Below are 247,928 nucleotides of genomic sequence, written 5' to 3'. Positions count from 1 at the left end.
GTCTTTTAAATTTTAAACACAGTAGTAGTTGTGTAGTAGTATCTCATTGTATCTTAATTTACATTTTCCTATTGATTAATGATGTTGAGAATCTTTTCATGTGCTTATCGCCATTCATGTATCTTCTGTCCAAATCTGTTGCCACTTTTAAAATTGAAATTGTTTTCTTTTTGAGTTTTGAGAATTCTTTGTATCTTCCAGAAGTAAGTTCTTTATCAGTTATATGATCTGCAAATATTTTCTCACCATTTATAGCTTATCCTTTCATTCTCTTAATACTGTTTTACAAAGAGCATAGTTCTTACTTTTGAGGAAATTGAATTTATCATTTTTTCTTTTATGAATCATGTTTTTTCATTAGGCAAGAAATTTTTGCCTAACCCAAGGTCACAAAGATTTTTCCTTATGCTTTCTTCTAGAAAAGTTTTATAGTTTAGGTTCTCATTTAGGTCTACCATGCAGTTTTAGTTTAAAAGTTAAACATATATCTACCATATGACACAGCTATTCCACCCTTAGGTTTTTGCCCAAGAAAAATGAAAGCATATATTTATACACAGATCTGTATATGAGTGTTCATAGCACCTTACTTCCAAAACTGGAAACAATCTAAATGTTCATCAACAGATGATGGACAAATTGAGGTTAAAATAAATTGAGGTATATCAAAACAGGATATACCTCCAAGAAATGCACTATCTATATGATAATAGATGAATCTCAAAATAGTTACACTGAATAAAGAAGCTAGACAAAAGAGTACATACTGTATACTTTCATTTATATAGAATTCTAAGAAATATGAACTTAGTAACAGAAGATAAGTAGTTACCTGGGGTAGGAAAGACTGGAATGAGCTGGAGGGAGGGATTCCAGAGGGACAAGAGGAAATCCTTGAGGCTGATGGACATGTTTATTACCTTGATTATGTTGATGATTTCATAGGCATACGCATGTATCAAAATTTATCAAACTGTACAATTTACTGATGTCAATTATAACTTAACAAGCTGTTAAAAGAAAATGGTTGTTGTTTTATTTTGTTTTGTTTTACAGTGGTTTGATTCAGGATCCAAACAAGGTTCACATATTACATTCGGTTGCCTTATGTGAAATAAAAGGTTAAGTCAGCAGGCTTGGGTTGTACAAACTCTGTAAATTTTTAAGAAAAGACTGGCCCTTAACTGGCTCCTGGGAGATAACCTCCAATTCCTTGGAATATGTGGCTCAATAAGAGTGTCATTGTATAAGTGGCAGCTCTTCATGCTCAGAAAAGTATAAAGTAAAAATTACTTAGTAACTTTTGCATCATATTGTAAATCTTTGTGTGCATTTACACATTTAAATACCCAAAATGAATCTTGTCCTTTAAATTCTGGACTAAACTAAGTATATACTTTTATTCCAAAGCTGTACTGTTACTTCCAAGTCAGACAATGAGTCACAGTATTTTTATAGTCATATTTCATCTTTTAGATATTACTGTTTTGATCACTTAATTTACCAGAATTGGTTCCAGATAACTTTTGGCTCTTTCAAAAAAAATCAGATTTATTTTTAAAGGATGTATTTGTTATAATCAGGGATACAGGGAAGGATGTACCAGTTTCTGAAGTTAACTATAAAAGAAGAGCCTCAAAAACTGTTGAGAAATCATGATATTCTTCAACGGCAAGGCAGCTTCCCAAGGTGACTCCTTTAGAGGTGTTAACAATCATGGATATTTTAGTTTTGGCATACTTGCTATTAAAAAAAAAAACGAGTCAGGTTGCTTTATGATCACTGTGTGTGTGTGTGTGTGTGAGAGAGAGAGAGAGAGAGAGAGACAGCGATAGAGAGCAAGAGACAGAGAACAAGAGCATACACACGCTATTATTGAGGCTACCTGGGGTGGAGGAGTGTTCGGCCTTCCACCTTTTAGATATTCTGATGAATTTAATAGCAATCTATAGGTGTGAGGACTATTACAAATTACATTAGGAGATATATTAATAGAGTCATATCAGTAGGAAATCATTTCACAGTCCACATATTGAGATAATTTGGAATACATGAAGGTCTTTATTAGTGTTTTTTAAACAGATAAGTGCTTTGATGGTAATTTAACACACCAAAAACTCTGAACCCTAAAGTAAACATATTTAGCCCAGTAATGTAAAGGCTAAATTCTAGACTCCTAACTCTTCCAGAAAAATTTCTCAAAAGTCACTCTCTCCTTTTCTAATTGTAAATTAAGTGGTTCTTCCATTTTTTGAAATACAAGGCTTGTTAGGCAGTATTTTACTTAAATCTATAAAGAATTCTTTAAAATGTTGAGAGATGATACTTTTCTCTCCTTTGATATTTGTTTTAAGAGTCAATAAAAAGGAATCAATACTATATCACCTTTTATTGATTTCCTACAATGTGTCGGAACTGTTGAGGTTTTCATTAATTTGATATTTTATTATCCTCAAGACAGCCTTTCAAAATAGGTATTTTAATCCCTATTCGGTAGAGGAAGAAACTGCACTTGGAGAGGTCATGAAACTGCCCAGTGTCACAAATGGAAATGATAGAGCAGGCATTCAAACCTAGGCCCAACTGACACCAATATTCATGCTGCTCCCCCAGCCCCCACTATACTAGACTCTTAATCTTGAGAAAGTCGGTAGGTTTGCCTATGTAAAGAGACATTCTGTGTTTCCATAAAAAAGGAAATGGGTTATTGTCTATACTAAGCTTAATTACTCTCCAAAAGAGCTATTTAAATGACATAAACTTATCAGAGACTAATATGTTTTTGGACATGAAAAAACCCAACAGCTCAGTTCAAAGATCCCCAGAGACTCTATTATCAGGTACCATTTTTATCTTGCAAGGACCTAGGATATCCTTATTGCCATTACCAATAATACAGAGATTTTTTTGATGTCCTGACTCAATAGCTTTCATTCCCCAGAAATAAAGTCTGTAATCTCTGAAATATGCAGGCTTCAGTTTTTGTAACTGTATCTGCCAGGATAGGCCGGGTTATGCTGTGATAATGGGCAGCTCCCAAAATCTTGGTTGTTTAGTACAGTAATAGTTTATTTCTTGCTCATACGAAATTGGTTGTGGGTCTAGGTGTCTCTCCAGGGTATCTGCCTCTACTCACACGCCCCCTCCCCACTCAACATGGTGAGTCAGAAACACAGGCCACTTCAATATTCCACCTCTTCCAATTCCACACAAGACCCCTTCCACAAATTGCTATGGCAGTGCAGCCAAGATACTTGAAAATCACAAACAGCTTTTCAATGCCATAGCCCAGAAATGATTTGTCACTTTTGCTCACATATCATTAGTCATAATACTCACATGACTCTGCCCACTTATAAGAGCAACTGAGAATAGGTCTTCTGTGTGCCCGAAAGAAGAGGAGAAAGAGATATTGTTGAACACTAGTAATGTCTACATAATAATCTGCACTTCTATGTCTTTTTTATAGGCATATAAATAGCCATTTGGAAATAGAAGTTCTTATTCCAGGTGGGTAGCCAGGGACTATAAGGACCCCTCTGTTATCAGCATGCTGCTGTTTGGGCTTACCAACTCAAAATATTCCCATTTCTTCAGCTTTTTCTTCTCCCCATCTTTAGTGAGAGCCCATGAAGAGGCATGTGAGGGTGTGGAGTGGGAGTACAGAAAGGAGGAGGAGGAGACCTTCAATGAGGAAAGGGAAGAAGGAAGGGAAAATAAAGCTCATAGGCTCCTCCTCATTTCCCCCCACCACCTTGGTTTTTGCAATACGAGGCTTGTTAGGCAAATCCTATTTCATCTCTTCTCCCTACCCAAGCCCCTTCCTGCTCTTCAATATATGCCTAAGAAAGTTGGAATCTGGGGAATTCTTTTGAACGGAAATGGATCCTATTACATTCTATAGATATGGGAAGACTTGCAGATTTTACCTATCACTACACCATAGGAGTATAAGAGAGAAAAAAAACAGGCTTTTTAAAATTACCTATTGTGCATTTGTTCTAGTCAGACCTTCAACTGACTGGATGAGGCCCACCCATTTTAAGAAGGGCAATCTTCTTTGCTCAGTCTACAGATTCAAATGTTAATCTCATCCAGGAATACCCTAATTAACAAGTTCAGAATAATCTTTGGCTAAATATCTGTGCAACTTATAGCCTAGTTAAGTTGACACATAAAATTTACCATTATACCTATTGTCTCATGGTTACAAGAAGAAAAATTCCAAACAAACCCAATAGGTATATTATTAAGGAACAGGTGATTGGCGAAAGCTGTTCTACTCCACACTACTGTCATCTGCCTTCCCAGCACAAGGGCATTAACATTTGTTAAATGAATGAACTACTGGTACAAAGAAAAGAGAAGTAACTATTTGAAATGATGTGGTGACCGAAGGAGGCAGACCTTCCAGAGAAGGAAGTAGATCTACAGACTCAATGGAACTTCCCTGAGACTCCTTAATCCCTAGAGCCTCTCACTCCCTTTTTTTGCCTTCGCTCTGCCTGAGACCCCTATCATTTTTTATCATTTCTATAGGGAATGGATCCTGAGGCTAAACAAATAACTTAAAAACTTTGGGAACACAAGGTGTTTTTTAACTTGGGAGAATGCTTTCTTATACTATTCATTATGGGAGAGGAATAGTACACATAACAACATTTTCTAAGAGCCAGAGACTGCTTATTTTTCACCCCACTTCCCATTACCTGCTTTTAGTGTAGCTCCAGAAAGGTTTGATAAAAATCAAGTAGCACATAAATGGTTTGGCTGGCTGTCCTAATCACTTGCCTTAAGCAATTGAAATATATTACTGATTGCCAACTGTAATTAAACGGATGTACAAGACATGGATTTTTTGCCCTTTCAAGACAAGTAATAATGTTTACCAGTGAAAGTGAAGTAGTCATATTATACCAATCAGCCATGAGGCAACCAAGGAATAACTCTAATATTAATCAGTTCTTAAGCGTTATCATGGGAACTAGTTCTATCAGTCAATATGTCAAAGCCCTCAACCATGTCTCTCACTTATTAAAACGAAACCAGTTTCCTTTAAGTCGAAACAAGCAAATTTTTGGTTGTCTTTTCCTGGCTCATTTCTCCTTTTCCCCACAACACTTTCTCTGGATGCTGTACACATTCCTTTTCCTATTCAACTCCTTTTTACTGTTTCTTGTTTACGGGCTTATCCCAGCTTCCTATCCTTTTGCATCAGCCCACAGGAAATTGCTCCCTCTCAATTCCTCATTCCTGGAATTCATCAGACCCAAGTTCAGTTATATCGTGTACCTTTTACAAATGAGACTCATTAAAAAGGTCTAGGAAATCGTGAACTGGATTCCTAAGTTTCATCTTTCTTAAATGCTTCAACTACACCCAAGGCATAACTGAAGATCAAGGAAACTGGGCTTCTAGCCCAGGTGGCAGCAACATGTAATTATAAGTCTCGGGGAACTCCTACTGATGAGCTATGGAGAAGTAACGACCATAGTCAAGGAAGCAAAGCATAGAAGGAGCCGCTAATTTGGCCACCGCATCCTGACTAGGATCCGCCGTGCCTCCCCCGCTCTGGACCCAGGCAGTCATGCTCAGGAAGGCCAAGATGGCGCCGCCGCCCCCCCCCCCCCCCCCGCTCCTCCCGCTCCTCCCGCTCCTCCCGCTCCTGCCGCCACTGCCGCCCCTGCCACTCTGCCGCCTCTGCCACCTCTGCCGCCTCTGTCGCCTCGACGTGGGGGGCGGGGCCAGCGCGTCACGTGACCGCCGGGGCCCGTGCGCCCCTAGCTGCCCCAAGCGCGCTCAGAGTATCCCGCAGCCGCGCAGACCATCCCTTGCTCCTCCAGGAGCGTTTTCCTGTGTTTCTGCACGGCCGCGAGGCTCTCTCCCAGCTGCCGGGGGGTGGAGCGAGGCCAGGAAAGGGGGCGCTAGGCCTTGCCGAGGCAAAGGGGCTGCGGGAGAGGGTCCGTGCAGCGGAAGTGGGAGGTCGGAGCTCCCTGCCAGGGGCTAGACTGGGGGAGACCGCGCGGGTGTCCTGGCGGGGCCAGGTGCTAAGGGCGAGGCTGCTGGGGGGAAATTGAGGGCATTCCGCCTATGTCATGGGCGCCGTCGGAGACTCGGGGCTCCCCTCGGGGTTTCGACCACTTGGCTTGGGAATTTCACAGATTTCCTATCGCCATCCGGCTTCGAAGCCAACAGGACTGAAAACCGGCTTCAGCCAAATGCTGTTCTGCCTCTAAAAAGTGGGGCTGAAGCCGTCAGCCCACGGTGCTCAAGGGATGCCCGGGCCCTCGGGGTTGGAAGGCGTGGAGGTAGAAGGGGGCGGCGGGAGCGGAGAGCGCCTTCCTTGACCATCAAATGCCTCCTTCAGTGTTTCCATCTCTGCTGAGTGGGCTTGGCTGCGCTGACCACCCGGGAGGAGGGACGGACAACGTCCGGCGGGCTCTGACCGTGCTGCTTTCATGTGGCTGCTGACGGGGACCCAGGAGGGAGCGGGCATGGGGCGCAACCTCGTCCTCCTCCATCCCCGCCTCCCAGGCTCCTGGGCTGGTGATGTGGAGACGTGACGGGGACCGCGACTGCCCCGGGTTCTCCAGAACTCCACCAAGCACCCGCGTGTCCCTCCGCGCCCCAGGCAGGAGAGACTGGCGCGGGTATCGGAGGCGGGCGGGCGGACGGGCTACGAACAGCGCCGTAGCACCAGCCTCGCCATGGGGCATAACGGCAGCTGGATTTCCCGAAACGCCAGCGAGCCGCGCAACGGGTCGGGGGCCGAGGCGGCCAGCGCCAACCGCAGCGCGCTCGGGGAGTTCGGCGAGGCGCAGCTGTACCGCCAGTTCACCACCACTGTGCAGGTCGTCATCTTCATAGGCTCGCTGCTCGGTAAGCTGTCCCTGGGGGCGCCACCTAGGGAAGGGCTCTTCCCTGAGGACACAGGTTCCCATCTATTCTCCGTATGGCAAAGTTGAAGGTGGTTTAAAAATGCCCGGGTAACTGCAGGGAAGTTAAGCAGGGACGGTCAACTCCAGCCCCACACTAGAAACAAGAGTTCCGGTAGGGCTTTCTCCCGGCGCAGGGGACGGTGCCGGGTCCAGGCGGAGGCCAGCCTCCCAAGGCGGCCCTCGGGGAACGCTTCGGGATGGGCGCGCCGTTGTGTCCATCATTCCTTACCTCCCCGGTGCCTGGGAGGAGCGCTGACCCGAGCTCTTGTTTACAAATAGCGAGGAACAAAGCTTCTGTTTTTCTCCACCATCTATTCCGTATATGTAAGATTATTTTGAAAGAGTCTTATTTGGCTCGCGTTTTATGACCCGCATATTCGGAACATCGACCTGCTGGTAAACAAAAGCCTGTAGAGTTAAACTCTGGTAACCTTCGGATATTTTTAAATTCCCAAACAAAAACAAATCCCAATCTACTTCTCTACCTTGTTTTGTTTGAGTAAAGACAGGGTAAAAACACAAAACACCACGCACGACAGCTTTAAGTATTCTTGTTCGGGGAAGAAAGGATCACTGAACTGAAATGAGCCATTAGTAAAAAACGTTTGTCCATTGGTGTGAGAATTACCAGTGCTTCTGGTAGCTACTCTTTAAGTGATGAATGATACGATCGGTATTCATTTCCGTTGAGATTTGTTGAACATGTTGCATATTGTAAATATGTGCCTTCCCTTCAAATGCAAATTCTCTGATATGGCACTTATAAGGATGTAAAAAGATTGGTTTTGATTATGTGTGATTTTATGGCCAAGAGCAATCTTAAAGTTTAAGTGTAGGAATAAATTACTTTTTTTGTAGATGCCTATGAATATCCATGGCAACTAAGGTAACTGAAATCTAAAAGACAATGAAAAAATTTTTAAATGTTTGAAATTTCCCTTTATAATTTCTATAATTGTCATCATCTTGTGCCATTCTATCATATTTATCTTCCACTTCTTGTCATGAGGGCATTTTTTCAGAAATAGGCATCAGTGTGGCTATGTCTAGGGGTGTGTGTGTGTGTGTATGTGTGTGTGTGTGTGTGTGTGTGTGTAAGGTACATGTTTTTATGAGTGCAATGTTAAATGCACATTAACAAAGCAAAAGCTTGCGTTTGAAATACTTTCAACATTCATATAACAAACAACAAATACTAGCAGACACAATGCACTGGGAGTTAAATTCTGGTATTGTCACATTTACTTAAAGTGTACATTATTGGGGAAGCAGTAGAAATGCCTGCATTTTTATTTCTGCAGATTTTTTTCATACACACACATAATAGTTTGTTTTATTTTGTTTTAGCTTTGTTTTCCCCATTGGTAGCTTTAACCCTGAAGAAAGATGGCATTGGGAAAAATTTTCCCTTAGTTTGACTCTCAGAATTTGAGTACCGTTGAAATAAAGGGAAGGGCAAATAGTATACATTTAACAAATGTTCGGCTTCCCATGTACTCCTATTCTTGTGATTGCATTGGATGCAGGAATTCCTAGGTAAATCTGCCTTTATTTTAATTTCTTTTTCACAGAACACTTTAATGGACATGAAAAAATTTATTTTATGAATATCTCTAAAGAGGATACTGATTTTCCTCTTGATCTTTGGTTACGCCTGACTTGGCCTAGGGGAACATATTTTCCTCCTTCCACATTATTGCTTGGGCCCTCTTTAGAGAGAATTTCATTTGCTCCTTTTTATTTTCAGAAAAAATAAAAATATGGTTAAATGTCTAGACATTAAAAGTCAGAGAACTTGTGCAAAAGTGAAAGGCATTTCTGTTTTTCTTAAAAGCTTAGACTAACTAACAGTGCTCTGTGTACTTTGTACTCACTGGTGTTCTTGATGCATTGTTCTCTGAGGACTTGACCTGTATAAACATATCTATATAATTGAATCTTCCTGGTAATGACAGTTGAGGCTCAGAGTTTAAGTTCCAAAATCATGTGCAAGGCAAGTAAACTTGGGAAGCATTGTTTTATGAAGCCCCGAAATAGAGACAAAGCACAGATTAGAAATAAAAAGATTTGTTATGAAAGAATTGATAAGGCTGAAAAGTACATGGAGGATGGAATAGTATCTAGAATAACATATGACTCCAGTTTAATCTACTTGCTTCCCCTGTCCCAAAACATAGATGAATGAGTTTATCTCCCCTCCCTTTAAAAAAATTCAAATATACTTCCTATAGTCTCTAAATATACTTTTTCATTTAGATTTTTAGAGGCTGACTATTATGTCAAAATAATTTTGTGGGGGAGGGAGAAATTTCCCCTCTTTTCCCTGCATAGTTGTTCTGGTTCTTCTAATAAATTGACATGAAACGGATTAACAGGAATAAATAACCAATTATATTACATATGTACATACAGGTGTTCCATAAGAGACCTGAGGATAGATTAGGCAATTGGGGCCTACATGTCATTTTGAGTTAAGGAGAAATGGGATAGTGGTTTGGATATCAAAGGGAAGGTAGGCAATTCACAGGTAGATGATAAGGAGCAAACATTTGGTAAACAAATTCTTGTCAGGTCACCCAGAGATAATGGAAATTTGATGAAGTCCAATTTTTCTAAAAAGTTTTGTTGTTGCTTGTGCTTTTGGTGACATTTCTAAGAAACCATTGCATAATCTAAGGTCATGAAGATTTAAAATTTCTCCTAAGAGATTTACAGTTTTAGTTCTTACATTTGATCTTTGATCCATTTATGTTGATTTTTGTATATAGTTTGGACTGGAGGTCCAAATTCATTCTTTTATATGTGGAGATTCAGGTGTTTCAACATTATTTGCTGAAAAGACTACAGTTTCCTCATTGAATTGTCTTGGCGCTCTTGTCAAAGTTTTCCTGTGAAAACTTTGATACCATTGTCCCATTGCAGGATTTTCGTAAAGTTTTGATGAGGAATAAAGAAGAGGAAAATAAATCTTTTCCCCTTCCTAGCAATTTAATTTATGTGTTTAAAAAACATAATCTAGAAACAGATTTTCCCAGAGCCTTGGAAGTGATGAATGACCTATCCAATATACTAATAAAGACTTGTATTTTGGCTGCAGGTTAATAGTTTTTAAACATCCTGTAAATGTTTCTTTATTCTGAACTTTTTAAATAAATATTTTTACACTGTCCTCCCCTCTTTAGTCGAGGTTTTTCTGTTCTTAACTTTGTTAATAATATGTCATGTGGTGGGTTCTTTACATGCTGTAGTCTCTGAAAAGATGTTATTACCTTAAAGCTCACAATTCTTCAAAAACACTTTTAACCTAAGACCCAGTTTTCTAATGAGATCCATACTATAGGTTCTTGACCTAGATTTTTAATGTCAGTTCCCTCTGCTGGCTCTAATAGTAACAGAACTGCAGTCTTCTAGGCAAAAGCATTTTACTCGACAGTAGCTAGTTATACCATAATCTTAGCAGAATTGAACAATAACAAGTTATGAATAGGGTAAGCCGGGAAAAGCCAGTTCTTCATGTTCTAGAGACTGTAATGGTCTTAAGGGAACTGTGGGCCATATGGCTTGGTTATGGCATTAGTATTTCACCTATGTGTTTTGATTAAGCTTATATGCACTTTTGTTCAGATCAATTCATGTAATTACCATCTATCACTCAATATATTCTTAAAACCAAATGAGCTAGAATGAGGCTAGCTCATTCTAGCCTTACTTATTTAAAAATATACAGGGCCATGTTGAAATTTGAGGATTGCTTTAAGGATTACTATGCTGTGTCAAACTTAAATCTTACTCAATTTATGGAAAATACTACAGTTGCTTAGCATCACATCCATGTTTGCTGCACCTAAGTGGAATTTTGGACTGCTCAAGATTATTCTAAATAAATTTTTTTTCTCATGATGAAAAAAAAGACTTGTAAAATAATCGAGTAATTACTTTTTTCTATGTTTCTTGGATTCATCCACATTGACTAGCAAGTAGCTGGTTTCATGTGTGTTAATATGCCTTGTCTTTTTTACAGCTCAGTCATTTGTAACTGTTGGGATGTTAATAAATGATCTGGCCATATCGTAACTCTGCTACACTAAGTTATTTCTAACAGGAACTACTGTCATGTAAAATAACTAACTCCAGAACTATTCAAAACAATTTCACCTCTCAAAATGTTCCAATAGCAATGAGCCCATCGGAATAAGAAGACATATTAAAGTTTGTCCCATTGTTTTGTTTTTCTTTTACCTGGTTCTGTTTTGTTTTGGACTTTAGTCTGTGGTCCCATGCTACTGAAATGCAGAAACCATTTGACTTTAGTATTAGAAATGTAACCTCATCCCCAATCAGAGCAATGTTTACATGGTGTTAAAATATTATTTTTATGTTGACATTTAAGGTATAATAGTAGAAAATTTTTGATGCTGGTAGGCAAAGCAACTAATTAATTGCTGTCTACAATTTTCATTTTTAGTTACTTTGTTTTTTTATTTGTTTCAGAGTCTCAGCTCCAAATACCGTGGTTCTGCAAAAAATGTTTGTGTACTTTATTGGGTGGGGTTTTGTAGAATGCAAGGAAATTTGTCCTAAAACAGGAATAAACAGATATGGCTTTGTTTTTCTCTGGGATGTCCAAGCCTCGCAAACTGTCATTTCTCTAGAGTTCGTCAAAGAGTTTCTCTATGTGTCGTTTTCTGAATAAGCCAGTTAGATTGAGTAGTGACTGGAAGCTGTTGTAAAAAGTTTTTTATTGTCAAGGAACCTCCACATTGGCTAGGTGGAAAATTTTCATTAGTCATATTGCACCAAAACTTGGAAGAGGTTTTAGCTAGACTGGAAGGTATGAGTGGCTCTTAGCAAAATTTAGAAGTAAAGATTTACCCTGGGCAAAACTAAAAAGTGAAAAAAAAAAAAAAACTATCAGAAAATCAACCCCCAGAATTCTTGTTTTCTTGTCTTCATTCCACTGCTTTTCAGGTATCTCTTGTATTCTTGTCCTTTAGATGCCCAATGACATTATGAGTTGCTCACTTCTCCCTTCCAAACCTAACAGTATCGGTATTCCATTTCCTCATGATGCCATATTGAATAAATAAACCACTTTAGATGTAGATATTAACAGATAATGGCACATTAATATATTGACCTTTACGAGTAAGTTTTTAAAAAAGTTTACTATCGTAAGTGAAAAGAGTGACTTAGTTGAGTATTTCATATAGTTGACGAGTGATTTCCTTAAGTGTTTCTAGGTTTTTGATTGTGAGTCCGTCTCAGTTTTCTGAAGGATTCTGTGAGATCTTGGCTGCAGAAGTGGCCTCCAGAACAGTTTTACATTTGTTCTTGCCAGGTGTCATAGGGTCATCAGGAGCCCAGGAACTCAGGACAGGAAAAGACATATTTCCTTGTCATTTCTCTGATGTAGAGGATACAGTTTTTCTTCTTTGTCATTTAGTTGGCTACCTATTGAGGATTCTGGTTTTATGCAAGAGTTTCTCTTCCAGCTACCTGTTTCAGATGAGTCCAAGGTCAATTCAGTCCCTGTGTGGGTGTTGAAACCCAAAGTTATCTGTGAGGGGCTATTTCCTGGTCTGAAAAATCACCCCTCAATGTAAGCACTCTGGTCTCTGTTTCAGGCAACTGGGAATTTCTTCTAATTTCTTGTAAGCTTGGCTATGAATTTAAAGATGTCTTTCTCTTAATCCAGCATTTCTAGGTGTTCACAGCGTTGTTCTAAGTTTTGCTATGGTGTCAGAATCTGAAGTTGCACATTAAGGGCAAAAGGTGGGATGACTGCTAGACTTGTTTCTAGTAGATATGTAACCAAAAGTTAGGTCACGATAATGTGGGGTGGTGGGATTTGGTCACAGTATGAATACGTTGGAAAATTGAGGAACATAAGTTCATAAATGGAATGAGGTAAGAGAACACAAGAATGTTGATTTCTAATAACTTCATCTAGGAACTTCATCTAGGAAGGTATTACCTTTGGACACTAGGAAATTCATAGAAGGTCTTTAATGAGGAAAGACAAGGAGAGTTTTGCTAATGGGAGATGGATGCTTCCTGTGCAATGTAGGTATCCTTGCATTACTGTTGCAAAAAAGGTCCAAAATTAGACCAGTGTGAAAATATGCAGCACTTGGAGAGTTGGAGAACTCAGGTTTATTACACCAGCAGTTCCACAGGAGCTAGCACTCTGAACATCTGGGTCCTGAGCTCAGTTGCAGCATTCCTTACATAGACCCTTTATGACACAGGCTGATTGAGTAATTTGTCCTCAGACCTTTACAAAGTGCTGAAGTTTGATATGGTTGCTGGCAGTTATGAAGTGTTACAAAGTGCTAGAGTTGCTGGGGTGGAGGTGGGGGATTGTAAAAACAGTTACATTTGTTAGACAGATAAACAAAAGGGAAGGTAAGTCTTTAGTCAATTTTGAGTACAGCCTATGCAGCAAGCATATTTACAAAGCAGAACAGAGAGCTGATTAGTCTTTTGAATGAAAATCCCTCTTCATTACCTGCCAACGTGGTAACTGTCAATCAAGAATACTATTTTAGCCATACATTTATATGGGCTTTGTAATTTATAACATATGCCACATTTTTCAATCATAGTAACCTTATGAAATAATGTAGGGACATTTTCTGTTTTTATTTTTTATTGAACACCTCTTCCCCCTAACAGCACTGCCTTCCCCCAATGACACGTGTGGATTTATTCCTGAGCCTCCCTTCCAACATTTATCAGGTTCTTAGTTGTAAACAATGGAGCCTATTGTCAAAAGAAGACACAGCTACAAAAGTGTTTAGTAAAGAAAAAAATTTTACTTGCAAAGTTGAATTGCAAGGGAGTTCAGGCTTTAGAAGGATTGGTTTGCCAAATGTAATATACAACAGGCATTTAAAAGAAAACCACCATAAGATGACCAAGTTTACAGTTACTATGTTCATCATGGGGAATAAAAACAGTTTACATGAGTGTTATAACCCCTCAAAGAATGTGTCATATATTCAGATATCAACAAAAGTCAATATAAAGTTATTAAAAACAATAAAGTTCATGTCAGGAGCCAGTGACTTACAAGAAAGGCTCAAGATTTCATTTATCGTGTATACCAGAACTAGATAGAGTGGCCCTGGGTCTTTGTATTATATGTCTGTATTTGGAGGGAAGAGAAGGGCTGAGGGAACAATGGGACATGATGTGCTCCTTTTTTTTTTTTTCATCATGCAGCAGGGCAAGGTATTTTACTCTATACCAAACTAGCCAGTTTATGAAGAAAGAAATTTATTACAGGGTATTAGGTTGTTTTAAGAATTTATAGGAGAGCCTTGATGCCACAGAGCTAGGGACACAGTCAAAAAACATGCACAGTCGTACCACTGATTCTAGCAGAAATCATGGTATCACCAGTGAAGTAAGGGATTAGACTCTAGAATCCTAGGACACAGCTGGCCCAGAAGAAGCAAAGGCATCTGTCATCTCCCTGCACTTACAAGAAAACCTGATGATTGCCCCCAGCCATCACCTCACATTTATCATGTCTGCTTTTCTGAGAGAACAGCTGCTGGGCAGAACCTAGACCATGAGCCTGCACCCTGACTGCAAGACTGTCTGAAAATTAGTATATTTTGTTTTCCAGTCTTTGTAACAGAGGATAGCAGATGGCTGAAAGATTATGGAATGAATATTTAGTGAACTAATCTGTAGTATCTGCTGCTGTCTACCTCATGTGGTCCCTTATATGATGCCCCTGACAGTACTGTATATAGCCTCACTCCCACCCAGGGAAACATGTAGGAACATGATCCAGACTTGCTGGTTCCAGGATTCTGTTTTCCTGTCCTCAGTGATTAGTCCAGGGATGGTCATGGGATCCAAGTCCTTGGCATAGAGATGATGGTAGAGAAGCCATCTTTTCCCAAAGGGGCCGTTTAGCAGGGATAAAGGAAGCCAGGAGCTGTCTGCTTAGGAAAGAGTAAGGGCAGAGAGAGAAGCAGAAGTGAGGATGAGAGAGAGCAGGAAGGGTGGTGGGGGGGCGGGGAGAGAAACCATTCGATGATACTGTTCGAGGGGTCATGAGCCTGTATTTTCTAATTACATGAACCAAAAAACCCCAAATCTCCTTTTTCACTTAAATTTGTGTGAGTTTGATTTCTGTCATGCACAACAGAAATATTTGGACTGATATATGTATATACACTATTTTTGTCACCATTCATATCCTGCATTTGGGTAAACAAGTTCAGAGGGATAGTGACTTGCTCATTAGCTTACTCTCACAGCCAGGCAGGGCCTGATACAGTGGAATTTTGATGCCCGGGAAAGAAGAGTGGCTGAAACCCAGAGCCCTGAGAATTTAGCAAGAGCTAGAGACAGACTGGTAGCTGGAGTGGTGCTCACGGGCACTGAGGAAGACTGGACTGTATGTCTGGTTGTGCAAGAGTTCAGCAGTGGAAGGTCATACCTCGGTCCCAGGAATGTAAGGGAGACTGAAGATCATGGGGTCGTCAGCAGCCTGTGTGTGTGCAGAGATAGAGTCCAGAGGAGTCTACTGGGTCAGGAAACACTGGCAACTCTTTGGAATCAGCATCAAACCTCTGATACTTTTTCTCTCAGTAAAACACCCCCTTTTTTTTTTTAAATCAAGAGTTATTTACACATAAATAGTTGCTCATAGTTAATTAATATAAAAATTTGGTAACAAAAAAATCTAGCTATGTTATAAAAGAGAAATGTTACTATTGTTAGAGGTAGTCCCTCAGAGGATGATGAGCTCAACAATCTCTGGGTCATAAGCTGGCCTTCGCTTTTCTGAGTGACTGTAAGAGCTTCAGTGGAGGTTGGCGGGCAAGGCTGTGGGTGAGTCCTGGGAAGCGCAACCCTTATGACAGTCGGTTGTGTGGTGTGGATGAAGTCCCAGACATCTGATGGGTGTATGATTGGGAAATTAGCCACTTTATGTTTTCTGCTTCTAATTTTACCATGGCTGGTGGGTCCAGCTCTCAGGATGGTCGAAGCAGAACATTTCTGGGGCAAGGGGAATGGGTATCCTCAGTTGATCCAAGCCCAGGGCACAGAGGAGAGAGCAGGAGGTTTGTCAGCATAAGGTCTAGCATCCAAGTGCTAGAAAGAACCTGGGCTATCCTCACATGGGCATTGTCAAGGTAAATAGTACAAAAGCAGATGGCACAGAGCCAATGGTGAAAGGTGGAGGGGAGCAAAGCAGAGATCTCTCCCACAGCTTCCAAACAACCTTTCAGTTCAACATGGCAAGTTAAACCGAATGGCCACTAATGGCCATTGCCCTTGCTGTTCTCTCTGCTCTGGGATGTTCTTCCCTAGACCCTTCTTTTAAATTACAACTCAGATGTCACCTCTTCCAAGACAGCTTATCTAAAATAATTCCCCCTCCACTTTTATCATATCATTCCATTTATTTCTTCTATAGCAGTTATAACCCCAGAAATTACCTTGTTTGTCTCTCTCCATTAGAATGCAGAATCATGGGGACAGAGACTTTGTCTCTTTCACTACTGTGTTTCCAGCTTTCTGGAAATGAACATGAGTTTTACCCATAGTCAGGACTCAGACACACACACACACACACACAGTCATATCCAGTGGCCTGGAGCGGTGCTCACAGAAGCCAAATATTGGGAGGGCCAGCTGGTCTCTTGATAAGAAATCCACAAGGACAGAAGTTATAGCCTGATTTACGTTAGAGTGAACCTATGAAATAAGACAGGCATCATTTGAAACAGGCGACATCATGCATATGGGGATGCCACTCTAACTTTTAGAGGCTTTTGGATTCTAGACAAAGTCAAAATTATTGCTAGAAGCAGCCTGGAGGCATGGCCCTGGCTATGAGCTAGTGAGAGGCAGTGTTGTCATCAGGGAGTATTTGACTGCCTATTCTGAGACAGATGGTGCCTAGATGTGTGAAATCGGAGTGGTGTCCTTGAGTGTCTTGCTACTGTTAGGGAACCACTCCTTCTACTTGTCTATCTGAGAAGCTCAGTGGTAGAAATAGGGATGTCGAAAAAGGTCTGAAAATGACAAATAGAATATTTTGACTCTAGCTAAGGGTTATGGGTTGAATTATGCCCCATTCCCCAAAAGATATGTACCCCCAGTACCTCAGAATAGGGTCATTGCAGATGTAATTACTTAAGATGAGGTCATATTGGAGTAGGGCAGGTCCTTAATGCAACGTGACTTGTGTCCTTATAAGGAGAACACCTGAAGGCATACACACAGGGAGAACATTGTGAGATGAGGGCAGAGATTGGAGTTGTGCAGCTGCAAGCCAAGGCACACCAAAGATTGCCGGCAAACCACCAAAAGCTGGAAGGAGGCCAGGAAGGGTTCCTCTGCTGGTTTCAGAGGGAACGTGGCACTGCCAAGATCTTGGTTTTGGACTTCTAACCTCCGGAACTATGAGACAATGAATTTCTGTTTTAAGCCATCCACTGTATGGTACTTTGTTATGGCAGCCCTAGTAAACTAATATGCCAATGTAGCCAGCAAATACGAGGTTGAAAACCCTGATATTTGCACTACTGAATGCAGTGGGTTTTACAAAACAGTCAAAGCATCGTTAGCTGACAGAATGTGAGTCGGTGTGATGAGGGCTAGTGATTACTTATTCCATCCAGTGGTGTACACCTAGCACCTTTTTTTAAAAAAATAAACTTTTTTATTTTGAGATAATTGTAGATTCATGGGCCGTTGTAAGAAATAACACAGAGATGTGATATCTACCCTTTACTTAGTTTCCCCTAATAGTACACTGTGTGGTACTGGTATGTGTGTATGGTGGGTACAGTATCATAACCAGGATATTGACATTGATACAGTGAAGATGCAGAACATTTCCATCGCTTCAAGGATTCCTCATGTTGCCCTTTTATAACCACATCTACTTTCCTCTCGTCCCCTACCCCTTTCTTAACTCTCGGCAACCACTAATCTCATCTCCATTTTTGTAATTTTGTCATTTCACAGAACACATATAAATGGAATAACAGAGTGTGTAAACTTTTGGGACGGGTTTTTCTCTACCCAATATAACTCCCTGGAGGTCTATCCAAATCGTTGCATGTATCCCAGTTTGTGCCTTTTCATTTCAGTTCCATGTGTATGACCTTCTTGAATAAAAGCATGGGTAACTCCACAACTTTCCTGGTTATTCTTCATTCATAAAACACTCGGTTTAGTACAGTAATCTCCCTTTTCTACAGTTTTAATTTCCAGGTTTCAGTTACTCGCAGAAAATTCCAGAAATAAACAATTCATAATAGCACGACAAAAATCTCATGACGTCCTGCTATATCCCACCCAGAATGCGAATCACCCCCTCGTCCAGCATCTCCACACTGTGTCTGCTCCCTGCCTGTTACTCAGAAGCCCTCTTGGTCATCACACGGCCTTGGTATCGCAGTGTTTGTGTTCAAGTCACCCTTTTTTACTAAATAATGCCACATTCACATAACTTTTATTACAGAATATTATAGTTCTATTTTATTATTATTGTTAATCTCTTACTGTACCTAATTTTTAAATTGAACTTTATCATATATATGTACATATAGGAAAAAATAGATGATATACAGGGTATGGTACTATCCACAGTTTCAGGCATCCACTGGGCATCTGGGGATATATCCCTTGGGGTTAGAGGGAGACACCTGTACATAATATGTACAGTCTGGTGAAAGGCAAAGCACCCAACTTGACTGAAGACGAAAGATTCCTCCCTCCCCACAGTCTCCACTCCAGCCCCTTGCCTGAAAGAAGCTTGAAGTTCAGCAGAGGCATCTAGTTGGCTTCCTTCTCCACCCTGAGCTTCTGGCCACTATTTCTTGGCCTACCAGGATTGGAACTGAGGTGGGACTTGGTGGTGTATGGGTGGAGGAGGGAGATGTAGGACGGGCAGAAAAGGCCATAAAAGGCTGATCCTCTTGTAAGTGGCTTCATGCTGTCTGGACCGTCACCTGTCCCTTAATGGTGGTGATATCCTCTCATATCCTTGGTTAGTAGCTTACTCTGTACTCAGCCTGTGAATGCTGCTGGACCTCCAGTTTCTCTTGAATAAGCCCTGACATGACCTCACGCCATTGCTGTTACACCTTGGCTCACTCCCAGTACAAGGGAACATACATGCATCCTTGACCCTGGTAAATTCTGGGAGTGTAGGCTGCCTCCTCTAGCCTCTTCTTTGAGCAGCTTATCAGCCCATCTCTTGCTCTTTAGGTTTCTCAGACAGGAGCCAGTCACAGTTCATTGTGAATCTAATTGTATGGGCCATGCATTAAGATGGCTGCCTGGGCTTGTTGGAGCCCCCTTAGTAGGCTTGAGGGTGGAGACAGCACCTCTTCTTTGTCGCCTGGGTGGATAGCACTCAGTACCCACCCACAGCTCTCTGTTTATTCTTTTATATCCTCCAGACAGGTGAGGGTTCAAGTGTTATATAACCACTTGATCATAACTTTGAAAAATTGGCATCTTGCTCTGACACTTTACTTTGGTATATATACTCTATTGTATCTTGATGCTTTAGTAGAATTTTTCAGTTCCAGTGACAAAATAATCTGTTATTAGAACCACATTTTTTCTATTTAATTGATGAAGCAGTGTTTTTAAATGTTCCACATACCTCTTGACATCAGTAACTCCTTTTGCTGTAAGCATTTCTAAGCCACCTCATACAGTTTTTCAAGGCCCATCTTCACTTCCAAGCTGTGTGAGTGAGACACTGTATCTTTTCTTTCTTTCTCTCTTTCTTTCTGTGTGGGTTTGTGTTCGTCTCGGGAGGGAGGGAGGCGTGAGTTATGTCTTGGGATTGGGAGGGAGGGAGGGAGGGAGGAAGGCCGGAAGGCTAAGGACGAAGGAGGAAGAAGTACAGCTAGGACGACAGAAAGACCAAAAAGAAAGACAAAAGAAAAGAGCGAGAGAGAGACGAGAACCGGAAGCAAGCGAGAGCATTAAGCGAAAAAAGACAAAAGAAAGCTCAAAGACCTCTCGCAACTCTCCCCTCCCTCTCCCTCCTCAGCCTCTCCCTCCCTCTCCTCCTCCCTCTTCTCTTCTCTTTCTTTCAACTCATGTATGATGTGGCCATTGAAATTTCAACCTAAGCCACAAGTAACCGGTATGTTTTTTTTTTAGGCAGCACCCCCCCCCCCCATAACCATTTGTCTGATTGTCATACTCAAACTCCATGACACAATCACGTATGGCTTTTTAATGAGATCTTATAAAACACACCTAGGAGTGATGAATGATACAGTCGCCTCCATTTTTACTTATTCCATTTTTACTTATTCCATCAGATGACCTTTATGAGCTGCCAAAAGTAACATTGATGGAGGTAATTTTAGATCACTGTGTCTTTTCCAAACAAAATTCCAAATAAAGTAACTTATTTCTTGTTCCAAATAAAGTAATTGAGAGAATGCTTTGTATCAAGAGTGACTGTATTTTTTTGAGTAAGAATGTTTGAGTACTTCTCTGCCTCTTGTTAGGGGGGATGTGATATTTACTCCCTGCTTCCCTGTGGGCATCCCTGTGTGTGCTCATTTGCACCTTTAATTACTGCTACTTTTTGTTGGGGCCTCCTGTGCAGTTTCTTAGGACAAGAAACACTTCCAAAGGCTGCTAAATGGAAAGGAAAGAATAACCCTCTGAAGTCAGCCTGAGTGTGAATTTAATTTCCAGGAACACAGAGTTCAAGCAAGACTCAAGCAGAGACAAAATAATCAGATTTTGGTTTCCAGACCCTCTCATTGATTGATGAGAATAGCACCTTTTGTATTTGTCCTGTTGTTTCTGTGGCCTTCTCCCAAGGCAGCAAATCCTTAGTAACGGTGATTCTGCAAATTTCAGAAACCCTAAAATGAAGCTTTCTGTCTCTGCCACATGATGGGCAGTATTAGAGACTAGAAGGTTCAGTGCCTATTTCTCTGTGGGATGCTGCTGTTAAGATTGGATGGGACTTTTTTCTGAAAAGCACCAAATCATTTTTCTCATTAGTAACAAGTCAGTGCGCTCTAGCTGGTAAGGATCACAGCAGGTGCTTAGGAAGGGTGAATTCTAGCCTGGCCCTGCTGTTGAGTGGTGGTGGGTTGGTTGACTGTTGGTAAATCACTTTGCCTCTCTTTGTTGTCGTAATTGGGAGGCAGAGATTCTTAAACAAAGTGTGTGTAAAAATCACCTGTTAAAAATGAACATTTCTGAGTTCCACCATCAGGAATTTTGTTTCAGTGGGTTTAACATGGGGTCTTGGAGTCTGTATTTTCAATGAACACACTATGTGATTTTGATGCAGGTGCTTCACACTTTAACATTGATCTAAGGGATGTCTGGCCGATTTCTTAGTGTCTGTGGAGATGACAGGTGGGCATCTCCCCGGGAGTCAAGCAATGAGAGTACATGTCAGGAGGATGGAAGGGAGAAGAGTGATTATTTTAAGGTAAGTGCTTGAGTCATTAGAAGACTTAAAAAAAACCACAAACTCCTATGGGAGTACTAGCATTGCCTTCTGCCAAATTATTCTTGCAAAGAGAGTGGTTGGGATGGGGAGGTGGTGGGAACTTGATTTTGGGGTATTGGTACCAGTTCTACTCATCTTCTAATAGCTAGTGTTGCTTAAGGTCTGAAGGTAAGATGAAAAAATTAGAGCCTCTGAATATAATTAGGCAGCGCCACTTCTCAAATCTGACTTAGAAACTTACCTCAGAATTTTGTGAATAAAATCATCTAATTTCTTAATTCTGCCCCTGCCAGTCATCTCCATCTTAAACCCTATCCTATAAGTAATAACTAAATTATTTATTCAAAAAGGCAGGAGGGGAGTTTCTGATGGTTGCCTTTGAAGTATATATTTTTTAATAAAAGGAATGGGGAGGGGATTTATGTGACTACTCCTTCAGGGACTCCTCTATCTTTCAATCTAATATCTAAGTGAGTGTAGAGCTTCAGCTGGAATAGTTGGCTGTCAGAAACACGATAGAACCGTTTGAAGCTACATAAATTGGGAAGCACTAAATCATCTTTCTGCTTGATCTATGCAGAATTAAAATCACAACATTTAGAAAATTTGCACTATCTCATGGGGACTGGTCATATACCACTCCTGGTATTTTGAGTCCCTCTTTCCTTCAGCCATTTGAGTGTTCCACCTTCTTTTGGGACTTCTTGATACCTCAGTAATGTGAAGGCCTTGAAATTCCACCCACTCGCCACCAGTCCGGACTTTGCACTGTTCCTGAGACGTTGGAAGCCTACATGTGTCCTCCTAATATCCAATATGTATGCAGCGACTCTCCAAAACTGAGAAAATAAGTCTTTATCAAAAGAGCCACAAGCATTGTAGATATGGGAACACACATAAGGTAGTCAAGGGTCATTTCCAGCTTGGCACAAAAGAGAACAGAGGGGGCAAGTGGGCGATCAGAAGAATCAATGAAGGGCTATTTGGTTTTCAGGACAATTGTGGCTGATTAGCATGCAGATCTCTTCAGAATATTATTAACTACAAGGGAGCATGTGGGCAGCTATAAAAGTATGTTCCACTTCAATTTGGTCTGCCTTATTAGGCCGCCTTATTGTTAATATCAGGCATCTTTAATTTTGACTATGGGATCTTTGTGTTCTATCTCGAGTTACAGAATGGAAAAGCTAGTTTAAATTTCTGCTGCCACCTTTTAGTCTTAATGTGAGTCTTCTGTCGTTGAGTTTGGTATGTAGGTTGAACTGAACTTACACATCCTGTTGACTTTTTGTTAACATCAATATGTTGGCTCGCACTGAATTTAGCATCTACTAAAACTCCCAAGCTTTTATTTCATGTACTGCTGTTATGCTTCGTTTTCATCATACTTGCCTTTATTCAGTTTAGGAGCCCAGATTAGCACTTTAATTTTACCATAATTTTAATTCATCTAAATTTAACTAAAATGTTTTGGTTCTTTGTATCTATCTTTTAATTTTGAGGAGGTGAAATCCTGAATATGCCATTATATAACATTGTTGCTCTTATTGATAGTAACTTTGTATCTTACATAAGCATCTAAATTATTAATATAAAAAAGTTTTGAATCATCTAGGGAGAGAAGGTTGGAGGTCTTGTCACCAGAGATATGCAATTTTAATTTACTAGTCAAAATTCTTTTGGAATAATTGTTAAACCAATTATAAATGCATAGAATAGAACTATCACCCAACCCATATTTCTTTACCAAATAATATTTTGTAAAAATATTTACAAAAATATTTTGAGGCATCTTATCAGATACCTTACTGAAACCCATATACAGTATGTCTACTGCATTTTCTAGGCTTACCAATACACGAAAATGAGAAGCTGACATAATTTATTCTTAATGAATCCATGCTGGCTTTTAGTGGTTTCGTCAGGCCTTCCTGTCAATAGTTTATTCTAGCATTAGGTTGGCAATATGGATTTTGATCTATTTTTCTACTTCCCTTTTTCCCTGTCTCCAGTCTTATGGTTTCTTCCTATTCTCCTTAATTCCTTAATGTTTTCCAGGGTTGGTCTGGAATTGTACTTCTCAATCTTCAGTGTGTAAGGGAATCTGCTAGGGATCTTTTTACAATGTAGGTTCAGATTCAGGAGGTCTGGAGTGGAACCTGAGATTCTGTATTTCTAACAAATTTCTAGGTGCTGCTTATCCTAGGACTACACATTGAGTGGCTAGGAACCAGAAGGGTGTTCTGCATAAGAGATCTAGATTTGAGAGATGTAGAGCAGGAAGGAGGTTTCTGGTGGAAATGCCCTCAAGTTCATAATCTCACACCTACAAACTCCCTATGGTGACATTTTACAACCTGGCTCCTGTTTCCCTCTCAAGCTTGTCTCTTACACAGTCACACCAGGAATTCCAAACTACCCATGGTTCCCAGAGTGCATTATTCTCTTTCCAGGCTCCTTGTCCCAGCTTTTATTCCTTCATCCATAAAAGCTCTTCCCTGCCTTATCACCTGGCCAGCTTCTCTCATTCTTCTATTTCTTTCACTCCCCTTAGAAACTCAAGTTTCTATCTCTGCTTATATTTATTATGTACATAATTGAAGATTGAAAAGAGAGGTGCTGGTGCTTTCCCCCTCGAGGCCGCAGCTGTAACTATGGAATTATTGTAAGGAGGTATTATCCTAACATGATGGTGATCAGTCTTATCAAAGGATATTAAAGATACCAAGTTACTTGGTAAAGTCACTGTAAATCTTATTCTAAAAATGGGGAGATTTAACCATTACTCTGTAAACGAAGAGGAAAAAGAATATATTTAATCTATCATTCCGTGAATTTAGGTGACCTACACAATATCATTGACATGATAGCTCAATAAGAATGAAAAAAATAAAAATAATAAGTTTTATCAGATGTGAATATTTTCACTAATGTGGTCCACAGAGACAGGGATGAACGGTAAGGTTTTCGTATAACCCTTAACTTTGATGACCCTTGAGAGCAGAGTGACAGATAGGGTTACTTACTGGCTTAGAGAGTGGCTTCATGCAAACCGCTAAACTGATTGGAGTTTCTTGACAGTAACAGGGAGCAGCTGCATGAAAAGATGTAGATACTGAGGGCTTGATAGCTTCTTAGCTGATTATTCAAGCTATAGGGGCTCAGGACTTGGAAAAAATTAAATCCAAAAGAAACCAGGCTATGGTCAAATGAAAATTTTTGATAAAATTTAAAAATATTTCCCACAGCTGTAGTCATGATCTCTTAGGCAACACATGCAATTTGTTATCAGATGCATTGTTGCTATGGCACTTGCAGATATGAAAAGGGACAGCAACATATAAAGTTTGAAGGGTGAAGAGACTTAAAACCTTATTTGCAAAATGGTTTTAAAGTGTGCGTTTCAGAGACAAGTCTTAATCCTTTGTACATAATAGATATTCTGTATATGTGTGTGGAATGAATGTAAAATATATGAAATGTTTAAAATTAAATGAAGCAAATACCTTTGCTTTTATTAAGGAACAGTTCTTTGTAGTGTGCTTTTGTGCCTACTGGATCATATTGTGTTCTAAATACCTATAACTATAGAGAAAGGCATGCAAAAGAGAATAAGAATTCTCAGCTTCATTAGGATATAGCATGTGTTGATATAATTTCCTTTCCCTCAGGAATCTAGAACTGGTGTTGGATTACTTTCTAGTTGAAATACCCAGGGTGGGAGATCTGGTCTCCATTTTTTTTTCACTGATTTCCTGATCAGTCTATCTTTGGGTAATGACTCTATTATTTTATGTTGGCTTTCAGCATAATACATTTGATTCAGACTGAATTCTGACTCTGGTAGGTTGCACCAGAAAACCAAGAAACCATAACCAGAGCCTGAGGCAATATTTTAAATTATGAAAGCTTATAGTCATAGTAGTCTATTTTATGAAATAGCACTTGACCATGCCAAACTTGTTCCTCTTTTGAGGATAATGTTCCTAGGATAAAAACAGGACTTTATATAAGATCAGTTTTGGGTAGTGGGCCACAGGGCTCTAGACTCAGGTAGTTCTGGGGGTAAGTCCCGCTTCTGCCATTTGCTAGCATTTTGTCCTTGGGCTAGGTTTTATTATTTTCAAAATATTTTTTCTCATTGTAAAATAGTAAATAATTTAGAAAACATAGAAAGTTACAAAGAATAAATATTTATATAACAAATAAACATTTTCTAATACCATTAAACATTTTTTAAAGTGCCATTTTGTACATTTATAAGGTATTTGATATTTTAGCCATTTAACCATTTTAATATTTTGGACATCGAGGGTGTTTCCTGGTTACAGCATGATAAATAGTGCTGTGATGAATACCATTTAATTAAAAAACAATTTTTTTCCAAGTTTCTTTTTCAGTGTGATATTTCCTAGGAAGGATGTCACATAGACTTGTTTGTACATTTTTAATATTTGCTTTTGAAGCTCTTGATAACTGAAGGCAGAGTAAAGAGTAAATAATTTAACTGAGCTTGAAGTTTCTTATTTATTTGTCTCATCCTGGGAGGATTTGAGCTACTATATGTAAAACACTTAGAACAATGACTGGCAAATATTGTTAATGTTCTTAGTCTTTGCTTAAATATATTCATTGTCGGAATCATATCATTAAGAGCTCAACCACTCCCATTCTCCCCCGAAAAGGAAGATTGACTTTTACTGAATTGTATGTGTTTGTTATGATATAGAATTTGTGTGTGTGACTATCTAGCCTAATGTTCTTTTTTGAAAACTGCTGTAAAAGTGTATATGAAGGTGAAAAGTAGAGGGGAAAGGCATTGTTGTGTTTATTAAAAGCATTTCTTTTGAATTAAAAAACAAACAGGAAATTATTGCAGTTTACTGAAAACTTGGCCCAACTGGCCATTGTATCTCTCTATTGGTTTTAATGTAGTGTCAAAACTTTAATTCATAACTGTGTGAATTTTCTTTTATTCAATGTCTTTTTTTTCTTTTTTTAAAACTTTATTCTATTAGTTTCCAGTATATTGTACATTGGTTAGACAATTATGTAGTTTATAAAACGGCCCCCCTAATTGTTTTTCTCTCCTCTGGCTGTCCACCTACAACTGTGTGAATTTAATGCATTTCAGTTATATGTGTGCCAGCTAGAGGGAGAAGCAAACGAGGCAGAAAGAGGACTAATATTCTTGATATCGTAAATTGTTAGTGTGGTAATATAATTAATATATTAATATAATATAATTAACATAATTTAAGAATTGTAAGCCACCTCAAAAGATGGCATAAAATGGCAATTTTAATAAATAAATCAGGAAATAATAAAACCTTATATCTGTTTTTTTTCCATATCACACATTTACTGCACAGAGATTGGCCATATTAGTTTCTTAGGGTTTCCATAACAGATTACCACCAACTGAGTGGTTTAAAACAATAGAAGTTTATTCTGTCACAGTTCAGAAGGCCAAGGATTCGTTCCTTTTGCAGGTTCTGAAGAGCAATCTGTTCCATGCCTCTCTTCCATCTTTTGGTGGCTGCTCACAATCCTTGGCATTCCTTGGTTTCTAGCGGGATCACTCCAATTTCTACCTCTATCTTCATATCACCTTCACATCGCCTTCTTCCTTGTGTCCCTTCTGTCTCTGTGTGTCCTCTCCTCTTCTCATAAGGATACAAGTCATTGGATGTAGGGCCCACTCTGATCCAGTGTGACCTCATCTTATTTTGATTATACCTTACAAAGATCCTATTTCTGAATAAGGTCACATTTATAACTGGTGGGAGTGGGGGTTAGGACTTGAACATATCTTTTTAGGGGGACACAGTTTAACCCTTTGTAATGGCAAACACATTAAGTTCAAATAGAAACTCATGATCTCTCCTTTCTCCCCATACCCTGCTAGCTTTTTTAACCACAACTTTATAAAGTTTCATTACTTAACTCACTGATTTCTCCTTGCCTACTGTGTTTGGTGTAAGTTTTATGCTTTGTTCTACGCTATACGCCCAAGATGATTTCTTCCACAAGAAATTGCTCTCCTTAATTTTGAATCTTATTCTTTTCTCTTTGTGCTATCATTCTTCATGGAAGGTCTTTTCTCTCTCTTTGTATAAGTAAATTTTATTCCTAAGGACTTGTTTCTTTGTACTTTTTTTTCCCTGTAGTATCTAGCCCAGTGCTCAATAAATATTTTGATTAATTTTCTGATAAAGTAGGAGGATATAGACTATAGATTGGAAAGAAAATTAAATAATGGTTTTATGTGCTTGAATTCAAGAATTCAAGTTGCTTGAGAAGCAGTCCATCTTGATAGATTTAATTATTCAGGTAGGCTATATTTTTCTCTTTGATTTAAAACTTCTACCTGGAGTATCAGTATTTTACTTATTCTGTTGTGATAGCATATTTTGTTTCAAAAATAGCATAAGGAGATGCTCCTAACATATCAATTACTCTGTAAGAAGAGTTTATTATTGTCAATATGGAGTTCAGGGTCTAGAAGATAATTTCTTACTATTGGTATAATACCTGAACACGTAAATAAAGCAAGCTACTTTGTAGCTTGTTGTACCTCCATTATGGTCATTGTTACATAGCTGGAGAATACTTAAGAGGTTTTCTAACCTAGGCTTCTACCTCTTCAAAATGGAGAAGGTCTACGGCAACACTCACTGCTTTCTCCCCCTTAGGTTCTGTCTTAATCCACTAAACTCCACAATTGTAAATTTGAAGGGACACATACCAGGGTACCAAATTTAGTCTATGGCCCTTAAGGAGATCTAGTCAAGCCCAACTTATCTCCGATCTGGTCAGCCTCAGTTCCAATTCAGTTTTCTTACCATTAACAAACCCAGAGCCATTAAGTGGATGGGAATGGATTTATGTTTCTGGTTTTTTACGAACAAAAGGACAAGAGTCAGTAGTTTCTTTTGTCTGGGGGATACCGAACATGTGTATGTGTGGTGTTTGTAGCTAGAGTGATAAGTAAATATTCACTAAACAAATTGGTACCTGGCACATAGTAAATGATATAAGTGTGTTTGTAACTAAAATAAAATGAAAAGTTTAATTTGTAGTGAAAATTAGAGTATTATGATTTTATACTGCTCAGTTCAAAAGAGCTCTGTGCTTAGCATCTCCACAGGTTCTCAGTGGGCTGGGCCTGAGACTCATCTCCTCACTGTTTGAGTCACTCCTGTTGTATGATTCTTGTCTCTGCTTAGTTAACTCTTGTTAACTGTAACTTTATGCAAGTAGGAAATGCCCTCACAGAGCAGATCTTTCAATTTTCAGTCTCTTTTATGGAGACCTCCATCTTGGAGTTGCATTGACCCTAAACCTTGCGATTCCAGGAACATTGGCAGTGTGCTACAAGAGGTGGGAATTAAAGAACAGAGAAAGTAAGGGTCTTATTTGGAGTTCCAGTTCCCTAACTAATCCAGAGGAGGTGACTGTCAATTTCAAGCCATTACTTGCCCCATTAAAAGTTAATATCATCAACTCTAATTGAAAAAAAACCCACAACAACAAGAACAACAAAAGGTTGAATTTTATTTATGGGTTTGATAATTTTAAACCAGCCTTGTTTGCCTGAGATTAACTTAACTTTAATAATGTATTGTTATTTTTCCACAAATCTAAAATAAAGTAATACCGCGTTCTCATCTCAAAAAAAAGTTAGTAAGTCAGATAGAGAAAGACAAATACCATATGATTTCACTTACAGGTGGACTCTAAAAAACAAAATAAATGAACAAACAAAACAAACAACTCATAGAACATTTTAATGATTGCTAGATTGGAGGGGTGTTGGAGGGATGGGTGAAAAAGGTGAAGGGATTAAGATGTATAAATCGCCAGTTAATAAAACAGGCTTGTAAAGCAGAGCAAGTAGGGATTATAGTCAATAGTATTGTAGTAACCGTATGATGTCAGATGAGTACTAGACTTATGGGGTAATTGCTTTGTTACATTATATAAATGTGTAATCACTTGTGCACCGGAAACTAATGTGTTGTATATCAATAGTAATATTGTACATCATACGAATATAATATTATATTTTAATTGAAAAAATAAAAACATTTTTAAAAAGTTAATGAGTTGGTAGCTTACAGAATGGACTGGCTTCTGGCAACTGAAATCCCGTCAAAGAGTTGTGGTCTACATCCTTAAGAAGGGTCAGAAAGGGGTTTTCAAGGCTACTGATGACGGAGCTCAGAGAGAAAGATGATATAGATTCTCCTTTTGAAGAGGATTCTTGGTGAAGATCCTCAAACCTTTGATGTTGAAAATTACCGAGTCAGGCTTAATAATAGGTAGTATTATTAAGGGTGTGAGATTTTCCTCTAGAAAGGTAGGCCCTAAGGAAACTCAAAAGCTTTAGATAAGCAAAAACAGAAAGAAAGGAGACAAACTTTTTTTGAAATTAACTGTTTGATGCTACTGTAAGTTCTGTTTGGGTTGCAGGGCTCTCCAGAATCTCTGCCTTGCTTTTTTTTTACCTGTTGAATAAATGATTCATTTGCACACAATATCTAAGGATGTCGCTGCTTGCCTCAACATCGATCCAGCAAAAGTGGATGGATTGAGAACCGTTCACCTCTCTGTTTGTCTGGAATTTGCATTGCTCCATTCATGCCTGATTCTTCTTGATCTTCCTTACAAGCAAGGACTTACATAGTCTTCGTACTGGTTTGGATTTTAATTTTTGATAGTTTTATTTTTAGCCAAATGAAGAAAACCCAAGTTCATTTCTAGGATGATGACCCCTCCCAGCTGCTTTGGAAAGACCAGTGTGTTTACAAGTCTGGTTTAGGATTACCCATATCACAGTCATCTTCTGGTGCTTCTAAAATACCCATTCCTACAATGTCCCCTACACCTACTGAACTGGAGTCTCTGGAATGGGACTTAAAAATTTGCATTTTTAATAAGTTTCTCAGGTGAGTCATAGCCATAAAGTTTGGGAACCACTGGTTTAGACTCAAAGTCTGTTAGGAAATAACCTCAGAGTTCCCCTGGGGTCCACCATGTGTCCCTTTGGAACAGCCTGACTGACCCTGGGGGTAAGCCCTGGCAAGGTTTAGGAGCTTACTTTCCCATTTAAATCAGGATGCCTACATAATCTGTTAGGCCAGTAAGGACAACACCCCTTCCCAAGGATCATCATGTGAGAGAGGCTACTGCCAGCAGTTCCAGGTTATTTAGCCATTATAGCCGAAGGTGAACATAATTATTTCATTTTCAGCTGCTAAAGTTTAATTCTGCTAACACGATAGTTGACAAAAATTAGCTCAGCATGAGTAAACACTTTTTGTGTCCTTGGCTCACGCTTTGTCACTCTAGTGTATCTATGTGCCAAGTGTGGCTTCTCTCAGCTCAGTAACATTAAAAAAAATAATTCAGCCTCCATACTTAGATCTTAGATTCTGATCACTTGACCTGTTATTGGGGGAAAACAACACATGTTTTTAATTTAGTCCAATGCTGCCATTTTATAGATGTGAAAAATCAAGATGCGAGGGGTGACGTGACTTATTGGGGCATGCCCGGGCTATAGCAAGATCCCAGGTCTTGCCACTTGTGCGTGAGTGTTCTTTCCTTCTTGGGCTGCCTCCCAGCAGGAGGGAAGTGTCCCTGTAAAATTCTCTGCTGAGTCTCACAGTTCTTGGCAGACAAAATCCAGTATTCCCAGTTCTAAAGACGTGTAGTTCAGTGTTTCCCTGTGGTTGCAGGGAAATTGTGTTGAATTGTCTGTTCAGTCTGAAATTTGCATTAATTGTGTCCTCCTCTCTGTGTGTTGTTCTGCATCACTGAGCGCTTGCCTTCTAGAGGAGAGGGACAGTGCTTGTCTGAAATAACCCAGGCCATGGGACTGCCCTCAGTGCCTGTGAGGACAGGTGCTTTGTAATTATCAAATCCTGTGATAATTGTGCAAGTTAATTAATTGGAAGACTTGTCTCTAATTTACTTCGGAGACCTACAGGTGATTCAATTAATGGCTAGAGCAGCTGTCTGAGAGCATTAAGAAGGTGGGAAATGGGTTCGTTTTATGTGGCATTCCCATATCTTCTTCTTACCCCCTCTTTACAGGATTTGCTTTGGAGACCATCCTGACTTTATAAAAGAGCACAGATACATTTCTTACTGTGGAATCAACAGGAAAACCCTCAACAAACATCAGTGCTAGAGGGTTTATTTATTCACTCAGTGGATGCTGATGAGTCAGTGACTCTTTATATCTTCTCTTCGAATGCTCTTTGTGATTGTTACTCAAGTAATGTTTTCTAGAGTGTGGTCAGTCCTTTTGGGGGAGCCGGGTAGTATAAGTCAGTCACAAAGAGTACTTTGATAGTAAAGGATCGGGAACTTAGAGCTATTTCTTAGAGGAAAAAAAATCTCCTGTAGTTAGTAGACAGTTTGAGGTTTGAGTCAATGGCTCTCGACATGTGAAGCTTGAGTAAAAACCTGAATTGTCCTTCATCATGTAGCAGCCATTGCTTGTTCCTTACTCAGTGTCTCTGCTCTTATTATTTCTTAAAGGACCCTAATTTTGTTTAGGGCAACAGTATGCCAAGATAAAAATGCCCTTAGGGAATACCTTGCAGGAAGGGGTGTTCATGTCACCTAGTCTCCACCAGTGAGTTATAAGTGGAAGTTTACTGGGTAGAGCTCTGGGAATGACATTTTTCCTAGTGAAAAAGGACCAACTAAACTGGAACATACCTTTGCCCTTGCCCTTGGCTCTTTCTCCTTTCTGCCTAACATACAGATACCATGCCTAGGGATGGAATGACCATCTTGCAACTATGAGGACACAAAGTACATGTTCGAGAATGGCAGAGTAGGAAGTCAGAAGTCTGGGTCCTTGCTTTGATGACTTCCTTGAACAGCAGCCCCCATCCTCTTCTAGACTTCTGGTTACATGAGAAAAACAACCTTTCTTAGTTTAAGCTATTGTAGTTGGATCTCTGTTATATAAAGTCAAATATAACTTGGGAAATTTCTGGTTCAGTGATCCTCAAAAATGCTATTTGCATTTGTAGTCAAAGCCAATGAAGAGTTCAACTTGCTATATAGAGTTAAAAATTTTAGATATAGAGAGATTACTGTCTCAGCTGAGCTTGCTTTTTTGGAAGTTACAGGACACCAAGATATAGAAATTTGTCAGACATTCTACCTAAGGCAGTACCTAGCAGCAATCGGGAACTATCCACAGTGTTCGCAGCCCTGTCAAACACTGAATAAGGATTACTTCCAATGTCAGAGGGGTCAGGAGCCAACACGTCAGTGTGACTCCCTTATCTTTAGGGGATGGGGCCTGAGGGCATGACCTGGTTACTGCTTCTAAGGGATGGAGATGTTTGGACTTCTTTTATTTATTCTTCTGGGGCAGAGATGGTGGTCCAGGATGATGTTCAAGCACAAATTTATTACCTTACTTGAGGCAGTTCCAATGATCAGGTTTTCTTTAATAAACTCCTTAAAAAGTAAATAACCTTTTTTTCTGAACAGAGTTTTATCATAGAAACTTTACAAGCATTACATGTTCTTGTGTCAGTGTGTATAATACATATTCTGGATCTTACTGTTACCTACCTGAGAAAAACATGAAAATTATAGATTGCTAATTCCATTTTTTATGATAAGAAAGGAAAATAATAACATGGAGAATGTTTTAAGACCTTTAGGCCTATGAAAAAGAAAATTGCTCAAGAATCACATAGAATATTGTACGTAGTATTTATGTGCCAACATGATGTTTCTCAAACTTTTAGCTACTACAGACCATGTAGAGGATGTTTTATGTATGAGTGGACCATAATTTGAGGTAATTTTTTAAAAGGTCAAAAAATTTTAATAATAAAAACCATGCTTCCCAACAGAGAAGCAATAAATGTCTGTTAAGCTGAAAAAAAAAAAAGCTTAAAAAGTAATAGTAAATGTTTTTATATCAGCGAAAGATTATGTTTGCAAATTTCTAAGGGAAATATCTAATATTTAGCTAGGTGGTGGGTACCATACTTAGTGTTTTTTTCTTTTTCCTTATTTCACTAGAATAGAAAATCCTTCTTTATAATTAGTCTGTCTGGAGTGACAAGCAAACATGGAATGAATCTGTCATTTTGGGAAGTTGGATAATTTAGGTTGAACCTGTGTCCAGAAATAGTGGTGTATGATTTCTCACCTGAAGAACGGAGTCAGTGTTACATCAGATGCTAAGTCTACAATTTCTACAAGCACATCTCCTTCAAACTTGCCGTTCAGTCTTTTCAAAGAATTTCTGTAGCTTAATTCTCAATTTTCAACTTAAACATGTTTTTGTCCTGAATGATAAGATCGAGAAAAATCAAGATAACTACATTGCTGACATTCACCACTTGGATCCTGAAGATGCTTTTTCCTGATATATGTGGTACAGGAATGTTTTAGTCTCATTCGTCATTTCGGAAGTTTGCGTGAGCCCCCCTTTGCAGCCAGATTACTGCTCGGGGGAACAATTCAGCTAGGGCTCTCTACCCATTTCTGTGCAGAGCGTGACAAGAAAGCAAATACTCAGCAGCTGTGATTTTATTATGTTCACATTTTAGACTGTTTCTACAATCTTGGATTAAGATTAGGAGACGTATGCCATCCGTTTTAGTGAATAAAGCAGTGGGTGTTTTGGCATAAAGGTGAAACTTCTTTTACTCACTGTAAACATAGCTGGTTATTCCATCAGTACTGATTCTAATGCACCTTCTCAAATTTTCATAATAGCTTATAAAAAATAAGTTCATTAAATGAAAAACTTTGTCTATAGATTTTTTTTTTTTTTGGCAATAGAACAAAGAGTTTTTAGATACTTTTCTAATATGTTCCACTTACCTGCTAATTGATATGCCTACTTTGTGCATCACGGATTTCACCTAACTGTAAAACAAAATATCAGTGCATACGACATTGTAATTATTCTTCCACGTTGCATGCCATTTGATGGCTCTTCCATATCGCAGAGCTGTTAATGATTTTTTCTAAACTTGCATGGTTTGATTTTCCTCAGAACATTTTATTTTTCATTAAACGGTGGCTGGCTCTATGAGTTTTTTGAAAATAGAGTAACCTTTATTTGTTTTGTACGAGGAATGCAGCTTGGAGCAATGCTTCTGCAATTTTGGTCTATTTTCTGCTGTTAGTGACAAAATGAGCCAATTTCATACTGGAAAGCATTATTTTGTACTTGTTTTGGAAAAATTTAGGAAGCTTAATAGGGAAGCTGCTATGCAGTTTTTGAAATTCAGTTTGAAAATGGTATGAAAGCTTTGACTTTAAGCCACTCTTAGATAAGGAGTTATGACAGAAACACATTTAGAAATGGAATAATTGTCCAATATAATCAAATTCTTAAATATTCCTTGGCAGTTGATTGGACCTCCTTCACTTGTGTGAATCAACCCTGTTATATATTCACATTCTTTACTCGTACTAGGATGAGGTTCATCGTTTATATTTAGAAATGTTATTGTGAATTCTAGTATTTTTGTTGCTATTTTATTACATGTTTATGCCTTAACGAGCACTTTTGAACCATCCATTCATTTGTGTGAACTGGGGATAAAACCCAACACATTAGTAACACTGAAACAATGGAAATTTTATTACCAAATAGCAACACACAAAATTGTTGAACTATATTAGCAGGACCAGCTGCACCAAGTACTTCCTTTAAGAGCATGGCAAGTGTGGAACATAACACTATTAAGCTATAAAGAACATAATAGGAATGCTGGGGAAAATCCTAATTAATTTTGCATTTCAAATTTGTAAGGTATATACAGATAAAACTATTCCTCCCACACTGCCCAGTCTCCATTGGATCACTTGGCTGATTAATTGGCCTAAGAACTATACTGTTAAGTCTTTGAATAACTTAGTAGGTTATGTTATACCTTTTAATAGGAAGGTTCTAAGTTTGTCTGTCCATTCTTCTATATTAACTGAATAGTAACCATGCCAACCACTGTCTCAGGTGCTGGAGATATAAACAAGATATAGTCCCTCCTCTTAGGGAATCAGTTCACAGTTTATTGGGAAAGACAAAAATATAAACAGATAGTTATAATTCAATTTGCTAAGTGTAATCCTGGAGATATGCCAGTGAGAGCACACCGTGGTACATGGAAATCACAGGCAGTTCAGAATGGGTGGGCATAAATTATAAGGCAGAGGGCCGAGAAAGGTGAGGCTGGAAGAGTGGGCAGAAACCAGATCTGAAGGCTGAACATGGCTAGTTAGAAGCTTGGTATTTGTCCTTTGAGCCTCAGGGAACCACAGAGTGGTTTTAAGCAAGACAGGGACAAGTGCAGGTTTATATATTAGTAAGATCATCCTGTTGGCTGTTTAAGGGAGGGACTTGATGAGGACAAGCTCAGAAGCAGTAAGACCAATTAGGCTGTTGTAGAATTCTAGGTAATACATAATGAGGGCTCAAACCAGGGAATGACAATAGGGGTGACATGTTGGTAACAAATTCAAGAAATATAGGATATAAGATTGTTAGGAATTGGGTGTTAAGGTTGAGTTAAGGCAGAATCAAGGATGACGCTTAGGTCTCTAGATTGGGTATCTGTGGTGGTGCCATCAATAAAGACAATAATTGAGGCTGGTGGAATAAAGAAGGGTGTGTAGAAGGTAAGGTATTAAGTTTGGTGCAAATTGAAGTTGAGGTGCCTGCGAAATATCCAGTTAGACACAAGAATGTAAAGCTCGTGGGTATAAGTATAGAAGTTATCAGAGTAGATGACCAAACCATGAGAGTGTGGATGAATTCGACCAATGAGAGTATGTTGAGAGGGCATTTTAAAAAACAAGTTAAAGAAGAGGAGTCCCTGTGAAGGAGGCAATGAAGGAATGGTCCCAGGACGTGGGAGGAGAACTGTGGTAGTAAAGTGCCCTAGAAACAAAGGGAGCAGAGAGTTTCCAGGAGGGAGTGATTGACGACATCAAACCCAGCAGAGAAAACTAGACAGTGTCCGCTGGATTGGCAAAGACGAATGAGTGATGACTTGGGAGAGAACAGTTTCAAAAGAGTGATGGGGGTAAATTACTGCTGTCCTAGGAGTGAGCGGAAGGTGAAAAAGTAAAGGGAAAGTGAGTTTCTCCCTTAAGCCGTTATGATCAGAGTTTAAGCTTTCTTAGTTAGGGAAGTTCTGAGTGATGACAAGGTTGAGGGTATTCATTATGACTAAGTGAAGTAAAGAGAAGGTCACATTTATTGGAGTTGACAGGTACAGGATTTGTGGATCTGGGCACCTACATGGGACTTTGAAATGATCCTAGATAATGATGAAGCCTGGAGAGGACGGAGCTGAGTCAGATGCTAAAATCTTCAGCAAATAAGTGAGTTACCTGGAGGCTTGCAGATTACAAAAACAAAGGAGTAGAAGGAGATATAGCCAGATGACATAAGCTTTAAAGGAGCCAAGGTTTACGTAAATATGGAAGGAGAGTGTCCTAGATGTAGGAATGAGGAGCGAGGAATCTGATGACCCAATTCCCAAACCTGAGGTGGAGTGCATAGGAGAGTAACGGTATCTAGTAGGGAAACAGGGTGCTTGGGTTTTAGTTAAGGCCCAAGGCTGCAGGGAATAGTCTGGGAAGTAGGTAGGATATTGTCAAGTGTCTGCCCTAATCATGGAATAGAAGTTTCAGCAGGTACAGTGAGAGGTAAGAGAAGAAAGGAATAAAGGAGAGTAAAGTCAGGGAGAGGAAGCCTGAGGAATTTGGGGATGAGAGTATTAAAAGAGAGTAGAATTTTTTGATATATGACAAGGATGTGAAGTGTGACAGAAGTAACTGGCCTCAAGATTTCTATAGATCTGAAGGATAAAGTCGCCTTACCTGTTTCACAGGCATCTAAAAATCAACTGATAACCACTTACTTGTTTCAGTCAGGGATGTGTGGCTACTATGAGGTTGGTAGGCTTTTCCATAAGGTAACCCCATAATTATTCAAGATTTCAGCACTGGACAGAGAGTTAAGAGACCGGGTTTAGTCCTAGCTCTGCCTTTAGCCTGCTTTGTGGTCTTGGGCAACTCACTTAACCTTTTAAGGCCTCATTTTCTTCATATTTAGAGTGAAAGAACAAGCCAGATGGTCTCTGAAATGGTAGATTGATTCCATTTGTTCTCTAGTTTTCTTCTATTAAATGTGGTGCTGATGGTACAATTGTGGCACCACAACAACACTTGATCTCACACTAATCATCAAGGTTGACCACTTTTAGGCATAGCCACGTACATGTGCATCCAGCAATGCCTGATCTCATTTTACTCCATCTGTGACACTCAGGAAGTACTGTGTCCTCAGAGCTTAAACAGGGATTTCTTGAGTGTTCTGCTCACTGGACTTCAAAGATAGCCCTTCGGCCTTCCCTGACTGTCATTCTGTTCATTTGCTTTTTGTCTCATCCTTTGGTATGGTGAGCTTAATCATCCAAAGATGTTTAAAGTGGTTTTATAACTAAAGGCAAGATGTATTTGTAGTGAAAGAAAATGCACCGTCTCATTGTTTTGAACACCCTTGTTAAGAAATACGGCATGTGTAGTGGAAAGATCATGGAGCTGGGAACCAGGTGGCCTGGGTTCAGTACATCTGTGACCTTGTTCAGAGATAGTTGGTAATTTGGTAAAGGGCAATGATATTTAGAAAAATATTTGCTCACGTTTGGGGCATCTGTTGTGTTTGCCTACATTTGGGTTTGTGTGAGTCTCGGTGAACATAATTATAAATGAGTGTGTGTTCAGGGATGTTTACTTGAACATGTCTTTGTGGATGAGGAGAGGGTAGAAGACAAACCTATTCTATTTTAGCTTTTGTTCTCTTGTTCTTATGTTTCCTGGCAACAGTAACTTCTATAAAAGAGATCTCTCTAAGCCTAATGGGGTAACTAAAGAATGAAAGAAGAGAGAATATAAATAGCACTGAGAACCAACATAGATTTTTGTTAGGTGTTCTCAGAGTTGCTAGACTCAGTAATTGGGTTTTCTTATGACTTTTACTTAGAATTGATTTACTTAGAAAAATAGGGTAAAATAAAATCAAACGGATAAGACAGCCAAGCTCTAGAACTGAAAAACGTGACTCTATATATGTGAATTGAAGAAATAACCCTCTCCCCCAGCCCCATTCAAAGACCAACTTAATGGGGCAAAAGATAGTGTAGAACACTTTTTCTTTGAGTATGTCTCTGGCTGATGCAAAAATTTCTTGCCAGAATGTAAGCTAAGAAACATACTAGTTTTCATGAGATACAAGATAGGCCATTCTAGAATAATAGTAATAGAAATTAATATAAACATCGTTATACCTCAAACATTGGAACAATTGTTAAAACACCATTTTGAGAATCACAGTCCACACTAATCTAGTAATATTCAGAAGATGAGAGAGAAGGTGTGTGAAATCCAGTTTTCTTGGGCTTGAATTCCTTTTGCACAAGAGGGTGCTAACAATGAGATTTCCTAAGTTCAACAGGAAAAGAGATTCCTACAATTCTCTCTTAATCTAATGTGGCATCTGTTAATTTATTTTACATGTTTCATATCAGTTTTGAATGCATGCTAGTACAATCATGAAAGGAGTCAGTTATAGGTGTATGAAACTGGAGCATTACTCCCTTAAAAAGTTGAACTTTGGGAGGAATATAGAATAGATTCAAGTATCTACAGAAAATACACACCAGATAAATCGGTTGGTGACACTTGAAGGTTGTATGTGTATGTGTGAGAAACTTCTTTGAGTTAAATTAAGCAAGACAATAATGAGACTAAATTTGTATCATATTTCTTAGTTTTGAAAATATTTTCAAATGATTTTATTTTTTCAACAGACCCATTATGTAAAGCAGATTGGCATTATAATCGCATTTTATATGAGAAGAAATTGATAGTCAGGATTTGACCAAGCTCATAAAGTGGTTAGAGGGTTGTCTGAAATCTGCTGACTCTCGATCTAGTGGTCTTCCTAATACCTTAGGACTGCCTTCCCCATCCAGTTGAAAATCTCCGTATAACTTTTGACTCCCCCCAAACTTAAATTCTCCCTCAATATTTGTGGGAGATTTGTTCTAGGACCCCTGCGGATACCAAAACCCACAGATCCTTGTGTCCCTATGTAAAATGGAATAGATCGTGCATACAGTCATCCCTCTGCATCAGCAGACTCCTAACCATGGGCTGAAAACAGTACAGGTCTTTATTGTGGACCCATGCCATTCAAACTTGTGTTGGTCAAGGGTCAACAGAATAGAACTGAAAAGCTCAATATATATGAATGAGTCCACTTTGTTTGAGTGTGAGAGCATATGCATTTTTTTCCCTGAATGTCTTTAAAAATGTCAATTCTAAGAGTGATATGAAAATATTTGTCCATCTAATGTATATTCTGCAAAGACAAATATTTCTCTGAAAACCTTATCAAACAAATTATGATACTTTTGTAGTTAAAGAAACAATAGACAGTGAAATATATATTGTCATGGTAATCTAAGATGTTTTCAGAAATGGTTGCTTTTACTTTTAAAGGCTCGAAAGGGAAGTAACACCTCTTATATTAAGGAATTTTAAAACTCCTGACTTTGATAGGTAGAAACAACGCCACACTCCCTAACAAAAGTGAGTCAGCTCTACCTGTTACCAACAGATGGCGATATTGGTCATACACTGGCTTCCCTTTTCTGTTAGTCTATGGTAGACTTGTGTTTGCAAGGGTTGTACTTAATTTGGAGGGGTTTTATAAATGTTATTAACCTCATGTAATATATGAAGGTGGTAAGAAGCATTCTGTTACTTTAGTTCTTATTGGTTCTTAAGAAAGTGAAGGTGATAAAAGGTGAAGAGATGATGAATTCTGTAAGTCTGAAAGAGAGAGAACTCATTTGATACCAGACTGTTTCTGAAGGACAAACTGTAAATCGGGTAACACATGCCCTATGCAGTTAACAATACACCGCAAGAATGAAAGAAAAGAGATTGAGGAAATGGAAAGTTTTGGGTCAATCAGTTTTAAAAATGGATGCCAATTAGCCTAATATTAATTTAGGAGATGGTGAGGAGAAAGCTCAATTTGGTGAAATGAATGGTGGTATCATAGATTTTCGGGCTGTTCTCATCAGCAGATCATCCACATATCCACACGAGGAGTCGTTGGTGAGTGCCTAATGTCATTCCTGAGGGGTTGGCGACTCGAGGAGTCATTAAGGAAGGGGGTTATTACTACTATAGGTAAGAGTTATAGGAAAAGATGCCCAATTCTAAGGAAGATCAGTGGAAAGAAGAGAAAGATGACTTGTGTTAAAGCTTTGAAGTATCACCCACCTATTTGGTTGAAACACATTTAGATTGCAAACTTAAATAAGTCACTTGGGACTTATGAATAACCTCATGAGACCTAACCTTTATATAGTAACCTTTGATGTTGTTAGGTTTTAGGAAAAGCGTGGCTGTTTGATTTCACAGATTTCATTTTACCCAGTAATTTTAACATCTGGCCTGGAAAATCTTTAATTAGGTCCACTAACAGGGAGCAAATTTTATCAGTTTAAATATCACCATCTGGCTTTGCACATTTCTGCTTGGTGATAAAGATGTCGGTAATAAATAGAGTGGCCAAAAGGAGGACCAAGAAGAGTATTAAAGGAAAAGAAAATGACCTGAATGGCACTTGTGGGGATTGACTGGCTGGCTGGTGATAGCGCAGGATACTGATAGAAAATGCATCCCGTGTGGTTGGTCTGCTTGGCGATAAACCTTCCATCAAATATCCATTAAGTGAGAAGAACTTTGGTACGTAGCTGGTTAGTTTCTCATAGAGTGAAGTGCTAATGTACAAGGCAAGGTCACCTGTGAGACTCACCGATTCAGTAGCTTGGCATTTGCTGAAGCTACAGTTGAGAGTTTCAGTCCTATTCTGTTGTTATCTGGGGAGTGAGTGACACTTTTACCTGCAGATATCTGGACCAGAGATCTTTTAGTCATACTTAATTTCTCTCTCTTCCTCATCCCCAAATCTAAAATTGATTCTAACCTCAAAATATTTTCTGTGTTACTTGCCACTGACATAGTTCAGACCTTTCCACCTTGGATGAAATGGAATAAAAACTTGAGCTCAGGAGTCAGACCTGATTTGGGAACCTGATATCACTACCCACTCACGTTATGATTTTGGGTAAGTGACTTCTCTAAGCCTCATCTTTCTTAGTCTGAAAATGAGGTTAGTACTTGTATCTACCTTGTGAGGTTGACTTGAATATTAAATGAGGTAATACAAGTATAGTGCTTGGATAAATGTTAGGTAATAGAATCTGCATTGTGGACTCCCAACTGGTTTCCACTTCTCTGATTTTTTGCTTCTACAAACCATTTTCTTACTATTGTCAGAGTTATTTTGTAAAGCACTGTTTGGATTCCATTACTCTCATTAAAACACACACACACACACACACACACACACACAGTAGTGGCAACAACAATAAAAGTCCTTTCCTGGCATTTCATTACCTATCTGAAGTTTGTCTGTGACCACTTACACTTGGGTCCCATCCTACCTTGCCAACTTCATGTCGTATTGTGCCCAGTTGTCAGCCTGTGCTTCCCCTTCTCGTACTTCTCACTCTCTCTACATCCATCATACGCTTTTAGCTTTCTCTCTGCCTTTGGCTGCATCCTTTTTCAGTTTTGAAGGAATGTTCCATTTGTCCTCATCTACTTATTCTTCAAGGCTCACCAAGTCAGACTGCATACCTTCTTCCTTCTCCCACATGTTTGTATCTCTAGCATACAACTCATTTCTACCTGCCTTAAAAGAGTTTACCTAATTGTTTTCATGCCTCTGCCACCATTACATTCTAACGTTGGGGATCTTTCCTTTCTCTATGGATCCTAATGGAGGGGACTGCATATTTGCAAGTGTTCGGGAAATAAATGCTGAATTAGATAAATAATAATAGCTTTATTAGCCCTTGCTCATTTCATAGCAGTCTCAATTGCAGTGCTAATCCAGTGTTTGAGGGTTCTTCCATTTTCACTTTTGGGCCACTCACTAGGGATCAGTATATAGATGGTATTAATATTAGATTAACATAGGTACTTCGAATTCAAAGCACAACAGGTTAGATTCATAGGTAGGTTGACTTTTTGGTTGCTAGGAAATTGTGTAATAAAAAGATGTCACTCCACCAGGCATTGGACGTCTGAATGGATGGAAAAGAGTTTATATAGATACTCTTGAGATGAAGGGAAAGGACTCTGAGTTCATTGAGGGAAGCTTAGAGAAGGGTTTTGAAGCATTTATTCAGAGAGCAATGAGGAACCACAGTAGAGTGTTAAGGAGGGGATATGTCAAGGTGACAATCGAGGAAGGTCACTTTAGTATGTGGTGGGCACTGCCTGTTGTATACTGATCTGTTAAAGGCAGTGAGATCTGCATTGAGGGAGGAAGGCTGCACTGTATTTCTACAGAAATGCCTTGCAGTGAAACATATGTCTGTATCACTAATCTTCACCTTACCTTGGAAGGATATTAAAAAGAATGGCTTATTAGTTCCCACTTTTTCTTTATAGAAGCTCCCTTCTCTTTGATATCATGCCAGGTGAGAACTATAAAGGAAACATCTCAAAAGCATTTTTTGACCAATGCATTAGACCCTAATTTAGCTTCCTTTATCTTGTATGGGCCACCGACTAGTTGAGAATCTGATGCAAGTCATGGACCCATTTTTTTGTTAAGTGCATGTGTTTACATGTGCTTTAAAATTTTCATATAATTTCAGCTAGTATATTGATCCTCCTAAAGTCTATCCACGTAGCTCCTTGTTCAAATTCCCTATTTGCCATTTGTATTGGTATTCTATTATGGCATAACAAGTTACCACATACATAGTGACTTAATACGAAATTATTATCTCACAGCTTCTGTGGGTCAGGAATCTGGACACATATTAGCTGGATCCTCTGCTCAGGGTCTCACCAGTCTGAAATCAAGATGTCAGCTGTGGCTGTGATCTCATCTGAGGCTTGGAATCCTCTTCTAAACTCATTCAAGTTATTGGCGGAATTCATTTTTTTTGCAGTGATAGGATAGAGGTCCCCATTTTCTTACTGGCTATCACCTGAGAGTCACTCTCAGCTCCTAAAGGCCACCTGCAGATCATAGTGATACAGCTCTCTCAGACCACATCAGCTTACTTCTTTGCAGTCAGCAGGAGAATCTTAGTCCAGTCAGTTATGATGGAGTTTTATAAATTATGTAATGAGTCAAGGGAGTGACATGCCATCATATTCACAGGCACCACCCATCCTCAAGGGCAGAGGGTTATATGGGGTATAGAATGTTGGGGTCATTTTAGAATTCTGCCTACCATACCAACTCTCCATTTTGTTAGTTTTCTGGTTTTGGTGTTATGATACACTGATAAGTTGAGAAAAGTTGTGAGATGTCACAAATAATATATTATTAATAAGGTACTGGGCTTTACCATTTTTTCCTAATAAGAGCAGATTCGTGGTTATCCCTGAAATGATGTCGACCCCTTCATTGGCTCTCTTGAAAGCAATAGAAGTGGATGGAGTTACTTTAGTCCTCTTTGGTCGGCTGAATAATGGCCCCTAAGATATCCACATCCTAATCCTTGGAACATATGAATGTTAGCTTATATGACAAAAGAGATTTTACAGATGTGATGAAATTCAACTCTCAAGATTTTTCTGGGATTATCTGAGTGGAGCCTACATTTAAGAAGGCAGAGGGAGATTTGACTATAGAAGGTGGAGATGTGACAATGGAAGCGGAAGGTCGGAGTGACATAAGCCAAAGAATGTAGCAAACTCCAGAAGCTGGGAAGGCAAGGAAACAGAGCTTCTGAAGGAATCAGTCTTGCTGATACCTTAACTTTAGTCCAGTGAAATTGATTTTGGACTTCTGGCCTCCAGGACTGCGAGAGAATAAATTTATGTTGTTCTAAGCCACTAAATTTGTTTCAGCAGTCCTAGGAAACGAATATGGTCTCTAATAACTACAAAATTCTAGATACACCTCACACATTTGTTAATTAGACATCTGTGATGTCCATATATGTATTTTACAATGTACTCAGACTATTTGGAGGCAAAGTTGGAAGAGGTGATGGAAAATATATCTAAGAATAAATTTTGTTTGGGGTGAAGAATTAATATTATGCTGTTGCAGGGAGGCTGTGGGCCTTTGAACAAAAGTCTATCATGGTAATCAAAAGTAATAATAAGGAAGAGGATTAAGAGAGAAAAAATGATGGAGGAAATGAAGATGAAGGGAAGAGAGAAGAAGACAGAACAGAAAAGTCCAATTTGGCTGTGCAGACTTGCTCTGTAAATAACTTATGACAAGTGGCTTCTGTTTGGGAGGATTGATGGCTCAAGGCTGGATGTCTGGGAGCCAAGAGACCTGCCAGAGGTTAACATCATTACAGAGCTATTCCTTCTCCATAGCTCTGCAGGGTTGTCACATGAGCAGCTTGCCACAGCCTCTCATGGCTTTAGCTGCTGGGGGTCTGGGATTCCTGGTCCAAGAATCTCTACTTTCCTTTTAAGCACTTTACAATGGAAAAAGTATTGAGTGTTTTAAATTTCACCAAATCTAAGTATTTTTCAAAATATCTGTGATAGGCTCCTATTTAAAGTAAAATGATGGGCCTTAAAACTGCAAAATATAAAGCTCACCAACGGGTTCTTTACCTTTTCGTTTTTTACTTGCAAAAAAATAAATGTGTGAAGTGAGGGGCAGTGCTGCTGTCTGAAGGAAATGAAGAGGGGAGTGTAGGCGCAGGGTTTTTGGAACCTTGGACATCTCAGAAACTGTTCTGCAGGGCTAAGGTTCTGATTTGAGGAACGCTTATTTCGGTGGCAAACCCATTTCCCCATTTCCAGTATATTCAGATCCATTATGAAGCTGTACTTGGTATATTTTTTTACTTTCTGTACTGCTCCACTGTTTGTTTTTTATCCATGCTCAGTACCATTGCTTTAATCAAAGAAGCTTCATGGGTTGTTTTAATAGTGATAGGACTAGTTTCCCCATATTGCTTTTTTAAAAAGAGTTTTCCTAATTTTTATGGATTGATAATTTTTTTCATAAGAAATTTAAATTCAGTGTATCAATATTTCAAAGTAAAAGAAACTTCCTGGTTTTATTATTGGATTCACATTAAATTTATACAGTAACTCAAAAACTGATCTCTTTATGATGAATAGTCCTAGGTAAAAGCAAGCAATGTCTCTTCATTTGTTTAAGTTTTGGTTCAAAATTTTCAAAGATCTTTGGAAATTTAAACAAATAATGGCAGCATTTTCAATGACTAAAAATTTAATTTGGCAATTGAGGCTTTATCTCCTTTGAAGAAGAGACATAGATACCAGAAATCTTTTTCAGATGTGGCAAAACTTACTGGTTCTCATTTGATGAACAAAAAATGATTTCAGAGCCTTCATAGATACTGAATAAACATAAACAAATGTGAATGGTTTTACCACAACAACTGCTACATGTACTTGAAGACCAGATGGGTTATTTATAGAATTGTTGCAAATGTGTGACTTGCAACTAATCAGAAAAGATTCTTAGAATCTGTTCAATTTTCACCTCTGTGGCTTTTTATTCCTATGAACCAGGTCACATGACAGCAGACTTACTAATGAGTCTGCTTTTGGGAACAGGGAGAACTTTGTCACTAATAGCATCAGATAAGGTATCATGTTTAAAAGTTCTTACCTTATATTCCCATAGGAAAAACTTTTACATTTTAGCAAAATGACTGATAAAATATGAACTTTTGACCAATTTTTTTTAGCTTTGGTTTTAGATGGTGTAATGAAAATTTATGTTCAAACAATATGGAACAAAAAAAACCCTCAGACAAAACAAGATGGAAATAATATGTAAATAAGCTTAATTTCAGATTGTGTGTATGTGTTGGAAGGAGGAGGTTACCTGTTCTGTTTCTAAAAGCAGGGGTGTGTAACCCAAAGAACCAGGAGCAATACGTGCTGAATAAAGGGGACAAGGACAATCTAAAAACATTGAGAGTCAAACCGGGAGAAGGAAATTCTCACTCTAATGGCAGAAGCAGGGTTAGAAACAGGGACTGAGCCAAGAAAGTCAGCAGTTAATAAGACAGCCTGTCTTAGTATATTTGGGCTGTTATAACAGAATACCATAGACTGGATGATTTATACACAACAGAAATTTATTTCTCAGTTCTGATGGATGAGAAGTCCAAGATCAAGGTGCAGAAGATTTGATGTCTGGTGAGGGCTCACTTCCTGGTTTACAGACAGGCATATTCTTGTTGTAACTTCACATGGTGGAAGGGACAATATCTTTAACATTTCTGGGTTTCTCTGGGTTTCTTTTGCAAGGGCACTAATCCTATTCATGAGGGCTCTACCCTCATGGCCTAATCCTCTCCCAAAGGCCACACCTCCAAATACCATCATATTAGGGATTAGGTTTCAACATATGAATTTGGGAGGATCATAAACCTTCAGTCTGTAACACAGCCACGGTGAGCTGCTGAAGTGTTCCCAGGAGAGAATAGGATCCTAAACAATTACTTAGAACAGAGGGAAAATGCCCAAAGGCCCCATCTGTGGTACTTGAGTATGTCATACTGTTAAAGGCATAAAGTTTGGGCTAATAGTTCTACATTACATCTAAATCTTAACAGTCATCTTGTTAAGATTTGACATGCTGTTACAACTTCTTTTGTGAAACATATCTTTAACATTTTTTTTTTAATTTAATGAGAAACTTCTGAATTGAAATACTAGAAGCTCTCCAACTGACAGCTAACTGATGTCTCTTCGATGTGAACTTTTGTCACATTTCCTGCTGGGTGCACCATTTATCTCACTCATAAATGGGGAATGTCATAATCTCTCTCTCTCTCTCTCTCTCTCTCTCTCCCCCCACCTCTCTCTCTTTCTTCCTCCTTCCCTCCCTCCTTCCTCCCTCTTCTCTTCTCTTCTCTTCTCTTCTCTTCTCTTCTCTTCTCTTCTCTTCTCTTCTCTTCTCTTCTCTTCTCTTCTCTTCTCTTCTCTCCTTTTCTTTATTTTTAAGAACAGATTTTTTTTTTTGCAAAGCCTTATTAATGGTACAGTTTCTGTCATGTTGACACTAATATATAATTTTATAATTAAATTATTTAAGTGTTGTTCACACTATAGGTAAGGTAACTCTAAACTATATATTTCCTGAAAATATTGACTGCCATGGATACATTATATCATGGTTGATTAAATTTTTGCTAGCTGTCAAGATTGTGTAGATTTTTTTTCTTAGATAAGGAGTGTGTCTGGAGGATTTTTATCTAGAGTTTATTGACTTCATTCAGTCACAGTTTACTGAAACATCGAATTCCTGGGGCATTTCAGGGGTCTGCTGGAGCCATGGCGAACAGAATGCTCATAATCAGGACTACCTCGAACCTCCCTTAGGAGAGTTCTGTCTTCGTCAGGGTAATGACTTGGTGCTCATTCCTTCAGTTGGTCCACTCAGTTCCTGCTTTCTAAATGGAGCCAATTTCTGGATATTCCACAGTGCCCAGTACTGTAATACTTAAGAATAGAATTTATGTTTCATTTTCACATTTGGCTTTGGGCATTTTGGCATATTGTAAAAAAAAAAAAAAAAAAAAAAGTAAATACAAGAAAGCAGCGTCAGCCAGGCTCCTTGGGACACAGAGGAGCACCAGCTTGAAATCCCTCTCAGCTTCTTTCCTGCACTGAGGCAAGCCTGCATTCTGAGCCTTCAGGTCTTCTTCTCTTTATTGCCCAGATTTAGCCAACTACAGGAGGCTGTAGTCAAAGACTGGAAAACGTTGGTAAATTAGGTCATTTCCTAACAGACATTCTAAAATTGTAGATCACAGAAGGCGAGGAATCTGGAGGAAAACACTTGATTGGGAATATTTGCAGTCGACCCTGTGTGTGATGCAAACAGGCCATTTAACTCGCCTTCTCTTAGTTTCTCCTTCAGAGACTGGAGCAGCCACCCTTGCTTCTGTTCTCCTTTTCGGAGACATGGAAAATACATAAAGGGAGGAGCACTTGATGACGTTCGCAGGGCAGAGGAGGAAACTGTGACTGCTTTCCCCAGTCTTGGTAATGCTGGAGAAAGCTGGTCTGGCTAAGGAGAGCCTGAAGTTCACTACCCTGAATCCTTGCCTTTGCCAGGACTTGATGATTTTATTTAAAAATCTTTTGTCTACATCTTTTGCATTGTCCATCCTCTCAATCACTCTAAAAAGCATGTATTTACTCCAGTATTCATTCATTCATCCTTATCTTTGGGTGGTTTCTTTTTTTTAACTCTAGTGTTGCTTTTAGAGGAGTATCACTCACTTTGAAGTCTAAGAGCCAAGGAATTACTAAGAGCAGTCTGTGTGGCCGGTCTTAATCCTTTCTTTAATTAGCAGAAATATCATGGGCACTTTTTTCCATTTAAGGCTTTTTAAAATTGTGGTTAAAAACCATACAACATAAAATTTACCATCTCAATCACTTTTAAATGTATATAGTACAGTGGTATTAACTATTTGTACATTGTCGTGCAACAGATCTCTATTACTTTTTCATCTTGCAAAACTGAAACTACATACCCATTGAAAAACAAGTCCTGTTTTCCCACCCCCCTCAACCTCTAGTACTACCATTCTACTTTCTGTTTCTAAGAATTCGATGACTTTAGACATCGCATATAAGTGGAATTATGCAGTAGTTTTGCGACTAGCTTATTTCACTTAGCATAATGTCCTCAAGGTTTATCCATGTTGTAGTGTGTGACTGGCTGAACAATATCCTTTTGTATATGTATATTGCATTTTGTTTATCCTTTCATTCATTGATAGACACCTGGGTTGCTTCCACTTCTTGACTGTTGTGAATAATGCTATGAACATGGATGTGCATATATTTCTGAGTCCCTGCTTTGAATCCTTTGGACATATACTCAGAAGTGGAATTGGTGGATCAAATTTTGTTTCTGTGTTTAAATTTTTTTGAGGAACTGCCATATTGTTTTCTGTGGTGGCTGTACCATTTTACATTCCCATGAACAGTGCACAAGTGTTCCAATTTTACCACATCCTTGTCAACACTTTTTTTATTTGATAGTAGTTATCCTAATGGATGTGAGGATAGCAGGTATTTTTTGAGTGCCTACTGTGTGCCAAGTAATGGTGTAGACATTGTGGATACAGTACCATCCATAAGGAAATATTATATTCTGCCAGGTAAATAAGACAGACAAGCCCTGTCCCTAATGGGCTTATTTATTTATTTACCACCCCTCCCTTGGCTATATTTCAATACAGTAGACATATAACAACAGACTAGTTTTCAGCTTGTTTTGTAAAGTCTTAGGAATTTTTGACTGCTGCAGTCTGAGTGCTGGACTTGAACATTGGTTAAGATTCTAGTCCCAGATAACAAATAGGTGTCAGGGCTCTTACCAACTCCAGTTGAGTGGTAGTGGCTGCCTGGATTGCAGTGTTGTGAAGGATTTTGAGGTCTTGTACTGGGGTCAGAGGGAAGGGGGCTAGAATTTTAATGGTGGCCATGGATGAGAAAGGAAGAGTGGTAGTACATGTGCCTTACATGCTTTCTAGGGCCATTTGGAAACTGTTCTGAAAAACGAAACCATTGCCTTCATTATTCCTTTTTCCCTATTTCTCATAATGTTATAGTTGGACAACTTTATTATTCTTTTTTCTTTTCTGGGCTGGCAGGAAACACTAGACCAGAAGAATAAGAACAGCACAAAATAAGGAAGTAGGTCCTTTCCTTCAGTATTTAACAGTAGGTTATTGTTGCTTGGTGGGCTGAGTCTGATTATGATAACTTTAAGGTAATCTTGGGCTATGATACCAAAAGGGCAGATAGCAGCTAAGGGAGCAATTACAATCAAAAGTCTGTCTAATTAAGAGACAAAGCTGGAAATTCTTTTTTGGTCTTAATACTGTGACATTTTAGAAGCAAAACATATCTGAGACAGAAGAGGTGACTGCAAATGGCACCAAATCCTACGTGTTCTGAAATATATACGAAAAAAAGTGCTACTCTAAGTCTGTGTTCTGAGAAAATCAATTTGGCGTGTGAAATTGCAGTTGCTATGACAACTGGGGGCTGCAGCCCACTGACTTGTGCTCTTAAGGAAAACAAGAGTTGATGTTTATGGATGAGAACCAAGTTCTGCCTTAGAGAGAGAGTGAGCCAAGAATGTGTTCAGTTAATGTCCTCATCTTGAGTGACAGAGGAAATAAGTTCTCTAATACTCCATGGTCATCTGCCTTTTGAGTTAGGTCCTCCAATAACTTTAACTAGGTGAAGTATCCATCTCTGACTTCAGGAAGAAAATACCCAAAAAAGAATATCAGTTTGAGTGGAAAAATTATTATTATTTTTATTAATTTATTTTATTTTGGTGACATTGGTTAACAAAACCCACTAAGTTTCAGGTGTACAATTCAACAGTAGAAAAAAATATTTTAAGTAGACAGTTGACATGAAATAGTTTGTTTACAACTTCAGGATAAGGAACCCTGCCTGTCTTGCTCTGGTATTCAAATTTTCGAAGAAATGATGGAAACAAGGATTTCTGACTTAGCAGTGCTTCCTTGTTTCTGGTCCTTTCCGCCTTATGTTTTCTTCATTGATTTCATTCGAAGCAACATAGCCTGTGTTGAACCTTGGAAGCTCTCCTCCACATATTGGGAAATTATTTACATCCAAACTGTGAATGTTTTTCAGGAAGAGGATAAACTAATTGAACAATAGTCTCAAATCTCAAATGTTTTTGGGGGATCAGATTATTTCTCATCTCAGTAAATGACACCATTATCTATCTAGTTGTCCAAGTAAGAAACTTAAGAGTTATTTTTGACTTTTTCTTTCACTCTCCACAGGTAATCTGTCAGCAAATACATGTTCTCCTAACTGGTCTCTCTTTTACTGCTTTTTATCATTCATTCTTCCCATAGCTAACAGGATTTTTTATATGTAAGTAACAATACAGAGATTCCCACGTATCCAGTTTCCCTGAATGGTGACATCTTGCATGATTATAGTATATCATGACTAGGAAGGATATTGACATTGATACATCGAGATACAGAACATTTCTATCACCACAAGGATCTTTAATAACCACCCCTACTTCCCTTCTACCACACCCTTACCTTAGCTCCCAGCAAACCCTAATTTGTTTCCCATTTGCATAATTTTGTCTTTTAAGGATGTTTTATAGGTGGAATCATACAGTATCTATGTCTGGAACTTCTAGCATTAATTTGAAAGAGCGGTGATAGTGGATGTCCTTGAATTGATCTTGATCTTTGCGAGAAAGCATTCAGTCTTTCACCATTAAGTATAATATTAGCTATAGGTTTTTGTTAAGTGTTTTCTATTTATATTTTTCTGAAACTTTTTTTTGAGACTTTTTATCTTAAATGGCTGTTAAAATTTGTCACATGCCTTTTGACTGATTGATAAAATTATGATCTTTATTAGTGTATTAATATAATAGATTATACTGGCTAATTTTCAAATGTTAAAATCACCTTGGGAATGGTATGTAATTATTTTTATGTATCGTAAAATTCTATTTGCTAATATTTGTTAAGGATTTTTGTGTATATATTCATGAAGGATATTGCTCTGGAGTTTCCTCCTTCCTTCCTCCCACCCTTCCTTCCTTCCTTCTTTCCTTCCCCCACCCCACCACTCCCTTTCTTTCTTTCTCTCTTTTTTTTTTTGTACTTTTTTGGTTTTCATATCAGGATAATACTAGCTTCATAGAATGAATTTGGAAGTATTCCTTCCTCTTCTATTTTCTGAAAGATATTGTACCAAATTGGAATTGTAGGATTATTTAAACATTTGATAGAATTCTTTAGTGACATTGTCTAGGCCTGGATATTTCTTTTTGGGGAAAGTTTTTAAAGTACAAGTTAAATTTCCTTTATAGTTATAGGACTGTTAAAATGATCTGTTTCATATTGTATGAGCTTCCATAGTTTTTGTTTTTTGAGGAGTTGTTCCATTTCATCTAAGTTGTCAAATTTATATGTATAGAATTATTTCCTTATTATGCTTTTGATGCCAGCAGGGTCTGTATTGATATTTCCTGTTTCATTCCTGATATTGGTAACTTGTGCCTTCTCTTTTCTTTGTTAGTATTGCTACAGTTTGTCAATTTTATTGATACTTTCAGGAATCAGCTCTTCATTTTAATAATTTTTTGTGGTGTTCTGTTTTAAATTTCACTGATTTCTACTCTTACCTTTATTATTATTATTTTACTTTTCTTTTTGTAGGTCCTTGAGTTGGGATCTCAGGTTATTGACTTTCCTGTTTTCTAATGTAAGCACTTAGTGCTGTAAATTTCTCTCTCAGCACTGCTTTAGCCGTGTCCCACAACTTTTGATATGTTGTATTTTTATTTTTATTTAGTTCAGCTTACCTCTTGATTTACCTTGAGACTCCCTCTTTGATCCAAGGATTATTTAGAAATGTATTGTTTAGTTTGCAAATATTTGAAGATCAGTTGCTGAAAGAGTGGTGTTGACATTTCCAACTGTAACTGGGGATTTGTCTATATCTGCTTTCAGTTTTATAAGTTTTTGATTCATATATTTGATTCTTTGTTGGATATCCATTTAGGATTGCTATGTCTTCTTGATGAATTTACTCTTTTATCATTATATAATGTTTCTGTTTATCTCTGGTAATTTTTCATTGTTGTTCTGAAGTCTGCTTTATCTGATAATAATATAGCCACTCCTTTCTTTGATTAGGTTTGCATGGTACATCATTTTCCATCCTTTTACTTTTAACCCATGTATATCTTTATGTTTGAAATGAGTTTCTTTGAGACAGTGTATTCTCTCTGCCAATCTCTCTGCCAATCTCTATCTTTTAATTGGTATATTTGGACCATCTGCATTTAATATAACTATTTACATGCTAGGGCTTAAGTCTGCCATTTTACTTTTTGCTTTCTGTTTGTTCTCTCAGATTTTTTTGTTTATTTTTCCTGCTTTCCTATGGATTACTTGATCATTTTTTAGAATTCTATTTTTATTTATCTATAGTGTTTTTTAAGATATCCATTTCTACAGTATTTTTAGTGGTTGCTCTAGGCATTACATTATACACATATAACTTTTTTACCAGCTCATGGTATAGAAACTTTATCTCCTTTTACCCTTCTCATTTATAAATTAATTATTGTAAATATTTTCTCTATAGGCATTTGGAACCACATCAGACAGTGTTGTAATTTTTATTTCTGTCATCCAACAAAATTTAGAAATCTTAAGAGAAGAAAAATTTATTTCCTGTACTTCTACTATTTTTGTTTTCTCTTTCTTCCCCATACTCTAAAATTCTTCTTTTATTATTTTCTTTTCGTTTAGGAGAAATTTCTTTAGTTATTATTTAGGGTAGGTCTGCTTTCCCTTTATTCTTTTTCACTAGATAAATGATTCTTGTTTGACAGTTCTTTTTTTTTCAGTACTTGAAAAATGTTGTGCCACTTCTTTCTGGACTTTATGATTTCTGGTAAAAAATCATAAATTTTAATTTTTTTTTTTTGCTATAGATAAGATGTTATTTCTCTCTTACTATTTTCAAGATTTTTGTCCTTGTCTTTAGTTTTCAAGCATTTGACTGTGATGTGCCTTGCTGTGGACTTCTTTGAGATGATCTTTTGAGTTCACTCTGCTTCTTTTAATCTGTATATTTATACCATTTGCAAAATGTGGGAAATTTTAAGCCATTCTTCCGTCAAGCACTTTTTCATCCTCATCGTCTTTCTCCTCTGCTTCCAGAATTCCATGTTATATAGTTCCACAGATGCCTGAGCCTTTTTTCACTTTTTTCAATCTTTTTTCTCATGTGTGTTCAGATATTGGTAATTTCTAGTCTGTATTCCAATTCACCATTTTTTCCCATTTCCTCCATTGATCCCATTTTTTGAATTTTTTTATTTTGATTATTGTATTTTTCAGTGCTAAAATTTTCATTTGTTGTTCTTTATATTTTTTGTTTTGTTGCTGAGACATTCTATATTATTTCAAGAATATTCATAATTGCTTACTGGAGCATTTATGGCTGCTTTAAAATACTTGTCAAATAATTCTAACCTCTGTCATCTTGGCGTCAGCATCTATTGATTGTCTTTTTTGGTTCAATTTGAGATTTTCATGATTCTTGTCACAATAAGTGATTTTCAATTGAAACCTGGATATTTGGGGAATTATATTGTGAGACTCTAGATCCTATTTCTCTTTTCTTTTTTAGTTGGTACTTTATTACACCACTGTGACAGGAGAAATGAGTGTGCTGCTTTGTTACAGTCAGGTAAGGACAGAGGCCCAGGTTCCCCACTCAGACAACAGGGGGGCTAGGTAGTGCGGTATCTGTGGCTCTCCACTAGGTTCCTATTGGCACCTCTCTGGGTGTGAGGGGTAGAAGGGCCACATTATCTCTCTCTTTATAACCTCCTCAGACCTCACAGGAGGCAGTGAGGAAAGCCCTGACTCTCTCCTGCACTTTCTCTGACACTATTCTGGTGGGATTGGGGAGGGTGTCTCATTAAAACCCGATGAGGCTAGAGGTCTGGGACCCCCACTCGACCTTTCATGGCATGAGTAATGGTGTTTCTGTGCCATTTGGCTAGAGTAATTGTCTAAAAGTTTTCCGTCTTGGTAGACTGCCCCTTTCCTATTCCTTTGGTAGAAGGAGCAAGCTTTTTTGTTTGTTCAGTTTGTTTTATTTGGTTTTGCCTCTGCCCATTGGCATGTGCAGGTTGTTGACTTTTTTCAGCTCCAGGTCTGGGATACATGATACAAAATGAGAACCCAGATAATTCACCACCATCCGGTTCCCTGGTCCCAAGGTTCCTATTTCTTCTCACTTCTCTTGTGCTCCGTAAGGGCGCTGCTTATCACTATCTGAAACTATCCTCTTTATTTGTTACATTTTCATTTTTCTCTGACTTCTAGATCTTATCTAGTAGGAAAAGTAAGTTTAAAGTCCATGAATGGGAAATTCATTTTCTTACTTGCAGTAATTGGGTTTCTGCTTCAGATTCTGGAGACTGAGACTCACATGAGAGCAAGGACCTCATGTGACTTGATCTTTCTGAGCGCTCTGGTTAGACTTCAGAGTTATGAGTTTTCTACTTTTGAACCAGAACTTGTAGGACTGGCCTGTTCTAGAAATGGCCTCTCAGTGAGTGGCATCCTAGCCAAGCCTACCTCCTTTTCTGTCTGAGGTCCCTGCGGAGTTGCTTTCCTGGTGCTGGTGATGCACATATTCTGAGGAGTTGGTATTTGGGGTATAGTTAGAATTGCGGGGAGAGCAGAGGGACCAACTCATCTCAATTTGCTCAGGATTTTTCTAGTTTCAGCTGTGAAAATCCTACATTCCACAAACTCCTTCAGTCTTGGGGAAACTGGTGTGGTTGGTCACCTTAGGACAGTCTGAGAGTTATCGCAGCACCTTTCCGGTTAGATTGGGAGGGAAGAGGTTGTTGAGAAGGTGTTAAAGTGGTTCGAGATCATTGAGGAGCTGTCCAGGTTCAATTCTTCAAAGCCTAGTACTTTTGAGGCAGTGTTCTAGCATATGTCCTCCTTAAACCAAGGAAAAGAATGGGCACTTTCTTGGCCAGGATCTATATATCTTAGAGGTTCTTGTTCATTTTCTCACCTGATTTATTTTTTTCCTGTTGGTGGGCGGTGGGTTGAGGGCAAGGGGGGAGGGGCTCCCATTAGGTTAATAGGAATAGTTCGAAAGAAGAGTCTTTGATCTTTGGTCTGTCCTGTATCTGGTGAGAACCATGAGCACTATCTAGTTGTGGTTTGGATACTAGGGTAGTTGAAAAGCCAAACCGAGAGCTATTTAATGTGGGTCGAGGTTAAATACACATTTTATAGCAGTGTTTCCCAAAGTATGGTCTGAAGTTACCTTTCTCAAGATCACCTGGGGCTTATTAAATACAGATTTGTAGGCCCAACTCCACAGACTATGTATAAATTAGCAGGTTTGGGAAGAGGACCAACAAACTACATTTTTGTAAGCACCTCATGTAATTTTTATGAATTCCAACATTAGAGGATCATTCTGCTGCTCTATCTAGGTGATATCCAGAGGATACTTGGGGAAATCAGCATCTGATTTTACTTCTTGTTGGAAGGGCCATGAAACAAAATATTTGGGACTTTGAGGGACTTTATTCTATATAGTTGATCCTTTGCACAATGTGGGAGTTAGGGGGACTGACCCCCGTAAAGTCAAAACTCTGCATTTAACTTTTGACTTCCCCAAAACTTTACTAATAGCCTGCTGTTGACCAGAAGACTTACCAATAACATAAACAGTCAATGAACACATATTTTGTATGTTAAGTATATTATATTCTTACAAAAAGTGGCTACAGAAAATAAAATGCTATTAAGAAAATCATAAGAGAAAATGCATTTACAGTATTTATTGAAAAAAATCCACGTATAAGTGGACCCATGCAGTTCAGACCCATGTTGTTTAGTAGTCAACTGTATATCGTGTGGCATTAAGGTTTGAGTAAAATTTAGAAGAACAGTGGTAGCAATCCTCTAAACACCTTACTAAAGTTTTTCTTTCTACTTTTAGCAGTGGAAGGAGAGAGAATTTCAGTGGAAAGTGACAGAATAATATCTTCATAGCTGTTTGACAGCTTTTACTCTCAGCTTTACAAGCGTACCTTAGGATTGAAGGGAAAATTAAATGAGGGAGGGAAGTCAAAATCACATAGAAAAAAGATAGCACTTGCTACTCTGTGTTCTGAAACTGGGCTCAATTCCCAGGAGGTCTTTAAGCCATTTTTTGTTGAAGTCAGCATTTTTTTTTTTTTCTGTTCACCGTACCGGCTGCCACCAGATGTCTGGTATTTTAAAAATATCTACTCTAGAGAGAGATTTATTGCATTGTAAATCCAGATGACATCTTAGCTGGGAATTTGGCTTGCTTTCCCACCTCAAGCAGAGCTATGCTTATGTAGTAATCTTTTGCACTAGCAGAGAGTGCTATTGATCTGTCGGTCAACTGGTATGTTCAAACTCCAGATGTGGGCTAACTGGCAAATTGTGATTCTGCGAGTGGCTGATTCACTGTAACTGGGGCCCGTCTGGGGTGGTGGTTTATGGGGTGGGAGTGGCTGAACCGGAGGCTCCTTAATGTTCAGGATTAAATTGGGTCCCTAGGTTAGTCTAACAATGACCAAAACTAAGGATAATAATGATTATTAGAAGTATTATTTTTTTTCTTGATTATAAATTACCTTATAAATATATACAAGTGATGCCATTTTGTGCTGGCTTTTGTCCCCTACTTGCAGGAAGCAGCCCTTTTCAAATTCAGATGGGGCATTTTATATCTGCCCTCAAAAGTCTGGATGCCCATGTGGCAGCCACATTTATTTCCTCTAGCATTTTAGCTATCAGGCTCTGATTCCACATCTGCTGGTGCCTTCTTCATCTAAACTGGATCTCCTCTTTACTATCTTCTAGGGAATTTCCTTCCCCCAAATTCCCAGAAATTTACTTTTTTTCATTTCCCTCTTTTCAAGACACTGGCTGAAGTTTCTCATAAAGTTTCTGCATTTTCCTTTCTTGAACAAAGGGGCTTGAGCAGGAGCTATGGAACTTGAGCCTTCCTAATATAGAATGATCCAAGGTCCTATGTTATATGGTGAATCAGGAACACCATATCTCAGTCACATGAAAAGAGTGTGAACTTATACATAGCAACAAAAGTGACAACACGAAAAGGTACAAATAGGTTCTGGAGATACCATGATATGGCGTGGAGCTGATGGCTTTGTTATCACTCTTCCAGCACAGAATGGCAGATACCTGTGCTTTGTCATAAATAACCTGTGCAATCAGGATGATTTCACAGATATTTGCTTCAATTAACTTTGGTAAGAAATGAAATGATAATCTTATATAAAATAATTTCATAATGACTGGGTATCATGATATTTCATTGTTTAAAGTAGTGTGTATTTTCTGAAATGATAATCCACATTCATCTCTGGTATCGAGTATTATATCTTCATTATTATCAATTATCAATAAATAAAATCTTATTAAACAATAATAAAATTCTTATATATCTTTATTATTTATAACATTTTATTATTTATTATTCTATAAAGAAAACACTTAAGATATTATTTAAAATAGCTTAATTTAAACCAAACCAAACTCATGAGGTCATGAGGAGGTTATAAGCACTCCAGTTTCTGTACTATACCTCCAGATAGTTTGAGAGTCTGGACCTACTTGGGTTATTGCAGATGGAAACAGATCCTCTACAAGAGTTGGTTTTGCTCAAGGAATTCAGTTGAGATCTACCAGATTCAGCACTGTAGCTCATTTAATGTTTGATGTCCTATGTGGACTGCTTCTGGTGCATCTTAAGTATAGGGACTTGTTGACAGTAAGGATTTTTTGCTTGTTTTTTATTTTTTGCTTATTTTATACTTTTATTTATTAACTGTTTATCCTGTACTTGATAATATTCTGGCTATTGTTGGGCTAGGAAAATTGCATCCTTTCTCAAACATAAAGCAGAAGAACAGAGATAAAAATCTATACTTACCCCAAAGTATAGATAATAGGGAGTACTTATATGTCTCTAGGTGTGCAAAGGGTGAAAAGTCCATTTCTCTCTCTCAGTCTCTTCATACATTTTAGGAAAAAAAAAATGCCTTCTAAAGGGTCTGCCCAAGTAAAGGACTTGAGTGTCAAAGTTAGTGTCAGAGACAGTGGGACATTTCCTAGTAGCCTTTCTTGCGCTTTTTATTACAATAGAAACCCTGGGTTTTAGATTAGCACAGGGCTGCCCAGAGTAAACAGGCTCCATGGCAACCAATGTGGTCATATGACCAATGCAAAACATCACATGATAGCTTCCTGGAATTTTCCTTAAAAACAGTTGGCACATGCTGCTTTTTTCCCAGTTTATTCATCTCTTCTGCTCTGCTGCCTGAAGTACAGATGTGTTCCGTGGAGCTTTAGTTGCCACCTTAGATTATGAGGATGGAGACCTATGTTTGGGATGGTGAAACAGTGATCTGGAAAGATGTTGAGAATTTTGCGGGGCAGAGCCCTTGTAAACCAGCCCTAGGCCATCTCTGGATTTTTATATGAGAAAGACATCTTTGTCTTGCTTAAGCTATTTTGTTTCTTGGTCTCATCTAATCATAAGTGATACAGTAATACCCTTTAGGAAGGGAGATTTTGTAACTTTTCATGGAAGCTTATTATAGGGCTTAATCATCCTTAAGGAAAAAATATTCATTTTTATTTTTCAAAAAGTATCTTTGGTACAATCTATTCCTGTTTCTTCTTGTTCAAATCTCTAAAATCGAAGACAGTTGATTGACTTCTTCCTTATAATAAACTTTGTGGATTATAAGATTTTGGTTCTACCTTAATTTTACAGCTTTTTGTCAATCAGTGGATTTAGAACTTTATTTTGTTTTATGAAAAGTATTCATAACCAGACTCTTGTTTTAGTAAGAGAATCGGCTGTGCTAGGCTTGGAGTTCTAATTATGCCTGTAATTTGTTGTTAGTGGATTATAACAAGCTTGCTATTAGCTAAATGAATAAGCTGTTTGCTGAACTGTGAAAGGAGAAGTGTAAGTATGAGAAGAATGTATTTATACTATAATATCAGGGGAGAATTAGTAGGAAATGGTTGTGTGTGTGTGTGTGTGCGCGCGCGCGCATGTGAGAGAGAGAGAGATAGAAAGAAAAAGACAGAATATATTCAAAGCAAAACACTTCATGTTCAATTGTTGCCCCGTTTTGTAGCTTCTTGGGGACAGGAGGTTCATCGCAGTGAGAGAACAGTGTTAGATTCCTCTGGTGCATGAAATTGGGGCCCATGTTTGAGATGCCAGACACACTCCTATGCCATCTGTCTCTATGCTCTGATTTAGTCAGGAGAATACATTCCCTGCAAAACAGTCACTAAAAGCAACCTTTCAGGGAAATGTAATTAAATACATATGACAACTTCCCTCATTTCTGTGCTCCATACCTTTGGGCACACACTGACTGAGTCACTTTTTTTTTTTAATAATAGCTTTATTGTGGTATAATTCACTCACCATATAATTCGCCCCTTTAGAGTATACAGTTCAGTGGTTTTCAGCACAGTCACAGAGTTGTAACAGCCACCACCACCACCAATGTTGGAACATTTTCATCACTCCGAAAGAAACCAGGTACTCACTGCATCCCTATTTCCCTTCAGTCCCCTTCCTACACCCGCTGAGGGCAACCACTAACCTCCTTTCCATCTCTAGGAGCTTGCCTATTCTGGACATTTCATACATATGAAATCATACAGTATGTGGTCTTTTGTGACTGGCTTCTTCACTTAGCATTTGTTTTTGAGATTTATGCATATTGTAGCATATATCAAAATGTCATTTTTTTTTTGGCTAAATAATATTGCATTGTATGGACCACATATTCTTTGTCTGTTCATCAACTTTTTGACTATTGTGAATATTGGTGCTACAGACATTTGTGTACAAGTTTCCATGTAGACCTATGTACAAGTTTTCATTTCTCCTGGTTATATACTTAGGGGTAGAATTGCTGGATGTGGTAGACAACAGAGTAGTTTTCTGCTCGGAGAGAAGCAATGGGGACTGACTGAGGAATGGGTAAACTTTGCCCTTGAGGAGGATATTTAAAATCTTCACATTGGAGCTGTAAACGCCGGTTGCTAAGATTTCAGGTGGGGTGGGGACGGTGCTAATAAAGTCAAAGCGATAAATGAATACGTTTTATAACAGGGAAACTGAATTCCATTATATAGATTTGGCTTAAGTAGCTATTCTCATTTTAATTTTTAACCAGAGTCTGTCAAGCAAATTATGCTCTTAAGTCCTTTCTAGGTGTGTCCTAAGCTCATTCTTCCATTCTAAGAAGTGTCACTTTTCCCTGCAGACACCTGCAACCTCACTCTCCAGGGTTTTCCTAGATCCTACCCCAGAGCACTGGTTATCCTTATAAAGTCTTTGCTTCCTGCATGCACATGCGGAAGCTGGACATTCTTTCTGAGCCTGTAGCTTCCTTACTCATGCCAGTTTTTTTCATGGATTCATTCCCACTAGAGTCAAAACAGTTTCCATTGACACATCCCTGGTCCTTGTTCTGAGCATCAGGGGCTGCATTGGCAGGTGTTGTCAGTTCTTGTGGAGGCAGCATGGTGCAGTGGTTACATCCTAGACTCTGCAGTCTGACAGCCTGGGGCTGAATTCCAGTTCCATCACTTCTTATTCCTATAAACTCATTTCTCAGTGCCTCAGTTTCCTCATCAGTGAAATGGGGTTAAATAGTACTAATCTCATGGAGTTCTTGTAAATCTCACATGATACATGGAAAGACTTAGGCAGTTAGTAAGTGTTCACTAAATGCTGTCAAATAGCATCATTCTTTCCAGTGTTTGCACACTGTATCTACTTACCCCAGTTATCCCAGCCTGGACAAACAGGCCCACATACGATGTGGGGGGAAGGCAGTTTTACTGTGTACTTATCCAAGCTGAAGAGCCTCTGCCCTCAAGTTCACATCACAGTGGAGGCAGTGTTTCCCCGTGGGGTGTGCCAGTGTCTCCTTAAACCCCTTATTCAATTTCCTGGTTCTTTATAAACAAGGGCAGGCATTTTGATTTTATAGGAGCAGAGGGAAATCACACTTTCCTGATTGCTCGTCCTGTTCCCCATGGTAAGAAACCACGTCAGGCACTTTTTAGCCCTGCTACTCTCTCAACCGATGCTAAGTCTGTGACCCCCCCCCCCCGCCCAGGTCCATGTAGGCTGCCTTTCTGGCTGGTAGAGGGCTGACTCACTCCCATGAACAAGGAAGGAAACCTGAGAGCAGCATCCTAAGTAGCACTGACTTCAAGCAACGCAGGAAATGCCTGTGCCTCATCCATCTCTTGTTTTAGTGTCTCTCTCTCTCTCATTTCTCCTTCCCAGACAATGTGCCAGTGTCAGCAAGATACGTGTCAGTCAGGCCTTCGCCACACAGACACCTACCTGTTCTAGTTAAGGATGTTCCTATCAGCCTGCTTTCAGTGCTGGAGTGCAATCAAACTTTCACCGCCACCCCCGCCTCAAGTATTAAGGGCCAAAGAACAACGTAAGGAATATTTGTTATTTTAACAAAAGACTTTTGGAAATAGAAAAATTAACCCCTAAAGATGACATTTTCAGTATCATAACGGGCTGGCTAGAAATAGAGGTAGGGTGTGTGTGTGTGTGTGTGTGTGCGCGCGCACGCGCTTGTGTGTGTGTGTGTGTAAACATATTTTCCCTTTCACTACTTAGTTTAAAAACAAATTAAGTTACACATATTTATTATGCCATCCCCTAAGTCCACTTTACTGGAGGTAATCAATGTTGACAGCCTGGGATATATCTTTCTACATATTTTTTTGTGTGTGTTCCTATACGGACATCCTACAGTTTTTCATAATGATGGACATTCAGGTTGTTTTCAATTTGGGGATCACTGTCAACAATCCTTGTGCAAACATAGTTGAACATACGGTCTTATCTATAGATTTTTTAATTTGTAGGATAGTTTCATAAAAGTAGGACTGCTCAAGGTACATGCATTTAATAGATACTGCTGGGTTACTTTCCAGATATCTATAGCAATATACTTGGCCACCAAAAACACATAAAAATGTTTATATCCTCATGCCCTTTAATAATGGATCTTACACATTTTACTTTATTTTTGCCACAGACTGGTGGAAAATGTCTCGCCTTTTAATGTTAATTTGCATTTTTGCCATTCCCTTAGGATACACCATGTTAGTGATCAGGGTTCCCTCTTAGAGGCTGACTCGGATGGCACCTTTGCAACTGGTTTTAGGCCCCCACGGCTTCAGTTTTCTCCAGCCAAGAGCTAAAGCAGCAGCTTCAGTGAGCTTGATGGATTTTAATCGTAGAAGCTGATGTGCGCTGTATAAATTTAAAACTATCAAAACGATGGATTTCATGTAAATGCCACTGGAAAGGTTATAAGAGCAAGGAGGAAAGAATAGATTATGTGGGGCAGAGATGCTGTGAGTGTTCTGGCTTCAACCTAGCTCTGCAGTGGCCACTCTGTAGGCACAATGCCTTGCTCTGCTGTGCTCTCTGCAGAACTTACACGAGCTGCCTGCATGAGGGAGGACCTTCCAGTGGCTGGCATGGTGGGTGTAGAGAAAGGAGCACACGGAGTGGTAGGGGCTTCCCAGAGTGAGCAGCTTCCAAGCCTTTCTTATACCCTTCCTGTTATAACTAGGTTCATCTTCCTGTGTGGTCCCCTTTCCTGAGGTTTTTTTTCCTGAGCTCTTCAGCACTCCTGGGTCCTGTCCTCACTTTAGGTATGGAAATCTTTCAGCCCTTTTCCAGAAGTTTACCCCCATCAGTGTCCTTTGCTGAATGGTGAATGGATTTTTCTAAAAGCGACTTTCCATCTCTGCTTTTAGTCAGCACCTTCAACTCCCTCATCCCCTGCTCTGCTCTGGCTTGCTCAGACTGGATGACTCTTGGACCAGTTATACTTTGATATTAGGGGACTTCTTTGTTGCACATTGTAGCTTTCCTCTGAGGCATAGGCTTTCTTCTTTTTCTCTCTCCTGCCACTCTGCTTTCCCTTCTCAACAAGCAACCTAGAAGCAGGCACCCCAGTGCAATGCATGCTAATACTCTCTTGGGGGTGCTTTTCCTTAGAGAGGCAGTGAATGTGATCTGGGAGACAACACTGACTAGGACAGTCTGCCTGACCCAAGTAATTAACTGAGCTTATGGTGGATTAGAGCAAAGTTTGACCCTAAATTAGCTGGATTACTTTTCAGAAATATTATAGTAATTCATTTTGAAAAGTATATGCCCTACAAATGATGCCTCATCCGTGAAGCACAGGGCACTGGGCACAGAGATTATTCCTTCTGGGTCTTCGTATAACTTTTCCCCCATCCCACAGCTCTGAATCTCTGGGGTTAATTGACTGATGTGCCTTGATTATGGTTTTTATGTTCTTTCAGACAGCCACTTATCAGGGCAAATCACATTTTGCCAGTTAAGTAGCTACATTTTTGATTTCATTAATTTTACTCCTGATGGAAAGAAGTCAAGCTGATAAACCTTTTTAAAGGAGTAGTAATTGTTTGGGTTTTGGTGTTCATTATACTTCCGAGAAAATCAAAGAAAGAGTAAATAGGAGATTTACTCTCAGGAGTTAACAGCTGCAGTCAGGAGAAAAGTGTAAAGATTTTTAAAAAAATTTCTTGAAGGATAAGTAAGTCGAACACTGCAGAAACATTATTTTGTAGTTGCTCAGTAAGTATTGTGATGCCATTTGTGACTTCTAGAAATAAGTCTCACTAATTTATAGTTAAATGATGACCAGTAAAAGAAAGTTAAAAAATGACGATATGTAACATAGTTATTTAACATTTACTATGGATGAGGCAATATTTGGTATTTTTTATACATCACCTCATTTAATATAACATCCCTGCCAGTGGTGGATATGAACATATAGCAGCTTAAAACACCACACATGTATTATTATCTCACAGTTTCTGTAGATCAGGAATTTGGGAGCAGTTTAGGTGGGTGTTTTTGGCTTTGGGTCCCTCATTAGGTTACAGTCAGGATGTTGGCTGGAGCTGCAGTCACCTGAAGGCTTGTTGAAGAATGTCGGAGTTCTTTATTAGAAAAATGATTTTAAATGTTGCTATCACTGTTTCCTTGATCATTGCAGATATGCTCACTTTTATTTCTTTACTTGGGGTAATAGTAAAATTTCTTGACTGATACTCATTAGCCAATGTTCTGCCTTTGGCTATGGTAGTTGGCTGCTTAAACCTTTATAAGAATAATGTGAAAGGCAAGACTAATAGAAGCTGGGGCTTAATGAAAGTGAATAGATTTTATATTTTATCTTATTTATTTCATCCACATTGAATCAGTGGTATTGATTGCACTGTGAAAGCCAGTAATTTACAAACCCATAAAGTGAAAAATCGGTATTTCACAGGATAGAAAATTCTTCCTTCTGCCTTTTATTTTATAATAGGAAAATAAGAGGTCATATCTCCTCATCGATCTTAGTGCTTTAAACAAGTTAATAACATTTCATGCTGATTTTATTTTGAACCAGTAAGGAAATTGCATGGTAAATAACTTAGTGTTATTCAAATCAACTAATATTAGAGGGAAAATGCAGGAATTGGAAGCTGATTATTCATGAAATGATAAAATGTTAGAATTCTCTTGTTTATGTCACTGTAGTCACCATAATCATGAATCCTGGACTTTTAGAACATGACACAAAGCAAAGAAACCTTTTGTCCAGTTTTTAGCAATGTGACTCATGAATGTGCAGGCATCAAAGGCCTGGAGTGCCTTAAGTAGTTCCTAGGAAGTGCATATACAAAAAAGGGCTTGGCATGGGAGATAAATGGAATAGAAATTATTCTCTTTGTTATTTTTCTCTGGACATTTGCCTTCTTCTTTCTCTCTATTCTTGATTATTGCTTGAGAAGACAGAAGAGCAACAGAGAGAAAGAGAGGTGATAGAATTTGCTTTCTGAAAAGTGTTGTTTCTACCCACTGACATGCACTTCTTCAGAGGTACTTCCAAAATCATGTTACATAGACAAGGCCCTTAATACAGCTTGTTGGTTTAGTTCTTGTCTCATAAGGAAGCATTTTCAAGTTCAGGGTCTAGAGCAACATTGTCTCAGTTATCAAGCTCCTTCCTTGTTACCCAATCTCTTATTTTGATAACTTAACCTGCTCCCTCTTCCTACCTAGCTCTGGGTAGTAACTCATCTTTTTAATGCCTCTTGTGTTCTCATCTCAACTTTGCTGCGACTTTCAGACCCATCACTTCCTTGGCCATCTGTCTTTGGCCCTGTCCTGGATCTGGCCGCCTCCAGCTCTTACGCCATCTGCTGTTCTGGCTCTCCTAGTCCCAGCTCCTCACTCTACGAGTACCAGCTATTGCTGGCCTTCTCCTTACTTTCAGAGATGGGAGAAAGTAGTGCAGAAAGCATGGGAGGTGTACTCTAGAGCACATTTAACCTCCCTAGTCATGGACGAGTAGCCCAAAATCTGTTAGAATTTGAATGCCATTCCTTGCTCCTCCTCACCCTCCAACCTCTCCCCTTTCTCTGGCCTCTATGCACAAACTCAGCTGAAGAAAAAGGAATGGAATTTTCAACTTGTAATTAATGCCATTGTCATATTATGACCGATCATAAGGAGTAAGAGACTCCCATTTCCAAAATCTTTTTTTTCTACCTCACATCAGCGATGCTGGGTCCCCATGGACTGAAGCAGGATTTGGCTCATTTTCCTTTCTTAGTCTTGTAATTATCTTACCCTTGTGTTCTTTGGAACAATTTCCAACATAATTTTTCCTTTCAAACTGCATAATTATAGTTACTGGAACAGAAGGAGTAGGATAATGGAGTGCATGAGTATTCTGTGTACGTTCACGAGACTAATTAGAGTATAGCATGACGGATCATTGCCGAGTGCATCTCTCTCAAGCTGCTATGACACTGGGTGTTGGCAATGAGAGATAGTAAACATTCAGTTTGTTGCCATCCATAGACGTACCCACAAAATTGAGTCCACAGAAAAAATTATTTTGATAATTCTGATAAAATAATATCAAACTTCAAGCTCTTATTTATTCACTTATTTAGGTATTTATGAAGAGACTCCTGTGATATAAAACTATGATTGGTTCTCATGAGGATCAACAGAACTTTCTGAATAAGGTTCTCTTCACCTTTCATGATCTTATGGTATTTTAGAGGAGAAATAACCCCATCTGTGCTAAATGCAATATGGTCCAGAATATATGGACCTTGTCTTCAAAGATTACCTGGGCAATTAAATATAGGAAGGACCTCTTAGTGAGATGGCCTGCAAAGTAGATATTTAGAGCAGTGAACTACTACATTCAATCAAGAATGGCTAGTTTGGATGAGGATCCAAGGTGAGCATGCTTAATAACTTGCTTAACAAGTTAGATAACTTCTTTTTTTTTCCTCTGGAAGCTTTCTCCATACACATATTGAGGAGGAAATGGAACCTGTGGTTATTAAAGCATTTCAACACTGTCACAGTTAGTGGGAGCTAATAGCCTGAGACTCTTAACATAGCTTTTCAGGTAATAATATACATTTCAGGGAGGTTAATAGACAATGTGAGAGATCAGAGAGCAAGATATCTTGTGAAGCTATGGAAATCTCATAGTTGGTTTATATGGAAAAAAATTGCATAATCAAAGGAGAGTTGCCAACTTCAGACTCTGACTGTATATTTTTCTTTTTATCTCGTGCATCAGTGTGTATCTGGCTGTGTGTTAAGAGATGTGAAGGACTGAGCTAATTTTAGGGGCTTTATGACTTCCATGTGAGAGCCCCAGTGGCTGTGGTCACTGGGATCTTTTTGTCTTGATTGTGCTATACAGTTTGCCTTTAGGAATACCACTGTTGCTAAAACATACATGCATTTGTTATAGACTCACCTAAAATCTTGTGTGTGGCCTCCCAGGAGCTGACTGGAAGAGGCTATTGCTGGAGTCCCTTTATATAGTCTTATGTATTACCAAAGTGAATACTGTTAATATTTTATCTAAAATATTCATTGGGAACAAGTATTCTAAGGAGAAATCATCCAAGGTTATATTAGGGATATGTATTTCATAAGATGCTTTTCATTCAAAGTAATTATGTAAAATTCACCATGAATTTTAATAAGCTTACTAACATAGCTTCCTGCTAATTCAATTCCTGCTTAATTTGAACCTCCCGTATCATTTCAGAAAAACCTCTAGAATCAAATTAATTGTAACTAAAATAACAATTTTTTCATGCTTGTAGTGATCAGCTTAAACAGAGTTGGGCAGGTATTAGGTAGTTTAATCACAAGTTACAGCAAATTGACACTTCACTACTTAGGAAAAGGCTCAAATTTTTAGATTGGAAGGAAGAGCAAATTGTACTGAAAACCACCAGGCACAGCCTGTAAGCTGGTCCCCGCCCCACGGCCACCCACATTCTTATTGATGGCCATAATTCTATTGATACTGGTGGCAAAAAATCTCTGTTTATCACTTAGCCAGTCTAACTCTCTGCGTAGCTGGGGAATTTATCTGTATAGGAGATTAAAGAGAGAAAGATTTTTTTTTTTAAATATCAGAATAGATAGAATCTTTTTTAGAAGTTTGGAAGAATAATTAATACTTAACGCTTATAGATGATTATCACTGGATTGGTAATTTTTATGTTCTTAATACTTTTATGTATTGTTTAAATTTAAAACAATAACCATGTGTTACCTTGAGAAACCATAAGTTTATGTAAGAAAGAAAACATGAAGTATTTCACTTGGGAAATACAAAAAACAAACCCGAAACAAAAATGGTGCCCTGAAGTTCTAGACCTCCAAGTAATAAGAGCAGTTCTGATGGCCAAGCTATAGACTGTATATTACACAGTAACTAAAACTATAGCCTGAAGAGCAAGACTCTTGGGTTGCATTCCCTTTTGTTCTGTCCTGCTTTCCCCCTCTCTGTGCAGCTTTCAAAAAGCAACCATATTTTTCAGGTTTTTCCTCTTCTTTGTAAAACAAAATGTGTGGTTGCAATGGACTTTATGGCTACTGCGTGAATGAGCTTATTTTTAAAATGGAAATAAATGGATTAAAGTTGATTAAAATCCCCTGTCCCTTCTCTTTGGCCCAAGACAGTGAGCAGCTGGGAGATATGCAATGAATCAGTGAGCATTGATAATAAAAAAAGTAGTCGAAGAATGTTCTTCTTCCTTTTGTTTCTCTTCTGGGAGAAAAAGGTGTTTCTGTGGCCATAGCTGATTCTGTGTCTGCAGGCCATGTCGAGAAACTGAGCAGCAGTCTGGCACCGATCGTTGGCCAGAGAAGGATTTCTTTGGGGCTCATGGAGACTATGATTAGAGCTCACTGTGACTTACATATTTCTGCCTTCAATATTGGGGAATGTTCTCTTTATATATGAAAAAATCAATGAATACACTGAGGTACTCAGCATGGTGAAAGCTGACAGTGAGTGGCTGTGGAGGTGTATTCTGACTGGTCATCTGAATTTACTACTGAGTATATAAAAATAAAGATTCCAGGCCTTCCAGGGTTCTGATTCAATTGGGCCCAGATGTCTAGGGATCCATATTTTAAATGCTTTCCAGGTTATCCCAATGATCATGCAGGTGTAAGAACTGAACATCTGTAGCATGGTGTAGTAATAAGAGGTGTCTACTGCACAAAAACCTTTTCTTTTTCTCAGTGTTTTGTTCTCCTTTTTATCCCCTTACCTTCTTTTCCTGTTCTCTTTCTTTAAAAATTACCAAACATGTTTTTCTTTCTTGCCTGTGAGAAATCTTATGAATATTTATGGGATTGCTAAATGAAGTTGCCGACTTGTGGCCTGGGATCTGGACCCTGACCTAAATAATGCTTTTGTGTAATTGTGTATGAGCGTTTGTGTGTGTGCGTGTCTGTCTAACTGTCCTGTAAATACCATTTAACAGTATAAATGTTCTAAAGATGATATCTAGCTTTTAACCTAAAATTATGAGACACACTCACACATAAGAAAAACGATTGTCAAGAAACAAAGCAATCAAATATCCCAACTCAGATATGACCTAGATATTGAAATTATCGGATAGGGAAAATTTTAAAACTATGATAATTCAGGGCAGTCTCCCTATTTTAAGGTCAGCTGACAGGAGCCATTATTCCTCTTTGCCATGTAACCTAACACATTCACAGGTTCCAGAGATTCTGGTATGGACATTTTTGGTGGCAGGGCATTATTTTGCTTACCACATATACTACATGTAATTAGAATCTTAGCAGGAGAAGTGAGAAAGAATAAGGAAGAAGAAATATTCGAAGAAATATTGGCCAGGAATTTTCTGAAAATAATAAAAGATGTCAATCCATAGATCCAAGAAGATCAGAGTACCCTAGTCAGGTACAGACTCACACACAGAGAGATAGATAGACGGGGGCGCGCGCGCGCACACACACACACACACACACATTTTCTCTCTCTCTCTCTCTCTCTCTCTCTCTCTCTCTCTCTCTCTCTCTTTCTCTGTCTGTCTGTCTGTCTGTCTCTCATATGCATTATATTCAAACTGCTAAAAACCAAAGAGAATTAGAAAATCTTGAAGTTAGCTAGGGAAAAAAGATGTATTACATATAGGAGAACAACAATAACATTTATAGAAGACATAGTATCAGAAACTGTAACATCCAGAAGACAGTATAATGACATCAGTCAAGTACTGGGGTAAAAAAAAAAAAAAATAACTCTCTCAATTCAGAAAATTATACCCAGCAATCATGTCATTCAGAAATGAAGGAAAAAGGGAGACATTTTCAGGCAAACTTTGAGAGAATTAATTACTGGCAGACCTGTACCACAGGAAATGTTAAGGGAAGTTCTTCAGACACAAGGAATATGATACCAGGCAGAAACTTGGATATACACAAAGAAATGAAGATCTCCAGAAAAGGTTAAAATGATAAAAATAATACTTTCTCTCCCTTAAATTATTTAAAAAATTTCAGCAATGTATTTTGGTTTATAGTTTACATAAAAGTAAAGTGTATGGCAATTGAAGTGCAAAGGTTAGGAGGGAAGAATTAGGAATATACTGTTATAAGATTATTATACTACATGAGAAATAGTATAATAGTGTTTGAAAGTAGATTGTGAGTAATTAAAGATATATGTAGTAAATATAGGGAAACTACTAAAAATTTTAAAAAGAAATAGAAATAATAAACCAACAATGGAGATAAGACAGGATTTAAAAAATACTCAATCCAAAATCACAAAGATAAAGAAGAAAAAGAAACAAAGAAAAGATGAGACAAATAGGGGGCAACTAGCAAAATGGTAGATTTTATTCCAACTGTATCATTAGTTACATTAAATGTAACTAATCTAAATATATTAACTAAAAGACATTATTAGATTAGTTATCAAGCAAAGCCAACTATATGCTGGCTATGAGAAAGCTGCCTTAAATATAAAGACATAGGTAGGCTAAAAGGCATTCCAACTGTTATCTGGCAAATTAATTAAAAGCATTTCCTGATATTCATTTTATATAATTCTTTTAACTCAAGAGACCCTGTTATTGGTTACTTTTTTATTTGCAAACTGAAGGAAAGAAGAAATTTTAAATTTCATTTTACACAAAGTAGTTGTTTGTTCTTTGTTTTTTTCTGTTATGGAATTGATATTACCTAACTTGCTTAGACTTTCCTTTTGTATCACATGGTGTTTGCTGAGTGTAAAAATCCTCTGTAGGGAGGCCAAAGTGAAGTAACAAGAATTAAAAAGACTACAGAGGATTTTGTTACTTCACTTTGGCCTCCCTCTTGGCAGTCTGTCTTCTTAGGATTTTCCTTATAATGTAATATTGCCTCCACTTTGCTTTTGCCTTTATAAAGTTTCACTTTTTAGAATGCTCTGGGAAATAATGTTATCTTTCTGAAGAGCATGGCCTTGATTTTTTTTCTTTTTCTTTTTTACTGCTGTAAGTCTCTGGGGAAGCCTGTAGTTTTTACAGGATAGTGTATTTTCCCAAGAGGATTCTTAATGGCATATTATTTTCTAAGGCACTTTTGGAATATTTTGTTTTGATTACTAGTCTCTTTAATACACCAGGATTGTTGTTCTCACAGATACAAAGCCTATGAATCAGTTAAAAAGAACAACCACAGTTTGAAATTTCCAAATTTAGTTGGAAAAAAAATTTACATGGTGAGTTCCTCAAGGTCTGTCAAGCACTATCTCTTAGTTGTAATTAATTGACATGTTTCTGCCATCACCCTTTCCTTCTTCTTCCCCTTTGGGCTGTGTGCGCTATGAGTACATACTGGCTGTGTTGCTGTCCCCACAGCTCTGGGATTGAATGTTGTCATGGAATCCAGCATTAGAAAGTATAATGGGAATATACATGGAGGAAGAATGGGTATGGAACTTGAATCATATCTAAGGAGGATTAGGTGGTTTAGAACATGATCTCTAAAATGAAAAATATCTCAAGGTTGAATCTGTGTTGCTTAAAATGTATACTGAATTATCCTTAGTAGGTCTTGTTAAGCTAAGATGAATCTAAAGTGCTAGTGAGCTTAAATGGTCAAATATATAATTATCTTGCTTTGTTGTTGTATGTATTTTTGTGTGCATGCCTAATATATGTGTATACTCATGTGCTTGTATGTGTGTGTTTGTGTGTATAGACACACACCTTTTTTACATGTGGCAAGATATTGAGTGTGGATGACCCTCTCTTGATTTTTTGGTCTAATTCAGGTTCTTAGAGCCAAATGAGTCCATTTTTAAGTGAGGGGAGAGAGTAGTTTAGAGAATAGAAAGAACGTAGGCTTCTTAGCTTCAGGTGCTTAATAGCAAAAGGGATTAGGCTCCAGATGCCATCTAGAGTTTTATAAGTGGAGATAAAATGTGATGATAGCAGTCTCAAGTTTTTTAATAATAACCATTGAAAACAGGTTTCCTTACTCACAAGTATGGACATACCAATAAAATATATGATTTTTTTTAAAAAAAGTATGCCTGACATAATAGAGGGAAAGATAGGAGAAGAGAATAGGAGGGTAATGATGGAAATTAGTTTCAGTTAAGTTTCAACAAAATCTACTATGTGCATGAGAGAACTTGACCCACAACCTGCCCTCTCCTTTGTGATGAATTTTCTTGTTTGTTTGGTTACTCAAAATGTTTTGTTCAGCATAACCTACCAAGCTATGAAAACTAACAGTGATGAGAGAAACAGAAAATCTGAATCTTGATTTATAGCAAAGAAGGATTGTGTTTATGGGATGTCCCCCAGTGGACTGGAGCAACCTCTTGATTTTGACAACTGAGGATAGATACTGTGACATGTACACACGTCAGATTACTCTTCATGGCAGATTACTTTAAGTGTCTTATTTCATTTTTGGATGATTACCAGAATTTAAATCCTGTATATAAAACTTAAGTGAGGAAAGATGCTTTAGCCAGATTCTGATCTGTGCTTCAGTGGGAAAAGGCCAGGAAAAAGAATTCCCCCAATCAGTGGAGCTTCAAATACATGATTATTTGCATAGCCCATCACTGAGGTGACAGGAAAGCTTGAGGGGGCCAAAGGTGGTAGTATTAGTATAAACAGTTCTTATACTGAATAAATGTATATATGTATATGTTAACACCGCTGGTTTTATCTCAGTGTGGTAGCTACAAATGCAAGGAAAGTTTAGTAGAGAATTTCCTGGAAGCGGCTTGCCTACTTACCTTACCTAAAATTAGTGGCTTTTTTTTTTTTTCTACTCTGTCTGGCAGATAGGAGGTAGCCATAGAATATTGTGTTTGAAGAGAGTCTCTTGACAGTAAGTTATGTCAAGAGGCATTTAGGCAGCTCCTTGCAGTGACTGGCAGCAGCCCTGAACCCTGCCCCCTTCCCTGGCACCATCACTTAACTTCTCAGCAAGACTGAGCTATTGGCTCAGTCCATTGGAGAACATTCTCTGAGCATGTGTACAGGAGGCAGCAGTGTCTGTGGGTCATGACCGATTGGCTGAATGGACCTGGTTCTCCCATCAGGTAAAAGCTCCAGCAGTAGAATAGGCTGCTCTGTAAACCTGAAGATTTGGTCCCTGTGAGGCTCTGGGGTGGGAGCTATGCACTCTGTATTTCTAAAACTTTAGTCTAGGGGGCCAGCTATATCTGGGGTACTTGTTACAAATGCAGGTTCCCGGATTCCATAGCTATTACTGGGATTCAGGATGTCTGGTATAGTAATTCTGATGCACAGCAAGGTTTGGGAACTACCGATGTAAGTACTACAAAAGGGGTCATCTTACTGCAGGAACTTTTGATTAATGTTTGTCCCCTTATCTTACGAATTCATTTATTCAATAAATATTTATCAAATGCCCATTGTGTGACAGATACTGAGCAAGGCAGTGGAGTTATAACAGTGAACAAGACTGACTAGGTTTTTAGCCTCATGAAATGGAGGGGAAACCAATAAACAAATTAATAATTATGATAAGAGCTATGAAAGTCACAAACAGTGTATTATAATAGAGTATAATGAAGGGAAGAGCAGTGAGTATTTAAAATAAAAAGATGGTTAGAGAAGGTCTTTGAGAAGACAGCCATTACATTAAGACATAGATTAAAAGGAACCAGACTTATGAGGAGCATGCTCAGCAGTGTAAAAAAAAGTGTGCAAAGGCACTGAGACAGGCTCAACCTTGATCCCGTTTCAAAAACAGGGAAAAAAAAAGCCAGAGTGGCTGGTGCCCAACAAGCCTGGGGAAGAGAAGAGGAAGATTAGGCAGAGAGGTACCAGATCTATAGGCTCTTGAGGACCAAGGGGAGGCTAACAGAGTAAGAGGGGTGGTGGATCAACTTTTTTTTGGAAATAGGAATCTGACAGTTGAGGCCTAATTAGGACCCAAATGTGGGAGTCATCAGCATTTCAATAGAGAGAGAGAGAGACAGAGAGAGAGAGAGAGAGAGACCTGGTAAAGAAAACTTGGAACAGCCAGAAACTGGGAGAGATGAGAGGGTAGGAGGAAAACCAGGAGGCTATAGGCCTGCGGAAGCCATGAAAGGAGACTGCTCAGAGAGACAGTCCAATGTGTCATTTCTGCTGAAAGATCTAGAACAGCTCAGTCCTGTTCAGTAGCCACTAGCTAGCTGCATGTGGCTATTCAGCACTTGAAATGTGACTAGTGCAAGTTGAAATGTGCTATAAATATAAAGTAAAATTCACACTATGTATACCTAAAACTAATACAATTGTATTTCAGTTGTATTTCAATTTAAAAAAATGCACAGCGAATTTCAAAGTCTTATTATAAAAACAAGAATGAAATATATTTTAAAGTAGTGATTGCAGGTTGAAATGATATTATTTGGGACATAATGGGTTAAGTAAAATACTCTTAAAATTTCACCTGCTGCTTTTCACTTTTGAAAAATATGGCTACTAGAAAATTTAAATTTGAATGTGTAGCTTGGTCCTAATGTGGAAGTCATTTGCAAACTATGTGAGAGTAGACTGCCTGAGATTAAGTAATATCTGGCAAATTACTTATACTCAGAAGATACTGAATCAGCATCATAATACTATTATGCCTAAATTAAGTAACAAAACTTATTACTAAAAATTCTTCTAGCCTTTTTGAGATGTACGTAATGATTTAATAATTCCACATACACTGACAATATGTAAATATTTAAATGAAACCCTTTGAAATCAACTCTGAAATGTGGTTTTTGAATCTTTTTTAACCTGTATCTTCTTTTCTTTTCTTTTTTTGGTCTTCTTTATTTTTATTTAAAACTCATTTTTATTTTTAATTTTTTTTTTTTTTTTTTTTTAACGTATCTGACCAGGAAACTTCATGGTGTTATGGTCAACTTGCCGCACAGCTGTGTTCAAATCTGTCACCAACAGGTTCATTAAAAACCTGGCCTGCTCGGGGATTTGTGCCAGCCTAGTCTGCGTGCCCTTCGACATCCTCCTCAGCACCAGCCCTCACTGTTGCTGGTGGATCTACACCATGCTCTTCTGCAAGGTTGTCAAATTTTTGCACAAAGTCTTCTGTTCTGTGACGATCCTCAGCTTCCCTGCCATTGCCTTGGACAGGTAAGATCAGGGGCTCAATTTTTGTTTTGTATTGAAACAAATGGGAAATAGTCACCGTTCCACTTTTTTATCAGCTTGTGGTCAACAGAAAGAGAATGAATTGTCAAAACAGATGCCTTATGAAAGACAGGATGATTTAACAGCAGCTATAGGAAATAGGACCATTAAGAAAAGCTGTGGCATTGGGAGGTTACATCATGAAGGTGCTGGGGCACAGCTACAGAATTATGGTGTAGCTTTTGCTTGGTAAGAATTGGCAGTATTTGTGTTGCAATTTGCAGTAGATTGCTCATCTGATTGAAAGCTCTGCAATTAGGGCTTTTTGATGTAGGATGAAAACATTTCTGGAAGAACAAGAGAACAATTCATGGTTATTTAACAAATGATTAGTCCAGATAACACCAGAATGCCTTTGGAGGATTTATTTTCAAGGCTTTATGTTGTGATGGTTGTTGTTTTCTCTTCTCATCCTCTTTAACAGGATGTTCATTTGGAAATGAATCTTACATCTTAGTTACTGCCACCATACATAGTATGATAAAATTTATCAAAGTTAAGTGTAAAGATCTCGTAATCGACAGCTTCTTGCCTTTCCCCTTTGTTGCTAGCATGTCCTGAATACAGTTGAGATAATAATACATTTTAGAGAATAGAATTAAATAAGCAAATGAAATTGAAAAGTATTTTACGTGCATGGGTACTTCTGATTTTTAAGATTTACAGAAAGGAAAAATTGCTGAACCAATAGTGCTGACTCTTCTGACTTTATACTCTATGATAAATTTAACTACATTTTAAATGAATTTGGAATTTTTAAACTCTTTGTCCATTCGAAATGTACTTAATACCTTAATGACCTGTAAGTGGGAGGATTGCAGAACCCATCTATGGAGTCACCTCTCAGGTCTGGAACCCCAATTTCATTAGCTTCCCAGTGTCGTCTGCCTGGAGGGACACAGAGTCACACAAAGCCCCTGCATACTAGGAGAAATAGTTGGTTTAAGAGAGGGAACTCTGGAGCCAGAAGTCTGGCTTTAAATCCTGCTTAACATTGCTTTCTTGGTGGGTAGCTTTGGGCAAAGTGTCTTACTTAACCTGAGCCTTTCTGAGCCTCAGGTTCCTCAACGTTAAGAAGAAAGAAATGAATTATTTATGGCCTGTGCTTGGCTAGGTCATACCAATATTTGTCTCTCTTTCTCTGGGCTTTGCTTTTTATTAACATATTCTTCTTTAGATATATTGTCTGCAATCATTTTATCATCATATCTGGCTGTGAGCCACTCCATCTCTGGAAATTTCTCACTAGAAACTCACCATCCACAGGGGAAGATGAAGCAGTTGACAAATCCAAGTGACACAGGCCAGGCTGAGGTCATGGGTCTGCATTCCTGTTCATTAGGGTTAGTCATTCAGCAGGTGCAGCTAATAGGTGCTTTGTGGCTATCTAGACTTAGTTGGCAGGATTTTCTATTTTCTTAGAAGAGAGATCAGAAATCTAGAATTCTATCATTGTTATGTGTTTGCATTTAATTTACATTCAAAAACTATGTGGACCATTCAAATCCCTTCAAGCTGAATGTATACCATGCAATGCCAGTTTGCCATGCCAGCTTTTTGGTGATTTTGCACGTCTCTTCCATACCCAACAAGAGGTCTCTAAATATCTGGAAAGTGCACAGCGTTAGAATACAACAGTGAAAAATCAGTTTACTTCCTGAACTTTGTGTTGAAGGATTCTGTGTTCATGACAGGTGTCCTTCCAGTTGCCCCTTATACTAGCAGCTTAATGAAGTCTTAAGTCTTCAGTTCATGTTGTGGACTTTTCTGAAAGATTTTTTTAAAGTTTCATTGAGAAATAATTTATCATAAAATTCACCCATTTTCAATGTATGAGTCAATGAATTTTAGTAGAGTTATAGAGTTGTGCATCCATCACCACAATTGAACTTTAGAGCATATTCATCACCCTTAAAAGAAGCCTCATGCTCATTTATACTCACTCTCCATTCCATCCCCAGACACAGGCAACCACTAATCTACTTTCTATCTCTATATGTTTGCTTTTTGGGGGCATTTCATGTAAGTGGACACATATAATATACATTCTTTTGTGTTTGGCTTTTTTTCAAGAGTCATTCATGTTGTAGCATGTATCAGTACTTGATTTCTTTTCTTCCTTTCCAGTTTGCTAGAGATATAATTGACATATAGCACTGTATAATTTTAAGGCACACAGCGTTATGACTTGACACATATATATTGTGAAATGATTACCACAATAAGTTTAGTTAACATCCGTCATCTCATATAGATACCAAAAAAAGAACAATTTTTTTTTCTTATAATGAGAACTCTTAGGATCTACTCTCTGAACAATTTACTTCATTCCTTTTTATTCTTGTTGAATAATAATCCATTGTATATATATACCACATTTTGTTTATCCATTTACTAGGTGATGGATAGTTGGGTTGTTTTCTGGCTGTTGTGAATAATGCTGCTATGAATCCTGAAAGTTTTTTAAGAATAGGACTCAAACAAGAGTGGGAACACATTATGTTGAATGCTTTTCTGTTATACCTGGAATCAATGCAGTAGTAACAGTGGGCTATTTCTGGGTCCTTTGTCTTGGGAAAATAAGCTAACAGTAAGAAATCCTTATTTTCTTTTCATCAGAAAATTTGTACCATTATTTTTTTTTAGGTAAGCATGTCTTTTTAGTAGAAAAACAGAGCTCGTAAGGTCCTACTATTTTATTATTCAGAGATATAAATTATTTGTAAGCTTAAGTATGATGTGTGTGAAGACAAAGAGAATACAACCCTTTCTCTCACTTCTTTCTCAGATATTGGTTTTGTGACACCGATTCAGCAAGTTAATTGGGAGGCCACCTACACTTCCTGCATTATCTTCTGGAGATGTACATACTAACAAAATTATTTATAATGAGCCTGTGTGCTTGTGTTGTAGTCTAGTTCTTAATATATGCAGAAATGACTGGAAGCCTGGGTCTGTTATCTACCATTTAGTAAATGGGCAACAGAGACAGTGGACTCCTGAGCATGTGTTCGCGTGTGGGTTTGGGGCCATTACACTGGATTTATAGAGCTGTGGTTAGAAAAGTTTATTTATATTTGGAGAAATAAAATTGGGAGCATGTGTAACTTATGCATTTCTTTCTTTTTTCCCCCCTCCTGGAAGGCGATCTAGAACGCATTTCACCATGCTTCGTCCATCTCTCGTCATCCATGGTCATGTTGTGTTTGCATCGTATCTCCCGCAGCTTGGAACATTCTCCCCCAGCTTGTCCCCTACTAGACTCCATCAAAGTGCCGCCTTCTCTTGACATTTTCCCAGGTGCCCCCTTTTGCCATATCTTCTTTGTGCGTACCTCCAAGAGAGCCATCATCTCCTCATTTATAATTGTTTGTTTGCATGCGTTTTCCCCCACTGAATTCAAAAACATTCCTGTATTTTTTATTTTTTTAATCTTTGTAACATGGTGCCTAGCACAGTACTGGGCATATAGGTAGTGCTCAGAAACTCTTGTGGCAGGAAGGCATGCATGTGTACCTGGCCTCATGAGTGAACGAATGTTAATAGGGTTGTAAGGTTGATTCCAGCATTAGCTGACTGCAGAGATGTGGCCCAAGGTAATCTCTGACAATCGCCATATTCCTGATGGCCAGCAGCAGCCCTTTCGTGACAGATGTGGCTCTAGGGTTTGAAGAATTACTCAGTTCCCCCAAATCATTGGTGATATGGAAACAAGGTGCTTTTGGAATTCTGGTTATGTAGTTAGAGAATAATCAAGTTAAAACTTGAATGAAAATCTGATTTAAACAAAAATCTAATCATGTAGGCATTTTAGACCGATTAATTGCCCTTAGGGTCACTAAGTGATTGTTATGGAACAATAGCTATTGAGCAGGCATGATTTTTGTCTGTTGAATTGGTTTGGTGGAAGGACTTTGTCAGAGTCCATCATCCTTCGTACTGGGTTATTCTGTCCTTAGCAACTATAAAGCTTATGTTATCCATGCATATACTGTGGCATGAGTCTGCTTTGGAAATGTGGGCAGACAAATTTCTTTCTGTTAGTGGCTTTGAAAATTGCCCTTAAGCTCCTCTAGCCCATGTAAAAATTTTTTTTTACAAATTATCCTTTACCTTTAAATTGAAAAACAGGTGAAGACTTCCTTTATATTGAGATCACTCTTTGGGATTTAATCTTGGTGGCATTAGTTATAAAGCTAGATATGAATTGTACAGCTAAGTCCTCACGCCTTGAAGTCTGGCTCCCTAATTCCCCCAGTGGTTTCCTTTGTCTTAGGCAGAATAAAAGAACTTGATCCATTTTTCCCTCTCTTCCACTTTTGGTTTCCCCTAATTTAAAGCATACCTTCTGTGAAACGAATTTGGTGCATCTGTTTTTCAGGTACTACTCAGTCCTGTATCCGCTGGAGAGAAAAATATCTGATGCCAAGTCCCGTGAACTGGTGATGTACATCTGGGCCCATGCAGTGGTGGCCAGTGTCCCTGTGTTTGCAGTGACCAATGTAGCTGACATCTATGCCATGTCTACCTGCAGTGAAGTCTGGAGCAACTCCTTGGGCCACCTGGTATATGTTCTGATCTATAACATCACCACGGTCATCGTGCCTGTGGCTGTGGTCTTTCTCTTCTTGATATTGATCCGACGGGCCCTGAGTGCCAGCCAGAAGAAGAAGGTCATCATAGCAGCGCTGCGGACGCCACAGAACACTGTCTCTATCCCATATGCCTCCCAGCGGGAGGCCGAGCTGCATGCTACCCTGCTCTCCATGGTGATGGTCTTCATCTTATGCAGTGTGCCCTATGCTACCCTGGTCGTCTACCAGACTGTGCTCAACATCCCTGACACTTCAATCTTCTTGCTGCTCACTGCCATTTGGCTGCCCAAAGTCTCTCTGCTGGCGAACCCTGTGCTCTTTCTTACTGTGAACAAATCTGTCCGCAAGTGCTTGGTAGGGACCTTGGTACAACTGCACCACCGGTACAGTCGCCGGAATGTGGTGAGTACAGGGAGTGGGCTGGCTGAGGCTAGCCTGGAGCCCAGCATGCGCTCGGGCAGCCAGCTCCTGGAGATGTTCCACATTGGGCAGCAGCAGATCTTTAAGCCGACCGAGGATGAGGAAGAGAGTGAAGCAAAGTACACTGGCTCCGCTGACCTCCAGGCCAAGGAGATACTTAGCACCTGCCTGGGGGGAGAGCGGGGGTCACAGTTTGCACCCCATGTGCCACCCCCTGGCACGGTGGACTCTATATCCCAGGTGGTTCCAGCAGCCCCTGTGGAACCTGAGACATTCCCTGACAAGTATTCCCTTCACTTTGGGTTTGGGCCTTTTGAGTTGCCTCCCCAGTGGTTCTCAGAGACCCGAAACAGCAAGAAGCGGCTGCTTCCCCCCTTGGGTAACACCCCAGAAGAGCTGATCCAGACAAAGATGCCCAAGGTAGGCAGAGTGGAGCGGAAGATGAGCAGAAACAATAAAGTGAGCATTTTCCCGAAGGTGGATTCCTAGCGAGGGTTGGAAATCCCTGGAAACAGCAGGGATCTCCCCCGCTGCTGCCCTCCCTTCACTCTGGCCCTGTATGGGTTGACTCCTCCTGTCTGGGCCAGATGCTTTTGAATGAGAGGGAAATCTCTATAAAATCAAATGTCCTCCTTTTTGAGGGAGTATATATATAGATCTTTATCTCAGTGATCCACGTTTTTAGTAATGTCCCCATCCCCTCTGTGGAAAAAAAAAAACTGGGCAGTGTGGAATGAGTCTTAGGGTGGCTACACCATGTGCATTTTCTGGGGACACCTCAGTTCTGTGGGTCCAGCAGGGAATTCATGCAGGGAAGAGCATCCATGAGCTCAAAGGGAGTAGGGGCTCTCCTAGGGAAGCCGAAGATAATTGTGGTGTGATGTGTCCACAAAGAAAATGCCTATTTGATGGACTTAAATATGACAAATATTAAAAATGGATAATATTGATCTGTATCTTCAGGAAATATAGGGACTTGGCATTTGACAGTTTCTCTGGATGGCCCTGTTATATGAGTCCCAGCTTCTTCCGACGCCCTTCATCCTCTCACTGTGACATGGTTAAGGAATGGCTCTTCTGCCCCATTTGAAAGATATGGCAATAGATGTGCCTGGCGGTAAGGGAGATACTCTGTCCTGGATTATCCTCACATCCTCTTGGCATCACTGAGACCTCAGACACACCTGCAGTGTTGTTGGAAAACACTGCAAGCTCTTTTTATGTCTTTTCCCCTTAAATTGTGTGTGTGTGTGTGTGTGTGTGTGTGTGTGTGCGCGCGCACGCGCGCGCGTTTTCAACAAATGAGAGAAGCTTAGAGGTGGAGAAGAAAGACTGTGAAATGTTCATGCACTGTAGTGTTTTTCTCTTCTCACATATTCTCACCTAAAGGTGCTACTAGCAGTGAGTAGGAGTAAGCTGTATTGTAAAAAATTATCCTGTGCAAACTTTTGGAGTTCAAAAGTAATTAAGAAATGCAAATTTAGTGTGAACTGGGTCCTTTGGAAATAGTAAGCTAAAACTACTTGATTAAGAAAGGTGACTCTGCCAAAAAGAGTGGGAAAAGGCTGACAAAAATCATTCCCCGTTCAGAGAAGGACTCCAGAACCAGGTGAGACCAGTCTCATTTTTAGTCTATTTGTGCAACTGTGACTTTCCCTTCATTTTGGACTTATGGGAGGAACAGAACAGAGAGAAAGAACTAATCATTGTAAAATGCAAAGGCTATACCTACACCAGGTAAGCTTTCCACTTCCTCCCTCTCAATGTAGTTTGAGCAGGAGCCCAAGTGGATAGAAGAGGAAGGACAGTGTCCTCAAATGATTAGTCCCCTGGGGGCTCTCACAAGCAATTTGAGTCCACTCAAGGTGGATTTCACGAGGCTGAATTCAAACCACAGATGACACTTCACTCTTGCTGAGAGCAAATCAAGTGCTAGCCTTGTTCTTCTCTCTAGGGGGTTTTGTTCTTGTTAATAGCACATAGAGGAGTCCATCCAGTGCCTTGAGCAAGCTTGAAAGGAAGTGGGCCTTCTCACCGCACACTTCCATACCCTGAAGGCAGTGGTCCTCACGTATTCTTTCCTTTCATCACACTGGCCCTTGTCCCTCAGACTCTGTGTAAGGAGTCTCCTTTTCCTGTCCTCTCCTGGGTGTGGTGTCTTGTGAATTCAGAGACCCTTCCCTTACAGAAGGAGTGCCTTCCTCTGTGCTTTTTGTCTCCTCAAAATGTTTTGTGCTCCCAGCAGAAACCCAGGACTGCCGTACTCTCTTTCCCCGTGCCCTCTGCCTCCCCGGCCCTCTGTGCATGCCGTCTGAAGCTTCTTGCTCTGATAGTTAACATGTGGCCCTTCAAACTTGTCTTTCAAATCCTTCACAATTGTTACAACTTTTATGAAGGGAAAACGTAATCTGTCAGAAAATTGTGTCCACTTTAGAAGAATCTGTCAAATGTAGCCACTTTGGTGTCCTTCTGATAATATATATTTGTACAACTTAATAAATCTCAATGAAGTGGAATTTGGTAGGTATTTCTCGATGTTTGAAGCAGATGGTTGACTTTTAACAGGTCATCGCCAGGTGTATTTCTATACTCTTTGAAGAATTACATTTTAATAAAAAATTGAAAAGCAGTTTTCTGAACTCAAATGATCATATGAGTTGTGTGTTTTTGTTTCTTCTTTTCCCTCGAGTGGTGTATACTATCTGAACCTCTCTCTTCCTACATTATCTCAAATGAAAGGGATTCATTTTTCCCCATAAATACAGATGCAGTAGCATTGCAGTAGCATTTTCTTGTGTTGGTGCAACTTAAAAAATGAATTCCCAAAGGAGAAAATGCAACGTTTGAATAAATGCCACAAACATGGGTTCCAGGGCACAGTAGAGTGCAGCCTTCATGCTCCCTCACATGGGGTGGGGGTTGATAGCACATGGTTAAGATCATGGGCTATGTGGCCAGATGGCCCATGTTTTGAGACCTGGCTCCACCACTTACCAGCCTTATGACCTTAAGCAGGTGAGGTAACCTCCATCTATCTTGGTTTCCTAAAATCGGGAGATGATCACTATGTCACAAGTCTTTTGCCCCAACTCGCATACTTCACTTCTGATCTGAGCCATGTCTACAGTGGGCCGCTGCTGACTGCATCCACTCACTTACCTGAGAGCAGTCAAGGACTAGTTTCTCTGCTTTCTGCCCTGTGAGAGCTCCCTACCTTCTGGGTAACCCTTGATTAGTGGGGCACGGGAACCAGTAGCTAAATACTCCTGCCTCCTGTACTGCTGGACAACTGTGGGAGACACCTTTCCACATCTCAAGAGGTCAGGCAGAATTAAGCCCCTGTGGCCCCCCATGGTGACAATAATGCATCCTTTTATTGACTTCCTCCTCTTTCCCTGTCTGGCTTTCTCTAGCTCTCATTTATGCCTTCAAGGATCACGTCCCCAAAACACTACTGCAAAAAGCCCTCATCTCCAGCTCTGTTTTCAGGGGACTCCCAAGTGAGACAACAACACACCTCATATAGGCAATTTTGAGGATTAAATGGGATGATCCATTTAACATGATGTTTGGCACAGAGTAAAGCTATATCAATGTTAGTACTTACCATGTTTTGTAAAAAGTGGAGGGGGCTTATTTGGATTTTTTTTTCCTCAGAAAATTATATTAAACTGGCATTTTTACCAGTTACCCCAATAATAATTAATATTCATCATGATGATACTTTGAGGCAGTACACAATACTAAAAGACTATGTGAACCACTGGAGAAGAAATAGCCGTGTAAGCCAGAGTATTTCTTAACCAAACAATTCTCAGTTTCAAAAACGGAGGGGAAAGGGTTAAAAGAATGTTCACCTTTGCTGTAAACTTATAAGGCAGATTGTGAATATGAGTGAGCATAATGTACTATATTGATGAAGAGGCAAGCAGAGTATATAGAGTAACTAAGGGCAGATACACATTTGAATTGGCCCCATTTGTGGAAAAGGAGCTGCAAGTTAATCACTTGGTGTGCTAAGTAACATCTAGAGCTCAGGCACAAGTTTGATTTGGCTGGATACAGGGGTGGGTGCTCCATCTTGGCTCTGGGCATTCTGAGCTCTTGGCAGCCATACACTGAGGTGGGGTGGCTTGGCGAGCACACAGCTGTTGCTGCGTGCCAGAGCTGCGGTGCTCAGGGGAAAATGTTTATTTTAGGCTGAATTTTGGTGGAAGGGGGAAGGGTTAATGCTTTCATATTGTACTCTACCAATGTAGCAATGTACAATGTAAATAACATTACTGCAAAGTGACTAACTTCTGCCAAATAGTTGTAAACATTTAGCAGGTTTGTATCACAACATCTTGTACTATATTAGAGTTCTGTAGCCAAAAGAAAAATAATTCATGGTTAATGACTTGAGAATATGTGAAAAAAAACAGAAATTGAAATCAGTACTTATGCCCAGGATAACATCAAAAGCCTTTTTTTGTGAGCTCGAGGCTTTTAAAATAAATTGAAATGATCTAAGATTCTCCATACGTGAAATTTCAGCAGCTGAAATATCTCCCCTTCTCTTAGCTTCAGGTTCTATGAGTGTTTTTCGTTATTTGTGCCAAGGTGATAAGTTGATTAATAGGCAGAATAAAAGCCTGGAGACTGTCATAGAACTAAAACTATAATCTCCAGGATCGCTTTGCATGAACTTTTTACAGCAATTTATGTTCTGGAGACTTACGAACCACTTATTTCCAAAGGAATGAATGATGAATGAATAAGAGATACAGCACCTGGAGAAGTGGCTAAATATTGCACATGAGCCGATGAAAGATTTACAATCAGTAGAGTTACTGCTGGTTCTTATCGATTTCCTTGGAATGACTCATACAAGGATTAAACCATCAAATGCAAGGTCTTTGATCTACTTCTTGCTCCAAACACCTAGGCCTGGATATAATTCACTAGAGGGAGTGTAAGTTCTAAACCTGGAAGCGAAGTTCAATACCCAGAAGCAGTTCCAGGCATGTGTGTTGGGGGTGAATAATAATTCTTTCATTCAGCTGCATTGATCATAATTTAGTGACTAAATTTCTTTCTTCCCCTCTTAAATTTCCTTTTATATGCTATTCATTGTAGTCTATATGCAAAAAGTAATATACACAAAGGAGGTACTAGAATGACATGTGGTGAACATTTTAAGGCAACATATTCTCAAATACAACATAGGTGAGATGACACCTTTAAAATATTAACCATATTCCTTGATGCATGTAATTTCTCTTTCCTCTTTTGTTTTGCTGTTCACATTCACATGCACTGCCTCGGGGAAGGGAAGATGGCATTCATTGCCTCAAGGAAAGCAAGTAGCCTATGAGTTTCTTTCCAGTTGTATATCAAAGCCTGGGTCTTAGGAGAACAGAGGAGACTCATGAGGTTAGTCCAGTAGATACTTAGTAATGATTGTCAAGAATTGGGGGATGCTCCTGGCATCTAGTGGGAAAAGGCCAGGGATGCTGCTAAACACTCTACAATGCACATAGGTCAGCCCTCCACCACAAAGAATTATGTGATCCAAAATATCAATAGTGCCAAGGTTGAGAAATCTTGGGTTAGCCAAATGTTTGAGATGGTTTGAAGAGGGTGGGATCATTTTCTCTCAGAAGAGAAACCTCCTCTGGAATTGAGGATAGTCTAGAGAAGAGAAGTTATGGGTAATTGATAAAAATATTGACATCTGTACCTTCAAGATAAAAAGGGCCCTAATGCTGCCTTTGAGGCAAAGCCCTAGGGATGCAGCAAAATAAATGCTTGTGTAATTGCAAAAGGGACCTGTGTACATCTGGCTTCTCAGTTTGTAGAGTCCCAGTGTAGAGTCTGGCAGTGATTCCAGGCAGCCAGGGCCTCAATAGGCTGACTCAAAGGTATTTACATGAGTGTCTTGAATGAAAGAGAAAGCTTCAAGTCCAAAGGTGCAGGTGGACAGGAAGGATGGATTACTGTATCAAATGGAGCAAGAGAGGACCATATAGGCCATGACATTGAAGACAGATGTTGTTTCCACATACGAGGCCCACAGAACCATGGTATAATGTGAGAGGGAAGGAAACCTTGCATTCTGAGATTATTTCTATTATCCCATGATCTCAAAATGAAAATTAAGCTATAGTAAAAAAAGAAAAAAAAGAAAAAAAATTATATTTTTCACACTGAGTGTTTGGACTGAAGTAATTAGTTTGTATTCAAATCTAGAATGGGGAATTTGGCTTTAAGTACCCTTTAACTGAAATTTTATGCTTTTATAGCCTATTATTATTATTCATGCTTATAAGAAACATTTTATAGTTTATTTTGGCTTTCCCCTTCCAAAATTCTCATTTTCTTTTTGCATTTTCTTCCCTTTTCATAGAGGAAATTTGGTGTAGACAGGTTTTATGTAATGTTACCCTTCTGCTTCTGGGTCGTTTTCTCTCAGAGGAAAATCTAATCTAAGTGCATGATTATTTAAAAGACAAATGATGAGAAGTATACTTTTCATCTCAAACCCAGCTCTTGAAAGATAATACTAGGCCTTCAGCCAGTGGTAAAAATAAGTGAAACAATGGTTACAGATTTGTAGAAACAGAAAATTGAAACTGTGAAAAGGAGAATGTACCTAACATTTTGATTAAGTTTTTCCACTGGTTTACTGAAAATTGATTTTGGAAAAGAAAGGCTAATACATTCTGTCACTTGAAGATTAATTTGAACTTTTATATGCTATTTGTACGGACACATGTAATAAGATGTAGCAGATGCTGTTTTTTATCTCTTAAACATTCATCTCCCTTCTTCTTCACAGACTTCACCCCATTACAACTCCAGGATTTGATCCTGATTTGAGGAAAATAATCGGTGCATGGTATTCTTCTGGTGACTCTTATTGGTCTGGGAGTGGGTACGTCCTCTGAGTTGACCTATCAAATTGAAGGAAGGATTTATATTCCATGAATGGTTCATCAGCGCACTAGTCCTGCTAGATATGAATGAGGAAGCATACAGACTTGAATTATTCTACTAGTCATCCTATGAGTGTAAAACAGGATGCTCAATAGGAGTTTCCTGATGTTTTAGAATTGTGGCTGAAATCCCAAGGCTGAGGACAGGAGGGGGGTGGGGGGAGAGCGAGAAGGGGGGAGAGAGAGAGAGAGAGAGAGAGAGAGAGAGAGAGAGAGAGAGAGAGAGAGAGAGAGAGAGAACAGAAGAAATTTAAAGAGGGCTGTCTAGATCCTTAGACATTTCTTTGGTGGAAAATGCAGCCTGGCCTTTTTTCCAGTTGGATATCTGCTTAGAAAGTGAACTTGCTGATCTATCCTCTAAAGTGTGGGAAAGGAATTTGAGAGAGATGGAAGGGCAAAAAGAAGAGGAATTCTGCACACCCACCATTTGGCACGGTGAGAAAGGGCAATTTTCCTAAATGCCGAGTAGGCACCACAGAAGCTTGAGTGCAAGCTGGCCAGTGGCCAGTCTGGAAGGAGGCTGTGCGTGGATGCTGAAGGGGGCTGAAAGTGGTCACAACAGTGCTATATCGCACACTAGAGAATTATATAGTGAAGGCCACATGCTGGTCCTCTGGAGATCCCCTATGAGTACCCAATGAGAGGACAATGGCTGCACCAGTCAAATAGAAAATATTTCCTCTTTTCTTCTATCCTTTCTCCCAACTTTCATGGAGGTGACAGGAAGACCTGGAAGAGGAAAGGGTGATGTACAGATGGAAATAGTGCTTGTTCTTCCTGTGGTTAGTTCCTTGGGCCACAAGTCAAGCCTGAATTGGGAGAAAGGAAGAACATTATTAGGAATCATAGTGAAGCTTTAAACTGTACTAGACTTTTTCATATCTGAAAGTGACCAGAGAGTGATAGGATATGCCTGGGCTATAGTTAAGGAACAAGAGAGGAGGTGTTCATGGATTAAGTACCCCTGCTAAGTTCAGAGTCTACAGTGAAACATGACAACCATCAAGGGAAGCAGCATTGGAATGAGGGTAGCAAAGAGGACAGTAGAGTAGAGACATAAGGTGACATGTTCTTGAAGTTGTTACTGAGCTGCTAAATCATACACCCACACCTATGAACTTTCAGTTATGTGAGATAATAAATTTCCCTGCGTGTGTGCCAATTTGAGTCAGAGTTTTGTGCTTTTCTGCTGAGGGTACCCTCACTGACACATGAGTTTATTATTTGCAAAGAGCACATAGAAAAGTGCTCCTGTTTATGAGAGAGAGAGAGAGAGAGAGAGAGAGAGAGAGAGAGAGAGAGAGAGAGAGAAAGAAAGAAAGAAAGAAGACAAAAAAAATTAGAGGAGGAGTCTGGGAGGTCTAATATCCAAATAATAGAAATTCCAGAAAGAGGGAAAAGGCAAAATGGAGAGAAGGGAACCATTGATGACATAATTAAAAAGAATGTCCTAGAACTGAAGAGGAAAGTTTTCATATTGAAAAGACCATTCATTGAGTATCAACAAATGGGATGAAAATAGGCTCATATCACTACAAAATTTCAAAACACTAGAGACAAAGAGAAAAATATATAGCCTCTCAGAGAGAAAAAACAGTTCATATACTAAGGATGAGAAATCCGAATGGCTCTTAACAACACTAGAAGCTATTAGATAATAAAACAATGCCTTTGACATGAAGAAATATTATTTTCAATCTAGAATTCTATACCCAGTCAAACTATTAGTCAAATGTGAAGGCAGAATAAAGATATTTTCAAAAATAAAAGTCTCAAAAACTTACCTCTCATATACTCTTCCTAAAAGTTACCGGAGAATATTCTCTAGTACAAAAAGAAGAAGTCTAGGAGTGGACACAGGGCATGGGATGCAGGGGAGTGACAGAGGAAATCTCAGGATTCATGATGAAGGGAGATCTTAGGATGATAGTTGTACCAGGAGTGGAGGTCAACAGTCCATACTGGAGCAGTGTGACTTGTATGTATGAAGGCTGTCCTTTCTTCTACCATTATATTGTCTTTTGAATCTGAAGAAGCTACTGGTTGTTGTGCTCTAATGAAATAAGGATGTAAACCATGAACGAGGAAGCTCTTAAGTCCAGGAAACAGGGAACTCATTCTGGATATAGGCCAAGGGAATTTCTAGGATAAGAGTAGAAGGAAATCCCAGGATGATGCGCAGTAGGGCTAAAGAGCAGCCAGTCCACAGAGGAGCTAGGAATTCATTTAGGAGGGATGTCTTCAAGAAAAGAGTGTAACAGGTAGATGACTTGACCTGTGCAGAGATACCTTTAGGAGATGTGGGAAGAGTTATCAGTGGGTACAGGGAACACTAAATGAAAGAAATAGTAAGGCAATTATTAACTTCAGGAGAAGTGAAAGGTAAGAAAGAGAAGATAATAATAGATTATAATTTTTTAGGGCGAATAATGTTTGTATGGGTATATTAACGTAGACATAATGACATTGTAGAGGAGGAGGAAGGTAGAAGAGAAGTAGAGGGATGATTGTGCAAGAGAGCAATAGCCTCATCTACCATAAAAGTCTGCAATCTAATTATATTTAAAATAGATAATAAAAGAGTAGAATACACATGTTATTTATAAATGTGGAGATGTGTGAATGCCAGACGAGACAGCTACAATTATTGCAGGTCGTTGTCTCTGAGACTGTTTTTTTTTTTTTTTTTGTTGTTGTTGTTGTTTTAAGCCCTTTTGTTATATTTTAAAAACAATCTATGTATATAGAAAAAATACACGTTAACTTTAAAAAGCTTCTGAATTTTGAAATGCACAGACTAAACAATAGGAAAAGTAAGAAACCATATGCATAACTAAAGGGAATTGAGAAAACAAGGCAATTTAGGCTTTCAGAGCAACCAGTGGCTTTTTGCTGATATGCTCAAATGATGCCAATTTATTCATATAATTCCTTTGGTTTGGTTGTATGAATTGAGTAATTGCAGGCTGTTGTAAATTCTATTTTTTCCCTATATCCTCTCAATAACCAAGAAGAAATATTTCTTCTTTTTTGTCTGTATTAAAGCACTTTTAAGAATTATTAATACTTTTTAGAGTAAGTTTAATTTAAATAATGCTAGTTTACTTCACAAATTAATTCATAACTCATAATATGTCAGATAAATACAATTAAAATGTTGAGTTTAATGAATTAAACTGTTCTGGAATTTGTTTGTTTATTAATTTATGTTCACATTTACTTGAAAATATCTAAAGTGAATGCAATATAAGTACCTTTCCATTAACTGTGTCAAGTCGTTAGGATAGTATATAGATCTTAATTACTTATAATTTCTTATACTCTCTGCCTTAAAGTTTATTCCTTTGGCAGCATTTGGCTTCTCATTGCCTGCTTTGTATTTATATATAATGTTTCATTGGAGGCTATTAAAGCACAGCCCACAGACTTTCTGTAAGAAATGACGTGATCTCTGTTTTGCAGATGGGGAAACTAGAAGCACAGATGGCCATGTCATTAGCCCTAAGAGATGAAACAAGTTAGAGATGAAGCTAAAAACAGTACAGAAAGCATTAAGGCCCAATTCTTCCACTGTACCCTCTAAAGTACTCATGATCATTATCATTTATTGTTATTATGACTATTTTTTGAATACCCATTTGGCACATATTATTAAACTGTACTGGGGACTGGATTAAAATCTTTAACACTTGGCAGCTGTTTTTCTCAATGTCGTTCCTCAAATTTCCTTCCGCTTCACAATTTCCCCTGTTTTGTTATAGAGGCATTTAGTTCAGAGTAAATGTTACAAAACTCAATGGAATGCCAAGATTGAGATCTCTGAGCCAAGAGTACTCACAGGCATTGTCTTCTGCCTTATGTTCTCTTTCTTAATTCTGCGCCTGAGTTTATCCTTATTTTAAGAGTCATCGCTATCAAATCACTTTCGCCAATTGCCTACTCGATATTCTTCCCTGCAAGTATATGAAATATTAGCAGGATTCATTTATTCATAACAGTAAATATTATTGCATTTAATATGCAGTATTATAATGGAGTTTAAAGTGTTCAAGATATGGTCCCTGCCCTTTGGAGAGCTTAGGGGAGAAAAAACGCCCACAAGAGACAGAGAACAGTAAATGATCAAGTTCTGACAAGAAGTGCTGAAGGAAGGTGAAAATTATGTTTCTTCGAGAGTGTGTATCTTCCTCAATGATTTTATTTGATGGATGGCAAGATTTTTCTTTAAATCCAGGATATTTCTTTCTTCATAAAATACCTATTTACTTCGTATAGTCATAGTACTTGGAATTCAGAGGATTTTAGCCCAGGTATATACAACTTCTGTAATTTAATATGGAAAAATCGAGGCCCAGGAGATTCAGTAATTTTTTTTCAAGACCTTGGACCAGAACTCATATTTTTTAAAAAAGTGCCTAATCCATTAACGAGATGTGAGGAGCAGAACCTAGTGCTTTTAAGTGTCTTTTTCATGATGAAATTTAGATTTCAGTAGATAGTAGGTTGAGAAGATTAAAAAAATATTTCCCTTACTGAGGCCTTCCATTTTCTTCTGGCTAGTTATGTGAATAGAGGGGTAACTACTACACAGCACTCAGAAATTCCCCTTACTCCTGAGTCTAAAATGAGTGGAGGCGGGGCACTGGAGGGGGTTTGTGTGACCATCTAGCTCCTGCCCCTGTCAGGATCTCCAAGCAACTAGGCATGATTAGAGGAAGAATGAAAAGCTCATTTGCCTAGAAATAGCTTGCTAGAGGCTTTGTCTCAGAGTGAGTGACCAGTAAAAGGTAAACAATGACTATGTAAATGCAAGAGTGCCACCTGAACAGTAAATTCCCGTTAATTTGGGCCTCAGTAGTGATCTCTACATTCGTAACAAAAAGTAGTTGGCAATTTTCACAAAAATACTAAGTCATCTGTAGCAAAATATATAACATGAAAAGAGCATTTAACAGATGACAGATGTGAATTGAACCTTATAATTCACTTTTTTTCATTCTCCAACATAGATTAGAAGGCTGCTTTTATTTGAAATAAAAGAATTTGTTTTATTAACCATTGCAGTGAAACAGTCAGTATAGAATTTCAAGAACATTTTTATTTCTCTAGACAGTGCTTGGGAGTTATCTTCCTATTATTTAATAGGCCTTTGTTAAATGGAAGCTTAAAGAAGCGAAAAAGCTTGTCCTAGAATCAACAATAGAGGAGGACATAAGCCCACACCTCATAAAACTTAAACCAATTTTTAATTCATTCTATTGCATCATGCTATAAAAATGGGGCACACTTACTGTGGTTTTGCTTTGTTTAATTCTTTATTTGTAGATTGCAGAGGACAAGACAGATGGCTGTTACCATTGCCCAGATGTTTCTAAACAGGCAATCGTTGCCACCCAGCCCGTTGAGCTGGTATGAATATTGTTGAAGTTCAGGTTGGGACACATGAGCAGGTTGTTTCCAAAGAAAGCCCTGCTTACTGAAATGGAATGATCACAGAGTCTCAGAACTGAAAGTAAGTGTAGAAACCTACATCCAGTCCCTTATCTTACTAGATGAAGAAACAGATTAAGAAATGAAATCCTGCCATTTGCAATGACATGGATGGACCTAGAGGTTATTATGCTGAGTGAAATAAGTTATACAGAGAAAAATAAATACCATACGATTTCACTTTTATGAGGAATCTAAGGAGCAAAAAGAACAAACTCATCAAAAACAGACTCACAAATATAGAGGACAATCTGGTGACAGAAGGAAGGAGGGTTGGGGGGCTGGGGGAATGAGGTAAAGGGTTAAAGAAGTACAAATTAGTGGTTGATGGATGGTCACGGGGACAGGGAGCATGGCATAGGAAATACAGTTAGCATTAATGTACTGGCTAGGTAGAGAGCCAGAGGAGAGAAAGAGCAATTAGGGGGATCATTTTATAAACTATATAAATGTATAACCAATGTACTGTGTACTTGAAACTAATAACAATAATAAGAAAAAAAAGGTTAAGAGACCAGGCCCAGGTCAGCTCTTAGTAGAGACCAGAGACTAGAGACCAGATGCATTTAAATTTAATAAATCATTTAAAATAGTTTTGTGTGTCAATACATGAGTTACATAACAAATTCTGAGCCAAATTAATATAGTAATTCCAGTTTGTCCATGAGGATAAAGTGAAGGGAAAATAAACCAGCTTCTGTTAAATAAGGAGTTTGGATGATTAAATAAGAAAAAGATTTAAACAAGAAAGCCAATAGTCATCGAAATGATGACTAGTTCCTAGTGTAACGAACACATTGTATGTTCGGATAGAAATATGAGTTTGAATTCATATTACAAAAAAAGATGTGTAAGAAGTGAGCAAGATGCTGAGCATGCCAGGATTGCAGCCTGATTGCCAACTGATGACCAATACCCTGTGGTTGTTGACCCATTTCTTCTTTGTCTCTGCATTTAACTCTGAGAAAAATAATTTCTCTGCTTAAGCACTCTCAGTTTAGTTTGAATACATCTCTAATGTGCTATGTGAATTGCATTTAGCATCTTTTACTTTGCGTTAAAATAAATATTAAGGTTTATATAATAATAAAGATTTATATAATTTACATACTAAAAATGCACTTTAGTACATAGATCCAGAGATCAATTTAAAACAAAACTATCTCCCCGCCACCTCCACGCCTCCCCCCCCCCCCCGCAAAAAAAACCCCTACAGGATCAGAGACCTAGGCTTGATATAGAAATTATATTTTGGAGCCAAAGACAAGCATGCCAGTAGACTGAAGCATGAAGCATGACACTTAATGCATGGACGGTGTTCATAAACCATGGATTTCAGCCCAATATTGATTGTCACAGTGAAATTACTAAACTTCTCTCCAGCCATTATCCACAGGCAGTGTTCCACCCATTCCTCTGGCAGGAGTGAAATGCCAGGAGAAGCACATGGTAATCTCAATTGACATCCAGCAACGGAAATTGCAGCTAGCCTCAGGAAGCTTCTGGAAACTCTTTAATTCTTTACAGGTACAGAATTGCTGCAGGCGACCAAATTTGGGAGCTAGCAATGACCAAATTTTGGAGCCAGCAATATAACAAGAGGGTTAAGCAATCCGTTACTGTGAGGGAATTCTCTGAGAAAAGAGGAGAAAGAGTTTTCCTTTTCTAGTGAGAAGGACTCACTTGGCAAAGCTGATCTGTTGACAACTGAACTGAGATGACCAAACAAACACACAAACAAACGAACCCAAAAATAACAACAAAAAACAATCCATAAAACCTCTGGATTTTAGAATATATCTTCATTATCTTTGATTTGCCTCACTATTTTTAAAAAAGAAGGCCTCTATTAGTTTTCTGGGTCATATATGTATAGCTGCACTGTGTGTGTGTGTGTGTGTGCGCGCATGTGTGTGTGTATGCACACCTGTGCACGTGCTGATTTTTATGTTCTTTTTTTTTTTTTCCTATATCGATATTCATGTAACTTGAACAAGTTAAACAAAGATCATGTGACAATGCACGGGCTAACTCTTTTCACTTAATGAAATTCAGGAGTTATTATTATGTGTTTGGATTAATATATTTTGAGAAGTAGCAAGCTTCCCGCTACCTCCAATTTTTAAAATGGGGACATTCTTTGACTAGCATATGATTCTTTGTAGCCCTCCACAATAGATAGGAAGAGAAAAGAAAGGGTTCAGCATCAAGGAAGTGGGAAGGGAGAACATTCTTCAATTTCTAGTTTACTGTTTACAGAGGGAGTACTGGATGTGTCTGTTCAGAGACCCTGGGTTGCACAGCTCCAGGGTTCTCCATCCTGCCTCTTGGAGCAGTGACTTCATTACTATTTACCCCTTACAACACAAATTTGAAGTTAGTGTTTTTAAAAGTATGCTCATGTTTCTATTGCACTGGTAACAAGGTACTTGTTAAAGTGAAAATTCCCGGGCTGGACCCTAGACGTACTAAATCAGGAATAGGGACTAAAATCAACACTTAGACACTTTAAATTAACACCTGAAGTGATCGTTATGAAGGACAAAATCTGAGAACCCATTTTTAACAGACTTATTTCATAGCTTTATATACTAAAAAATGTACAAAGAAAATACCGAACACATACTAAAGTTAAGGTGCATTTTATTCGAATAAAGACAGGATTACCTGTTCCAGAACCTGATTTTTAAAAACTTTTTTATTTACCTCCCTGTTCATGATTCTTGATCACATGGATTAGTGTTATGGCTGAGCAGGATTGGGAGGTGTGAGAGGGAGTGCGGCTGGTATAAAAGTGGGTAAATGAAATAAAACATGGACTTCTTTTTAAGTCTGTAGAGTTTACATAAATACAATTGTATAAAGAACTTTTTTCTCGAAGTCATCAATGGTATTTGATATAGATATTTGTAACATGTACAAAGAAATTTTAAAGAATCCATTGTGTGTTTTTTGAGATCTAATTTTCATTTTTCCTATTTGGATAGCTATTTAAAGATGTGCCCAAGCACAGTTCAAACATACAGTATACTTCAGTTGTTTCTTGAATCACACCTGAAATCCGAAGAGAGTTTCTGAGTGTCTGCAGTTTTGTCTTTAACAGAAGACAGTCAGCACCATCTAGTGGAAACTAATGACCTTTTTTTTTTCTTAAATTTAGTCCAGTGAGGTGAAGAGAGCAGTCTTTGGAACTTAGGTTGGAATCCCGCTGACAGTTCCTGAATGATCTCAGATAAATTACTTAACCCCTCTGTGCTCTGCTTCTCAATTATAAATCTGGATAGTAATAGTGCCACCTAATAGCATGTTATGAAATGAAGTGAAATGATGTGTCTAAGGCATGTCCTAAATGCTCAATAAATGTTATTTTTTAATAACACTAGGCCATAGTCTTATAGGAGGTGGGAACTGTCCTGTGGCACACACTTTTAATTGCCCTTCAAAAGAAAAAGCTATTTAATCTAGTTTGCGAAATATATGATATGAGGCTTAATGATGTTCCTCTTCTAGTAGGCTGTTACATTTGGCGGAAGCTTATGGTGAGAAAGAGGAAATTGGGGCAACAAGACTGGAATGGTAGTTGGAGCCCAGATGGAATACAGTGTGGGCTCTCTCTCATTCAAAGTCTGACTCCACTCAGAGGGAGAATGTCAAGAGTAGAGAGATTGAAAACAAAAACAAAAAGCGACGCTGCCATATGTCCCCAATCTGGAATGAGACCAGGAAAATTTTAGCTTAAAACATCTTGACTCTAGAATAAATCTTTATGAATTATTTTGAAAGGCACAATACTTCCTAGAATATGTTTGAGGTTTTGAACGCAGAATTTCAGAAAACAGCATCAAAAATATGGTACTGACAATCTGAATATGAATTGTTTTAATGTGTTACCTGTAATAGCTGACACAAAAGTAGACCAGGAAATGAAAAAAAAAAAAGACACAATTTATTGTGTACTAAAACACAACAAATGCAATTTATTAAAATTTGCCCTCCAGGTACATACAGCTTCTCGGCTGTGTGCAAAAACAGAAGCAGCAGGAGGTAAACTAACAAAGTGAGAATGACAGAAACAATTCTAAATGAGGTGATTTTTATGCAAAATGTCACAGGGAACTTAGTTTGGCAAAGTTATAGACAGTGAAGACACTAAATTTCTATTGAACTTGAATTTGCTTTACATGTACCCTTATGTTGCATAGATTTAAAAAGCAGCAGTCAAAAAACAATGAAAACACTAGTTAATCATGGGCATTGGTCATACCTTTGATTTTTTTAGTTGTTTTTTTCTTCTTCACATCCACAAGAAATCTGAAATGTTCTGTTTTCTTATTGAGCAACATTAGTTACCAAAAATAAAAATGTAAATTGCCTTTATTCATAAAAAATGAGAATTGCGCAGGCACTTGGAGATTATCTGGCTATTATCTACTAAAAGACTGATCAGTGGACCAGAAGTATTGGCATCACCTGGAAGCCTGTTAGACTCCTGGGTTCCACCTGACACTGAATCAGCATTTTTAGGAAGATCCTCAGGTGATTTAACTGCAATTAAAGTTTGATAAGCCCTGGAGTTTCAGGTTTGTTTGCTCTCAGCTACAGCCCTGGGATCAGTAGTTTATAAAATTTCTCCAGGTAATTCTAATGCAGTAAATAATTGCATAACTAGTCCAACCTCAATTTTCAAATGAGGAATTTATGGCCCTCAAAAGGTGACGAATTTACCCAAGGTCACTCAGAATTCAAACAATGTTATCTATCCTCTTTAAAAAATAAATAAATAAATAAAGCAGAATCAGAGAACAGGATAGGAAGTGCGGAGCTAGGGAGAGATTATTTTATACAGGGTAGTCAGGAAAAGCCTGCTTGAGAAAGCAGGTATCTGAGGACAAGAGAAAGCAAGCTACAGGCCATATGGATAGCTGGGGAACTGTATTAAAGCAGAGGAAGCAGGAGGTTGGTTTATGTGGTGCGTGTGTGTGTGTGTGTGTGTGTGTGTGTGTGACAGAGAGAGAGAGAGAGAGAGAGAGAGAGAGAGAGAGAGAGAGAGAGAGAGAGAGAGAGAGAGAGAGAGAGAGAGAGAGAGAGAGAGAGAGAAGGAGAGAGAGTGTTGGGGGTTTATTTGTAGAGGAACAATAAGCAGTAGTGTTTCCAAATTCCCAAGAGATATTAATTTATAAGAAGCAGAAACAAGAAAACTGCCAGGACTTCTCAAAATCTTAAGTTCTTAAAATACTTCCAATCTTCTTCATATTCTTTACTATTTGAAGCATTTGTTTAAAAAATAATTTAGAAGTGTTTACAAGAACTGTAGCCAATGGCAAATATTCAAATATGGAAAAACACAGAGAAAATTATTGGGTAACATTTGAATAATGTAATATACAAATCTCCAAACAATGTTAACAGCATTTTACAAAATCATGGTTTGGAAATTGCCAATTTAAGGTGTTATTTTGAATCAAAACTTGTTATTTCTTGGAACACCACTCATAGAATCTGTATCAAGTATACAATGATAGGATTGATAAATTGATTGTCAAGTGTGAGAGCAAGAGGAATTGAGGATGACTTCAAATATTTTGGTCTGAGCCTGGCAGGATGGAGTTCCATTTACTGAGATAGATTAGAGGTTGGTAATGGTGGAGGGACTGTGGAAAAGTTTGTTTTCTGACATGTGAAATTTGAGATGCTTTTTACATCTAAGTTGAGATGTCTGTAATTGGAGATGTCACATAGTCAAATAAGAGTGCGGGGTTCAGGGAAGAAGTCTGGACTGGATATAGAAATGCAGGATTTAGAAGCATATGGATGGTGTTTACAGACAAGTTTTTATGCCCAGCACTGCCCTAGATTGTAGCTGTTTCTCTGAGTAACTCACTTAACCTTTGTCTATTTGCTCTGCTGAAAAACACTTAAAAGAACACGTCCTACCCACCTAAAATGATGAGGGTAAAGGTGGTATCTATGTGAATGTCTTGTAAACTGTAAAGCGCTATTCAGACTGAAAAAAAAAAAAGCAGATAGTTCATGGTACTGGAGATGAAGAAAATCAGTTTGGGGACCCAACGAAATAGTCTTCATGTACTGAGAGTTAGGGAAACCATAAATAGCAATTATTACTCTTTTTGGACTGTAGCTCAATTTGTGCACAACGAATATTTTTAATTTATATGGCATCCAAACTTTACCAAGAATTTCACAAGATCTTTTTTAGCTGCACAACAATCTTGTGAGACGGAAATATCATTTGCCTTTCAAGGAGGAGGACCTGCAGGGCACCATATTAATAGTAAGGGACACAGCCATACATTCAGATATCCTCGTTCCGAGGTCAACCTAAATATGAACAAACCATTCTCCACCCACGCCGTCCTCCCGGAACACGACAGACACAGCTGGTCGGTTCCAGCTCGCGGTGATCCACCAGTTTCTCGCTGCCCCTGGCCCCCACGTCGCAATTCTGGATGGTACAGCCCCTTTTTCCTATCGCGAGACTGGAAGGACGCGGCTTCTGGTTGCCAGGGAAACAGCGTTCTCGGAAGCAGGAGTGGTTTGGATCGCAGCTCCCTCCACCTCCAGAGTAGCTGTGGTGGCAGGAAAAACCCCTCCCCTTTGGGGGTGAGTGGGTGACACGGCGAGTGTCAGCAGTGCGTTTCTGAGCCGTCAACGCTCTGACGACTGGTGACTAGCTCCCAAGGTTTCCGCCGGTAAGCTGAGGAACCCCACAGAGTAGAGCCGAACTCGATAACCGCGCGACAAGCCAGTGACAAAGCAGGGCGGAGTCGTGTCAGGCTGCTGGGCCCAGAGACTGGCTGTTAGAAAGAGGAGGCAGGGCCAATGAGAGGGCGGGAGCAGCACCTGGGGGCGGGCTCAGCGGGCCTAGAATTTATATTAAAAATCAATTACCAGCCATTTAAAATAGACCGTAAATGGCAAAGAATGCAAATAGGCATTTCACAGAAAAAAAAAATAAAAACGTGGCCAGTAAACATTCGACTAGAGGCTCAACTTCTGTCGTAATTAAAGAAATGTAATTCACACTTCAGATGCCTTTTCGCACTTAGCAGATTAACAAAGATGAAAAAGTTTTGATGTTAACCAGGTTGATCGCAGTCCAGTGTGGGGAACCGGACACTTACATTTATTTCATCGTATTTTGTTGGTCGTAACGTAATTTGGTACAATCTTTTTGAGGACAGTATGGCAGATTACCAAAATTTGAAATGCAAGTGTTCTTTGACCCAGCAATTCTAATTTATCTCCTGGGTAAGTAAACATAACTAAACAAAGATTTGCAAAAGCAGTTAACTTAAAATTGAGGTATACTTTACATAGGGTAAAATTCACCCTTTAAATGTGCAGTTCTATGAGCTTTGACAAATGCTTACCATTATACAATTACCACCACAATCAAGATGCAGAACAATTTCATCATTTCCTTAAAATCCCCTTGTACCCTTTTGTAGTTAACCCCTCTCCACCCGCAGCCCAGGCAACCACTAATCAGTCTTCTGTTCCTGTAGTTTTTTCGATTCCAGAATATCATATAATTGGAAGCAAACACTATGGAGCCTTTTAAATCTGGCTACTTTCAATTTAGCATAATGCATCTGAGATTTATCCAGGTTTTGTATCAGTTGTTTGTTCTCTTATATTTCTGAGTAGTATTCCATCATATGGATGAACCATAGTTTGTGTAGCCATTCCCTAGTTGAGGGACATTTAGATTGTTCCCAGTCTTTGGCAATTATTAATGAAGCTACTATAATCATTCATATACAGGTTTTTGGGTGAATTTAAGTTTTCATTTCTTGGGAAAATATCTAAGAATGAGATTGTGGAGTCATATGGGAAGTGTCTGCTTAACTTTATAAGAAACCACCAAGCAGTTTGCAACATGGCTGCTCCATTGTGCATTCTCACAGGCAATATGTGAAAGTTCTAGTTGTACCACAACTTTGTCAGCACTTGCTATTGTTAGTTTTTTTAAAAAATTATTTTTCACCATTTGAATATGTAGTTGTATCTCATTGTGGTTTTAATTCACATTAGTGGACTAATGATGTTGAACGTCTTGTACTGGTTTGCCATCCATACATCTTTGGTGATATATTTGTTTAAATCTTTTGTTTTCTTATTATTGAGTCTTCATACTCTTTATGTATTCCGGATACAAGTCCTTTGTCAGGTATGTGTTTTACAAATATTTGCTCTTAATATTTAGGCCTTGTTTTCCTTAACAATATCTTTTGAAGAGTGGAAATTTTAAATTTTGGTGCATTTCAATTTATCAATATTTTATTTTATGAATCATGCTTCTGCTGAATCTAAAAATTCTTTGCCTAGCCCAAAATCACACATATTTTATAGAAATATTATAGTTTTAAGTGTTATTTTTAGATTTGTGATTTATTTCGAGTAAATTTTTATATTGCTTTTAATAGCAAGTACTCCGTATTCAACCTAAATGGGCTAATTTTAAAAAAGCTACATTTTGCAATGGAAAACTATGCCATTGTTTAAAAGCATGAAGTTTATCTGAAAAATACATTAAGTGTGAAAAAGCAAGTTGCAAAGCACCATGGTATTTATTTGTATTTGTATTGGGAAGGAGTAGGTAGGTATAAAAGATAGAAAGTTTGATATGCTTAAAAAAATGAGACCTACAAAAATCTATTAACAGTGGTTTTTGGGATGAGGGGAATTTTGGTTTTAAAAACTTTTATATTCTGTGTAATTTGATTTTTTCTTCTTTCATGGAGTATTCCTTACATAATAAACACATATGTAAAGTGAAAAAATCTACCATAAGATCACTTTTAGATGTTAAAGTCATGAAAATAAATGTAATGACACTTTTTTCTTTGGGTAACCATCATTACTAATCCGAGGAGGATTCATCTTCTTTAGTTCTTCCATTCATCACAAAATATGAAATTATAGCAGCTATGTGTTGGTTGCATGATAGTTGCATTTTTCACAAGTCTGTGTGAAAAAGTTTGATTTTGTTTGAAATGAATGTTATAAAAAGTTGGTATGTATTAGCAGTTATTTGTTACTCTTTAGAATCTGGTCATACATCCTTCTATTTAATGGAATATCATGAAGTAAATAATATTCCATTTTTGAAGTATCTTTAGTGTAATAAAATGCTCATCATGTAATGTTAAGTGAGCAATATTTGGGTCCAATTTTGTTGAAGAGACATAGAGCAAAAATGGAAAAGAAATGTGCCAAAAATGTTTAGCTGAGAGTGGTGAATATTGAGGGATTTTTATTTATTTTTGAATACACTTTAATGTATTCTAGACAATTTTCCATAATACATAGATTCATTAGTTTCGAATTCAAGATATATTTAATAGAAAACCAGAACTACAGATAAGCAAAAAGTAAATAAAGAATGCAAGAACATGCATGAATGCGGCAATCCAGAACCCACCTCTGTTACTTCTTTGATTTGTGATCATCTTTCAGGCCCCTTCAGGTATATTTATTTAATTAGAGAAATTAGACCTGTTTTTTCTTTAGAAGATACTGACAATTTATCTTTCTGTTCTTCTTTCTTCCCTGCCTGCTTCCCTCCCTCTCTCTCTTCCTTCCTTCCTTCCTCTTTTGTTATGTGAAGCCCTTGCTTATGTCCTTAGCTAGTTTTTTTAATTGGAATATTTCTTTTTCTTATTGATTGGTAAGAGCTCTTTAAATATGTAAATTTATTAACCTTTTGTGAATCATCTATGTTGTATAGATTTTTCTGTTTCTCAGGTGCATTTTAATTTGTAGCCTTTTTTTATTTTGGTTTGACACTCAAGAGCATTAAATGTTATGTAATCAAATATATTTGTCTCTTCCTTTTTAATTTATGCTCTTGGTGTCATGCTTAGTAAATAACTAACCTCATTATTATGTAAATTATATTTATGATCCCTTCCAGTCCCCTGGAGAGTTCATATTTTACATTTATTTATTATTTTTAAAATTGAATTTTATTTTTGTTAACGTAATAAGTCAAAAATGTCAAACTGTGCTATAACATTTACTATGGAGAAAAAAAAAAGAAGCAAGTCCTAGTCTTATTTTCTAAGGGCAACCATCTGAACTTGTAAGTATTATGTTTATTTAACTATTGTTTGGGCTTATCAATTTTTGGAGATTCTTTTTGATTTTATATTATGACATAAAATTTCTTATATTTCTTCTCCTTTTATATACTCCTCCCCATTTACACTCTATATCATTAAGGCACAGTATTTGGTTAAATCAACATTTAGTGCTATGTAATTGTAAGTATTTTATTATCATTTGATTGCTTTCCTTTTTGTACAGTGCTTTTTCTTGTGGAATTTCTATGTGGCTATTGAGATTCCTTCTCAAACATTTAAATACATCTATAAGATCCTAATTTAATGCCCTTTATCCATGCTTTTTTCTGTATGGCCAAATTCATAAGATTGTTGGTTATATCTCCACTCACCCTGGGAAATATATTTTATTTAATTTATTATTTTCAGGAACAAACAGAGCAGAACAGATATATTTCTAAAACAAAATGAAAGATCCCTGGAAACTTTTACCTGATCCATGTCACTGATGGCTCCCTGGGCCTCTCCCTTTACTGACATGTATTCTATTGGCTCAGTACTCCCTCTGTAAGCTGCAGCAAGTCTCCCCTGAGAAGCTGCTTAGGGCATTTACAAGACATTTGGCCTTTTGGTGACTTGTGCTTTTTTGATTGTGATGTGGTGTGCCAGGTTGATCAGTCATCCCACAATAATAATGTCAGTGCCTTCCTGAGTGAGCCTAAACCTTTTTGCAGAGTTTAAATAACGTTGAGATCAATGCCTTTTTTCATTGCTGAGATGGAAAAAGTTGACCTAGTGGTCCCTTAAGCATCAACTTTGGCACACTGACTGATTGGGGCCTTGCAGGAGCATCTGGTTGTTTATGTTTGTGCTTCTGCCTGTGTCCAAAACATCCCTAGACTCTGCCTATACTATTGAAACAAAAAGAAAGAAAGATGAGGGCATCATTTTGTAGGGTAAGAAAAGGACGTTGTTATACTTGCCGAGCTGGAGGCAATTGCCTTTCTTTATTCTGTAATGAGAGAAGTAGTTTAATTCATAGTTGATAGGAATTTAGGAAAGGATTTGGTGGATGATATCCATTCACATATGGAGCTAAGTATTGAGAAAGCAAAATTTGTAATTCTCCCTATTCCATTTTCCTCAGCATGCATGATACCCCCATGTTACTGAACAAATCCGGAATGGCCCTGATCAAGGACACAGTTTAGAAGGAGCAATGTGTCTGCAATGCCCAAGTTCTCCCACTAGTTTAAACTACCCTGCATAATATTTCCTGCTTCAGAAAGCAGCACTGGGAATAGAGCAGTCACAGTGGCAAAAGGCCTGTAGACAGTGTCACATGAAAAAGAGTTGAAATGATTGGTGATGTGTATGCAGATAATGAACGTCTTTCCCTTAGTAGAGAAAGTAGGTTTCGTTCTCAGTTGTTTCAGAGGGCAGAAGTAAAATGGTACATTTTAGAAGGGGAGGATTGACAGAAAAAGAACAGTGACCTGGAGATAGGTGTTCCTTGAAAGTATGGCACCAGGGAGGGGTGGAAAAACTAGGCTAGAATGAGGAATGTTGGAATAAGGCAGGCAATACCGTAACAAGGAAGAGGCCTTAGCCAATCACTGTGACAAAGCATGAATCCTGGTTGAGAGGTTCGATGCTCCAAGAATGTCCTCTCAGTCAAAGGACGCATTACAAGTTTCTCTCGGAGGTATAGGAAGCCATCGAGATGACATTTACTCTTTTTTAGCCACTTTCAGAACTAACATCCTAGGCAGCATGTTTTCTACCTAAATAATGATTTAATAAGATTTAATGATCCACAAACACAGATGTCTTTTGATGAAATTAAGGTAGTGTGACTTTGGTAGCAACCTAATCCTTATGAGAAAGGCTCTGAATTAATTGCATATTAGCACTAATGAAACATTTAAATACACAAGTCATAACTTGCTTTAAAATTTTTTGCTTGCTTGTTTCAGGGTATCAATGGATATTATAAAGGGAAACTTAGATGGAATTTCAAAACCAGCCTCAAGTTCAAAAACACGTCCTGGGAGCAGAGGTTCAAATGCTTCTTTGGAGGTGCTCTCACCAGAGCCATCATTCTTCAAGGTACTTTGCTGTTTAGAAATGATTTAAACTCTTCTCGACCTTTAGCAATTGATAAACCAAGGTTGCTTTTGATATCCCATTTTAAGGTTCTTTTTTAGAGGATATGTTCAGGGAGCACTCACAGAGTTCTTGGATTTTTCTGTCGAACGTTTAATATGAACTACTTTTTCCTTCTTTACCTCCCTTCCCTCTTTCTCCTTTTCCCCCTTACTTTGGAATGGGGCTTATTTGTTGACAGTTGTGTTTTGTTATACTCATTTGTTAACATTTTTTTTCCCTAAGAAAGTTTTGTATTTCAACATCTGCTCTGTCACCATCAACTCTCTAAAAACATTCAGTAATTTAAAATATAGTTCAGGTAAAGAGCACATGGTATATGTTTTGTAGGTACATTATCTGGCCATGACTTCCTTTTCTTTATAGTCTCTTTTTCTTTTCTTAAATATCTAAACTTGATCTTTTTTAAAGAATTAGTTTTTTTTTTGTCTATGATATGGAACAATTTATTTGTTTTAGGGTTGTGACAAAAATTTGAACCTCATGATGGAAAAAACCCTGCAAGTTTATAAATGCATTCTCATTTATTTTTTTGATTTATGTACTAGACTCTGCATTATGAAACTTTTAGAGTTTTTGTCTGTTAGGAAATAAAAAGCACTCTAGGTGTTTTCAGCAAAAAGGGACTTAATATGAGAAATCCACCCCTTCAAAATCAATGGAAAGCCAGCAAGAGAGGAAATCACGAGAGGATTTCCATTGTATTATTGGTTCCCAGGTCACGCTGCCATAGAGGAAATTCAGAGATAAGAAAGCTGTTGGTGTTGCTCCTTCTGGCACTGCCACTAGTCCCTCAGGACCACAAAACTGGTGACTAGATATTCTTGATCCAGACGAGTCACATTTTAGTTGCTCAATAGCCACATGTGACTAGTGACTACTGTATTAGACAGGGCAGTTTTAAAGAACAAAGTGATGTTATGTAGATACTTTTAAGAGTTCTTTACATATTCTAGATAGAATCTTTTGTCAGATATATGATTTGCAAATTTTTCTTCCCTAGTCTATAGCTTGAATTTTCATTCTTTTAACTGTGTCTTTAGAAGAGTGTTTTTTATTTTTGTTAAGTGCAAGTTATCAATTTTTTTTTCTTTTGAAGATTGTGTTTTTATGTTGAATCCAAGAGCTCTGTTAACCTAAGGTCTCAAAGATTTTCTCCTGTTTTTTGTTTTTTTCCTGAAAGTTTTATAGTTTCATGTTTTATATTTGGGTGCTTGTGGTCCCTCTTATTACCAGTGAGAAGGCTTTTATATACCCCAATATTCATTCCAGTGTGAGTTGTTTAGTTTAGATATTTTTTTCTGATTACTTTAAGAGTTTTCTCTTTGTATCTACTATTACACACCTAGGTATGGATTTATTTAATTTGTCTTTCTGGAAACTAATACTTCTTCAATGTAAAAATCTGTGTGTTTCGTTTATTTTGAAAAATTCTCAGCCATTGTGTTTTCATGTTTCAAGTGTTAAGTACAGTTCTTTCTGTTTCATCATCTTGGAAGTCATAGTCAATGTCCATTGAACCTTTCCCTTCTATCCTTCATGCCTCTTATCTTCTTTTAATATTTTCTATTCATTTATTTCTCTGTTTAATCCTGGGGAATTTTTAACATATATTTTCTAATTTTTGAATTATTTCTTTTACTGTGTCAAATCTGCTCTTTAATCCATATGCTGAATTTTTAAATTTAATAATATATTTTTAATTTCTGGAAGCTATTTTTAGTTTAGCTGTTCTTTACAGTATCTTAATCTCATAGGTATTTTTTTTGATTTTTTAAAACACCAATTAAAATATTTCTATGATTATCTTTGTCAGCATTTTAACATCTCAAGTTCTTTGGTTTATTGTGATTCTTGCTTATCGTGGGTCCTACATTCATGGCTTTTGAACTTTTGGAATGTAAGCTTTAATTTTGGGAATTTTATGGAGCATAATTTGAAACTATGTCTACCAGAGCAGGTTTCTGTTTACTTCTGCCACATTCCTCAGAGATATCACTGGCATGATTCATATAAACCTAAACTCTGGAGTCATGGGTTCAAAATTAGGGCTCTGCTGACCATATTTTATGTTATCTTGAGCAAATTATTTTGACTCTCTGTGCCAGTTTCTTCATCTGTTCAAAGAATTAGTAATACTATCCACCTCATATGCATGTTTTTAGGATAAAATGAGACAAAATATTTAAAATTCTTAGAACAGTGACTGGCACCTAGTAAGTATTTAGCATATCTTAGCTATTGGTCTCAATTCTTTAGCTCAATTGGTCAGTCCTTCCTATATTATTCACAGCATTCAGCATAAAGTCTGGCACACAGTAAATATTCACAAAATATGTGTTCAATAAATTTAGAATAAAGATTTTCCTACTTTATAGAGGTAGGATAATATGTAAAGACCTGACAAAATTTAGATATAGAATTAATATTTTAGTATTTCTGCATATATATTCCTGGGTGATAACTTTTTTAAAGCCACAGTTTCACAATTTTGGCACACAGGTTTCAATGCATAGATTAATATTACTTTGTTCAAGGTTTATTTATTTAAAAGAAAAATATCAGCAATCACTTCAAGTGAGATTTTATTTGAACCCACTAAACTATAGGTCAAACTCTAGCATATTTATTAGTCAATAGAGACTTTGATATTTATATCGAAACCAAACCTCCTAAAAATCATGACCTATATTAATCAAATTCATGGAAAATAAGGTTTGTCTTAGGCTGGGGAAAAAAGCCACTGATATACTTCATGGTGACTGCTGATTGCAAATGATTCAATGCCTGTAAAACCTTATATATTGTCCGATGATAAATCCTGGAATTTTGATTAGTTTTAATGATTAAATTTAGCCTTTATTAATTTCTAACCTTAATTTTCTGTATGGCAGAAAATGAGTTTGAAATGCTAGATTTTTAAATGAAATTCCTGTAGTAATAATAGATTTCTCATTCAAAATATTTTGGTTTATTGTTGCTTTTGAATATTTTTATTGAAAGAGCCAATAGCTGTAATTTTTTAAAAAAATCCCACAGCTTTCAGGTAGAAATCTAATTGTTAAGAAAGTTTTTATCGAGTATTTACCTTTCCTGGGACTAACATGAAGGTATGGAGTAGGGGACCTGGAGCAATGAAAAATGGAGGTAGAATGTGGCCTTGAGAATGAAGAAAAAAGAAAAATCACATACATAGCCACAGGGTAGAAGAGAAGGAAGGTTAGAAAGAGAGAGGCCAATGGGCAATGGGCTGAGGAAGATGGGTGGAGAACTATGGGTAAAATTGCGATATGGGCAAAGTTTGCCTTCTGTTCTCCAGTTTCATCTTTTTGCCTTATTACTTCCTGCTCATTCTAAGATTTAAGATCATATAGAATGATATATATGAAAGGTCTTTGTATATCCCAAAATGTGCTATCCAAGTATATTGCTAATATCTAGTTATCTTCTAGCTATATTCTTCTATATAAAAACCCATTCTCGGGGAAACATCAGCTACATTCATTTATGTTATGATATTAAGGACTGACAGGGTTTATGTAACCTCTCCCAGCAATTTCAGTATTTTCACAGAACTATATAGACTTAAGGGTTTACTGGATAGTATGGAATTTCAGGCTTTACCTGGCCTTTGAAAGATTTTTTTTTTTTTTTTTTTTTTTTGCACAGGGAACACTCTTTAACACCTCTGAGATTACATAAAGTAGATGTTGTTTTGTTTGTTTATAAATTGGTTCTCCACTGGTTTCATTTTATCCTGGATCTGATTTTTTCTTTTTTAAATCAGGGTAGCAGTGCCTTTACCATAAGGTCATTGTGTGGAGTGAACAAGGCAGTGTGTATAAAATGTGGCCAGTAGTAATTTCTCAGCGAATGGTGGTAATGATTATTATACCACTGACTCACCTCAGTTCCACTAGGGCTTATTTTCTAGTTCAGGCAAACAGAGATACTCCTGCAGTCCTGTATCCCTGGCAGTTTAATTCTCAGCACCACCAACCTTCTGCCTTCGAGGTTAACAAGGGGGCACAGATTACAGTGGGGGAGAGTTGATCATGTAGGTGCAGAGAAGACATAAAACACTCCAAGGCCTGAGCCCTGAAGATGTACAGCCGATAGTGCTTCCACTGGGAAGGGAAATGTACTCCTCTCAGAAGTGGCTGGCTCTCTCTTCCTGAGGTTTTGCTATGTTCATTTGTGCTGTGACTCTCACTGTCATGTTCAGCCCTCAGGGCCTTATGATCCCTGTTTTTTCCTGACACAGCCATGGGTAGCTTGTTCTCAGGAAAACACAGCTGTACCAAATTGGTGTTTTCAAAATGCACTTTGCTAAAAGAGAAACCAAAATGAAATAGGAGAACTGTAAATAGCATAAAATAAACTAGTCACCAAAGCACATGGTTTTGACTTGAAGCATTTCATTAGGAACACATCTCAGTTCAGATTATTCACTTTTCAACTGTTCAGTAGCCACATGTGGCTGGTGGCCATTGTATTATATTGGACAGCACAGTTCTAGACCTTTGACTCTCCATCTGAGTGTAAGCTCAGGGAGCAAAGACCATCATGTCTCGTCCCCAGAACCTGGCAAAGAGCAATTCTCTTCAAGACTGATTTCTGACTCTTCTTCAGTACTGTTAGAAATTGCTAGAGAATGGTGCATATTTCTTTGGTGCGAAATTTAATTGTGTAGTTAAATTACATTTAATTAAAAAGTATTGTATTTTTAGAATACTTTAATGCTAGTGCATGCGTGTCCCCACATATACTTCCATTAGTGTTAAAATAGTCTAGAAATTTAAAGTTAAAAAACATTATTTTTGAAAAATGTTTCTTTGGAAATAATTTTTAGGTTGATACTGCAGTCAAGTTGAACTCTGATAAAGAGGGCTACTCAGAGAGCAGTAATACAGAGGAAAGTAGAAACAGTAATGATAATAAAGGAGAAAACCACTCCGAGAAAATAAAATTGACTGAAGAAGAGTCAGATGAAGATCTGGGTTTGGTTCAACATCAGATAATCTCTAAATGTTCAGGTAGGTGATTGGGTAATGATAATTACAGATGTTATAGTTAGAATATTAGAATTAGGCATGTTTTTTTAAATTACCGAAGTAGAACTAATTAAAAAAAGACATACTTTTTGTGAGCAAGCAATCACAAGTTGTTATTTAGAAGAATACACCTAAATAATAAGATATGTCATTTAATAAAATTGTTATTGTGGTCATTTTACATTAATCAAGTAGGAAGTATTTCTGCATTTTATGACATGATTTATTGATCTTGTTGATGACTAAAATTGTACAATGAAATGTACCCTATAATTTTTAAATGACTTTTTAGGGATAATCCCATTTGATCTTAATAACTTTTGGATTTTAAAAGACTCCTTTTTTCATGGTTATTAAGTTAATACTGGTCAGAGTGAATTAGACCAGCAGTTCTCAAAATGTGGTCTGCAGAGCCCTAGGGTATCTCTGAGATCCTTTTGGGAGCTCTACAAAGTAAAAACTACTTTCATCAGAATGCTGACATAGTATATTAGTAATATAGTTCATCATAATGCTGAAATTATGCTATTTACCTTTTTGCCTACTGAATGAACATTTGCACTGATGGTATGAAAGCAATGGTGGGTGAAATTGCTGATGCTTTAGCATGAATCAAGACAATGGTACCAAATTGTACTATTAGTATTCTTCATGACTAGGCACTGGCAGAAAAAAAAAAATGTCCAGTGTCATGCAAGAATGTTTTTGGCCAAAAAAAAAAAAAAAAAGCAGTAAAAATTAATAATTTTATTAAATCTTGACCTTTGAATACATATCTTTTTAGTATTACATGTGTTAAAATAAGAAGTACATATAAAGCAATTCTTCTATATTCTAAAATGCGAAGATTATGGGGAGGAAGAGTACTTGTGTGATAGTTTAGTGGCTAAAAATACTGAAGTATTTTTTGTCAATGATAAAATTTGAACTTTCATATGAAAGTTGGAATTTTGAAAAACTTATGTATGTCATCGTGAGCTTGACAGCTTCCTGATACTTAGATTTTTCTGATAAAAATTGGTGGCCATCTTAACAAATGTAATTTTTTGTTAGTGTATACTGAAATATTAACATTAACAGTTTGAATTTCTGCATAATCCATTATTTTCCAAATGACCAATACATGGTAGAAGATCCATTTAACATGAAATATAGCTCCATGGATTTTAATGGAACAAATACAAAAAGCTCACTGGTATGTTTACAGGTTTCATATAACAACTAACTTTTTAGAGACTACCCCCTGTTGAATTTTGATATAGCATTGAAGCAGAATATCCATAATTATCTGAAAATGCTATTAAATTTCTCCTCCCCTTTCCAATTACATGTCTCTGTGAGGCCAGATTTTCTTCATAACTTTAATGAAAACAACAGAATGCAATAGATTGATTGACTTTGGAAGCAGATATGAGAATCCACCTGTCTTTTATTGAGCCAGGTATTAAAAAATTAAAGCAATGTCATTTTTCTCAATAAATTTTTTGGAAAATATAGTTATTCATCAGAAAAATGTTATATTTATGTTAACATATAATTAGTACTAATATGTTTTTATTTTAAAATGAATGCATAATATTTTTCAGTCTCGATTTTTAATATCAATAGATCAACTAATAAACAAAAGCTACTTTGGGTTCTGAATAATTTTTGAGACTGTAAAGGGAAGCTGAGATCTTAAACTGTGAAAACTGAAAGCTGTTGGTTTAGAATGTTTGGGATGAGGTCATCTCTCAGGGCAGATGACTCAGGATTACAGTTATCAGAAAACAAGATGTTATAGTTGAGATTAGCTATTGACCCAATTTACATTGTATTGGTTAATATTGGTTCAGTACTGCATGAGTTACTTCAAAATGCCTGCAGTGTAGACCACCATTGTACATGGAGCCTGAGAACGCTAGAATCAGTGTTGGGAATTAGGACTAGAGGCTGCTTCATTTGAAGTACGTAAGCAATAGGATTTGCAGAGCTCCCTATTAATAAGACCAGTATTTTTTTTGGATAAGCATATTCTCTTTAAAAATATTTCATTTTCCTTAAGAATGATATACATTATAGGAAAACATCACTGGACTCTGGAATTGCAAAGGTAAAATTTGGCCTTTCTTAGCATAATATGTCGTTTCTAATGATGTATACTGGGGTAGGTGACACTTCAGTATTGAGAATTTATGCTCATTGTCAGATTATCATCTTTCATTAGATTTCACAGAGGAAGTATTGCCTGGTGGTGGAGAGCTTTGGCTCTGGAGTCAGACAGGTCTGGGTGGAAGCTGACTCTGATGTTTACTAGTTACATTTTCTTGGAGATATATGTAACAATTACAAAATAGCCTCAGTTTACTAATTTGTAAAGTGGGGACAAAATTATACCACCTTGCAAAGTTATGATGAAGGTTAAATGAGATAATGCTTGCAAATAAAACACTTAACACTGTGCCTATCAGATAACTCTATAAATGTTAGCTGCTATTATTAACATTATCATTAATCATAATCATAAGCTTGAATGACCGAAGTTCTAGAGTCCCTAATTCCAAACAAGTTACTATCAATCATCCACAACTAAAGACCATTTTCACTTATTTCAAGAAAATAGAACAAATGAGAGGGGCATAGGTAAAAGTGTCTAGTTACATGGAGTACTTTTCTGAATCTGTTTCTATATGTTGCAGCTACTTTGTGTCACTTATAACATGCTACATTTTACTGCAGCTATTTGTGTACATGCCTTTGCTGTCAGTTAGTCTGAAACAGATTTAAGATAGGGTGTTGTCTTATTTCTTATTTTTTAATTTTGAATATAAAAGACATAACAGGATAAACGGTTTGGGATTTAGAATCACATAAGATGCACTTCTGAGTTCAACGCTTTAATTTATTAGCTATTTGAAAGGACCCAGTTTCGTCAACTGTAAAATAGAGTTACATGTCTATTTCAGAGGATTGTTAGATAATTATATGAAAAAATACATTTAAATCAAGATACATGATACCAGTGTTAGTTATTATGTCAGCTATAAACATTTGTTGAATGAAAGAAGAAAAAGTAAGAATAAAACAAAACAAAACTTACAGTTTACTAAACTTCAAGCTCATTCCTACTTTCAACACAATATAGATGAACCCGAATTGAAAGAATTAGATTCTCAACTTCAAGATGCTATTCAGAGGATGAAGAGGCTTGATAGAATATTGGTGAAGAGACAATATAGAGAAAAGGAAATTAAGAAGCAAGGTCTAGAAATGAGAATAAAGCTGTGGGAAGAACTGAAGGTAAGAATTGTCTAACTATATCTTATCTATGATGAGTAAGAAAAGCATGGACTGTGGTAGTGTCAGTGTGTTTTGTCTTTATTATTTTGTGGAGGTAGGGAACTTTGCAGCATTCCAGATTTCAGGTACTGCACTGGCACTAGCATGTTTGTTCCCCATGGGTAGCCCAGTAGACCTCTCTTACCAGCATCAGGGTGGGGCTTTTCTATCTCTGGAATACAAAGAGGTAAAGCACCTACTTTAATCAAGTATGTGTGTCTACTTTTTCTTCAGCAAGCTTACAGGTTGGAGATAAATACACAAAAACACAAAAATCTAACCCCCTGTGTCTCATTATTATTTAAAATTTTGTTATTAACGAATGGGAGAGTTCACTGTTTCATATGCTGGTCAAGATCTCTCAGGGAGCTATAAAGTATTTGAGGTCTGGGACCATGCGCTGTTTGTTTCTGTCTCAATTTCTAGTGCTAGATTAAGTTTCCTTGGCTTTCTTAAACATCTTGTTCTCTGTAGTATTGAGGGGGTGGAATTGACCAGATGTTGACATTGACTTGATGTATAGCCATTGGCTCACATTTGAACTTTGGCCCTCAAAGGAGAATGCTTTCAAGGTAAAGAATATTATAATAACAGATTGGTTGTTTTTGATAAATTCTTTCTTGACCAGTTGACTGACTTTAGAGGAAATTTCCCAGACAATGATATGAATTAAAAACGAAGTAGTTAAGAATACTTTTATACAAAGTTCCCAGAACAACCACTGAGATGGAAAGAGAGCAGCATATAGAATGCAATACTTTAAACTTGAGAAATAGTTTAGTTTGTGTAAATTTTAACAGAAAAAAAATTAGTCTATCACTTATTTCTACCAAATTTCAAAGCAAATCTTACTTGCTTAGAAACAAGAATTATAACTGGAAACATAATAAAAATACAGTAGTAATCTTGAAATGTCTGAAATTATGATTTGATGCTATACTTTTAGGTTGCTCATTAGTTATAGAAGTATTAAACAGAAACTTAAGAAAGTTTAAGCAAGCTAGTTATCACATAATGATAGGAATATGTACTCTAATTCTTTCTGGGAATACTTTTTGACAGAATTTTATGGGAATAGGAGACAGATTTCCTAATTAAAGGAATGAAAATGACCTGAACCTTCTTTTTGTATGTAAACAATTAAAAGCCATGTTGGAATTCAACAAAATATTAATGAGTATAGTTGCTTTTTTTCTCATGTTTAAACTTTCATTTCTTTTTCATTAGTCTGCAAAAAATAGTGAAGGTTTGCCAAGTAATGAAGAGATGGAAAATACAAAAAAGTTTCTCGCTTGGACTGCTGCATCAGAAGAAACTGTCGGTGAGTAAAATCGATTCATCTTTATTTTTATCTCAGAGTTCTAGAATATTTGGATTAAGGTAAAATTTTCAATTCAGTAATTTCTTTTTTTTCGTTGTGAGTTTAACTCTTCTTTAGGGGAAATGATCACATTAGGTAGGATTACATAGAACTACCTTGAGCTTAAGTATGTTTCACAGTCTTCAGGCTTTATATCTGTTCAAGCATGGGGGAACAAGGCAGTGAAAAATCAGGAAGTAGGCAAAGTACTGCCTTCGCTTCCTGTGTATCCAGGGTCCTCTAGATACCCGATTTTTGCAGATAGTTCCCTAATGGCCTAACATCCTCCCATGAGATGTCTCACTCAGGGCTCCATAACCCCCTTCATAAAAATCCTTTACTGATTTGTCCTATTTCCTGTTCTCTCTCAGTCCTGCTTTTTTGAGACCAGCCAATTAATTTTGTACGTGTTTCTACTCCCCACCTTGTTTGTATGTATATTTGTGATTCTGCCCCCTCTCCCAAATCTTCTTCCTTTTCCTTCTTCTTTTTCTTTTTATACAGAACTACTATGGAGTCATGTAACCTATTTTAGTCTACTTTATATAGTGGTGAAAATTTTAGGGATTGGAAAGCAGTTGGTATTTTTTGGTAGGACACTTTTGAAGTCTTTTCCAGGGGTCCCAAACCCCCAGGCTGTAATTACAGGTCTGTGGCCTTTAGGAACTGGGCCACACAGCAGGAGGCGAGTAGTGGGGGAGTGAGCAAAGTTTCATCTGTATTTGCAGCCACTCCCCAGTGCTAATTACTGCCTCAGCTCCACCTCAGATCATCAGGCATTTGCTTCTCATAGGATCACTGGTCCCTGGTGCCAAAAAGATTGGGGACTGCTGCTGAGTTTAACCTATATAACATAAGTGGTCATCTAGTACTGTGTGGTCATTAGACTGGCTTTAAGTAGGGGCCTCTGATTTCTCTGAAAATTCTGGAATCCCTTTGTCTTTTACAAAGCGGATGTTTAGCATTTTAGAATTCCAACATTCTGATCCAGGCTACTGCAACCCTTAGTATGCACTTTGATGTGGGTGAAATTTCTTCAGGTTTGTTTCTTTCTGGATCTAGCCTTGAGAGCCCAGAAGCTGCTTGGGCATGTCTTCATGCAGAGAGAGAATGATGCTGGCCCATTCCCAAAGATAGGGAGTTTAGTAGTGTCCCTCTGAAATTCATGTCCACATGGAACCTCAGAATGTGACCTTATTTAGAAATAGGGTCTCTGCATATGTAATTAGTTAAGATGAGATCATACCGAATAAGAGTGGGCCCTAAATCCAATACTGGTGTCCTTATGAGAAGAAGAGAAGACTCATATTGCATTTAGTTGTTCAGTCTCTTTAGTCTCCAGTCTGGGATGGTTCTTCAGTCTTTCCTTGTCTTTCATGATCTTGACTTGTTTAGAGAGTACTGGTCAGTTATTTTATAAACCATCCTTCAATTTCAGTTTGCCCGATGTTTCCCTCTTGATTAAATGGAGGTTAGGCATTTTTGCAAGAACACCCCAGAAGTGATGTGCTCTCGATTAGTTATACTCAGTGTACCTAATGTTGATATATCTTATTACTGTTGATGTTAACCTTGAAAACTTGGTTAAGGTAGTGCCTGCTGGCTTTCTCCATTGTAAAGTTACTTTTTTTTCCTTTGATACTTAATAAATATCTTAGGGGAAATACTTTAAGACTATGTAAATATCCTGTTTCTCTTTAAAATTTCAGCCACTAGTTTTAGCATCCATTAGTACTTGCTTGGGATAATTATTACTATATGCTACTAAATTTTGGGTGACTTTAATGCAATCATAGATAACTGGAGTGATTTGCATCAGCATTATTTTTAATTACTGTATATTAATTCACTATATGGATGTACCATCATTTGTTTAACTAATACCCTCCTGTTAAAAATTTAGATTATTTCCTTTGTTTTTCAGTTTTTAAAAAATTATGTGTAATGCTGCAATAACATCTTTATGCGATTATTTTATTACCTTCTGTGGTAGTCTGAAAGAATGCCCTGCTCCCCAAGAAATATCCATGTCAAATCCCTAGTAGCTGTGAATTCTACCTTATTTGGAAAAGGGGTTTTTGCAGATGTGATTAAATTAAGGATTTTAAGATGAGGAGATTATCCTGGAATATGGAGGTGGGCCCTAAATACCATTATTATTATCATTTTTTAAATTATTTTTTTCAATGACATTGGTTAATGAAATCTAGTAAGTCCTAAATTATAACTATCCTTATAAGAGAGGCAGAATAGAAGGCAGTGTGAAGATGGAGGCAGTGATTGAAGTGATATGTCCTTAAGCCAAGGAATGCTGGCGGTCACCAGAAACTGGCAGAGGTCAGGAAGGGAATCTCAACTAAGGCCCTTTGAGGGTACAATCCTACTGACACCTTGATTTGAACTTCTGGTCTCCAAAACTGTGAGAAAATATATTTGAATAGTTTTAAGTGACCAAGTTTGTGTTAATTTGTGACACCAGTTACAAGAAACTAACATATCTTTGAATAAAGTCCTATAAGACAAACTAATTTGTCAAAGGTGTTGGACTTTTAAAATATTTTTATCCATATCCACTTATTGCAAGGTTATATCAGTTTAGACTCCCACCAACATTGTATCTTAATGTTGTGTCCCTATGCCCATGACAATGGATTTCATTTTTGTTTTAAATCTTTGTTTATTTAAAATGGAATCACAATGATTCTTATCTCTCAAGGATGTTGAATATTTATTCTTTTGTTTAGCCATTTTGTGAATCGTCTTTTATAATGTAAGGTATTCCTTTTTATTGATCTGAAAGACTCCTATACATGTTGAGGATACTGATTCTTTGTCATAAATATCAAATACATTTTTCTTTTAACTTATTTTTCTTTAGTTTTGTAGTATTTCTTGCTTTACCAAAGTTAATATTTTTTAAATTTTGTTAAATCAGTCATTTATTTTGTTATTTTGTTGCTCTGCTTAAAAAGGCCATTTCCAATTTAAGGTTATATAAAAATGTACCTTTGTTTTCCTTTAGTATAGTTATTATTTTATGAAGTAATTATGACAATCTACTTGTAATTTGTTTTGGTGTTGCAAATGAAGTAGAGAGTTGATTTAGGTTTTCTCCCCTAAGTTGTTAGCTTGTTATATTGAGACCTTTTATTGAATAATATATGATTTCCTCACATTTGAAATACTCACTTTATCATGCACTAATTTGGTATATTTACAAAATGTTCTATTGCCTTAATATTTCCGTCTATGCTGATGTTAGTATTGCACTATTTTGATTATTGTAACTTTGTAATGCATTTTATTAGGGCAGATATGTTGTCTTTTATAAAAAGTTTTTTTTGGAGCAACATGTTTTTCTCTCTGAGAGCTGTTTAGCAATGACTACATTATTTAAGAAAAAAGATTGCAAAGCACCTCTAACCCTATAGCTTATAAATGCTTTTTACTAATTTAAATATTTAAAGACTATTGTATGAAGGTAATCTGTCTCAAAGTTTTTCTTATATTTTCTTTCCTGTCTCTTGGTAGTTCTACACTTTCATAGAATTGAGACTATGCCCCTTATTTCAAATAAAAAAAATAACAGTGCCAGGAATGTGACTCTGGATGCCATAGCGTCTCAGCAATTGTATTTTAGAAAGCAGATGCTAAATGCTGATTTCTCTAATGGTTGAGGCAATAGATGAGGGGGTCCGTGATGGCCTTTTGACATTAAGGGAATTCACTACCAAGTGAACTTTTGGCCCTGGAGGGCAAGACTTTTATTTTCAGTTCATTGCCCTTTCTTCAGAATTAAATCAGAGCTATCAAATACATGAATTTCTAAAGCTCATGACATGTATATTTGGCTTAAACTTATAGAGCTCACAGTTGTATCCCTGGAGTTCCATGACTACTGTAGGCCCCATAGACAGTTATAGTCATATTAGGTTAGTACTAATGTTGCAATGTGGAGTTGGGCTTAATCAGCTGAAAGCTGGAGTTACCAGGGGGTTGAAAATTATGTTCAGAGAGAATCATTGTTTTAAACACTATCACGTTAGAATTCAGACTTTGAGATTTTGAATTCTTAATTATAACATATTGGGAGAGCAGGTAAGATTTATGAAATTTATTTCTTTATATTTGTATTTTATTGAAATTTTATTTATTTATTTTTTAATTTATATTTCTTTATATTTATAAGACTTATCAGATTGATTTAGTATGTATCGGTAGAGCAGATAAGATGCAAAATAGGGTCGATATAAAAGGAAATGCGATAAAAGACAGGTGAAACAATGTCTATTGACTCTCACTCTTGTTACCATCTGTCTTGATTAGCTCACACTAGACCAGTTCACCAAAGTGAAGAGAAATTATTGTATTCCTGTTTCTTCAGATTCAGTTAGGATATTTTTCTTTGATGACTGGTCTTTTATAAAAGGCAAATTCCTTAATGAAACTTCCTCTGGCTCTTTATATCATAGGTATGTATTTAGCAGTCACGTATTTGATTTTTTAAAATCTTAAGACCCAAAAGAGATAGTGTTTACTTTAGAATACATTATTAGCCTAATTACACATTTAAAAAATATTTTATGTGACATAATTATTACCTTATTTCAAACAAGGAAACTTTTGGAATCTTCAGTTTAAGAAAGGTATTATTAGGAGAGCATCTTTACTGTGTGTATGAAAGAAATAAATAGAAATGTAAGATTTTAATTTGACCACAGCTATCAAACAGCACTAATTTTTGAAAGTCTCATATTCCTACTATTACAACATAACAGCATATTACATAGTGTGAAAATGCTTCTATCTTCATTCTGAGATCAGTTTCTTTCCCATGTTATTCACTAAATTTCAGCTACTCCTCTTAATTAAAAATATAAAAATTAAATAATTAAAAATTATTTTGATCAAGCCTATATATATAGCCATAAGTTTTAAAGTAAAATGTTTCTCTAAGGCTTGTTATGAAAATTGTGATCTTTTGCTGTTTCCCTTCATGATCATTTTTTCTTTGTTACCAGGAAAGTGCAAAGCCCTTGTAAATTGTCCAGTAGATGGCAGCATCTAGTTAACTAACATAAGTGCTTTAAAAAAATCTGAAAATATTTCGAGACAGAAGAACCTGGGCTTGAACTTTAAACACACATGTGCAAACATACGCAAATCTACTTTCTACTTTTCTTCTTATTTTTTACCTTTAAAAAAGGGAGACCTTCTTAGTATGAGTATTTGTTGTCTCTCCCAGTCATTTCTTTAAATTTTTATTTAAAAGTAACTTGATGGACTTTGGGTTGGTGTCAGAATGGCAATTTCCAATCTGTTTTCCCCCAAAAGCAAAGTGCATTCTAGTCCCCTCCCTTCTCATATTACAAATAACAAACAGCAAAAAGAAAAGAAAAGGAAAGAAAAGATACCTGTTCAATTGTTATTTAGTTTTTTTTTTTTTGTAGGTACTGAACATGAATGAAGCCTTGACTCCAAGAGAAAGATAAAAACCCACATTAAATTTATTTTTACCACATTTTGACTTTTTAACCCAGAGTTAATAACCTCAAATTTAACTATGGGGATTTGGAAGTAAACAACATTGTACTTTCTAGAGATTTCAGAAATATTTTAAAAGTCTATCCCACTTCATCATTGAGGGATCACTATTAAGTTTTTCTAGAGAAATGTGAAAATCAAAACTTTACCATACCAGGAGTTTTCCCTTGGTTTTAGCATGTATCTGATGGATAGAATTCAATATTCTCTGAGACATATATCTAGTGATAGGAGCATTTGTTACTGATGTTTTTGTTAGAGGTTATTCTTTTTTGCCTTTGTCATTTTTGCCTCTTGTGTTTCCAGTTCCAAATTTGTAAGTATGCGTAAGCACACAACAGGGACATAAAAATTAATCTCAAGATTAAAGTGCTTTTCGGCGAAATTCAGGGATGTGAATCAACTGGATGGAATCCCTTCTATATTCTTTCTTTCTGTCTCTAAACTGCACTCTGATTGTGTTCCTCTATCCCTCTTCACTCTTATCTTAGATTGAGGGAATGGTGCTCTTCTCCAAGGTCAAAGTCAATAACATCCTACCTATTTCACCCTGTCCCTGGCTCCTGATCCATTAATCACTCACTCACTTTCTCTCTCACTTAGAGCTTCACTCTTTCTCCACTCTGGCTCGTTTCCTTCAGTTTACCATGTTCACATCTTCTGGTCCTAAAACAATATCAAAGAGCCATCAAACCAACCAAATATACAAATAAAACCTCTTCTCTCAGGTCTTCACCCTACTCTCAAAAAGATACCACTCAATTTTCCTCCTCTCCTTGAAAGGTCAGACTTCTTGAAAGAATAGTCTACACCTGTTGGTGCTACCTGGTCAACTTCCATTTACTCCTCAAGCAATGGTATGTATTTTCTTCTATCATACTACAGAAACTACTTCATCAGTGGTTCTCCTAAATTTGTAATCCAGTGACATATTTCCAGTTTTTATCTTACTTGATATCTCTGTAGCATCTGATACAGTTGACCACTCATAGAATAGTAGCATTTTTATTGGATTCATTGTTCGTTGGTGGTTCTTCTCTCTTTCCTCCTTTACTTCCTATCGTGGAAACCTAATCTTCCTTTCATATGGTTATGATTTCATCATCCATCCAGTCTTTGTGATGGTTAATTTTATGTGTCAACTTGACTGGGTCATAGGATGCCCAGAGGTCTGGATAAACATTATTTCTGGATGTATCTATGAGGGTGTTTCCAGACGAGACCAGCATTTGAATTGGTCACCTGAGTGGAGTGCATTACCCTCCCCAGTGTGGATGGGCATCATCCAACCTGTTGAAAGCCTGAATAGAACTAAAAAACGGAAGAAGGGAGAATTGGCCCTTTCTCTGCCTGTCTGCTTGAGTTGGGACATTGAGTTCTAGCCCTCAATGACAATTAAATTATTTTATTAATTCTAATTATCTTTAATTATTTGCTTTGACTTGTTAGTATATGATTACCTGGTAATAATGCTATTTTTTCATGTTCTTTTCAATAATTATTCATATTCAGAGAACTTTAGAAGGACTTAGTGTTGAAATTCACTGAATGCATTTCAATATCTGTTTAAATTATCATAAAGGTTTTTTTTACTTAACATATTTAATGTTTTAAAATTCATAGATTTAAATACCAAATGAGTCTTTTATTCCTGGGTCAATATTTCTTGGTTATGAAAGATTATTTTTTTAAATTTAGTACCATGTTTGAATGGTTAAATCTATTTAGAGTTTTTGTATCTACATTCATAAGTGAGATTCTCTCTCTCCTCCTCCCCCCTGTGTGTGTGTGTGTATGTGTGTGTGAGTGTGTGTGTGTGCATGTGTGTGTGTGAGCGAGAGAGAGAAAGAGAGAGAGAGAGAGAGAGAGAGAGAGAGAGAGAGAGAGAGAGAGAAAGAGAGAGAGAAAGAGAGAGAAAGAAAGACGAGAGACGGACTGTCCTCCATGTGCATGTATGTTATGGTGTTGGAGGTAGAGGTTGGGTTGGGGGTGTATGTGTGTGTGTGTGTGCGTGCTTTGTCAGGCTCTGTTAACTTCATAAAAAGAATGGGGCTGGATGGTCATTTATTTCTATGCTTTGAAATAGTTTATATGACATAGAGATTATGTGTTCCTTAAAAATTTGAAACATTTCACTGAAAAAACCATGTGGTTCCAATAATTCCAATAATTTCTTGGAGGCAATTCTCTCTTTTCTCAGCTTCTTTCATATTTACTATTGTGTTTAAGTTTACTAGTCTTTTGGAGTCAATTTTGGCAATATATCCATGTCACTAAGATTTTCAAGTACCCATTTCACCAAGATTTAAAATTTTACTAATGTAAAATTTCATATACAGCAGTATTTTAAAATAATAGTTCTCCTTATTAATTATATGTTCCATTTCTTATTTCTAATTTTGTTCATGTTTTCCTTCTTTCCTTTAAATCTAAAATTTTTTTTTAGTTAACTTTTTGTTTTGGCATAGTTTTAGATTTACCGAAAAATTGTGAAGACAGTACAGAGATTTCCCATATACCTGAAACCAGTTTCCCCTATTATTAACATTAATATGGTACATGTGTTACAATTAATGAACCAATGTTGATACATTATTATTAAATAAAGTCCATACTTTATTCAGACACTTAGTTTTTGCATAAAGTCCTGTTTCTGTTCCAGGGTATCATCTAGGATAACACATTACATTTAGTCCTCATGTCTCCTTAGGCTACTCTTGGCTATGCACTTTCTCAGACTTTCCTTGTTTTTGATGATTTTAGTAGTTTGGAGGAGTGCTGGTCAGGTGTTTTGTAGGATTTTCAGCAATTGTGCTCTAACTCATGTTTTTTCATGATTTGACTAGAGTTATATGTTCTTGGGAAGAAGACCACAGAGAACAATGCCTTTTCCATTTAATCACATCATACTATCAACACACCTATTATTGTTAATGTTAACTCACCTGGCTGAGGAAGCGTTTGTCAGATTTCTTCACTGTAAAGTTTCTCTATTTTCCTTTCCTTCCTATGCTGTCCTCTTTGGAAGAAAGTTACAATGTACAGACTAAACCTAAGGAGGTGAAGCATAACTCCTTGAAAGTAAAGTGTTTACATATGTTATTTTGAATTATTCTGCATTGGGGATTTGTCTATTCTCTCCATTTACTTTTTATTTGTTTGTTTGTTTAACATTTATATCAGTATAGACTTATAGATATTTATAGTTTGGGTTACAATCCAATACCACTTTATTTATTTCATTGCTCGAATTTTCCCAGTTTTGGCCACTGGGAGCCTTTCAGTTGACCCCTGTGTCCTACTGACATACGTTCATCATTGTGATTTCTAGCACTGTAAGATGCTCCAGACTCATCTTTATTTCCTATATGAGTCCTAGATTCAGCTATTTTCCCAAGGAACTCTGGTTCCTCTGAAGAATATTAGAAACCAAAATCTGGGTGCTAGGTGTGTTTATTTGCTACTGGGGAGCTGTTGATTCTAGGCCCTCTGAGAAAGGAAATATTTATGTTTATGCTAATTTGTTATATACATACCTATAAATATTTCTATGTGTAACTGTCTACATCTGTAATAAGCTAAACATGGGTTAATACTGATGTATCAAACTTTATTACCACACGGATAATTCTACCCTTTCCCCCTTGCTCTTCTGTAACCTCCATTCCAACAATTAGAAACCTGATTATCACCATTGACTTAATTGTTCAATTCCACTATAAATGTATAGCAATATGAAAATTTTTGACCTATACCTCCATAGGACACAGCTTAATCAACTGGAGTATAATGCCCATGTGCAGTTTCTGTTGTCTTTAGTCTTTCTTCACTCATTTCCAAAGTTACATAAGGCGAGCTCCTTTTTCTTCTACCCCCTTCAATGAACTTGTTTTATGCATTTTTAAAAGAGTTAGATTGTTTTGTTAACTTCTGCATTCCATCTGAGATTCTGTGATATCGTAAATAATCTTTTGAAAAGTTGCATACATTAAGGTTCACACTTTGTGCTATGAAGTTAGTGGTTTTCAAAAAATGCATAGCATCATGTAACCACCATTGTGGTATCATACAGAATAGCTTTACCACCCTAAAAGATCCTCTGCGCAAATTCCCATTGAATCCTCCCTTCTTCCCACAAACCCCTAGCCACCACTGATCTTTTTAATGTCTCCAATTTTCTTTTTTCCAAATGTTATATAATTGGAATCATACAGTATGTAGCCTTTTAAGATTGGATTCTTTCACTAGTAAGATTCATCCATGTCTTTTGTGGCTCGATGGCTAATTTCTTTTTGTTGCTGAACAAACATTTCATTCTATGGCTATACCATTGGCTATGCCATGGTTTGTTTATCCTTTCACCTATTGAAAGGTATCTTGATTGCTTCTAACTTTTGGTGATTATGAATAAAGCTGCTTTAAACATTTGTGTACAGATTTTTGTGTAGACATAAATTTTTATTTATTTAGGTAATTATTTAGGAGCAGAATTGCTGGATCATATGTTATGATTAACTTTGTAAGAAACTGCCTGTCTTCTAACTTAGCTGTTCCATTTTGCATTTCCACCAGCAAAAAACGAGAATTACTGTTGCTCTTCATCACTGCCAACAATTGGTAATGTCAGTTTTTTGGATTTTAGCCATTTTAATAGGTATATATTGGTGTCTTATTATTGTTTTAATTTGTATTTGCATTTCCCTGGTGACAAATGATTTTGATGCTTATTTGCCATCTGTGAGTTGTCTGTTTAGTGAGTTGTTTGTTTAGATCATGTGCCTGTTTTAAAAACTGGATTGCTTTTCTTTCTTACTGTAGAGTTTTACGAGTTCTTTGTATATTTTGGATGCAAATGTTTTATCAGATATGTATTTAGCAGACATTTTCTCCCAGCCTGTGGCTGGTTTTTACTTTCTTAATAGTGTCTTTTGTAGAGCAATTAAAACGTTTTTAATTCTAATAAAGTTTAATTTATCAATTTTTAATTTCATGGATTATGCTTTTAGTATTGACTATAAAAAGTCATCACCACACCCAAGGTCACATAAACCTTCCCCCTATGTTTTCTTTTAGAAGTTTTATAGTTTGCATTTTACATTTAAGTTTAATCCAGTTTGAGTTATTTTTTGTGAAAAGTGTAAGGTCTATGTCTAGATTCTTATTTTTGTTGCATATGAACATCCAGTTGTTATAGCACCCTTTGTTGAAGAGGTTTCCTCTCTCCATTGAATTGCCTTTGCTCTGTTAAAGATCAGTTGACCATATTTTTGTGGATCAATTTCTAAATCCTCTATTATATTCCATTGACCTATGTGTCTGTTCTTTCATCAATACCATGTTATCTTGGTTATAATTTGTATTTTCTCTTTTTAACATTGTACTTGAAGATTTTTCTTTTTTATTCCTTCAAGAAGCAGTTTTGAAATTTTATTTTTGCTAATTCTAGTTCTTTATTATTTTTTTTCTTGAACTTGTTTTGTTATTCTTTTCTCTAGCTTCTTCAGTTGTTAGTCAAGCTCATTTCATTTGCTCTTAAAATCTTAGTCTGCTAGGGCTGCCATTAAAAAATAACACAGGCTGGGTGGCTTAACAATAGACGTTTATTTTCTCATAATTCTGAAGGCTAGAAGTTCAAGATTAAGGTGGTGGAATTTTTTTATTTTGGTCAAGTTTCTCTTTCTTGCTTGCAGTTGGCCACTTTCTCACTGTATCTTTGTGGGAACTTTTCCTTGTGCACAAGGGGAAGTGAGGGGGATGGACACACACACACACATCAGGAAATTAACATTAATACAATATTCTTATCCAGTCTACAGGTTTTATTTATACTTTGTCAGTTGTCCCACTAACATCTTTCACAACAAAAGGAGATCTTAGATCGTGTATTACATTTAGTTGCTAAATCTCTTGTTATTCTTTTTTTTTTTTTTTTTTTTTTTTTTTAAATTGGGATTTTGAATACTATAGATGTGTTATTTTGTGGACCACTTCCCAGTTTGGGTTTGTTTTTGTTTTTGTTTCCACACTATTTGGTTCAGGTTATGCATTAAAATTTTTTTTTTTTTACTTTTCAATTACAGATGACCTTAAATATTATATTAGTTTCAGGTGTATCCAGTCATGTATTTTTGGTAGGAATCTTACAGAAGTGATAACTGTGTCCTTCTCAGTGGATCCTATCAAGAAGTGCATGATGTCGATTGTCCATTACTGGGGATGTTAACTTTAATCACTTGGTTATGTGTCTGCTAGCCTTCTCCATTGTTAAAGATATTATTTTTTTCTTACACACTGAATAAGTTATCTTGTGAGGAGATATTCCGAGGCTATTATTGTGTTATTCTTCGAAATTTCACCCGCTAGTTTTATCACCCGTTGATGATGCTTACCTGAATCAGTTATTATCATGATGATTACTAAACAATTTTTTTCTAATTCCATTATTTCTTCTACATTAGTTTTTTTTTTCTCAAGGAGTTAAACTCCTGCAATTGAATGCCTGAGTTTCAAAACTGTTATCTTTTAAATCCAAAGCTGAGCTGTGAGGCCTTTGTTCTAGGCTGCATCCACCTTCCATCTGAGGTAATGAATACTACCAATATCACCAAGACTGGATGATGAATGACAAGGTCACAAGAATAATTTCAGCCTAGGAGAAACAAGCCCCTAGGTTTAAAATTCTCAAATATCATCTTACTATAATAGTTTTTAGTATTACAACTATTTATGTTTTTGTGTTTTTATAGGGGCTTTACTGTATAATTGAGTGAAACTGCTATTAAAAAGGAATTATGGGATCAAAAATAAATATATTCTTTAAGTATATAAAGTAACTTAAACCTAAAATAAAACGTTGCCTAATTGCTGACTTGCTGAGCCTGCTTTAATGATATTTAAAACCCTTAATAATAGTGGTTGCAAAAAAATTAAAATTTGAAAAGAACTTTAAACCTTCTCATCTTTTGAATAACTTATTCCTTTCCCTCTAAGGCCTATATCACTAATTTGCTAGATTAACTCATCAAAGATTGTACAGAGATTAAAATTGCAATGCAATCCCACTGATGATGCATTATCATGAATTCCAGTTTAGGGAACTGGAATTTGTTTTTATTGTATGAAGTTGTATATTTTGAATTTAGTGATGTTTGTGTGTTGGAGTGAAAATATCTTCTGCCTGCTTCTTTTGCCTGTATCAACTCAGAGGGGTGCTTGAATCAGGTTTGTTTCAGAGATAGGTGGTGGATCCTGTAATTTCTTCAAGACTTGTCATGTTTTATGAAGCAAAAACATTTCTGTGCCACAACCTGGCAGAGTCTCTCATGTTAAGGCATAGAGATAGACTTAAAATAGAAGCTACTTATTTATGTTATCAGATTCTTGCAAATATATATTGTCTAAATTAACTATTAGAAGAACATACAATAATTTACATTAAAATAAAAAGTTGAAAAACAGAACTTCCCAATTTCTTTATGGGATTAGCCTAAGAGAATTATTCACAAGAGAAGAGAGCTAACTGCTAAGAATCTCCTGGGTTTTCTCTTTCAAACATTCTTTTATCTTAATGACTGACCATAGATTTAAAATCTTCACCTTGGGAATCTAAAGGAAAAAATCCATAAAGTTACTCAGTATGCATAATCTCTATATTATGAATGTTGGAATTTATATACATTGGCACACCCTTGAACATCCTCTGCATAGAAGTTCTAGAGAAATGCTATTTGACTGTCTTGATTTCTGCTGTTTGTTTCAGTGGCTCATGTACACAAAGATGATTATAATTTTTATCTGGAAGCGACATTGTCTTAAGACATATGTGTGTGGAGGGGATTGAAGAAAACTGCAGACAATATTATTTCTTATATTTTATTTTAAACAACTGTTCATATAGGCAGTTTCTTATTTATTTTATATGTATTGAACAAATGATTTTAAAAAAATCAATAGATCCTTCTTATGATGAGCAAGAAGATACCTTTTTCTCCGTATTTCACACTCAAGTACCACCAGAAGAATATGAAAACCGTATACAGAATGTCAGTCAAGGTAAGTTTTAATTTGTGTGATTTTCTATATTGTCACAAGAAAATGCTAGCTGTATACAGAAATAGTCACAGATGAAATGATTTGATGTGATTTAATCCGGAGGTGGATAGAAGTTGGTGAGGTTTTAATGAAACAAGATTGGTCATGAGTTAATCATTGCTGAAGTTAGTTGTTGAGGGTTTATTATACCATTTTCCTACTTTGGGATGTTTGAAATTTTTTTTACCTAATAAAGAGTTAAAGAAAAGATGGCTGCAAGTTATGAAAATCTAGCTTAAGGAAAAGAGAAAATTTATGGAAAGAATTCTGGTGGTAGATAGCTTTTTTGATTCCCATAAGCATATTCTATGGGTAGTCTTTGAGAAGGAGACTATTTCAAAGTCTTAGAGAAGAGATTAACTAATCTGATTTGGGTTAGGGGCCTACCACTTGTACAACCTAGCAATGGTTAGGGTCACTAAAGGAGCATGGCACTTTCTGCCATGGATCATCACCAGGATGGAGAGAAGAAGAGGACATCTCTAGTAAGAAAATTCTGACCAGACATTCCAATGTTTTCTCCTATAATTTATTAAAAATATGTTTTAAAGAAACTCATAAATGCATATATGGATGCATTTAATTTGAATTATTTTAATGTTGTGTTTTTTAAGAGTATATGAATTTTCAACTGAATGAATAAACCTCATATTTCAACTTAAAAGACTAATACAACTTGAATTATGGGAAAAAGTTACATATTTTGTATCTAAGGAGGCCTGTTGCCAAAAAAGTAACTCATACTCTAACTATAGGTAGTCGATTAAAAAATTATGTTACTGATTAGAAAATAAAACCCCAATCATAAAGCACAGACTTGTCTAGAAACCTGTAACTTAAATTTTAGTAAGACTTTTTACTCAATTTTTATTTGAAAAGAATTTAAGTCCAAAGATCTTACTCTTTTTCTGGTTCTTACCAGCTATTGTTATGAAAATTTATTCTTTAATTATTAAATTTGTATTTAATCTTGGATAATTAGCTGTAAATACACCAATTGACTCTCTCTTAATCCTTTTCATTGAGGTAACCTCTCTTATAATACAAAGATCACTTTTAAGTAAACCTTGAGCTCCTGGCTGGTGTTTTTCCTTTTCAGACTTTCATATGGCAATATATCCTATCTTGTAGGGTGGACTCCATTTGTAGTTTAAGAAGATTCTTCTTTATGCATATTTTTTGAGCTTTAATGAGGGGTTCACATGATCCTGTTTTAAATGCTTTAAACATGACTACAGTGGAAACAAGATATTTAATAAAGAGAGTAAGAGTCCACAAGTATTTTTCTACCCTTATTTTGAGCACTCAAAGGTTGAGTTAAACCTTCTTTGAAAGAAGGTTGAGTTAGACATTCTTTCAAAGGTTGAGAAAACTGATGAACTAGGATGGGCTCTAGGGATTTGTGCACATGGATGTAGAACATCTAGGACGCTTATGCCCAGACCTCACTTAAAAGACAGGTTTGAACAATAAGTTTATTGTTCAGAAAGAGTGATGGCAAATTAATAGAAGAGCAGGAAATGCCCCTAGTCTTTAGGGGGAAGTTTTTCATATGAAGACTAAAATAAATTTTAAAATTCTGATAATTTCAGAGGTTTCTCCTTCACATGTATCTCTTGCAGTTCTTTTTATATTTTCCAGGATTTCAAAGGAATCAACAACAAGAAGTTTGATACATGTTAATGAATAATGAAAGTTTTATGTGAACTCCATTGCAAATTATGTAACATAGTTATCTTTTTAATAAATCTCTGTATTATTAGGTTTCTGGATATGGAATTTAGAGGTTCTTCTGTGTGTGTTTTATTTCTTATATATTTTAATATATGCTTAAGGTAAAATTTTATCATAACAGATAATTGTAATTTTGAAAAAATGTCAAACTTTTTTAATATCAGATTTTACCTATGATGTGGAAAGAGATGAGTCATTGATCAAAGCAGAAAAGAAACCTTTCTCAATTACAGAAAAGATTGAGCTCAGGGGTAAACACAGCCAGGATTTTATTAAGAGAAACATCGAGGTATGTACTTAGAAATTCAGAAGCCAGAATATGGGACTGAATGAGTGGCAAAAATAGAAATAATTGTGTTCAATATCTTTAAATAATTTTTCTCGACTGTGATACCTGTATATGTAATTTAAACAGCATGTATTACTGAGAGAAAAGTTTTTATGAGTCAGTATTTAACTTTGCTTTTTGTATTCAATCCTATCCTATCCTGTCCTCTCGTGTCCCTTTTAAAAATTCCAACTGTAGTTCAATACATTTATTTTGCTATCCAGAAATGAATCTGGTTCCTGCAATTTGAAAAACATTTATTTAGATAAGAGCTTTAAAACATGTCTTCCAGATTTTACATTGTATATTAGTAAAATTGCTTTTTTAAAGTAATGCAACTGATTTTACAGCTAGCGTTTTTAGAAATTTAAATGGAAATTGCTCCTGGCAGAGCTAGAGAAGACTCTCTGATGATGCTGCAAATCTCATTTGGATGCTTGTAGGTAAGCATCGTCCACCAGCTGAGTCTCCTGGCAGCCCTTCACTTGTTACTTGTCTTGATTAGTTCCATGCTTCAAAGACTTGACCTTGGTTTTACAGCCCTGCAGCCTGACTGTTCTCAAGGCAGACTCAGATTAACCAAGGGCACAGGGGCTCCTATATTAGGCCAGGATGCTAATGAATTAATTTACAGCAAGAAATATAAGTACAGTGGACATAAGTTTGGCTCATGGCAAACCATTGAGGCAGTAAAGTTATTAGAAAACTGAATTGGCAAGTGTAAGAAGAGAGAGTTAAATAATTTTTTCATAGTTCAATCCTGGTCCTTGTTCTACAATTGGCATGTCTTTTCCATATTGAATGGATTCATGGGTCAGCCTGCTACTGCCGAGACTGGACTCTGGGACTCTCAATTTTTCTGTGCTCTGCGTTCCTGTGACCTGAAGGAAACCTTCTCCAACTTAATCTGTCTCTGTGCGCTGGCCCATTATATGTTGATTTATTGTTTAATTTTCTAAAAGCAGTAGTGTTTCTCCAGTATCTAAGTTTTTGCTGACACAGCAGCTCCACTATAGATTTCCCTTTTTCCTTTTTAACATTTAGTAACTGAATCTTTACTTAAACTCCTTATATGATATTCTTGAAATTTAAAAGCAGTTTCATTTTATGCCACATAAGAAGTGGCAAGAAGATTCCTTCCAAATGCCCCAGCAAATATGTTTTTGCATTGATATAATATAAAGGGAGGTTTGCAAACTGTTTATTGTTTTATTTTATTTTTTAAATAAAATGTTTGTTGGCACGGTTAACGTGAGGGCCTGCTTATAGTGGGAAAATAACTTGCTTGGAGAATGGACCTATACCAAAAATTTGACATAAAATAAAATTACCTAGCAAATGAAAAATGCCTAATCTCTTAAATTTTACCTTAGTATACCTGTACTGTAGAACCTGCAGGCTTCATTTTAATTTTCCTGAACTATGAATTGCTTTGAGTATTTAATAATTTTTATTAATATATTCTGTAGTTGGCCAAGGATCAAGGAAAACCAGTGTTTATGATTGACAGAGAGAAGAAAAGGCTGGTTGAACTTTTGAAGGACTTAGATGATAGAGATTCGGGGCTGTCCAGTTCTGAGGTATGTAAACTCTGATATTCAATGACCTCTCTACTTCTTAATTTTTATTTTTATTATGTTATTAATCCATTAGCATAAAATTACAATAGTTTTTCAAATTATGAGACAATATTCTCTGACTTTAAAAAGTCCATTTTTGCAAATTTATTTTTATTGAAATTTTCAAATTTATTCTTGGTCATTTCATTATTGACTCTCAAAGGATTATTTTATGTCATTATAAGAGTGACTACACATTAGTTATCACAATAATAACCTCTGCCTGTGATGTAACGGGCTTAGTCATTGATGACATATAATGTGTTTCTCTGTATCCTTTTATTTTGGACATTTCTTATCATCTCTAACTGGCTCTGTGATATTTCAGTTTAGTCTTCAGTTATCCTTAAGAACACTATCCTATTCCTGCCCAGTTAACATTGAGCTTTCAGTTCCCCGAGGAGTCTGCGGAGCATAGACTGAGTCTAAGCAGATGGAACAACATGTAAACCAGCGTGCAAGTGCGGGTATTTATAGCGCTAGGAGTGTAGTGACTCTGGATTTGTACTTGTTTGCACACTAAATGTATAGCAGTATTTTTTACTTCCACAAAGAAATACAGTCTCCTTTCCTGAAGAGTTGCCCTGGGCTAAATGGAAGCGGAGAAGCCCAGGACAGCATACCCTTCCCTCCCCGACCCTTTGACTCAAGATGAGATTAATTCTGTGGTGCAATTTGTCCTTCAGAGCTTTTTCCAAGGGTCAGGTAGCTGGTCTTCAACTGAGGCCATATCCTTGCCTGGCTTTGTTCCCTTGGCCTAGCCTGCTTCTCAAACCCCTTCCCCTGAACACACCCCTTTCCCCAGTAAGTCACTTGAACAAGAATTCCTGTCTCGGCTCTGCATCTAGGCAACCCAGCTGAAGACATATAGGTTCAGGGGGTAGTTTTTGCTGTAGATTCAAAAGCAGTGCATGGGCAGCAATACCTGTGGCCAGTAGGGGAGGGCCTGCCAGTCTGTAGGCGCCAGCACTGAGCATCAGCTAGCAGGAATCCCAGCCCAGGGCTGCCTGGGTCCTCCAGTTTGTCAAGAGATAGTAGAAATTCAGACTTTTATGGGTAATTGTCCTCTTTTTAAATGTTAACCACCAATTCTATTAAACAAAGTTTGGCGTGGGCAAACAAAATCTCTACCCCCTCCTCCCTCATCCCAGACCAAAGCAAATCTGTAGGACATCACAGACTCCAACCTCTCTATAATTTCTGAAATGGTGAAGGCTTAGTGGGGGGTTGTGTCCATGAACAGATGAAGGTGTTGCTATGTCTGGGGCTGGTGAGATTGCCCAGGGAGGTCCCCTGCCAATCCAGAGGACAGCCATGCCTCTTAGCTTCAGTGTGTTTTATGGAGCTGGGGCAAGGAGTATGTAAGATAGACTGCAAAATGCCCGTATAATTCTGAGATATATTAGCTTTAGCATTCATGGTACTTTGTTTATCTTATTAATAAAAGCTAACATAACAGTAAGAATGAAGGAACCTGAGTCTCACTCTTGGTTTTGTTATTAATTATGAAGTTGGGCCAGCTGCTGCCCACTAATCCTCTGGGCACCAAACTACGGCATAATAGATCTTCCTTACATATCCTAGGAATGCCCTAACACTGCGTTTTTATATCAATATTGACTTTCATAGGTTAATTTTTTTTTTTAGTACTTTTGTCTTATCTCTTTATTTTAAACTTTTCTATCATCTAGTTTTAGGTAGATCTTTTACAGATACCATATACCTGGATTTTTATTGCTGTTGTGTCTTCATCTTTGTTTCTTTATCTTTCAATTATTATTTCCTTATTCTTTATCTTTTAATAACGATATTTAATTTATGTATTTTTTATGATCACTGACAATTTTTGGACCTTTTCCTGATATCCTATTTTATATCTCTATTATTATTATTATTTTTTATTTTCTTAATTTTACTTCCTCTACCCCCTGATCCTCTGAAAATTCAGCATCTTATTTCTGATCTGGTACTGTTAACCCTTAAGTTTTAAAAATACATTAAAACATATTTTCTTTTCAACTTCAATAATTAGTCTCTAAAGTCTTATAGCTTAACAAAACAGGATCTTTGGGTTGCTTTTCCCCCTTTCCTTCTATTTCCTCTCCTCCAGAATATATTGAAATTACCTGGAATTTTAGTTCCAGAATATTATAAGTTTTTACCTTTACAACCAGTATGCTTATATTTTAGGAATATTTCTCCACAAATTTTTAGCTACATCATTAATTGTGTATCTAGGCTTAACTAATTGTTTATTTTTGAATTATTCTTCTGGAATTTTTTTGAAACTTTCCCCTAAGAAATAATTTTGAGTGTTTGCATAGCCAAAAATTTATTTATTTTTCCCTCATTTCAATAACAGTTTCAAATGGTATCTTCAAATGGTAGTAAGTAAATTCTAGATGCAAAATTCTTTTTTTCTGGGAGCACATAGGATTTTCTTTTTCTTTTTGAGTTCACAAGTTTTATCAGAACAGGCTTATATGTGTCTTTAAAAACATTTTGTTCCTGCATAGTATTTTGTAGGCCCTTTTTGTCAAAAGGTTCAAGTCTTTTTTCAGTTCAGAAAATTATCTTCAATTATTTCTTCCCTTTCATCATCTCTTTTCTCTGCTTTCGGGCTATCTATAAAATAGAATATCGGTTGGGAATGTGATTGGCTGTGAGTAACAGAAAACTTTATAAACAGTTTCTTAAGCAAGTAAGGAATTTATTTTTCTTCTGTAACAAGAAATCTGGGTATAAGCAGCTAGTTTCTGTTTTCTGGCTCAACATTCCTAATGTGGTTTTGTTTTTAGGTTTGCCAGATTGCTGGTATATCTATAGGTAAATGTGTCTATTTTCCAAGCAGGAAGAAAGGGGGAAAGGATAAGAGATAAAGAGACACTCCTTTGAGGCTTTGCCTTTTAGTTTGGGAAGGTATGGTGTCCCCAGGACTTCCATCTGCATCTCATGGCTGAGCTGTGTCACATAGCCATTCATTTTGTGTGTTGCTGTGAGTGTTACTGGGGATTCAGGTATTTCACTTTCTTGTTTTTGTAGCAGAAAAAGGCAAAGAAAAAGAAAATTGGAAATAAGAATTAGGTTAGTCAATGCACAAGTGTCTGCCATAGATGGGTACAGAACCTCTGGATCTCCCTTTTAGATCTTATAACATTTTTCTCATAATCTTCATCTTTTTTGTCATTTTGCTTATATGGTCTCATTTTATAGTTTTCCAGATTGGGTTTCAATCATGTCTATTCTGCTGTTTAGTTATTCAGCCCTCTTTAGAGATTGTTGTTATTGTTTCACAGTTATTGCTTTTAAACTAATATTTGCTGAGAGATTTTTCTGCAAGTTGTCTGGGGAAAAAGAAGGTCCTCTCTTATTATCCAGTGTGGGAGATAGATATTTTATACAGAAATTCTGTAAAGCCAGATAGATGGTGGCTCATTTTGGAATAGAGGAGATTCAGAGGAGGAAGAGATGAAGTGTGACAGGAAGAATTTAGGAACACTTTGAAGAGGGGATGTATTAACTGTATTTTCAAATTGTATCAAACTTCTAGCTATTCCTCAAATTTGCTGTATTCTTTCCAACTTCTAGGTACACTTTTCTTTATGGAGTACCTCACCACATCATCTCTGACAAATGCCTTTGCAACTTACAGATGACTAAAATGATAATTATGCTTTAGTTCCCCAGAACTCTTGCTTCTGGTTGTTCTTTATAGTGGCATGTTTAACTGTGTGGATGTAATATTCTCTTGCCTCTCTCTTGGATACTTAGAAACTTTTAAAGATTTCCTTGTATGTTGGGAACTCATACTTGCAACTAATGGCATTCTCCAAAGCCAGATGCCTCTACTGCTACCCTCCCCAGAAAAATGGGTTTTGCATCAGATATCAAATTACTCACATCTAAATCAGTACCGAATGTGTAAGTCTGGTTGTGGACCCCCAGTTACTGGCCTGAGCCCTCATCGTAAAGGAGGCAGAGGTGAAAAGCATTTTATGGGTTCTCTCATAGGGAGGCAAGGTTCCTATTGAAATTTTCAACAAATAGCAAGGGTGTCTAAAAGGTGCAAGACATACAGAAAAACATAATATCATCTACTACATATTACATATAATTTCCTTCTGTAATTGTACTGTGTAAGAAGCATTTTAAATTTCATTCGAATTTAATTTAACATGTTCTTTTACCTCTAGTGTCATTAAAAAAGATAAGAATTCAGATAAGAATTTAGAATTTATTAACCAATTAGTCATTTTGATTTCATAGTTTTACTTTCTTGCGATTTTTTATTATTTCTCATTTAAGTCATTTAGTATTTATTTCACTTTTATTTAGGGAAATTAACCAGAGTTTCTCATTTGTGAATAATTAGGTAATATTATTTTAAAAATAATTATGTATCACTTCATATTCCACCTTGCAAGTGTATGTGTTTAAAATATTTATTACTATGTCATATTTTTGTATGGATATACTACAGTTTACTCACTTTTTCTATATTTTTAGACATTTGAGCTGCTGCCCTTGTTCTATATCATAAAAACATGGCAAAAAACATATCAGTCTGTGTTCTGGGTTCCAAGAAACAAGAGATGGATTTTGTTTAAAAAACCAGAAAATGAATTTGTTGGGACACTTGGGTAGCTTATAGACTCAGTGGGAAGTTTGGAGAACCAGGTTTGTAAACCAGGAGATACCAAGGTTGGCCGGAAAAATGGCCATAGAAACTTCTTAGAAAGAGGCTGCTTATGAGCTGCATGACAGTCACCAGACACTCCTGCTAGATGTTCACTGTTGTCACTTTCAGTGCCACCAACACTGGATACTTACTGCTACTGCTGTCACCTTGAATCACTTTCCTACTTTCCCTATATCTTTGCATCTTTCTTCCCCTCGAGAGTCAAGGTCTGATTGGCTGAATCAAAGGCTTTTTTGCTTGTCTTCTCGATGCTAGTAGGTAGGGAGAAAGAGTGTCTGGTGGGGACCTATACCTTACCAAGATTCATTCAGTGTTTGTTTTATGAAGCAAGAAGGGAGATTGCATGTTGGGGTTGAAGGGAGACAAATAGAAGTCTTCATGCATAAATTTTTTGCGTATATTTCTTCTGGTTACCACCTAGGGATTGATTCCTGGTATTAGAGTCACAACACCAAAATGTATGAAATTCTTAAGCTTCTTTATCCTCTACCTGCCCTTTTATTCTAAAAGAGTTCTTCATGATTCTTCTGTCCCCATACTACATGCTTCCCTGTGTGACTTCACCCATTCTATGATCAAACAATTTTAACCACTATAGATAGATGGGTGAGTCCAAAATATTTATTTCCAATCCAGGTCTCTATATTGAACTTCAGACAAATATATTTAACTACCTAACATAATCAGTGGACCTCTGGAGACATCTGTGAATATGAAAAGGTCCCAGACAGAATTCATTATCATTTTTCTTCTCAAATCTACTATATCTCCTGTGTTCCCTAGTTTGGTCAACATGACCACCATCACCCCTAGTTGACGAAATCAGAAATTCAGTTTTTATCTTTGATCTTTCCTCTTCCCTTTACTATTCTATTGAATTATCTCCAGATTCTATAAATTCTACTTCCTAAGTATCTTTGGAATCTATCTTATTTTCTGCATTCCCAGGAAACATTCCTTAGTTCGGATGCTCATCACTTTTGTTTTCGATTATGGCTTTTGCTTCTTAATTGGGTATTTTGCCTCCAGTCCTGCCCTCACCAGCTCCAGTTTTAAAGTGCATAGCTGATCATATTGTTTCTTTGATTAATATGCGATTAAGATTGATTATTTCCTCCAGGAAGCCTTCTCTAACCACTTTGTCCCTTTCCGTCCAACTATCAGTTTAGTCGACCCTTCCTAGTTCCTGTGGCATCCTAGGCTTACCAGGACACTTTACACCTTGTTAAAGTTTTTGCTGCCAAGATTCTGAGAACTCCTTGAGGGCAGAAATTTGTGAGATTCACATTGAATCACAAGTGTCCAGTGTAATGCCTACATACAGTAGGTACTTAGTATGAGATTTTTGAATGAATGTTATAAATGAGTTTTAACCTAGTACAAGACTGGTATTAGTTGAATGAGGAGTTAGGTGATCAATTAAGCTCATAAATTCCAAACAACTGAGTGTATAGATCCTATGTTACTTCTCAAGGACAGATTTTGAAAATACCATGTTCATTATAGGATAAACATTGATTTCTCCCTGTTCAACACAACATAATCACTTTTTCAAAGTGGAGAAATGAGAATATTATGAGAACCAGACTGTGAGGCTGAGATTTATTCTATAGGGGAAAAAACCTACAACATGTAAGAAGATGCTTTACAAGAGTTGGCAGATAATGAAACCATAAACTATTTAATTTTTTTCTTTCACTACACCAATGTTAATGCTGTGTTTTTGATTTATTTCATTCTGTTCATTTGTTTTTGCAAAGTCCTGAGCACTGATGTGGCAATCCGAAAGGTATATTTTGGAAAAAGCATAACATGGATTAACTCTTTGCCCCTTGTTTCCTCCTAGGGCGATCAGTCTGGCTGGCTGCTGGTCCCAGGAGAAGGATATACACTTGCAGTCACCCAGCATCAGCAGCTTGCTGAAATTGATACTAAACTCCAGGAACTCTCTGCAGCCTTCCCCATAACCTTCAGCTTTTCTCCAAGACTGGAAAATCAGAATGACCAGGTATAATTAACTCAAGAGTGTATAGACTGTTCAGGTTCATGTGAGCTAAAGCTAGTTCACATTTGACAGTCTGCTCATTAACTTAAGAGATTTCTTTCTGATTGCTTTTTCCATGGCTATAACTGCAGTGATAGTAATTTCCATAACAGTGTGTATTTTCCTTTGGTGACTTCCACTTCTATTTATTTTTATTTCAGTTGGCAGTTTGCTGGGATGGGGTCATTGGGGAGATATTTATTTTAATATTGTTATTTCTTTATGATTTAACCTAATTCTTGATCATGTCAGGAGGGAGGAGAGGGAAGAAAATTGACATAGTACTCATTAGTCCTTTGAGAACTTTATCTCTCTTTATTCATCTAGTTCTAGGTGTTAACAATTGCGGCCACTTGTCCCTTGTCCTGCTACATTATCCTAGCTTCTTTAATTTAACATCAGGCATTGCTGCTCACTAGGTTGATGGGTTCGCTCCTGTGAGGGTTTTGAAATACTTATGTTTTCTCTCTTGATAGTTCCCTCAAATATTCTTTACACAGATAGTGGAAGGTGTAGAAAAACGAAAGAATAGTGGCTTTGGAAAAAGTAAAATACTTTTTCTCCCACCTATATTTTAGTACTTCATGGGATCTAGTTTGGGGGTGGGTGGTAGGTAGTTTTCACCTGAAGAGAAAATGGCAGGTCATTTGTTATTCTACTAACCCTCTACCAGTTTTGTGAAAACTTCACCAAATCATTTTCTGTACAGTCTTAGATGCATATGGTTTTCTTGTTCCTTAAAAAGATTTAAATACCAGTAATCTACAGGTAATAATTCTGCTTTATTTTTTCTCCAAGCTATCAATTGAAGATTAAGGATTTGGCTTTGGGCCATTTGAGACTACCTCAGGGGAAAATAGCAGCATTAAAATGTTCCAAAGAAAGTTTGGTCACTGGCAAACCTTTACAGAGCTAACTCAACTTCTTAGGTTATGTTTCTAAGGGGCAGGCACAGCTGCTTCTGAATCCTCTACACAGCAGTAGTGGTGGCAGTGGAAACCACAAATTTTTGGATTGGGATCAGAGTTCTTGGAAGACAGAATTGGAATCTCTGTCCCCACCCAAATGTACTCCAAGGACTTTGACACTAATTATGTTGCTTGTTTATTTATGTTATCGAGTGCCATTTCCCAAAAGAAGGAAGCCAAAAGGAGGAATACAAATTGTTCAGGGATAATATTCTTTGTTCTTTTCATGTTGTTCAGCTTCATGTTCAGTTTCATGTTCAGTTTCATGTTCAACAGCTGACTTTGTTGTTGTTCCAGTTGTTAGATTTCAAGGATAGCTGATATCTCAAAGCTAAATAAGTAATGGTCCTAAAAATAGAAAATGCCTTTTGTTCATAGCTGTCAAATGTTATTTTTGAAAGAGACTGAGAATTTAGAGATTTGTTTAGCCATTAGGACTTCGAATAAAGCATGACCCTGGTCAAATTCTGTCATGGTCCACTAAATCACATTTTCAGAGTTTGCATTTGTGATTCTGATAAAATATTTAAGAAATAATGAAAGAGAAAACCAGTACGTTACTTAGTTGTTATGTATAGCGATTATATTTTTGTGTGTGTGAAACAATATATATTTAGAAAGAAAAGAGAAAACTGCATTTTGGGACTTCCATTGGATGCAGAAACAGAAATGTAGCATTATAGTTGCTGAAGAGAAATAATTAATGCTGCTTGCATGCAAAAATGGAATATCTTTTGAGCTTTTGTTCAATTTCCTCTTGGCATTTTCTCATTTCTAACTAGAACCAGCATTGCATATTGAATTTTTGAGGCAGAAATGCTAACATAGCAAATTATTATATGGATATTATTTTTGGATTGGAATTCTTTTTGAATAAATACACTGAGAAGTATCTTGGATAAACCTGGCATGTCTATTCAGTTGACGAATGGGTTCCAATCTGTTGCTAAACTACAAATATTTATAGTGAATGTTATTTTTATTTTTAACTCATCAGTAGTTTTTCTCTATGCTCCTTAAGAAAGAATGTCTTTTAAGTAGAATATAATTTTCTGTTTTTGACAATTGATTCAACAAGTATTAACCAAGTGCTTACTGTGTGTGAGTAATTATAAGGCACTTAAAGATAAGTCAGGCAAATAAATATACAACTGTGGAGTCGAAAGTCTCTCTTCAAGTTCTGACTGTTTCACATACTAGTTCCAAGACTTGGGCATTAATTAGAAACACTCCAACCCCAAGTTTCCTCATCTATAAAATATTAATAATGATATTATTCTTTAAGGTTCTTTTTAAAGGGTAGATATAAAATGCTTTGTATAGTATCTGACACAGAATTCAACCAATGATGATGATGATGATGATGATGATGATGATGATGATGATAAATGACTTAAGGAATTTATTACAGGAGGCACAAATTATACATAGGTAACTGTGGTACAATGTAGCAGAATATAAGGCTATAAGCAGAGTGCTGTGGTGGTTCAGAGGAGAGAGAGAAAGCACATGCAGAAGGAATATCAAGAAAGTACATTTTCATAAGTGAGGAACAGGAGGGGAGAAAGAGGAACTAGTGATTGATGCAGAAGGGGTCAGAGGCCCAGGAGAAGACTTCGATTATACAGTAGAAGGTTGGAAATTGGTGGCCTGCAGGGCAAATTTAGCTCATTGATGGGTTTCCTTTCTCCAAGCCCACATGGGGTTAACAATCTTTTTTTTTTTTTTTTTAGCCAACATTTAAAATTGGGTAAACCGATATAAAAATCCAAGTTTCTAATGGAAAAATTAGAAAATCTGGCAACATTAGGCCTGAATCCTTGCTCGGCCAACTATAAGATTGAGCTGAGTAGCAACTAGGCTTTTATGGAGCACAGATTCTCTAGTTGCTACAGTATATACCACTCCTATTATATTACAGGCCCTGAGGCCTATTGCATGCATTTCTCTTCTTGTCCAGTCCCTGTACAAGCCATCAAATCATGACTGGATGCCTGCTTATTTCATAGGAGATGCTGGTGGTTGTTAATGTTAAGTATCTAGATTAGTAAGTGGCTTCAAATCTGACCTTAAAGCAGTTTATAAGATACTGGAGGATAGGATGTAAACACAGAACAAATTGTGGAGTGACCACACAATGAAACAGAAAGTACCACAACGTGGGAACTGATCTTAGGAAAAGTACACAAAGTGTATGCTGGGGAGCACAGAGAAAGAAAAGATTATTTCATAAAGGCATGATATTTTAACATTACTTTGGACATTTTAAAATTTTGGACAAGAAAAAAATAGTTTCTCAAACAAATAGAAATACACAGACTTTCTTACTAATCTGTCTATGGTAACTATAAAGTACTTAGTTGGTAAGCACATGAGCCTAGGATGACAAATATACCTGAGTGAGAATAATTCGAGGGACTCCAAAATGTGACTGGGAGATCATGGAGGTGTTTGTTGTGAAAGAGGCAGAGATGAAACCTTTTCCTTATGAGCTGGCTGATTACAATGTTCTCTATGTAGATGCCATGGCCTGGCTCTTAACTTTATGGCAATGTTTTAGAAGCAGCATTTGGCTTTTACATATCTGATTTCCTTAGCATAAAACAAAGCATGTGGTCACATTCAGAAAAAAGTATGGCATATTACTGCTATTGCTGTCGTGAATAATATCATGTGGTTACAGTTTTTACATCTGCTTTTTATTTTCGTTTCATCTTAGCAAAAGAAAACTAATTGAAGCAAATTTTTTCTTAAAATCTGCGGTTTAACTCTGCATACTTTTCTGTATCCATCTCCTAACCATCCAACAAATCAGTTAGTTCTTTCCACGTATTGTAAATCCCACCATAAAATCGAGTGAGATTCCATAATTTAGTACTGTATTTCTTATTTGTAGTTGTATTAGATTCCAGCTTTCTCTAGAAATATCTAAGATATTGGAGTTATATAAACATTCAATTTCTTAAATCCTTAGCAACTGGATTCAATAATAAATTCTGTTCAGTTTGGCTCTTTCAAAGTGTAATTTATTCATTGCTCATGCAATCTAGAATTTCAGTTCATGGTTAGATTTTTTTTTTTCTGGTTGGGAGAGGGTCTTCAGAAATGGCTCTCATTGACAAGATGTACTTCTTTGTTCTTAAGCCAAGTAGTTTAATTGAATAAAACATCCTCCTTAATTTGATTTATTTTCTTGTTCTTAAAATATTGATTCAGTTGTACACAATTTGGTAAGACCAATAAAATACCAACAAATATTTGAAGAAAATTGTAGTTGTATTTATCTATTTTCTTGCCAAGAGCATGCTGTTGCTGACCACAACAATTAACTGGGTTTTTTTTTTTTTTGCTTTTTCCTGTTTCAACATTAGCTAAAACTGAGGAAATTTAAAATATTGCGTAACATGTAATCCTGAAAGATGTTTCGTTGTTGAGTCCAGGGATTTGCAGAGTTTCAGTAATGGCCATGTGGTCCACTTGACTTCAAATTACTTAACACACAAGTTGAAGGCAGGAATCTAGGAATTTCTTATGTGTGCTAGTCACAAGCAGAGAAATCTTATTGACCATGTGCTCATTTCCAAAACCTGTAGAGCATGGAAATGTGAAGTTACTTCAGAGGTACTTGCCTCTAATGTTAACCTATCAAACGTTCTCAAAGCTGGGGAATTCTTGCCACCTATGTTTTACAGATTACTTTGAAGTTTATGTTTATATTTATATTTCTTTCTTTCTTTTTTTTAAATGTGAAGCCTCCTGAGTAGTCAAGTTTTCTTTCATTTCATGCCAATATTCCAAGATGATAAAAACAATCTGGCTGAAATTTTTCCCCCTACTTTTAGTACTGCTAGGCAAATGGTCCATCTGATGGCAGGAAATAGCAGTAGCCTGTGGAAAAGTGTAGCATCGGCTTGAAAACACAGGGCTAGATTGGCTTTATTTAGGCAGGTTTGATTTTTTCCTGGTCCTTAACTCATGCCTTATTTGCATGTCAGATAACTTATAAAGATATGATTAATTTCCTCTGTATTTGGCTTTTGGAAATGAGTTTACTTAACTTCAGAGACCCCTGCTGAAAAATATCCTTAGATATTTTTCTAAGGATGACCTTAGAATCTCCTGGCAATCAATTAGTCAAATCAACAAATACATATTGACGTCAGGGACAGTTCTTGTCTTGAGGCTCCTTAGATATTCTAAGAATTTTCACTGAACTGAATTTTACTTTACTGAATAAAAGCATTGCTACATGACTCAGAAACGTAGAAGCAATATGGATGATCAGAGAGTTTGCTCATAGGAAATCAAAATATTTCCTGATGATCATAAAAACAGACAGTACTAGTTGGCACTTTGACGTGACAACAGAACCTCTCCTAGCATTACAGGGCTTCTTGAATACGCCACTGGGCAATTTTTGCCAGAATCAACGACCACCTTTTTTTTGCTTCCTCTTAGCCCCTGCTTTCATCACATTCTACCCTTCAAATATTTGAACTACATGGTTATGTTTTCAGAGATCATTCCTGAGGAAAGATGTTACATATCCTTAGATGTTACTGTAGAAAATTACAGACTCATAAGCTATTAAAGTTTGAAGAAACTTTATCAGAAGAAATTGAGACCCAGAAAGAGAGAGTTACTTGCTCAAAAATACACAGCTGGTTATGCCAGTAGCAGTGAGGCTAAAATCTCACCTCCAGGCTAATAATACCTTTTGGGTACAGAGAGTCACATTCTCAGAGCAGAACAAAAATAGCCTTGTTAGGATAACATTTTTGTTTTCTTAAAAATAAAAAAACCCTTTTTCTGCCTATGAAATTATTATATAAAATTCGGTAAATACAAAAATATCTAAGGAAAATAAGATAAAATGATTAAGATTTTTAGTATCAAGTTACATTTCCTTCCAGTCTACTTCTCTGCAAATACATATACACACATGCACAGATAATACATACATGCATACATACATGCATATATAGATACATACATAGTGTATCAGTTAGAGTACTGGGCAAGAAACAGAAAAAAAAAACCCAGCTTGGATTTGGAAGATAATTAAATGGAGGCACTATTTATGGATTTAAAGGAGCCAGTATGAGGTGTTGGGACACGCAGTGGGTAGGGGGAAGAAAAAGTGTAATGGAGTTTAGAGGGCTTTAGAGCCATTGTTGAAGAATTGACCACTCCAAATTGTAATCACAGAGGGCGTGGGCAAAGGATTAACCAATTTTTCCCCTTTCAGCATGAGAATTGGAGCTGTAGTTAGTATTCTGTTTCCCTGGCAATCTGACAAAAGTTGATGTCAACAATGTTAGGAGGCAACTTGGCTTCACTTGCTGGATTGGGAGAATTATGAAGACCTAATGGGGAAGCTGTACTTTGGGCTTCCCTAAGAGCAGTGATTCTTGTGGCTGGGCATGTCTCTTGCCAGGACCTTGGATACTGTGGCTATGGGATAATCTCAAGAGATGATGCTCCTATAGGATATGAAGCTTTTAAGCCAGGGTAGCCTCCTTGCCCCTTGTACCTGTGATGACACAGACTGCAGCCAAAACTCCCACCAAAGAGGGTTACCTGACACTGCCTTTCTGTGTTTCCTGTCCAAAATCCTTCTGAGTAGACTGGCCCCAAGTGTAGCCCCTCTTTGTCTTTGAGTGTGAATTTGCAGTTGAATCTAAGAAAACATTCCTGATTGGCACCTCGAGGGTACATCACTGCCAAAAACAATACCAAAGCAGGGAGATAAAGGGGAAAATAGTCCAAGCTCTCTTTTCTCCTGCCCTTCAGTCTCTTAATACTCCTCCCCCTACATTGAATAAACCTAACCACAAGACAGAGGTCAAGCAGAGAGAGTCTGGATGTCCCAGTGTGTGTCAGTTACTCACCACAGTTTGTTCATCATTCTCATGTTGATGTACATTTGGCTATATGATAAAGCTGCTATGAATATTTGTGTACAAACCTTGAGTAATACATTTTCATTTGTCTTGGGTAGATTCACAGGAGTATAATTGCTGGATCACAGGATAGACAAACTTTTTAAGAAACTGCCAGTTTTCCAAAGTGGTTGTACCATTATGTACTTCCCAACAAAGTATGAGAGTTCCACTTGTCCCAAACCTCCCCAGCATTTGTTTGGTGTTGACGAACTTTTTCACCTGGGCCACTGTAGTGCCTGTGTAGTGATATTTCACTGTGATTTTAATTTGCATTTTCCTGATGATTTAATGATGTTGAGGACTTTTTCATATGCTTTTTGTCATTCACATATCTTCTTTTATGAATAATCTGTTAGAATTGTTTTAGAGCTGGGTTGTCTTTATTATCGTTTATGTCATTATTGTGTGAATACTGTTTTTTCATACAATTTGAAAGTAGGGGAGAAAAATCTTTCAGCCAGATTATTTTTGTCATCTTGGAATATTGCTGTGAAATGAAAGAAACCTTGACTACACAAGAGGCTTAACATATAAAATAAAGAAATATAAATATGAACTTAAAAGTAATCTGTAAAACATAAGTGGCAAGCATTCTCTAGATTTAATTGGAGATTAATCACACAAAAATGTGATTCATGTTTTTTCAGACTTGTATCTTATGATATTTTTTTCTCAATATGAGGCTTGCCTATTAATGGTGGCTTTGGATAAGCAAAATTTAGAAATATTGATGAAGTCTGATTTATAAATTTTTTTCTTTCTCTCTTTTCTTTGCCTATCCAAAGCGTAGTTGTAGATTATTAAAAGGATGTCTTTTTTCTTTTTTTAAAAAAATGATTTTTATTTAAAAATGAAATCCAATTTAAATTTTTTTCATATCACTATATTCTATAGACTGAATGTTTGTGGTGCGCACCACCCCCCACCCCACCCCCATGCATATGTTAACATCTAATCACCAATGTGATGGTATTTGGAGGTGGACCTTTGGGAGGTGATTAGGTCATGAGTTTTGAACCCTCATGAATGGGATAAGTGCCTTATAAAAAAGACCCGCAGAGCTCCCTTGCCTCTTCTATCATGTGAGGACACAGCAAGAAGACGGCCATCTAGGAACTAGGGAGTAGGCCTTCAGCAGACACCAGAGCTTGTATACTTTCGGGATTATAGTTTGTGTTGGCTTCCTGTCTGAGCAGTGACAGTGTGGTAAGTATGATGAGGGAACATGTGGAATACCAGAGGGAATAATTGCCCTTCTGGGATATGTCAGGAAATATTTTATAGTGGAAATACATTTGTGCTGGGCTTAGAAAAAGTAGGAGTCTCCATGAGGGCTTGAAGGAAGGAAGCATGGAGTGGTAGAGAATTAGCAGTCATGAATATAGCTGAGGCTTTGGGTCTGAGATACAAGCAATGGGAGATGAGACTGAAGAGATAGGCAGAGCCCAGGCCACAGAGTGATGAGGACTCTGGACCTGGCTCTGTGGCCTCTCTGTCATGGGTGGAATGAATGGGGAGACAGGTGACACTGAGTTAAGAGGCCCAGTTAAGAGGCTCAAGTAATAGCTCAAGTTGATAGTTCTCAAATTCTCAGGTAGCTGAACTTGAGGTTGTTAGTCCCCAGCCCTTACCTATTAAATTAGAATCTCTGGGGTGGAGGCTGGGCCTGTGAACATTTTCACAGGTTCTGTAGGTAAGTTCGCAGCACACTGGAATTTGAAAACTACTGATTGAAGTGAATGAGGGTGAGGCAGTGAGAAAGAGAGAACGACCTTGATTTAAGAGGATTAGAAAGTAAATGGTGACCATTGTTGATGACCAAATATATGTAAGAAATGAGAATGTAAGAGGATTCTGGCTTGAACAACTTCAAAAATGTCATCTTTGTCAGTCACCTACATGGCAGTGCAGAGTAGGAGACCTGTAGGAGAAAAGATAGGAAGTTTAATTATAGATATAGTACTGGCTTGCTATCAAGACATACCCATTTATATCACCTGGAAATAATATTAACTTTGGGAGAATGTGGCTCTATAAATACAAGTATTGCTGATAATAATAAAATACTTTCATTATATAATGCTTGTTCTTTTCAAAGGACATATTTAGCTCATATTTGTTAGTCACTAAGATTTGTTGTATGCCTACTATATACTGCGATGACTTTTAGGCTAGATAGTGTTATTATTACTATTACTATCATTAGCATTTTGCACATGATGAAACTGAAGCTCAGAGAGGTTAAGTGATTTCCCTAAGTCCATCTTAGGAACCAGGGAGAGCCAGGATTCAAAACTCTTGATTCCTCCAAGTCCATTTCTCATTTCACTATTACACAGCTGCCTCTTATAATATGGATGGGTGGTGTTTTTTAAAAATTGTTATTTATATATGATGAACTTGAAGTCCAGGGAAACTGATTTGCCCAAGATTCTAAGATGATAAGTACAGAGCAGGGCCCAGAGGCTAGGTTGCTGTTTCCCAGACACTGCTCTTTTCCCTCTAACTACTTTCTACATGAATGAGTTTATTTCCATCCTTGTTTTATGTACAAGTGGACCTTTCCCTTCTCAAATAGGAAGAGTTTAGAGAATTATAAATATCATTTTTAAGGGAAGAGATATTATTTGAGAAGCAAAGCCAACCTTCACGTCTCAATGGCTTTAGAAGGGTATATGAGGTATATGATGGTACATTTTAAGCCTGTGCATGGATTTTTTTCTTTTTAAATTAGGGACCTGACAATGGTGATGATAGAAATATGGAAATAACTCCAGGAGAAAAGGTACTTCGGAACACCAAAGAGCAACGGGATCAGCAAAATCGGCTGAAAGAGATAGATGAAAAGCTGAAAAAGATGAAGGAAAATGTGGTAAGTCTTTTTTTATTTACACTTTGATCATAACCAATGATTGTATTAAAAAAGTTTCCAGTTTCCTTTGACTGTTTTATGATTGTTTTTATGTGTTAAATCTGTCAAGAGAACCGACATTGAAATTTGTCAGTAAGAATTTGAATAAAAGCTAAAAATATGATTTATAGAACTTAAAATAGTCTAACACTTAATTTATGTGACATAATAAATCTGTGGAATACTATCTGAAATCATTATAATGATCTATATATCTAATAGTCTGACAGTGACATGGATGTCCTCTTTTTAGTGTGTGGAAAAATGTGATATTTGTTCCCCATAAAATCATCTTTATATATTGAACTTATCACTTAAATACTCCCACCTTTGTTCATAATTCATAACATATTATTACTCATTAACTTTAATATACTCTAAATCCTTCTTGAACCTATTTTATGTTTTAATTACTTGCCATTTAAAGACATATCATTGCTGACGAGGGAAAGCTCTTAAATCAAGTAAATTGTGAGCTGATTGATATTCTGAACCTATTAGGAATGCTCTGTAACATTATGATTTTCCAGCTACCCATGTCATGTTTTCAATTGGATATTTGGCTTTTACCTAAAAGTAAACATGGCAAGGCTGAACTTGTGATTCTACCTACATCCTCTCTGCCAGGGCGGTCTTGTCATAGTTGTCAGCAGTACCTACTTTCTGTCTCCTACTAAATCCTGTTATCTTGGGTGATCGTCATGCCTCACTAAGTTTTAGCCAGTATGTCTAATTTGTTGCGATATTCACCACAGCTCATTATGGCTCTTTAAAAATCTCTTTTTTTGTCCTAACTTGTATCACCCTTCTCTCAACATTGTCACCGCCTGTCTAGCTGCTTATAACCTCGTAGCTCTTTTCTCTCATTATTCCATTTTATATGCTGATCCCTGGGAGTAACATCAGGTAAGTGATTTTGATTAAATTTTGATGTCCTCAGAGCTCTCTGAGGGTGTGCGCTAATCCTGGCTGAGATTCTTCACCCCTTATGATCACATCCTGCCGAACTGTTCTTATCATTTGCCAGCCATGGACAGCAGCATTGACCTGCAGCCTAAAAGATGGCTATGTCTACTTAATGAGAGTCAGGCAACAAATCTAAAAGGAATAAATGCATTGTGTTTCTCTTTATAACTCATTTTTATTTACTTTTCATGGGAAATTTAATGGGAATTATATTTCAGGGAAACTCCTTATTTTTATTTTTATTTTTATTTTTATTTTTAGAGGGATATTTTTCTACTTAGGTCTATTGAATGGGGAAGAAGTAGAAGTAAGAATGGTTGGTAGGTATGAAGGGGCTTTTGGTCAATCGTTGTGGTGGCATTGATGGGGCATTTCAAACTTGATGTGGCAAATAAAATGTTTGTGGTCTGACTGGGTTCGGAAACTGTTGGCACTTCTCACCCCACATCTGCCAATCCAACGCAGGCAAAGCCTATTATTCTCCATGAATACTTTCCTGATTTCTAATCATTTATCATATGCTGTGGATATGTATCGGTTCTTTTTTTACTATGTCTGTATTATTATTTAATTTTTGACTCAAAACCTAGGTCCTTTAAGAAATCTTATATTTTATTCTACTATCATGAAGACTGGCTAGACTTGAAGAGATATGATAAATATAAATATCAAGAGTTGGTTGTTATCTAAATGCAAAAGAATAATATATAAGTAGAGAAGAGCAGTTATTATGTACCTACTATATGCCAGGCACTGTTCCAAGTCCTTTACAATTTATTAACTTATCTAATCTTCACAGGCACTCTGAGAGGTAAACACTACTGTCCTCATTTTATAGATGAGTAAATGGGGGCATGGAGAGGTTGGGTAACTTTCTCGAGGTTAGATAGCCAGTAAGTGGAAGAGATGGGCTTCAAATAGTTAGTTTTAACAACTGTGCTATACTGCCTTTCTGGCATTTATTTACTTTACTTTTCATTATTATTATTGTTTTTTGATGATTAATATATGATAAATTTGTTATAACCAGTAAGATTCATGGGCAAAATGTTTAGAACTCCTCATATAAATTCACAGTTTGATAATTTCATAGTTTTGTGTTTTACAGTGATCTCTTCAGAAACTGTTATGTGGTCAATAAGGTGTGTGAATGTTGATCTGTACTGTTTTTATGTTTTCATTACTTAGTGTTTTCTAATAACCTATGAATCATATTGTATATTGTGTGTGAACTTTTGAGGGAAGATACTGGGTCTGCCCCAAACTCTGTAAAGCCTGTTGTACTTCACAGACTTTTAGGTACTTTGTGAATTGAGAATCTGGAGACCTGAGTTCTTTGATCAGTGTTGTCTGTAACCTGCTCTATCACCTTGAATAAGTCACTTAGTCACTTAGAGACTTAGTTTTCTTACTTTAAAATCAAGGAATTATGGCCTTGAAGCAAAATAGAAAAGGACTGTGAGAATGAGAAAAAAGTAATGGTGAACAATGAAGACAGCTCAGTTGAGTTTGGAAAGCCTCGCCATGAAATGGAGCCAGTCAGCAAGGCTTGGAGTCTTCTCTGACAGCCCTCAGCAGTCTACCAAAAATGGAGAAAATGGCCAGGAATTAAGACAGGGGTGAGGATAGGTTGGATGACTGCAGTGGAAGACCAAGGAGGCAAGGTAATTGGTGGTACTTATGAGACCATTAAAATAAAAATAAGAAACAAATGTAATGTATACTCCAGATATCAGCTAAGATCCCTTTGCCCTTTTTCAACCTGGTTACATAACTTATTTTGCACCCGCGCGCGCGCCCACGCATGCACACACACACACACACACACCATACATAATACAATACCATACTGCTATCAAAAAAATGACGTAGATCTATATGTCTTGGAAAGATGTCTGTGATGTAGTATTAAGGAAAAAGTTGCATAAGACAATGATCAGTATGATTCCATCTTTATTAAAAAGTAAGTCATAGAAAAATCTGGAACAGTATACACCAAGTGCTAACAGTGATTACTTTTAGTGGGGATGGGATGGATAGGGAGGTAAAAAAGGGAAATCCACTTTTTATACCATGCACTATTTAAAGAGAGAAGTGTATTGGAATTATGGGTGATTGTTATATTATTTTTAATACTTATCTTTATAACTCAACTGTTCATATTATACATGTGTGACATTTATAAACAGAATTAATGTTTAAAATATGGAAAGCATTGAAGCATGGAAAGATCTCTACTTATCGTCTCTCAGTAAGTGGTCTTTATGCATTTAGAAAAATAGAGGAAGACATCACAAGGAATTATGTTCTACCTTACCAGTGATTCAAATTCATATTCAAACCACCTTTATGCACTATATACTCTTATCAGACCAGCAAAAATAATGATAAATGTGGTATAATTATATGTCAGTGGGTGTGGCGTGGAGGCAGGGACAACTGTAGTGAACATTATCTTAGCTTTTTAAACTGATTATTTTTCCCCTGAAAGTAATTGATCTATTATTATATTATTGGCCTACATAATTCCACTTTTAGGAATATTTCCAAAGAAATCACACTCAAGGAAGACCAAACCAAACAAGAAAAAATTTAAATGCTCTCAAACAGAATGCTAAAGCAATTATACAATCTTAACACATTTATTACTATGATAGGATAATAAAAATAACAGTATATGTATTTGTCAATACAGGACTTTTAGTTGAAAATGAGTGATATAAAATATAAAAATAAAAATTCTAGATAGGTTGTAAGTATCAACTATAACTATGTAATGTGTATATATTTATATAGACAACAATCTGAAAATAAATAGAATGTGTCATTAACTTTGCTTTATTATTTTCCACTTTCCATTAAATTATTTATATGCTTTTATTCCTTTAATATAGTGATGGACTTTTTCAATAAGCTAAATAAATTATATAACAATGCTTCATGTTTAGTCTAGTTTTTCTGAGGGTATTGAGCATTCCATTGTTATAATAAGAGCAAGGGAGTTTTTCAAAAAAAAAAAATAAAGAACATCTTTAACTTTTGGGTTCGGTAAAAATGCCTTTAATGAAGTTGCATAATAATAATTCTAGCTTGCACAAATCAAAATAATTCAGTTTTAGTTTTTGCGTTGTCCAAGGAAGAATCACCAATCTGATGTCATCTCATTGACTCCTTTAATAATAAAATATTCTTAAAGATTTTTTGTTAGTAAAAGCTTTCCACGGTTCCAGTCATTTTAAATGCATTGACCATACTTTTTAGGTCTTTATTGTGTCTCTTTTTGATTCTCAGTTTGAATTTCATTCATTTTTTTCATCATTTGAAGTCTCTACTATTTCTTTCTGCATTCTTTCCCTTTTCTGTTTCCTGGAAACCACTTGAGGTTGGCCTTGTGTGGTGAACTGCATTGTCATTATTGCATCAAAATGTTTAGCACTCTAAGCCTTGTTGCTGAGCATTGAGGATAAGAATGTGGTTCACAAAAGATGATAAGTTCTTCTGTTCTGATTCTTATTTCGACATGCTTTTGCCATTTAACCTAGTATGAGAATACATGGACCCCAATCAGAAGACTGCAGGATTTTTCTGCTTGGTGAATGGTTGGAGGGTCTACTTCAATTGCTAAAGATGCCATAGATTGGAATTATAGAATATGAGAGCTGAAGGGACCTTAGAGGTCATATGGGGCCAGTTCTATGGATCAGAAAGCAGTCTTGAATGGCTAAATAATTTTTCAAAGACTGACAATTAGTTACTTGTAGACTTGGGCCAATCCTCTATTCTTTTGACACTTCCACTTGTGAACTTTTCATTAAATGCAACCTCTTTAAGTAATACCTGTATAGTTCAGCTAATTTTTAGCGAAGATTTGAGGCTACCCATAAATGTGGGCTTCATTCTAAAACCTTTAAGCTGTTTATACATCTTTCCAAAATTCAACAGAGCTCAAACCTGACACGTTTATGGTTAAACTGGAACACTAATTAGTGTGCTTTAATATTTGTATATTAACTTAGACCTGAGTTGGAAAAGTAGTTGTACTCTTTCTTTGGTGTCATTGTTCAGAACCGTAGAAATCATCTTTTTTTTTTCTTTTCATTTGTAACAGCTTTTAAGAAGATAGATAAAATAACATTGATACATAAAATGGTATTTTTATAGAGTGTACAACCTTTGTTTTTCTTCTTTAGGTAATAACAAGTGTGTGCAATAATGCTGCAAAACATTCAGTTGTGAAATTTTGAGAGTGGGATTTGTATATTAACAGTCAAACAAACCTTAAAAAATTTGTTCTTATAAACACAGGCAAAGAAACACATTTTGAAACATGTAGGACATAAAATTTTCAGAAGCACTCATGTATTTCTACATAATTTGATGCAGAAAACTTGACAAAACTTCCTGCAACTGAATAGTATCATTTAATGACTGAGAAACAGCATGTAGCAGTTATAGCTAGCTACATGACTGATTTTCAGAAATTATTATGGAATGAATAAATGAGCCAGTAACCTGAGATTCTTAATTATATACAGTTTTGTATTAGAAATAGGAGAAAACCATGGCCTTGCCGCTAGCCCCTGTGCCAAGTCTCTGAGTCCGAGAGTTTTGCTGTATGGCAGACTAGAGAAACTCCTTTTAGTAGAGCAAATATAAATATGCTGGATAAAATGTATTTTTTAAAGTAATTTTTAAAGCATAGCTGAGCTTGCAGAAAAGCAAGGGAATTCCTTGGAGGACAGAGATGACAAGACAGTTTGAATCAGGAGGGGTAAGGAGGCAGCATTTGTCACTGACATATCTGTTGATCTCCATTTTCCTAGAGCCTGGGTTTTAACAGGCTGAATGTAGGGGGCTCAAGAGACAGAGCTTAAGACTGAGGAGGTCAAATATGAACTCCCAAAGAGAATTGGCACACCAAATGGTTAGAACCTCAGTGGATGAACTAGAAAAACTGCTCAGAAGAGGGAGTGGTGGAAATTTATACCTTTATATCTCTATCTATATCTGTCTCTCTGTATCAGCTTTGGTTGTGGGTAGAATAGGAAACAAAAGTCTCCCATGAGACACAAGTCTGCACGAAGGTAGGTTTTGGGCTTGAGTTTACACTACTTGTAGGGCCTGAAAAATCCCAGGCTGAATGTTCAGTTGAAAGTGCTCTTAGGTCGCAGTACTCCTGGCTCCTGGTAGAAGGAAAGTGAAATCTCACTGGAATTATACAGTGTAAATCTACACATTAAAGAATTTTCACAAATAAAGTTTGAGGACTGTGAATTCACAATAAAGACAACCCCCAATTCATAAGAAAATAAGTCAGAATAAACAAGAGTTAATAGAAAAAACACATTGTAGAATCAGTTTTACATAGACTGCAGTTTGGGATGACCCATTTCAGAATGTAAAATAAGTCTGTTTAATATATTTCAAGAAATAAAAGGGGCTTTTGAGAGTATGGCAATGGAAGATTTGAAATGGAACCAATTAGAACTCATAGCAATGAAAATATAATGAAAGTGGAAATTTTTGGAGTTAGACTTTCCTTGATCTCTGCACAGGATCCTGGCACTTAAATTTATTTTCCCCTCATTTTTCCTGTAGCTTTTCTAAAGCTTTGTATCATCCTTCTTGTGAAGACAAACCAGTGTTTTCAAATCAGCCAGAAAAAAGTTGTTACGTAGCTTTGCTCGAACAGCACATCAGCCTTGGACCTGTAGACAGAAGAAAAAGAAATATGATCACACACAACCTATATTTGCAAGAATACATCACTGTTATTTTTTTTCCCAGTAAGATGGATTTTTTTCCCATCTGTTTATCTGTTTTTCTTACTGCTGCTCCTAACTTCAGCTCTTAAAGTGTTAGCTCTTACTACTTGAGCTTTTTACATTGAGCAATTTTTTAATTGGAACACACACCAGATTTAATAAAATGTACTCTCGGATACATTAATTTTTTTAAATTGACTTTATTTTTTAGAACAGTTTTAGGTTTGTAGAAAAAAGTCACAGAAACTATTGAGTTCCCATATACCCACTCCCAACCTCCCCTATCATTAACATCTTGTATTAGTGTGGTAGAACTAATGAACCAATATCAATACATTATTATGAATTAATGTCCATATTTTACGTTAGGGTGCACTCTTTGTTTTTTATAGTTATATAATTTTAACAAATACATAATGTCATGTTTCTGCCATTACAGTATCACAGAATAACTTCCTTCCTTAAAAATCATGTGTTCCACCTATTAATTCTTCCTCAACCCATAGCAATCACTGATCTAGTTTCCTTTCTTTTTAACAATATTTTTCAATAGTGTGGTATGTTTCTTACAATTGATGAGCCAATATTAATACATGATTGAAGTCTATAGTTTAGGGTTTGCTCTTTGTGTTACATTCTATGGGTTTTGACAAATGTATGATATGCACCTACAATTACACTATCACATAGAGTAATAGTTTCATTGCCCTAAAAATCTCCTGTGCTCCACCTATTCATACCTCTTTCCCTCCCCATGAATCCCCAGCAATCACTGATCTTTTTACTATCTTTATAGTTTTCCAGAATGTTTTATTTTTATAGTCTTCATAGTTTCTAGAAGGGAATGATACAGTATGTAAAAATTTAGGTTGGCTTCTTTCACTTAGCACCATGTGTTTGAGAGTTATGCATGTCTTTATGTATCATAACAGTTCATTTCTTTTTATTAACGAAAAGTATTTCATTGAATGGATGTGTACACATTCATCTACTAAAGCGTGTCTTGGTTGCTTCCATGTCTTCGCAATTAAAGCTACTACAAACATTCAAGTGCAGGTTGTTGTGTGGACATAAATTTTTAACTTATTTGGGTAAATACCTAGGACTGCAATTGTTGGATCCTATGGTGATCTATGTTTAACTTTGTAAGAAATTGCCAAACTGTATTTTAAAGTGGTTGTACCATTACATTCCTACCAACAAGGAATGAGAGTTCCAGTTGTTCCACATCCTTTGACAGCATTTATTATTGTCAGGTTTTGGATTTTACTCATTTTTATAGGTATATAGTGGTATCTCATTGTTATTTTAATTTGCAATTGCCTAATGACATATGATACTGAACATCTTTTCATGTGCTTATTCGCCATTTGTATATTTTATTTACTGATGTGTCTTCATATCTTTTGCCCATTTTAAAATTGGATTGTTTGTTTTCTTATTGTTGCATTTTAAGAGTTCTGTGTATATTTTGGATGGAAATCCATTATCAGATATGTGTTTTGCAAATATTTTCTCCTAGCCTTTGGCTTACATATTCATTCTCAATGCATGATACATTTTTCACTGCTTTATTTTCATTACAAATAAAAAAAATTCTGGAATATCACTTGAAAACAATATGAAATACTAGAGTTTAAAAAATATTAGTTTGAACTCTATGTAATTGTTTTTTTCATAGGTCAAAAATGGTAGAGTATTCACAATTTTATATAGTTCAATCTAATAGAAGCCAATAATATTTCTCTACAGTCTTCTGGGTGTGCACTACCCATCAGCAACAAACTGTTATTTTGTCTTTGAGATGATTCTAGAAAAAAATTAAGCTCATAATAGGATTAAAAGCAGATGTAGAAGTTATAATCACATAGTCGTAATTTTCAAAGACAGCTCTGGTGTCAACTGTTCTGGTCGCCAACCACTGAAATGTCTCAGTTATTCTAAGACCTCTTGCCACTTAAAGCTACATTTTAAATGGGAGCTCAGCTAGAAATGGCACAAAAATCCTGTGTTCTAAATTTTGGTTAAGGAGATCTGTTCATTCTCTGCAGAAGCTCGAGAAACTTTGTATTACTTAATTCTGTTGCTATATTTATGGGAGCCCAGTGGGCTGCCTAGTGTAAGAGTGAGTGCCTTGTATGGACACTCATAGACAATCTTTCTTCCCTGCTCAAAAAGTCACAGGATATTTGTAATAGTTTTCTTTGGACCTCCAAATGAATAGCAATGGGCTAATCATTATTTTGAGGGACATAATTTGTGACAAGATTCAATAAACTGTGGCAGTCAATGATGTAGCAAGATTACTTTAAATTGTACTGTTAAATAGAAAAAAACAAATACAGATTTAATAAAATGCAAACATACAAATTTCTGCATATTTATGTATATACTCTCTTTTATGTATAAAACTTTCTTTTAAAGGTGGAGTATAGAGTCAAGCTTTTGATTTACTGGTAGAGGGTAGAACTTGTAACAAACATGGTAATATAAGACAGAATAAAACAAGTAATATGAGAGAAGTGCGAAGAAAGTACTATATTTGTTCAAATTAGGGAATGATTATAGTGGAGAGATCCAGAAAGGCTTTGTGGAAAATGTGAAATCTGAGTTGGATCATGGGGAATGAGTAGGGCTTAACTTTGTGTAGATGGGGGTGTGCGTTACAGAAAGAAGATACTTTGTGGAAAATGGCCAGATATGGGAAAGCTTGGACCATTTTAGGGAACAGTAAGCAAGATCAGTAGCAATTATGGACTAATCATCTAAAGTTTTGACTTTATGCTAATGACACAAAAATACATGACATTTTAGAGACATGAATTTTGCTGAAGCAAGAGTTGGAATCATGCTTTCTGCAGGGCTCTCGTTTGTGAGAGGGCCAGTGAGCGCCCCCTAACTGCCAGCCCAGCATCCACAGCCAACACAGCTTTCTTAGCTTCAATTTAGCATCACATACTTAGCATCACATAGACCTTAACACTTGTGAAGTATTAAAAACTGTGTTTCTATGTTTTTTTTAAATTAAAAAATGTTCTTCTAGTGATTGAGATTTGAAAAGAAGGCAAAGATAGTGCTGTTTACTAATGACAACAGCAACGCTTCAGAAAAATGTTAGAGTAGAATGCTGAATTTGGTTTTAGATCAGATTGGTGACAGGAGTTTAGAAATTTACAAATGATTTGGGACAAAACTCTTTCTGTTACCAACAGCCTATTTTTATCCAGGTTGACTGGAAGAGAACAGAGGAAAATAAAATCATAAAAGTAGAATGAGACCATATTTAAGAGCAGGCTATGGCAGGCTGATAAAGTTTTCTGGGCAGTTTTTTGATATCTAAATTTTGCTTTTATAAAATTATTTTAATATGTTAATTAAACTTTTACTGTCAACAAAGATGGTGCTGAAAGTTACTATAAGGATGATTCGAAGAAGTAGTAGTTCAGTAAAAGAAATGATCCACATAATAGCTGTTACCTTCTCAAGGTTTCTCTTCTCTCAGTTTTGTACTCTCCATTAAGATTGTAGATTATGTTGGATTTTTCTGTAATATTTATCTCTGTAAGTATTTTTCTCTCTAAAAGAATTGCAATAATTTGTTATAAAAATACAGTTATGGTAGACATTACTAATTGCCTACCCTAAATTTATTCACCTTTTTTTTTTATTGGTAAAACTCTGAGACTGCTGTTTGCCTAGTTAAAAATACTCACAGTCTCAGATTCCTTTATATCTAGGGTGGTCATGTGACCATTCCTATCCAATAGGGTAGAAGCAGACATATCCTGATAAAAAGAGAAAGACTCAGCTGATATATAGCCTTTGTTCTTCATCCTTTTTCTTCTTCTTGGTTGGAGCATAGGAATATTGCCTGAACCCTCAGGTGGCATCTGGAGACCACGAGGGCTGAGCAAAACGATAGAGGCAGTGATGACATTGTGAAGCCACAGAATCATCCCTTGTCTGCTAACCTCTGACCTATTTCTTAAGTAAGAAAAACTAACTTTGGTTATGTCAAGCAGGTCATCTGGTTTCTTTTATCAAAGCAACCCTAATTGATACAGTAGCCTACTTCCAGTCAGGCATAAAAAGGTTAATGTTTCCTGCTAGTGCACTGAGGGAATTAAGAGAATTAATGAAGTTTGCTGGGGAATTGGTATGGCACTTCAGTGTGTCTGTCTTTTAGGAAGTGAATTTTAACCCCAAATTGAAAGTTATATCTTCCACTAGTGGAGCAGACCACACCTTTTCTCTATTGCTAAAGTGTATATGGCACAGAGGACAAAACATCAGAGAGAAGAACACTGATCACAGGGAGCATAGAATGCTCAGATTAAAGTTGCACAGGACTTTCCAGTAAACACAGAGCCATTGTGGGGGAAAGTGAGTAATTACTGAGAGGCATTTTCAGAATGTGGAGGGAGCAAAACTTCTGCAAAATGCCACCGATGAAGACTTGCTATCTGCAGAGTTATAGTAATGGTAATAAAAATCGACATGACGAGCTAACATCTTAGATCAGCACTGTCCAAAGAAATACAATGCAAATCACATATGTAACTTTGTCTTCTAATTGTCACTTTTTAAAAAAGATAAAAAGAAACAAGGGAAATTATGTTTAAGTCAATATATCCAAAATATTGCTTTAATATGTAATCAATATAAAATTATTAATGAAATAATACATATATTCATACTGTGTTGTGTATTTTAATATTTATTCATATTTAAGCTTGTGTATTTTACACCAATAACACACCTTGATCCAGACGAGTCACATTTTAGTTGCTCAATAGCCACATGTGACTAGTGACTACTATATTAGACAGGGCAGTTTTAAAGAACAAAGTGATTTATGTGTTATGTAGATACATTGGTTTATTCTAAAAAAAAAGGTGAAAAAATTTTCATCAAAATTCTAATTGTCTGGAGTTGTAGGAGAAATAGGCATTAGTAAATTTCTAGGAGAATCTAACAATGGTGAAGAAAAGGGTCCTATGGAAAGTATCCAGCTATCTCTTCAAAGTTGAATATGACCTGGTTTGTTAGATATGATTTAAAAAATGATGGCCAAGAAATGGAAAGTGAAATTAAAGATTTATTGAAGCCACATGTGTAATCTTGGAAACAGAAAGAATCCTCTCAATTTCACCTCTTAGGTATGTTAAGAAGTAGGAAAATGTTTGTGTCTTTTTAGAATAATACGCAATGTCTATCTAAAATGTCGGGACATCATTTAACTTATTTTACCATTCTGCTATGATAGCCTTTTCCTTAAGTTGAGAGAGACGAGAAAAGAAAAATTTGGAGAACACAGAGAAGGCTTTATTACCCCATCTTTCTAGCTGTTGAGCTTGATATCCCCTCAGTTTGTATTTGATTGCTGAAGTTAGAATATCTCAATAATCTTTCTTTGGGCATAAGATTTGCTAATGTTATTGTTATTTACCCCAGTTCATTTAATGCATGAAATATTGTGAGTTTTTCTTTATTTTCTTTTGGTCAACAAGCATCCGATACTCTTTTACCAGTGGCAACAGTCTAATGTTTCAGGTCCCACCACCATTGAAATACCTCCCACTGGAAGTACAAGAAAACATTTTTAAAGGGTCTCTGTAGACATACAGGAAGTTTTAGTGCTTTTTTTTTTTTTTTTTTTTTGGTATAACTGGAAACATACTTTGTGAAGACTAAGAGTCCTCCCAACTAGAAATGATAGGCGACTGCTTCTAAAGATAAAAAAGGAGAATTTGTTGAAAAATTTCTTTAATTATAAAGTAATTATGCCAATCTGATTATAACCTAAATTTATTTTCATAGTGAAATGGCTTTTGATAGAATTCAGGCAACCTAGAAAAATAAAGAAAAGAAAAATCACCCATAATGTCACCTCTTGGAATGGTGACCTATAATACAACCATAGTTAACCCTCAGCCATTATCCTGCCTGATGTTTCTTCTATTCACATGCTCCCCACATGCTCACAACTTTTACCACCACACAGGCACACCTTCCTCCCCTCTTCTCTCCTCTCCACATTTCTCTTCCTGTTTCTTCCTGCTTCCTTTGTCTTTTTACAAAAGTGGGATCATAGTCTACAGACATTTTATAGCCTGTTCTTTCATTTAACGATACATTATGGGCAAATTACTATATTAAAGTATATACCAACTTCATCATTTAAAATAGCATACTACTTTATGAGTGTATCTATTGAGCAAGTCCTCTAATTGTTTATTCGTAGTTATGTTCAGTATTTTTGTTATTATAAATCAATGATACAGTGAACTTCCTTGTCTATGCATTTGTTGAATTACTTTCTGAGGATAAATTCCCACGTGGAATTGCTGAGTTAGAGTATATGTATAGAGAGTTGGGCTCTATGTTGCCAAATTGCCCTCCAAAGATGACATTTAATTTATACTTGCACTAACAGTGTTCTAGAGTGCTACATTTATATCAATAGTGTTATTTAAAAAACTTGCCTATCTGATAGTTTAAGATGGTATTGTTGTTTTATTTGCATTTTTTGGGGGGGGGAGGAGTTAATAGTGTCTTTGGACAGTGTATCGATAGTGTATTTTCAAATGTTTTTTGGCAGTTTGTGTTTCTTTGGTGAAGTGCCTATTTGCATTTTGTTCATTTTTTTATTAAGTTTTTTTTCTATTTTATATAGGTTATCTTTATATATTTAGAACATATATTCTTTGTTACATATGTTACAGATTTTTGTTACATATGTTACAGATTTAACTTTTTCCAAAAAGTTTATTCTACTTACTGTTTTCCAGTATTAAAAAAATTTGCAAGGTACTATTTTTCTAGCTATTTATTATATGGAGTCATTTATGAGAAATATATGTTGGCTGTTGCAGCTTACTTTGTGTTTCTCAAAATGATCCATCAGGAGTATTTATATCCTTTGATGTCTAAGCCTGCATCATCTCTAGAGTATGTTTTGAGTAAGTAATGTCAAGGAAATCACCATCTAATTATGTTTTTGCGGAAGTGTCTGTTACTAGCTTTGAAGTTTGCAGCTAATCTCTTCTTAACTACATTTCTTTGGATCTAAGGTTTAGATAAGCAGTGACAATTAAAAACATAAAAGAATGTACTTTCTTTTCTTGAGAGAGTCTGCTTTTTCATATTTTAGTTTAATGTTAACAACTGAGAATTAGCAAACTGTTTTTATTTTTATTTATTCTATCTCTACATCATATGAAAATACACATAATCAATATCAATGGTCTAAGATTATCCTTCAGAAACATTTCTTAGCCAGTTACTCAAGCAATATCCTGCTGTCAGTGAACTTTATTTCATAGAGTATTAAGAGTTCAAATACCTGTTAAGTCATACTGCATTACATATTTAAATGTTGAATGTTTTCACCACAAAAAAAGAAATAACTATGTGGTGCAATAAAGGTAATAGCTAATGTTATGGCGCTAATTATTTTGCAACCTATAAATATATCAGATCAACTCTTTGTACAATTATACAATGTTATGTGTCAATTATATCTAAATAAAACTGTGGGGGTTTGAAATACCTTTTTTTAAAAAATAGGGCTTTTCATAGTGTGGAAAGTCTAGACACTCATTGGTGTTTTTTCCCCTGTGTCATACTTTTGGATATGAAAGTAATGTGGTAATATTAAATTTGACTATGAAAGATAGTAACACAATAAATTTGCGTCTCTAGGAATTTAAATAGGGGACACAAGATAAATAAATATGTATCTAGTGGGAGAATATCAACTATAAAGATCTCGAAGGATAATATATATGGTGGTATTTTGATAGTTTTGTGAATGGGAAAGAAAACTTTACAGGTAGAGTTCGAGTTACTCAGAGAGGAGTGAAGTGAGATAAGCAGAGGAGGAACAGTTGGGCACTGGCTGCCACAAGGATACGGATGGGGATTGGCAGTCATGGAGGGCAGGCTGGCAGAGAATACCAAAGGCAGTGACCAGCAATGGATCCTGATGTAGATAGAGGTCAAGGACTAACCCCAGGTACGGAGCTAGAACCTTGTCAAAACAGTGGGCATTGTGTGGTTGGTGCAGTCCAAGAAAACAGGAAAATGCAAACATGCAAGCTTTAGAGTAGCAACCTATATAAAAGCAAGACAGAGCCCTAAAATACTATGGTTCTATGACTCTGTATGCTGGGAAAATGTAAACCCCATGGACAACGAGCTAGGAAAAAAAGATTAATTCGTTACGATTTCTCTGTGGTACCAAACTCAACGTTTGGTTTATTTTAAATAGTTTGATTAGTTGACTAAAAATGTCTTTGAAAAATGGGTCATAGTGTAATTCAGACTTTGCATATGTATATGTATAAAGACATGAGCTTATGTCATTTTTGAGAATTTTGTATATATAATTTGAATCTTTTTAAAGTCAACTTTGTTTTACAATAATTGGTGGGATTTTTTTGCCATCCATTTTTAACCATATACTTACTTCATTTAGATAAATTTTATAATTTTTAAAACTTAGATATTCTGACTTCTATATTTTTGACAGTGGATTAGGGAACTCCCAGTGATAACTCCTAGTAAGGGGAGTGAGATGGCCTCAGATGCGAAGATGGCTACATACTAAAATTCTTGAGTTAGACTGAAAAACAGAAAGGTCACTCAGTGTCATTTGCGGAGCATAATCATTCCCTTTATTTTTTATAGTGCATTATAGTTTGCAAAGTACTTACCCCTGCATTTTAACTTGATCTTCATGAAACCTTGGAGGTAGGTGACATAGTGATCACTACCTCTGTTGTTACAGGTGAGGGCACTAAGACATGGGGCTTGCTCATAACCCATATCCTGACTTCCAGGAGAATTCTTTAAATAGGTATACCCCCTGTCGTCATATATGATCACAACTCCTCCCTCAGTTAGGTGATACTGGAAGGCACTACTTTTGATTTATTTCTTCGTTGTATATGCCATATTATTATAAGCTTAGCAGAGCTGGCATTTAAACATTTGAATGAATTATTTTTCCTGTGAAAGGTAATAATACAGCTTCACTTTAAATAGATTGTTAAAATATTTAAATCTTACTCTGGCAGATATTTTGAAGAATAAGATGTAGGGATAGGTTAACAGCCATGCTCTCAAATTGATTCCTTGGCAGAGATTTATTGCAGCAGTTAAGCATGGAGAGTAAAGTGTGCAGACAAATCTTTTAATTAGCCCATGATCATGGAACTTGCCTCATTTGTTTAATAGTTCTGCAAAGGCACAAAGAAAGGTTGTTTCAAATAATTTTCATACTGTTTTTGTGGCTTATATACTTGACCGTTGAGGAGCTACTAGACCATAAAATCCAGCCAGTAAGAGCTTTGGAAATCACAGAGCTCAAAGGTTTATTAAGTGGTGTGAAACTCTGTTGTTTTGTGCATGTGTTAAATAATTGCTGTCAGTGCAAGACTGTTAAAAATTCCCAGCTAGTAATAACATGAATAGCACTTTATGGCTTTAAAAGGAGATAAAGGAAATTTCTTAGTCAGCACTTTGGCGCTATCACAGCATATGTCAGTTTTGTTATTGTGAGGACTTTACTTTTGGCAGACGCTCTCCCTTCTGGCAGCAGAGCTCTAATTACCATATAAATTAAGCTGGGAAATCAGTGGAGGGCACAAAGCCCGGCCCCTTCTGCTTGTACCACATTGCAGGGCTGCGGTCCCAAGCAGGCACAATGTAGGCCGATGGGGTGGGGAAGGCTCCATTCCTCTTTCTTTCCATTCAGATTGATTAGAGGAACATTAAGCTGCTTAGCTGCTATGCAAACACAAGGGTTATTCTTTTCTTATTCTTCATCTTTTTTTTTTTTTAAACCCAGCGTCTTCTCTCCAACAGCATTTCACAAATTAGCCTAATCCATCCTGCATTAATTCATAGGCACTAATTATATTTCAGCATACATTCTTACACACTAAATTATAAGTATCCTTACTTTAATCAGTTGTAACTAGTCCTTAAATTGAGGATTTAGTACTTCCCTTTTATAGGATAACAGACTTTGCTATGTTATGTGATGGGATTAGACCCTTTATTTAGGATGTGGAGTTGAAGATGTAGATGATGCATTAATTTTTTTTCCTAAAGAGCTCTGTATTTTCTTCTAGCTGGAGTTTAATTCAAAACTTTATAATGTCTCTTTAAAATTTGTGAAAGTGTTTAATGCTTAGGTAGATTTGGGATGTGAACTAATAACCACAATTTGTAAGGACATAATTATAACACAGATGAATATGGTTTATAGTTGTAAAGTGTTTCCCACATAAACTATTTTGTTTGGTGTTTAAATAACACTCAACATGGGTAATTTAGGGATTAATATGAGGTAGTTGCTGCAGGCCACACAGTTAGTTGGTAGCACAGCTGATGCTAGAAAAAGTCTTATCTCCCTTTGGGGCCTGTTTCCTCCCACCTTATACTGCTTATTGACTGGAGGTCACCCCCACTGTTAAACTCATATGCTTATAAAGTTTCTGATGAAATATCTTTTTCTGTCAGCATTCTTTATTTATGTTTTCCTTAGACTTTGTAGAAAATTATAATAATTTAAAAAGAACCACTTGAGAGCATTCTGCAAAATTTAACATTTTACAGATAGCATAAAATCAGAAACTACTTTTTCACTCTTTGGAAGGTAATTGATATTCTAGTTCCTTAAAACAAGTACATATATAAATTGTTATTACCATATAAATTAAACTGGGAAATGAATGGAGAGCACAAAGCCTGATTGACACCTTCTGTTGGTACTGCTCTGCTGCCAGAAGGGAGAGCATCTGCCAAAAGTAAAGTCCTCACAATAACAAATATCCTTCCTTCCTTCCTTCCTTCCTTCCTTCCTTCCTTCCTTCCTTCCTTCCTTCCTTCCTTCCATCCATCCATCCATCCATCCATCCATCTATCTATCTATCTATCTATCTATCTATCTATCCGTCCGTCCATCTTCCTTCCTATCTACCTACCTACCTATCTAATTCACAGGGTTTCAAACCCCTTTAAAGATTGTAAAGAAGATAGTCTGATGACTATCTTTTTTGAGAATTGGCTCTTCAGAGTAGGTGAGAGCACTACAGAGATTTCTGTTTTCAGAGTAGATTTAGGTAAGAATCAAATCAGATGAGAGACCTATCAACTTTCAGTCCAATGCCTGCTGCCCTCCATGAAAAAACTGTACCCATTGATCCTTTTACTTCATTTGGATTTATCCTCTTTAATAGATGAGATTGGGTAGAAAGAACCTTAACTTGCCAGGGTCAGAGGCTCATCCTGGAGTTTAACTTCTTAAAGAAGAATATTCAGCTATTGCAATCTCAAGCAGGGCTACAGAGATGACTGGCTAAGGAACAAGAAGGGGCTGAAATCTGCGGTGTTCCATTTGATTAGTTGTGCTCATTGGTGTGCTGCTGAGTTTGCCTGGAAGAAGGGGACAATTTCTCTTTACATAAAAGGCTACAGTCACTGGCTAAGCTCTTCTTCAGTGAGGTGCTTTATCCAGAGGGGCACCTTTTCCAATTCGCCCAAAGACATCCTCTATATAGGTGCTGCTCTGTTTAGAGTAGGGAGACTTAGAGGAGGGGAGGTTATATCATCGTCTACCTAGTCACCAAGGCTAGACACTTCATTTCTCCTCTCCTTTCTCCTCCTCCTCTTTTTTCTTCTCTCCTACCCTCCCCTCTTTACTTGCCTCTTCCTTTTTCTTTTCTTTTATAAATGGAATGAAGTGTCCAGGCACATTGTTCTTTAGGTGGTCATGGAAAGTCACCCTTTATATAATTAACTGGACCCTGTTAATTATATAAATGTAAGGCAAATAAGTAACTACTAGTTTGGAGAAGAGTTACAAGAGGTATTATTGAGCAAGAGGCTGAAAATGAAAAGCAGGGAAGGACACAGGTCGAGGAAGCAAGGGACATACAGAGGTTGCAAAGCAGAAACTGTACATGCTTTTAAATTTTACTTGGGACCCGATCTGCTGGTAGCCTTCTGAAACTGAGGTGGTATTTGTCAGATAAATACAAATAGGCAGAACTTGCTGTTCTATGCCCCTGCCTCTCCAACAATAAACAAAACCAAAAATTTCAAATAAACAAAATACTCATTACTCAGACTTTTCCTTTCAATCTAATGATGCCACAAGTCTTGAGAAATTTGCTGGTTGTCTGTAAATGCTGCAAGTTTATAGCCTAGATCTATTTTTAACAAAAAAATCTTTAAAAACCTCAACACTGTTTAAAATGGATGAAGAAATGATATACACTCTACACTGTCTGCAGGGTTATTTGACATTTACCATCATTGACTGTGATTCAAGAAGTTTTACAGGCTACTTGTTCATTATTATTATTATTTTTCAGTTAGACACAGCCTTATATGTTAAACACCTTATAAAGAGAGGAACAGAGAAGATTCCTGTTATGTGCATTTAGAAGATATTTATGACAGAAAAGAATGAAAATAAATTCATCCCAATTCTATATTATGTTACTTGATACATTGCCAAGGAGAAGGGCAGACGATACTAATTTATTACAGTTAAGTGAGGTACACCAAAGCATTATATGTAGAGAGCTGCAGGAAGCATTTTTAATTAAAATACGTTTTCTGAATTTGTCTTTTTCTTTGTTAAAGTGAGGCACCTGTGTTTTGAATTTTGCACTGCTGATTTGGGAATGCCATGGTAAGGAGGATATAAGGTTTCGAGACGAAAGAAATGGTGTGGAGGCGCCATCTAGTGGTCATGTTGTCTCGTCCGTATTCTCTCTCTTGCCAGCGGTGGTTAGGTCTCAGTGGTAGGTTGCCCGTAGTGTTTGGGTTTCCTGGACAATCCTTTTAAGATATAAGTAGTGAATTAGCATATTGTTGTCCTTGAAAAGATAATATTTTTACTCTTGTTTCGTGGTCACTAAAATAATCCTGCTCTAAATTCATTATTTGAAATTAGTTGGATGGTTTTATTATCCTTTTTGCTAATGTTTTTAACTAATCATGTCAGCAAAGGCTTGAGTTAAACTTGAAAATCATAGCTCAGGGATCACTTACTATTTAATTGAAATGATATCGTATATCATAAATATATGTGATATAAATATACAGAAGACATGTAGACTAGAATATCTGGAGGGTATCATGGGACCTAACCAAAGGTCTGGATGATGGACAGGTGCAGTGAAATTTCATTACAAGTTTTTCTTGTTCTTTTAGGATTAATCTCTCTTTAGTAGAATGTAGAAGAAAAAGATCAATGGGGAAGTTAATCTTTTGGGAAACTTTATTTTTTTAGATGAGCTATGTTCAGCAAGCATACACCTTATTAGAAAGACAGCCACAGATGGTTGACTATAATCATTTCTTTTCTTTACCTTTCAACCACATGTAATCCAGAATTGTGTCAAATAGTGAGCTTTTCCAAAATGAACTGTTAGAGATCTTATGAATGATATATATTCTCACAGGGCATTGTATCCTTTATCTCCTCAGTGACAAATCTTTGAAAGTTCCTCTGTTTGTGTGGGGTGGGCGTAGGGGAGAGGGGAAGGTTTGTAGTAAAGGACTTTCACTGGGATAGAAAATAAATGTTCTCTGGAGGATTTTTACTTTATTAGTATTGTTTTGGTATCTACTATTGAAGTATTTACATAAAGAATTTTAACATTTGATTAAGTACTAATATTTTGTCTTTGTTACACAAGAATAGTGTTTTTTTTTTTCAAGAAAATTCTCATGGTGGAAGTAAATGAAACATTAAGAAACTATAGGATAGCTCTTATAGCTAAAAACTTACCCCAAAGACACTCTCTGAATTTGCAATGACAGCTCAGGTAATACTACAGTCATTTTGATTGTCAAGTGTCTATTGCAGGCTCAACACAGTGACAGGTCGTAGTTGCCAAGATGTGTCATGGAGTCTGGGTTCTTAAGGTCCTAGTAAGAGGCAGTGTTGAGACAAATAAGAAGCCAAATCACCTGTGTTTGAGCCCTCGCTCTGCCTCTTACGCATAGTGTGACCTTGGAGAAGTTACTTGACTTCTCTATGCTTCAGCTTTTTTAACTGAATGGAGATAAGAGCTGACCTTGTAGGGTTGAATGTGAAGTGCTTAGAACAGTGCCTGGAAAGATGGTGGGGATCCAGTCCTCACTAGTTATTTTCATTCTCATCATTTGGTGAGGAAGCCAAAGCTTAGGCACCATACACAAGAGGAAGTCCAACACTGTATTTTATCAAGTAAGAAATTGTTAAACAACTGCCTACTAGAAGGGTTCATAAGAGAGAGACCAGCATAAGCTATGATATTTTGGAAAGCAAGGAATAAGGAATGGATCTGGGTTTTGAACATTTCAAAAAAAATACATTTTAAATCAGTTTTCCCTATTAAGATTTCAATTAAGGAGAGTAATTCATTATGATTCTTGGTGCTATTTTTTTCTACAGGGCTAAGGACCTTTGTCTGCTCACTGTTTTTCATTCATTCAGCAACGTTTTATGGGCTATGCCCTATGTGCCAGGCATTGTGTTTGGTTTTGGGCATATGATGATGAGTGAGACAGACAAGAATCACAGCTGTAGTTTTTGTTTTCTGACCTTTTAATAATGTTCCCCATGTGCCTCAGTGTCCTTTCTGGATTCCTCATGCTCAGCTTTTTAAAAAATTTATTTAAAAAACTTTATGATGAAAAATTTTAAATACACAGAACAATGTATTTAGAGGAGTAAAATGGAAATCAGGTATCCATCACCCATCTTTAGCTTCAACAATTATCAAGTCTTTGTTCTCTTTCCTGACCCTATTCCTGCAGGAGTCATTTTAAAACAAATCCAAGACATCATGTCATTTTACCAATAAATACTTTGGTATGAATTACTAATTGATAAGGAGTTTTTAGAAATATAACCATCACGCCATTATCCACCTAACAAAATTGATAATTTCTAAATATTAAATTATATCAAAGATTTCTCAAAATTTTTTTATTTTAGATTAACATACAGAGAAATAGATTTTTGATTTTTGCATAAGGTTTTATGAATTTTAACACATGTAAGTATACAGAATAATCCCATTGCCCCCTCAAACTCCATGCCTTTATAGTTACAATCTTTCCATATCCGGAAGAGAACACCAAACGAACAGAATAACACAGTATGTATATACTCTTGTGTCTGGTTTCTTTCACTCAGCATAATGCCTCTGAAATTCATCCAAGTTGTTGTATCAATAGGTTTCCCTCCCTTTATTGCTGTATTCCCCTGTATAGAATACAATGAATAGTGTTCCATTGTATGAGTGGACCATAGTTTGTCCATGTACCCGCTGAAGGACATTTGGGCTATTTCCAGGTTTTGGCAATTGTAAATAGAATTGTTATAAACTTCATCATTTCTCTGAGATAACTGTTCAAAAGTGAATTGCTCATTCATGTTATAAGTGTATGTTTACTTTTAGAAGAAACTGTAAAAACTGTTTTCCATAATGGCTGTTTCACTTTGCATTTCCCTCCAGCAATGCATGAGATTTCAATTGTTCCATACTCTTGCCAGCATTTGACATTGTTAGAATTAAGACTTTTAGCCATTCTAATAGGTGTGTGGTGGTATCTCATTGTTGTTTTAATTTGCACTTTCCTGTGACTGATGATGTTGAATGTATTTTCATGAACCTGTTTGCCAAGAGTACATCCTCTTTGGTGAAGTGTCTGTCTTTCGCCTGTGTTTCGATCGGGCTGTTTATTTTCTTACTGTATTTGGAGAATTCTTTATATATTCTCTTTATAAGTCCTTAATCAGATAATGTGTAGTATTATGTGATAGTATATATAGAAATATGATTAATTTTTATGTTAATTTTTATCCCATAAACTTGTTAAAATGATTAGTTCTAAGAGGTTTTTCACCCCCTGCCCTCTGGTACCTGAGGACTTTCTCCACAGCTAACGATATATCTTGTTTGTGAATAGGAGTACCTTTATTTCTTTATTTCCAATCTGTATACCATTTATTTGTTTTCCTTGCCTTTTTTCTTACACCTGCTGAAACTTCCAGTGCAATGTTGAATAAGAGTAGTGTGAGTGGACATTTTTGCTTTGTTTCCAATCTTAGGAGGAAAGTATTCAGTCTTTCTCCATTAAATATGATGTTAGCTGCAGACGTTATTAGATTGAAGAAATTCCTTCTTTTCTACTTTGCTGAGTATTTATTATGAATTTTATTTTGAGTTTTTATATGGATTGGCAAATGCTTTTCTGCATCAATTGATACGATTATGACATTGTTGTTTTTCCTTTAGACTGCTAATATACTATATTACATTGGTGGGTTTTTTGCATATTGAATTAGTTTTGCATTCCCATGATAAACCTCACTTGGTCATGGATCTTGTCAAATTTTGAAGTCTCAACTCGAAATGTTTAATGAGGGATCAACTGGAGGAACACACAGACTTGTATTTGGGCCATTGTATTGGAAATCAGTTGGCTGTTTGGGATGTTAGCCACTCTATGAGCTTCTGCTGGCTGCTCCCCTCCCACTTAGAGACCAGCCCAATATACTTTGCCTCTACCTCCGTCTATCTACTTATGTTTAGTTTCATTCTCTTTCCTTGCCAGTACTAGACCAGAAACTTTTATCTATTGGTCATTTCTGGGCATTTCCTTTCAACATTTATGCTTGGCATATTTAATTTACAGTGGGAGGGTTTGGGGATAAATTGTATTTAAGAAACAAACATTTGCTTTAATATAAACACATCTGTGTTTAGAGTGTTAAAATTTAAATGTTATTAAATAATTGTGTTCACAAATTTTGTCTTTTAATGAAGCAAGAAAAGAAAATAATATGAATGTCTTGCCATGTATAGTCTTCTAAGATCTGATTTTAAATGCAATTTTTTGGAAGGTCATGGAAACAAACCAGAGAGTAATATAAATGTTTGCACGTGGTTAACATAATTTGTTTGCCTCCCCAGAGGCTAAATTCCAAAGAATTTGTTTCTGTATTCTTGAGTCTGAAGACGCTGCAAAAAGACAGAGATTCCTGTGAAAGCAAGCCCTCATCTGGGGAGCCTCAGCTTGCATGGCCACCCTGCTCACCCCTTTCTGGGGAGCAGTGCGAATGCCTTGGGTTGCGGCATGAGCCCAGAGTGCTGCCTTCTGTTAAAACATAGTCTCAGTTTCTTTGAGCAAACCATTAATAGATGTCAAGTTCACATTATAGGTTTTAGTTCCCAAGCAGTGTTAAAAGCAAATGTGTGGGGGTTTTATATTTCCAGCTGCCTTTTTTTTTTTCAAACTAAAATATGTAGGTTTTGGTTTTCAACAGGCCACATTTCTTCTAATAAAAACAGTTGGAACAAAATGTGTTTTATAAGCATATAAAAAATGTTAGACTATAATGATTTTAGTGCTGCATATTTAAAAATGGGTCACTAGTAGTTAAGATATTAGCATCTGCAAAGAAAGTAAATTATGGAAAGTAAATTACAATATACCATTTATATAAAAGAGAAAGTGGTTGGAAACTAGGCCAGTCACTATATTGCGACTATTTTATTTCAGCTTCTATATAATATGCATGTCTTTCAGCTTTAAATTATTCAGAATTTGGCCTTAAAAATTTTAAACTTTTGTATATGAAACTGATCTCTGAAGTCTCAAAAATCCTATTTGTGTTTCACAAAATTCATTTTCTGAAAAAGTACCTTTCTTCTGTGGACTCACCAGAAAGAGCATCTCAGTGGATTCTGGTTCCAAACTATGTTGTGCTTGCTTCCAATGGCCTACTTCCTATCATCTGATTGACATTTTGAGCTCCTTTTTGCCCTGTCTGCTAGGAAGCTCAGAAAAAATTTCAGCCTATTTATAGCCCGTGCATTTTGTACACTGAGCATATATCTGGAATCATTTTAATCTCTTTTTCACCTTGATTTTTCTTTTTGCTTAAATTTTTTCATTTAACTCTTCTCCCGTATTATGTTATACTTGGTGTTATAAGCTACTGTGTATCCATATTGGAATAATATAGTTGGGAATAGATTTTTAAAAATCTGAATTATTTTTCTTTCATTGTTTCATCCACATCATTATATTTTTTCTAGCACTTTGGTATTTTTCTTCATAATTTACAATTACATATTTTTAAATGATAAAATTCCAAACAAGAGAATTTCTAGGATATGTTTGAAGAAATCTTTATTCTTTTTTCAGATAATAAAAGTAATACTCTCTAGTTATAAAAACTTCAAACATTGTAGAAATGTATAATGTAGAAAATAAAGGTCTTCTATAATTTCCTCCTCATTAAAAAAAAAAAACACCAAAAATAAAAACCCAAAAGTTAAAACTCTTAACTATTCAGTGTACAGCTTTATAGCATGACTTTAAGTTGTTTTATATTAGAGTAACAGTGGGAATGATTTTTATTTCCTCTATGAATCTTGGCTATGAAACTTTTTCTCATTTCTACACTGGGACATGAAGTGTATGTGTGTGTATGTGTGTATATATATATATATATATATATATATATATATATATATATATATAATGTGATGCGTTATATATGTAAATGCATATTTTTTTCTTCTGCACAGTCTTGAAGATATGCCCGTCATATCTGAAGGATATATAACTCAGTATCCTTGGAATGCATTGTAGGAGGGGGGTCATGGTGGTTCTCCACACAAGGCAAGTGGAATCAAGGGTATGGAGGGTGGTTCACAGTCTAGCCATGGCACTGGCATCAGATAGGTCTGTGTTCAGGTTCCAGTAGCTGAGGGGCTCCAGACAAGTTACCTCTCCTCTGTAAGGCTGGTTTTCTGGGGATAGTAATAATTGTTTTAAAGTGTTCTTGTTGTGAGCAACTGAGAGATTATATGCAAAGCCCTAAGTGCAGTGTCCAGTATTTAGCAAACACTAAATAAATGTTAGCTGCTATATTATTTTGACTGATGGTGACTGTTATAGAGAAACTCTAAATAATCATGGTGCAAACAAGATAAAAGTTCATTTCTCTCCCATATGTATGTCTAGACAGAAAGTTTAGGGCTGGTATGGTTCCACAGTTACTAAGGAACTAGGTTCTTTGTGTCTTTATGCTCTTATATCTCCCATCTCATGGTTTAAGATGGCTGCTTGAGCTCTGATCATCTCAACTGTGTTTTAGCCTGGGGGAAGATCATGACTGAGAAGTTGCACATAGCATGTATACTCACATCCTATTAGCCAAAACTTAGTTGTGTGGTCATATCTAGCAGCAAGGGAAACTGGAAAATGAGCCTTTGACTAAGTGGCAATATGGCAAACTAAAAATACTGATACCTTATTAGAAGAGAACAGACATTGGGAGGCAACTTATAGTCCCTGTCTTGGCAGCTATAACGCTCTCTGAGGTAAGGCAGGTGTTCTGAATATGTTCTCTTTAAAAACTATCTCCTGCTTTATTATCTATGCATTTATCAAATACCTTTGTAAACTTGTTTATATTTTTATTTTTTACTAATTCTTTGGAATAGTGATTGTTAGATGTTTATGAGCTTTTATATGAAGAACTATTTTCTTTTATTCTAAAATTACTTTTTGTATGTTTCAAGACCTCCCCGATATCTAGGATTCTGGGCCTTATTCTTAACATTTCCTCAGTTCCGTGTTTTAAGAGGTACATTTATTCACTGAAATTAGTTGAGTATTCTGGGGGCTTGCTCAAGAGTTTCACTATTTCAGATTAATGTGATATAGACTTCAGTTACATGATTATAACATTTTGGTGAATGCTGAAGATTCAGAGTTGGAAAAGCTGAAGGTTTATTATTATAAGTAATTGCTTTGGTACCTTGTGGCTATTTCAGATACTAATGTTAAAATTTGTGCCTGTGACAAGTGGAAAATTATATAGCCAGAGCTATACCTGTGGTGACATTAAATGTGATAATGTTGTTGGGGTTTTCCTCCTTAATAGATTAAGATTTCTTACTATTGATGAATCATTAAAATGCTTTAACATAAATGTTCTTGTTGGTATCTGTGATACTCTTGCATGTGGTGGCAAAATCTTCTGTTTGATAAGGATATCTTTATACCAAGTTCTGTTTCATCTCAGATATGACAGAACTCTTATTTTTAAATTAGACTTCATGGTTGTCTCAGCTGAATAGTAGCTGAGACTGTGACTAAAATTTGGATGTTACTTGAGTAGGCATTCTTTTCTCCATGCCAGCTTGCTAGGACAACAATTCAGAAAAGTAGACTGGCAACATTTGTCCAGATCTGTTTGATTTGTAGTCTAAAACCAGATTTAAGATATTCACAGTTCTTGGTTGCTTAGCTTTTAACCTACTTGGATGCCTAGGCTACTGCAATAATTATACCGAACTACTCTATTTTTCTTAAAACTCTAATGTTGGTTGTCTGAGTATAGAACTTGCTCAAATTTCATGAACATCAATGTAGCTTGTTTTAATTAACAAGGAAAAGAACTGATTCAAAGATATTAAACAGCATAGTAAACTCAGCTGAAGAATGAATGTATGCATATGAATAGCCCGACACCCAGGCAAGATCCACTCTTGCTTTTTGAATTCTGTTTTGAGACCTTTATAGTAGGTACTTTTCCTACATAAAAAAATTAGGGCAACAACAGTAAAATGATACCCAAGGAATTAAAAATCCTAACAGCCTTTTGATTTCCTATCAGTGAATCTGGTCTCTGGTTTAATTTTCGCAGGTTTTATGACTCGGTGCACGCAGATTATAAGGAAGGCAAACATGGGCATGTGGTTTCAGGTTGCCTTCCTGTAGGGATGCAGTGTTTCCTTAGATGAGTGCAGAGTTCTGATACGATCATAGACTTTAGGTAGCAGTAGCATAAAACAGTATCAAAGGAGGAAAATCTGACACCCTTGATAAGAATTGGTAATAGAATTTTATTTTTAGAAAGCAAAAATTGGAAACAACTGTATTTATTATTTTAAAAGATTTTAAAAGTATGTTTAGCTGTTATCATTACTCTATATATGAATGCTTCTATATTTCAAACAAAATATTCACTAATATTTACCTTTCCAATGAGATATTTTATTTGCGTGACTATTTTTAAAGCATGTGCTCATTTTGGTGGAGTTGCTCTTGTGGTGTTTAAACTGTATTTACATATTTTCCTCTTCCTTATGAATGTCTCATTTCTGACTTATTGAACTAAATACTAAATGCTTTTTTGTGGCTGTTGGATAGCTTACAATAGAACAAACACACACAAGAATATGCTTATTATAAATGAATTCATTTATATTTATTAAGGATAATTTTAGTTATTTTTGTAAGCTTTTAAATATATTGACTGATAAGTTCTATTTATTAGCAAAATGTAACTATTTTAACATTTTAGTATATCTTTTTCTAAAAGTTCTTTTTCTATGGATGCAAATACACTCATGCAAACCTTTATTATTATATTATAAATTAGAATTTAGTTGTGTTTATATTAAATATATTTATTATGTAGAGTATATATGTTATATTATGAAAATTCTACTTGTCAATAATTATACTTTGTAAATACACTTTTAAATAACTGTCTAGCACTACATTACATTGTGTGGTATACCACATTTTACCAATTCCCTTGTTATTGAACATTTAGATTTTGTATTATTAGAAATAATACTGCAACAGAGATCCTTGTTTATCTTTGTGTCTCTGATAATTTTCTTAGGATAAATTTATACCCCTAGTATTATTGGTTTAAAGGGTTATGAAAAATTTTTTAAGTCTTTTGATACATAATGCCAAGTTCATTCAGTCAAAAAATATTTTCTGCGCACCAATATTGTATCATGCCCTTGGAATACAAGAATAGATAAGACAGTCTTTGCTCTCAGCTCACAGTCTAGTTGGGGGACAGACTTATGTGTGATTAAGCTCAAGTCCATGCTCTCTGGGAAGGTTGTATTAATTTACATGTCACTAATATTGTTAATTATGCAAGTAGTTTTAAAATGTGTGTATATGTTCTTTTGAAATTAGGGCATTCTAGAATACTTTATAGGAAATAAACATATTTGCATTTTGATTATTTTACGTCCCGAATCACATAACCAATAATTTTTAATATTATAGATTTTGAAAACCCAATCCATTTCAATATTCTCATTTCCGTAACAGAGTATCTATCTACATTCTTATGGTATTCTCATTTCCATAGTTTTGTGGGGGCTTTCTACAGTGTTCTTCCAGTGTCTCAATACTTTCTGTCACTGACAAATAGAATACTACTCTGACCCCTTGAATGGTTGGTAAAGAACACTGAATTCATGTTGTTCAAAACTGTCTGATCACCATTTTGTTCTTTTTTTAAAGGAGAAGGACTCTTATTTTATATATATTCTTTATAAATGTGGATAAGACATGTGACTGGAACCTGAATACCTATAGTAATGAGAAATCATGGTAATGCTATTACACCTGATTTTCAGATTCTTGAATACCCACTAAGCATGGTCTTAAAGTTCAGGATAGTAATTGCAAATTTTCTAGTTTTAAGGACAATAGGTTGATTGGTTGTATCCCTATAACCAGTATATTAAATATCTGTTAATCAAAGGTAATTATTCATCATAAGAATAGACTAATGACATTAAGGAGGGGAAAATCTCACATTTTTAGTGTTATTTGAGAGTTGGGAGAGCAAACATGGCTTTCATGGAGCTCTCAGTTTCATTCCCATGTCCAGAATATACAGTTCTTGGGAATAATTCTTTCATTCATTGCTCAATAGGTTTCCCACATGTGAAGGCTGCCAAGCTCTCCCGGCTTCTAATTTAGGAGCTAAGAGCTTTGCTTACTGGGCTCAAAAATGATCTTGGAGCAAATGTATGGCCTTCCTCATTCAGTAAAAAATGGCTACTGATGGACACTGTACCAAGTGTTGCAAGATAAATTATGTGACTGAGCTGTTTTCCAAAACATACCTTTACACAATAATATAACTAATATTTTTCTGGTCCATTAGAGGTCTTCAAGATTGTCTTGTGACCGAGTGTGTGATTTCAATCCTTAAATGAGCAAACAAACTATTTCTAATAAATAATGAGGGACGGTAGAATATTACTGCACACTTTTAGTTTTTTCAATTTGTCTTTCATTTGCTCAAGATGAAGTGGATAATTTTATTTATCAAATGAAATAAATGAAGCAGATTTCATATTACACCATAGAAATTCTGGAGATCTGTATTTTTAGGATAAATTTTTAGAGAGGTAGGGGTTTCAATTTGATTGTTATTTTGATTCCTGGTTTTAATATATCCTTAAATTTTATATTTGAGTTTATATTTGATAGAAGGGTATCTTGGTAACAAGTAATCTTTTGGGACTTAATTTCTCAGGCAGCATTATGTTGCCAAGATTCATTTATTTTTGTGTATCTTAGTAGCGCATTATTTTTGAGGGCAGCATAACATTCCACAGTGGGAATATACCTAAATTTATTTACACATTTTCTTGAAAATAGACAGCTGGGTTATTTCAGCCTTTTGTTATTATAAATGCTGTTGCCATGAAGATTCTTGTATTTGCTGTCTGGTTTCCATTAATAACAGTTTCTTCTAGTTTTCGCCTAGGAGTGGTATTGCTGGATCATAGAGTATTTGAATGTTGATCTTTACATGATAATGCAATACTGACTTCTAAGTAGTTGTACCAGGTTACATTCCTGCCAGCAGTACTTAAAAAACCTGTTCATTCACATTCTCTCTAAAATATTATCAAACTTTTAAATTTTTGTTAATTATGTGGGTTTATAGTGGATTTTATTTGCATTACTCTGATCACTAAAGAGATTAAATATTTATTCATGTACTTATTGCCATATGTATTCCTTCTTTCAAAAAATGCCTGTTCTTTTGCCTAGCTTTATAAAAATAAAATTAATTCAAGTTTTCTTATAGGAGTGTTTTATATCTTCTTGATACTAATCCTTTGGTGATTAGATGGGTGGGGAATATCCTCTCCCAGTTTATAATTTGTCTTTTCACTTTGTCTAAGGTGACTTTTAATGATCAAATGTTCTGCTTTTAACAGAGGCAAATTATTAATATTTCATTTTATAATGAATACTTGTGTTTTTTAAAGAAAGTCTTCCCTGTCAAGGTCAGAAAGAATTAAAAAAATATTTTCCACTAAAAATTTAAAAGTTTTTCTTCTGCTATGTTAAATTCTGGTCCATCTGGAATTAGTTGTATGATGTAAAATAGAGATTCAGTTTTCAATTTGATCATATAATTCACTGCCTCTGTCATATATTAAAGTTATATATATGTGAGATTTTTTTCCCTGAATTTTCTTTTATTCCATAGATCAAGATGTCTATCCCTGACCGAAGCCATACTCTTTTAATATGTTAGCTTCATAAAAAGTCCTAATACCTGATAGGCCGCAGCTCTCCACTGTCCTCTTCTTTTTCAGAATGCCTTGGCTGTTCTTGGATTTTTTTTTCTCTGTGAATTTTAAAATCAGTTTCTAAAGTTTCATGAGCAACCCCTCTTAAGATTTTGATTAGTATTATGTTGAATTTTTAGGTCAGTTTGGAGAGAATGTTATCTTTATGATTTTGGGTCTTTCCGATTATGAACCTGGTATATTTCTCAATTTATTTAGGTATTCTTTAACATCTCCTAATAAATTAAAAAATTTTTTTGATTTGAATCTTGCATCCATTTAAAAATGTTTATTCTTAGTTATACTTGATATTTTAAATATTGTTATAAATCATGTCTTTTTAATTATGTGTTTGCTGTTTATTGCTGTTGTGTAGAAATGTGATTAGTTTTTTATGTTGATCTTATATCCACTCATCTTGCTAACCTCTCTTTTTTAAAAAATTACTTTTATGTCCTTTTGGTCTTTCTATGTATAAAGTCATACTTGACATTTTTATTTTCTATTTGCATTCTTTGTGCCTCTTTCCCTTATACCATTTAGGAGCCCCATGACAACATTGAATAGAAGTGATGATAAGGGGCATTCTTTTCTTGTTATTGGTTTTAAAGGCCACATTTTTAATGTTTTCTCATTAAATGTGATATTTATTATATGGTTTTAAAAAAATTAAATCTGGTGAAGGATATTTCTTTTTCTTTTCCTAATTTACTAAGTTTTTATAAAGAATTCATATCAAATTTTGTCAAGTGCATTTCTGAATCTATTGATTTATCTTTCTCCTTTAATCTTCTAATGTCTTAAAATAGAAAAGGACTAAAACTAAAGACGTGTATGTGTTATGAACTAAGAATTATAATTAATCTAATTCTGTGGTAAAAAAGAAATTTTATATTTGTTTTTATGAGATTATTACATTTAGTCTTCATTTGGCTAAAAGAGTCTTTTAAAAATGCCCGTATGCTTTATCGTTATTTGTTAAGTTTCTCTTTTTTAGATACTTTCTGTGCAGTTTGGTTGTGAGACTTAATGTTGTGGCTCACATGTGCTTTAGGGTCTACACATCCTAAAAGTGAAAAGTTCCAGAATTATTTTGTGCTCTCTATTTTTGAATCCTAAAATAATCAGATGATTAAGTGGCCCTCGTTTTAGGTGGACACTTTGTGCATAATGTTCTGTAGAAGACTTGACCCTTTCTTTTGGTTACTTCAGCTACACACTTCATTTTTTTTTTTTAATTAAAATTGTTGGGGTGACATTGGTTAATAAAATTAAATAAGTTTCAAGTGTACAATTCAACAATACATCATATGTATATAGCATAGTGTGTTCACCACCCAAAGTTAAATTTCCTTCCCTCACCAAATATTTAACTCCCTTTATCTTTACCTAGCTCCCCCATCCCCTCCCAACCCCCCCCCCCCACTTTCCTCTGGTAACCATTAATCCACTGTCTGTGTCTATGAGTCTCTGTCATGTTTGTTTGTTGCTTCCAGTTTTATATCCCACATAGGCCGCACACTTCTGTATTGAACATGCCATGAATTTCCATCCTACCCAATCCCATCCATCTCATCCCATCATGTGGTCTGTTGTATGAGGTTTGTAGCTTGTAGGGAAGATGCTTGGAATGTGTTATAATGGTTACGAACATTTAGAATAAAACATGCTTGGATTTGAACCTTTGCTCTTCTTTTTACCAGCTGAGTAGTCTTTATAAATTTTAATGACCACTCTGACCATCAGTTATCTGAAGAACTTGCATGACATTTTTGCTATGATTGCTGTGTTAAATTGTATCTGTTATTACTATTATTATATTGTCATATATAATTAATTTTTGCATCTCCAAGTATGCTGGATGCAGTTTTAAGCTACTGATTTAGATTTTCCTGTGAGTGTGCTAAAGGTGCCAGTTGGTTTATTCCCTAAGTGCTGAAAAGAACCACAGTACTGAAATATCCTTACCTTTACTTTACAACCAGTGATTTTTCTATTTTGTCTATACTATTTTTGGAGAGAGGAAAAGGCAGGCAATCATATTGCTTACAGCCAGGCCCTTTCTAAGCACTGCTGACAGATGGAGGTGTTTGGGCTGATCTCAATGCTGAGAATAACATTAATAATGATTGCCCCTGTACTGAGCATCTCTGTAGCACACATCCCTTAAGATTCTCACCCAATTCCCCAAAGCAGATCTTTCACTTTCATCTTGACATAAGGAAGTTGGGGCTTGGAGAAGTTCAATAGCTGGCCCTGTGTCACACAATTAATAATTGGTAAAAGCAGGAGGCACTTACTGGTCTCCTTGACTCTAATAACTACACTTATCACCGCTGCCTATGCAGGTGCTATTCCCTGGAGAGACTTAATATCCTTCTATTTTCTGGATGCTGACCTGAAAGTATGTGGAGCCCAGAATTCAGCAGGACCTGCTAGGTGAGTGACTAGTTGGATTCTCGGTGCCATTTGGGGGAAGCCAGCTCTCTGTTGCATCAAGAGCGGCTCTGGAAACTTTGGGGACTATTTGGCCATTTTCTACTGATAATTAAATCTAAAGAGATTTAATTCTGGGATTGGTAGGTTTAAGAGATTTTTACATTATTCACTTTGGATAAAGAATATTTAGATATGTGGCACTCATGGCTATATTTTGGATTTTTAAGTCAGAAAACTAGAGACTTTATAAAAACCTCTGGAAAATATTTGCAGCATGCCGAAATAAAGTGAGAGCTTAATAAAAATATGCATTAATGCAGGAATCCACTGCCCTCACACTAAGCACAAGAGATCTCTGTTGAACCTTGGGAAAAATAAACTTACTTTCTTGGCTTTTATGGGGGTGGCACTAAAATTTGGTGGTTGTGCCCAGGAGTAGGGTAGTGGCATAGAATGAAAACAGTCTGCAGAAGCCTTCAGGTTCTTTAAAACACAACCAAATTAAACATTAACATGGTCTTTTCAGAATGAATCCCCGATTCCCTCATCCCACATAGACAGTTGATTTTTTGAAATAGAAATTCAACTTAAAAAGTTAGTTTACTTTTCTACTTTTAATCAATCATAATTAACTGAAGGATAAAAGGATTACATTTTTAGTTTAAAATTCTTTCCTTCTCCAGCAAACCAAAAAAGGGACACAAGTTTTAGGAAGAATCATCAAATTTTGTTTTTTGCCCTTTTGCCAGTACCCTCTCTTGTTCTGGTTAATATTAAAATGCTCAAAAAGTAATTATCATTCATCTTTCAACTTGATGAACAAGTATTTTCATTGCAAATGAAGTATGTCCTGTAAATGATTAAACATTAATAAAAACAAGAATCAACCTGATTTCTTTCAACACCTCTATTTCTCTGCAGGAGGTAACATTTTCTGTCAGTGTGTCAAAGTGTTATTTTTGCGGCCTCCCTTTTGCTCAAGTAGTGTATATTTGGCTTGGTTTTAAATTCAGTAAAGACTATGGCTGAGTTCTAAAATGAAAATATAATATCATACTTCTCAGATTCTGTTTATAAATATAATATCATACTTCTCAGATTCTGTTTATGTTGCGTAAGTGCTTATAAAACATTTAGAAGTTTGTGACTCCCTGGAACTTCTATTGCATCCCTCAATAGTACTTGCAGTGCATTTACGTTATCGGTGACATTGAATAACATGCAGTATAACATGGCTGCCCTATCAGGCTTTCCAGTAAGCAGCCTTAGTAAAATAATAGTTGACCAAAAGCTAAGAGCTGTTTCTGCCTAAGAAAGAGGTTGGGTTCAGCATTCCAGTTGAACTAATTGGCCAACTGACCTTTATTTCATGTTCTTTTGTATACTATTAAGAGAGTAATAATCACTACTTTTTAGTTTATAGCTAATATGTGGTTCCTTAATTTACTCCTAATACATGGGAGCACATTTTCTGCCATTTTCATGTGTGGGGTTTTTGGGCCACATTTGTTTCCTGAGTTCCTATTTCTGTTTACCAAACAAAGTAATATTGGAATAGATTTACCCATCCAAACATTGATTAACACATAGTAAGTGCTTAATAATGCAAACATGAAATAAATGCTAGACAGCGAATGCAGGGACTTTTGGCCTCTCTGCAATATCTAATTCAGTGGTCATATATATAAGGGTTTAGAGTGACCATTTTATTTCATATTGTCACTATCTCTGTAATGTTTTAAAAATTATTCTTACCTGGATGGTTTAAAACTCCAATCTTTAAACATTACCTCCAGATTTAGATAAAAGTAAAATTGTGGCATTGGCTATAAGGAAGCGGGAAACTATATTAATTTCCAGTTTCCAGGAGGGTTGCAAAAGAGACTTTCCTTGAATGAGTATGATTTCACTCTAATAGGAGAACTAAAATTAAGTGGTTCTAGTTGCATAAAGACTTGGCAGTAACTCACGAGTGGATCTTTTATCCTTTGCTGGTTTTATATATGTGTTTTTCTCGTGAAAATGCTGTTAATATATTGATGCCGAGCAGTTATAGAACCAGCATTATGTAATACATTGAAAACTAGAATAAAGAGTATCACATGCCTTGGTTGTTGTATTTTTTTGGTACTCTTTTACATCATAGAATTGCATGTGCACACACAAAAATAACTCTATTGATGTTATTATCTTTTTAAATTTTGGAATTTATTTTCCAAAATATAGTTGAAAGTTTGTGCTCTAGGAGAGTAAAATGACGAGTCCTTTGAAAGAGAACCCAAAATAATTTATGAGAATTCATGTTTTATTGCTATTTTTTTGAAGTAGACATTTTTGTTTTGATGCGATATGTGATATGAAAGGAAATGTTCATTCCAAACCCTTAAATATATGAATTAGATACACAGAAAGGCCAAATGTTCCCTTTTGTCTTGGTTAAAGAAGGAATTATTATCTATTTTAACATAGATCTCCGCCATCCAATGGTGCTATAGCAGTGTCCCTGCAGTGATGCTGTTGTTCTATTAGATATTCTGCTTTAGGGTTATTCTTTTATCTTTAGCGTAATAACTTTATTCCAAAGTTATTTGGGATAAAAAGTCAAATGTTCAAACTTGGCACATAATTAAATGAATTTGAGATTTTTTTCCTAAAGTCTCAGCTGGGACTCAATTTGCTTAAAATATCAAATAAACATATATTTCTATTATAATAGAACAATTTCAAATCAAGTTACTCAACAGGCCTATTCTTGTCATTTCGAATATATCATTAAGTTTCATTTTGACCTAATTAATGTCTCCAAATAAGTAAGAAGACTGTGGCAGTTTGGATTCTCTAGAAGCCAGGCTGAGATGGAGTTTGGGGTAAAAGGTGTTTATTAGGAACCATCAACTATACAAGGGAAGGGGAGGAAGCGTTGTTCAGGCAGAGGGAGAAGGTGAACTGTCTTGTAGACTTGGCAAGTCTCCATGGACCAGCAGGGAACAGTGGAGGGAGGGTTTCCAGTTAGCAAGGTCCTGTGTTGGCTGAAGTGGCCGTCATTACTATTTACCTTGCTTCATTACTGAATTTAGCTCATCCTGAAATATGTGTGACCTCAGGCAAGTGGCTCTCAGCAGCTGAGGTGGCCCAAAGAGCTGCTTACCAAAGGCTATCTGATGACCACACTCTCCACAGCTGGGCAGAAAGTCCTTGAGAAGGGGACCGAGCTCTATTATGTGGGGCTCTCTTAGTTATTATAAACAATAATATTTACATTTTATAAATTTATATCATTATCTCCATCTAACTAATGAAAAAGAGATAAAACAGTTTGCTTAAGATCTCGTGGTTAATTCTGGGCAATGCTAGAAAGAATAACTTGTGTGTCCTAATTTATTAGCCTTCAGCAAGCTGACATGATATTGCAATGGACATATTTATCATTTTAAAATTGGTCCTCAGTGTATATGAGGAAAAGGAATTGTAGCTACTCAAGAACTAGTGTGGTAAATGAGAATAGGCACAAGTTTAGATTCCAGTTGACCTGGTCTCCCAGTTCGTAATGTCTCTGGCTCTGTGATAGGCAAGTCCCTTGGTCACTCTGACCTTCTGAGTTGTGATCTGTCAATAAAAGGAATGAAGTTGATGTGTTGACTAAATAGTATAGATGAAAATACATAGTATTTATGTTCGTAGCAGGAAACATAATACATGCTCATTTTCTTAAATACCCAAAACAAGACAAGCTGTAAAATATTGGTAGAAAAATGAACGTTTGAAGTTGAAGGCAGAGAGAACTTTTCTCTGTAATATTTTTTTTTTCTATTTCTCTTATACCATTAAGTGTTGATATATTAGGAAATAACAGACTTTTCTGGAGAAGTTGCTTCTGCAATTGCAGACAGATATGGGGAGGGCACTTTTTTAAAAAAAGAAATAGAAGCATGGAATGAAAAAGATTGACTAAATAAATAGATATTTATGAGCTACTTATTATGGGCCAGGCCTTTTGTTGAAATTTAATGATATAGTTTATTAGAAAGTCAATGAAAGTACTGGATCTGAGACCATTAAAGACTGCCCACTTCTCTCTTTTCCACTGCCATCCTCTTGAGTTAGTCTCCCATTATTGTCCTTGGTTCACTGCAATAGTCTGGCAACTATTTTCCAACTACCTAGTGCAGGCCCACCTTCAACCTATTCTTTAAAGAAATTTTGATCCTGTTAATTTTATTTCCCATTATTTTCATAAAGGGCGAAATACTCTACTTGACATTGACTATTGCACGGAACCTACCAACTTCATCTTTCACTATTTATATTATCAAACCCAAACTCATGACACACTCTCTTCCCTCTCCGCATCCTTCTGCCCCACTAGCTCCTCTCACAGGATTTGCTCCTCTTGCTTCAGGCCTTTGCTCATTTTGGTTCCTAATCTTGGAAAGCTCTTTCTCTTTCTTTCTAAATTGGTTAACTTCTATTTGGTGAACACATTACACATTACTCCCTTTGGCAAAGCTTTTGCTGATCCATAGACTAGATTGGGTCTCCCTCTTACTCTCCTCTAATATTCTCTCTTAGAACTCATCATAGGCGTAGTTATGTGTTTATTTGTGTAACTGTCCATTTTCCTCATCAGACTGCCGCTCCATGAGGGCAGGGACTAAGTCCGTTTTGGCTCACAGTTGCCAAGCACAGTGCTGGCACAGAGGAAGGACTTCGCGAATCTTTGAACAAAGGACTTTAGAAGGCTCACATAATCCTTTACGGACCAGCCTGTGTGTCCCACTTCACTGCTGGGCCCATCTAAGTAAGGATGAACATAGGCCAGTGTAAATCCCATTTACATTAAGCTGTACATTTGGTAGCACAAAGACTAAGAACTAAGCCTTCACTCTGATGTCTACACTTGAAAAATTTTTAATCTTTGTTTAAACTTAGTCGTCTTTATGTCGTTAGATTAAAACAAAATCATGGTACTTTTCATTTATTTAAAAATTATTTTCCTTAATTAAGTCATTGAATTATGAGAAGTGATAACCTTGAAATAGTATTATTCAAATCATATTTTTAAGGACCTATTTTTGGGGGGGCAGGGGGTAGAATCAAGCATTTTATAGATTTCTTCTCCTAAAAACTTTTCCAATCTAATGTTTTTCCTTGGACCAAAAGATTATCTCTTTACAGCAACCGGTGTGTTGTTAGGGAGAAAAGTAAGGATAGAACTGAAGACTTGGAAATCTCTAGTTTGCTTATAAGAACAAAAGTAAACCTTTTCATAATAAGTGCATTTCTTGGCTATTTTATGCTAGTATGAATTCAGGCTGGCCTGCTTTAAAATGGACGTCTATTTTTATAGGAAACACATGGAATGTCTGGCATTCTGCTTAGAAAAAGGAATCTGCGTCCTGCTGTGAAGCAGCAAAGTACTTGCTTTTTGTTAGTCAGTGGTCTTAGACTTCGATTCTAATGGCATCCTAAAAATTGAGCCTGATTGAAGTCAATATTGTATCTTAAGAAAACATGAGAATAGTTAAATGTGTGGAGCAACTGAAAATGAGAGGGACTATATAAATTTAGTTAGAAAAATTCAAAATATTTGATAGTATGACTTAACTGGCCATTTTGTCTTTGTGATTTATTTTGAAACCGTTTATTTCATAAAGCTTTTTACATGGCTATTTATTTTCACTTTGAATAAATTAAAACAATGGGTAGTTTAATTTAATTATTGCCTCTTTGACATTCCAGTGATTCCTATATATGAATGCCAGAACTAATGGACTAAAAAAATAGATTGTAATCATGCAAATAACAATACTGAAATCAAAATAACTTTATTTAGGAGCCTTTCTTATCTTTTTTTATCACTACTAAAACAACTTGTAAATTGTAAGCTTGTAGTTTACAGATAATATTAGTCTTTTTAAGTCTTGGCCATGCTGTTCTGCTACATATGTTAACTGTACTGGAAACTGTGCTGGCTGAAATTTTTAGTAACCCCAATATGGCTTTATTTTATTAGTTCTAAGTTCAATCTGCCATTTCACGTTGAGGAAATGAATTGATAGATCAATAGTCAATTAACATGGGGCTTCTTGCTTCACTGTTTATTACCTTCATGATTAACCAGAAGCTCCAAACTGCTGATATTTTATTTAATTTTTAAGTTTACAGGAGTTAATAAGTATGTGAGATTGTTCGAAGAGCATCGATTTCCACATTGTGACTATAACTTCTCTTGGGTAATATAAAAATTCAAGAAAAAAGGAAATTAGGTGTTTTTCTTGCATAATCATAATCTTGTGGAATCCACATAGAAAAGTAGCTATTATACTCTGAGGGAGTGTTTTAAAAGTGGCTTTTGTTTAGCTCTGTGTGGTATGGCCCAGAAAAAAAAAAAATCTTATTTGTTCATATTAATAGCCTTCCCACAATGAATTTTATTTAGTACAATGAATTAATTAAAAATTTACTCTGCTTTTGTTAATAGACAAAAGTATCAACTACCTCCATAATAACAAAAATCTTGAAATTTTAGGGTGTGGATTGGTAGTAGTGAGACAGAGTAATTAATAGACTTTGTCATGGCCTTAGTCTATGACACTGGGAAAAAAACAGTTTCGGTTTTCAGTTTTCTCATTACAGACTTAGATTATTTTCCATCAAATTAAGTAGTACTCTACTTGTCAATACTATGTCTAAATGACTTTTGCAAATAATGAAAAGTAATTTTTTGTTATTTATTAAATAGGTATTTTTTCTTACATGTTTCTTGTGAAAAATATGAGGTGAGTTGGAAATTAATTTATAAAGCAGTTTTGAAATTCCCCCTACTTCCCATTTGGTTAAAGAAACTTAGCTCATTCAGGCATCGATTTAGAATACAATAAATAGGAACTAGTAAGGCGCAGTCTTTCATCTTAAGTACTTTGTTTTATAGCGTGGAATGAGAATCAAAATAAGGGAGAATATATATTTTTAAAAGCCTTCCCTCCCCATGCTGTAGGAGGTATACAAATATTATAGGAGTAATTAATCTTTAGATGTTTGGGGTCATGCTGATAGATAGTGTTGGCAACGTGAGTGGAGAAAAGAATGTAATTTTCAACAAATATTTAAGGAATATTTACTGCACACCAACTACATGTGAGACTCTTTCACGTGTTGGAGAGCCAGTGTGAATAATACTATATCTCTGCTTTCATGGAGCTTGGATTCTAGTGGGAGGATATAGCTACCTTTGACGAATAGGCAGTATCTTTAAAGGTAGAGAGAGGAAGGAAGTTATTTCCGGTTCTCATTGCCCTTTCTCCCCTTGGTTGGGTCAAAAGTGCTTTGTGGAAGGTCAAGAACACATGGGGGGGGGGCAGGGCTTAGCCTTGATTTGCGGAGGGGCTCCTCCCCCTGAAAACAGAAGGAAGAAAGGGAAAATGGGAACCGTTGCAGGGGTTTGTAACTTGATGTTGGGGCTTTCAAGGCTCTCATCTAAAGGCTTTTGTTTTCCCAACAAAATTGAGTGAGGTCATCAGATGAGGTTGGAGTCAGGTGTTTGTTGAGGTCGTTGTGGTGAGAAGAGCAGGTATGAAACAGTTGTCTGAGATGAGGGTTCACATTTACAAGAAATATAACAGGATTTCTGGGCATCGTTGAGATGAGTGATCACGAATCTAAGAGAAAATAAATCTGCTTGGTTTGATTTTTCTCAACTAATAGCCTACTAGTATTTAGGTTCTAGGTTGTTATCTGGATTCATCTAAGACTGAGGTGGTGATTAATTGCCAATAAATTTGATGAATGGATGGATTGTTGACCAATTTTATATAGGTCTAATGAAATCCAAATGTTCATTTAAAAATACTTTAAGATACACTTCATTTAGCCAAAATTATAACAGTTCTTAATTCTGGTTATTTTTGATCACTTAGACTTGCAAATTGACATTAAAAGTATGCTAAACGCTTTCAATTGACATGTCAATTCATTACTCTGCTTTCCTAATGGAACAATTTGCATCAGGTAAAACTGTTACTGTGAACATTTTTAGTTCTTGAAGAATAATATAATTTTAGAAATATGAAACAACCTGCTTTTTTGCCAGTGCTGTCTAAATGTGAAGGCTCCCTTCCCCCCACATGTTATTTCATGGCTACATTGCTTTCTGCATTTGTTGCTTTTAACAGTCCTAATATTTTCACTCCAAAAAGCTTTTTGTTACCATTAGGAATGGTTCCAAAACGAGTGACAGAAATTAATGGACAATACCTTTGAATAATGCTTTGTTACATTCCATTACACAATATCTATCTCTATAAAATTCTTTTCTTGCCAGTGAAGCAATTTAAATACAGCATAGGATCACTGAATAATGCCTTAAGAAACATTCCTAAAATCTAGATACCCCTTTAAGACTTTTGTCTGTTTCCTTTTTTAAATCTTCCCTTGGACAGTTTTACCCTGGAAATTAATTCTGCAACCCCTTTTGTTTCATGCCTTATATTTCTCAATGCATTGTACATTGTTACTTCTGCTCAAGTTACCTTCAATGAAAGTGGTTTAGTCCATTTTCATTCCTAGCCTTATATTACAAGGATGTATATTATATGTGTGCCAAGTACAGTTTCTGTCGTTTGGAGTGGAACAAAACTGGTGCTACCATAGAGACCTAAGTGTGAATTTTCATTACTTTCCTTTTACTTTATATCAGAATTTAATTTGTACTGGGTATTGAGTTGGATGTGTTTACCTTAGATTGAATGCAAATAAGTAAACAAATAGATATAGATTATTTGTATCCATTTAGATACAAATTAAAATTTGTATATTATTTATGTTAACATATATTATATTCCCTGAGGAGTAAATTTCTCCTGTTGTGATAACAATTTTTTTGGTGTATTTAGAAATTCAATGTGTTAGTGGACCCTATAGGTTTTGTTGAAAAACTGTGAACAAGTGTAAGTGGATATAGTAATGTGATCCACTCATTTTCAAGTGGGCAAGAGTTGGATTAAATTTTGTCACTATTATATGGTGTTTAAGGGTTTGAAAACCACAGTGTAGACCTGTAAGGAATCTTTATTTTACACATCATGAATCTTTTAAATTTTCGGCAGAATTGATTTATGAAAACAAATTTATAATGTGATAGTTTGCTGGAGTTTGGCAAAAATGTTTTCTAAGATTATATTTTAAATATGTCATTCTGTATTTTTGCTAAATAAGTTTTTTTTTAGTAAGAAAATGTATAGAATTCATGAGACAGTAATCCTTTAGTTGTGTTTTGATTTATGATCTCTTGTTTTATGACATTAACCAGATTTGTTTATATTTGCAATTAGCAGAGAATTGTTTTGCTTTTATAAGTGCTATTTAATAGCATTTACATTTTATTATCAATTAATAGACTTTTTAAGAAGGCTAATTAATACAAAACATTAATTGTATTATATTTTCTTACGACTTAATGGATTTTTCTTAACCTTATGGCTTAGTGCTGCATGTTAAGATGATCGTCCTCATTTAATTGAGGAAGTTGATTTAATTTCTCAGTACTATTCAGTGTGGAAGACTGGAGCAGATCTCACCGCCTATTAATGTATCCACTTCATTATTTTTCTTTGAATAATATTATGCAAATTAATTGAGACAAGAGTTACAGGACGTGTGACTACATATTCTTAATTTCTAGAACATCTGTAATTTCAAAACATATTATTTACTAAATATTTCCTTCTTTTAGGTAGATATTGAAACCCTCATGATAATTTATCTTCTGAAAATCCTTTTAGGTTCTGGGTTTTCAACTTTTGTAAGTTTTGTAAGTTTTATTTATAACCGATATATTTAAGGCTTGATTAGATTTTGTCTAGGCATGGCACTTCTAGACTCCTGATAACAAGTATAACTTTATTAAATTTTAAAAATAATGCAACTACCCTTCTTCCATTTGGTCCTATGACTCATTCATTGGGGTATAGAATCCTTTTTTGGTGGGGAATTTAATAAATTTTCAAAGACATGTTGGCTTGTCTCAGAACATAAACTTTTTAATGCTTATGCTGTATTAGAATGTGTTAATGGAATGCAGAACAGGCTCCTGAATGGCTGATTAAATAATATTTTTATATCCTGAAGTAATGTTAGAACCAGGCAATCTTAGTGGGAAAAAAGAGTAATTTCCAGCTGAGCAGAACTCTATTAAATATGACCTAAAAAGTAATATTTGTGGTTGGGAAGCTATATCTCTGTTACAGTGTCAAATTTTCTCTGGTATGTGACTTGAGGGAAAGAATAAGGTAATTAGTTCTGGCACCTATAAACAAACCTATAGTGCTTCGAGTCTAGATTGTCACATTTTCAGCAAGTTGGGCAAATGAATTTTCACCAATATTGCCCAGAAAAAAAATCTGACCATTTTGGAGCTTAAGGTGAATGAACAAAATTCTTTTGGAATTATATTCTAATTTTTACATCATTCAGATTTTCCTCAGAGTAATCATATAATTAGGTCCTAGTAGAAAAATATTCAGGTAATAAGATTATATAAAAGAATCTGGAATTAATTTAAGTGAGAAATTTTACATTAGCTGAACTTGGCTTAGAAGAGTTAAAATTTATAGCAGAAGCTCAATTTCCCAATTATTTTTCCAGACCTATTGTATAAGGAAAGGCACCTCATCCCTTAGATATAGCCTAATTGGAAGTTTACCCCTGTTTTATATGTCGAAAGGGAGTTTGTTAAAAAAAATAGATGGAAGAAAAAATTCAAAGGGGAGTGCTTAGCTCCTCAGTATTTTGAATTCTCTAGTTTGCATACCAACAATCTAGTATGTTTTTCATTAGAGAAGCAAGCAGTTCCCCAAATGCTTCATTTTCTTAGTTATTGTATCTGGGGAAGGAATTTCTGGGTTATATGGCAACTCTATGTTTAGATTTTTAAGGAATCTATTGACTTTTAGTATAACTTCTGAAGAGGAAGCAGTCAAATATAGGCAAGATTTTGTAATTAGGTTATTTGAGATAAGCTAAGTATTGCTATATTTAACTTAAAATCTTATTTTAACACAACATTCTTATTTTGTAATTATAGATAATTTAGGGAGACTTGTTTGTTTGTATAGGTTACACTTATTAAAGTAATAGATTATCATGTTTATTGGGGTTGAAAGAAGAATCACATTTCCTAGAAGAATACTGGTTAATTTGCATTGAATCTTCATATTTCATTGCCTAAAATGGTAACTTGATAACTAATGTTAATAGATTACTCAGTTTTGAAAGGGAAGAGTAAAAGAATACAGTGCAGATTTTCAAATAGTGGAAATGTATCTTTGCATTTTGTTTTATATTAAAGTATATAGTCAATACTCCTGCTAAATTGTAAGTCAAGTTAATCAATATCTCAGTGTTTTGTGCTGATTGTCACTGGTTGTACTAAATATACTGTTCTTGAATGAGTGACCAAAATGCTAATTAGGCATTTTCAGATTTTTTTTTTAACTAATGTATTTCCTATGAATTTGTACAGCCATCTTCTTCTATGATAACTTTCTTTTTACCCACAATTCATGATTTTTGGCACTGTTTTGTGCTCTTGGATGAAATCGCTTCAGCCAATGTCTACTGACTATGATTTTGTATTAATATTAATTTTATGATCAGAGAGTAGAGACTGGTTGTTTTCATTTTTATGTCCCCTAGGATTAATATAGTGCTGGCACATTGTGGGTGCTCCTAAAGTGTTTGTTTTTTGAGTAAGGAAAGAATGAATGGAATTTGTTACTATACTATTTTATTTTCAAGACGGAGGAATAGTGGAGTAAAAGTGCATCTGATATCATCATAAATATTATTTAAACCTCCCAAAGCACAGGAAGTTCATTACTAAATTAAAAGTATGCCAGTTTTTCTCCAAGAATAGAAAAAATAAAATTGAATAAGATTTTTGCTTGAGTTTAATACAATAGAAATAAACATGTCATATTTTTTGTTTGCCAGTATCTTTTTTGTCACCATATCAATTTAACATGGTGGCCACGTGGATCAATTTTGATGTGTAAAGCCACTTTCGTAAATTGTACAACCTTGTCCTTGCTCTTTTTTTTTTGAACTCTTCTCCAAACTGAAGACATGTGATCCTTGGTATAAAATTAATCTACACAAAAGACTTCTTGGCTGATCCTTATTGTTGATCCTGGCTCAGGTTTCCCTTGTAACTGACTATTGTGACTTCTGGACTGAGTCTGGATTTGAAAATTCATATTTCTTGATGATTTTATTATAAGTGTTCTCTTTGTAGGACCTAGGATTATAATTTTGTTTTCTAGTTATTCCTATCAAAGTATAATTTGTTTTACTTAATCTTAGTAAAATAATTCTTTAAATATATAATGAGGGCTACCAGAAGTTGGTAGAATTATGTTCATACATGAAATTCATCCTTTCTAATGGATATAATTTTCTGCTATTTGCTGTTTGTATTTAAAAGCTTTGCCATTTATTCTACTTTTTCCTTGTGGCTCAGAGAGTCAAGAAAATGCCTTTTGTGTTAAGCTCCTTAAACTTCCCACTGATATAGTTTCGGCAGTCACAGAAACTGCTTCTCCATTTTCCCTTTAGTCGATGCCCTTTGCTCTTCATTGTACTGGATCGCAGAGAAGCAATTCTTGGATCTGGCAACCTTGCTGGTTATTAAAAGTCTAATCCAGGTGTTATGTGATCCTCCACTTAGAAAATCTGAGAGTTGAGGAATTACTATAACAGCTACAGTGCTTGCTAAAGAAGAGAGTTAAGTCACTGGTGAACGGGAAGAGCATAACTGACCCTAATTGTAACTATTTAAAATGCAGCCATCCTGGCCAAATGTATCTGGATCTCACATCCAGATCTGGGATGTGAGAGCTATGATGCATGTTTTCAGGCACTCGTGGCACATGGCCAGTATTCTGAATATCAGTGCTGATGGCTTTTTACAGGGTGTGCCAGATACATTTGGTCCCGCATCTGTGTGAGGTCTGTGGGAGGACGGCCAGGGAAGTGCAAAGCCCAAACCTCAGAAAGCAGATTTGGCTCTGGCGACTTCTCTTAGAAACTGTTTCATTAAAAAAAAAAAGCAATATTTTTGTCTAGATTTTTTTTTAACAATCCTTAAAAGTTGACTTTTAAATGCAAGATGTACAAAAATCCCATATTTTGAAAAAGAAAGAAAACATACAATCTAACAGTTCATGAGATTCTGGAAAGTACGCAATTTCATTGATGCTAATAACTCTGTTCTGAGGAGAATTCTCTTAGAAAAAGTGAGAGAGAAAGCCGATGTTTAGGGAGTTTTAGATGTGGTAAACTCTGCTTGAGAAATTGTTCTTGAAAACAGTTATAGGAACTTGGGGGCAAGCATGGTGTCATGCTCTCTGTCAGATTGGAGTGCGAGAGACATGGAGTTGACATTTGGGCCTAGTTGGGAAACGCCCCTCTTTTGCATGACGTGTTGGGGTAAAATCATCTCTGATGCAGCGCACTAGTGAGGATCCTAAGGTGCAGTGGTTCTCCGTCTGCCATGGGAATTGCTGCGTCTTCCCTGAGATCTGTTTTAGCCGATTGCGGTGCGTGTGGAAGGGTCCCAGGTAATGCTTTCCACATAAGGCACAGCTTTTGCTTTTTCTCAGCATCATTGTCGAGACTTCTGGCTTATAATTGGTGAGCAGATCTGAGGTCCAAGAGGCCTGGTTTCAGTTTGCCTTTGTCACCAACACAAGTGGGCCCTCAACCTGTCTGCTTTTTTCCTTCTGTAAATGAGGGCATGAGATGGAGCATGATCCCCTGAGGATAAATAGTTAAAAATAAATGGTTATTTTTTTCCTGGAAAAATGTAAGCTTCGATTATTCTTTCTTAATACTTTAGAACACTTCCAAAAATGTCGCTTAATTCAACAAATTCCAGTTGCCTTTTGCATATAAATGTAAGTCCACAAGATTGTGACAGTGAGAACATCTTAGAAAATGCTTTATAGGTAACAAAGTGCTTTCTGCATATCTCTTGATTCTCATAAAAACAGTGTGAGGCAGGTTATTTGCTTACTTTATAGATGAAGAAATTGAGGTTTGCATTGATTAAGCAATTTGCCCGACTCTCCAGCTCGTTGGAAGCTAGGTCGTAGAGGCAGAATTTGAACCCAGGTCCTCTGCTTTAAGTGCCATGCCCTCAGACAGTTGTTAGTTTTGCAGGTAGGATGTTGGAAGCTTGAGAAATGTCTGGTAGAATGAATGAGGATGGGCTTTAGAATAAGGCTGTCTACATTTATAATTTTGTTGTGGCTTTTAGTTTCATAGGAGCTATATAGGTAAAAGGAATTTATACCTATGTTGTACACATTTAAATTATGAGAATAATAATTTTTAAAATCATTCACAAGTGGCCTATGCAATATGCAAGGCTGAGAAGCATAGTGGTAAAGCATTATGCTGTTGAAGCCATCTCCTTCCTTATAATTTTTACCAGAATTGTTATAACAAACTCTTCACTGACTTTCCAGCATCCACGCACTCCCTGCTCCAGTCTAATCGATTTAGTGCTAACAAAGACATCTTTTTAGGGTTCAAACCCTATTTACATCCTCTCTCTGTGCATAGATGTTCTCACCTGGTATTCAAAGCCCTTTGAAATAGGCACAACTGCACTTTCAGCCTCTTTTAATCTATAATTCTTATTTTAGTCATGTAATTCTATACTGAATTCTCTGCCACCCCCCTCTTATTACTTACCCAGTGCTTATGGTTGTATCCTCTCTATCCCCTGTTTGTCCAGTTCTCCACAACCTTTATAACTAGGTCAAGATCCTTCTTCTAGGTCAAGCCTTCCTGGAAGACTCCAGGCAGAAACAATCTCTCTCTCCTATCTGTTTTTTTAAAATGGTGGTAAAATATACATGACATAAAACTTACCATTTAAATCATTTTTTTCTGCTTATTGAGGTATAATTGACAAATAAAATTGTAAGATAAATGAGGTGATGAACATGTTCATTAACTAGGTGGTGAGAATCCTTTCACAGTGGATATATCTATTAAATCACCATGATGTACACTTTAAATATCTATCATTTTAACCATTTTAAAATGTACAGTTCAGTGGTATTAGCATATTCATATTGTTATGCAAACATCAGCACTATCCATTTCTAGCACTTTTTCATCTTCCCAAACTGAAACTGACCACCCATTAAACAAAAACTTCCCACTTTCCCTTCCTTCCAGGCCCTAGCAACCACCATTCTACTTTCTGTCTCTTTGAATTTGAGGTACCTCCTCTAGGTACCTCATGTAAGTGGAAACATATGATGTTTGTTATTTTGTGTCTGGCTTATTTCACTTAGCATAATGCACTCAGGGTTCATCCATGTTGTAGCATGTGTCAGAATTTCCTTCCTTTTTAAGGCTGAATAATATCCCATTGGATGTATATAGAGATTTTATTTACCCATTCATCAATGGACATTTGAGTTGCTTCCACCTTTTGGTGACTGAATACTGCTGTTAACAAGAGTATATATAAATGTCTGTTCGAGACCCTGCTTTCGTTTTTTTTGGATATACATCCAGAAGTGGAATTGTTAGATCATATGGTAATTCTACATTTACTTTTCCAAGGAACTGCTGTTTTCTGCAGTGGCTGCACTGTTTTATATTCCCACTGGTGATACACAAGGATTCTGATTTCACCACATCCTTGCCAACACTTGTTATTTTCTTTCTTTCCTTCTCTCTCCCTCTCTCTGCCTCTGTCTTCTCTCCCTCTCTGTCCTCACCACCCTCTGCCATGCCATGTGAATGTGTGTATTTTATATTAACCATCCTAATGGGTGGGAAATGGTGTCTCATTGTGGATTTGATTTGCATTTTCCTAGCGATTGGTGATGTTGAGTGTCTTTTCATGCATATCTTTGGAGGAACATCTATTCAAGTCCTTTACCTATTTTTAAACTGTTTTGTTGTTGTTGTCGTTGAGTTGTCCCTTGTTGTTCTTAAGCACTTAGTTTGTGTTTGTCTTATGATATATTCCATAGTCTGGCTCACATGCGCATTTTTTATGTGTGTTGTTGTTTCCCTTTTAGACTAAGTGAGCCTCTAAAAGATGGTCACAGTCATTTATCTCTTTTTCCAGTAGTACCTAGCATAGACATTGCTTTGCACTAAGTAAGCTTTAAATAAAAGTTTGTTAAATGAGTAGAAGATAGTATAGTCATTCCTTTAACACATACTTGGGTGCTAGCTGTGGTCAAGACTTTTCTGTGCACTGGATCTGAGCATGGGGCGCATGGCTAGAGTAGGTGAAGGGCGGCAGTGGGAGTGGGGGAGGAATGGGAAGCAGTCATTTGGACAATATGGTTTGAAATCTCCCCATGAGATCATTTCCATTAAAAAAATACTCTTAAGCCTTAAATAGAATCATAGCTTAATGTCTTATTTTCCTACCCTTCTGCCTTGTTTCTGATAGTTACTTTCCTCAAACTCCCTTCCCTTTTGGGGTCTAGCTAATTGGGGCATTAATTGGAAGGCTGAGATGTCACATGGGGAAATTGGGAGCCATAGTGGTATAAGCCTCTTTCACGCTCCTCCCTTCAGTCGGAAGTTGAGGTTTCCAAAAGCCTGTGGTTATTCTTTTAGCTTTGTCCAAAATCTCTGATATTGATAACTCAAAGTATGAAAAGTATGTGCCAAACCATATATAGTAACTCATGACTTTGCTGTGACATCTGATAAATTCCAGATTTAATTGTGACAAGTGAACTCTGACCTCCTGGGTAAGGGCCTGTTGTTAGTTCCAGGAGAGCCGCTTGTATGTCCCCAGTATTGCAGTTTAACCTTTGGATTTCCAAAGTCAGATCTATTCACCTTAATGAACTAAATTTCTGAAGTTTTAATAGAAAAGTTACAAATCGTGCCCTTGAAATATCCTTAATTCTTTTCAGTTATTTCCATGACAACTACCTTTTAAATATAAAGAATGATAGACATTTATAAGTGTTCTCAAATGATATCAAATTACTTCAATTGAATCAAATACAATTGCATTGTTCTCTAATGATAGGAGCATCTTTGCAGCAAATTTATAGACTTTAGACTTTATATAAATTGAAAATTTTCTAAAAGGTAGGCATTTGACTGACTATACCTTTTAATCATTTTTTATATCTTATTAATTTTCTCTGTAACCTGTTTAGATGATATATTTTTATAATACATGAGTCCCCTTAAAAATAGTGTTGAACTCATTTTTCTCCTACATTTGTGTTAGGAGGAATATTTAAGAACTAAAGAGAAGAGGAGCTTGTGTATTTTTTGGGTTAGAATCAATTGCCTGCAGATTATCAGTGACAAATAATAAAATTCGGTTCCATTATCTACTCATGTCCAGCATACTTTCTTGGTTTTCATCCTATCACTATTTGGTGAGTATATTTAGGTATTTTAAAGAATTTAATTTTAAGCAAAATGATAGTGAGAAGACAAATTAGTTGGGGAAAAGAATTAAATAATTCTTTGTTCTAAGATGAATGCTAGTGTTCTCTGCATTTATAAGTGTTTTAGATTTTTTTTTTATGGCTAAATATTAGCTCTACACACACACACACACACACACACACACACACACACACACACCCCATACATAAACATGCGCAACTTAAAACACTTGAAAATAATGAAGGATTGGAAACATATAATCAGGTAATCATCTGTTATTTTTAATTGTTGAAGAAGCTTGAATCACTTAAACATTTTAGATTTCAGATATTTCAGTATCGAATGTTTGTAAGTCAGGATTTCTGTAGGAAATAGGTAGACTCTCAAATGAAATAATTGAGGAGAGGTTAATAAAGGGACTGTTTACAAAAATGTGAGCATATAAAGTTAAACCTACAAAGGATGGTGCAACTCCATGGGTTAAAAATTGTCAGAAGCTTCTGACAATTTTACCATCCTGTTTCTACCTTTGCCAGAAAGGGCAAGGGAAAGAGAGATTATTAGAAACCAAAGGGTTGGAGCCTCTTGACAAGGCCTTTGTTGGGAGATGCTGACAATCCATGGTGACCTGGCAAGGAGGAGATGGGGGAAGATTTGGCTTCACTCTCTGCCCTCCCTTTAATGTGCTGATGCTCCCTTTCTGCTGAATCCAACAGGAATCTAGAGGGCAAGGAAGCCCGTACATGCCAGCCTCCCAGAGGACATAGCAGATGGAGAAGGATAAAGAGTGGATTTCTAAGAGCAAATGAAAACTATCTATCATGAACATGTTTCTTTTTTTTTCCTCTCTCTCTATAATCCCATCATGATATCCTGATATTGTGTATTAGGTCTTTAAAGAAGAGATTTAACTGTCTAGCTGTCTAGGCAATGTGAACTATTTAATAGTGGAAGTTCTGAATGATGCTATCCCCAAAATCCTGGGCATCCCAGATAAAAATTGTTATGGAGCCTCGTTGGTTCACAGTCTGTTCTCTTAGTGGAGAAGTATCAGGGGCTGCCTTGAACACAGCTCAAGCACTACTTGCCCTGCATTCCTTGATTTCACACTGAGGATTCTTCAGGAGGACAGCCTAAGCATCATAGAAAATTGAGCACATCCAGTGTGCTAGCGATGGACTAAATTCTGGAAACATAAAGACAAATAAGACATATTTCCTTCCTTGAGGAGCTTATATTCTAACAAAGGTGACTGACCTTTAAAAATTACATGCTATAAAAGGATATAGGCAAGGAAGTCTTCATAGAGGAAATTAATCTTGAAAAATGAGTAGAGTCGTCCAGGTGAATGGTCATTACAGCAGCCATGAACAAAGATTTGAAGTGACCTGGCTATATATCCCAAGACCTTATCAGGGCAGTTTTGGACTAGCCATCTCCTCCAAGCCAAACAAAGGAATTCTGTCTTTGAAGACACAGAAGTCAGATTCCTAGCACATGACCTTCCCATTTGGGAGTGTGCTGGTAGCAATAGGCCAAGAGTGACAGAACTGCACCTTCTACTAACTCTTACAACCATCTAGTGTATTCAGAATTTTCTGGGATTTTTAGGCTACTGTCTTATTGTATTCAGTTTCTGAAGTTTTCCTACTATCTTGATCAATTTCTAAAAAACAGAGTGAAGGTCCACCTGTACACTGGTTATGGTTGATGCCTTCAGAGATTTATTCATCTCAGCTGTTATCTAGGCCTATATTTATCCGTATGCTATAAAAATGGTTGCTTTTAGTGTCTTAATGAGTGATTCTGTTCTAGGACCCATAGAAAGGTCCAGACTAACCTGCCTGAGATTCTGAGGTCTATCCTAAAAACATTCTAAAATATACCATAATTGTCTTCTAGGTTGACCTGAGTGCCTCCTTTCCCCCTGTGGCATCTGAGCAAGGAGGATGGTATTTCTCTAGCTTGTCTTTTAAAAAAGTAGCGGCAAACCAGCAACTAGTATTTTAGGGGCATGGACACTGAAACTTGAGAGTTTGAGAAACTTATTGTGGTTGCACAGGTTTCAAGTTTCAGATTTTCAGACCCCATGATATGATCACAGTGTTGAGCTTGGTGGTAGGCATTCAGTAAATGTTTGTTGAACGAATGAATAAATGAATGAATGAATAGATTGTCAGTCTTATTGGAATGTCAGAGTAGCAGAAGAATCAGTTGGGATTACAACTGAATAGGAGAGGTATATTTTTGAAACATGTTGTTCTCTGAAAAAGATGGACATACCCTTTTGATATAATAGATCTCTAGTTCAATATTTTATAGCCTAAAAGGCAACTTGTGCTGGGGGAAGGAATGGGTTATATTTGTGAAGATCCTTTAAAAAAAAGATTCTCTAGTTTAAATTTCATTTCCAGAAGGACAAGTTCTCATATAACATAGTCCGTGATATGTCTTAAATCTTTTTGTACAGCATTCCTTCTGATCTTGTTAATGAAAACACAGGTGTTGGGCAAAGTTTAGTTTGTGGAACACAGATAAAGTAGAATTTCCTTGGGATTTTTCCTATGTTTAAGTTTTATAAACTCTCATACCATGATTTAATTTTATTGATATAACTGATGAGAAATAGAGAATATCAGCTTCAGCAATAGCACATGATTATAAATGTTCTCATGTTTTTCACTATCATTAGAGAAACAGTCATTTTATCAGTTAATATATCTTCTTCCAGAACGCAAGTGATTTCATGATTCACCTTTAAGCCTATGGACAAACAACCTTCTTTTAAAGGAAAGGAGTTTACATGGTCAGATTAGGACAGCTTTTTTTCTTGTCATTCATTATTTAACATACTTGGGGGTCGTGGAATTTCGTTCTGTTTAGGCCATTAGTTATAAGAGCCATTGGTCACAGGTCTTCCTGAGTGATGTGGTGTCCTTGTGAACTGTGGTGCCCCAGTGGGCCTCTAGCCCCTGAGACTGGTGAAAAATGAATGCACTTACTATGTCTAAGAGAACATGTGTTCTTGCCTCCTTTTTTAAAACTTCTGAAGGGGCTATCTTTGTTCTGACTGGGCAGACTAAGTTGGATTTATTTTATCTCAAAGGGCTCTAGCAGTTTTCTCTGTAGATGATCTATTTGAAGTTCTTTTTCAATTGTGTTTCAGGTGTTCAGTATTGTCATTTAATATTCTTTTGAAATTTTCTACCTTTGTGGGCAATAAATACAAGAGAAAGGTTGTAATTTTCTAGTCTAATGAATGAAAAGACCAATCCTTCCGGTTTACTCTTAAGAAAAATTGTCTTTCTTACAATTTATGTGACTTTGGGAATACTTCTTGCACCTATGGGCACGGTGAGAGGACAGCTTCTGTTCCATTCTCAGGCAACCTGGTAGTTTGGCTTAAAGAACTAAGGTAGAGAAGATGATCTTGTTATCTATTGTATTAATTTAGTGATTTATATAATCTCTCTTTTAGTGATAGAAAACTTCGGTATTAGTAAGACTTAATGTCTTACGAATATGAATGAAAGGAAAAAGCAATGGGAAACACATACCTTAAATTATTTATTGGTCATTACATACATTCATTCTTGACATTCCCAAATATATATTTGGACTACTAAATTATCTTTGAAGAAGCGTGAAGTGTTTTACACATGAGATCTTATTAATTTATATATCCAAATTTAATTTTGAATGAGAGCAGGAGAACTGGGGAAATGGAAATTGCTATACATTATACACAGAGAAATAACAGTATATTATTGAAAAAGTGTGAATATTTATATCTAGAATCTAAAATTTATTATCCTCTACTAGGTGAGCTCCTGGAGGTTAGAAACTGTGTTTTCATTGCTGTAGTATCCTCTAGGATGCTTGTTTTCTTATCAAGTGAAAGAGAATGGAGTTTTCTGAGCTTTACTGTATTTCTAGTCTATGTTATCTAAGTTACTCAAATTATTGTAAATCATTTAGAGTGGGGACTCTAAGGAGTCTTGTTCCCTGAAAACATCTAGTTCAACAAACACTTAATACTTAATAAGTTCTTGTTAATAAGTTAGTTATGTTTGACCCAATCCAAAAGAGGATAGTGTCTGCTTGAGGAGCTTCCATTAGTTAATAATTATTAAATATTATAACAAATGAAATGGACTGAAGACATAGGAAAGGGTGTTTGAGTAATTTCATAGATAAGTTTACTTTTCCTTTGGTTTTTGAAGTTATTTAACTCAATCCAGAAGAAAGCAAGCCTGTTTAGATAAGTAGGATCCAAGATTTAAAAAAATGGGAGGAATGGTTTAGGTAAATGTAATCTTTTGATTGTTAACATGCATGTGTAAAATCCACAACAAATTTTTATTTCAACATCCCTTAGTACTTTATAAGTAGAATTTGCTTCTATAAATACAAATGCAAGTTCAAAATATATAACTAACAAAGTATTAAATCTGAATGTAACAAATGGTTAGAATGAACTTTTAATTAAAACATCATGTTACGTTAATCCGCACTGGAAGCATTTATCTTAGTAAATGAGTTGAGTTGTACTCTTCAAGACTGAGTTATGCCTCATTCTTGAATAGCACCAGGCTTATTTTTTAAATGCTAATATTTAGACTGATCTTCCCCTTTAGACTTGACTTTACAGAAAGCAACAGTTTGGCTTTTGAGGCTGACTCTGAGTTGGAAGGGAACCATGGAGATCAGCTAGTCTAGTGGATTCTTACCCACTCACATTCACACAGCTGGTTATTGACATTTATGGGAGTATAATTTGTGCCTCCTGCCTGGGGAGGATAAACATCTCCTCCTTTCACTCCTTAATTCATCCTGCGATCTGTCAAGAATTGAGCTATTTCAATCTGGCGTCATCCAATTTTATTTTCCTTCGTTCCCCATTTAATTGTATTAGCTTCTTGGATGATGTGAATTAGGGGAGACAGATACTTAGTGGTTGAGAGGGGGAAGCTATTAAAGGTAAAAGAGACCATATGAGAAATGTTTTTGGGCCTTTTCAATTCTGATATAATTACTTTTACAGGTTGATTTAGAATAGTGCAGTAAGATTTTAGCTTTCAAATCCAAAGTGATTAATCTCTTTAAGAGGCTTAATAGAATCCTTTTAACTGTCCTTTTAAAGAATAATAATAATGCCAATTAAACAACAACCATAATAAAAACAATAATAACAATAACAACAATGATGTGTCATGTGTTTTGAATATGTTATTTTCTTGGAGACTCATGACAACCCTGTGAGATAAGTATTATTAGGATCCCCACATTCCAGATAAGAAAACTGAGGCATGAGAAAACTGAGATATAACTTGCCCAAAGTTACACACCTTAAAGCTTCTTGAAAGAAATAATACATTGTCCATTTGTTAGAACTTGAACTAAATGTAATAATATTGATACCTTTTTAAAAGGTGGTTGAAAGAAAAATATGAAAATGTGAGTTGCTTATCATTTTGCATTAAACATCGTGAGAAAAACAACAATGCTGCAAAATTTGTTAGAATGATGAAATAGAGATCGTTTCACAAGTCATCGCGCCAAGGTGCATGATAACTTTTTTTTCAGATAGACTCTTGAAGCATAAGAAGCTTAATATTGTTTAACTTAGAAATCCCTAAATTCTGAAATGAACTGTTTATTTAGTTATTAAACCACTAGAACTTGCACTATGACTAGACGTGGCGACTTACCGTTTTTCGCATGGAGACTTAGCTGTTTTTCACAGATTCACACACACCTTCTCCCTGAAACAAGTTCCTCTCCCCATGAACAGTGCCCTCTGAGACTTCATCTGACCAGTTACCAGAGATGCATGCTGTAAATTAGAGCATAAGGAGTGTTGCTGTTACTATTATAGCTGAGAGGCATTCCCTTTGCTGTATAGTAAGACTTTTGTTAACGCCAGTCCAAATCGCCAGAAACCTAAATTCATAGGAATTGTTTTCATTTAAAGGAGGCAAATAATAAGAAAGCAAGTTAGTATTAGAATAATAAAAAAGCAAAGTATGAACACAAAGATATCGTAAGCATGTTTTGGGAACGGTGAACTCGGTCTAATACTTGATCATTTCAATCTAACCTTTATGGGATTGTATAGTGAATACACATTTAAGAAATCACAACACTGAGGTGCTGGAAGATAAACCATTAGAACTGGGAGGTTCCCCTTGTTATTTAGATGAAGAAACTGATAGCCAGGGAGAGGTATATGTGAGGTTATTTTTAAGAATGGTGTCATAGTCTTTTGGTTATTCCACCCTTCCTCAGTCATCAAAGAGTCATTCATTGTACTGCTTACCATGGCAGGGGGATAAATTAATGCATCTTAGAAAACTTTCATCAAAGGTCGAGACAGATTTTTCTGCTTTAACTCTTTGCTTTTAGTCATAAGGGAGGTAGGACTTAATATTTTGAATATTTGAAAAGGGTTAGGATGCATAGAAGGGACAGAGGAATAACAGGATAATACTTCAGAGCCAGCATGCAATTAAGTAGTAAATCGCATGGTACCAATTTTTAACAATAATGAATAACATTTCCCAAACAAGATTTCCCTGGGATATCAGTAGTCATGCTGTAAAAAGATATGCCCAAGTAAGTTTGTGAAATTTTTACTACCATACACCCCTCTTAGGAATTCACGACTCATGTTAGCTTTTTAAAGGCTCTGAGAATTCCCATAGTAGAGAAACATAAACTTTGTTTAAATCAAAGATTCCAATTTTATGTGTTCTAGAACAGTGCTATGTGAACCCAAATTGGAAAATGCTGATTTAGGGATCCTGAGGATAAGAAAGCTGAAGGGTAGGCCCTAGTTGAGGATGTTACTGGTTCGGGGGTGCTTGCCCCTCTCTGGATAGAAGTCAAGAGAGTGGGCAAAACTGTTGTGCTGAGATATTTATTAAAGTGAAGGCTTGATGCACCATGGAAGTGCACTACGAAGGAGACTGGCTGTGGCACCCCGAGGTTTATAGGTGCAGCATAATTATGGGCACTCTGAAGGTCAGGCCGTCCCTCATCTCCCTCCAGTCCCTCCCCAATGCATGCAGAGGCAAATTCTTTGTAACACATGTGCAGTGCGACTACATACTACTTCATGCATTGCATGTTGCATTAGCATCTTAAATCTCTATCCTTGGGCATGATTTAAATTAGGGAAACGTCACCTTAGGGACTCTCCTGAGCCTTACTGTGTATGTGTGGTGATAGTCACTTGTTGCTGGTGTGCCTCCGAAGGCTCCGTGATGCCCATCTGTGGTGGAACCCTAGGGAAGATGTTCTTGTGAAACTTATCAGGCTTTGGTAGTTGACCTTTCTAACTCAACAGCATGAAGTTACACTCCTGTCTCAAGGAAAGCTTTGTGGAGGACAGGGCATTTGAGCCAGGATTTTAAGAACGAGTGAGGTATGAGTACACAGAGAGGAACAGGATGAGCAAAAGTGTGGGGCCAGGAGTGAGCACCAAACCTGGCACTCAGTTGGTGCTCAAAAAACGTTTTTGAATGAATGTGTGAGTGCAAATATGGTTTCCATCAAAGGAAGTCAGGATATTGGCTTTATTGGATTGAAAAAGTTGGAAGAAATGAAAACAAAGTTGCAGAGGTAGAATCGTCAGATTACAGAGGGCCAAGCTAAGTATTATTCAGGACTCCATCCAGCGGGGAGCTCTTGTTGGTTCCTGGCCAGAGGATGGCACAGTAAAATAATGTTTGGCAAGAATAACCTAAGAGTGGTGTGCAGCCAGGGCCGGAAGGGGTGGATGGACAGCTGAGCCCCACTTACCAGGTAGGGATGGAAAAGACCAAAAATACAGTGAAAAGCAAGGAGTCTTCGAAAGCGATGCTAACCTCCGTGGGTAGAAAGTAGTCACATACTGGTTTTCATACATGCCTAAGTAAAAGCAAAAACAGGAGACCTTTTAAATATAAGAAATAAGGTTGACTATTCCATCACAATTTGATAGCTTGGAGACAGGAAAGCCAAGGTATGCTGTACTGAAAACTAATAATGTCTTTATTACTAAGATGTATTTGTCCTTTATTATGCTTGCAGGGTGTGAAATTCAGGATAAATTACTCTGTCAGGAAACTTCACTGGCTAGAGTTCCTGGAATGGGTTAGACACTGACTTTCCTAATGTTTTTGATGTCCTCATATTGCAAAACTGTTTGTGTGAATAAGCATGTAATTTTTCTAATGCATCTTATTGCTGCTGAAAGCTCTGAGCACTCTTAACATACTTTCCTTTCTTAAAGAAAGAAGACTAAAATAGTGTCCAGCCAAATGCTTGCGTGCTTGTCTTCATTTTGCAATTGAATTATTGGTTATTTTATGTTTGTTCTACTTACTTCTCTTTCATTCACTTTTAGTTTGGAGAAAGAGTTAAGTCTTCTTTGGGGTGAAATATTTTCTAGAACAGTTATAAAAACTAACCCAAATAAAAAGGTCCACAAAAATATCCCATTCTTAAATAGCATTCCTTTTAAAACAATGATATAAAGATAAGATACTTTATAATTACAGCCATCACTGCTTGGTGGCTTGAATGGTCAGGTTATTTTAGGATTGTCTTGAAATGCCTGCCCCTTTCTTTATTCTGTGATTCATTGACTCTCTTGACCTTTATAATTCAATTTATAATGTCTTTCTTAGGCAGTCTTCCCGGATAAGCCCTAAATCACCTAGCACACCATACAGTCCACACTTTCCAATCAACTTTCACATTTGTGTGCGGATATTAGTATTTTATTTACACGATTAGTATTTTTTATTTGTGTACTTCCTTCTTCTGGGTTCTTAATCATTGCACACATTTTTTTTCCCTGAGAAGGTAAAGTTTTAGAGACCAGTGGTGTGCATCAGTGGATCTCGGCCGCTGAAGATGAGAATCTCCTGGAAAGCTTTATAAAAATTCTGATAGAGATCTCATCCTCTAAGATTATTAGTTAATTTGTAGAACCACTAATCTACATCAAACCCAAATAACAAAAATACTATATTGTGGCGAATAGTACAAAGCCATGGATTCTGTGAACTTATGGCAAATGTTTTATATTAATGTATGGACTAAAATAAAAATTGTTTAGGAAATTTCAAGCTGCCAGTATGATGCCAAGTTTCTCTATTTCTTCTTTTTTGTAACAATTTTACACAGATTCTTGCATGCTAGTGTAGTGCTAATGCTAGGGACTAAGTTCTTTTAATTGATTCAGAGGTAGAATATAGTGATAATAAATTCACTTTTGAACTCAAGACTTTATAGGTCATTCAATTTTTTTAACCAATATATAGTTCGGTATCTATGTGTCCTATGTATCAGATATTGTTAGAACACTTAAACATGCATATTTTTTTGAAATTAAAAATTAAAAAAGTCTATTTTAATATGCCTCCCCTATTTTTTGGGGGGTGTGTGTGTGTGTGTGTGTGTGTGTGTGTGTGTGTGTGTGTTTTCAGTCTTTAATCATTTTTTTGAATGACTGTTTTGAAATTTTAACTAGAAATTATTGTCCTTTGGCCAGAGACTATTAGAAAACATCCAAACCAGAGTAACACACCAGTGGAGTCATGGGGAAAAGTGGGGAAAAGTGGGGAAAAGTGGGGAAAGGGCAAAAGTGTGGTGTGCCCAAGGCAGGAAGGGCTGGGGTGGACAGCTGAGCCCCAGTTACCAGGAGACAAAGCCACATAGTAATTTTTGAGTAAACCCCAAATTACGTGTCCACAGGGATTTTTCTCTCATCTATCTTAACAGTAGCTTTGTTCTGAGAAGCTTTTGAATGTAACTGCTTGATAATTGTGCAGCTCACCGGTGCCTGGATAAGAAGTGGAATTATACCATTTTTACATGAACAGTTTGAAAACTTGAATTAAATAATTTTATTTTCTCAACTACTGAGGGCAGCACACCTGGAAAAGGATTTTCCTGAACAAACAGAAGCTAATTATAAAATAATTTTACCTTTAGTTACATATGCAAAAAATCCTCTCTGCTAGGTTAATTTTTCAGTACTTGCTTGTGAAGCACAGTGTCTTTCAGAGAGGGTTTGAAAATTATGCATCTAGATAACGCTTTTCAGCCCTAGCGGAAATACTCCTCAACTTCTGAATTTGAAACAACTTTGCAAAAATTCTCTTGAGTTCTTGGACGCCATAAAGCAAGTAACAGGCAATTCAAATAAAGGTCTTTCTTCTTATTTGTGTCTCAGATGCACACCTGAAAAGAATCATTTTGGCAGATTTGACTGATAAATGAGCACTTGTTAGAAAGGGGATGCATGGTGTGCTGGTTTAGCAGGACATCTTTACTGGTGACAATAACAAAGGGTCTGGGGTGACCTGTCCCCTGGGAAATAAAGGGGCTGTGCATTTCCAGTCATTAATCACCCCAGGAACAGCTGTTTTAAACCCTCGAGTCTAACCGATAGGGACATGGAACACTTGGCCAGGTGTCTGGAGGTTAATGCACTTTCCTAGAGTGAGGGGAAGTGTTTTGGATACTCATACACATTTCATGCTCAGTTGTGATGAGCATGAAATTCCAGGAGGAGGTGCATTTGGAGGAGTCATGTGTATAGGGGAAATTTCAGAAATTGAATTTTAAAGTACTAAAAGCCTGATGAGAAATCTAAAGATGTAATAGGGTGTCTCACAGACTGTTTTAGTTGATAGTGAGTTTCAGCTGAGGAAAATTACTATCACCAATGTTTCTAATTTATAAACTTCACATGAGATCCTTTGTAGACTTGTAAACCATGTAGTTACATTCTGGCCCTTCAGACTTTAATTTATGGTTGTCAAATTTCCTGAGCTTCGCAGGATTTTCCAATCACACCAAAGCTAAACTAGAAGGTTGAAATATGTAACATTGACTTTTGTTTTAGATTATAACCCATTTACATAACTTATTTATGAAATAATATTTATGTTGAAGAGTAAAGTATGAAAGTACTTTTGTAAAGTGTCTAGCAAGTTGTAGGCATATCCAGAAATATGGGCCAGACTTGATATTCTCACTTGTTTTAGGTGACATTCACTGTTTTTTTGCAAAAGTTGAGAAGTACATTATCTAGATTTGGCCGGATATATCCAGAAGTCCCAGAATAAATTCAAGCAAATTAAAGAATGACAGTCATTACCTACTCTTTCATGGGTGATGAGCAGGTGGCTTGTTTCTGATCAGAAAATAAGCTATGTTTATCTGGTTCTCCATCCTTTTTTAATTTTTTTTTTTATTTTTGCATCGACTTTTCTTATACCACTCCTTTTGGATGTCTCAGGATTAACGCAGGTGGGCAGCTCCACATAGGACCATCATCTGCATAAGACCCAGCTTAGGATTTGTGTGGGCAAATATTTTCCAGAGCTACTTTCGACATTTAGAATCTCAGTTTTAATTTTCTCTAACAATTTCAGGTTTGAAATCCATAAGAAGAAAACAAAATTCTTGTGATATCATTGTTGTCTACTTGTCTTTTAAGTACTTTCTTGTACATATAATCACTATTATAATAAAATATCAGTCACTTCATGTATTGGAACTTTCTGGGTTTTTTTTTTCCTCTTTTCCGCTTCATAATTGAACTTTGCTCTGCCAGTGCCTAAAATGATGCCAATATTCTGCCACATTTCTAACCTCAGGTGCAAAGGATTAATTATATTGGCACAGGATCTTCTCCAAAGGCAAAATATGAATCTGAATTTATTAATTCAATATCATGACTACCATCTAAAAATGAATCGTTTCAAGGATTAAATCAATTGTGTAAAGAGACTGTTTCCATTAGAGGAATTTTATTTTCTCTTTGAAACTCCTGAGAAAAAATTATTATACAGAGTTATTTTAGAAATATGCTCAGTGAAGGTCAACAAGTACAATGGCAATAAACAATTTATGCACTTTACCAAAGGAATGAATTTATGTATTATTTTTTATTTTAGATTCACCTAATGGATCTTGATGTTATTTTGTTATCCAGTACTTAAAATCTAAATCATTTTCAAATTTTATTCCACATCTCCCTTATAAAATAAAGGATTTTGGATTTTATTTCCTTATTTTCAGAGACGTTTTCCTCTGAGAAATGAAAAATGACTTTGTAACTTCGAACTTGCAAGCTGAGTCACAGCAGGCCTGAATATAAAATAGCCAAAAACATGTGTGTGCATTCCTACCCCAAGCAGCATTCTTTATATCATAGATCACTGTCACTAAAGAATTCAGTTAAATACAAAGACCCTCAGGTAGAAATGGGCTGTTAAGAGCCACCCTGAGTCTGTGAATTTGTGAGTGAGCTGGAGAAAGCCACTCATATTTGTGAACCTGGCCGGAAAGGTCGTTGATAAATGCTTATCGCTCCAGTCTAGAAAATGGTTTCTGAGACCACAAGCAGGTTAAAATAATAAAATAATAAAAAAAAAGGGTAGGGCAGGGAAGCTTTCATTAAGACTTTTTTGTCTTATTAAAATTAGCAAGAAGGGATGAGCAGCTAAGATTTTTGGTCCTATGGCATTCCGCTTCTGTACCATGAATGCTTGTAATATTATATAATGATAATATGATAATAATGGAGTCATAGATAATAACTATGACTCATTTCAGTATCACTAACTCTGACAAGTATAACTCTAAAATTGGAGGCTTTATAGCAAAATATCAAATGTGAGGTCAAAAAAATGAAGGTTGATTTCAAGGCTCCCAACCCACTCTTATTCTGGTGACTGCAATTTGCATTTTTATAGCACTCCATAATCAAAGACTGCTCCGTAATTTTGTGAATATTATTAAGGCTTACAGGCTGCTATAAATTTATGGTAGCAGCTGGGTGATCTATTCAGAGTTCTGGATTTTTTCTATTTCACATTTGCTGGTTGCGGCAAATGCCCTAGAACATGGGTGGCGAGGCTTCTGTTTTAATCCTGTGTAGTTGTGTTATAATATAGGAAAGAGAGCAGATTTTGGCCCTAAATCATGTAAATGGTAAAATGGCAAACAGACTGGAAGCCATGACTCATAGTTCTCCCACTATACTTCTGAAACTACATTTCATCAGGTACACCAGGAAAACGACTTTCATTGGAAAGTCAAATAGAACACCATGTGAGTTTTATGTCATTTTTATGCATCATATTTTATGGTATTAGTCATAGGACTTATTTGATTTCAGATACTATAAACCCTGTTAATTATAGTCAGTAAACAGTTACGAGGATTTTTTTTTTTTTGGCCTACTTATACAACTGGTTGCTCTATATAATGCGATGAGAGGCAGATGACAGGCATCCACGGAAGTTGTGTGCATTTTCCCATTGGTGCAATTGACAGTTGCCATCCACCCATGTTGATTCTAAAATAAGGGCTTGAACTTTGCTTTTGTGCTCTGGTGGTGGGTAACATGTTGATACCACAACTTAGACGGTGGAATTTGTTCTGAGGAGAGTAACTTCTGCTTTTTTCTTTCTAGAGAATAGGAATTAAAAATTTGCTTTTTATTTTCAGTTTGAAATAGAAATAGAAAAAAATTTGTACATGTAACTTGCTGTATCTTCTTTACATATACACTTCTATGGCTATTTGAGGCATTTTATCTCCGTAGATTTCTAGGTGTCTCACAGTTCTTTAATATGTAGTAATAAAGATTTTTTTTTTTTTTTAATCTATGAGCCTTTGGGGGTTAAGAAACTTGACTGAAGTGATGTACACTTTAGTGTCCCTTTCAATAGTCTAGTGGATAACATTGAAATAGTTCCTTCCCTATAATGCCGGGCAAGAAGAGGAATTTTGGAGGGTAATGTTTTATACATAGTCTTTCATAACTTTACTTCCTCTTATGTAGCTTTCATTTGTAGCACTTTTTAAGAATCTCTTGAGCATCCATTGTGGAGAATTGAGCAGTTGTTCTTGCAAGCATTTGGTTCCTGCTCTTACCAGCTGAATTTAGGGGAGCCTGGTATCATTTAGAGAGTTTAATGTTTGCCTATTAAATTTTACCTAACTGTAGGATACTAAGTATGCCAGAGAGGGGAAAAAGGCCTAACTCCTGAGTGGGAAATGAGAGACTAGAAATCTAAATATTTATTGTAGAGCTACTTCCATCTATCTTATACACATTCTGATACCACAGTGGAACTCAGTCAACCCAGGAGTTTTGTACAGAACGACTGCATAATGTTATTAAAATGGAAGCAGAAGCAGTTCAAACCAAGAAGTGGTTTGAAAAGTCTTGAATTCCTAATGAGTGATTAAAACAATGGTCAATGCAAGCTAACAAATATCATGAGTGTGTAAGAAAGACTTTAGGACTCTGCAGAACAGAGGTTCAAGGTTTTGCTCTGCTACCAGGGCATTGGGTCAAGGCACTCAAGCTCTCTGGGAAATTTCTCATCTGTGCATTAGTGAGGTTGAATTAGGTGATTCATATGTTTCCTTCTAGATCTAAGATTCTCTGAGTCTATGACATTACTACAGGTCCGGAAAATAATTGCACAGTCAAACAAGACCTCATTTTATGTTATTAATCATAATGGGGCAGAGGAGGGGACCATTAATTATACCCTGAACAATATTATCTCCTCAGAGGCTCCTGTAGCTGTTACATTTGAAGAAGAACTTCTACTGGTTTAAGAATGAGAGTTTTCAAGGTGCCATGATCGATGGATAAAAGTTATTTTCCTTTAGTTCTTTCAACATAAGCATTGTCTTCCTGCCTCTGTTGGGCTAATGAGAAGTCTGCTGTTAGTTTAACTATTCCTATGTGGGTAGCTTTTGTTTGTTTTAATATTTTTTTCTCTCCATCTTTTTGTTTTTGTCTCTCATTCTTTTTTCTTTTTTACCTTTTCAACCTCTGCCTAACACTTAAATATTTATTGAATTATTGTTTTATATATTGAATATTCAGTTATTCAATCAACATTTATTTATTGAGCGCTCTACTAGACGCTGGGATTACAACAATGAAAAGACAAACTTGGCCCTTGTCCAAATGGTACTTATAGTCCAGTGGGAATAAAATATTATTCCTTGTTTAAATTTTAGAAGAATTTGGAACAACTGTTTTATAACTAAATTAAGCTGCTCTTTACTTATTTGGGGTCTTTCATTTTTTTCTCTTCATGTGTTAGTAAAAATTTATATGAAAACATAATCTCTAATACGTTCTTGTAGTATTCTCTTGGGTATCTAGAGTATGCTATTGAATATACAATCCTTAGTAGTATGTTTTTGTTTGCGTTGTGATTTTAAATTGGAAAGGTGCTCTTCGTATAGCTTTGTATATTTTAGGATAGAGACAAAAGGGTTACTTGGAGGAAAAAAACATCTAAAATCATAGGACTCATGAGAAACTCTAGCATGTTCACTTGTGTTGCAAAGTTCCTATACAAAATATAGTTTATCCCGTTCCTGACTACAACCTTTTCAAAAGCATAATTGTAGAGTTTTTTACATCAACTTCTAATTCATTTTTGTTGTTACTCCTTTTATTGCTTTCAACTGAAATTGTTTGTTTAATTACAGACCAAGCTTGTGGTTTCCTGGCTTTCTTTTCACTCACTGGCAAGGGCTTTTAAGGCAGATAGACCTAAGAGAGCTATGTTAAAAATGTTTTAAAAAATCGTTGTCAGAAAAATAAGGAAAATACTTTCTCTGCTTTATCACCTCCAGTGCTCAGAGTCATTCCTCTTAAATTCCTCTGGGCCCCCCACAGGCCTTCTGTCTTTGGCAATGACCACTATAGTTCAGCTTCAGAAAAAAAGAAAGTGGTAAACTTTGGCCTTAGTTGCTGCTTGGGAACTAAGAGAATTTGGTCAATTTTTAACCTCATATTTTTTTTCTTTTCTTTTTTTTCCCCTTCCTATTTTTTCTCCAGTATTATTTGTGATTTTACAATATCCCTTGACTTCATAGATTACATTTAAAATCTAAAGGTACACTTTTTTATTTTTCTCAGCATATAGCATTGGATTAACCTAGAATTAGCTATTTTTCCACCTAGCTTTATTGAGATGTAATTGACATATAACATTGTATAACTCTAAGGTGTACAATATGATGATTTGATATATGTATATATTGTGAAATGACTGCCACAATGTTAGTTAACATCTTCATCACTTCACACAACTACCTTTGTTTATAGGGAGAACATTTAAGATCTCTATTAGCGACTTTCAAACATATAATGCAGTGTGGTTAACTATAGTCAGTGTCATACATTAGATCCCTAGAACTTATTTATTTATAACTGGAGGTTTGTACCCTTTGGCCAACATCTCCTCATCACCATACCTCTTCCCCAAGCTCCTGGCAATCACCATTCTGTTCTCTGTTTGTGTGGTTTCCAGGTGTAATCTGAAACCAGCTGAGGAGAGACTACAGAAAGAGGCAGACCACTCTAGATTGGTAGTTGGCAGGTTTAACAAGCCAGAGAATTTACATACGAACTTGTCTTAGGCAGCTGAAAGATGAGATCTCCACACTCACTTAAAGTTTATATAAAGGCCTTATCTGGGTTCAGTTATGTGTACCATCCAGATGGTCTCGACAACACTTTACTCTCTCAAGGCTGTGTCCTTAGAACAGCTTCCACTGTGGGAACCATTAGCAGAGCCGACATTCCAAGGACAGGGAAAGTTGTGAGGAGGCTTTGCTTGCCCTGATCTAGCTCAAGGGTCAACCCGTGATCATGTTGTCTTTTTTTTTTTTAAAGTTTTATTTATTTAAAAATTTTTTCTATTAAAAAAATTTTAAACTTTATTAGTTTCAAGTATACAGTACATTGGTTGGATATTTATATAGTTTATAAAATAATTACTCTAATTGCTCCTTCTCTCCTCTGGTTTTCCATCTAACCAATATATTAATGCTAACTGCATTTTCTAGGCTGTGCTCCCCATCCTTATGACCATCCATCATCTACTAATTTGAACTTCTTTAACCCTTCACTCCATTCTCCCAGCCCCCAACTCCTCCTCCCCTCTGTCCATCACCAAATTGTCCTCTGTATTTGTGTGTCTATTTTTCGATCAGTTTGTTCTTTTTGTTCCGTAGATTCCACAGATAAGTGAAATCATATGGTATTTATCTTTCTCTGTCTGACTTATTTCACTCAGCATAATAACCTCTAGGTCCATCTATGTCATTGCAAATGGTAGGATTTCATTTTTTTTTAATGGCTGAGTAATATTCTATTGTATATATGAACAGTAACTTCTTTATCTAATCATCTGTTGATGGGCATATCTTGGCCACTGTAAATTGTGCTGCTGTGAATATTGGGATGCATAGATCCTTACAAATTATTATTTTGGTTTTCCTTGGATAAATACCTCTTTTGGATTATCTCTTCCAACAATGAGTTTGGCTTTTTCAGATTTCACATATAAGTGAGATTATACAACATTTATCTTTCTCTGTTTGACTTATTTCACTTAGCGTAATGTACTTAAGGTACATCCATGTTGTTGCAAATGGAAGAATTTCCTCCTTTTTATGGCTGAATAATATTTGTGTGTATGTGCGTATGTGTTTTCTTTATCTATTAATACATCTATGGACACTTATGTTGTTTTTATGTCTTGGTTGTTGTAAATAACTGGCATTAGTTTTTATGTTTTGAAAGAAAAATAACAGAATTGTTAAGTTTAAGGTGTCTGTTGAAATGGAGCAAATTTTCTAGTCAAAACCACACACACACGTACAAAGAAATAATAAAATAGTATATTCATTTCACCTTCCTCTTGGTCTCCTTACTATCTTATATTTTTTTTCTTTTTTCTCTTTCAGTCCTCCTTGTGCTCCATTTAACTACATTTTTATTGTTTTGTCTTTTAGCTATCTATAATAAAATAAATATAGTGATGTAGCTATTCAACTGTTAGTAAGCAGATAAATTATATAGTGCTCAGGCAATTTTTAGGAAGAGAGAGAAATACATCCCTGCTCAAATTGAGAGATCACAGTGTATTTCTGAACTTCTGTATCTTTTGTTTTCTTGATATGGAGAAAAATATCCTGCTTCTCATCAATGGCAAAAAATCTAAAATCACTTGTTGGAGGGAAGAATGCTTTAACATGCTGTGCTATATAACGTGTGCTAAACACATTTAAAGGGAAGAATGAAATAAAATTATTATAAGAATTTTTTTTTCTTTGATATTCATATCCATTCAAATTGATAGCAAATGTTCTCCTGTAGGTCCTCATGGAATTTTAAAACATTCTGAGATAATATTAGCAGATATTTTAAATACTTTTTATGAATCAGCCTTAATGAGAACTAAAAAAAAGGGTGAGGAATCAAGGTTATTACTTCCAGATTCTCTAATTCTCAGGACTAAACTAAAGGGAACTTATGCTCTTTACTAAACTTTTTTTCTTCTTTGACATTCCTGTTTTTCATAGATGCCAAACACCCACAAATAAATGAAACGTTTGCAACACTGTTTTTTCCTTAGCATGAAAAATTTCCATCTTTGGCTCACATGAAAATCTATCTTCTTTTGTTGTAGTGATGCTTCCCAATAATGTAAAGAAGGTACAAGTAGGGGATATTTGTCTTTTTTTCTTTCTGTTTGTTTAGCATATAATTCATCTTCCAATGCTTGGGAAATTACCCATTTTGTGAATCTTAGCAGAATTCAGATCTTGCCTTTTACCATAGAATCTGGGAAGTCCCACTGTTCACTTTCCTGGCAGCCTTTGTCACAGGACACATGTAGACCTGGCCTGTCAGGCATACCTGCTCTGAGCTAACGGATGGAGCGGGAAGAGTGAAGAATCCACTCAGTGTCAGCAGTGGTGATAGAAAGGTCAGTTTAATGAAGCAGCAGTGGCAGCTGTGCTGGCAGTGACATCCTGTCTCTGGTGAGGTGATGCTGGTCAGTTATCTCAGCTCGCTGGCTGAGTGGTCCAGTGGAAGTAGTAGCCTTGAACCAAGTGGCATGATATTGCTTGTAGTTGGTAGCTCCTATTGTTCCTTACTGTTTTCCAAAACCCTTCTCTGTCCTTCTCAGTGACTATGTGAGAATCTCCAATATTATATTAGTTAATTCCATTTCTACGTAAGCAGCCAGTCTTGGTTTTGTTATTTCTGTTATTTGTAACTAGGAACCCTGATTGATATGAAGTTTGACACCAGGAATGGTTGCAGGAAATGGAACCACAGAAAAATGGAATTGTGGGGGGACTGGGGTTGGTTGTCTGGCTTATTTGGAGCTGAAGATATGAAAAATCCAGCTGCATAGGCATGAGACTCTGGCATATCATAACATTCAGTGGCAAATCAGCAAGTAACTCATCTGTCAACTTCTAGAATGAAGTGGTCATTGAAGTAAAAAGACTTTTGGAGCCAAGTGGCAGCTTCCTAAAATAATGTGACGGGATGAGGGTTTGAAGAACTGGGGCGATATTGTAGCTGCTTTTAACAGTGCTGGACAGCTTAAAGAAAGAGAATATTAACTGAAATTCCTGAATTTTTTTCTCTAAGCATGGATTAAAAACCAGGGACCTACAATGACTGCTCTAAAAGAGTCACTTATCTTTTGTAATTCAGGTTTGAAAAGGTCAAAAGCTAAATGTGGGCTGTCAGATTAGAGTGTCAGTTGAATTCTCAGCCAAGTCACTTACGTTAAGTTTGAGCAGTTAGAGAGAAAGGGTGGGAACTAGAATAGGGGTATGTTAGGGTTGGGTGAACAAAGAGTACCCTGAATCTCCAGTCTGCAAGCCACACCTGCCAGCTGAAGCAGCACCTGCATATCTCTCTGATGAGGCTGATCCTGTCTTGGTTGAGTTTTATGTCACCTGAAGGAGTTGCATTATGAAGTCAGTTTTTCTTATTCCATGTATGCCCCATTCCCAGATCTATAACTAAATTTAGATCCCAACATACCTCAAAATGCCAATGACAAAGTCAAAGCTAGGAAGAGATGGTGTATAGTGCTAGAAAATTACAAAACTTTGCCAATTAATATTGAAAAAAAATCTGGGAAATGTGTGTGAGAATGGATTTTGAAGGTTCTAATGTTTAAGAAAGAAAAATACAATTTTAGATGGGTTGAATTTATTGCTATTGAAGCATTTAATCAGAGGTTCTGGATTCAACATGAATTACAAAAAATAAGTGACTCTTTTAGCATGAATAGGTGATACCGAATCTAGTTGCTTCTTTAATTGGTTGACCAAAACTTGGACTTTGGCCCCACTAGAAAGTTTTTTATAGAATGTAGAAGCAAAGAATCCAAACACTCAGGGAGATAAGATTGTTGGAGGGGATGTGTCGTAGATATTAAACCCAATATTTTAACTATGCCTCTTGACAGAGTCTCGAAGGGATTCCCTTTTTCAAGAGCTTGAGCTATACAGTGATGAGGGGTCCACTAGCATCTTAGGGGAAAAAAAATGAGTGGCCATTCTCCGTAGGCCAGTGGTGCTGAGGTAAGATACTCAATTTGAAATGGGGCTTCCTAATGTTGCTAGAATACGAGGATCCTGGGATAATGGAGCATAAGTAGCTTATCATCAGAAGACAAGGTGGACAGCTACTATAATAGACAGCAGGATGGGCATTTCAATTTGAGTGACCAGCAGGAATTTTTGGAAATGGCTATTGATCACGGGATCTTTGTGACTGAGACAGATAGGCATTTAACAATGCTACTTGTTTTTTACAGTCACAGAACTCTGGGTCTTCTGGCACACAGAGGGTTGATTTTAGCCATTACAATAGGAAATCATAGCCTCTCACCTAATTCCCAGATGGAGATCAGTTTATAAGCCCAACATCTTTTAAGTGAAAGCAAGTCAATAACTTGCTAGATAGGGCCCTGCTAAAGAGACCCGAGTGTGTTTATTTAGAGTGACTGAGGAAATACAAAAATTAGTGGACAGTTGCTCTGTTCAATTGAAGCAACTCAACACATGCCCTGATAGTTGATATATGGCAAATGCTTTTCTCCTCTAGGCAAAAAAGTTGAGAATACTCTAAACAGTTTTCTTTTATCTGGTAAGAGCAGCAGAACAACTTCACTAACTTGTCTCAGAGTTATATATTTTTTTCTGGCTCAATGTCACCATTTCATCTACCAGCTTGTTGACCATCACCCATATACCATGCTATTCTAACATATTGTGAACATGCTAATAGGATCTGGAAAGTAGGATATAGCAGATAGCACTGATGTCTTGGTAAAAGATACATGTATGTTAACGGAAGGAGACAATCTAGTCTCCCGCATCCATACAACAGTGAAGCTTCATTCTCTGTCCCTCACTGCTGACACAGTAATGCTCACTGTGTTCTAGACACTTTATTTTGTAGTTAAAAAATCATGAAAGGGTCATATGCTAGTGTCGTGATGAAAATGAATAAAGGGAAAGATAGTTAAGAAAGTTTTTTTCTTGGCCCCAAAATGGAATTGCTAGATAAAGTAGAAAGTTGTATTTGGAAATGGAGCTGGTTTATGAAATCTATAATATGTTCTATGCAGATGTTGCTAAGTGAAATTCCTTCAGAGACCAGGAAGGTTACATCAATGTATGAGATGGATGAAGGTAAGACAATAGAGGGGATTGCTCTGGCTGATTAGAGAACACACACATTCTTCTTAAAGGCATTTAGGTTTAACAAATTTAAAAACACTAGATTATCCAAAAGAAACACTTAGTTTGTGATGCTGCTATGACCCACAAGTAAGAAAAAATGATTTATGAACTTATAATCCTTTGAGCAAGGATTATAAATAATGCAAATATCACTCATGATGTTGGAGATAAAATCTTAACAGAGGATAAAAAAGGATGTTTATATCATGGTTATGTGCATGAACATGTGCAATACATGCTTCTCGCAGAAAAAGTATTCCATTCATTTGCTAAATATTTGTTAAGTTTCTACCACGTCAAAATATTTTTTCTAGGCTCTGGAGGTGGTGCAGTGATCAGTCAAAATCTCTGCCCCCATGGAGCTTACATTCTGTGGGAGGAGGCAGGCAACAAACAAGTAAATTAGGGAGTATTTACAAAGGGGCAAGTGCTATGTATGGAGAGAAATAAAGCCAGGAAGGGACACAGGAAATGCATGTACAGGTAGAAACTGTTGTACTTTTACATAGAGTGGTCAGGGAGGGGCTCAGTGAAAAGATGACATTTGAACAAATGCTCAGAAGACATGAGGGGACAAGTTTTGAAGATATGGGTGAAAAGCAATTCCAAAAGATGGACAGCAAGGGCAAAGGCCCTAAGACAAGAGCATGTCCATCATGTTCAAGTCAGTGAACAGCAAGGCAGTAAGTGTGGCTGGAGGAAGTGAATGAGGAGGGAGTAGGAAATACAGATAGAAATATGAAACCAAATTCTTAAGGAGTTTGACTTTTATTCAGAGGGAGCTAGGGACCACAGGAAGAGTCTAAGCAGAAAAGCACCTAGTGATTTCACTTACATTTTTTAATAGAATCACTCTGAGCTGAAAATACTCAGTAGGGCAACAAAGAGAAGCTGAAAGAACAGTTTGGAGGCCATGCAGCAATCTGGTGAGAAATGATGGTTGATTAGGTGAGGGGAGATTAGGATTAGGGAGGAAGTGAGAGTGAGTTAGATTTTGGATATATTTTGAGGTAGGACCCAAAAGATTTCCAGATACATTGTACATATGGTGTGAGAGAAAGGTAATCGGTTATGTTGGCATTTTGCAAGGATAGTCTAAGTGGGATGATTTTAGACATTAAAAAATGGTAATTATAGGAAGGGACTTCATATCCAGAAGCACTTACCTGAATCCACTTCTCTGTGTTTCTGTTTTTATGCATTTTGTATTTTAGCCTATTATCCTTAAATTAATAGTTATTATTGGATCTAGGGGGAAATTGTGGTTTTATTCCGCTTACTTGAAGTTAAAATATTAATTTGAAATTTGATTAAAAGGAAATAAAGGCTGTTCATTATTTTATTAGACTTCCAGAGACAGTATTTTCTATATTATAGAATCAAAGTACAAAGATTTAAAGCTTTTACTGCATATTTCTATTTCTTCAGCCAAGACATTTTAACATATTCCAATAGGTCATGTTTCTAATTGAACATCAGTTGTACTTGACGGTCTTGATATCATTCATATTCCATTCTAAATAAGCGACTCATTACCCTGACCTGGTGCAGAGGCTGGAGCTTGTCCTAGCTCATCACTGGAAATTAAAGAGAGAATGTTAACATGACACAATTAGAAAATAGGGTCCCTACTCATGAAAGGCTATTTTGGTTTGTTTATATGAAATGTTTATTTACCAATAAAGAACCTTTGAGAAAGCTCTTTCCCTATAAATACTTATGAAAAGAAATGGTTTTCTGCTTTGCTCAAGGCTTTCTATATAAGCGCATGAGATTTCCATAATTAAATCTAACCACAATCAAAGACTGTGATTATTATTCAGTTCTATTTTAATGGCAGACCAAATTAAACCTCTATGTCAGACTTGTAGTGAATATTGCAATGATAGGCCCAGAATATAGATGTTTTATTGTACTGGGGAATTTTTGTGAATCGGAAGCATTTTTCCTTGGTCAGTGGACATGAAGTTGGTAGGGATGGGGGACAATCTTTGTTTGCACCGTCTTTGCCCACAGGTGAGTCATTGCCTGTGAAGGGTGATATGGAGAGTACCAGAAGTATCCTCTCCCTTCAAACAGTATGTCTGTCTGTCTATCCTTGCTGTGATCTGAAATATTAGGGAACTCTTTAGGAATTAAAACATTGTTATCCACTTGGCCCAAATCATAAGTGAAAGGTCAATAATTGATTAAACCATTATCTTCCAAAGCCATGTGGGGAAAGCAGGGTCCAGAAGGAACAGGGAACAAGGGAGAGAAGAGGGGCTGGTACATATCCTGGGACCACTGGCTAGTAAGGGTACAGACTAAGACCATTGAATTTAATTTCTAGGAGTGTGGTGCCACTGCAGAAGATGACGAGTACCCAAAGACTGTTTCATGTAGCCCACAAATCTTTGCCTTATATAGCTCTTATGCCATAGACCTGGGGACACAGAAATGAGGAGGACCTGGTTCTGGCCTTGAAAAGCTTAACATCTGTCAGAGAAGGCAGACTCAGAGGGTGCTGTGCTAATGTAACCTGGAACTCCAGGTTTGGGGGAGGCCGAGGGCAGCTGTCATCCACTGGTAAGGGCCTCTTGTTCACACTTCTGCCTTGGGTTTATGACGTGAAAGGGACTCTGACTGTGTACCGTTTTCAGAGGTAAGATAAGGTGCGGTGCGGGCCTGTCATGGTAACATGCTGCTGCTAGAGTGCTCTCCTTGGAAAATGGAGCTTAATCAACTCTAAGCATTTCTGTGACGACAAGTAGAAATATGAAAAGCCCTGACTTTATATTCAGCTTCATTTTTTTACTAGTTCTGGGTCTTGGACCAAGATATTTAATTCCTCTGAGCCTTAATTTCTTCATCTGTTTAATGCAGAGAACATTTTCCCAGTTTCCTGTACTGGGTGGTGGGGAGTATAAAATGGAATAATGTATGTCAACATTCCTGGTACACGGTGGATAGCTGAAGACTATAAACCCTGTCTAGTCCATGCCTCAACCTTAGGGCAGCTGCCTAACCAGGGTTAGTTTGGATGCATGCCTGATATGAGACCTGACGACCAGGGAGGGTGGCAGAAAGAGTTATCCCTCTCTAATAGCCTCATGCTGTATGTGGAAGGAAAAATTTTTAATTTAAATTTAAGCATCATTTAAGTGAGAGTACACATCAATCTATATCCTTCTGAATTTGGATCTAATTCACTAATGAATTTTTTGTTGTTTTTTGCTTTCTAGAGAATTTAGAAATTCTCGAGAATTAAATTCAGGAGTTAAAGAACCATGAGCCCACAGTTTGGCTCACAGCAAAACTTGGAAGTTGTTGTTCACAGTATATTATCCTTATATTCAGTGGCAGCGTGATTTCTCTTTCAGATTGGCAAATGTAAAAGGACAGTTCACTGAGCAGCAATATTCATAGGGAGCTTCATGTTTATGTAATGACGTCGGGCTTTGTGTGCTGTGCAGAATGTACAGGGGTAATTAGATGTTTCAGATACATGTCTAGACAGGGTAAAGCTTCAGGAGCACTTGCCTAACCCTGGGAAAAGCTACAGGTCTCCCGTTTGTGACCAGAAAAAAAGCTCTCCTTGATCAACAAGTTAAATGTGGAGTTAACTCTCTGGTGCTAGATTTACATCCAAGAGGAAAATCAGATCTGATGAGATTTTACAGGGCCCATCATTTGTTGAACGAGACTAGACCTAACTGTGTGGCCTGAACTGGGGGTGCTAACAATATTGCCTAAGTATCTTTCTACTATCCAGCTATGGGGCCTGGATGCCCACTTTTAGAATTACCTCTATGGATAAAGTAATTCTGATTTGAAAAAGGCTTCTGTAAAATGTGAGCTTATTCATCGGGAAGGTTATGCAGTGACCTGGATTGCTTAGTCTTAGGGACAGTAATGAGGAAACATATCTCAGGATAGGTAAGTTCTAATGTGGGGGCTATATGGAACATTTTAAAAAGTTTAGAACTGAGTGTGCTTTTTGAAGGGGTTGTGGTCAGGTGGAGAGGACTGAAGAGGCAGCATGAGGTCTTTGGATACCTTAGGGAAGGGAGCAGAGAAGGAAGGGAAGGGAGCAGAGAAGGAAGGGATTGCCGAAAGGGGAAAGTGTTCTGAGTGTGCCTGTGTATGTGTGCACGCACATGCATGTGCACACACAGGAAGCAAGGGATAAACCCTTTTCACTTAAATCCCTGTGCTTCACAAGTTTTATCTCAAGCCTTGAGACTGATTATTTTGAGCAAAGATAAAAAGTATCTCGAACCCAGCCCCTTTCTGAGTCCTTCTGGCACTGAAGACTTAATAGTGTCTGCTCTGAAGTGAATACCTTCCTACAGGGTTGACAGAGATTCACATTCCACCTTTCCCTCTTGTGTGCCCTCTCCTAACATCTGATGACCTCTTAGCCCCCACACTAATCCACTGGAGTACACATTGCAAATTGTTAGTTGTGAGATGATCAGTAAAGCTCTATTCCTGGTACCCCAGAGAGACCCTCAAGGGCAGGAATGTTGAACTTGGAATGTGAAGACTTCCTAAGAGGGATCATCTAGCCACTATCACTATCAGCTTCTCAAACTGAAGCTTAACATTACTATTGATATTTTTGGCACCGATTGACATCCTGCCTACTCTGCATGAGTCACGGTGCTAGCAGCTTCACACATGTATATGGTGCTCATTGCAAATTGTTCATTGTTAGTATTCTTCAAAACTAGTTGTTAGGAGCCAGCTAGTTGTTAGTGCTTCTATTTTACAGTTTAGAAATGTGAGGCTTTGAGAGGTCAAGTAATTTGTTCAGGTGTAACAACGGGGGAATGAGCAAGCTCGGATTTCAGCTTAGAAATGCCAGCCTCCCTCTACTACTCTGTGCTATTGTTAAGGGTCTTTCCTCTTCATCTGGGAGTTTCTGTGTTTTTCAAAAAGATAGCACACAACCTAAGGAACACTTAACTTGGGTAATTTTACCAAATGGGCTATAAATAGCTGTGGGAAAACAACATGGACAAAGGGTGCAGGAGACACATCTAAGATGTGGAAGAATGTCACCTTTTTGCATGGCTTGCCTAGCCTCTCATTTTGATACTTAAGTTTCTGCTGACTGGTAGGGTCTGCTCCTGCTTAACTCCCTTTAGAACTCAGGCCTGATCTTGTACTCTGCCTACCCAGAAGGAGGGCAGGCCTCCCCTGTCTGCAGATGGTGTGCTTTAGTCCAGAATACTATACCATGACATCTTTTATACCTTGTGCTTGTTATTTTCTTTCTGTTTGTCTTGACTCTCAAACCAAAGCTGACTTTGGCTTTCTCCTCTTGGGTCCAATTCATATTTTCCCTGCAGCTACGTTACCTCTGGCTGCCCTGGGCAAATGTCCTCCCAGGACTCCAAGAGATTTTCTGTTTTGACCCCACCCCTTGGGCAGTGCTCTGCTGTTCCCATCTAGCCATGCCAGTAGGAACCAGCTATTAAGCCCGAGCTCCAAGGATCCTGAAGCATCACTTTCCCTCCTATGGCCTTGCCAATGCTGGTCATAGCTCTGTAATCCCTGCCCCCTGCCAGCACCCTCCTACCAGCCTTTGACCCATTTGCAGAGACTGCGGTGGAGTTGCTGGCCCTGTGTTCCCAGGCCCGCCCTGTACAACTCAAGCTGCCACTTCTAGAGCCCTGGCCAGAACTTGGAAGCTGTTGCTTATTGTGAATGTCTTAGTCTGGAAGAGCAGAGCCTGAAGCAAAAGCCTATATGCATACTACCATTTAATTGGCGAAAGCAATACCAGAGAAGCAGAAGTGGAGAGAAAATGGAGTAAGACTGAAAATGAGAGCTATATTACTGATCTGACCACTGCTTGCTAGCAAGTATAGCTGATTGATCTTATGGGACATCTTCAGAGATAATCTGTATGGGTGATTACCTTCAGGAGGGTCTTGCTGGGGGAGGGATTTTATTCACTGGCTCTTCTCCCCTTTTGGTCAATATCTACCCCAAGGGCAGACTTGCATTTCTAGTTTGCACAAGTAAGTCCAGAAGTGGCCAGCTGATAATCTCATACTTATTTGCAACTCACACCTCAGCAACAATAGAGAAGTTCTGGGTGGGAGGCAAGAGGGGCGGGATGTGCCTGTGGGTGACTTGAGGGCCTATGCAGTGACATCAGTAGTGATCCCTGGATCCACAGCTGTGGGGGCTGCACAAGCCACGTTAGTACCAGTCAGCCTGGCAGCAGGCAAATGCACAGATCTGGGTGAGGGCTAAATTAAATCTTGCTATGTTGGAGTATTCTCTATGCTGTACACTACATCCCCATGACTTATTTGTTTTATAAGTTTGAACCTCTTAGTCCCATTCATCTTTTTCCCTCCCTTTTTTGATTTTTGTTGGAGCATTTAAATTTTTTTAAAAAAATTAAAATATAGTTAACATACAATATTGTATTAGTTTCAGGTGTAGGCTGTAGTTATTCAACATTTGTATACCTGAAGAAGTGATCATCACCAGGATAAGTCCAGCAACCATCTGACACAGTACAACACTATCACAATGTTATTGACAGATCTGGGTGAGGGCTAAATTAAATCTTGCTATGTTGGAGTATTCTCTATGCTGTACACTACATCCCCATGACTTATTTGTTTTATAAGTTTGAACCTCTTAGTCCCATTCATCTTTTTCCCTCCCTTTTTTGATTTTTGTTGGAGCATTTTAATGTCAGTGCAGCTTGGCTCCTGGGATTGTTTGTACTGCTAGGAAACTTTTTGTCCATTCAAGGGAACTATTCAGTTTCCTTTTCTAGTTCCCAGGGATGAACATCAATCTGAGGGGTCTCTGTTATGTTGGTGTTCAACTGAGTGTTCTCTCTAATTGGTGGGTCCAGATAATGCTACAATAGTGAGATACTTCTCAGAGCAAGAGACAGAAGAGCTGTCAGCTGATCAATGTGACATTGATCACATATCGAGGGCCTGTGTCCCTGAAAAGCAGTATTACTCATGGTCAAATCATGAAGACTTTGTCCAATCCACTGACAGGCTTGTGAAGACAGGTACTACCTTCTAGGCCATGTTTCAGCAGCAGTAGATGGCCTCCTCTGTGCCCTCCTAGACTGGGTGTGAGTGGTGGCCATTTATTTTCCTTAACACCTGCTGGATATTCTCCCCTGACCAGACCTTAAATGAGCCCTGATGGAGGTGATCCTGCAGGGACCACAGCACAACCACCTGCAGGCCACCTCAGAAAATGCATGTTGAAGATTCTGGAGACAGAGTTCTGAGTTCACCTTCTCCTCATTTTGGAAGTTTAGATGATGTCAAGAGAAGTATTTAAAGTTCTAGAGAGGCAGTCCTGTGAGCATACAGATGTTCTTTAGGTTTTGATTATACTGAATTTTTCTAACTTGACTCATCTCTCAGCTGACCTCCTACCAAAAGGTGAGGCTCAATCTGGACTCTGGCTTTAGGTAAGGCATTTAAATACCTAGTTGCCTTCTTGACTTCTGACCCCTTCATGGCCTCCCTTGACACAACTTACCTCTATATAGTGAAAATAGACTTTTCAAATTGAGAGTAGGGAAGACTATACAAATGATTTTCATAACTGTTACTATCCAGTAAACCAGCGATCTGCATAGCAGTGGGAGTTAGTTGCTCTAAAAGTGACATCCTGGATATATTTCCTGGGGAATTGGGGTTTAGGTGAATGGCCCAGCCTGCCGTGACCCAAAAAGTGCTCTGTATCCAAACTTGCTCGCCTCATTCCCAACAACTTCCTGGCCAAGCTTTGTTTTGCTGGGAGTTTGTGGGGCACTCAGACCAGCTCTGGCACCTGAGCTGAGAAGCACCATCACGGAATGCTCACAGCAGCCTTTTGCCAGGCAAACCTATCAGGCAAAACCTTCCAAGCCCTTTGGGGAAGATCGATGACCTGGGCAAGGGTGGTCCTGAGATAGGTTTTTAGGCAACCAAAAACTAAAGGAGTTCATGGCCTGTTACACTGACATGCCAAGCCCCACATAAAAGCAGGCTTCCAACACCACCACGACGTTCATGAACTCACTTTAGAGCTGCTCGCCTTGACCTACTTCTCACTCCATGTAATTCTGTTGACAGATTCTCTCGGCTTCTGACCTGGGGGCTGATTCACTTTCCTGTTTACAGCCTTACCTCAACCCTTATTCCTACTATTTTACACAATTTCTCTGTCAATGACCTTTACTTCCCTTTGGACTAGAGTTCAGATTCTCCTCTGGCCAGACACCCTCTGACTATCCTGGGTAAAAATAATCCAGATCTTGCCTGGCTCCTAGGACACTTGGTCACTTATATGGCCTCCTAAGAGCATTGTACCTGTTGGACTTGCCTTTATATGATTCGGGTAGCCTCAGTGTAAGAACAGAATAGGGGAAACAGAGCTAGGAGGGGAAGGATGAATAAGGCTATTCCTTCATGAATTATTAGCACTATTGATGAACACCAATCATTATACCCCCATGATTTTTAAAATGAACACCAATCATTATACCCCCATGATTTTTAGACTTATTTAATTTCAAAGAGCCACAGGAAGTATTAAGAACCTCTTGAGGCTTTATGAGCCTAATTGGAGTATATTGACTTGATAGTCCTGCTTCATAGTCCAACTGGAAGTATAGCTTATTCTATCCACAAGTGAATACTTTCTGACAAGTAATTCTGCTTTTGTATCTCCATGAACTAACTATTCAGTGAGTAGTCAGATTGAATGGAATCAATCAAGTTTTGAAACACCTTGATTACTAATCTTTTAGTTGGCTACAAACTTCATTATCTCTAAAAAGATTTATTTTGGGGTCTCTGCTCTGCTTATGCCTTCTTCTTTGGGAAACCCCCTTTACCCACAGCCCTGCCAAAATCATGGACTTGGGTGGCCACATTCATACCATTTAACCTTCGCCACAGGTAATTGGAGTAGTGGTGCACACTTGGCACTGATATTGTCAGTCCATCATCTTGCTTGAAAAGTTGAGCTAGTAGACATAGAGACCATTGTCAGTTATTGGTGGGTGCCAGACTCTTAAGGTCATGTTGAATGAGGACCTGGACCATTTATGCTACATAGGCAAGCTGAGGTTGTAAAAGAACAGAAACCATCAATAATCAGGGAAAGCTAGTTTGCAGAGAGGAGGACGCATCAGACAAACAAAGGGTTAAGGGACTACAGAGACTCAGTAAGAGAATGATGAGTCACATGATTTTGGTTCCTGGTGGCTTCTCAGCTGCGGACCTTAAAGGCCTGTCTATACTTCATTTCCTGCTGTTGGTATCTTTGAGGTGACTTCTTAGATCCTATAGCAACACTCACCCTTACCATCTGAGATAGTTTTTCAGACAAGGAAAAACTGAAGGAGTTCATGGCCTGTCCTCCTCCCCTTTTTTTGAGATAAGGATGTCTTCTGTTCCTTATGGCTAAAAAACCTCCATTAAAACTAACTGCTTCTTAGGTGTTGCCTGCAGAGGCTACAACAGACAGTTATAAACTTATATCTTGGTAACTAAACAAAGGGTGGAATATTTTCTAGTTGCTTATTTTAAAGTAGAACTTGATGTCATTGAATGCCATTTGAATCCATATTCTTGTTGTTAATCATTTAGGACATTCTGGCTTTCCACCCTTTTCTTACTTGTGATAATAGTATTGGCTTCGTAGGGTGGGTCTTTAGGAACTCAGCATTTGTGGAGAAAAAAGGAATCGGATATAAGCTTACATCAAAGGATATGATTGCCTCTGCTAGTTTATAGGGGCAGACTTTCTGATTATCTGTACCAGAGACATAATCTTGATTGCATTGTCAACAAATTCAATCCTCAAATAACTGAAGATTTTTATGGCTGGAGAAACTCCAGATATATAGCATAGGAGACGAGGCAGGGGTGAGGATGAGGTAATCCAGTCTGTGATCCATCTCCAGCAATTGCAAGTTTCCCTCTTCATCAGATTTAGCTCCTACACCAAACTGGTATTTATCTAGGTGGGGAAGAGTAAACAGTGGGCATCCTGGGAATGGAGCTGGGGTTGGCTTTTTTTTTTTTTTTTCTGAAATGACCCAAAAAGAGAGGACACTATGTAAGTTTACATGAGATACTAAACAAATACGGGTAATAAAATCCAAAGTTAAGTGAAATACTCTACAGGAAGAGTTATTTATAATATTTTTTTTATCTGAGCGAGTAGACAGAAAAATGTCAGTTGGGAAAAGGATATTTAGAAAATAGTAGAGGGAGAAATCATTTATAGTGAGAGGATTTCGTAGTAGTTGGGCCCATACCATGTGGACCCAGACTACCTAGGTTCAAATCCCAGGTCCACCACTTAGTAACTATAGGACCATGGAAAGGGTACTTAATTTCTCAGTTTCTTCATTTATTAAACAGAAATAGCAATAGTAATTACCTCATAGGTTTGCTGTGAAGATTAAAAGAATTGACACATGCAATATGCATAGAGCAGTATCTGGCCTAGAGTAAGTGCTTAATAAATGCTAGTTATTACTATTCTGTAAAACATCACCTGGTGTGCCAACAAGACCAGCAACATGCAGGAGAACTAAAGCTACAGATGTTCTATATTCTTTTCCTAATGAGAAAATCCAATACATTTACTCTTTGACTGTGGAATGTGTGTGTTTTGGCTAAAACAAGAAAGAAGATCCATAAAAAAGGCTACTAAGATGAAGGTGGGAAGAGAGGGGCTTTCGTATAAGGAGAGAAAATAGATTGGACTCTAGTCTGGAAAAATGAAGACAGAGATGCACTATGATGAATTTTATGAAGGACAGGAATAGCATGAATAATAACTTGTTTCTGAAATACTGGAAAATTAAAACTGGCGTGAAAGACAAATACTTTGAGGTGAATACTTGAACAGATGGTTACTTCACTATGTTTGCACAAAGTCATTCAGTTATGGAGCTCACCAGCTCGGAAGTTTCAAAGCAATTTGGATGAAAGGTATGTGTCATGGTCCCTTAGCTATCACGGGTAGTTAAGGATGTTTGTGATAGAGCCCTAGTTTAGCCTAGTTCAGCATTTGTAAATAACTTATATTAATGTGGTATCTAGCTACTTTAAAACACTCAGCGACGTTAATTCATTCAATTACTACAACAGCAATTTACTGAGTTTATGCTGTAGTCAAGGCTCTGCAGGGAATCAAAAGATGAGAAAGATGACTTGTGTTGAAGGTTCTGCTCTGCATTGCCACTCAGAAAACACTATAAGTAAATTAATTTAATTTGAAGGCTTAATTTATTTGGTTCACTTTTACTTATAACGTTTTGAGACCAGAGGATTTTTAGTTACTTTTTGAATTCATAATTAGTATTTTGAAGAAATTAAAGAAAAAAGTTCACTTTTTGTTATTGTCTCGTTTTCATAACTTCTGCCCAAAATAACTTATATTTATTTTTATTTTATTTATAAAAAGCCATTTTAGAGCTAAAAGTTAATTTAGAAATCACCTTTAGTTCCTTATTTCACAGCAGGAGACATGTCTCTTAGGTGACATGCAAAGATGGCAGAACTTGAACCCAAGCCCAAGTTCTAGTCTTCTGTGTTTTCTTTCCCATCAGTCTGCTTCCTCAGAGGATCAGGGTGATTGCATGATAGGTAAGCTTATTTCTGTGTATGCACAAACTCAAATGTGTTATTCTTCATCTTGGAGCAACCAGAAGTAGATTTACTGTGAAGCCAGTGAAGCTGAAGCATCAAGACGCCCCTCACTTATATGAGCCTTGAGTGGGGAGAGGAAGCCAGGTTGCAATCAGGAAACATTTCTGCATAAGCATTTCTGATAAATGCCCTAAAGAGATAATGTAAGGATAGATTCAACTTTCTAAGGTTCCAGTAATTTGTCGTGATTTTTTATATTCTAAAAAACCCCTCACTTTTGTACTTACTTCCTATTTGTAATTGTGTGTGTGTGTGTGTGTGTGTGTGTCTGTGTATACATATATATATATATTAAAAGAAGCACCCTACCCCTGCTCCAAGATTATATACATTTTAGGCTCTTTAAAACCTGGATCTGCTTCTGATGCCCAAAGATATAATCAGTTGGGAATTTCATTTTAATTTTCCGATTTTTATTTTTAAATTAATTTTATGAAACAATTTGAATGCATTTAAATTACTTTTATTTTTATATTTTATTTTAAGTTAATTTAAAATTTTATTGTAATAATAAAATAGAGAAAAAGTTGTGTTAAAATGTTTTAAAAATGATGCTCCTTGCCCCATCCTTCCCCACCTCTTAGTTTTGCTCACTAGAGTCAACCGCTTTTAATTCCTTTAGATTTTTTTCCTGTTTACCTCTATATTGTTTTTTTAATAATTTACTTTATTGATCAGTTTTATACCAATTTACAGTGATGTAAAGTTTTAAATCAATAATACAATGGTATCATATTATTTTATCAATTATATATTGACTTCCTGTGATGGTAGCTAAAGATTTAACTTTGTTACCCCTTTTCTCTCTTCCTGTTTCCCCAAAATAGTTAAATCACAATTTTTGGTTACCTCAGTTATTACTATTCATATTACAACAAAAACAAGTAGTGTCCTCTGGTATCCTTTCTTGTTTGTTTGTTCTAGAGATAATAATGATCTTTTTCTGCTTAATTTTCTGTGTTATATATTTGAAACACTACCTCTTCTTTCTTTTCGTATAGCTTTTTGTTCACTGAGTTCTTTTGTTTTTGCTTTTACTTAATTTCTCTGTATCTTGCCAAATACATCATCAGAACTGTCAAGCATCTATCTTATCAATATTATTTGTGGAAGCGGTGAAACATTCTAGATAAACTACCAATCTTTCACCTCTCCACCCTTTCCCCCCCAGAGACCTCCTTCCGTAATTCTTCATCCTCCTGCTCCAGGATAGATGGATTTTTTTCTAGTGTCTGGAAATTTTATATGGTAAGCCTTTAGTGAGGATGTTTGGTAAGGATGAAGCTCAGTGGGCTCTTTCTAAATCCGAGGGAATCATCTACTTATTTTAAGCAATTTTATATAAGCAGATTTTAAAAGTGTATTTTAAGTATCTAATACCATAAAAGGACAGACAGCCTTCATTTTTTAGCTGACTAGATTTACAGAATAGGGTGAAGGGAGAGCTCCTAATAATAATGGATAAAGTACCACAACTGAAAGCCTGAAATGTCTAGTGATTAAAAGCAGGATTTGCTAACATATAATTTAACTCCTATTTTTCTGTCATATGTTAACCTTAGGGTGAATTATATGAATTTTGAATCCCAGATAATTATTAAGAATACATTTCCAGACAATTTCTTGTTATTTTCAAACTCATAAGGGCGCTTGCCACTATGAAAACCAGTTTTTAATTTATAGAAGTTAAATATAATAGAAGACACACGATATATTTTGAAAGCATGATACAAAATTTGTTTTGCATACTATTTTTTGTTAGTTGCATTAGAAGCATTTCACAATAATGGGGAATTAACTTTACTAGTACCAATAATAGCTCCCCACCCCAATACTTTATATATGCAGAATATTTGGTTAATTCTTATTGTGTACTATAAAGGGAGGCCAATGGATTTTTTTTTTCTTTACTAAAGTAGAAATTAAAGCCATTGCTGTTAATGATTAGGTTTTCTTATGGAGGATTTTCTGTTATCAGATAATTCATTACAAGGTAAAGGAGGATTTATGTTTTCTTAGATAATCCAATATGTAAATCAAGGGTGGTGCTCATTCTTTAGAGAAGGAAAAGACTATTTTCAGTGTGTTTCTATGTATTTTATTCCTATTCCTTTTTGAGATTGTTGCAATTCAAGTGGCATGCTGCTCAGTTGAATTCTTATAGAACATAATCCTATACTTTCATTTGATTTATTTTCTGAGAACATCACTGGAAGAAAAAAGATTTTGAAATCCGTAAGATCTTGGTGGAAACACTCAATCCTGATAACTTTTACAAGCAGAGATTAAATGTGTTTGATCAAGTCCTCCTCCCAGAATGCACTGCTTTTGGAATGCCCCTGGCCTCTCTAGGCCTGTAGCTTTGAAGCATCTACACATCTCAGGATGCACCACCCCATCACCCTTCCTTTTCTGTCTTCAGTGGTATTGTCTGTTGAAAGTTGTGGACAGACACAGGAGTGGTGAATCCCTGGGGGCAAGGGTAGCCTACCCTGTTTGCCTGAGATTTTTTTTTCCAGTTAAGAAATTGGATGGTGATGGGATTCACACTGAGGAGTGGTAGGAACAGAAATACCTACTGGAGATTATGGCAGGATTCCTGGCTGTTTATCAAAGAGTTCATTGCTTACTTCCTGTTTGATGTTCCAAGCCTTATAAAACTGAAGGTGCTTTTCTAATATCTCTATTTCAGCTCAAGTTACTTCTACGTATAGAAAGAGTATTGGTTAATTGGTGCAGTAATTCATTTCCATCAGTGTTGTGGGACCTTTTCCTGGATCTTAGCATATGTGATTGGTTCTAAACTTATTCTCTAGGGGTGCTGTACATTTCTCCTGCAATTCTGGATTCTTTAAAATGAATGATTTTGCTGAGTGTTTTGCATAAGGGGTTTCTGGGCACTTGCATTTATATTTTATTACTGGAAGCTTACCAAAAATAAATGTTTACTCAGTCAATTGACTATGAAAATTTTTGGTTTGTTTCATCAGTTAGATTCAACATCAGGTCTCTCGGAGGAACAGTTAAGGTGTCTTCTGGATGAATGCACATTCAAACAAAAATCTATGATTCAACTTTCTTCAGAAAGAGAAAAGAAGGACATTGAGGATATTATGCCTGAATCCCCCCAGCTCTCCAGATCTATCTTCTCTGAGTTACCAACTATGTCAGAAACAGAGGTCAGAAGCACCAAGGTGGAAGATGCAAATAAGCATGAGAATGCAGAATGTAAAACATCTACAGGCTACTATCTCACCAAAGCCTTGACTGGGCATTACATGTCACAAGCTCTTGTTATCGAAGCTGAGAATATGAACTGCCTCCAATTTTCCAAGGATGAGGTTTTTAGTGATACAAAAGACTATTTTATGTCAAAGACTCTTGGCATCGGAAGACTGAAAAGGCCTTCTTTCTTGGATGATCCACTGTATGGCATCAGTGTGAGCCTTTCATCCGAAGACCAACATCTGAAACTCAGCCTTTCAGAGAAACCAAAAACAGGTAAGGCTTGAGAGTATGTGTTTTGGTGAAAAATTCTTACTAAACATCTCAATATAAAAGTATTATAGTTTAAAGTAAAGTAGGATAAAGTAAAGGAGGTATGTTTGTGAGTCATAGATGACGTCTTGATTAAGAGCATGTAAACATAAGTATATATTTATCAGTGTTTGTATGAGATCAAAGTTGAGATTAGTACTCTTATGAAATATATTATTAATGATAATTAACATATTCTTTTTTAAATTGGTATAAAATTGGTATATAATATTACATAAATTTTAGATGTACAATGTTATGATTCGACATCTGTATATACTTCAAAGTGATTATTACCAAGAGTCTAGTTACCATCCTTCATCATACAATTGACCTCCTTTACTCATTTCACCTACCCCCAATCACCTTCCCCTCTGGCAACCACCAGTCTGTTCTCTGTATCTATGAGTTTGTTTTTGTTTTCTTTGTTCATTTTTTTCTTTTTTTTTTTCTCTTTAGATTACACACATGAGTGAAATATAGTATTTGTCTTTCTCCATTGGACTTTTTTCTCTAATACCCTCAAGGTCCATCCATGTCATCACAAATGTCCAGATCCCATTCTTTTTTTATGGCTGAGTAGTATTTCAGTAATATGTGTGTGTATATATCACATCATTTTTACTCATTCATTGATGGACACTTAGATTAACATATTCTTGATGGTTATCCAGAAATCAATGTTGATTTCAGAGAAAAAGAGAAATTAGTTTGAATAGATATAAGAATTTGAATAGATTTGCTTAGTATTTCAACTTCCAAACTTCAGTGATGAAAATTTGTTCTAAGGAATTAATTTGTAAAATGCCATTTATTCTTGCAATTTTATGAGTTTCTGTATGCAGACTTTCCCTCTCAGCTACTTATATATTCTCAGCTATTTTGTCTTAATCCAATGTTGCATCTTACAATGGTATAGTGATACAGGATGCAAATTCTATGGGCAGTTTTTGACATAAAAAATTTCAATTATTAATCTGTGTTAGAGGTCTAACATAGTCTGTATTTGGTGAATCTATTTAAATAGCTTCAACTTTTCCTCTAGTGTAGATTAAATATATTATCTGTCGAATATTACTTATTAAATCTATTATCTATTAATTCTGAACTGACTCTTCAGTCCTGTATTTCTATCTGCCTGCAAGGCAATTTCATTGAGATATGGCCTCAAACTGATTTCCTCATCTTTCTTTCAACTCATATTTTCATCTTGACCTCCGTTCCCTCAATCACTCAGGCTCAAAATCTGCATCATCGTTGCATCTTCTTTCTCCCCTGCTTTCTACTTTCAATCTTCAAACATTGGTTGTCTCCTCCTGCAGCATCTCCCATGTCCATCCTTTCCTCGTACTTCCTACTACCTCGACTGGACCAATGCGATAACCCTCTGTCAGGCTTCCCTGCCTCTGGTCTCTTCCCCTCCTCTTGTCATTGTCAACCACCACTAAACTGATTCCCTCAAAGAACAGCTTTGATATCCACACTTCCCAGATCAAAAACCTTCTATGGCTCTTCACTGCCTATTGAATGAAATCTGAATTCTTTCACCTGCTATTCAAGGCCTCCACAATGTGACCTGAAGTTCTCTTCTTAATCAATCTCTGACTAGTCCCTAGATGTTCTTCAGATTATAGCTAATCTGGTCTCAGGATTTCCTAAGTTCCTCAGGAATGCTCAGGTACCCCTTCAACTCTGAATGTAACCTTCCCTGCCCCACCTCTTTTAAACATTTTATTTCTCCAGAGCACTGGTCCCCTATCAGATCATTTTACACACTCTGTCTTCACCTTGTTATGTGCACACACATTTTCTCTTCCTCAAAATTGTGTGACTTCTTTGAGGACAGAGATCCTGTCTTCTGATTCATTGTTACATCTTCCATCATATCCAAAGTGCTGCCTTAAACCAAGGGCCTGTTTAAAAAATAAAAGAATTTAAATTATCCAGTTTTAGAATAATATATTGAAAATATGGTTTATATTTGTTCTTCACATTATAAACTAAAGCCGGTGGTATCACAAAGAATTATGCAAGCCTCACGTTCTATATAAAGATTTTGAGCTTTTTTAAAAATGAAATTTTACAAACTATAAAGTTTTATCCAGTAGCAGAATTCACTTACAACATGTAATTCAGTAAGATGGGTGTGGTCTGCCTTCACCCATCAAAGATCTTCATTTAATAAATGAAAGACGAAAATACAAAAACTTTGTTCAACTCTAAAATTTTAGTGTATTTTCTTTCTTCTTGGACAAAAGGTTTTTATTAGAGAAAAAATATCTGTATCACCTCTTTGTTTACCCCACACTTACTTAATTGGATGTATATAGGGGCCTCATTCCCATATAGGATCATTCCTATATGGGATCAATGTGTGTGTATATATGTGTGTGTGGGGGGGGAGGTGCTTTAGAACAGCATTTCGCTAAGATATGACTTAACTTCCATGTGAATGTGTATCACACTGATGTATATCTGTTGCTGAACAGAACATGACAAGATGGAATGAACTAAAATTTAATGTGACTTAAAGGAAAGAAACTATCGTGGCGTATTTCTAACTACACAGAACATGCCTCTGATGGCACCAGATAATCCTAATGTATGATTGTAACAACCTGTGTCTGGAGGATTAAGATGGTATAAATGTGAATATGTGCACCATATTTTATTTTCTGTTTATTACATAACAAACCTTAAGGAATAGGTCCTACATTATCATTTTGAGTGTGTTAGCATATCTAAACTTAGAGTTTTTATTTCACTAACCTCAGCATTTATGATTATTAAAATAACTTGCTAATACATTTTATTCTAAAATACTAAATTGTACATTATGTACTTTCTACAAAAGTGTACACCAAAACCAAATGCTAAACCAGTTTTCTGGGCAAAAAGCCCTTTAAAGATGAAATGGTAAGGAGAAGTTGCAGTGTGTTCAGCTGTTACATTATATCCTGGCTCTTTCTCGGGAAATAGATACATGTGAATGTGATTCACAGTAGATTTCTATAAGCAGACAGAAAAGAAATAAATACCATTTATCATTTTCTCTTTCAATAACAAATATTATTGGTATGAAGTTTTCTTTTCCTTGATGAACTGAGGTCTGTTACAAGTGTTAAAATTCTGCTGCTAAAATGCAGCGTCAGATAATACTTCAAAGGAGAACCAAACCTAATGGCACTGAGGACCAAATTAAGTTATGGTATTGAAAAGTAAGGCTTTACTTTACAGGTGTATTAAGTTTCCACTGTGAAATACATCATATTTCATGTTTGTACATTAAGTTTAATGGTAACTACTGTTATTTGACTTTCTGGATACAAGGTTCAGTAAATTCAGTGTTGTGCTCACTCACTGTTGGGGTTCTAGGGGATCAAAAACAGCACCTTCTCTTTCCCACCCAGATCAGAACCAACTGAGAGAGAGATGGGTCCCAGCGAATGGCGATCAAAGAGATCGGCTTTATTGCTGATGAAATGTAGGGGATTGTTGTGACTTGAGTAGGCAGCCAGATTTCCTAATGCTGTACCACCAAAGTAAACTTATACATCCGGTCACTAGCAGAAGCGGAAAATCTTAAGTCCCACCTATGGAGACCTGTTCATGTGGAACTAATAGTATGGAGGAGCAAAGAAGCACCCTTGGAGGGGGCGCTGACTTCCTTGGAGGAAGGGGCTGCCCTGAGTGTGCCATTTCTTCTTCCAAACTCACCAATCAAAATAACTGGCTCTTTTCCCCATCAGGAGAGTATTGAGGTCAGATGCCTCCCCACTGTAAGTTCCTCCACATGGGAGCATGAGAAAAGTGAGAAGTAGGTGTTCCTTGGTACCACTTAACCTCAGAACCACTGCTGCGTACGCTGGCACTTGAGAAGGAAAATGATTCAGGTCACTGGTCAGTATATTATTTAGTCAAATGATCTTATGCTGAATTGCTTTCTAGATCATAAAAAGTATTCTTTTTTGACACAAAACATTTGAACTACTTATTAACAGAAATTCATATAATAAAGAGTAAAACAAATAACGAGTAACAAAAATAGTAGAATAGGGTAAAAAAGGTTACAAAGTTATGTAATAAAGGGGACAGAACTATATTAATTCTTCGAGGAAAACAGTGGATTTCTCATAAGATCCATTTAGTGAATAGTGTTCTTAAAAATACTATAACAAATATGAAAATGAGTTGGGTGAAGTTGTTTTAAAAATAACATCCCTAAGTGAAAACTAGAGTGACCAACTGTTTTGGTTTGCTCAGGAGTGTCCTGGTTTTACCATGGAATGTCCCTTGTCCCAGGAAACCCTCACTCCCTGGCAAACTGGGGTGGTTGGTTGCTCTAAATTGAAACGTAACATAGAAAAATTACCCAAAGGGCAAAGCTAACAGTCCAGGCCAGAACCTAGACAAGCAGAGCGATGCCTGGCTTGCCTACCCACTGGCACAATCTGGCTTGGTGGTTAGGGGCGTGGACTCTGGGTAAGGCATACCTGGGTTTGAATCCTTGCTCTGCTCCTGGCAGGTGATCTTAGGCAAATTACTTAATCTCACTCTCCTCTACACTTTGGTTTCATTATAAGTATGATGGCTTAATATTTACCCTATAGGGTTATAATAAGAGCGAATGAGAAAATTTACATAAAATGATTAGGTCAGTGAGTGGACTTGTTTGGCTTACATGGTATTTAATGTGTAATCAGGAGATTTCCTGTAAATGTCTGGATTTCTGACTTTTCTGACAAATCAGCAGATCCTTCCACCAGTGAGGGAAGCTGAGTAGCAGATGTTCCTTTAGAAGGGGGTTGTACTCTCCAGGAAGATATGGTCCGCGTCCGGCCCTCTCTAGTTCACGGGCTTGGCTCTTTGGAACCCTGTGAACATTATTCCTAACCAGGGTGAGCATTGGGGTCATCTGGGGGAGTTTTTTGCTTGTTTTATACCTATGTCAAAGGCTCTAGCCAGACTTACTGAAATCAGAATTTCTGGTATGGCATGTTCAGCCTGTTAGATTGATGCAAACCACAAGATTTTGCTGTGCATATTTGAGAAATATGGGTTTCAGTTTAGATGTAAGAAAGCTAATTATGTTACTCTATTGTGGTCCTCGGATAGAACAAGTTCTATCAAAAATGGCAACTATACAATCTGAATATACCTCATATTGAAATTCTGCCCATCAAAGTTTTATTTGATTCTAACTTGCTCGATGAAGGCTGGTTGCAGGTGGATTGACTTTTGGCAATGCTGTTGTGGTTTGAAGGGGACATGTGTTAATATATGCTATGATTCATACCACCTGAATAGTTTCAAAGAAACTAGGTTGTATTGAGAAAGTTTTCTTTGTTTTAATATAGTCTTTCTGGTTTGCAATGGAGCAGTGAAATTCTAAAAATAGTAATACTATTAGCTGATTTTTTTTCTTTTAGAAATGTTTTGACTTGCTCTTAGGTCAATCCTTAACTTGTTTTGATGGACTATTTCTCTCAGTGTCTGCCTTCAGGCTTCCCTATTAGTATTTGTTAAATTACTTTTCTAAGGCTGCTAATTCCTTCTTAGATGCTCTTAGTAACTTAATCCTCATCCAAAGTGTATTTGATCAAAACATCAGAGCTGCCATATTAGAAATTTCCAGCGTTCCTTTTTTATATATAACATAAGTACATAGTAAGTTTACATTTGAGGACTTTATCTTTTCGAGTTATTTTTAAACTAATTTTCTTTAGTCCAATTCTTCTTAAGATAGACTGTTCATGTACATATCTGCCATTTATTTTTCTCTACGTATAAATTATCATTTTCTCATTTTGATAGTAGTGTGAGCAGCAGCATATTGGAGAGTTTTAATATTTAATATACTTGTCACTTTCAGTTATTGGGAACTTCTGATTTCATTGCTTTATTCAGATTGGGTAAAATGAAAAATTACTGAAGATCATCTGACTAGACCAGCAGTATTGTCATTATCTGAGATCTTATTAGAAATGTGGAGTCCCAGGCCCTGCTCCAAATCTATTGTATCAGAGTCTAATTTTAACAAATTGCCAGGTGATTTGTATGCAGGTTAAGTGTGAAAAGCTCTATCCTAGATATGGTTTACTAGTCACTCTACCTTAGGATTGTAAAAAATATTAGTATATGTGGTGGTGGTGAAAATATCGGAAGGTATCTTTTTTCCTGCCTGCTCAATTCCTGCTTTTTTTCATTTCTATGAAGAAACTACCTTAAATTTCATCCCGATGAAGATACTATGTCTCCAGATTGTCTTCTCTCTCCAGCCATCCCTATTGTCCTTTTGGGTAACCTTCTCCTTAGCCACCGAGAGCAAGCATGTCCTCACTTGAGTTCTCGACTCTTTCATGGTTATGTATACTTGTGATTTTTAGATATTCCTAGTTGGTATCTGCCTCAAACCTTTCTGACATTTTAAGCTGTACTGAGTCCATTCCTTAGGCAGCACTTCTCACTTCTGGTTGCACGTTAGAATCACCTGGTGAGATTTAAAACAGATCAATATGTCGATTAAATCCAGATGAATTAAATAAATTGCTAAAGTTTGGCTCATCAGTATTTAAGTCACTTTCTGAGAGCAGGGTCTGGATGATTCTGTCATGTAGCCACACTTCAGTGTCATTGCCCTTGGTTCTTCATCTTATTAAGGACATTATTTTAGGATATAAAATGAGTAGGACATAATCACTACTCTGAATTATTTCATAGTCTTTTGATGAAGGCAGGCACTTAAGCAGATAGTCACAGTAGGGTGGGGACAATTATAATAAGAGTTTAGGACAAAGTACATGGCAACACTGCCGAGGGGATGATGAAAACTGGGGAGATGGGGAGATGGGGAGGTGATATTCAAGTTACGCCTCCAAGGATGAGTGGTCCTTTTCTGGGTGAGCAAGGAGAGCACTGTAGATGATAGGAATAGCACTTATGAAGGCACGAGGTCATGGTCTCATCATTCCTCACCTTAGGTGAGGTCTGCTTCATATTCATCCCACCTTCCTCTACATCTTGTTTAATATTTCTTCTCTGTGGGTTGACAATATCACTACATTTTTCACTTTACTCTCTGCAACTACAAATCATTTACCCTTAATTGTTAAGTTGATTTTTTTTTTTAAATAACAGCTTGTTGACATATATTTTATATACCTATCTTAGATTCCTGTGGTTGCCGGAACAAATTATCACAACAGAAATTTATTATTGCATGGTTTTGGAGGCCCAGAGTTGAAATCAAGGTGTCAGCAAGGCCACACTCTGCTTGAAGGCTCTAGAGAATGCTTTCTTCTTTCTGTTTCTCAGGCTGTTGACATTCTTCGCTTTCCTGCTTTGTGGTCACATCACTCCGATCTCTGCCTGTCTTCGTATTGCCTTTTTCTCTGTGTGTCTCAAATCTCCCTCTGTTCTTATAAGGACATTTGTTATTGAATATAGGCCTTTCCTGGATAATCCAGGATGATCTTCTCAAGGTCCTTAGCTTAATTACCTCTGCTAAGACCCTTGTTCCAGATAAGGTAACTTTCACGGGTTCCAAGAATTAGGATATAGACAGAACTTTTTTTGATACTATCCAAGTCAATGGTTTTTAGTATATTCACAGAATTGTGCGTTCTTCACTATCGATTTTATATTTTCTTCACCCCTAAAATAAACACTGTACCCATTAGCAGTCACTCCCCATTTTCCCCAACCTTTTAGCCTGCAGCAATCACTAATCTACCTTCTCTCTCGGATTTCTCCTGGCCTGGACATTTCTCGTAAATGGAATCATGTACAATATGTGGCTGTTGTTTCTGCTTACATTTAACATAATGTTTTCAAGGTTCAACCATGTTGTAGCATGTATTAGTACTCCATTCCTTTTTTATTGTTGAATAATATTCTGTTGTATAGATATGCGAGACACATTTTATTTATCCATTCATTAATTGATGGACATTTGGGTTGTTAATACTCCTTCGCTGTTATATGTAATGCTGCTATGGATATTGATGTACAGATTTTAGATGGATGTATGTTTTCATTTCCCTTGGGCATGTACCTAGGAGTAGAATTGCTGGATTTATGGTAACTGCCAGACTATTTTGCAAAGCAGCTGCACCATTTTAGATTCCCACTAGCAGGATATGAAGGTTCCAGTTCCTCCTGATTCTTTTTTTATTGTTTTTTATTTGGTTCTGTTGTCAATACTGCCTTTTAGATAACCTTCTCACTAATGTTGGTAGAAGAATATTTCCATTTCACTTTTGTGTTATAATTTTTTCTCACATCGAAGAAACGAAAGGTGATCAGTTCTTATCTACTCTAAATATATTATTTATTTTTGGTTTCACCTGACTTCTCAGACTTACTTCAAAGCAAAAAAAAAAAAAAAATTTTTATTTTTTTTTTGATATCTATCTCCAAATCCATAACCATTTTAGCTCTCAAAAAACAAAACATTCTCCCTTGGCTGTAAGCTTAATGAAGGCAGGCTCCTTATCTTTCATTTTTTCTTGTAAACTTTGTATGTAGCTTATAGTGACTGTCCAATAAACATTAAGAATGTGGTTATTGTCTCATGCGTAAAAGGATTTAATGTTTTATAGGCTGAATGATTTTTCTTAATTATGTACACATTTCTTATTGCCTAAAAACTTTGCTTATTGTTTTTCATGTGCAGATGAACAAGAGATTGAAGATGTGACAGAAGAATGTAAAGAATCTTAAGCAAAGACTTGCTGGCTGGGGTGTGCTTTAAGAAAGTTGGTAAATTAAGTTAATTTATACTTTTTCTGATTCTTTGAATTCAGTGAATGCATTGTAGAGACCATTCCTCAAATGATTTTAATATTTGGATTCTTTCTGGATTGCATTTCATCGATATTATTGTTCAATGGTTTTCTTCATTGAAATTCCTGAGAAAATTGTTTTTTATTATTAATCTTGCAACATAAGGAATACATTATAGAAACCAACATTTTATGTGTCGGTATTTTAAAACTGGTTGAAGTGCTATGATTGTTTTGTATTTGATTTTATATGTTACAACTTGACTGTGATTCAGACAAATTTAAACACTATGTATTTTTGTTTTGGCCCGGGTTTTCCTTTTTTCCCTCCTCTCTCATGCCTGTTAAGTACAACTTGCCATAGAAATGAATTTTCTCAATAAAGCAAAGTTCGGATAATTTACTATCTTAAGGAGGAGTTTGAATTATTTGATATATTACTTTCGATTTGCTATCTTTGAGAGTTTGCCTTTTAGAATGTAGCAAATAAAGATCAGCCAGCTACTTTAAAAAATTCTGTGGAACTAAGAGAGAAGGTTTGTCTAGTTACAAGTCAGTAACCTGGATTCATGAGAAAATTTCATGTCAACACTACATATGATGAATTGGCATTAGAACTAGATGTCCAATTTATTTTTGATTAAAAAAAGAGCTGGCTATTGTGCTGCCTTTAATGAAATTTGGAGTACTATCTATGTGTTAGTGTATATGTGTTATTATTTTTTATTTGCAAATTTTCATCACTTGATATTGGATACTGTTAGTGATTGCCAACATCAAATTTCCTTGACTTTTAGAATGAAGAATTCTGTAGCTACTATTTTCAGAGAAATCGATAAGCAATTTCTTTTTCGAGCCTCCTCTTACAGTTTATATTAAAATAACGATTCATACTAATGTCTGTGCTACAGTGTAATTTATCTTAATGCTCAGAGGTTTGCTGTGGGGTGCCAGTAGAAGTTAAAAGTCATGGTTTTAAACTCTCATAGGAATGACATGTGTTGTAGGATTTGGGTCAGAACAGTCAGAGGGGAGAGGAGATAGGGGTAGGACTTTGGAGCAGTGACAGAGAGGAGCCATTTTTGCCCATCAGCCTTTCAAAAGAGCTCAGCTTTCTAAACTCACGTGCTTGTGCTATTCAGTGTGTGTGTGTGTGTGTGTGTGTGTGTGTGTGTGTGTGTGTGTGTGTGTGTGAGAGAGAGAGAGAGAGAGAGAGAGAGAGAAGAGACAGAGAGAGAGCGCGAGAGAGACAGAGAGAGAGCGCGAGAGAGACAGAGAGATGACTGGAGAGGTGGAGAGAGCTTATGGCTTTGTAATGTGTTTCTGCAAATGGTGGTGTTTGGGGCATGGTGAGACTTTATGTTCCAGGAGTTTAACAGAGCAGAAGGAAAATAGAATGATCCTAAGTGATGAATTTTACCATTATAAGAGATGACACCATTCCACGGCATGTCAACTGAAGATTCCTCTAACAAGGACTGGTAAGATGAATTTATAATTCAACATCAA

At 36.6% G+C, this 247,928-nt stretch overlaps 2 protein-coding genes across 7 annotated transcripts; both read left to right on the top strand.

The window, feature by feature from the left end:
- The first annotated feature begins 5,812 nt into the window (after positions 1-5,812).
- On the top strand, positions 5,813-84,031 carry GPR176 (G protein-coupled receptor 176). Of its 4 annotated transcripts, none has more exons than XM_036239339.1 (4): positions 6,783-6,879; positions 21,259-21,402; positions 76,119-76,310; positions 80,749-84,031. In XM_036239339.1, the coding sequence occupies exons 2-4, from the start codon at positions 21,320-21,322 to the stop codon at positions 81,869-81,871; spliced, it is 1,398 nt and encodes a 465-aa protein (XP_036095232.1). In that variant the 5' UTR covers positions 6,783-6,879; positions 21,259-21,319; the 3' UTR covers positions 81,872-84,031. The 4 variants fall into 4 exon arrangements, with proteins under 4 accessions (XP_016007673.1, XP_036095232.1, XP_036095234.1 ...); XM_036239341.1 differs by having other exon boundaries at positions 76,058-76,310; XM_016152187.2 differs by lacking the exon at positions 21,259-21,402 and having other exon boundaries at positions 5,813-6,879; positions 76,058-76,310.
- Positions 84,032-100,388: 16,357 nt separating this feature from the next.
- On the top strand, positions 100,389-246,822 carry FSIP1 (fibrous sheath interacting protein 1). Of its 3 annotated transcripts, XM_036238522.1 has the most exons (13): positions 100,389-100,559; positions 102,030-102,040; positions 105,911-106,043; positions 110,953-111,136; positions 114,279-114,433; positions 115,700-115,793; positions 129,330-129,428; positions 131,366-131,490; positions 132,999-133,109; positions 139,694-139,855; positions 149,539-149,676; positions 237,090-237,600; positions 246,311-246,822. In XM_036238522.1, the coding sequence occupies exons 3-13, from the start codon at positions 105,918-105,920 to the stop codon at positions 246,355-246,357; spliced, it is 1,752 nt and encodes a 583-aa protein (XP_036094415.1). In that variant the 5' UTR covers positions 100,389-100,559; positions 102,030-102,040; positions 105,911-105,917; the 3' UTR covers positions 246,358-246,822. The 3 variants fall into 3 exon arrangements, with proteins under 3 accessions (XP_036094415.1, XP_016007671.2, XP_016007672.2); XM_016152185.2 differs by lacking the exon at positions 102,030-102,040; XM_016152186.2 differs by lacking the exons at positions 100,389-100,559; positions 102,030-102,040 and adding an exon at positions 102,979-103,339.
- Positions 246,823-247,928: the final 1,106 nt, after the last annotated feature.

This window comes from Rousettus aegyptiacus, unplaced genomic scaffold, assembly GCF_014176215.1.
Source record: "Rousettus aegyptiacus isolate mRouAeg1 unplaced genomic scaffold, mRouAeg1.p scaffold_m13_p_3, whole genome shotgun sequence".
Lineage (NCBI taxonomy): Eukaryota > Metazoa > Chordata > Mammalia > Chiroptera > Pteropodidae > Rousettus > Rousettus aegyptiacus.
The sequence above is the reverse complement of the archived record's forward strand: the minus strand, read 5'-3'. Positions and strand labels throughout refer to the sequence as shown.

Coding starts and splice junctions, on each gene's coding strand:
- GPR176 (XM_016152187.2), top strand. CDS start 6,708: ATGGGGCATAACGGCAGCTGGATTTCCCGAAACGCCAGCGAGCCGCGC. Junction 6,880..76,057: donor CTTCATAGGCTCGCTGCTCG/GTAAGCTGTCCC, acceptor GTATCTGACCAG/GAAACTTCATGGTGTTATGG. Junction 76,311..80,748: donor CCTGCCATTGCCTTGGACAG/GTAAGATCAGGG, acceptor TCTGTTTTTCAG/GTACTACTCAGTCCTGTATC.
- FSIP1 (XM_016152186.2), top strand. CDS start 103,266: ATGCATGAATGCGGCAATCCAGAACCCACCTCTGTTACTTCTTTGATT. Junction 115,794..129,329: donor TGCATCAGAAGAAACTGTCG/GTGAGTAAAATC, acceptor AAAAATCAATAG/ATCCTTCTTATGATGAGCAA. Junction 139,856..149,538: donor TGGAAAATCAGAATGACCAG/GTATAATTAACT, acceptor TTTTTAAATTAG/GGACCTGACAATGGTGATGA.